The sequence below is a fragment of the Populus alba genome, chromosome 18 (genome assembly GCF_005239225.2).
Source record: "Populus alba chromosome 18, ASM523922v2, whole genome shotgun sequence".
Lineage (NCBI taxonomy): Eukaryota > Viridiplantae > Streptophyta > Magnoliopsida > Malpighiales > Salicaceae > Populus > Populus alba.
In genome coordinates, this window is record NC_133301.1 from 15,204,633 (window position 1) to 15,433,556 (window position 228,924).

Consider the following 228,924-nt stretch of genomic DNA (forward strand, 5'->3'; position numbering starts at 1 on the left):
TGGGTTCGTGGAAAAAGTTTGGTTTAATTGGGAATGTTGTTATTGATTGAAAACTTTTTAATTAAAATAAATTTGATTATTTGATTTGAAAAAAAAAATCCTTAAATGTTATTAACACATGAAATTAATCAATTTATTTTATTAAAAAAATATTGTAACCATATAAGTAATTTATTTATTTATTTTAATGAAACATAAAAGAGTTTTTAATCTTGTGGTATATTTCTTGTCTTTATATATATATATATATATAATATATATATATATATATATATATATATATATATATATCCTTTTCAAAACAAAAAGGATTTTGATGGAAATTGCGACAAATTTGTCATCATGCATTTTTTTTCTACGAGATGGGGCCGCATACTTGGGGCTCTAAAAGCTAAAGCTAAGGTATGTGAACCTTCTAGTGCCACCCATTTTACTACATAGATCAGATATTTGTCCGCTATTTTATAACAATGAGTTATATTTTTTAAAATAAAAACAATTATATATAAATTTCTTCAACATTTTTTTTATTTTCAAAAAAATTAAGTGAAAATAAAAAAAAACTTTATACACAAATGTAATCAAATAAATAAAGAATTATATGTGTTAATAAGTGAAAAAAACAAAACCCAAAAACAATGACTCAAAATAAAAACTGCAAAAATCGAAAGACAGGTGTAGATCAAGATGTTTCTAAAACTTATAGACAAACACTAGTTTGTCAATTCTAAAAACATACTAGAACAAGTAATTAAATAAAAAAATAAATTATTATATATACTCAAATAAAAAATCTTTTAAAGTAAATAATAAATCTTACAAATTAAAAAATTGAACAAGAATAAAATTGAAAAAAAATATAATTTTATAAATTATCTCAAATAAAATAAATAATAATTAAAAAATAGAGACCAATAAATTTGATAGATAAATTTTTTGAAAGATAATGAAATTAAAAAAATAATTATAATTTTATAAATTATTTTAAATAAAATAAATAAAAAATTAAAAGAATGATGATTAAATCTAATAGATAAAAACATTAATGAAAAAAAAGGAAATGACAATAAAAAAAGATATTCAGATTAAAAGTATTATTATATAAAAAAAGAAAGAGATTATATATATAATAAAGATAAATGTTAAATGTATCAGCTCAGATATTGTGAATTATGTACTAAAACTAGCTTAAGAGAAGGGATGGGAGACCGTTGCCATCATGCAGTTTTTTCCAACGCTCTCTACTTGCCAGCTAATCGTTTCCAAGAGGTGGGCCCGTGAAGTCCTCTATAAATGAAAGCCTTCACCTCCTCGCTAGCTGTCCTCTATAACAAATATTAATTGATCCAACCTTCCCTCCTCTTGGTTTATATTCTGATATTAAGATGTTGACGGTACTGTTTCTGATTCTGATGCTTTCCCTGCAAGCATGGCATCCTCTTGGTTGCTTCGAGGAAGAGAGGATCGCTCTGTTGCACCTCAAAGATTCTCTTAACTATCCCAAGGGCACCTCCCTTCCCTCCTGGATAAAAGGTGATGCCCACTGTTGTGAGTGGGATTGGCGTATTGTCTGCGACAACAGTACAGGTCGAGTCACCGAGCTCCGTCTTGAGTTCGTAAGGGACCTGGAGCAACTAGGAGATTGGTACTTGAATGCCTCCTTGTTCCTTCCTTTCCACCAACTCAACGTTCTCGACTTGTCATATAATCGTATAGCTGGTTGGGTTGAGAACAAAGGTTTGCTCTCTTAAGTATTACATAATATTTATATTACTTTTATTTTCTTAGAATTAATCAAATAAGGTGTTGTTTAATTAGTATCATTAATTTTAGTTCTCCACAGTAAGTAATTCATCATCAAAGAAATAGAAATCATATCTAGTAACAAGGTGTTGTTTAATTCCACAACATATTATTAAATTGCCAATTTTATTATAATCATTACATCGACTTAGACCGTCACTTTAACAATTACTCTTTTTATTTTCACTTTCACCACCTCAACCTTCACTGTAACAATTACATGCCTCTTAATCAATCATAATTAAATTACTCCAATAATATCTTTTTTATTCTTTACCTAAAGTCTTTATTTATTTATTTTTTTATACAGGTGGTTATGAGTTACAGAAATTGAGTAATTTGGAGATCCTTAACTTGGAATATAATAGCTTCAATAACAGTATTCTATCATTTGTGGAGGGGCTTCCGTCTCTTAAATCACTATCTTTAGGTTATAATAGACTGGAGGGGTTAATAGACTTGAAAGGTTAGTTTTTTTATATACTATTATTTTTATAAATATTAAATTTAATTAACACAATTATCTATTAAATTTAATTTCAAAAAACACAATTAATGAGTATAGTATTAATTTATTTTTTATATATATAAATATCAAGAATCTTTGAGCAGCTTGGAGGACTTGAGTCTGGGCAGCAACAATATTAACAAGTTGGTAGCCTCAAGAGGTAATTAGTAACACATTCACATTACCTACCTGTCTAGTAGCATTATGAAGATAATATTAATTATTCTTGTTTCTTCCCTAACTAACTTGCAGGTCCAAGCAACTTGAGGACTCTATGGCTGGATAATATTAAAACCTATAGAAGTAGCTTCCAGTTACTGCAATCATTAGAAGCATTCCCAAATCTCACAACACTTGGTTTGCGAGACAACGATTTTAGAGGGAGAATATTAGGTGACGGTAAGTTGTATTACATATATAGTGATGTTTATATATTTGGGATTAATTGAAAAATTCAATTTGCTACTTTTCAACGAACATAGTTGCAAAATTTGAGCTCCTTGGAAATGTTGTATCTGAACTATTGTTCTCTAGATGAACACTCTCTTCAAAGCCTTGGAGCACTGCATTCTTTAAAAAATCTGTCATTGCAAGAACTTAATGGCACTGTACCTTCTGGAGGTAAATTAACAAATTTCAACTCCACTATTACTTATCATTGATCATTTTATTTCTCTCTATACCAACTACAATTAGGTGTCTGTATAGATTTCCTCTTTTATGTTTTAGCAACCTACAAAACAAGTCTTGGAGAGACAAATTAAATCTCAAATTTAGAAATTAATTCAATTGAAATCTTTATTATTTTAAAATTCTACCATCCATTTAATATAAATAACATTTCAATTTAATTCCCCCCTCTTTCTCTCCCAACAATATTTCAGTGTAATGTAAATAAAATGATAACATAAAAAACAATAATTTCTTTAATAAAAAGGTGACTTCATATATAGAGAGTGCTATTTTTAGGAGGAGAATAAATTAACAATGGAGTATTTTTATTTTTTTGGGTCAGACGTATAAAAAATCCTCTCTTAAATGGACAATACAATTTCTACACTTACCTTATGTTTTTAGTTTTTTTTAGCCATGATTAATAAGTAATGAATTATTTCTAATTTTAATTCCTTCTACGCTAATATAATTTCTTGTTTAATTGATCGTGGCAGGCTTCCTTGATCTCAAGAACTTGAAATACTTGGATTTGAGTTTCAATACTCTCAATTATAGCATCTTCCAAACCATTAGAACAATGACCTCTCTTAAAACTTTAATGTTGCTGACATGTAATTTAAATGGCCAATTACCTACAACCCAAGGTAATGTTAGGGTTGACGACTCTTACTCTCTCTAGGTTATATATTTTCTATTAGACACTCAAAGTTTTTTTTTTTTCTAAATTATAATGTGATTAATCTTATGTAACTTAAATCATCTTGAAGAGCTATATATGTATAGAATTTCACTTTTTATGTTTTCGCAACCTACTAAACAAGTCTTGGAGAGAATTAAATCTCAAATTTAGAAAATTAACTTAATTGAAATCTTTATTATTTTAAAATTCTACCATCCATTGAATATGAATAATATCTCACTTTAATTTTGCCCCTCTCTCAACACCATTTCAGTGTAATGTATAAAGATGATAATATAAATAACAATAATTTCTTTAATGAAAAGGTAACTTCATACATAAAGAGTGCTACTTTTAGGAGGAGAATAAATTAACAATGGTGTACTTTTATTTTTTGGGTCAGACGTATCAAAAATCCGTCTCTTAAATGGACAATACAATTTCTACACTTACCTTATGTTTTTAGTTTTTTTAGCCATGATTAATAAGTAATGAATTATTTCTAATTTTAATTCCTTCTACGCTAATATAATTTCTTGTTTAATTGATCGTGGCAGGCTTCCTTGATCTCAAGAACTTGGAATACTTGGATTTGAGTTTCAATACTCTCAATTATAGCATCTTCCAAACCATTAGAACAATGACCTCTCTTAAAACTTTAATGTTGCTGACATGTAATTTAAATGGCCAATTACCTACAACCCAAGGTAATGTTAGGTTGACGACTCTTACTCTCTCTAGGTTATATATTTTCTATTAGACACTCAAAGTTTTTTTTTTCTAAATTATAATGTGATTAAGCTTATGTAACTCAAATCATCTTGAAGAGCTATATATGTATAGAATTTCACTTTTATGTTTTCGCAACCTACTAAACAAGTCTTGGAGAGACAATTAAATCTCAAATTTAGAAATTAACTCAATTAAAATCTTTATTATTTTAAAATTCTACCATCCATTTAATATGAATAATATTTCATTTTAATTTTGCCCCTCTCTAAACACCATTTCAGTGTAATGTAAATAAGATGATAACATAAATAACAATATAACTTCATATATAGAAAGTGCTATTTTTAAGAAGATAATAAATTAATAAAGGTGTATTTATTTTTTTGGGTCAGACATATAAAAAAACCTTCTATTAATTGGACAATACAATTTCTACACTTACCTGATGTTTTTCATTTCTTTTTCCATGATTGATAAGTAATGAGTTATTTCTAATTTTAATTCCTTCTACGCTAATATAATTTCTTGTTTAATTGATCGTGGCAGGCTTTCTTAATCTCAAGAACTTGGAATACTTGGATTTGAGTTACACTACTCTCAATAATAACATCTTCCAAACCATCGGAACGATGACCTCTCTTAAAACTTTAATGTTGGAGAGTTGTAATTTAAATGGCCAAATACCTACAACCCAAGGTAAGGTTGATCACTCTTATTCTCGCTCTAGGTTATATATTTTCCATTAGACACTTAAAGTTTTAATTTTCTCTAAATTATAATGTGACCAGGCCTATGTGACTTAAATCATCTCCAAAAGCTATATATCTGCGACAATGATCTCAGTGGTTTCTTGCCTCCGTGTCTGGCAAATGTGACTTCCCTTCAACGACTCGATCTCTCTTCCAATCACTTGAAGATCCCTATGTCATTGAGCCCATTATACAACCTTTCAAAACTCAAGTATTTTGATGGTTCAGATAATGAAATATACTCAAAAGAAGATGATCACAATCTGAGCCCAATGTTCCAGTTAGAGTACCTCTATTTGAGCGGTATTGGACAAGGTGGTGCATTTCCCAAATTCCTTTACCATCAGTTCAGCCTGCAATATTTGGATCTTACAAACATCCAAATAAAGGGAGAGTTTCCACATTGGTTGATTGAGAACAACACATTCCTACAAGAACTTTATTTAGAAAATTGTTCTCTTTCGGGTCCATTTTTGTTGCCAAAGAATTCTCATGTGAACTTGTCATTCCTAAGTATATCCATGAATCACCTCCAAGGCCAAATCCCTTTAGAAATTGGAGATCGTTTGCCAGGGTTAGAAGTCTTAAATATGTCTGATAATGGTTTCAATGGAATCATTCCTTCCTCGTTGGGTAACATGAGCTCGCTGTACAAGTTAGATCTGTCCAACAATGTCTTGATTGGCAGAATTCCAGAGTATTTAACCACAGGTTGCTCTTTCTTAGACACTCTCATCCTTTCAAACAACGGTTTACATGGGTAGATCTTCTATGAAAATATCGACTTGGAATTCTTGAGATGGTTACAATTGGATAGCAATAAGTTTGATGGTATCCCTGATAGCTTATCTAATTGCTCCTCTTTGACAATGTTGGATGTCAGCAATAACAATCTCTCTCAAATGATTCCTGGATGGATAGGGAAAATGTCTTCTCTTGAATTTTTGGACCTTTCATGGAACAATTTATCTGGTCCTTTACCACCCAGCTTCGATACTTCTTCAATGTTACAAGTTGTTTATTTGTCTAGAAATAAGTTGCAAGGACCGATTGCAAGGCCATTTTATCACTACTCTAAGCTAGTGGCATTAGATCTTTCCCATAATAACTTAACTAGTAGAGTTCCAGAATGGATTGGCACGCTATCTAACTTGAGATTTCTTCTCTTGAGTTATAACAATCTCGACGGTGAAATTCCAATTCAATTATGCAGGTTGGACCAATTAACGCTGATTGATCTATCTCATAATCACTTTTCTGGTCATATCCTCTTTTGCATGATGTCTACTGTTTTTTTGACATCATCAACCGATGCCTATGCTCCTGAACAATAATCTTTCTAGTTTACAGCAAAGAATGTATCCCTTTCATATAGAGGCAGCATTCTCCACTACTTTATTGGAATTGATTTCTCATGCAATAATTTCACAGGGAAGATTCCTCCTGAAATTGGAAACCTCAGCAAGATCAAGGCATTAAACCTTTCGCACAACAACTTGGTTGGACCAATTCCACCAACATTCTTGAGGTTAAAGGAAATAGAGAGCTTGGATCTTTCCTACAACAAATTGGAAGGAGAAATCCCTCCTCAACTTACTGAACTATATTATCTAGCTGTTTTCAGTGTGGCACACAATAATCTATCCGGCAAGACACCTGCGAGAGTTGCACAGTTTGCCACGTTTGAGGAGAGCTGCTACAAGGACAACCCTTTTCTTTGTGGAGAACCGCTACCCAAAATATGTGATGCGACTATGCCACCATCACCAACGCCAACTTTAACGAACAATGAAGATAATGGTGGCTTCATGGATATGGAGGTTTTCTATGTGACCTTTGGGGTTGCATACATCATGGTGTTGCTGGTGATAGGTGCAATTCTATACATAAATCCATATTGGCGACGAGCTTGGTTTTACTTTATTGAGGTGAGCATCAACAATTGCTATTATTTTCTGGTGGACAATCTTCCCATTTCATCCAAGTTTGGATTTTCATAGCCTTGGTGCTTCGTTGTGTATTCTATTTTTAAGATTTAAACAAGTTTAAATGCAATGTTATATCGATTTTTATTTCTATTTTGTTTTTGTTTTTAGCTTCTGTGTGACATGTAATAATGAAGTTTCTTCACCGATTGCTCTAAGAATATAATAATGAACTATATTCTCCATGTTTTGTTTTTGTTTTTGTACATTATTTATAGCATCATGAGTTTTCCTAGTTTATATATATTGATTTTTATTTCTATTTTGTTTTTGTTTTTAGCTTTTGTGTGACATGTAATAATGAAGTTTCTTCACTGATTGCTCTAAGAATATAATAATGAACTATATTCTCCATGTTTTGTTTTTGTTTTTGTACATTATTTATAGCATCATGAGTTTTCCTAGTTTATACGTGAATTAATAAGAGGATGTCTTAGTATTCTGGATTGGGTTTGACAGACTGTATGTTTAAATAAAATAGATTACTAAAGGGGATTGATTTTGATTATAATTTGGTGTGGGAAATTCTATGCATGCCTACATAGGGCGTGGCTTCTTGAAACTCAAAAACATATACATAGATGTATGCCCAAACCAGTATTGGGCAGATCAAGATAAGCCAGGATTGCTGAGGACCTTCAGGTTAGTCCGAACAGGGTTCTATAATTAGAATTTCCCAAGAAAGAATTAACTAAAGACTTCAGTTAACGCTAATGAATATCATTAAATGATTTGCTATGGAGAATACCATGTATTTAAGAACCATTGCTAAGCTACAGGTTCTGGAGCCACTCACATTTACTGGGGTTGATCTCAAATTGAGACAAATCTATTTGTCCAGTTCGGAGAACCTTCAAACAAAAAGAAGAGTTAAACCTTGTAAAATTAGCTATCATCAAAAGGACAAGAAACAGAACAAGAAGGATCAGCCTCACATTTCTTACATAAGTAAAAGAATCCACTTGCTGACGGAAAGCACTACCAGAAATTTGCTAAATACCAACGGACTCACCGATGGAATTTTTTCTGTCGGTATTTTTCGGCCGAAATCACCGACGACAAATATTCGTCGGGAATTCGGTCGGTAATTACCGACCGAATTCCCGACAGAAAATTCAGAATTAATGAAAAAAGGGCGGGTAGATGGCGCCAAGGTTTTGGCGGGTGATTTTGCCGACGGAATTAAAACCTGGGGCCCGTACGCGTGATGGGACCTGTTCACCGGCAAAAATACCGACGGAATCATCGACGGATTTGAAATGCCAGATCCATACCGGTGACGTGACCGGTGCACCGTTAAAAATACCGACAGAATCACCGAGGGATTTGAATAGCAGGTCCGTGCGGTGACGTGTCGATTGCCCGTCAGAATCACCAACGGGTTCACCGACGTATTTTCCGACGGAATAAAACCGTCGGTAATGCCGTCGGCAAAAGTGAATATATGCCCAATCTACCGACACTCTCCTCCCCCATTTCTCCTTCTTCTTCCTAATCCTAACCCTCCCCATCTGCAAATAACCAGCCCCCCCTCGCCCCAAAACAAAAATCTTCCTCATCTCAGCACAACAAGTTGTATTTCTTGAAGTTTTGTGGTCACAGCATCCGTGTTCTGATTTATCGACGGATTTTATCATTTTTTCTAAGTAATTCTATCTTTTAAAATTTTAACATTTAAATTTCAATTTTATTGTTTTTTAAGTATATGTATTTGTTTTTAGTAGATGTACATGTTTTATTGTTATTTCTCAAACAAACTTGTAGTATATGAATGTATAATTTTATACTTGTTATGGTTTGTTTTAGATTTTGTAAGATTGTATTTGTTTGTAAATTGTTAAAACTTAATTTGTAGAATTATCGAATTACATGTTATGTTTTGAAATAATTAAGAGCTTGCTTAATGGGTCCTTTTTATAGAGGTTCGATAGAAGTCATGGATGATCGTTCATGGATGTATCTAGATTCACCCCAAGGATTGCGGAGGATGGATTATTGTAACGGGGTTCAGGATTTTATTAATTTCGCAACATCTATTCCCATAAATTTTACTAGAGGCGGTATTAGGTGTTCATGCAGGAAATGTCAAAATAAAAAGTATCTGCATCCAGATGTTGTAATGATGCATCTTCTACACAAAGGGTTTGTGGAGGATTACGAGTGTTGGTATGCACATGGAGAGGTATTTGTTAGTAATAGGAGAATGGGAGAAATGGTGGTTGGGTCAACTTCTAGTGCTAGCAACGTGCATGAAGCGGCAAATGACAACATTAATCCTTACAGAAACATGGTTATGGATGCAATGAGAATGAATCAAGATAATGTCAATCAATGTCCAATCGTAGAAGAAGAACCTAATGCAGAGGCAGCTAGGTTTTTTGATTTGTTGAAAGATTCTGACGAACCATTATGGGATGGCTGCACAAACCACAGTAAATTATCGGCCGTGGCACAAGTGTTCACCATCAAGTCAGATCACGGGTTGAGTGAGGCCGGGTATGACAAAATTATTGATTGGGCAAGAAGCATTTTACCTGAAGGGAACAGGCTCAAAGAGAACTTCTATGCTGTGAAGTCCATGATGAAACCCCTCGGTTTAGGATACCAGAAAATTGACATGTGCCCTAACTTCTGCATGTTATACTACCTTGAAAATGCTGAGATGATCGAGTGCATGACATGCGGGCATTCCCGTTACAAACCCAGAACTGGCAGGGGGAAGACTCTAGTGGCTTATAAAAAACTTAGATATTTCCCGATCACGCCTAGACTGTAGAGGTTATTTATGTCACCAAGGACTGCTGAGCACATGACATGGCACCAAACACACGATGTCGTTGATGGTGTGATGGTGCATCCTTCTGACAGCGAAGCGTGGAAACGCTTTAACAGTGTTCATCCTGACTTTTCTGCTGAATCAAGGAATGCTCGACTTGGGTTGTGTACAGACGGGTTCAACCCATTTGGGTCATTTGCTGCTCCCTATTCTTGTTGGCCGGTCATTCTCACAGTTTATAACTTGCCACCGGGAATGTGTATGAGGTCGAAGTTCATGTTTCTATCTACTGTCATACCCGGTCCAAGCAGCCCAGGGCGGAATATAGATGTTTGTCTTCGACCGTTGATAGATGAGCTGGCGCAGTTATGGTCCTCCGGATCTCTGACTTATGATATATCGAGGAAACAAAATTTTCTTATGACGGCGACTTTGATGTGGACTATTAGTGATTTTCCAGCTTATGGAATGCTTTCTGGTTGGAGCACGCATGGGAAACTCACATGTCCATACTGCATGGAAAACAACAAGGCATTCACGCTAGCAAACGGAGGTAAAGCTTCTTTTTTTTACTGTCACCGTCACTTCTTGCCACTTAATCACAGGTTCAAAAAGAACATAAAAGATTTCTTTGTTGGTAGAGTTGGAAAAGATGTTGCATCCCCGCGTCTTTCTGGTGAAGAATTGCATCATGTTGTATCAGAGTACGGTGACATTGTGTTTGGCCTTCAATCAGGTAAGCAAAAGTTTCCTGGTTTTGGTTTGACCCATAATTGGGTAAAGCGAAGTATCTTTTGGGAGCTTCCGTATTGGAAGACTAATCTTCTCCGCCATAACCTTGACGTCATGCACATCGAAAAGAACGTGTTTGAGAATATTTTCAACACCGTCATGGATGTGAAGGGGAAGACAAAGGACAACATGAAGGCTAGATTGGATATAGCTTTATACTGTAACCGTAAAAATATGGAGTTGGTTTATGACGAGTCACGGGTTGCAAAACCAAGGGCAAGCTTCGTGTTAGAGAAAACCGCACAACTGCTAGTCTACAAATGGCTTAAGAGTCTGCGTTTCCCGGATGGACATGCATCGAACATATCAAGGCTTGTTAACATAGAGGACTGCAGATTGTATGGAATGAAGAGTCATGACTGCCACGTGTTTATGCAAACACTCATCCCATGCCAAAGGGAATATGGGATGCACTAACGGAGATCAGTCATTTCTTCTGAGATATATGCTCCAGCAAGATGAATGTTGAGCACATTGAGATGCTTCAAACGAATATCATCGAGACACTATGCAAACTTGAGATGATATTCCCTCCTTCATTTTTTGACTCAATGGAGCATCTCCTTATACATCTACCGTTCGAGGCAAAAGCTGGAGGACCGGTCCAGTATAGATGGATGTACCCATTCGAACGGTGAGATATTACAGTTGCAATGGAATTCATATCTTAAAGTATTTTCTATGTTTTTCTTATTTGAAAATACTTGAATTGTACTTCAATGCAGGTACTTGTTTAATCTAAAAAAAAAGGTTAAGAACAAGGCGCATGTTGAGGCTCCGATATCTGAGGCCTATATTGTTGAAGAGATATCAACATTTATCTCGTACTATTTCGAACCTCATCTGAGAACAAGAATCAATCGCGTTACACGGCATGACAATGGCGGTGAAGTGCCTTCCAGTGGGAACTTGTCAATATTCTCCAATACTGGACGACCCACACCTAAAAATGCCGTAAGAGGAAGATATTTGTCGGAAATAGAATTCAAACAAGCACACAACTATGTTCTATTTAACTGTGATGAGCTGAGACCATTTATTCAGTAAGTCTATATATGTGTAATACTAATTAAACTTTGTTAGTAATATACTGTTAATTATATATTGTAATATCATACACTCATTATCACTTGCAGGCAACATCGATAATATTTGCTCTCCAATAACTCGCAGCTGACCGAATCCCAGATCTTTCAATTACAAGATGAACAATTTGCCACATGATTCAGAACACATGTAAGCACTATCACAAACTCATTCTAACGTATGCATGTCATTACGAGATTCTCGTTCATTTACCGTGTATTGATGTACATTTAATTACATATATTTACAAGGTTTATCAAATGGGAAGGAGTGCGCCCAAGTCATTGTCTTCACTAAGCCTCGGCCCTGAAAGAAAAGTTAAGTGCTACAACGGGTATTTTGTCAATGGATATGTTTTCCATACTGAAGAATACGGGCAAGGAAGAAAGACATACAACTGCGGTGTTTGTGTTAAGGGATCCACAAGTAGCCAGTTAGAAGTTGACTACTATGGTAGATTAGAAGAGGTCGTCGAACTGCAATATCATAGCGAGCAGAATAAAGTGTTTTTATTCAAATGCTATTGGTATGACACGACGGACAGAGGAATCAGAGTTGATCCACACCATGGTTTGGTCGAAATCAACTCAAAAGCTAGACTCCACAACATAAACGATGTCTTTGTTTTCGCAAAGCAATGTCAACAAGTTTATTACACATACACCCCTTCATTTAGAAAGGATCGTTCAAGAGTTGATTGGTTGTCCGTTTTAAAAACAAAACCACGGGGTCGTGTCGAGGTTGTTCAGGATGAGAACGAAGACACAAGTGTGCGAGATGAAGTCTTTCAAGTTCGTGAGTTGGTTGAACCATATCGAGTTGCTCCTTCGATTGAATTGGAAGAAAATTCAAATTTTCGAGTTCTCGATGATAGTTTTGTTGATATTGACGGAGAAGAGTTGAATGGTGTTCTCAACTCTAGCGGACAAGCAAATGTCGATGAAGAAGATGATATCCATATTGAAGATTGCGATGAAGATGATGACAATTCAATTGATGAGGAAGAAGAAGAAAATTCCGACTAATTATGACAATGAAGCCCTATGTAAAAACATTTGTCTCATGCAATTTAGATTATGGATGATGTATTTTGTAAAACAAAATATTTACTGTTTAAGCAATGTGGTTATTGTTTTATGTGATGGACAGTTTATCAGTTAAGTTTTTGCAGGAAGGTAAACATAAAATACAAAGACAACCTTTCCTGCATAATGCAAACTTACCGACGTCCATGCCGACGGATAACCATCCGTCGGTATCTCACAGAGAGTTCGAAATTAATTACGCGAAATGCCACCACACCGACGACATTACCGACGGATTCACCGACACATACACCGACGGATTATAGTCCGTCGGTATCCCACAGAGAGTTCGAAAAGAATTACAATAAAATGCCACCATCATCGACGGGTATACCGAGGGAATTAAATCCGTCGGTATCTCACAGAGAGTTCGAAAACATTTTCAACAAAATGCCACAATCAGCGACGGGTATACCGACGGATTATAGTCTGTCGGCATATCACAAAGAGCTCGAAAATGTTTAGAACAAAATGCCACAATCAGCGACGGGTGTACAGACGGAATAGGTCCGTTGGTAATTTGTCGGTCACACATATTATCGATGGAATTACCGACAGACGTCGAAAAATATGGAGGGCTTTTAAAAATTCGGTGCGAAATTCAAAAATTACCAACGGATTTTTGAACTTTTACCGACGGAATTGTTGACCTGTTACCGACGGATATTAATTCCGTCGGTAAAACTGACCTATAAGTTCCAGCCCCCGCCGCTTCGCCTCATTTTTTCTTCTTCTCCCCGCGCCGCTTCTCTTCTCTTCTCTTCTCTTCTCCCCGCACCGCTGCACTTCTCTTCTCTTCGTCGGTGAAGGTATGTGTTTTTTTCCAATTTAATTTATTTACTTTTAATTTATTTTTAGTTGTTTTTATTTTTGTTATTTTGTTGTTTTGGTGTTTTTTTTGGTAATGTAGATAAAGTTTTTTGAATTTGTCACATTATTAAGGTATGTATATTTCGTTCCTTTTATTGATGTAGGTTTTTTTTTTGAATTTTTTTAATAATTTTTATTGTTTTGTTGTCATAATTATAATGATTAATTTGTTGAATTATAATTGTTAATGTTGAATTATAATGATTAATTTGTTGAAGTATAATTTGTTGAATTTGTTGAATTTGTTGAATTTATTTTTTGTCATATTTTTTATTGTTTTGAATATAATTATTGATTAATTTGTTGAATTAGAATTGTTAATGTTGAATTATAATGATTAATTTATTGAATTTATTTTTTGTCATATTTTTATTGTTTTGAATATAATTATTGATTAATTTGTTGAATTATAATTGTTAATGTTGAATTATAATGATTAATTTATTGAATTTATTTTTTGTCATATTTTTTATTGTTTTGAATATAATTATTGATTAATTTGTGAATTGTAATTGTTAACGTTGAATTTATCTTAGGATTAATAGTTGAATATGTTGGAATAATTAGTATAGATTGGTTCAATTGGTTGTGGTTATTGTTAATATTTGCAGGTTTGTGGATTTGGGTAGTTTCTAGTATAGGGGAGGTGCTGCCGATTTTTTTTTTTTAACTTTTGAATTTTATTATACAATTATTTATATAAAATTGTTTAGATGCGCAAAATGAAAACCAAAGCTGGTCGTTCACATCCAGTCGAATCAAGTTCGTCTAGCAGCGATGATGATGTTTCCTTAGGTGCCTCTCAAGAAGAGGCACCTACACCACCTGCGCCGTCAATCGATGCTGCCTCTTCCAGCGATGTTTCACATCGCAGAAGTGGCGTGCCTTCGCAACGGAATCAATTTACCCGTCAGTACCAGGCACAGTGGAAGGACGATCTTTCAATGTAAGTTTGTTAAGGTTTTAGTTTTTTTTATATATATAAAAACAAATTTAAAACATAATTGATGAAGTAATCACAAATTAATTTCATTTCTTTTCAGGTTCACAAACATTGAGGCCGCCCGAGTAATATCATCGACGTTTAAAGCGTCGATGGAGATTCCATTGTTTCAATGGAGTCAGATATCCAGGCATCCTGAATGGATGCCTCAAATCAATGCATGGTTTCGTAGATTTGAGGTTCGTGTTCATATATAATTTTCAGCTTATATCTAATAAATTCTAGTTATAATTGTAAAATAAATTATTAACATTTTAAAAAATTATTTTTTTATATACAACATCAATTCTGCTGGGACGATGAACATGACACTGTTGTGAGGAGGGTGTGTGAAAATCACGCGGCAATTAGGTAACATCGAAAACAATACGACTTTTTTTTACATAATTATTTATGTTTCGAAATGTAATTTTTTCGTGTGTGAATTAGGTTGCGTGATTTTTGGTATGACACCCAGAAAAAAGCAAAAAAAATAGCGAGGGATAAGGGGTTCCAAGGCTGGAACGATGTTGTGGTTTGGAGGGATTTCAAACCAATATACATCCCGGAAGATATATGGCCGCACTATCTTCAGCACGTGACGTCTGAGCGGTTCACTCGACGCTCACAGTCCGGTGCTGGCAACCGGAATCGGCCAATTCATGGTGTTGCTACCCAATTTTTGACCCATGTTTTGATATATTTTCAAAAAATCCAAAAAATTGAGAAAAACAAAGAAAATCCAAAAATATGTTTTTTATATATATTTTCGTCATTTTAGCATTTTCAACGTCGTCTAAAAAAAGAATTTAAATTGTTAAAAGATTTTCAAACGCGTTCGACGTTTCACGCGTCATTTTTAAAATCATTGATTTTCCGCATGTGAGTCGACGTTGATATTACTCGTTTTCAAAAAATACAAAAAAATAAGAAAAATCAAAATTTACAAAAAGAAAGAAGTTGAGGGACCAAGTTGAAAAACCTAACAACATTTTGCCTATAAATACTGGTTTTCTCAACACATTCAAGGGGGGGTTAATTTTGGAAACACAAAAAAAAATACAAAAAACCTAAACCTAATCCTTTTTTGAAGAGCAGCCGCCCCCCCCCTCTGGTTTTAATTTTTTCCCAGCCGCCGGAGCCAATTCATTTTTTTCTCCCCCACACAGCCCCTCACCCGAATTGAATTTTTTTCTTTGGAAACCGGCCAAACAGCCCTTCCAAATCCACCCGGATTATTTTTTTCCTCCTTCAGCCTCTCATCCTCTTCATCCACAGCCGCTGTTACCCCCTTCATCTCCTCCCGCCGACCACCTCTTCCCTGCCAAAGAGCAACCGAAGCCAGCCCTCAACCGGCCAAAACAGCAGCCCTGTGCAGCGGAGGCGTTGTCTTCTTCCCGGTTGTTTCCCCCTCTCCACTGCCATCTCCACACCAGACAAGCTCCAGCCGTTCCCCCCACCGGTGGTAGCAGCAGCAGCAGCAGAGCCGTCCTTCTCCTCCCTCACCTGGCCGAACACAGCGGCAGCCCCGCTGCCCTCTCCTCGGTTTTCTTTCCGTTCCACCGCGACAACGGCTCCAACACACGGCAGCCCCACCATTGGCCAGCAGCAACGCCCGATCCACCACCCAAAACAGAGGAGGAGAAGACACCCACCACCACAGCTGGGCATCACCGGATCTGCAACCAGACGCAGATCTGCAAAACAAAGAAAAAAACAGATCTAAAATGAAACAAACAACTTAAAATGGACTGCTGTTTGTGCGTTTTCTTGTGGTTGCAGGTGACGGTGGGTGTCACCGCCGGCGTAGGGGGGCTGAGACGAAGAAGCCGGTCCAGACCCCCCCTGTTTCTGGGGTTTTCTGGCTGCGGCGCTTGAACCCACGCGCCGCCAGTGACGGTGGCGCGTGGGGAGACGCGCCGCCACTGTTCCAGCTGATGGCAGAAGTCCTTCCCTGCAATTTCTGGAGTTTCTAGGGATTATTTTGTAATTTTTAAATTAATTAATGTAATTTTTATTTATTTATTTTTAGTTTTGAATTTGAATTTGAATTTGAATTTGTATAGTGGATGTAAATGAAAAGAAAAGAAAAAGAAAAGAAATAAAAGTAGTGAAAGTGAATGTGTGTGTTTGTATTTTTGTTTTATTTATTTGTATATATATTTTTGATGATAAAATTGCAGATACATTAAAGAAGAATTTAATTTTTTGATCGGATCACGGTTAAGAATTATTAACTTATACGTAAGTGATATTTCTAATTTCCGGTGAAAAGACAATTATTAAAACTTCTTTAACACGTCAAAGACACGAAGCAGCTTACCTCAGGTAGGGTGCGTTAGGGGTGCTAATACCTTCCCTAACCACAACCAGTCCCTTACCCGCGAATCTCTGACAAGACCAGTACATCCGGTTTCCTAGTAGCCCGAAATCAATTACTAGGTGGCGACTCTAACGAACCAAATTCAAGCAAATGCAACAACGAGAATTAAATCGCCAGCCGATGCCGCGCGCTGATTGATTTTTTTTTTTTGGGGTGCGACACATGGCTCGGTGACAACGCACACCGGCGGCTCCGTTCCGTTTTCTGCACATGCGAAACGGATGGTAAGATTAATTTAAATGAAATATATCGTTCAATTAATTTGTTGTTAATACATTTTTTTCATTATAGGCTACGTATCTTGGACGTGAGCCGAGCCCTATGGAGCTGTTTGTGGAGACACGTGCGAAGTCATGACCGCCAAAAGGGGACGCAACAGTTCGTTGACAACCGTGCTCAACATTTTGTGGTATGTTTGTTCAACCATTTTATTTTGTAGGTTATTATTATGTTTATTGAATTGAATATGATGACTATTTTTTTTTTCAAGAGACCTATAATAATCGGTTGAGGGAGAGATACGGGGACGATCCTTCGACCCATCCGGAATTCGATCCGGATTTATGGATGGAGGCTAGATCGTCAGGTGGACCCGATAAAAATCGGGTTTACGGGCTCTCCAACACTACCGCGACCAACTTGCGGTCGACCGGTACTGCTTCAACCGCTGGGAGCTCCCAATCTGTATCAAGCTCTCAATCTAAGGAGTTTTTGGCCTTGCAGCAAAGGTGCGACCACCTATCAGAGGCATACACACAACTCAAAGAAGAGCAAAGATTGGCGAACGAACAACACAGAGCAGAGTCTGAACAACAAAGAGCGGCCTATGAAGAGCTTCGTCAAATGGTCATGAACATGACACAAGGTGGAACATGTGCGCCTAATCCTTTTTGGCCGCCTAACCCCCATCCTCCTCCTCCTCCTCCACCTTTATATTAATTTTTAATAAACATTATTTACATTTAAAATTTTGTTTAATGTTTTTTTGAAACACATTCATTTTGTAATGAATATTATTTCAATTTGAGTTTTTGTTGCTTAATATAAATTTTATTTGCATAATTGGTTTGTATTACCATTAATTTATATTATTTTTTCTAAATAATTAAAAACAATTAAAAAAAAACAATTACACAGGGATTTACCGACGGAATAACTCCGTCGGCATTGGACAGTGTCTGCCACCATTACCGACCATCACCGATATATTCACCGACAGACATAATCTGTCGGTATAAATTTACCGACGACTTTACCGACGGAAATATTCGGTCGGTATAAAATATCACCGACACTTTTGCCGACGGAGCTAGGCCGTCGGTATTTTCATAACACCGACGGAAAATATTCCGTCGGTATATTCCAAGCGGGAAACTTTTTTTTTTTGGCGCGCACGGTCCGTCGGTAAAAGTTTTTTTTGTATTTCCGACCGATATAGCGACGGAATATGGAATCACCGACAAAAGGTATTCTGACGGGAGTATTCCGTCGGTAATATAGTCGGTAAATACTTTACCGACGAACGTTCTATCACACATCGACGGAATATGTCCGTCGGTAAAACTGTGAAATCTTGTAGTGAAGGACGACTCTGCAACAAGTTTGAAATATCTTCTGGAGTTCAGTGACCCTACAACCTCATAATTACCTCAGAATGCACCGACGTAAAACACACAGGAAATCCCAAACATAAGACCGTCTTACAGTACGTGTACAATAAGCATTAATAATTACCTTCATCTGGATCACCCGAACTAGCTGCAACATGTATCATCACATCACGAGGGCCACCTAAGTACAACAAACAAGGATATGGTCAATTGCACTATCTGAGCAGTACCTCCGCACCAATATTACTCAGGATTCTTTGCAAGTCTTCCAATTTCATTGGTCCTGATGAAGAGGTTACATCACTCATTACTTCTGCACCAAGGTCTGGGACCATTAAGTTTCCATTCCTGAGTGATGAGCAAATATCTCATCAGAATAAAAGAAAATGGCCACGTGATATATACCAGACCATTTCTTTTTGGTAATAAAAGTGCTCCTTAACCTTTTTGAAGTTATTTTACAATGAATCACAAAAATTAAACATGTATATACATAGACAAACACCAAGTTATGATTCTAAATTTCCATATAAAAGATGCCCTAATTTTTAGAATTTACCCTGCGGAAGTCTGTGCAAGGGCACAAGAGGATGAAGGATTTGACAAGGGCTACAGTGGGTGAGATGTTTTTGTTGAGAAATGATTTTGGAAAATTTCTTGATATTTCTTCAATAACTACGATAGGAGTCTTTATCAAGGCAAGAACATAGGCTCTCCAAGATGATTGACCAGAAGGAGAGAAGGGAGGCTCATTCTGTTCCACTGACTGTTAGTCTCAAAGAACCGAAAATTACTTAGCTCTATATCCTTACTCTTCCTTGCTATATCAACTATTAGAGTTGTCTTTGAGTATGCTTATTTGTTATAATAAATATACCTTGATGAGATATTATCTTCAAGCATGTCTTCAAAAACTTGGAAAGGAGTAGAAGCATCAGGCTCTTCTTCATCAAGGAACTCTACCTGACAACAAGATAAAGCAGCGACGTTGCTGATGGAAAACCTTCACTCTTGAATAAGTGCTGAAGTGATATGCCAGGTCATTAGTTTGAAGGTGTAAAACTGGTTAGTAAAATTTTAGGAAGACCAATTAACACATACGAAAAAATTCATTAAAAGAAAAAAACACAAAGAAAAAAGCAAAAAAAAAAAAAACTCATGGGCAAAAAAAAAAAAAAAAAAATCAAGTGTTTCACTGTATGCATAGTGATACATTATATGTAAAAAACAGAAGAAAAAAAGTGAGGAAAAAAAAAAAACAAAGCTGTTATAGTGAAAAACACATGTATTAAAAAAACATGTAAAAAAAAATACCACAGAAAAAAAAAAGAAGCTTTAGCTACAGTAAAAAAGCTACGTGTTTTAGTATATTACTTATTAATAGGTTTTATAAGTATTAATGAGACACAGAAGGAAAGGGAAAGATAGACAAAGCAAGCCCCACAAATAGTACAAGAAGAAATAATAATGAGAAAAAGATGAGAGAACATATAGGTACCCGTTTTTATTAACTAAATAAACTTAAAGTTATAATTATTAATATTAAATTCAAAATACATATTTCACATATTTAAATGTGTTACGCAGTTTAATAAATTAAATTTTGATTGAGTTGACTAAGTTATGAATTGATTTATTTAGTTGATCAAATATGATTGAGTCAACTTTCACTTGAGTTTTTTTAAACATCAATTAAGTTAGATTTTATATTAACTTATCAGTCTCGAATCTAATATAATAATGTTGATTAAAACCACACTATAAAAAAAAAATTGAATTGCATAAAAGTAATTAACTAAAAACTTGTATTCTTCTTATAAAGTTATCCCATGTCAGTTTTTTTTTTTTTAAAGAAAAAACATGAATAAAAGGTTACTGCTAGGAAGCTCACTTTGCATGACGAAGATGGATATGGAAGACTTGCTACTTTCTTTATGAAAATAACGTGTGGAAAATTATGCTTTAATTTTGATGGCGATGGCAAAATCAAACGATATCGTTGATAAAATGAACCACAAATGATAATATTTCTAAAATACTTCATGTCATGACAATAAGTCTTCTTCTTCTTCTCTCTAAAGTACTTATCAATCTATTTTTTGTAACACAATCAACAAATAAGATGGATAGGAATTTGCCGTGTGAAATGGGTTTGTAAGACTATTGCCTTCTGCATTTTTTCCATAATATAGACCAATGGAATGGTCCATGAGACCATTGCTATCAAACATTTTTTCTACCAGATGGTCCATGAGACCATTGCTCCATAAGCTTGGGAATGGATAATATGCTTTAGTTTCAATTTAGTTTAAAAAAAAAATTAAATGCTTAAGCATAAAAAATAAATCTCAATCATTAGAATGCAACCGCCGATTAGTTAATGGAAAATGGACCTTACATTAATATATGACGCATCTTTCTATGGAAATTTAAATGCTTTACTAGAATTAGATACTATGTTCCTCCAATGTTAATTTTTTTTTGTATTTGTTTTCTGGTTATATTTATTTTTTTAATCAATACTCCTAACTTAAATTGCTATGTTTTTTTAATCTTGAAGGATTGAGAGATGGAAGACAAAAAGAAAAGGAGACAGGATAATTTAGAAGAAAAAAAATAATAGTGAGAGACAGATGAGAGAACAAAAATAGAGCAGTTTTTATTAACTAAATAAACTTTATAATTACTAATTTTAAAATCAAAATATGTACTTATTGCAAATATACACACACACACACACACACACACACACACACACACACATATATATATATATATATAGCTTAACAACATTAATGAACTCTTAATATCTTTCATTTTATATATATTAAAAGTAAATATTAAAACCTATTATATTAGTTAGTTATAATTATTCTAACTAATTCATATTTATTTTGGTATTGATGTCTCCATCTATTTACAGCTGGAGAAAAGAAACGTCACTTGCTTTTATTGTCTCTTCTTGCTTGGAAAATAAGGAATGTGAATATTCAAAGTTGTTTGAGTGCCACTCATTTTAGTAGATTTTTATTTTTGTTATATTAGTATACCAATTGTTTTTTATTATATCAATTAAATATTTTTTTTCTTGTTTTTTTTAGTGGTGTGACTTTGATCAAATGAAATTGAGTTTGGGTTTTTCCTCCAAAATAAATAATTGTTTTGAAGAATAAATAATTATCTCTCCATCAAGTTTTTGCCCCACCACTAAGATGGCTCACTGTAGAGACAAATTTGGTCCATTTTTTGGTTTCTAATTCCATGGTTTTTGTTTGATTTATTTTCTGTCATTCTTCAAATATCTTCTTCCTTGATAAACTTTTCCTGAATATGGCCCGGTTGGTACTATGTTTCAAAATAAAAATAGAATAAATTTTGATTTTTTTATTTAAAAATTTTTTTAATTTTTTTAATACATTGATGTTAAAAATATCAGTAAGAAAAGGAGACAAGATCGTTTAAAAGAAAATAAATAATAGTGAGAGACAGATGAGAGAACAAAAATGGAGCAGTTTTTATTAACTAAATAAACTTTCTAATTACTAATATTAAAATCAAAAATATATACATATTGCAAATATTTAAACATATATAGCTCAACAACATTAATGAACTCTTAATATCTTTCATTTTATATGTATTAAAAGTAAATATTAAAACCTATTATATTAGTTAGCTATAATTCTAACTAATTCATATTTATTTTGGTATTGATGTCTCTATCTATTTACAACTGGAGAAAAGAAACGTCACTTGCTTTTATTGTCTCTTCTTGCTTGGAAGATAAGGAATGTGAATATTCAAAGTTGTTTGAGTGCCACTCATTTTAGTAGATTTTTATTTTTCTTATATTAGTATACCAATTGTTTTTTATTATATCAATTAAATACTTTTTTCTTGTTTTCTTTAATGGCGTGACTTTGATCAAATGAAATTGAGTTTGGGTTTTCCTCCATAATAAATAATTGTTTTGAAGAATAAATAATTATCTCTCTATCAAGTTTTTACCCCACCACTAAGATGGATGGCTCACTATAGAGACAAATTTGGTCTATTTTTTGGTTTCTAATTCCATGGCTTTGGTTTGATTTATTTTTTGTCATTTTCTAAATATCTTCTTCCTTGATAAACTTTTTCTAAAATATGGTCCGGTTGGTACTATGTTCCAAAATAAAAATAGAATAAAATTTCATTTTTTTATTTAATTTTTTTTTAATATATTGATGTTAAAAATATCAGTATCATATAAAACATATAAATATTTTGATATACTTTCACTTTTATTAATTTTAGTATATAACTTTTATTTTCTCATATCATTGTACCCATTTTTTGTATCATATCAATCATATATTTTCATAACAAGTCCATGGGTTTTCATGTTTTTCCCGATGATGTGACTTTCAATAAAATAACTTTGAGTTTGGGTTATCTTGGGGCAAAAGTTCCTCCAAAATCATAATTATTTTGATAAATAAGTAATATTTTCTAATTAAAATAAATTTGTTTATTTGATCGGAAGAAAACCTTCATGTTACTATCACGTGAAATCAATTTATTTCTAAGCTTTCTAATTGAAAGGGAACGTTATACTGCTGGTGATGTGATTCCATTGTTTTTAGCTTGTTTGGTAGTGTGGTTGCGATTGCTTTTCAAATAGCTTTTCGTGTCAAAATACATGTCAATGATGTTTTTTTATTTTTTAAAAATTATTTTTTGACATCAGCACATCAAAATGATTTGAAAACACTAAAAACATATTAATTTGAAGTTTAATAAAAAAAATAAAAAAATTTAAATTTTTTCAAAAACGCTTTTGAAATGCAGATACAAACAAGTTAGCTTCTTTCTTGGCTTCTGAAACGACTTGGTCACCTTTTGTTAAAATTTTAATTTGCTCCTTAGGTTTCTCAATTTCATCTTCAGAGTTTAGTTTTTAACAATCGCTTTCTATAATTTCCATGCTTCATCCATTTATATAAGTAATTGGAACACATAATATATATGAATAAATCTCAGTAGTTTATATAAAATATTTCTATCTCATCCAAAATATATTAAAAAGTAAGAAAAAAATATCCAAATTAATAAAATAAAAGGTAGGTGAACCTTCGAGAGTATCACCCATTTTACTACATATACCAGATATTTGTCCACCGCTTCACCACCATGAGTTATAATTTTTTAATAAAAAAAATTATATATAAAATTTTTTAACATGTTTTTTATTTAAAAAAATTAAATGAAAAAAAATACACAAATATAATCAAATATATTTGTAATGGTGGTTTTTTCAACGGCATGGGTCCGTGAAGTCCTCTATAAAAGCCTGAACCTCCTCGCTAGCTGCCCTCACTAGATCACCATTTATATTTGATTAAGATGGGGCTATTAATTCAGATGTTGATCGCGTTAGTAACTATGATTTTCTTGGAAGGATGGCGGCCTCTTGATTGCTTGAAAAATATATGTTCTTTTTTTTTAGTTTAAATTATTAAGATGGGGCTATTATTGTTACTTTTTATTCAATAAACTATAATGCTAATAAAAACTCCTTTTGTTTTGAGAACAAAGAAAAATTACATAATTCAAAAAACATATTTTACTTTTATAATTTTATTTATTGTTTCTTTTTGTTAATAGTTATTTTAATTATCTTATAATTAACTAAAAATTTCCAAAATTTTGTTATAACAATTTTCAACAAATATCTATTGTTTTAACTATCCCTAATTTGTGACAATAATATAGGTAAAACTATAAATAAAATGAAGAAAATAGAACAAACTATAGTTTTAACTACCCACTATTGTAGACAATTATCTCGGAAATCCCTTGAATTTATTCACACCAAATTTAAAATTTAGAGAAATTAAATCTATGATTTATATATAATTAAATTCTATTGTTAATATTCTTATTACTCCATAGTTACTTTATATAAACCTTACATTTATTTGAGAAATCAATGTAATTAGACACTAGTTTATTAAATACTTAAATAGAAAAAAAAATCAATTAGAGTACTTGAATAAATAAAATAAGTATAAGTATTTTATATATCTTTATTGTTCAAAAAATTAAAAATAAAATAAAATCAAACTCATCTAGAAAAATTAACTGTGACATCATCATCCTAATAATAAAACTAATGAAAAATATTTTATTCATCAGATTTTGTGAGTATAAATATTCAAATTGAAAAAAAAAAAGTCCATGTTTCTGGTGGTAATGTCTCCATCTATTTAAAGCCAGAAAAAAGAACATTACCTGCTTTTATTATTTCTTCTTGCATGCAAGATATTCAGAGCTATTCGAATCCATCTATTTTAGTAGATTTTTTTTAAATATTAAAATACCAACTTTTTTTTATTATTATATCAATTAAATACCTTTTTTCCTTGTTTTATTTGATGGTGTGACTTTGATCAAATGAAATTGAATTGGGGTTTTCCTCTGGAATAAATAATTGTTTGATAAATATATAATTATCTCTCCATCAAGTTTTTGCCTCACCACTACGATGGCTCACTACAATGACAAATTTGGTCCATTTTTTGGTTTGATTTATTTTCTGTCATTCTCCGAATATTTTCGTTTATTGATAGACTTTTCCTGGATATGCCCCGGTTGGCTAAATAAAAATTGGATAATTTTTTTTTAAATTTTTATATATATATTTTTAATTTTTTAATGTGCTGATATCAAAAATATTTTTTTTTAAAAATAAAAATAATATTATTTTAATATATTTTTAAGTAAAAAATACTTTAAAAAATGATTATTTTTTTTATTTGTTTTCTGGTTATATTTAATTTGTCATCAACATTCCTAACGTAAATTGCTATGTATTACAGAGAGACAAGGCAGTTCAAAAGAAGAAGAAAAAAGAATAATAGTGAAAAATGGAGGAGAGAACAAAAGAACTAAATAAACTTTATAATTACTAATATTACATTCAAAATATGTATATATTGCAAATATTTGAACATATCATGTGGTTTAATAGAAATGATTTTTTAAAACATACATAGCTTAACAATTAATCAATTCTTAATATCTTTCATTTTATATATATTAAAAGTAAGTATTAAAACCTATTATTTTAATTTGTGAATGTATTAACTTGGATTTGAATTATATTTTTAAAATGTTTTTTTTTTTTAAAAAAAAGTTCTATACACTACAACTAACTTAAGAAAGTCATGTTAATCAGGATGTACAAAACAAATATTGAATTGCATAAAAATAATTAACAGAAACTTGTATTCCTAAACATTGACCTAAGCAAAGTCATCTTTTGGAAAAACATGAATAAAAGTTTAATGCCAGGCACCCCAAGTCAAGTCTTCTCTATGGATCCTTAATTTGTCCCTAAATAGCGAAAATATATGGTGGCAATCCTCCAATCTCAAGAGTACGCGAAATAAGTATTTTATAAGTACTTAGCTGTCATGCATTTTTTTTTTTCCTCAGGATGGATCCAACAAAAAATCACCATCATGCATTTATAAGTTCGTGAGATCATTGCCATATATGCTTTGGTCCCCGATAGTGTTGCTTTTCCTCAAGATAAGCCCATGAAACCATTTCCATCATGCATTTATGAGTTCGTGAGACCATTTCCATCTGCACATTGGCCCCTAAGACCGTTGCCATCATGCATTTTTCCACGAGGTGAGGCCGTGAGACCATTTCCAACCATCATGCATTTTTTCCATGAGATGGGTAATTCGTAAGATTGTTTAATTCTTGTTCCTTAATTAAGAAGGGATAATATACTTTAATTTAAACATATTAATGTGATTTAATAGAAATGATTTTTATAAACAAGTATGGGAATGATAATATTAAAAATATTATTGTTTCAATAATTGAGAAACAAATTAAAAAAACTATAGTTTTAATAGCAAGTGAGAAATATCACTAGTTTTAACTATTCCTAATTTGTGACAATAATATAGGTAAAACTATAGACAAACGTGAAGAAAATAGAACAAACTAACTACCCACTAATTAATTCCTTGAGGAGGAAGAGTGGGAGATTCTGAAAGGCTAGTATTGTACTATTTATCTTGTAAATTCCTTGAATTTATTCACACCAAATTTAAAATTTAGAGACATTAAATCTATGATTTATTTATAAATAAATTTTATTGTTAATATTCTTATTATTCCATAGTTACTTTATGCAAACCTTATATTTATTCTGTAAACAAATTCATGGTCTGACACTAGTTTATTAAGTATTTAAATAGAAAAACAAATCAATTAGATTACTTGAATAAAAAAAATATATTAAATATAAGTATTTTACATATCTTTACTATTCATAAATTAAAAATAAAATAAAATTAATCCAAACTCATCTAAAAAAATTAATCATGACATCATCATTCTGATAATAGAACTAATAAAGATATTTTATTCATCAAATTTCATGAAAATAAATATTCAATTTGAAAAAAAAAAAAAATTGTCCATGTTTTTGGTATTGATATCTCCATTCATTTACATAATAGCGTCACTTATTTTTATTATCTCTTCTTATCTAGAAAATAAGATATGTGAACATTCAGAGCTATTCGAGTGCCATCCATTTTAATACATTTTTATTTTTCTTATATTAGTTTACCTAATTGTTTTTTATTATATCAATTAAATACTTTTTTCTTGTTTTCTTAGATGGTGTTACTTTGATCAAATTGGGTTTTCCTCTGGAATAAATAATTGTTTTGATAAATAAATAATTATCTCTTCATCAAGGTTTTGCCCCACCACTAATTAAGATGGCTCACTCAAGAGATAAATTTAGTCCATCTTTTGGTTTCTAATTCTAGGGCTTTTTTTTTTTAATTTGATTTATTTTCTGTCATTCTTCTAATATCTTCGTTCCTTGTTAGACTTTTCTTATTTATGCCCTTGATTTTTTTTTTAAAATTTTGTTATATATATTTAAATTTTTTGATATGCTGATTTTAAAATATTTTTAAGATAAAAAATATTATTTTAATATAATTTTAAATAAAACAAACATTCAAAAATAATGCTAGACAACTTTAAATACCATTAAGATGAGGTAACATTCCCTTTTTGATTTGGCTCGCCTACCGTTCAAATAGAATTTTCAAATCATACATTGCCAAATAGAATTTTCAAACAAGTCTACTTTTTTTCTATTTCTAAAGTACTTATCAGTACTTTTTGTAACACAATTAACAAGTAAAAGATAGATGCAATATCAAATGGGTCTGTGAGACCATTACTTTTTGTATTTTTTCCACGATGTGGGTTAGTGGGATGGTTTATAAGATCATTATCATCTGCATTTTTTCCCATGATATAGACTAGTGGAATGGTCCATTAGACCATTGTTATCAAGCGTTTTTTGTTTTTTTTTTTAGAGATGGGTCCATGAGACCATCGCATCATAAGCTTGAGAAGGGGTAATATGCTTTAATTTCAATTTAGTGTATGAAAAAGAATTAAATGCTTAAGCATAAAAAATAAATCTCAAGCGTTCCGATTAGTTAATGGAAAATGGACTTTAGATTAATATATGGCACATCTTTCTATGGAAATTTAAATTCTTTACTAGAATTAGATACTCTCTTTCTCCAATATTATATATAAAAAATTATATTTGTTTTCTGGTTATATTTATTTTTTTATCAATATTCCTAACGTAAATTGCTATGTATTTAATGAAGATATTTTATTGATAAGATTTTGTGAATATAAATATTCAAATTGAAAAAACAATTATCCATGTTTTTGGTATTGATGTCTCTATCCATTTACAGCTAGAGAAAAGAACATCACCTGCTTTTATTATCTCTTCTTTCCTAGAAGATAAGGCATGTGAACATTCAGAGCTATTTGAGTGCCACCCATTTTAGTAGTTTTTTTTTATTAGTATAACAAAATTTTTTGTTATTATATATCAATTAAATACTTTTTCTTGTTTTCTTTGATGGTGTGACTTTGATCAAATGAAATAATTGAGTTTTGGATTTTCCTCCAGAATAAATAATTGTTTTGATGAATAATTATTTCTCCAAAGTTTGTGCTCCACTACTAAGATGGCTCCCAGTAGAGACAAATTTGGTCCATCTTTTGGTGTCTAATTACCACGGCTTTGGTTTGATTTATTTTCAATCATTCTCAGAATATCTTCGTTCTTTGATAGACTACTTCTCCTGGGTATGCCCCGGTTGATACTGTGTTTCAAATGAAAATAAGATAAAATTTGATTTTTTTATTTAAAATTATTTATATATATATATATATATATTTATTGAATTTTTTAATATACTGATATTAAAAGTATTTTTTTAAAAAATAAAAATATAATATTTTAATTTATTTTCAAATAAAAATACTTCAACAAATATAGTTATTATCCAACTTTAAATCTAACTTGAATTCAGCTTGCCGTTGTTAACTATTTTATTTTCACTATAATTAATTGTTTTATCACGTTGATGCCAGCAGTCAACAACTATATTACATTCCCTTGGTATCGAATTCCATGCCTTTGCAAAATATCAAAGGCTCCAGTGCCTCTCTAGCAATAATTAATTTTATTTTCCACCAAATATTTATCAAAATAATTAATTTAACCACACAAAAAAAGAAAATAGATCCAACTACCATACCAGTTCACAATTTAAAAAAAAAAAATAGATAACTTTTGAATCATCAAGTAGTGAAACATAAAAAAAAATAAAGAAAGTGAAGAATAATCAAAATGGTGGATAGGAGCGACCACATTTATTGGAATAATTAATTTAGTCACATCTTCTCAAGCTAAACTGGATTTCAATAACTGGTTGGTACTGTATTCCAAATAAAAATAGAACTAATGAAGATATTTTATTGATAAAATTTTGTGAAAATAAGTATTCAAATTGAAGAAAAAAAATGTGTCCATGTTTTTTATAATGATAATAATTGATCAGCATTTATATTAAGATGGGGCTATTAATTCAAATGTTGATGGCGTTTGTAAAGATGGTTTTCTTGGAAGGATGGTTGCCTCTTGGGTTTTTCTCTAGAATAAATAATTATTTTGATAAATAAATAATTATATCTCCATTAAGTTTTTGCCCCACCACTAATAAAGACAAATTTGGTCCATCTTTTGATTTTTAATTCAATAGCTTTGGTTTGATTTATTTTATTTCATTCTCTGAATATCTTCGTTTTCTGATAAAAATTTTCTGGATATACCCCGGTTGATACTGTGTTCCAAATAAAAATAAATTTTAGTTTAATTTTTATTTTATTTTTTGATACTAATATTAAAAATATTTTTATATTGAATTGGATTTTAATAACATTGAATGAATCACAATTAAAACAAGTAATGGATACAAAGGTGCAATGTGAGATGGGTTCGTGAGACCATTGCTAACAAAATTTTTTCTACGAGATGAGATAAATATGTGAGATTACATTGTCCTGTAAGCTTGAAAAAGGATAATATGTTTTACTTTTAATTTAGTATATAAGAAAATAAATCTCAATTTAGTGTGTTAGAATGCAACCACCGACTAATTAATGGACAATGGACCTTAGATTAATACACTATCATTTTTTATTGTATTTGTTTTCTAGTCATATTTAATTTTTCATCAAGTGATTAATATGTATAATTCAATGGGTATAATTCCTAACGCTAAATGATATGTATTTAGAATTTTGATAGATTGAGAGATAAGATAACAAAAATGGAGCAGTTTTTATTAACTAAATAAATTTATTTTAGGGAGCTATAATTATTAATATTAAATTCAAAATACATATTGCAAACTCTTAAACATATCAGTTGGTTTAATAGAAATTATTTTTATAAGAAGTCCATCGATTTTCTTGATAACTAATATAAAGACATTAAATCATCATTGAAAAAAAAAACTAATTCTTTCAACTTTATTTTAATCTTCCTATTTCATCAGTGCAAGAAATAAATGTTTTATATCAAAACAAAAATAATTGTAATATTAGCATATCGGTTTGAAAATATATTAAAAAATTATTTTAAATAAAAAAAATAAATTAAACCACCTTGCCAAAAAAAAAAAGCACCTTGTTCAAATTTACTTTATAAATCTATAAGATATAAATGGAGAAGTATTTTGTACGTAAAACATAGTTGTTTTTTCCGGCCTCCCAAACAAAAGTAATAAAAATAAATTTTGGTATTAAAATCAAAATTATAAAAATATTGAGGTACTGAAATTATATGATTTGCATAATTTTTTAAAGTTTAAGAACCAAAATGCATCATTTGCAAAACTTATAGCATGACACTTATATTTGGTGTCTTTTTTATTTCATTCCCTCTTCTTTTAATCTTATCTTTTCATAAAATATCAAAATCAACTGGAGTTTAATTAGAACTAAATCATCAAAAACAAATTGAAGAACAAATTAAAAATAAATAAATTTTTAAACAATTCATCTACAATAATATACAAAAAGATGAACAGTAAAGTCTTGACAAGGATAATTTTTTTTTCAATGTGAGCAATATTTAGGAGTGTGGTAATAGTCGGTTTTCAAAGTGTTTTGTTTTTTGGAAATGCGTTTAAATAATATTTGTTTTTTTATTTTTTGAAAATTATTTTAACTTCTATATATTAAAATAATATCAAAACACTAAAAAATTATTAATTTAAAATAAAATAAAAAATAAATTTATTTTTTTAAAAAATACTTTTAAAATGTAAAAAATAATCGAGTAATTTCAAAACGAAAACAAATGTGATGAAGAGGACACTGCCGTCCTATGCCATCCTGCTTCTTCTAGTTTTATTTTTATTTTCACAAGATGGACCCGTTGGATGTTGTCATCATGCATTTCTTCCATGAGTTGGGTCCGTTAGACCATTTCCATCATCCATTTTTCTTCAAAGATGGGTCCCGTGGATGGTGCCATCACGCATTTTTCCATGAGTTGGGTCTGAGAGAACATTTCCATCATGCATTTTTTTCTAAAAGATATTCAGATTAAGAGTATTGTAAAAAAGAAACAAAGAGATTATATATATATTAAAGATAAATGTTAAATGAATCAATTCAGTTATTATGAATTATGTACTAAAATAAAATAAAAGAAGTTGCTTTATAAAATATTTTTAACATCAATATATCATAACGATAAAAAAACATAAAAATAATTTTAAATAAAAAAAATAAAAAATAATTTTAAATAAAAAAATTAATTTTTTTAAAAAATGCATATCTTTTAGGAAAAAATGCATTATGGAATTTGAGTTGGAAAAAAAATATTAATAGGCTTTCGGCCAATTGAAAAATTAAGAAAAAAAACAAGAGAGAGAGGATGCGGCTATGAAGTGGAATTTTCTTTTTAACCAAAAAAATGAAGCTTCTAACTTCTGTGGCTGCTAAGTGTGTTTTTCATTAAGATATTTTTTAAAATTACTGAGCTTTTTTTATATATTTATTTTGCTTAAGAAAGTCATGAACATTTAACATTTAACATTTAAGAGAGAGGATGCGACTATGAAGTGCAATTATAAATATTTATTCTTCACAAGGGGATGTGTCCGTTGCCATCATGCAGTTTTTTGCACGGCATGGGTCCGTGAAGTCCTCTATAAAAGCCTTAACCTCCTCGCTGCCATTTGCAACAATTAATATTGTAATAGTTGATATTAATAAGATGGGGCTGTTCCTTCAGGTGTTGACGGTGTTAGTGATAACGGTTTCGGTGCAAGGATGGGTGGCTCTTGGTTGCTTGGAGGAAGAGAGGATCGCTCTGTTGCACCTCAAAGATTCTCTTAACTATCCCAATGGCACCTCCCTTCCCTCCTGGATGAAAGCAGACGCCCACTGTTGTTCTTGGGAACGTATTCAGTGCAACAGCAGTACAGGTCGAGTCACCTTACTCGGTCTTTGGGGCGTAAGGAACCAGGAACTTGGAGATTGGTACTTAAATGCCTCCTTGTTTCTTCCTTTCCACCAACTCAACACTCTCGACTTGTGGAATAATCGCATAGCTGGTTGGGTTGAGAACAAAGGTTTGCTCTCTTACGTATTACAAAATATTTATATTACTTTTATTTTTTTAGAATTAATCAAATAAGGTGTTGTTTAATTAGTATCATTAATTTTGGTTCTCTATAGTAATTCATCATCGAAGAGATAGAAATCATATCTAGTAACAAGGTGCTGTTTAATTTCACAACATATATTATTAAATTGCCAATTTTATTATAATCATTACATAGACATATACCGTCACTTTAACAATTACTCTTTTTATCACTTTCACCACCTCAACCTTCACTGTAACAATTACATGCCTCTTAATCAATCATAATTAAATTACTCCAATAATATCTTTTGTATTCTTTACCTAAAATCTTTATTTATTTATTTATTTATTTTATTCAGGTGGTTATGAGTTACATAAATTGAGCAATTTAGAGATCCTCGCCTTGGAATATAATAGCTTCGATAATAGTATTCTATCATTTATAGAGGGGTTTTCATCTCTTAAATCACTATATTTAGATTATAATAGACTGGAGGGGTTAATAGACTTGAAAGGTTAGTTTTTTTATATACTATTATTTTTATAAATATTAAATTTAATTTCAAAATCACAATTAATGAGTATTGTATTAATTTATTTATTTTTATAAAAATATCAAGAATCTTTGAGCAGCTTGGAGGATTTGGGTCTGAGCGGCAACAATATCAACAAATTGGTAGCCTCAAGAGGTAATTACTAATACATTCACATTACCTACCTAGCTGGTAGGATCATGAAGATAATATCCACACAATATTAATTATATGTTTCTTTCCTAACTAACTTGCAGGCCCAAGCAACTTGAAGACTCTATACCTAGAAAATATCACAACCTATGGAAGTAGCTTCCAGTTACTACAATCATTAGGAGCATTCCCAAACCTCACAACACTTGTTCTGCGATCCAACGATTTTAGAGGAAGAAAATTAGGTGACGGTAAGTTATATTACATATATAATGATGTTTATATATTTGGGTTTAATTGAAAAATTCAATTTGTTACTTTTTAATAAACAGAGTTGCAAAATTTGAGCTCCTTCAAAGGTTTGTATCTGGACTATTGTTCTATAGATGAACACTCCCTTCAAAGCCTTGGAGCACTGTCTTCTCTAAAAAATCTGTCATTGCAAGAACTCAACAACACTATACCTTCTGGAGGTAAATTAACCGTTATGTTTTTTTTATGCCCGCTATAATTAGATGTGTCTGTATAGAATTCATCTTTTATGTTTTAGCAACTCACTAAATAAGTCTTAATGAGAATTAAATCTAAGTTTATAAATTAATTCAATTGAAATTTTTATTATTCTAAAAGTCTATCATCCATTTAATATTAACAATATTTCAATTCAATTTTGGTCCTCTCTTAGCACCATTTCAGTGTAATGTAAACATATGATAATAAAAAAAAACAGTGATTTCTTAAATGAAAAAGTAACTTCTTATATTGAAAGTGTTATATTTAGGAGGAGAATAAATTAACAATGATATATATATTTATCAGACATATCAAAAATCCTTCTTTTAATTGGACTCTACAATTTCTACACTTTCCTTCCCATTTTTTAGTTTTTTTAGCCATAATTCATTAGTAAAGAATTATTGTATTTAATAACCTCTTAGTAGAGTTGAACAAAGAAATAGAAATCATAGGAGACTTTGTTTATATACACGTGGAATTTTTTTTAATTTTTTTTATATGTGGACCAATCAAAATAATTTACACTGATAGATTGATATTATAAGATATTATTATTTTCAAAACCATAAAAAAAAAAATAGACAACTTGAGTGTTTTAAATATCTTGAAAATGATAGATTACAAAATATGAAATTATGAAATAAAGAATATTATTTTCTAAATTTACTATGACATATAAAAAGCAATCTAGAGAGAGAGAGAACAGTCCAAGTCTTATCAATTTATAGAAAGAGAAAGAATTAAGGACGTTAATAACACTCATTAATGTCGTGAACAAATTTATTTTCTTTAAAGAATATCAATTTAATGTAGATAAAGAATATATAACCCATTTTCCTTAGCTGATAAATTATTTAATTGACCAGAATTAAGACCATCTTGAATTCTACCAAAGAAACATCGTGCCAATAAAGCATTTTCTAAAAAAATATATGGAATTAAGAATATCAGTTTTGATAGTTTCACTTATACTTTCCTTACATTTCAACAAAATATGGCTTTTTTCTAAAAAAAAACAATTATGGAAAAAATAATAGTGTGATATAGGTGGATTAAATTATAATATTTTAAACTTGAACTTTTATTTTATTTGTATAGCCTTTCTTTTTTAATATTAATCTGAAAAAATTAAAAAAAAAAATAGGAACTAATTATGAGTCAATTAAATAAAAAAAACTCAAAAAACATAAGAAAAAAAGCATAAAAAATACACTACTCAACCAATAATTGACTAGAACCACATGATGCCCACCACTGGAACTAGCAACTTATTAGCAATTTGCTTACTAGAGCAAATTGACCAATAAGAGAGAATTAAATTTCAAATTTAGAAATCCACTCAATTGAGATACTTATTATTCATTCTAGAAGCTACTTCTTGCTATCTCTTTCATTTCCTTTATAATTTTAATTGTTTCTATATTAATATAATTTCTTAATTATGGCAGGCTTTTTTCATCTCAAGAACTTGAAATACTTGGATTTGAGCTACAATATTCTCAACAATAGCATTTTTCAAACCATCGGTAAGGTTGATGACTCTTACTCTCTCTTTCTTTATAGGTTGTATATTTTTCAATAGACACCCAGAGTTTTAATTTTCTCTAAATTATAATATGATCAGGCCTATGTGACTTAAATCATCTCCAAATACTATATATAAAGGACAATGATCTTAGTGGCTTCTTGCCTCCGTGTCTCGCAAATTTGACTTCCCTTCAACGACTAGATCTCTCTTCCAATCACTTGAAGATCCCTATCTCATTGAGCCCATTATACAACCTTTCAAAACTCAAGTATTTTGATGGATCAGGTAATGAAATAGTCACAGAAGAAGATGATCATAATTTGAGCCCAAAGTTCCAGTTAGAGTTCCTCTATTTGAATAGTCGTGGACAAGGTGCAAGAGCATTTCCCAAGTTCCTTTACCACCAAGTGAACCTGCAATATTTGGCTCTTATAGACATCCAAATAAAGGGAAAGTTTCCAAATTGGTTGATTGAGAACAACACATACCTACAAGAACTTTATTTAGAAAACTGTTTTCTTTCGGGTCCATTCTTGTTGCCAAAGAATTCTCATGTGAATTTGTCATTCCTAAGTATATCCATGAATCACTTCCAAGGCCAAATCCCTTCAGAAATCGGAGCTCGTTTACCAAGATTAGAAGTTTTATTAATGTCTGACAATGTTTTCAATGGAAGCATTCCTTTCTCGTTGGGTAACATTAGCTCGCTGCAACTGTTAGACCTGTCCAACAATAGTTTGCAAGGGCAGATCCCTGAAGGGATATGGAATATGTCTTCTCTTGAATTCGTGGACTTATCAAGGAACAATTTCTCTGGTCGCTTACCACCTGGATTCAGCACTTCTTCAAATTTGAGATATGTTTATTTGTCTAGAAATAAGTTGCAAGGGCCGATCGCAATGGTATTTCATGACTCCTCTGGGATGTTCGCATTAGATCTTTCCCATAATAATTTAACTGGTACAATTCCAGAATGGATTGATAGGCTATATAACTTGAGATTTTTACTCTTGAGTTATAACAATCTTGAAGGTGAAATTCCAATTCAATTATCCAGGTTGGACCAATTAACCCTGATTGATCTTTCTCACAACCACCTTTCTGGTAACATCCTCTCTTGGATGATATCTACTCATCCTTTCCCACGACAATACAATTCCTATGATTATGTGTACTCATCACAACAATCTTTCGAGTTTACAACGAAGAATGTATCCCTTTCTTATAGAGGCAACATTCTCCAGTACTTCGTAGGACTTGATTTCTCATGCAACAATTTCACAGGAGAGATTCCTCCTGAATTTGGAAACCTCGTCATGATCAAGGTACTGAACTTTTCGCACAACAGTTTGACTGGACCAATTCCACCAACATTTTCAAACTTAAAGGAAATAGAGAGCTTGGATCTTTCCTACAACAAATTAGATGGAGAAATCCCAACTCAACTTACTGAACTATTTTCTCTAGAGTTTTTCAGTGTGGCACACAATAATCTGTCCGGCAAGACTCCTGCGAGAGTTGCACAGTTTGCCACATTTGAGGAGAGTAGCTACAAGGACAACCCTTTTCTTTGTGGAGAACCGCTATCCAAAATATGTGGTGCAGCTATGCCACCATCACCAACGCCAACTTCAACGAACAATGAAGATAATGGTAGCTTCATTGATATGGAGGTTTTCTATGTGACCTTTTGGGTTGCATACATCATGGTGCTGTTGGTGATAGGTACAGTTCTATACATAAATCCATATTGGCGACGAGCTTGGTTTCACTTTATTGAGGTGAGCATCAACAATTGCTATTATTTTCTGGTGGATAATCTTCCCATTTTATCCAAGTTTGGGTTTTCATAGCCTTGATGGTACCAAGACTTGGTGCATCGTTGTGTATTCTAGTTTTAAGATTTAAACAAGTTTAAATACATGCTCAAGCGATGTTATATTAATTTATATAGTTTCATTCGGTTTTATGGGTTTTTATACAGAGAGGGCTTTTTCAATTCCGTGAGTTTTTACCTCTCTTGTATATTACATTATTACTTGATTTTTACAGATGATCAATTCAAATTTACAACATAAATATCCAAAAATATTTAATATTAAAGGGAATACATTCCAACACAAATATCAATTCAAATTTATTTCACTGATTGTATATAAGCTTGTGAGCACTTAGATAATTTGCTTGATCTACAAATTCAGTAATTGAGAGTATTGAGCTGTCTTAGATTGAGTTTCCCAGCTAATATCAAAGGGTAATGTCGAGAACAAATCCCTTCGGCCGACCCTTGCCTATATGGCACTCCCCGGCCACTTGCAATGGTATTGAGCAAATTAATGAATCAAAGCAGTCTCGAGATTCCACATAACAATTAATCTCCACTTCTGAATACTCTAATCTCAAACATCCAGCATATGCTGCAATGCTTGATTAAAGTCATTTGATTACGCTTAGACTAGGTATCGGATGTTCCGGTGTGTCATAACCCAATTCTGGGTTATTCTTTAAAAATAATTTTTTTTCAAAAAAAATCCAAAAAAATATTTTTTAATATATCTGTGTTATTTTTAGCACTTTCAGCGTCATCTAAAAAGAATTTAAATTTTCAAAGGTCTTTTGAACGCGTTCAACTTTTCACGCAACATTTTTTAAAATTATCGAGGCGACGTTGATATTGCTCGTTTTTAAAAAATATATAAAAAAAATTAAAAAAAAATCAAATTTACAAAAAAAAAAAGAAATTGAGGGATCAATTTTGAAGCACAAACAATATTTGCCTATAAATAGTAGCCTTCAACACACAAATAAGAGGGGTAATTTTAACAAAAAAAAAAATCCTAAATCTATCTCTTTCACACCCAGCTGCCGCCGCCCCCTTCTGATTTAATTTTTTTTTCTCATCCCCGGCCATAGCCCAGCCCCTCTGGCCATATTTTTTTTTTCTTTTCTTCTCATCTTCCCTTTCCAGCCGCTGACAAGCCACACACCAGGTCATTTCTTCTCCCACAACTCTTCTCCCCTCAGACCAGCCACCCGAACACTCCATTCCTGATCCGACCCAACAGCCCCACAGACCAGTCTCCGGCTCTTCTCCCGTAGATGCATAACCCCAAAACAAAGTTGCTTCTCTTCCCCCCATCTCCTCACTTCACAACCCGAAAGAAACCCCCCTGTCAGCACCGAAGGCTTCCCCTCAGCGGCATCTTCTTTACCTGTCGGTCTCCATCAACGCCGACCTTCACCAAGCCACACAGCAGCAACCGATCCCCTCCACCATCAGTTCGGGAGACGCTATCCTCGCTTTCCCAGCAGGAGTCTCCTTCACAGCCTCCTCCAGCCAAAGAACCCAGCGGCGGCCGACAGCAGTTGCACAGCAGCGCCACCCCCTCTCGGCCGCCACCCCTTCTCGCCTCCAAATCTGCAATCATGGAGTAACCTTCGTTCACAACAGATCATGGCCACCAAAGTAAAGGGTCTCCTCTACAACAGGCCTGTCCACGACAGAGAAGAGAAAGGAAACAAAAATCAGATCTGAAAAACGAAGAAATTAAAATCTAAAATCAACTGTTTGTGGCCCTTTTTTTTGCGTTTCTTGTTGCAGGTAAAGGTAGCAGTCACCGCCGACGAGGAAGAAGGGAGCATCTCCCCTGCTGCCTTTTTTTTTTGGCGGCAGCGCTTGGGAAGAAGGGTTTTTCCTGTAATTTCATATTGTTTTTGGGGCTATTATTGTAATTGTAATGTAATTTTTTGTTTAGTTTTGAATTTGTATTTTGAAATGTGGATGTAAAAAAGAAAAGAAAAGAAATAAATAATAATAGAAAACGAGTTGTGTGTGTGTGTGTTTATATATATATATATATATATATATTGTTATATATGTTGTATTGAATAAAGGATAGATAAAATTATGTTGTATTTTCTATGAATTACAACTAGTTTTTTACTTGTGAATTTCTGACAAGATTAGTATATTCAGTTTCCTAATAGCCTTTAATAAATTACTAGGTGGCGACTCCAACTAACCAAATCAAGCAATGCATAATGAGAAAAATCGCCAACCACGGTGAAAGAATACATGAAAATAAAGTTAAGCTTCTTGTTAGAATCTTTAATTACCTCCACTTCCACTTGCTTAAAACATTGACAAATCAAAATGCATTTCTTCTTTTCCACTTTCACTAGCATGTCCTTTAGCTTTAAGGAGAAAGTTAAGAAAGCAAAGAAGGGAGCATTAAAAACTAATCTGGCTTGTTTGTTTCATGAAAACCACTCCTGGAAATAATAATTTCTATGTTTGATAAACTACGAGAAATCACTTTCCAAAAAAGTGGTTTTAAACATGGAAAACACAACTCTTTTTCGAAAAGAAAAGTGTTTTCCTCTTTTTAGCACCGGAAAACACTATCCTCTTCTTTAACAAAGAATGAACCCCACACCCTAAAGGATGAATCATCATAGAATACTACATTTGTACAGTTGCAAGATAGAGATCCTCGCTCAAGCTCTTAAGAACACAACTTATCATTCAACATTTTGGCTGTAGTCATCAACCAGAAGATATAATCCCTCTAAATGCACTGTTAATGGCTGAAAGAGGCCACCAATTTTTCAACTTTTCCACCTCTAAAGGCAACCGATATTTGGAATGTAACCTTCTCTCTTCATCGCCTCATTCAGCAATTGGTATATGTTCTCCGAATGATGATGTAAGCTGCCACCAGCATGAAATTCATGAGCACGAGCTCCAACGTCAATCCAACTACAGCCACGGGTTTTTGAGACACCACACTGCCTCATCTTTGCAGAATCATCCCACCTTCTCATATTTTCATATATCTTAGATAAGATAATTGCATCTCCGGAAACAATTGAATGACCCTTTCACCAACATCTGCATTTCTACGCCTCTGACAGGCACCAAGCAATGACCCCAACACAATTTCATCTCGTTTTCCAGGCATCTTCTTGATTAAGTCCCAAGCTTCGTTCAGAAGTCCTGCACGCGCACAAAGATCAACCATGCAAGAATAGTGCCCGACTTTTGGGACCAATCCAAATTACAATTTCATTGATTCAAACAATTGGTGGCCCTCATCAACTAACCCGGTATGCACACATGCAGAAAGTACTCCTATGAAAGTGATGTCATTAGACTGAACAGTGCCATTATCCTTTGACATGCGTCTGAATAATGATAATGCTTCCACGGCCTGCCCATGGAAAGCAAGAGCAGAAATCATGGCATTCCATGAGACCTCATTTTTATGAGGCATACTCTCAAAAACCCTGAGTGCATCATCCAAGCTCCCACATTTTGCATACATATCAATTAATTCACTCGCAACATAGACATCGTGCTGTAAACCTCTTTCTGATGCATGTGTCTCAACCCATTTCCCCAAATCAAGGGCCCCTATTGGGGAACATGCAGACAATACTTCAATCATTGTGACTTTATTTGGATTAGGACCTGCCTCTCTCATTCCATTGAAGAGTACAATTGCTTCATTGGAAGCTCCATTCTGTGCACACATATGAAGTGAAAGTTGAACAAAAAAATCATATTAACTTGAAACCCATTTACAAATTTCATATATTTCGATTTGCATTGTTTTATCAGAGATAAAAGCTTTTCAGTTAGGGTTTGATGATGTTCTTTTTGGGTTTGGAAGTTGAGGTTGGAAAGAGGGAGGTGGTAGGGGGTAGAAAAGAGGTAGGTCTTGTCCTGTACTGTCTTCGGACACAACAGGCATTGCATAGATAGTTACCATCATCGTTTTGATTTTAAAAAAGGTTTTGTCTTGCAACACATTTGATTTCTTGCATGTTCTCATGTAGTCACCAATCAACATTTGACAGGTTATATGCCCGGGAGAAGAAACTCTACCAAGAAGTCAGGATACATCTCAAATCTTCTGCATAACTTTTTGAATGATGCATTCTGAGCGTCCCTAGTTTTCAAGGCCATGATTATAGCATAGAATTTCAATGTATTTATTTTTTCTGCTGGAATGGGGTTTCTCTATGCACGGCAGCTAAGAGACGATCCAAACAGGATCCCAATCAACTCAAAGAGATTTGGAGCAGTGTTGTCAGTTGAATGAGGCAGAAGTATGGAGGTTGATGAAGTAGAAGATGTAATGACTACAGAGAAAATGGCTGAAATTCCCATAAAGGTACTTTGTGCTGGAATGTCAGTTGCAAACAGCTCGCTTACTGAATTTGCTATTGGTTCTGCAGAGGGATATGCAGAATATGTTAAGTAATGGGAGAATGCCGTTGCCAAGTGCTCCAGAATTCTAGCAGGCCTAGAACATAATTTAGGATATCCCGGTGGCTAACATTGCTAGCATCAGTGATGTAATTACATGTTATAACCTAAATGATCAAGGTAGCGTAGAGCAATTGCTGCTCCTGCTAACTTATTTCTTTGTGATCTATTAGTTGGCAAGCTAACCAAAGATCAACAGCATGTATGCTTAGAAATATCTGGGATTGGAAACTGCCTGAATCTATCCAAAGCTCCATATGCAATTTTCGCTCTCTTGTAGATCTATCCATAAATTAAAAAAAAAAAATTGCAAGGCCATGGTCAAGGAAAATTAACAGAAAATGAAGCAATATATAAACGAGGAAAATCATTCCACAGGTGTATGCTTTCTAACACTAGTGTATGTGCGCAGATTTGATATCAACAAGTTGCAGAAAAATATCATAAACGATAGAAGTGTAACCTCTGCTTCCCTTCGTTCAGCATTTTCTTTAGTTTTTCAGCATCGTATGAGATTACAAATGCCAGCATTCAGCTCTCACAGGTCACAGAAGACAATTGGTAAAGTGACTCACATGGAAATGCTTGAAGAGTTAATATTCTCAAGAATAAAAGGTGAAAATATCTTGCATGAATTTGAAGGATGTCTTGTTGAAATTGATGAAGCGTCTGAAAGGAATTGCGGGACAGAAGAAGACGATCCAGCCTCCAAGAAATCTGTCTTAGGTTTTTCAGCATATCATATTAAGAAGTTTGAGAATTGTATATTTTTGTATATTATATTCTGAAGATGTGAAGCAGTAATATATACAAGAGCAGTGTTACTACAAATCTGCTATTCAAGGAAAGTAAATCATACAATAAAAGCTGATTATATTTATATCCTATAATCTCGTTCAATCAATCAGAGAGATTTGATTTCCTTCTTCATTCACTGTCCTGTAACAGATTTGCTTTCCTTTAACACTCCTCCTCAAGTTGGAGCATGTATATCAATAGTGTCCAACTTGCTCAGATGTGTATGGAAAATAGGTGCACGCAGTGGCTTAGTAAATAAGTCTGCTACTTGCTCTCCTGTTCTGACATATGAGGTTTTGATCTCTCCCCTTTGAATTCTTTCACGGATAGTGTGACAATCAATTTCAATATGTTTTGTACGTTCATGATACACGGGATTTGCGGCTATGTGCAGAGCGGCTTGGTTATCACATATATAATAATCCTGCTGGTTGGGGATGTTCAACACATAAATCTCTTAATAAAAATCGTAGCCAACTCAACTCACAAGTAGCTGCAGCCATAGACCGATATTCTGCCTCTGCGGATGACCGGGCAACTGTAATATGCTTCTTGCTTTTCCATGACCCCAATGATTTTCCAAGAAAGATACAATAACCAGTTACTGAGCGACGTGTTGTGGGGCACCGCGCCCAATCTGCATCACAGTAACTAGTCAAATGGAGCTCATTGTGGGAAGGAAACATCAAACCTTGTCCAGGAGCCCCTTTGAGATATCGAAGAAGTCGATATGCTGCATCAAGATGGTGTCGTTGTGGAGCTTACATGAACTGGCTTAATGTGTTGACAGTGTATGCGATTTCTAGTCTTGTGATGGTCAAGTAAATTAATTTTCCAACTAGGCATCTATATCTTGCTGGCTCATGTAGTGGGCTGCTACCTGCAGGTGTTAATACCAAATCTGCCTCCATTGGTATCTTTGCAGGTTTAGCACCAAGTAAGCCAGCCTCCTCCAATATGTCCAGTGTATATTTGCGTTGGCAAATGGTGATTCCAGCTTGTGACCGTGCGACCTCAACCCCAAGGAAATATTTCAAGAGTCCGAGATCTTTAATTCAAAATTTGCTACTGAGAAAACCTTTCAGGTTCTTAATTTCTGCTTCACTGTTGCCTGTGATCACCATGTCATCAACATATAACAGCACAATAGTGAGTGAAGTCCCCTTAACTTGAGTGAATAAAGAGTAGTCTGCCTTGGATTGACAGAAACCGATGGTCTGTATTGCTGAAGAAAATTCTCTAAACCAGCTTCTGGATGCCTGCTTAAGCCCATATAAAGATTTATGGAGTCGAAAAACAATGTTCTCCCCCTGTCGATGACAACCGGGAGGAGGCAACATGTAAACTTCCTCTTGGAGTTCGCCATGAAGAAAAGCATTTTGAACATCCATTTGGTGTAAAGACCAATTGCGAACAGCAACCACAGCTAAGAGGCAACAGACAGTAAGGAGTTTGGCTACTGGGGCGAAGGTCTCTTTGTAGTCAATCCCTTCGCGTTGGGTGAAACCCTTTGCAACAAGGCGAGCTTTGTGGCGTTCAAGAGTCCCATCAGATTTGTATTTAAGCTTGAACACCCATTTGCAGCCGATAGGTCGCTGTCCATGTGGGAGAGGAACAAAACTCCAGGTATTGTTGTCTGAGAGAGCTTTGAGTTCAACTTGCATAGCAGTGACCCAGTGGGGATTTTGACAGGCCTGTTCATAAGTAGCAGGTTCTACCAAACGGGAGATATGAGCAAGAAAGCATTGGTATTGAGGGGACAAGCATGAATAGGAAACATACCGATGGAGAGGATGTCGTGTGCTGAACATGGACTGCGAGGATGTTGCCTTGGATGGGAGCAAAGTGGAATGATGGGCCACGTAATCTTTGAAATGAGCTGGTGGTTTGGAAGAACGAGTGGATTGTCGTAGCGTAGCTTGGTGGGGGGGTTGGTCAGTAATGGCAGGTTCTAGTGAGGGTGTGATGATGGTAGATGGGAAGGTAGTTTCGGGTATGGTGTCAGTTATAGTAGTGTCTGGGGTGGTTGTCGTGAGTGGAAGGGAAATGGGATCAGAAGGATCGGTGTTGTGTGGGGAGGAAAAGTCTGTGAGAAAAGGATCCAGAGTGGAAGTGGTAGAGGGATAAACAAGTGGCAGGACAGGTTGGGTGGCTTGTGTGGGGGAGGTGTAGGGAAAAATATGCTCATGAAAAATGACATCTCGTGAGATTAAAAATTTATGTGTGGTGAGATCATATAACTTATAACCCTTTTGGCCAATAGGATAACCAAGAAAAACACAACGACATGCATGCACATCAAACTTATTGACAGGTGTGAGGTTGGTAACATAACTAAGACATCCAAAGACACGTAAGTGTGTATATATTGGTGGTGTGGTGTGTAAAAGCTCGTATGGTGATTTATGAGAAAGCAATGGTGTGGGAAGGCGATTTATGAGGTAACATGCAGTTTGGATACTTTCCCCCCAAAATTTTAAAGGCAAATTGGCCTGAAATTGAAGAGCACGACCAATATTTAAAAGATGTCTATGTTTACGTTCCACAACCCCATTTTGTTGTGGTATGTAAGGGCAAGAATGTTGAAAAGAAGTCCCACATGAGTCTAAATAAGAATGCATAGAAAGAAATTCACTACCATTATCTGCACGAAGAATCTTAATGTCTTTTTGAAATTGTGTTTTGACCCAAGAGAAAAAGGATTTCAAAATTGATTGCGTGTCGGATTTGAATTTCATAAAATGCACCCAAGTAAAACGAGTATAATCATCTAAAATAGTAAGAAAGTATTGTGCCCCAAAATTTGTTGGATGTTTGTGAGGTCCCCAAATATCACAATGGATTAATCAAAAGGTGCAGAAGTTTTTATTTCACTACGACCAAAAGATAAACGAGTTTGCTTTGCCAAAGGACAAATATCGCAAATATGCGTGGAATCAAATATGATTTCAGCATTGTTTTTTGCTAATGAAAGTAAAGGTGCAGATGATGGGTGCCCTAAACGTCGATGCCATAAGTTATTGGTATGGTGAATGTGGTTGGCGAGATGGGGGTTTTGTCCTGGTGTAAGGTAGTAGAGACCATCAAAATGCTTACCCAGGCCAATCATCCTTTTCGTGTCCATGTCCTGCACAATACAAAAATCCGGATAGAATGTTACCATACAATGTAAAGCTCTTGTTAATTTACTGACAGACAATAAATTGACACGAAATGTTGGTACTGCATAGAGAACTTTATCGAGAGATAGCTCATGTGATAATTTGATAGAACCAATGTTTCTTATTTTAAGACGTCCCTCATTTGGTAAACCAACAGATGCATGCTGAGCATTAATAATGTTGTGCGTTGGTGATGAATGTGATATATGATCAGTTGCTCCACTATCAATAATCCAACAGAGAGTTGAATGTGAACCTGTTTGTGCTATATTGCACTTTGGCGAGATACCTGTTGCATTTATATATAGATTGTTGTCCATTACCATTACGGAGCATAGCTATGATCTGATTATACTCCTCGGTAGTGAATGTAGGGCCATCTGTAACTGGAGTGTTGTGCTTGGAATTTGTGGTAGTGTGAACAGCCCTTGTAGCAGAGTTAACAACCTCAGTATTATTGGCCATTGATCTCTTATTTCTCGGCTTTATATTCTTGCCATGCCATCTGTGTCCTTCTAGAAACCCAATAATATAATAACAATGGTCTACCAAGTGTCCATCTCCATCACAGTAGTTGAATTTGAGTGGTTTGCGTGAAGATGTGTTGGTGGTCTGTTTGTTAAATGACTGGAATGTTGGGTTTCGCCTTACCTGCATTGCATGAGAATTCATCCCTATATCTCGACGACTTGCTACATCCATCTGCCGTTCATGTTGGAGAATAAGACCATGAACTCGTCGTGTGTCAGGGAGTGGATTCATCATCAGGATCGACCCTCGTATTGTGGAGTAAGATTCATTCAATCCCATTAGGAATTGCATAACTCTTTCTTTCTCTTCCCGTTTAGTAAGTCCCTTTAAACCTGCACAAGTGCAAACAAGTGGATCATGGCAGGATGCTAACTCATCCCATAAGGCTTTCATCTTGGTATAATAAGAGGAAACGGAGAGTTGCCCTTGACGATTTTCAACAATCTCTTGTCGAATCTGATAGATTCTTGAGCCACTATTATGTGAAAACCTTTCTTTGAGATCGTTCCAAATTGCAGTAGCAGATTCTGTGTACATGATGCTGTTGGAAATGTCTGGGTGGACAGAATTCACGATCCACAGTGTTACTATATCATTGCATCTTTTCCAAGATGCATAATTTTCATTCAGGGGTGACGGAGCTGTAATGGTTCCTTCAATGAACCCTGTTTTGTTCTTTGCACTGAGACCCATGCACATGGCACGACTCCATTGCCCATAATTGTTTCCATCAAGTGGCTTGGAAGCAAGAATAATTCCAGTATGGTCTGTATGGTGTATCGCATACGGGTCTGATAACTCCATGGAATGCTTGTCTGTCTTCATACTTGCTTCTGTCATGGTGTTTGTGGGAGATTTGTGATTACCGTAATGGAGGTTGTGTTTGTTATGGTGGCGGAAGCGTGATAGGTTACCAAAGAAGATGCTCTGATACCATAAGAAGTTTGAGAATTGTATATTTTTGTATATTATATTCTGAAGATGTGAAGCAGTAATATATACAAGAGCAGTGTTACTACAAATCTGCTATTCAAGGAAAGTAAATCATACAATAAAAGCTGATTATATTTATATCCTATAATCTCGTTCAATCAATAAGAGAGATTTGATTTCCTTCTTCATTCACTGTCCTGTAACAGATTTGCTTTCCTTTAACACATATGAGATTACGATGCTCCAAGAGTGCACTTCGCAGCATCGATGATTCCTAATGGTTTTTGTGCGGCAGAGGTTCCATCAGACCCCACCCAGAGTTTTTCAGCATTGTATGAGATTACAAATGCCAGCATTCAGCTCTCACAGGTCACAGAAGACAATTGGTAAGGTGACTCACAGGAAATGCTTGAAGAGTGAAAAGGACATGCCCAAGGAAATATGCGTCCAAACTAGATGACCTGCACAAACAGAAAAATGAAGTTGGGTGTATAATCAATGCATTGTCAAGACCTCAAACTTAAAATTTGAATTCAAAACATAAAAACCAAAATATCTTGGATGATTTCACGTAAAAAATGAAAAAAATATATATTAACCACGATATAAAAAAGAATCACCTTTCAAAAAGAAATGTTTGATCCCCTAATGTGGTTGACAAAGCTCCATATGCTCATGAATGGAGCCTTTTCTATCAACCAAGGGAGGCCAGAGTAATACATTGTGCGGGCAGAGGTTCCATCAGACCCCACCCAGAGTTCATACATGATTGCATCTGCAAACCAGGTGCTAACCATTGCTTTCATTGATATCCATTCTGGGAGCGAGCTGAAGTCAGTGTCCAAATCAACAATACCATATATCTTCCTTTAAACATTGGATTACCCCACCATTCTCGTCATTGCAGGCCACATAGGTGCCTGATTCAATATATGGAATTTGATCTACAACAGAAAGTCAGATAAGTGTTTTGAAGACAATTTTGATATTTGCATTATATATTTGAGAAAACAAACATATATGACAACATGAGCAAAGCATGCACACACATTAAAAACCAGCTGCCATTTCTTGTCAATCAAAAAACCAATATCCATCAAAAACAGTCCTGGTCATGCAGATCCAATCTTGAATGCTAATTACTAACTCCTTCCCTATTATTTATGACCATGGCCTTCTTTAAGACAATATGTTAGCCTCATTTATTCCGAATCCTCGCCATACACCGAGTCCCAAAACACACTAAATTTCCCACTGAACAACAAAATACCAACTTTCAGATATCCAAAAGAACTCAGTTAAACGAAAGCATAGAACTCAGTTAAACTGCAAAATGACCACAACCCATCTTTACATGATCAAATTCACGTTCATTCTGTGAAAACAACTCTGCTAAAGAAATGAGGTATGTTTTCTTAGTGATTCAGACCTATCAACACATAAAAGAAGAAAACTTCAACAAAATGGAAACAAAGAAAACAAAACACAAGGGAAACTAGGCAGCAGCAGCAACAAATAAAAAAAAAAAACTGAGTTTTAATTTTTCTATCAGACCTATGTGACTTAAATCATCTATAAGAGCTATAAATCAGCGACAATAATCTCATTGGTTTCTTGTCAATCAAAAAAACCAAAATCCATAAAAAAATAATTACAAAAAAAAAAACAAATATAACCAGTATATTTCTTGTATTTAAAGAGAAAAAAGCTATGAATTTAATCTCAAAAACTTTAAAACTTTTCAAAAAAATCATCTTAATCTAAAACTTAATCTATTAGATGGGTTCTAAAAATAAGATTTATATAATTTTTTTAACAAATACTATCTTTTCAAATAAAAAAAATTTAAACTTGAAACTTATATTATTTTATATTTAATTTTTATAAAATAAAATATAATAATAAAATTTAAACTTATAACCACTTGATTAATAAAATTCAAAAACCATATAAACCATCTCATATTAAAAACTTAATCCTATAAGTATATACGTTTTTTCCATGTTAATGAGACCATTGCCATCATGTATTGTTTTCTACAGTGTGGGGCCGTTGCTTGGGGGCTCCAAAAGCCTAAAACTCGTCGACGTTACTTACAAGAGATAGTTATTTATTCTAGCAGCAATTTAGTAATAACTACATTTGTTACTCATGCTTACAGTGGGTTAGAGTAAAAATAAAATTGGTGTAAAAAAATACTAGGGTAAAAAAAAATCAAAGTACTAAATTATTGGTTCAAGTGATAACCCAAACAATACTAAAAAAAATATAATAACAATTAATAAAGTGCTAAAAAACCATAAATAAAGAAAAGGTAAAAAAAAACAAACATGAGCCTATTTAGATTATCAAATAACTTAATTCTAATCTAATAGAAGGAAAATTGTAAAAAATAATAAAGCAAAACTAAAAAAAAATAGAAGAAGAAAACATAAGCTTAAAAAAAAACTCGTGTAAATCTTTTAAAATCTGGTCTAAATATCTAAAATTTACAACTCGATCGTTAAATTATATACTCAACTTTAATAAAAAAAGATTTTAACTCCCAACAAATTTAATTTTGAACAAAATCATTGAAAAATATTAATAAAAAAAACTTGTAAAGGCAAAAAAAATAGCAACATAAAATAATGAGGATAAGATTTGAGAGAGCAAAATCCGAGGATGAAATTTGAAAAAAAAAAAAAATTTAAAAATAATTTTATATAAAATAAATAGTAATTAAAAAAATAAAGATAATATTAAAAAGATTAATACGAGTTAAAATTAAAAAATAATAAATAATGAAATTAAAAAAATATATATATTAGAGGATAATGATGGTGGTTTCCCTGCAAGGATGGCTGCCTCTTGATTGCTCGTAGGAAGAGAGAATCTCTCTCTTGCACCTTAAAGATTCTCTTAACTATCCCAATGGCTCCTCCCAACCGTCCTCGATAAAAGGTGAAATTAAAAATATTATCTACAGCAGCAGCAGAGGTCGAGTCACCGCGCTCCATCTTTGGAATCAGGAGCTGGGAGAAAATAGAAAACATATTTTGATTATTAAAACAACGAAAGATGATTTGTTGTTTTTCTTTTAATTCCTTACTTTATTAATATATTCATACAAATTAGACCGTCAATGTAACAATTACTTCTTTTATTTTTCGCTCTTTCACCGCCTCAACCCCTTTACACGGAGTCACCATAGCAATTAATTACATGCCTCTTCATCAATATAAACATGCCTCTTCAATATCAATTTAATTAAATTACTTCAATAATATCTTTTTTTCATTCTTTACATGAAGTCTTAATTTATTTGTTTTTTATATATATAGTTCTCTTTTCTCTATTAAATTTAATTTCAAAAAACATAATTTTTGTGTTATAGTGCTATTATTTTTTTAAATATAAAAAATCTTTGAGCAGTTTGGAAGACTTGAATTTGAGCGGTAACAATACTAACAAATTGATAAGCTCAAGAGGGAGGTAAGTAACACATTAACATAAGGATTGATGAGTAATTGGTATGGCAACTTCACTTTCAGAGATTATTCTGTATGTAGTGCATCGTGATTGTGTTCTACTGTTTTTATTCATGAATATTTCATGGCAATAATTGCGATGAAACAATGTACCATCTCTTCAACTACTGAGCTTTCCTTTATATGGAGGTTTTCCATGTGACCATCACCAACGCCAACTTCAACGAACAATGAAGATAATGGTGGCTTCATGGATATGGAGGTTTTCTATGTGACCTTTTGGGTTGCATACATCATGGTGCTACTGGTGATAGGTGCAGTTCTATACATAAATCCATATTGGCGACGAGCTTTGTTTCACTTTATTGAGGTAAGCATCAACAATTGCTATTATTTTCTTGTGGACAATCTTTCAATTTTATCCAAGTTTGGGTTTTCATAGCCTTGATGGTACCAAGACTTAGTGCATCGTTGTGTATTCTAGTTTTAAGATTTAAACAAGTTTAAAGGCATGCTCAAGCGATGTTGTATTGATTTATAGAGTTCCATTTGATTTTGAGGGTTTATATATAGTGGGGGCTTTTCAATTCCATGAGTTTTTACTTTCCTTGTATATAATATTATTACTTGATTTTTAGAGATGATCAATTCAAATTTATAACACAAATATCCAAAAATATTTTATATCAAAGGGGATACATTACAACACAAATATCAATTCAAATTTATTTCACTGATTGTATATAAGCTTGTGAGCACTTGGAGAGTTTGCTTGATCTAAAGCTTCAGTAACTGAGAGTATTGATCCTGTGAACATAGCATTCTGTCGACAGCACTCCCCACTTGAAATGGATGACCACCCGGTTGAGCAAATAAATCAAAGCAGTCTCGAGATTCCACATAACAATTCATCTCCACATGTATGATGGCTTCTAATTTTCAACCCACTTCTGAATACTCTAATCTCAGACGTCCAGCATATGTCTCAATGCTTGATTAAAGTCATTTGATTACGCTCAGACCAGGTCTCTGATGTTCCAAAAGTGATGTCCAGAAAACTAGAAAACCTGATATCATTAGCTTTCACCGCTTAAAAGAAAAAAAACTTCATCTAAAAAAAACTAGAAAACAAGAACAAGAATAATAGATCCAATTAGACAAGGACAAATATCCAGTGAAAGAATATATGAAAATAAAGTTAAGTCTCTTGTTAGAATCTTTAATTACCTCCACTTGCTTAAAGCACTGACAAAGCAAAATGCATTTCAGGATCTCACTTCTTCTCTTCCTACGACGTGCTTTAGCTTTATCATATTTCCAACTGCAATAGCCAGAACAAGGAGAAAGTTAAGAAAGCAAAGAAGGGAGCATTAAAAAACTAAACTGGCCTTGTTTGTTTCATGGAAACCATTTTCCTGGAAACAATTTCCCCATCTTTTCTATGTTTGGTAAACTTTGAGAAACCATTTTCCAAGAAAGTGGTTTCCAACCAAGGACAACACAACCCTTTTTCCAAAAAGAAAGTGTTTTTCTCTTTTTAGCACAGGAAAAACACTTTCCTTTTCTTTAACAAAGAATAAACCCCACACCCTAAAGGATGAATCACCATAGAATACTGCTTCTGTACAATTCCAAACCATAGCTCAAAAATACCATAAAAAAAAAGCAACATAAAAAAAAAACCGTAGCTCAAAAATACCATAAATTACTTGGTGCCTGGATTGTGGTCTTGATAAAACTTACAATATCTTTTGCGGCAAACGAAGGTCGTTTTTCATCATTTGGAGCAGTATATAAGCATGGATGCCAAAAGGCCTCTAGTGCTTGTCCCAACAATGAAATCAAAATAATATGCAATCGTCGCGTCCTTGCTGTCCACATCCAATTTCTATGTATAGAACAATAATGAAACGAGGCTGCCTATATACAGATTAACAAAGGAAAATATAAGCAAGCATGTTGAGAGAACAAATTAACATGGAGCTTTGACTCAAGAACACTTTGGAATTCACTATAAATGATATTTCTCACTTCTCCACAATCAATGCTAAGGATTGTAATGAAGTCTCCCTAATGCTCTGGTTCACCAGAACTTCCATTCCCTAAAAATTTAACAAGGATCATAACAAGTACAATATGGAGTACACTGCATTTAAATGTATATAACTCAATTCTTAAGATTGTCAACAAAATATCATGTTATTGGAACCGGTGAAAATGCTAGCTTTGGATGGGTCTAATTAAGGGCTCATCCATATTGTATATTAATTACATCTAACGTATAATATATATTAGATAAACTTAAAAAAAAAAAATAACTAAAACAACTTATTTTTTATGATATAGTTAAACACGAAAAATAAAAATATTTTTTAATTTATTTTTTTTAACATTGTTAAACATCATAAAATAATTCACTTTTAAAAAATTTATTTTTTATAGAAACTACTTTCCAAGCAGAAACTACAATCAAGGCCTAAAAAACATTTTACACTGCATTTACATCAACTATTGAAATTACAAGGTCCCACTAGGGAAAGACAAATAGATATGGAGTCGCGTTATGAGGCAAGTTCTGCATAAGTTCTAATCGTAGATTGGGTTTTGTCAGATTTCAAGTGAAGTCTGTTCAGAAACTAAACATCGTTATGGCTTAAAGGACTATGGAAAATGATTTATGGCATCCCTTAAAATCTTAAAAGGTGTCTAGGGCATTTTATTTCAATCCACCAAAATTCCCCCTGCATTCCCTCCTTATGTTCTGAAAAAAAAAAAAAAAGTTCTAGCATTCTTTCCTGAATGAACTGCATTATTTTACAGCAAATGCATGTAACAATCCAACAACAATTTTCATTCTAGAGAAACATACTCATGCGAGGGTAAACTATACATTTCTATCAGCAAGATTGAGCTACTTGCTCAAGCTATTAAGAACACAACTTACCATTCAACATTTTGGCTGGAGTCATCAACCAGAAGATATAATCCCTCCGAATGCATTGTTCAATGGCTGAAAGAGGCAACCAAGTATTCAACTTTTCCACCTCTATATGCAACCAATATTTGGAATGTAACCTTCTCTCTTTATCTCCTCATTCAGCAATTGGTATACGTTCACCGAATGATGATGTAAGCTGTCACCAGCATGAAATTCATGAGCACGAGCTCCAACGTCAATCCAGCTACAGCCAGGGGTTTTGGAGACACCACACTGCCTCATCAACATCCTCATCTTTGCAGAATCATCCCACCTTCTCATATTTGCATATATCTTAGATGAGATAATTGCATCTCTGGAAACAATTGAACGACCCTTTCACCAACATCTGCATTTCTATGCCTCTGACAGGCACCAAGCAATGACCCCAACACAATTTCATCTGGTTTTCCAGGCATCTTCTTGATTAAGTCCCAAGCTTCGTTCAGAAGTCCTGCACGCGCACAAAGATCAACCATGCAAGAATAGTGCTCGAATTTTGGAACCAATCCAAATGACAATTTCATTGATTCAAACAATTGGCGGCCCTCATCAACTAACCCGGCATGCACACATGCAGAAAGTACTCCTATGAAAGTGATGTCATTAGACTGAACAGTGCCATTATCCTTTGACATGCGTCTGAATAATGATAATGCTTCCAGGGCCTGCCCATGGAAAGCAAGAGCATAAATCATGGCATTCCATGAGACCTTATTTTTATGAGGCATGCTCTCAAAAACCCTGAGTGCATCATCCAAGCTCCCACATTTTGCATACATATCAATCAATTCACTCGCAACATAGACATCGTGCTGTAAACCTCTTTCTGATGCATGTGTCTAAACCCATTTCCCCAAATCAAGGGCTCCTATTGTGGAACATGCAGGCAATACTTCAATTATTGTGACTTTATCTGGATTAAGACCTGCCTCTCTCATTCCATTGAATGGTACAATTGCTTCATTGGAAGCTCCATTCTGTGCACACATGAAGTGATAGTTGAACAAAAAAAAATCATATTAACTTGAAACGCAATTACCAATTTCATATATTTGTGTGGTTTTTATTTCATGGCTGATTAATTAGGAAGAATTCAAATTTTTAGTTAGCTCAAAGGAATAGAAATAAACACAATTCCATTATATGTGACAATTACAAAGTATAAAACCGATGTAATTAACTTGTGATAGTGGCATTCCAAGTGACAACATCCTTGTTTGGCATTGAATCAAAGACCCTCCTCGTAGATATCAAATCCCCACACTTACCCATTCATGTCAATCAAAGCAGACCCCACATACGAATTTACCTCCATCTTCTTCTCCAAAACAAGCCCCTCCACCCATCTCCCCAAACCCAAATCCCCACACACCCCAAGAACATTCACCAACGTCATCGCATCTGGCTCAAACCCCTCCTCCCTCATTTCCATAAACAACCCAATTAAAACCCATCTTAGAATACCCTGAAATCATCGAATTCCACGACATCAAGTCTCTGTCACCCATTTCATCAAACACTTTCCGTGCAAACCCCATTTCACCACACCTTGCGTGTCCAGTGCAATCAAAGAATGATTCACATACTCATCACCATCCAAACCAGCCTTAAACACCAGGACAATGACCAATCTTTCCATGAACCAAACCCCAAACATTCCCTCACGCTATAAACAAAAAAGGGTATGTAAAATTATTTGCTTTTAGGCCTAAAGACTTCAGCTTGTAATACTATTCAACACAAAAATCATACCTTTTCCATGTGGTAGCTAACCCACAAAGCATGACATTGAAGGGATAAATATTGGGTTTGGTGAGTGGATTAAAAACAAGGGATGCATAGGCCAAGTCTTTGAGGTCAATGATTTTGGAAAGAAGGAAATTGGGTTTTTGTATTGAGTTTATAAGCATTTGTGTGTGGATTTGTTTTAATAGGTATTTCGACTTGCATTGTTTTATCAGAGATAAAAGCTTTTTCAGTTAGGGTTTGATGATGTTTTTTTTGGGTTTGGAAATTGAGGATGGAAAGAGGGAAGTGGTAAGGGGGTAGAAAAGAGGTAGGTCTTGTCTTGTACTGTCTTCGGACACAACAGGCATAGCATAGATAGTTACCATCATTGTTTTAAAAAAAAATCGAGCTGGATTGACCCAAAATATAAATTTTAAAAAATCATAATCACGTCGTTTTGATTTTAAAAAAAGGTTTTTCCTTACAACACCAATTTGATTTCTTGCATGTTCTCATGTAGTCGCCAATCAACATTTGACAGATTATATGCCCGGGTGAAGAAACTCTACCAAGAAGTCAGGGTACATCTCAAATCTTTTGCATAACTTTTTGAATGATGCATTCTGAGCGTCCCTGGTTTTCAATGCCATGATAATAGCATTGAATTTCAATGTATTTATTTTTGCTGCTGGAATGGGTTTTATCTATGAACAGCAGCTAAGAGGCGATCCACACAGGGTCCCAATCCGTTCAAAGAGATTTGGAGCAGGTTGTCAGTTGAATGAGGCAGAAGTATGGAAATGGTGGAGGTTGATGAAGTAGAAGATGTAATGACGACAGAGAAAATGGCTGAAATTCCCATGAAGGTACTTTGTGCAGGAATGTCAGTTGCAAACAGCTCGCTTACTGAATTTGCTATTGGTTCTGCAGAATATGTTAAGTAATGGGAGAATGCCATTGCCAAGTGCTCCAGAATTCTAGCAGGCCAAGAACATAATTTATGATATCCCAGTGGCTAATATTGATAGCATCAGTGATGTAATTACATGTTATAACCTAAATGACAAAGGTAGCGTAGAGCAATTGCTGCTCCAGCTAACATAATTCTTTGTGAACTATGCAGATATGCTTAGAAATATCTGGGATTGGAAACTGCTTGAATCTATCAAACACGGAAGCTCACATATTTTTTTCATCTATTTTGTTATAGCATCGCTGAGTTATATCATATTTTGTTCCACTATTGTAAATTGAACCATTTGCTCCGTTACCAACCAAAAAACGAACTCAATATCACCAGAAACGGTAAACAAAGAACCAGAAACAGGAAGAAGGAATTGGAAGTAAATCAATGAGAATGAATGAGTGCTCACAGGGTTATTTTTTACAGTGGATTCAAATTCAACAACTACAACGACTATTTCCTGCAGCAAGGAGAGTTTCTGAATTTTGATTATTAGAATCCAACTACTTTGGCCACAATTTCTTCTCTGAACCACCTATCACTGTGCTTAAGGAAATGTTCACAATTAACAACCTACAACTGTTGGATGATTATTTTTCAAAATTTTTACATGGAATACAAGAATGAAAGGTAAACAGGAAACTATCTTTCTCACAGTGATGTCCATGACTGAATTGTCACGAGGGAAAAAATTGTCAAGGAAAATACAAATTTGTCAAAAAATGAATGCTTCTTCAGTCATAACTGAAGCCTTCATCTTCATCTTCATCATCATCAACCTCCACCTCAGAAAAATCATTACTGCTCATGACAGATAGAAAGACTAAAACCGCAACTACTTGTGTTACTAGAAAGTATCTTGCCCTTCTTCGGAAAGTTTTCTCCTCTCCTGTCCTTTCCCTCTTGGGTTGCTTCTTAGGCTTTGAGCCTATGATAACAACACATGAAAATAGTTAGAAATTCTATTTGAAAGAAAAGAGATATGGATGGTACTTTTTGACCTCTTATTTCCCAATGGCTTTTATTTTTCTTGAAGCATCTTAAACAACAAATTGTTAGTTTGATGATGACTAAAACATGATCTGTACTCTGTAGGCTGGTTTGGTTTAGTAAATCCACAACTCAAGACACTATCAGATGACCAATATAATATTCTCAAGAATAAAAGGTGAAAATATCTTGCATGAATTTGAAGGATGTCTTGTTGAAATTGATGAAGCGTCTGAAAGGAATTGCGGGACAGAAGAAGACGATCCAGCCTCCAAGAAATCTGTCGTAGGTTTTTCAGCATATCATATGAGATTACGATGCTCCAAGAGTGCACTTCGCAGCATCGATGATTCCTAATGGTTTTTGTGCGGCAGAGGTTCCATCAGACCCCACCCAGAGTTTTTCAGCATCGTATGAGATTACAGATGCCAGCATTCAGCTCTCACAGGTCACAGAAGACAATTGGTAAATGCTTGAAGAGTGAAAAAGACATGCCCAAGGAAATATGCGTCCAAACTAGATGGCCTGCACAAACAGAAAAATGAAGTTGGGTGTATAATCAATGCATTTTCAAGACCTCAAACTTAAAATTTGAATTCAAAACATAAAAACCAAAATATCTTAGATGATTTAACGTAAAAAATGAAAAAAAATATATATTAACCACGATATAAAAAAGAATCACCTTTCAAAAAGAAATGTTTGATCCCCTAATGTGGTTGACAAAGCTCCATATGCTCATGAATGGAGCCTTTCCTATCAACCAAGGGAGGCCAGAGTAATAAATTGTGCGGGCAGAGGTTCCATCAGACCCCACCCAGAGTTCATACATGATTGCATCTGCAAGCCAGGTGCTAACCATTGCTTTCATTGATATCCATTCTGGGAGCGAGCTGAAGTCAGTGTCCAAATCAACAATACCATATATCTTCCTTTGAAAATTGGATTACCCCGCCATTCTCGTCATTGTAGTCCACGTAAGTGCCTGATTCAATATACGGAATTTGATCTACAACAAAAGGTCAGATAAGTGTTTTGAAGACAATTTTGTTATTTGCATGATGCATTTGAGAAAACAAACATATATGACAACATGAGCAAAGCATGCACACACATTAAAAACCAGCTGCCATTTCTTGTCAATCAAAAAACCAATATCCATCAAAAACAGTCCTGGTCATGCAGATCCAATCTTGAATGCTAATTACTAACTCCTTCCCTATTATTTATGACCATGGCCTTCTTTAAGACAATATGTTAGCCTCATTTATTCCGAATCCTCGCCATACACCGAGTCCCAAAACACACTAAATTTCCCACTGAACAACAAAATACCAACTTTCAGATATCCAAAAGAACTCAGTTAAACGAAAGCATAGAACTCAGTTAAACTGCAAAATGACCACAACCCATCTTTACATGATCAAATTCACGTTCATTCTGTGAAAACAACTCTGCTAAAGAAATGAGGTATGTTTTCTTAGTGATTCAGACCTATCAACACATAAAAGAAGAAAACTTCAACAAAATGGAAACAAAGAAAACAAACACAAGGGAAACTAGCAGCGGCAAACAAAAAAAAAAAAAGAGTTTTAATTTTTCTGTCAGACTTATGTGACTTAAATCATCTACAAGAGCTATATATCAGCGACAATAATCTCATTGGTTTCTTGCCAATCAAAAAACCAATATCCATAAAAAATAATTAAAAAATATATATATATAACCTGTATATTTCTTGTATTTAAAGAGAAAAAAGCTATGAATTTAATCTCAAAACTTCAAAACTTTTCAAAAAAATCATTTTAATCTAAAAACTTAATCTATTATATGGTTCTAAAAATAAGATTTATATAATTTTTTTAACAAATACTATCTTTTCAAATAAAAATTTTTTAATCTTGAAACTTATATAATTTTACATTATTTTATATTTAATTTTTATAAAAATAAATAGAATAATAAAATTTAAACTTATAACCACTTAATTAATAAAATTCAAAAACCATGTAAACCATCTCATAATAAAAACTTAATCCTATAAGTATAAGCTTAAAAAAATTTAAGGAGGATGAAATTTGAAAAACAAAAAAACAATTTAAAAATGATTTTATATAAAATAAATAACAATTAAAAGAATGAAGATAAAATTTAAAAGATTAAAACACTATAAGGAGTTAAAATTAAAAAAATAATAAATATTAAAATTAAAAAATATATATATAAAAGGATAATGATGGTGGTTTCATTGCAAGGATGGCTGCCTCTCGTAGGAAGAGAGAATCTCTCTCTTGCACCTCAAAGATTCTCTTAACTATCCCAAGAGCACCTCCCAACCGTCCTGGATAAAAGGTGAAATTAAAAGTATTATCTGCAGCAGCAGCAGAGGTCGAGTCACCGCACTGCATCCTTGCAAATAGAAAACATATTTTGATTATTAAAACAACGAAAGATGATTTGTTGTTTTTCTTTTAATTCCTTACTTTATTAATATTTTCATACAAATTAGACCGTCAATGTAACAATTACTTCTTTTATTTTTCGCTCTTTCACCGCCTCAACCCCTTTACACGGAGTCACCATAGCAATTAATTACATGCCTCTTCATCAATATCAACATGCCTCTTCATCAATTTAATTAAATTACTTCAATAATATCTTTTTTTTCATTCTTTACATGAAGTCTTAATTTATTTGTTTTATATATATATATACACACACACACACACTTCTCTTTTCTCTATTAAATTTAATCTTTTAAACATAATTTGTTATAGTGAATTAATTAACTATTATTTTTTAAAATATAAAAAATCTTTGAGCAGTTTGGAAGACTTGAATTTGAGCGGCAACAATACTAACAAATTGATAAGCTCAAGAGGGAGGTAAGTAACACATTCACATAAGGATTGATGAGTAATTGGTATGGCAACTTCACTTTCAGAGATTATTCTGTATGTAGTGCATCGTAATTGTGTTCTACTGTTTTTATTCATGAATATTTCATGGCAATAATTGCGATGAAACAATGTACCATCTCTTCAACTACTGAGCTTTCCTTTATATTTACAGCTGTAATTTGGGGGGACCGAATCCAGGATAGCAATGTCTCTGACATGAAGTTTGGATGGCTTGATCTCTTTGCATCAAGAATGTCAAGTTACTTAAATGTATTATTCACATGTCCTTGGATCATGTATGGGTGTTTTGACATGTTCTTGTGGAGCTTTCTCAGTTGCCATTACTTTTTCTTTTTTTCTTTTTTATCTTGTAATGAAGTCTTGGGAAACATTTTTCAGATTATATATTTCCATTTTCAGATTGCTATAGTTAAAGTTTTGTATGAAATTCGTTTATTGAGTGGAAAGAGCTATTGGGAGTATGGATGCAAATGAAGACGGTTTGTTAGATCTTTGAATTGGTGTGTGGATTCCGGAAAGCTTTCAATCCTAGACATTGAGTTAATTAACATCTTTGACTCTTAATTTTGAACCAATCCAGATTACAATTCTTCTTGTTTCCATTCTAATTTGCCGAGGAGGCTGCTGATAGACTTGCAGATAGCATGCCTGCTTTTAAATAAAGCTCCGGAGTGATAATAACCAGAGTATTCAATTTTTAGCTGAAGGTAAGTCACCTATTGCGTATAGAATATCCTGAGCGGTAACATGCTTTTATAAGCAGAAATGACCGATTTATTCCAGATTATAGGATATTGATGAAAGGCCTTTCGTTCGCTGTTCCTTATGGTCCACAATCCATGTTTGTTATTATTATTACAATTATTATTAAGAATTGAAGCTGCAAAGCGGGGGAAAGAGAAAGGAAGACTTACCTGGGGCTGCTACTTAAAGACGAAGACGATGGTGATGGAGGGCTGGCTAACCATTGTTACTTTCTTCCCATCTACTTCAGTTTTTCGTTCACTTCACTCTGTTCTTGCTTTTCTCTGCTTGTTTTCTCTTTTTTTTCTTTTTTTGCTTTCTCTTGTTCCCTCTGTCTCTCTCTGTTCTTGTTCCTCTTGGTCTCTCTCTGTATTATCTGTGTTTGTTCATTTCGTCTGTGTTTTTTTTGCATTACCTGTCTGTGGTCTCCCCTTCTTTGCGGCCTTTCTCTGTTCGTCCTGGTTTCTCTGGGTTTGTATTTGGTTGGTTGGATCATCAACCTACGGTGAGGGGTAGTTGAAGTTCCCATTCGCTGGAGGAAGGCCACAAGTCTCTCTGTCTTCTCTATGTCTCTGTTTTTCCCCACTGTCATGATTGAGAAAAAAAAAATGCCCATTACTGGACTGTTAGGGGCACATTGTGGAGGAGAGATACTGGATAGAGACGTGACCATGATCTACTGCCGTTTCTGCTGAATCGGTGGGATGAAGGAGATGAATAGTTTGTTTTGAAACAGCGTTGTTTTCACCTGAAAGGGCTATTTTAATTTTTCTCCTAGATGAATTGCAATTGAAACCCTGTTGCCATTTACAAAAACAATTTTTGGTTTTCAATTTAATTAATTCATTCTTTACTTAGCTACTTAACTTTTAAATATTTTAAAATTACCTTTAGAATAATTAATTAACCCTCCTATGTTATCACCTTCTATTTATTTTGGTTTCTTAACTTTAACTTTTTATAATTTTAATTTAAATTAATTCTGAATTTTGATATTTTTTTAATTAAGCTCTATATTTTATTAATTAAAATAATTTAAAGCTTATTTAAGTCATTAAATTTATCAATCCTTCACGTTTTGATTAAATTAACTTTTAAATTTATTATCCCATCCTTATTAGTCCTTAAATTCTCAATTTGTCTTATCTTAATTCAATTTTCAAATTATTTTTTTATTATTTTTTTTTTAAAATAAAAAATTAGTTTATGAAACATCATATATCTCGTTAGTTTAAGGGAACCGATTGATTTACATATCAGATTACAAATCGATAGAAATCTTTAGTCTTACTATGATATAATAAAATAATCATGGTTAGTTTGAAATGTGAATCATATTGTTTATTCTTACTAGGATATAATAGGGCTTTTCACCTGTTCCGGAAGCTCTGTGAGCAATCTTTCTGTTATCAATACATATATTTTTCACTTCATTTTTTCCTTGGATTCCTTCTCCAGGAAAATTTTGCAATTCCTCTAGATCCTCGCCGAGATGGTGGAAATCAGTGACAACAAATTCACCTCTTGTTATGGTACCGGTTTTGTCGAAAGCCATTGCCTTAATCTTGCCCAGTGCTAAGTAAAACCAGTGATCACGGTTATGAACTCGTAATGCTAATGGAATCACTGCTACGCCAGCCGGCATGAATATCACCGCTGCAAATCTGAACAACGAACTAAAATGAAAACTTTCCCGCAAAATGAAAGGTAGGATTGTCAGAGCTTGTTAGAAAATAATATAAATCATATCTTGGGACCTCACCTAACAGTTTAAGCTATTGGGTTGAGATGGTTCTTTAACATGGTATCAGAGCTTTAATGACCAAGCGGTCACGAGTTCGAATCTCACCATCCCTATTTATTTGATAAAATTAAGCACAAGGTAATGTGGGCCTGTGCAAGTTTCAAGTCCAAATGACTTTCACTTGAGGGGGTGTGTTAGAAAATAATATAAATCATATCTTGGAGCCTCACCTAACAGCTTAAGCTATTGGGTTGAGATGGTTCTTTGACAGAGCTGACGATTCATTCTAAAAGAATGATGTGAAGGGCTGTCCAAATGCTCGTTCTCGGTACTCTACTTCAGTGAAAGCCTATAAAACTTGATGAGTATAGTACTGAGCAAATTTATCTATGAATCTTTGAGTTTTAGACTTGCTGTTTCGAGCTTCTTCCACAAGCTTTGCCATTTTAGCCACCACACAGTCTTCAGCTAAAGCGGTAGTTCTAACACCCCATTACCACCAAAGCCAAAATGCATTCAAAAACAATTCATAGAGTGTCAGAGAGAAGTATTGACACCATTTAAGTTAATAGTTCCAACCCACACTATGGAATCCTCTTGTTTGGCAACCGGAAACGACTCTCCAGTTAAAGTTTTCTCATCCACTTCACAATTTTCTCCATCAATTGGTATAGCTTCACCAGCCTTAACTGCAAGAACAGTGTTTAACATGACCTCATCAGCATCTACTTCTTCCCTAGTGTCGCGCATGAACGCGCAACATCATGGCGTCAATTAGGAGTCGCCACCTAGCTAGTTGTTTGGTTCAGGGTTGCTAGGAAAACTCGGGTGTATTGGTCTTGTCAAAGATTCAAGGGTAATGGACTGGTGTGGCTAGAGAAGGTACTAGCACCCCTAGCGTACCTTACTTGAAGTAAGCTGCTTTGTGGTTGACGTGGTTTAGAGGTTTTAACGGTTGTCCATATAAAGGCTTCTCTTGTGGCATTTACAATTCTTTCAATAATCGTTTTAGCCATATGAAATGATAAACACATGATGTATTAACTACATATTCAGCTTCACATATTAACAAAGTGACTATAGATTGCTTACTTGAATTCCATGTGAATAATGTGTCTCCAATGTAAAAAAAAAAAATCCATAGCACTCTTTCAATCATTCATATCTCTAACTCAATCACTATCACTATAACCCACAAGATCAAAGTTATTAGAATATCCATAAAATAAGCCAAAATCAATAGTATATTTGATATACCAAAGAATTCGCTTCAAAGCTTTGAAGTGAGTAATAGTTGGTGTTTCTATAAACCTATTCACAAGTCCTACTCCAAAAAAAATATCCAATAAATGCATGTTAAATATCTCAAATTCTTAACTAGGCTTTTAATTAATGTTTATCTTCTTCCCTTCATCATTGTTTCACATCTTCACTCCTATTTATTATATATAAAAAAAGGAGACATTGCTTACCCAATTCATGTCATTGTTTGGGCTTGAGTTATTTGGGTAGGCATTGTTTCAACATGGTAATGCTAGGTCGTTTTGTTGTGGTAATTGGTTAAGAAAGAATATGATATCTATATTATTAATTAATTTATTTATTTTAATTAAATATTAAATTATTTTTAATCTCGTGGTGAGAATAGATCTATGAACTTAATCTCAAAACTTGAAAACTAATTTGAAGGTATTAAGTGATCATAAAAATAAAAAACTAATATGTTGGCAATATTATTCTAAAATTAATAAAGGACGATAAGCGCAAGAACATGTTCATAAAAGAGGTCGAGGTTATCCGTTTTTAATTTTATATAATTCTGGCAAGGAAACAATCTACTTCGAATTATAATAATTAAGGTAATGAATATCCTTTTTGAAGAGAAGTAGCATATTGGAAGAACGACTTGTGCCGCTAATTTAGAGTCACCTTGTTTAGAACTTCTACTCTAAATTTATTATAATCTATTGTATCAATTGGTTAGATTGTATATTAATCGAAAGTAAATTTCTTATTTCAACAACTTTAAAGATGCACCTCCATCTAGTGTATTTTAAAAGATTTAACAAGTTGTTACTTGTCTCTAATAGTGAAAATAATATATTTATAGCCCACGCTACGCTACAATCGCAAATGTTTTCAATATAAAAAATATATATAGAATTTTTTTATTAGAAAAAAAACTTAGATAATGTGAAAGTTAACCCAGTCTATAATTAATTAATTAATTGAGAATTTGAGCTCCTTGGAAAAGTTGTCTATGGACTTTTGTTTTCCGGAGAAAAGTCCCTTAAAACCCTTGAGCACCACCTTCTCTAAGGGCCTGTTTGTTTTTGCGTTTCAAAAGTATTTTTGAAAAAATTTGAAATTTTTTTATTTTTTTATTAACTTCAAATTAATATGTTTTTAGTGTTTTCAAATCATTTTGATGTGCTGATCATAGTTATCAAACCCGATCCGGGTATTGACCCGGTCAAGGAGCTGGGTCCCGGGTTTTATGGGTCAACCCGGGTCAACTCGGGTCAACCCGGAAAATTTTTAAAAAATAAATTTTAAATTTTAATATTTCATAAAAAAAAATTCATATGAATATAGGGCTATGTAAATTGTAAATAAAATATTTTTCTAATATTTATATAATAAATTTTAAAAAAATTAACCAACTAAAAAATATATATAAACAAATATAAAATAATACCCACATTTAAAAAAATATAAAAAAAAGCAGCCCTCGAATTCGCTCCCGTTTCATTAAAAAGACCATTATTCCCAACCCCAATCCCACCACCAGCACCACCTCCACCCCCTCCACCACTCTGCATCAGCAATTGGCCATCCTTATCCAAAGGCAGCCTCTCATCAGCAATTGGCCATCCTTATCCAAAGGCAGCCTCTCATCAGCAATTGGTCATCCTCATTCAAAGGCAGCTTGCTTTCTCGAATGCTTGCGCTATTGTCCTTCATGTTTGTCATAACCCAATTTTTGATCATTTTTATTATTATTTTTTATATTTATTGAAAAGGATAAAAAAAATTGATTGATGAAAAAAATAATAATGATGATGAAAAAAAACAAGTAAAATGAAATAAACGAAGAATGAATTAAATTTTGGGTTAAGGGCAATATGAATGAAAGTTTTTGGGGTTTAATTAAACTTTGGAATTAAGTCTAATTAAGCTTGGAATTAATTTATTTAATTCAATTAAGGGTTTAATTGGAGAATTGATAAATTTTTAGACTTAATTAAGCTTGAAATTAATTTAATTCATCCAATCAAGGATTTAATTGGAGAATTAATAAGTTTTGAGACTTAATTAAGCTTGGAATTAATTTAATTAATCCAATTAAGGGTTTAATTGGAGAATTGATAAGTTTTGAGACTTAATTAAGCTTGGAATTAATTTAATTCATCCAATCAAGGATTTAATTGGAGAATTAATAAGTTTTGAGACTTAATTGAGCTTGGAATTAATTAAGGGTTTAATTGGAGAATTGATAAGCTTTAGACTTAATTGGACTTTGGATTTAATTAAATTAATGAAATCAGGGACTTAATTGAAGAAATAGCAAAGTTTGGTGTTAATTGGGGACACGATTGAAGCAGATTAAAGTCCAAGGATTAACTTGAAAAAGGCGCCGAAATGCAGGGACAATTACGGTTTAAACGAGGGGCTTAATTACAAAACTTTTAAAAACTTCAAGGGCTAAAACGCAAATAATCATTAAACATGAAAACGACGTCGTTTCAGGGGAACTGTTCGTCTTCTTCCGCTCACCAAACCAGAGAAACGGACGCCCCTGCCATCACTGCTCCTGCAATAAATGGTTTTGAGCCTTCATTACCAATGGAAACGCATGCCATTCGCCGACTATAAGAAACCAGAGAAGGGATGCGCAGAGGGGGGGTTGAATCACAAAACCGGGGAAGAGGGCAAGCCACGAAAAAATCACAGAACTGGGGAGGGAGATTATACAGAGGAGAGAGCAAATTTTGGCCGGCCACTGCACCTTCATCATCGTCTTCTTCCAGACCACGGTTGCACCCCCTTCCCCCTAAACCGACAGACGCAAGGGCAACCAAGGGAACACAGAGAAGAGGAGATAATTAAAAAGCAAGAACAGAGAGACTATACAGAAGGCCACAGGAGAACGAAACACACACAGAACAGGAACCAGAGCTTTTCTTTCTTTCCTTGAGAAGAGAGGACGACAGGGAAACCAGAAACCCACAGAAAAAGCACCAGCATCACAATCGGCTTCTTCTTCTCCAGCGCCGGCTTCCAAAACCAGAAAAAGAAAGCTTAAAAAACAGAGGAACAGCCCTCCGTCACGTCTCCGCCTCCCTGCTTCCAAGTAAGTCTCTCCAGTTTGCAAGATAATTCACACTGTGCACTAGCAAATTTAATTACATTGGTGCTGTAGCAGGCGTGCGTGACGCACGCCTGCGGGTAAAGCTGCCCGGGTCACTGGCTTGGGCCAGTGACCGGGCCAGCCCTGCTGGGTCCAGCCCAGCCCATGCGGGCTGCGCTGGGCCCAGCCCAAAAAAATACAAAAAAAAAATAGAAAAAATAGAAAAATAAAAAGCAGAAAAATAAAAAAAATAAAAAATGTGTATGCATGAATAAAAATAATGTAAATTTATTGATTTATTCACTGACGCCAGAGTCAGGAATAAAAATAGCAGTTTAAATTTATATTATTTTTATTCGTTGTATTTTTATTTTATTTAGCTAAAAAAATAAAAAATATATGCATGCGTAAAAAATAAATTTATTTTTATTTATTCACTAGCGCTAGAGTAGGGAATAAAAAACATTAATCTAATTTTTTCGTAGCTACGAATTTTTACCAACGCCAGAGTTGGAATTATTCGAGCTCGAATATTCACTGGCGCTAGAGTCAGGAATATTTAAACAAATCATCACAGCATAAACTAATAAACATTTAGCAATTTAAGACAAAACCAGCAATGCAGTTTGCCTTAGGCAGAACGTTTAAGGGGTGATAATATCTTCCCTTTTACGTAACCAATCCCGAACCATAGAATCTCTGTTGACCAGTTAGGGTTCCTAGTGACCATAATACTAGGTGGCGACTCCTCAAACGAGACATTTTTTCTAAAAGAACCGGATGCCAGAATCTATTTTTTTTTCATAATTCAAGAGAATTATTATTTTTTAGGGCCGCCGCGATGTCGGGTGCGACAGAATGGCGACTCCACTGGGGACTAGGATTAAGCTTTGTCTTTTGTCTTATTATTGCTATTTTTTTATTATTTGTTTTTTGTTGTGTTTATTTGTTTATTTTTCCTGTATTTACTGCTTTAGCATGCATTCTTATTTATGTTGTTATGCATCACTTTGGAAGCACACACTTTACAACCTAGGATAAGTGGGAAAGTAACGGTACCCCAATGGCTTTAGCCTGGGTAAGACTCGTGAAACCATCCAACTCTCGCTTGATTGTTTACTTGGAAGTGGTTGATATGCCAAACTGATATTACTCAAGGCCTCTATCTTCACACTACTTGTAAGCCTCATATCGACCTTTCATGGACGATCACTAAGCATACGAGAGACCCTTTGAAACTAGATAATGACCAACCCCTTGATGCACTCAACAATTATGATCTTCCAATTAGGTTGTCACCCCGTGAAGGGCAAGTTTGCATTTCATACGCATTTTTTTATTTTTATTATTATTTTTTTTTATTTATGCTTTAGCATTTTTGCATAATTGCATGATTTACATTTAGCAGGTTGAAATATAGGTCCCCCATTGAAACTCATTTATAACACTCGTTTGAGAATAAGACAAATGGAAAACGAAGAAAGAGCCCAGTTGGAAGCCCAACATAAAAAAGAGGTGGATAATCTTAAGGAAGAAGTCGCAAGGCTTACTAGTCTACTTGAGCAGGCCTTGAGAGATAAATCCAGAAAAGCAACACTTATAGCTCAGCCTGAAGATATGCATGTAACTCATTTCGATCCACAGAATCTGGGGGCAAATAGGGAGTCATCTGAATTTCAACAAGCTATGCATTTCTAGCCAGTATACCCCGCAAGAATTTCGTCTACCATTGATTCTACTGAGAAAGAATCTCAAAAGGGCTAGATGGTGAGAGAAGAGGATTTGAAAAAAATGGACTACCCTAGAAAAGAGGATAAGGACAATTGAGGGAAACCATTTGTGTGACCTAGTGAAAGCTGTCAATATGTGTTTGGTGCCCAACATTGTCATTCCCAAAAAGTTTAGAGTGCCAGAATTTGTCAAATATACGGGAACTCAATGCCCTATAACTCATCTCAAAGCATACTGCAACAAAATGGCTGAGGTGGTTGATGATTCGAAATTACTGATTCATTTCTTCCAAGACAGTTTAAGTGACGCTGCCCTCACTTGGTATATGCGGTTGGACAATACCAAGGTTAAAAAATGGAAGGACTTAGTTGATGCCTTCATGAGGCAATATAAGTTCAATATAGACGTGGGTCCTGATCGGTTAAGCTTGCAAGCTATGGAGAAGAACAACAAGGAATCCATAAGAGAATATGCCCGGAGATGGAGCGAGGTAGCTGCACAAGTTAATCCTCCCATGCTGAAAAAGAGAAGATCAGTTTATTTTCCAATACATTTAAAGCTCCGTACTTTGAATACTTGGTTAGAAGCTCTGCACAACATTTCACTAACCTGGTTATTATAGCTGAGAGGATTGAACAAGCCATTGGGTTAGGTAAGATTGCTAACCCGACTAAGAAGAACGGTTTCACTGAAGGTGGTTGCCAAGACACTTATCGTTCCTATAGCTAATTCCTTCACACCGACTCCCAGAAATCAACTATTTTGAAGATAAAGCTATGGTGATAATAGGTCGAGAATGGTCTACATGTGACTGAAACTAAGTGTTGAAGAGATGCCCTTTGTCAATGAGAATGAATGATTGAAAGATTCCTGAAAATTCCAATGAATGATCGCTAAATGTTTAGCCCTTTTATGTGTTATCATGCCAATATTCATGTTGGCATAAGTTCTTTGTTGTTAAGCTTCTTTTCCAAAGCTTCAATGAAATAATGAGTTTCTCATTCAATTGTGTTTGCGACCAAACATTATTTATCTTCTTAAGAGAGTTTTCTTATAAGGACTCACGAATACACATTTGAAGCCTCGCGTGATCTCATAGATGCAATTCATCTCTTGTACCAAAATTCATTTCCCTATTGGAGTTTTGAAAAATTGATCTGGTATTTTGATTTCAAAAATAATTTGATGTTCTTTCAAAAATGATATTTTTAACATTCTACTTGTAGAATGACAATTGAATCAAGCAACTCCATCATTGAGGTGACTAAATTATAAACCAAAAAAAAGAAGAAAAAAAAACAAATGAATAAACACCCTTACCCATGACTCTTGAATCATTTGTTTTTAAATGTATGAATAATGGTATGTAGTACACTCGTTGCTCATGATCCATGAAATGCATCTTTGCAAAGACCAAACCATCACATTGGATGAGGTCAAAGTTTATTGATCTGAACTGCTTGCGCTTGAAATGAGGAAAGGCCATCTTTGTTATTCCTTTCACATTCTGAAATAAGTACATCCCTTGCTATCCCTTTTTGAGCCTGAATAATTTTTCTTTCATGAAAAAAAAATCCCGACTAGGATCACACCCCACATTGGGGGGCAAGAGAAAATTTAGAAGAGAAAGGAGGAAAAGCTGTGAGAAAGCCAAAAAGGCATAAAAGCTCAAGAAACTCAAATGCTACGGGGCATGCCCAAATCACTAGAAAAAGTGACATCCAAGATAAAGTGAGTATGTCCTAGCAAAGCAAAGAAGAAGAGAAGAAGCAGCAAATCAAAGAAGAGCGGTAAAAGAAAATGTGAATGACATCAAGAGTCAAACTGTTGATAGTGATCCTCAGTCTTTGAAACCCTGAAACACTCTTTGAGCCTTACGAATCCATTTCTTTCATAGCCAAGAACCATAGCCTACGTTACGTGCCTATAGAAGTCCTTTCTAATCAAGCATGCAAGCGACCTAGAACAATAAACAATGCTCTCAAAATACAAAGAATACTTTTTCATAAGATTCATGACATCAAGAATAAACTACTCATTATTATTCATGCTGATAAAAATGAATGATTCAAAAAGAGACAAATTTTTCTCATACAAAACCTCGAGCTTTTTCTCGAGCCCTTCACTTTGAAGCAAAAGGTCATCTCATGATGTATTTTCACTGAAGATCTCATTGCCAAACAAGAGCAAATAACCTCTTTTTCCAAGAAAGAAAATAGCCAAGGAGTTGTAAGATTTCAAAAGCAAATTGTTTTAGATTCACATCGAAATAATTTTTGTTTTCAAAATGCAAGATCAAGATTTCAAGATTCATTCTAGACTCACATTCCTTCACCGAAATGAACCAAAAGAGATATGAGAGAATGGTCTTTTAAAACCATTATTTGTCTAAGTCGCTGACAAAGCACACTTGGGGGCAATGACCAGTACAAGGGGGCAATATTGTATTTTCTCTCTAGAAAAATAGAGGAATATCTCCTACAACAAGACAAGGGGCATTTTGGTTTACGAAAGACAATTTGATCCTTTCAGCAAGTGACACCGAATGTTTTTATCAGTGAAATGAGGGGCAATGAATAAGTCATCTCAAATTATTTGACGAGTCAGAAATCTTCAGCAAATAAGTGGGTCGCGATGAGCGCCACAAAGGCTGAGTTGTGGGAACAAATCTGGAAATAGACTTACATGGGCCAACTCGAGTGGGCTAGAAGCCAAGCGACAAAAATGACCCAAATCAGAGGTAGCAAGTCCTCATCAGTCAAGCAACAAGAAGATTAAAAAGAAATGGGGGCCTATATTTCAAATCAGGTAAAGATGCATGCATATCATCTAAACTTTGAGACATTGGACATTGAGTTTTGCAAATCTCATTAGAGAAAATTCCAACGGAATCCATCGAGTGGAAGGCCAACTTGAAATGGCCAAAGATTGAAATTGTTGTTGAAAATTTTTCACTTTTGAGAATTTTTCATCCCAGGCAAGCCACCCATGAGAATTAGGCCACCTAGAAAAATCTTCGTGCTTTTCCATCTCCTTCGAGCGCCTTTAAGCACTTGCCTTCCTTTTCGAGCGCCCCTGAGCCCTCGCTTTCTCCTTCGAGTGCCTTTGAGCACTTACCTTCCTTTTCGAGCGCCTCTGAGCCCTCGCTTTCCTCTTCGAGTGCCTTTGAGCACTCGCCTTCCTCTTAGAGTGGCTTTGAGCCCTCATTTCCTTTTCGAGTGCCTTTGAGCACTCGTTTTCCTCTTTGAGTGCCTTTGAGCACTCGCTTTCCTCTTCGAGCGCCTCTAAGCCCTCGCCCTCCTCTTAGAGCGCCTTTGAGCGCTTTTCGCTTCTCTTCGAGTGCCTTTAAGCACTCGTCTTCCTCCTCGAAGGCCTCCGAGCCTTCGCTTTCCTCTTCGAGTGCCTTTGAGCACTCACCATCCTCCTTGAGTGCCTTTGAGCACTAGTGCCTCTGAGCACTCCCTTTCCCCTTCAAGTGCCTTTGAGCACTCACCATCCTCCTCGAGTGCCTTTGAGCACTCGCATTCCCTTTCGAGTGCCTTTGAGCACTATTGCCTCTGAGCACTCCCTTTCCCCTTCAAGTGCCTTTGAGCACTCACCATCCTCCTCGAGTGCTTTTGAGCACTCACATTCCCTTTCAAGTGCCTTTGAGCACTAGTGCCTCTGAGCACTCGTTTTCCCCTTCAAGTTCCTTTGCGCACTAGTGCCTTTGAGCACTCGCTTCCCCTTTAAGTGCCTTTAAGCACCAGTGCCTCTGAGCACTCACTTTTCCCTTCAAGTGCCTTTGAGCACCAGTGCCTCTGAGCACCAGTGCCTCTGAGCACCAGTGCCTGTAAGCACTCGATTTTCCCTTCAAGTTCATTTGAGCACTAGTGCCTCTGAGCACTCGCTTCCCCTTGAAGTGCCTTTGAGCACTCCCTTTTCCCTTCAAGTGCCTTTGAGCACCAGTGCCTCTGAGCACTCCCTTTCCCTTCAAGTGCCTTTGAGCACCAGTGCCTCTGAGCACTCCCTTCCCCTTCAAGTGCCTTTGAGCACCAGTGCCTCTGAGCACTCGCTTTTCCCTTCAAGTGCCTTTGAGCACCAGTGCCTTGAGCACCAGTGCCTCTGAGCACTCGCTTTTCCTTGAAGTGCCTTTGAGCACCAGTGCCTTTGGGCACTCGCTTTCCTCCTCAAGTGTCTCTGAGCACCCGCTTTCCTCTTCAAGTGTTTTTAAGCACTCGCTTTTCTCTTTGAGTGCCTTTGAGCCCTCATTTTCTTTTTTTACTTGGGTAGGTCACCCATCATAATGAGACCACTTCTAAAAAAAAAAAAAAAAAAAAAAATAAAAAACAAAATACAAAAAAAGAAAGTGGGTCGTCTTCCAAATAACTTGTTTCTTGATTTCTACATCTCCCTGTAAAGGTCATCTACTTTTTTCAAAAAAAAAAAACAAAAAAAACAAAAAAACAAAAAACAAAAAAAAAGGGTCGTCTTCTCAATAACTTGTTTCTTGATTTCTATATCTCTTTGTAAAGGTCGTGTGTCAATCTACTGTTTTCAAAGTTTTCAAAACTAAAAAAAAAAAGAAGGTTCTTTCTATGTCTACTTTTCTTTATAAATTTACTACACAAAGCTAAAGAAAAATAAAATTTTCCAATATCTTTGCATAGTAAATATTATAAAGAGGGGGCAACTGTCATAACCCAATTTTTGATTATTTTTATTATTATTTTTTATATTTATTGAAAAGGATAAAAAAAATTGATTGATGAAAAAAATAATAATGATGATGAAAAAAAACAAGTAAAATGAAATAAACGAAGAATGAATTAAATTTTGGGTTAAGGGCAATATGAATGAAAGTTTTGGGGTTTAATTAAACTTTGGAATTAATCTAATTAAGCTTGGAATTAATTTATTTAATTCAATTAAGGGTTTAATTGGAGAATTGATAAATTTTTAGACTTAATTAAGCTTGAAATTAATTTAATTCATCCAATCAAGGATTTAATTGGAGAATTAATAAGTTTTGAGACTTAATTAAGCTTGGAATTAATTTAATTCATCCAATTAAGGGTTTAATTGGAGAATTGATAAGTTTTGAGACTTAATTAAGCTTGGAATTAATTTAATTCATCCAATCAAGGATTTAATTGGAGAATTAATAAGTTTTGAGACTTAATTGAGCTTGGAATTAATTAAGGGTTTAATTGGAGAATTGATAAGCTTTAGACTTAATTGGACTTTGGATTTAATTAAATTAATGAAATCAGGGACTTAATTGAAGAAATCGCAAAGTTTGGTGTTAATTGGGGACACGATTGAAGCAGATTAAAGTCCAAGGATTAACTTGAAAAAGGCGCCGAAATGCAGGGACAATTACGGTTTAAACGAGGGGCTTAATTACAAAACTTTTAAAAACTTCAAGGGCTAAAACGCAAATAATCATTAAACATGAAAACGACGTCGTTTCAGGGGAACTGTTCGTCTTCTTCCGCTCACCAAACCAGAGAAACGGGCGCCCCTGCCATCACTGCTCGTGCAATAAATGGTTTTGAGCCTTCATTACCAATGGAAACGCATGCCATTCGCCGACTATAAGAAACCAGAGAAGGGATGCGCAGAGGGGGGGTTGAATCACAAAACCGGGGAAGAGGGCAAGCCACGAAAAAATCACAGAACTGGGGAGGGAGATTATACAGAGGAGAGAGCAAATTTTGGCCGGCCACTGCACCTTCATCATCGTCTTCTTCCAGACCACGGTTGCACCCCCTTCCCCCTAAACCGACAGACGCAAGGGCAACCAAGGGAACACAGAGAAGAGGAGATAATTAAAAAGCAAGAACAGAGAGACTATACAGAAGGCCACAGGAGAACGAAACACACACAGAACAGGAACCAGAGCTTTTCTTTCTTTCCTTGAGAAGAGAGGACGACAGGGAAACCAGAAACCCACAGAAAAAGCACCAGCATCACAATCGGCTTCTTCTTCTCCAGCGCCGGCTTCCAAAACCAGAAAAAGAAAGCTTAAAAAACAGAGGAACAGCCCTCCGTCACGTCTCCGCCTCCCTGCTTCCAAGTAAGTCTCTCCAGTTTGCAAGATAATTCACACTGTGCACTAGCAAATTTAATTACATTGGTGCGGGTAAAGCTGCCCGGGTCACTGGCTTGGGCCAGTGACCGGGCCAGCCCTGCTGGGTCCAGCCCAAAAAAATACAAAAAAAAAATAGAAAAAATAGAAAAATAAAAAGCAGAAAAATAAAAAAATAAAAATGTGTATGCATGAATAAAAATAATGTAAATTTGTTGATTTATTCACTGACGCCAGAGTCAGGAATAAAAATAGCAGTTTAAATTTATATTATTTTTATTCGTTGTATTTTTATTTTATTTAGCTAAAAAAATAAAAAATATATGCAAGCGTAAAAAATAAATTTATTTTTATTTATTCACTAGCGCTAGAGTAGGGAATAAAAAAAATTAATCTAATTTTTTCGTAGCTACGAATTTTTACCAACGCCAAAGTTGGAATTATTCGAGCTCGAATATTCACTGGCGCCAGAGTCAGGAATATTTAAACAAATCATCACAGCATAAACTAATAAACATTTAGCAATTTAAGACAAAACCAGCAATGCAGTTTGCCTTAGGCAGAACGTTTAAGGGGTGATAATATCTTCCCTTTTACATAACCAATCCCGAACCATAGAATCTCTGTTGACCACTTAGGGTTCCTAGTGACCATAATACTAGGTGGCGACTCCTCAAACGAGACATTTTTTCTAAAAGAACCGGATGCCAGAATCTGTTCTTTTTTTCATAATTCAAGAGAATTATTATTTTTTAGGGCCGCCGCGATGTCGGGTGCGACAATGTTTATTTGTGCTTATATTATTCTTGATTCATTTTTCATCTTTATCCTCCATACTTCACTATTCGCAACCGCTGCTTCTTTTTCTTGCCAACGCGTAATCCATTTTTTGTGGTTGGATTTGTTGTTCCGGGTTGGCCATGATATTGCTTGACTTTTCTTTCTTCAATCACTTTCTTACTCAGTTCTGGGCTTGGATGCAGGAACAGTGAGCTCCAGGCCATGTCTCTGCGGTCTCATATATATGCCTTCATAAAGGGTTGAGTGCTTTTGTGGTCCTTTGAGAAGCCTTTCTCAAGTCTTTTGAAGTTAGATCTCAAATCTCCTGGCCTTGTCACCCAATAAGGAAGATTGTGAGGCTCATCGTGACTGGAGGGGCTAGAGGCGGCAAGAAAGATCCAGACAGAGATAAGATCTCTGCCATGGAGAATCACCCGGGTCACCCAGGGCATGGGTCGACCCGCCGGGTTGACTAGGTTTTACCGGGTCGTTGCATAGGCCAGTCTTTTGACAAACCTGAATCGGTCCAACCACCGGGTTGACTGGGTTCCGGGTCAACCCGCCAGGCCGGTCCGGGTTTAATAACTATGGTGCTGATGTTAAAAATAATTTTTAAAAAATAAAAAAACATCATTGACATGCATTTTGACACGAAAAGTTATTTGAAAAGCAATTGTAATCACATTGCCAAACAAGCTTTAAAATATCTGTCTTTGCCTTAAGTTAGGGGCTCTGTATCTTTTTAAGATCAATTAACAAGTTTCAACTCAACTTTGTATCTTCTCTACGTATGTCCGTAACTGTGCCCCATAAAGAATTCCTCTTCTTCTTTGGGCCTTGATGTTCTCACAACCTATCTAACAACTCGTCCATGAAGTTTTTGATCCCCAATTAAGATGGTTCTATGTCTTGAAGAATTCTTAAATCCTGCGTAACTTGAATTCACGACATAACTCAAAGAAGAAAATCAAATCCCCCAAAGCGGGAGCAAATTACACCAACACTTTGTTTCAATTTCCAACATCCATTTCGAATCACTAATCATCATCAATAACAAACAATACAATCTTGATAAATGAGATTTTACTCTGTAATTTGACCTGAAACATCCAAATTAAAATTCAAAGTGTCGCACCCGACATCGCGGCGGCTCATAAAAATAATTCTCTCGAATTATTAAAAAAGAACAGATTTCTGGCATCTGGTTCTTTTAGGGGAAAAGGTCTTATTTGAGGAGTCGCCACCTAGTATTATAGTCACTAGGAACCCTAACTGGTCAACAGAGATTCTATGGCTCGGGATTGGTTACGTAAAAGGGAAGATATTATCACCCCTTAAACGTTCTGCCTAAGGCAGACTGCATTGTTGATTTTGTCTTAAATTTCCAAATATTTATTAATTTATGCTATGATGATTTGTTTATAATATTCCTGACTCTGATGCCAGTGAATATTCGAGCTCGAATAATTCCAACTCTGGCGTTGGTAAAAATTCGTAGCTATGAAAAAAATTAGATCAATATTTTTTAATTCCCTACTCTAGCGCCGATAATTAAATTAAAACAAAAATTATTTTTAAGCATGCACATATTTTTTTTCTAGCTAAATAAAATAAAAATACAACGAATAAAAATAATATAAATTTAGAACAATATTTTTATTCCTGACTCTGGCGTCAATAAATAAACCAGTAAATTTACATTATTTTTATTCATGCATACACATATTTTAATTTTTTCTGTTTTTTCTATTTTTTTATTTTTATTTTTTTTTGGGCCCAGCCAGCCCGGCCCGGTCACTGGCCCAAGCTAGTGACCCGGCTGGGCTGAGCAACACGCGTGGATAATTCACTTGCACAGTGCAACGCTAATTAATTGAAGAAATGCAAAAGGAAAAGATAGCTTACCTGGTCTGCTGGAGGCGGTGAGAACGATGGCGAAGCTGATGTTGGTCTCTGTGTCTCCTGCTTGCGTTTTCCCTTTGCTTCCCCTGTCTTTCTGTTTTGGACTTTTGCCTTTGCTTTAAACTCAGCTTGTCGCCCCGGTTATTGGGATGGAAGGGACGAAGACGATGATGAAATGTTGGTTTTCTGGGTTTTATGTTTGTGTTTGGTCTCTGTTTTTTGCTGTGTATTTTTCCTCTGTTTTCTGGGTTTCGGTTTTTCTGCTCCTCGGTGTTCTTCGTTTTCTTCCTCCTCTCCTGGGTTTTTCGCCAGTCTGGGTTTAGCTTCCCCTGGGTATTTTCCCCCCCCTGCTCTTTGGTGCAGCTCCGTTTATATAGAACTTGGTGGGTTGGTAACGGGTGGTAGGCTGAGGATCGGGCACCATTAAGGTGCTCATAACTGAGGCCAACGGATGACGATTGCTGCTGCAACGTTTCTTCCTCCATTACTGCAGCAACGGTCACTGGCTTAAAGGGGAAGATGAACAGTCAACAGCGTCTTCAAAACGACGCCGTTTGAGATAGAAGATGGCCATTTTACATTTTGACCCACGCAATGTTAAAAGTTTTGTAATTAAGCCCCTGGTTTAAACTGTAGTTAGCCCCCTACATTTGCGCGCCTTTTTCAATGTAATCCTTGGATTTTAATTTCGGAAATTGGACCCCAAACGTTAATATTTCTTCAATTAAGTCCTTGCTTTCATTAATTTAATTAAATCCAAGTCCAATTAAGTATCAAAACTTATCAATTCTCCAATTAAACCCTTAATTGGATTAATTAAATTAATTCCAAGCTTAATTAAGTCTCAAAACCTATTAATTCTCCAACTAAATCCTTGATTGGATGAATTAAATTAATTTCAAGCTTAATTAAGTCTAAAAATTTATCAATTCTCCAATTAAACCCTTAATTGGATTGAATAAATTAATTCCAAGCTTAATTAGATTAATTCCAAAGTTTAATTAAACCCCAAAACTTCCATTCAAATTGCCCTTAACCCAAAATTTAATTCATTCTTCATTTATTTCATTTTACTTGTTTTTTCATCATCATTATTATTTTTTTCATCCTTTTTTTTATCCTTTTCAATAAATAAAATAATAATAATAATAATAATAAAATGGTCAAAAATTAGGTTATGACAGTTGCCCCCTCTTTATAATATTTACTATGCAAAGATATTGGAAAATTTCATTTTCTTTTATTTTTGTGTAGTAAATTTATAAAGAAAAGTAGATAGAGGAAGAACCTTTTTTTTTTTTTTTTTTAAGTCTTGAAAACCTTGAAAACAGTAGATTGACACACGACGTTTATAGATAGATGTAGAAATCAAGAAACAAGTCATTTGGAAGACTACCCATTTTTTTTTCTGTTTTTTTTTAGTCTTGAAAACAGTAGATGGACTCACGACCTTTACAGAGACATCAAGAAACAAATCATTTGGAAGACGACCAGTTTTTTTTGTTTTTTTTTTTTAGTCTTGAAAACTTTGAAAATGGTAGATTGACACTCGACCTTTACAGAGAGATGTAGAAATCAAGAAACAAGTCATCTGGAAGACGACCCACTTTTTTTTTTGTTGTTTTTTTTTTAGAAGTGGTCTCATTATGATGGGTGACCTACCCAAGTAAAAAAAGAAAAATGGGGCTCGAAGGCGCACTCAAAAGAATATAAGGGCTCAAAGGCGCTCGAAGAGGAAAGCGAGTGCTCAAAGGCGCTCCAAGAAGAAAAGCGAGTGCTCAAAGGCACTCCAAGAAGAAAACGAGTGCTCAAAGGCGCTCGAAAAAGGAAAGCGAGAGCTCAAAGGCACTCGAGCAGGAAGGTGAGTGCTCAAAGGCACTTGAAGGGGAAAGCGAGTGCTCAGAGACACTTGAAGGGGAAAGCAAGTGCTCAGAGGCACTAGTGCTCAAAGGCACTTGAAGGGGAAAGTGCTCGCACTAGTGCTCAGAGGCACTAGTGCTCAGAGGCACTTGAAGGGCTAGCTAGCATAAAATAAAAACAGAGGACCGGGGGGGGGGAGTAATAACATCTCCAACCTTTTGAGCCTATTTGCTATCACGAATCTCTAAACAAACCCAAACATCTGTACGTAAAGCTTTTTTTTCATTCGTGTTCAATGGATTAAAAGCCGAGAGAGGTGTTATTTGATAAGGGATGTAATACATCACGTAACTCTCCATGATTGTAGGAGATAATGTAGCTAGATAGATTTACATTATTCAGTTATTGTTTCCTATTGTAACTATACCTGCACAAGTTTTATAAATACAAACTCTCCCAGTACAGAATAATTGTGGCTTTACAATATCTTTCATGGTATCAGAGCAGTATAGGATTAACGTCCACCGATCCAATGGCTTCAACTGCTCTCAATTCTTCCCTTTCTCTTCAAACAATGTTTCATATGATCACAATTAAACTTTCTTCTGCCAACTATCTTCTCTGGCGAAATCAGATTCTGCCACTCCTAAACTCTCAAAATTTACTTGTCTATATAGATGGATCCCTGCATGAGCCCCCAGAATCCATCCTCTCTGAATCAATCAGTATTCCCAACCCCAAACATGCTATCTGGAAATCAGAAGACCAACACCTACTTATACTCCTTCTTTCATCCCTGACCGAGGAAGCCATGGCTGAAGTTCTTGGTCTCTCCACTTCTCATGCAGTATGGACTGCACTTGAATCATCTTTTAGTCATAGATCCAAAATTCATGAAATTCGTCTTAAAGATGAACTGCAACATCTAAAACAAGGATCTCGCAGTGTTACTGCGTACTCTCGTTCCTTTAAAGCACTTTGTGATCAACTTTCTGCCATGGGCTCTCCTGCTGATGACACAAATAAAATTCACTGGTTTCTTCGTGGCCTAGGCTCTGAGTTTGCGAACTTCTCAACCATCCAACTATCTATTTCTCCTCTACCTTCCTTCCGTGATCTTGTCTCAAAGGCTGAAAGTTCTGAAATTTTTCAAAAGTCACTTGAAACACCTATTCTTCCATCTGTTGCTTTTGATGTCACTAAAGGCCACTTCAATCAGCAACACAATGGAGGTTTTCATAAGTTTCATGGCAGAGGAGGAGGATCCTTCTATCCTAGACATGGCAAGGGATGTGGAAACTCTTATTCACCATATTGTCAGATTTGTCGCACTATTGGTCATACAGCTGCAAATTGTCCTGATCGCTATGCAAAGTTTGCTAACTTTGCCAATGTTGCTGAAACTGCCTATTCCTGCTCTTCACCTCACATTGCAGTCGATTGGTATACTGATATTGGAGCTGCTGCACATATGACTCCAGACTCCTCTCAACTGGACAATGTTGACCTATATAATGGTAAGGATTGTGTAATAGTAGGTAATTGAGCTTTTTTGCCGATTACTCATGTTGGTACTCTTTCCCCCACTCCAAATATTAATCTTTCAGATGTTTTAGTTGTTCCCCAGCTCACCAAAAATTTTTTATCCATTAGAAAATTAACTTTTGATTATCCCTTATCTATTACATTTATTGACACATTGTTTCTCATACAGAATTACAATACAGGAAAGGTGGTGGCAACCGGTCGTCGTCATAAAGATGGTTTTTATGTGCTAGAACATAGTCAATCTACATTTATTTCTTCCCTTAAAAATAATTCTTTGCGTGCCTCTTACGATGTCTGGCATGCACGTTTAGGTCATGTTTCACATTCTATTATTTCCTTATTAAATAAAAAAGGTTGTCTTTCTGTTACTTCTTTACTACCTTCTCCCAACCTGTGTGTTGCTTGTCAAAATGCTAAAAGTCACAGACTACCTTTTAATGTCAATGATCAACGTGCCTCTCATGTTTTAAATCTCATTCACTGCGATATATAGGGCCCTGCTCCTGTTACATCTTCATCAAATTTTTGTTATTACATTATATTTGTTGATGAACACTTGCGGTTCACCTAGTTTTATCCCATGGCATTAAAATCTCAAGCTTTTATGATTTTTAAGCAATTTCAAACTCTTGTAGAGGTTCAGTTCTCCTGCCAATTCAAAACATTTCAAACGATGGGGGATCTGAATTTACAAGCAATCAATTCCAATCTCATCTCCATGCTTCCGGCATTCATCACCAAATGTCTTGTCCATACACTCCTTCCCAAAATGGTCGTGCTGAACGTAAACATCATCACATCACTGAAACTGGTCTAGCATTGTTATTCCATTCTTAGGTTCCTTTATCACATTGGGTTGATGCATTCAGTACTGCTGTCTTTACCATCAATCGGTTGCCCTCACCTATCCTTGACAATCTTTCTCCCTATGAGACTTTATTTGGTAAGCCACCCGTGTATGCTGAATTCCATCCTTTTGGTTGTCGTGTGTTTCCTTGCTTACGAGATTACGCACCTCACAAATTTGCTCCACGTAGCACTGCTTGTATTTTTCTTGGATATAGCATGTCTCACAGAGGATTTAGATGTCTAGATCCTTCTACACAGCGCATTTACATCACCTGTCATGCCCGATTTGATGAGCTTAATTTTCCATTTACTAATACATCCTCTTCATGTGATCCCACGTCCCTCATTACTTCATCTTTTAATGAGCCTGCTGTCACAACAATTCCCACTGCAAAACGGCAAAATTCTCCATCATCTTCTATTGCAACTTCTATATCATCTTGTGTTCTTTGTACCATTGATCTTGCCAATGATTTTGTGCAGCATTTATCCTCTGAACCCACTGCCATAGGTGTCTCTCCAGACAAAACAATTGCTTCCCCTGCTATAACAGACGCCACTTCTAATGCTTCTCTGCCATCAGACCAACCTGCACTCCCCTCTGGAGCTTCTACTAATCTTCATCCGATGATCACTAGAGCTAAGGCTGGTGTCTTCAAACCCAAACATCCCTCATATGTTACAACCTTGATGCCTTCGTCATTGGTCCATGCCTTGATTACTACATAAGAACCACACAATTTTTCATCTGCCTCTAAACACCCGGGTTAGGTTGCTGCTATGAATGAAGAACTAGATGCCCTTTCCTCTAATAACACATGGGACTTGGTTCCTCGTCCACTTCACACAAACATTGTTGGTTCAAAGTGGATTTTCCGTGTCAAATATCTAGCTGACGACACTGTTGATCGTCTCAGAGCACGCCTTGTTGCCAAAGGCTATTCCCAACTTCCAGGTTTGGATTTTCATGACACCTTTAGCCCTGTCATTAAGGCCTCTACTGTGCGCCTTGTACTCTCCCTTGCAGTCTCTTCTCACTGGCCTCTCCACCAACTAGATGTCAAAAACGCCTTACTAAATGGTTTGCTGAATGAAACTATCTATATGGAGCAGCCCCAAAGCTATGCTAATCCATGATTTCCCCATCATGTTTGTAAGTTAAAATGGGCACTATATGGCTTGAAGTAAGCCCCTCGGGCTTGGTTTCATCGGTTCAGTACTTTCCTGCTTCAAATTGGTTTCACATGCAGCACTGCAGACCCCTCTCTTTTTGTTTATGCTCGCTCCAACATCATGTTTTATCTCCTGCCCTACGTTGATGACATTGTAGTTATTGGCAACAATATCCCCTTCCTCCAGCATTTCATTCAACAACTTCATCGTGAGTTTGCCACGAAGGACTTAGGCATATTGAATTATTTCCTGGGCTTAGAGGTTTCCTCCACTGAAAATGGCCTCTTCTTGAGTCAAACAAAATATGCAAATGATATTCTAGCCCGTGCACAGCTTCTAGAATACAAGCCAATGCCAACTCCCATGGTTGCCTCACAAAAATTGTCCAGTGCTGGTGATGCCTTCCATGATCCCACGTTGTTTCGTTCCATGGTGGGTGCTCTGCGATATTTAAAAATCACTCGTCCTGATCTAACGTATGCTGTCAATTCTATAAGCCAGCATATGCAATCTCCTACAGTGCCTCACTTTCAAGCCTTAAAACGCATCCTTCAGTATATTAAAGGCACTCTTCACTATGGTCTCTCTTTCTCTCCTTCATCATCAACTGGTCTTACTGCCTACTCTGACGCTGATTGGGCCGATTGCCCTGACACTCGTTGCTCCGCCTCCGGCTATGCAATCTTTCTAAGTGACAATCTCATATCATGGAGTGCTAAGAAACAACCCACTATTTCTCGTTCAAGTTGTGAATCAGAATATCATGCCTTGGCTCACACGACTTCTGAAGTTGTCTGGCTAACTCATCTGCTATGTGATCTCAATGTTTCCTTATCACACCAGCCATTACTCCTCTGTGATAACAAAAGTGCATTGTTTCTTACTCTCAATCCAGTCTCACACAAAAGGTCGAAACACATCGCACTTGACTATCACTTCATTCGTGAGCTAGTAGCATCAGGGACCATCTAGCCTAAATTTGTGCCATCCAACATGCAAATTGCTGACATTTTTACAAAAAGTCTGTCTCAGCCACTGTTCACAATCTTTTGCTCCAAGCTTCGTGTTCGTATTAATCCCACACTCAACTTGCGGGGGGATGATAAGGGATGTAATACATCACGTAACTCTCCATGATTGTAGGAGATAATGTAGCTAGATAGATTTACATTATTCAGTTATTGTTTCCTATTGTAACTATACCTGCACAGCTTCTATAAATACAAACTCTCCCAGCACAAAATAACTGTGGCTTTACAATATCTTTCATTATTAAATCCGGTCTAGCTTAATGGGTCAACTTAATAGGTCAACTTGATCTTACAAAGAATTTAGTATTTTACTCTCAAACTAGGTTTTATTAAACTAGATAGGAGTTCACCCGATTAAACTATATTAATCTAGTATGTCATCACATGGTCTAGTTAAAATCCAAGCGAAACTAGATTTGACTTTTCAAATATTTTTTAAAATGACTTTGTTATAATTTTTTTAAAAAATATATCTTAAAATAATATTATTTTAAATTGAATCACTCAATCTATGACTTGAATAGGTTTTATAAGTGTAATATACATAAGTATAATATTAGTTTGATGGAGTTAACTCTCACTTGAGTTTTTTAAAACCAGAATCAAGTTAGGTTCCAGATTAACTTATCAATATTGAATCTAATTTAATAATGTTGATTAAAACAAATAACATTGTGGAAAAAAAAATAATTGAATTGCATAAAATCATTTAACCGAAAACTTGTATTCTTCTTATAAAGTAACCCAATGTCAAATTTATTTTTTTTTATGGAAAAATATGAATAAAAGGTTAACGCTTGGAACTCACTTTGCATAATAATGATGGATACATAAGACTTGCTATTTTCTTTATGGGAATAACATGTGGAAAATCATGCTTTAATTTTGATGGCGATGGTAAAACCAAACAATATCATTGATAAAATAAATCACAAATGATAACATTTCTAAAATATTTCTTGTCATTGTCATGTCAACAAGTCTTTTTTTTTATTATTATTTCTACAGTACTTATCAGTAGTTTTTGACAATCAACAAGTAAAAGATGAATGCAGTGTTAGATGGGTCTGTGAGACCATTGTTATCTGTATTTTTTCCACAATGTGGGTTAGTGGAATGATCTGTAAGATCATTATCATTTGTATTTTTTTTCCACAATATAGACCGGTGGGATGGTCCATGAGACCATTGCTATTAAGTGTTTTTTGTTTTTTCCACGAGACGAGTCCATGAGACCATTGCCCTATAAGCTTGAGAACGGGTATATAACATGCTTTAATATCAATTTAGTGTATAAAAAAGAATTAAATGCTTAAGCATAAAAAATAAATCTCAAGCATTAGAATGCAACTGTCGATTAGTTAATGGAAAATGGACCTTAGATTAATATATGACGCATCTTTCAATGGAAATTTAATTGCTTTACTAGAATTAGATACTCTCTTTCTCCAATATCTTTTTTTTGTATTTTTTTTATATTTATTTTTTATCAATACTCCTAACGTAAATTGCTATGCATTTTGAATCTTGAAGGATTGAGAGATGAGAGACAGAAGAAAAAAAAAGACAGGACAGTTTAGAAAAAGAAGAAAAAACAATAATGAGAGACAGATGAGAGAACAAAAATGGAGCAGTTTTTATTAACTAAATAAACTTTATAATTACTAATATTAAAATCAAAATATGTACATATTGCAAATATTTAAACATATATAGCTTAACAACATTAATTAACTCTTAATATCTTTCATTTTATATATATTAAAAGTAAATATTAAAACTTAGGTATAATTATTCTAACTAATTCACGTTTATTTTGGTATTGATATCTCCATCTATTTACAGCCAGAAAAAAGAAACGTCACTTGCTTTTATTGTCTCTTCTTGCTTGGAAGATAAGGAATGTGAATATTCAAAGCTATTTTGAGTGCCACTCATTTTAGTAGATTTTTATTTTTGTTATATTAGTATACCAATTGTTTTTTATTATATCAATTAAATACTTTTTTCTTCTTTTCTTTAATGGTGTGACTTTGATCAAATGAAATTGAGTTTGGGTTTTCCTCCTGAATAAATAATTGTTTTGATGAATAAATAATTATCTCTCCATCAAGTTTTTGCCCCACCACTAAGATGGCTCACCGTGGAGACAAATTTGATCCATTTTTTTGGTTTCTAATTCCATGGCTTTGGTTTGATTTATTTTATGTCATTCTCCAAATATCTTCTTCCTTTATAGACTTTTCCTGAATATAGCCCGATTGGTACTATGTTCCAAAATAAAAATAGAATAAATTTTGATTTTTTTTATTTAAAATTATTTTTAATATATTAATGTTAAAAATATCAATAAGAAAAGGAGACAAGATAGTATAGAAGAAAAAAATAATAGTGAGAGACAGATGAGAGAACAAAAATGGAGCCGTTTTTATTAACTAAATAAACTTTATAATTACTACTATTAAAATCAAAATATGTACTTATTGCAAATATATATATATATATATATATATATATATATATATATATATATATATATATATAGTTAACAACATTAATGAACTCTTAATATCTTTCATTTTATATATTTGCAAAGTAAATATTAAAACCTATTATATTAGTTAATTATAATTATTCTAACTAATTCATATTTATTTTGGTATTGATGTCTGCATCTATTTTACAGCGGGAGAAAAGAAACGTCACTTGCTTTTATTGTCTCTTCTTGCTTGGAAGATAAGGAATGTGAATATTCAAAGCTGATTGAGTGCCACTCAATTTAGTAGATTTTTATTTTTCTTATATTAGTATACCAATTGTTTTTTATTATATCAATTAAATAGTTTTTTTCTTGTTTTCTTTAATGGTGTTATTTGGAAGATAAGGAATGTGAATATTCAATGTTGTTTGAGTCCCACTCTTATTTTTTTTATATTAGTATACCAATTGTTTTTTATTATATCAATTAAATATTTTTTCCTTGTTTTCTTTAATGGTGTGACTTTGATCAAATGAAATTGAGTTTAGGTTTTCCTCCATAATTATTAATTGTTTTGATGAATAAATAATTATCTCTCCATCAAGTTTTTGCCCCACCACTAAGATGGCTCACGTGGAGACAAATTTGGTCCATTTTTTGGTTTCTAATTCCATGGCTTTAGTTTGATTTATTTTCTGTCATTCTTTAAATATCTTCTTTCTTGATAGACTTTTCTGAATATGGCCTGATTGGTAGTATGTTCCAAAATAAAAATAGAATAAAATTTATTTTTTTTATTTAAAATTATTTTTAATATATTAATGCTAAAAATATCAGTAAGAAAAGGAGACAAGATAGTTTAGAAGAAAAAAAATAATGGTGAGAGACATATGAGAGAACAAAAATGGAGCAGTTTTTATTAACTAAATAAACTTTATAATTACTACTATTAAAATCAAAATATGTACTTATTGCAATATATATATATATATATATATATATATATATTTCATTTTATATATTTGAAAAGTAAATATTAAAACTTATTATATTAGTTAGTTATAATTATTCTAACTAATTCATATTTATTTTGGTATTGATGTCTCCATCTATTTATAGCTAGAGAAAAGAAACGTCACTTGCTTTTATTGTCTCTTCTTGCTTGGAAGATATGGAATGTGAATATTCAAAGTTGTTTTAGTGCCACTCAATTTAGTAGATTTTTATTATTCTTATATTAGTATACCAATTGTTTTTTATTATATCAATTAAATAGTTTTTTTCTTGTTTTCTTTAATGGTGTTACTTGGAAGATAAGGAATGTGAATATTCAATGTTGTTTGAGTCCCACTCTTATTTTTTTTATATTAGTATACCAATTGTTTTTTATTATATCAATTAAATACTTTTTTCTTGTTTTCTTTAATGGTGTGACTTTGATCAAATGAAATTGAGTTTAGGTTTTCCTCCATAATTATTAATTGTTTTGATGAATAAATAATTATCTCTCCATCAAGTTTTTGCTCCACCACTAAGATGGCTCACCGTGGAGACAAATTTGGTCCATTTTTTGGTTTCTAATTCCATGGCTTTAGTTTGATTTATTTTCTGTCATTCTTTAAATATCTTCTTTCTTGATAGACTTTTCCTGAATATGGCCCGATTGGTACTATGTTCCAAAATAAAAATAGAATAAAATTTAATTTTTTTATTTAAAATTATTTTTAATATATTAATGCTAAAAATATCAGTAAGAAAAGGAGACAAGATAGTTTAGAAGAAAAAAATAATGGTGAGAGACATATGAGAGAACAAAAATGGAGCAGTTTTTATTAACTAAATAAACTTTATAATTACTACTATTAAAATCGAAATATGTACTTATTGCAAATATATATATATATATATATATATATATATATATATATATATATATCTTTCATTTTATATATTTGAAAAGTAAATATTAAAACTTATTATATTAGTTAGTTATAATTATTCTAACTAATTCATATTTATTTTGGTATTGATGTCTCCATCTATTTATAGCTAGAGAAAAGAAACGTCACTTGCTTTTATTGTCTCTTCTTGCTTGGAAGATATGGAATGTGAATATTCAAAGTTGTTTTAGTGCCACACATTTTAGTAGATTTTTATTTTTCTTTTATTAGTATACCAATTGTTTTTTATTATATCAATTAAATACTTTTTTCTTATTTTCTTTAATGGTGTGACTTTGATCAAATAAAATTGAGTTTGGGTGTTTCTCCAGAATAAATAATTGTTTTGATGAATAAATAATTATCTCTCCATCAAGTTTTTGCCCCACCACTAAGATGGCTCACCGTGGAGACAAATTTGGTCCATTTTTTGGTTTCTAATTCCATGGCTTTGGTTTGATTTATTTTCTGTCATTCTCCAAATATCTTCTTCCCTGATAGACTTTTTCTGAATATGGCCCGATTGGTAGTATGTTCCAAAATAAAAATAGAATAAAATTTGATTTTTTTATTTAAAATTATTTTTAATTTTTTTCAATATATTGATGTTAAAAATATCAATATCATATCAATCATATAAATATTTTGATATACTTTCACTTTTTATTAATTTTAGTATATAACTTTTATTTTCTCATATCATTGTACCCATTTTTTGTATCATATCAATCATATATTTTCATAACATGTCCATTGGGCAATTAATTCAGATGTTGATGGCGTTAGTAACCATGGTTACTAAACCATATTTTCACATAGACCATATATTTGTCCACCGTTTCACCACCGTGAGTTATATTTTTTTAATAAAAAAATTATATATGAAAATTTTTAACATATTTTTTATTTAAAAAAATTAAATAAAAAAATACACACAAATATAATCAAATATATTTGTAATGGTGGTTTTTTCAACGGCATGGGTCCGTGAAGTCCTCTATAAAAGCCTGAACCTAGCTACTCGCTAGCTGCCCTCTATAACAAATATTGATCACCATTTATATTTGATTAAGATGGGGCAATTAATTCAGATGTTGATGGCGTTAGTAACCATGGTTTTCTTGGAAGGATGGCAGCCTCTTGATTGCTTGAAAATATATGTTTTTTTTTAGTTTAAATTATTAAGATGGGGCTATTATTGTTACTTTTTATTCAATAAACTATAATGCTAATAAAAACTCCTTTTGTTTTGAGAACAAAGAAAAATTACATAATTCAAAAAACATATTTTACTTTTATAATTTTATTTATTGTTTCTTTTTGTTAATAGTTATTTTAATTATCTTATAATTGACTAAAAATTTCCAAAATTTTCTTATAACAATGTTCAAGAAATATCTATAGTTTTAACTATCCCTAATTTGTTACGATAATATAGGTAAAACTATAAATAAAATGAAGAAAATAGAACAAACTATAGTTTTAACTACCCATTAATTAATTTCTTCAGGAGGAAGAGTGGGAGATTCTCAATTTTTTTGAAAGGCTACTATTGTACTATTTATCTTGGAAATCCCTTGAATTTATTCATACCAAATTTAAAATTTAGAGAAATTAAATCTATGATTTACTTATAAATAAATTTTATTGTTAATATTCTTATTACTCCATAGTTAATTTATATAAACCTTACATTTATTAGAGAAATCAATGTAAGCAAATTTATGGTCCCACTAGTTTATCAAGTACTTAAATAGAAAAAAAAAATCAATTAGAGTACTTGAATAAAAGAAGATATAAAATATATATCTTTACTGTTCATAAATTAAAAATAAAATAAAATCAATCTAAACTCATCTAAAAACATTAACTGCGACATCATCATCCTAATAATAAAATTAATGAAAATATTTTATTTATTAGATTTTGTGAGTATAAGTATTCAAATTGAAAAAAAAAATGTTCATGTTTCTGGTATTAATGTCTCCATCCATTTATAGCTGGAGAAAAGAACATCACCTGTTTTTATTGTTTCTTCTTGCTAACAAGATATGGTATATGAATATTCAGAGCTATTCGAGTTTATCTATTTTAATTAGATTTTTATTTTTCTTATATTAACATACCAACTTTTTATTATTATTATTATATCAATTAAATACCTTTTTTCTTGTTTTTTTTTTTTTATGGTGTGACTTTAATCAAATGAAATTAAGTTTCGGGTTTTCCTCTAGAATAAATAATTGTTTTTCATAAATAAATAATTATCTCTCCATCAAGTTTTTTCCCCACCACTAAGATGGCTCACTACAGTGACAAATTTGGTCCATTTTTTGGTTTGATTTTTTTTTTTAATTCTTTGAATATTTTCATTTCTTGATAAACTTTTCTTGGATATGCCTCGGTTGGCCAAATAAAAATTGGATAAAATTTTATTTTTTTATTTAAAATTATTTATATATATATATATATATTAATTTTTTAATATACTGATATCAAAAATATTTTAAAAAAATAAAAAATTATATTACTGATATCAAAAAAAGAAAATAGATCCAACTACCATACCAGTCCATAATTATTATTTTTTTAAAATAGATAGATAACTTTTGAATCATCAAGTAGTGAAACAAAAAAAATAAAGAAAGTGAATAATAATCAAAGTAGTGGATAGGAACGACCACATTTAATTGGAATAATTAATTTAATCACATCCTCTCAAGCTAAACTGGATTTCAATAACTGGTTGGTACTGTGTTCCAAATAAAAATAGAACTAATAAAGATATTTTATTGATAAAATTTTTGTGAAAATAAGTACTCAAATTGAAGAAAAAAAATGTGTCCATGTTTTTTGATAGTGATAATAATTTATCAGCATTTATATTAAGATGGGGCTATTAATTCAAATGTTGATGGCGTTAGTAAAGATGGTTTTCTTCTAAAGTGGTTGCCTCTTGTTTTTCTCTAAAATAAATAATTGTTTTGATAAATAAATAATTATATTTCCATCAAGTTTTTGCCCCCCACCACTAAGATGGCTTACTACAGAGATAAATTTGGTCCATTTTTTAGTTTTTAATTCAATAGCTTTGGTTTGATTTATTTTATTTCATTCTCCGAATATCTTCCTTTTCTGATAGACTTTTCCTAGATATGCCCTAGTTGATATTGTGTTCCAAATAAAAATAAATTTTAATTTAATTTAATTTAATGTTTTTATTTTATTTTTGATACTGATATCAAAAATATTTTTATATTGAATTGGATTTTAACAACATTGAATGAATCACAATTGAACAAGTAATGGATACGAAGGTGCAATGTAAGATGGGTTCGTGGACCATGGCTATCAAGAGTTTTTTCTACGAGATGAGATTAATCCGTGAGATTATATTGCCCTGTAAGCTTGAAAAGGGATAATATGTTTTAATTTTAATTTAGTATATAAGAAAATAAATCTCAATTTAGTGTGTTAGAATGAAACCACCGACTAATTAATGGAAAATGGACCTTAGATTAATATATTATTATTTTTTATTGTATTTTTTTTCTAGTCATATTTAATTTTTCATCAAGTGATTAATATGTATAATTCAATGGGTATAATTCCTAAAGCTAAATGCTATGCATTTAGAATTTTGATAGATTAAGAGATGAGATAACAAAAATGGACCAATTTTTATTAACTAAATAAATTTATTTTAGGGAGCTATAACTATTAATATTAAATTCAAAATACATATTGCAAACTCTTAAACATATCATTTGGTTTAATAGAAATTATTTTTATAAACATATGTGGCTTAACATCATTAATCAAAATCTCATAATATCTTTCATTTTATATATATTAAAAGTAAATATTAAAACCTATTATATTATTAATTCAGATGTGAATTATAATTCTAAAATGTTTTTTAAAAAATTCTCTATATACTACAACTAGCTTAAGAAACTCATCTTCATCTGAACCATACAGTACCAAAAAAATTAAAAGAAAAAATGAATTGCTTGGAGTAATTAACAGGAACTCATATTCAAGTCAACGTCTGATGAATATAAGGCTGATGTCAAATTTAATAAGGCTGATGCTAGGAAGCTCATTTTCCATGACAATGATGGATATAGAAGATAGTGTGGAAAATCATGCTTTAATTTTGATAAAATAATTCATAATTTTATATCATTTATAAAACCAAATAGTATCATTTACAAAATTAATAATAACATTTCTAAAATACTTCTTGGCATCATGATAATTAGTTTTTGTTTTTTTCTAAAATAAAAAGTATATTATTTTCCAACATAAACTTATCAATAAGTAAGGTGGAAAGAAATTTACAGTGTCTAATGGATCTGTGAGACCATCACCGTTAAACGTTTTTTTTCCATAATATGGGTAAGTGGAATGGTTTGTAAAAGCATTGTTATTAAGAGATTTTTTCTACAAGATGAGATGAGTCCATGAGATTATTGCCGCATAAGCTCGAGAATAATTATCATGAAAAGTACGAGGAGGTGCTAAGAATTTGTATATTAAAATTGTCATTTTCTATATATACATGAATTGGTGACCGAATGAACAATAATAGCTTAAAATTGAGTTATTTTAATTTTGATCCACAAAATGTTTATGGTTGCTATGTCATTACATCAATCACTTTCACTTTTTATTAATTTTAGTATATAAACTTTTATTTTCTCATATCATTAATATACCCATTTTTTGTATCATATCAATCAAATATTTTTATAAGAAGTCCATCGATTTCCTTGATAACTAATATAAAGACATTAAATCATCATTGAAAAAAAAAACTAATTCTTTCAATTTTATTTTAATCTTCCTATTTCATGAGTGCAAGAAATAAATGTTTTATATCAAAACAAAAATAATTTTAATATTAGCATATCGGTTTGAAAAATATATTAAAAAATTATTTTAAATAAAAAAATTAAATTTTAATAAAAAATAAATTAAACCACCTTGCCAAAAAAAAAAACATCCTCTTTAAATTTACTTTATAAATCTAGAAGATATAGATGGAGAAGTGCTATATACGTAAAACTTTTTTCCAGCCTCCCAAACAAAAATAATAAAAATAAATTTTTATATTAAAATCAAATTACAAAAATATTGAGGTACTGCAATTATATGATTTGCGTGATTTTTAAAGTTTAAGAACCAAAATGCATCATTTGCAAAACTTATAGCATGACACTTATATTTGGTGTCTTTTTTATTTCAGTTCCTCTTCTTTTAATTTTATCTTTTCATAAAATATTAAAATCAACTGGAGTTTAATTAGAATTAAATCGTCAAAAACAAATTGAAGAACAAATTTAAAATAAATAAATTTTTAAATAGTTCATCTACAATAATATACAAAATGATGAACAGTAAAGTCTTGACAAAGATTTTTTTTTTTCAATGTGAGCAATATTTAAAAGTGTGGTAATAGTTGGTTTTCAAAGTGTTTTTTATTTAGAAATACGTTTAAATAATATATTTTTTATTTTTTAAAAATTATTTTTAACATATATATATTAAAATAATATCACAACACTAAAAAAAATATTAATTTAAAATAAAAAATAAAATAAAATTTATTTTTAAAAAAAATACTTTTGAATGTAAAAAATAATCAGCATAATATCAAATGTGATGAAGAGGACACTGCTCCTATGCCAACCTGTTTTTTTTTTTTTTCCCCACAAGATGGGCCCGTTGGATGGTGCCACCATGCATTTCTTCCATGAGTTGGGTCTCATAGACCATTTCCATCATCCATTTTTCTCCAAGATGGGTCCGGTGGATGGTGCCATCTTGCATTTTTCCATGAGTTGGGTTCGAGAGAACATTTCCATCATGCATTTTTTCCTAAAAGATATGAAGATTAAGAGTATTATAAAAAGAAACAAAGAGATTATATATATTAAAGATAAAGGTTAAATGATTCAATTCAGTTATTATGAATTATGTACTAAAATAGAAGTTGCTTTATAAAATATTTTTTAAAAAAAATATTTTATACATCAATATATCATAAGGATAAAAAAACATAAAAATTAATTTTAAATAAAAAAATTAATTTTTTAAAAAATATAATTTCAAAATTATTCCCAAACAACTTTTTAGTTTGTTAAAACTTAAAAAAAAAAGAAAAAAAAGTGTTCAGCAGGAAAACTATACTAAAAAGGTAGCGTTTAGTAGGAAAAAAAAAACACGGCATCAAATTAATCAATCAGGAAAGATTCATATTGAACCCTAAATGTTAAAATTAAAATGGAAAATGTTGAAGATTTTTTTACTTAATGTTGAAGAGTTACTAATATAACCTTTACCGCAGTTTAGATGGAAATATTGACTACAACAACAGCTAGCGTTGGAAATTTAAATTTATTCACAGCAAAAACAAAAATATATATTAGTAGGATTTCTCTTATTAATATTTATTGGCCAAATTAATGAAAAATTAAGAAAAAAACAAGAAAGACTATGAAGTGGATATATATTTATTCATTAAGATATTTTTTTTAAAATTACTGAGATATTTTTTCAGATTTTTTTTAAAATTTATTTTGCTTAAGGAAGTCATGAACATTGAATTATAAATATTTATTCTCCACGAGGGGATGTGTAAGTTGCCATCATGCAGTGTTTTTTTCCATGGGGTGGGCCCATGAAGTCCTCTATAAAAGCCTTAACCTCCTCGCTGCCATTTGCAACAATTAATATTGTAATAGTTGATATTAATTAAGATGGGGCTGTTCCTTCAGGTGTCGACGGTGTTAGTGATAACGGTTTCGCTGCAAGGATGGCATCCTCTTGGTTGCTTGCAGGAAGAGAGGATCGCTCTGTTGCACCTCAAAGATTCTCTTAACTATCCCCATGGCACCTCCCTACCTACCTGGAGAAAAGGCGACGACCGCTGTTGTGATTGGGAAAGTATTGTCTGCAGCAGCAGAACATGCCGAGTCACCGGACTCTATCTTTGGAGCGTAAGGAATCAGGAACTGGGAGATTGGTACTTAAATGTCTCCTTGTTCCTTCCTTTTCAACAACTCAACAGTCTCATCTTGATGGATAATCATATAGCTGGTTGGGTTGAGAAGAAAGGTTTGTTCTCTTAAGTATTACAAAATATTTATATTATTTTTTTTAAATTAATTAAATAAGATGTTTTTTAATTAGTATCATTTTGGTTCTCCACAGTAATTCATCATCGAAGAAAATATAAATCATATTTAGTAATAAGGTGTTCTTTGATTCCTTACATTATTAATCCAACCACAACAAATATTATAATCATCATACCATTACTTTAACAATTACTTTAACAATTACTCCTACTTTCACTTTCACCGTATCAACCTCTTTACATGAAGTCACTCTAACAATTACAGGCCTCTTGATCAATCAATAATTAAATTACTCTAATAATATATTTTTTTTATTCTTTACATCAAGTCTTTAATCTTTTTTTATATATATATATATATATATAGGTGGTTATGAGTTACAGAAATTAAGCAATTTGAAGATCCTTGCCTTGGAAGATAATAGCTTCAATAACAGTGTTCTATCATTTGTGGAGGGGCTTCCGTCTCTTAAAACTCTATATTTAGATTATAACAGACTGGAGGGGTTAATAGATTTGAAAGGTTAGTTTTTTTTATATACTATTATTTTTATAAATATTAAATTTAATTAACACAATTATCTATTAAATTTAATTTTAAAAAACACAATTTATGTTTTGTAGTGAATTAATTAATTTTTTTTTATATAAAATATCAAGAATCCTTGAGCAACTTGAAGCACTTGGGTTTGGGCGGCAACAATATTAACAAATTGGTAGCCTCAAGAGGTAATTAGTAATACAACACATTACCTACCTGGCTGGTAGCATCATGAAGATAATATCCATACAATATTAATTATACGTTTCTTCCCTAACTAACTTGCAGGTCCAAGCAGCTTGAATACTTTATATCTAGGAAATATCACAACCTATGGAAATATGTCCCAGTTACTGCAATCATTAGAAGCATTCCCAAACCTCACGACACTTTTTCTACACCACAATGATTTTACAGGAAGAAAATTGGGTGACGGTAAGTTATATATTTTACATACAGTTATGTTTATATATTTGGGATTAATTCAAAAATTGAATTTGTTACTTTTGAACAAACAGAGTTGAAAAATTTAAGCTCATTGGAAAGTTTGTATCTGGACAAGTGTTCTCTAGATGAACACTCCCTTCAAAGCCTTGGAGCACTGCCTTCTCTAAAAAATCTATCATTGTCTGCTCTCAACAACAATATATCTTCTGGAGGTAAATTAACTATTTTGCTTTTATATATATATATATATATATATATATATATATATATATATATATACACCCGCTTCAATTAGATGTGTCTGTATAGAATTAATTTTTTATGTTTTGGAAACCACTAAATAAGTCTAGGAGAGACAATAATTTAAAAACAATAATTTCTTTAATGAAAAAGTAACTTCTTACATTGATAGTGCTATTTTTAGGAGGAGAATAAATTAACCATGACATTTTTTTTTCTTTTTATCAGACATATCAAAAATCCTTCTTTTAATTGGACTCTACAAATTTTACACTTCCCTTCCCATTTTTTAGTTTGTTTTATCCATAATTCATTAGTAAGGAATTATTGTATAAAATAACCTTTTAGAAGAGTTGAACGAAGAAATCACAGGAGATTTTGTTTATATATACGTGGACTTTTTTTTTTTTTTTTTATCTTTTTATTTGTGGACCAATCAAAATAATTTACATTGATATATTGAAATTATAAGATATTATTATTTTCAAAAACCATAAAAAAAAAAAAAAGACAACTTGAGTGTTTTAAATATCTTGAAAATGATAGATTACAAAATATGAAATTATCAAATAAAGAATATTATTTTCTAAATTTACTATGACATATAAAAAGCAATCTAGATAGAGAGAGAACGGTCCAAGTCTTATCAATCTATAGAAAGAGAAAGAACTAAGGAAGAATGTTAATAACACTCATTAATGTTGTGAAGAAATTTATTTTCTCTAAAGAATTTCAATTTAATGTAGATAAAGAATATATAACCCATTTTCCTTAGCTGATAAAATATTTAATTGACTAGAATTAAGACCATCTTGAATTCTACCAAAGAAATATATTGCCAATAAAGCATTTTCTTAAAAAATATATATATATGGAATTAAGAATATCAGTTTTGATAGTTTCACTTATGATTTCCTTACATTTTTAACAAAATATGGCTTTTTCTAAAAAAACAATTATGAAAAAAATAATAGTGTGATATAGGTTGATGAAATTATAATATTTTAAACTTGAACTTTTATTTTATTTGTATAGCCTTTCTTTTTTAATATTAATATGGAAAATTAAAAAAAAAGAGTAACTAATTATGAGTCAACTAAATAAAAAAACTCGAGAAACATAAGGAAAAAAGAAATAAAAAATACACTACCCAACCAATAATTGACTAGAACCACGTGATGCCCACCACCGAAACTAGCAACTTATTAGCAATTTGCTTACTAGAGCAAATTGACCAGAATTAAATTCCAAATTTAGAAATCAACTCAATTAAGATACTTATTATTCATTTTATAAGCTGCTTCTTTTTAACTCTTTCATTTCCTTTATAATTTTAATTGTTTTTTTTTTTGTTAATATAGTTTCTTGATTGTGGTAGGCTTCCTTCATCTCAGGAACTTGGAATTCTTAAATTTAAGTTACAATACTCTCAATAATAACAACATCTTACAAACCATCGGTAAGATTGATAACTCTTATTCTCTCTCTCTTTCTCTCTCTTTAAGTTCTATATTTTCTATTAGAAACTCAGAGTTTTAAATTTGTTTTTAAAATTATAATGTGATCAGGCTTATGTGACTTAAATAATCTCCAAGAGCTACATATGTATCACAATAATCTTAGTGGTTTCATGCCTCCGTGTCTGGTGAATTTGACTTCCCTTCAACATCTAGATCTCTCTTCCAATCTCTTGAAGATCCCTGTATCATTGAGCCCATTATACAACCTTTCAAAACTCAAGTATTTTGATGGATCAGGTAATGAAATATTCACAGAAAAACATGATCATAATCTGAGCCCAAAGTTCCAGTTAGAGTCCCTTTATTTGAACAGTCATGGACAAGGTGCGAGAGCATTTCCCAAGTTCCTTTACCACCAAGTGAACTTGCAATCTTTGGATCTTACAAACAACCAAATAAAGGGAGAGTTTCCAAATTGGTTGATTGAGAACAACACATACCTACAAGAACTTTATTTAGAAAATTGTTCTCTTTCGGGTCCATTCTTGTTGCCAAAGAATTCTCATGTGAATTTGTCATTCCTGAGTATATCCATGAATCACTTCCAAGGCCAAATCCCTTCAGAAATCGGAGATCGTTTGCCAGGGTTACAAGTTTTATTTATGTCTGATAATGGTTTCAATGGAAGCATTCCTTTCTCGTTGGGTAACATTAGCTCGCTGCAAGCGTTCGACCTGTCAAATAACAGTTTGCAAGGGCAGATCCCTGGATGGATAGGGAATATGTCTTCTCTTGAATTCTTGGACCTATCAGGGAACAATTTATCTGGTCCTTTACCACCTAGATTCAACACTTCATCAAAATTAAGAGTTGTTTATTTGTCTAGAAATAAGTTGCAAGGACCGATCACAATGGCATTTTATGACTCCTCTGAGATATTCACATTAGATCTTTCCCATAATTATTTAACTGGTAGAATTCCAAAATGGATTGACAGGCTATTTAACTTGAGATTTCTACTCTTGAGTTATAACAATCTTGAAGGTGAAATCCCAATTCAATTATCCAGGTTGGATCAATTAACCTTGATTGATCTTTCTCACAATCACCTTTCTGGTAGCATCCTCTCTTGGATGATATCTACTCATCCTTTCCCACGACAATATAATTCCTATGATTATGTGTCTTCATCACAACAATCTTTCGAGTTTACAACGAAGAATGTATCCCTTTATTATAGAGGCAGCATTCTCCGGTACTTCACAGGACTTGATTTCTCATGCAACAATTTCACTGGAGAGATTCCTCTTGAAATTGGAAACCTCAGTATGATCAAGGCATTGAACCTTTCGCACAACAATTTGACCGGACCAATTCCACCAACATTTTCAAAGTTAAAGGAAATAGAGAGCTTGGATCTTTCCTACAACAAACTGGATGGAGAAATCCCACCTCGACTTATTGAATTATTTTCTCTAGAAGTTTTTAGTGTGGCTCACAATAATTTTTCTGGTAAGCCTCCTGCGAGAGTTGCACAGTTTGCCACGTTTGATGAGAGGTGCTATAAGGACAACCCTTTTCTTTGTGGAGAACCGCTACCCAAAATATGTGGTGCGGCTATGCCACCATCACCATCGCCAACTTCAACGAACAATGAAGAAAATGGTGGCTTCATGGATATGGAGGTTTTCTATGTGACCTTTTGGGTTGTATATATATCATGGTGTTGTTGGTGATAGGTGCAGTTCTATATATAAATCCATATTGGCAACGAGCTTGGTTTCACTTTATTGAGGTGAGCATCAACAATTGCTATTATTTTCTAGTAGACAATTTTCCCATTTTATACAAGTTTGGGTTTTCATAGCCTTGATGGTACCAAGACTTGGTGCATCGTTGTGTATTCTAGTTTTAAGATTTAAATAAGTTTAAATGCATGCTCATGTTGTATTAATTTATACAGTTCCATTCGGTTTCGAGGGTTTTTATATAGCAAGGGCTTTCAATTCCATGAGTTTTTACCTCCCTTGTATATTACATTATTACTTGATTTTTACGGATGATCAATTCAAATTTACAACACAAATATCCAAAAATATTTAATATTAAAGGGAATACATTACAACACAAATATCAATTCAAATTTATTTCACTGATTAATTGTATATAAGCTTGTGAGCACTTAGATAATCTGCTTGATCTACAACTTCAATAATTGAGAGTATTGAGCTGTCTTAGATTGAGTTTCCCAGCTAATATCAAAGGGTAATGTCGAGAACGAATCCCTTCAGGGCTGACCCTTGCCCATATGGCACTCCCCGGCCACTTGAAATGGATGACCACCGGTACTGAGCAAATTAATGAATCAAAGCAGTCTCGAGATTCCACCTAACAATTCATCTCCACTGCTGAATACTCTAATCTCAAACGTCCAGCATATGCTGCAATGCTTGATTAAAGTCATTTGATTACGCTTAGACTAGGTATTGGATGTTCCAAAAGTGATGTACAGAAAACTAGAAAACCTTGTATTTGATATCATTAACTTTCACCTCGAGGTAAAAAGAAAAACTAGCATGTTAGAATCTTTAATTACCTCCACTTCCACTTGCTTAAAACACTGACAAATCAAAATGCATTTCTTCTCTGCCTAGCATGTCCTTTAGCTTTATCATATTTCCAGCTGCAATTGCCACACCAAGGAGAAAGTTAAGAAAGCAAAGAAGGGAGCATTAAAAAACTAAACTGGCCTTATTTGTTTCATGAAAACCACTTTTCTAGAAACAACTTTCTTATGTTTGATAAACTATGAAATTACAAGGTCACACTAGGGTAAGACAAATAGATTTGGAGTCGCGTTATGAGGCAATTTCTGCACAAGTTCTAATCGTAGATTGGGTTTTGTCAGATTTCAAGTGAAGTCTGTTCAGAAACTAAACAACATTATGGCTTAGAGGACTATTGAAAATGATTTATGGCATCCCTTAAAAACTTAAAAGGTGTCAAGTGCATTTTATTTCAATCCACCAATATTCCCCCTGCATTCCCTCCTTTTGTTCTGAAAAAAAAAAAGTTTTAGCATTCTTTCCGCAATGAACTTGCATTACTTTACAGCAAATGCATGTAACAAACCAACAACCATTTTCATTCTACAGAAACATACTCATGCGAGGGTAAACGATACATTTCTATAATCAAGATAGAGGTCCTTGCTCAAGCTCTTAAGAACACAACTTACCATTCAACATTTTGGCTGTAGTCATCAAACAGAAGATATAATCCCTCCGAATGCACTGTCAATGACTGAAAGAGGCCACCAAGTTTTCAACTTTTCCACCTCTATATGCAACCGATATTTGGAATGTAACCTTCTCTTTTCATCTCCTCATTCAGCAATTGGTATATGTTCTCCGAATGATGATGTAAGCTGCCACCAGCATGAAATTCATGAGCACGAGCTCCAACGTCAATCCAACTACAGCCAGGGGTTTTAGAGACACCACACTGCCGCATCTTCGCACAATCATCCCACCTTCTCATATTTGCATGTATCTTAGATGAGATAATTGCATCTCTAGAAACAATTGAATGACCCTTTCACCAACATCTGCATTTCTACGCCTCTGACAGGCACCAAGCAATGACCCCAACACAATTTCATCCGGTTTTCCAGGCATCTTCTTGATTAAGTCCCAAGCTTCGTTCAGAAGTCCTGCACGAGCACAAAGATCAACCATGCAAGAATAATGCTCGACTTTTGGGACCAATCCAAATGACAATTTCATTGATTCAAACAATTGGCGGCACTCGCGGCACTCATCAACCAATCCGGCATGCACAAATGCAGAAAGTACTCCTATGAAAGTGATGTCATTAGGGTGAACAGTGCCATTATCCTTTGACATGCGTCTAAATAATGATAATGCTTCCACGGCCTGCCCATAGAAAGCAAGAGCAGAAATCATGGCATTCCATGAGACCTCATTTTTATGAGGCATACTCTCGAAAACCCTGAGTGCATCATCCAAGCTCCCATATTTTGCATACATATCAATTAATTCACTCGCAACATATACATCGTGCTGTAAACCTCTTTCTGATGCATGTGTCTCAACCCATTTCCCCAAATCAAGGGCCCCTATTGTGGAACATGCAGACAATACTTCAATCATTGTGACTTTATCTGGATTAGGACCTGCCTCTCTCATTCCATTGAATAGTACAATTGCTTCATTGGAAGCTCCATTCTGTGCACACATATGAAGTGATAGTTGAACAAAAAAAATTATATTAAATTGAAATGCATTTACAAATTTCATATATTTGTGTGGTTTTTATTTCATAGCTGATTAATTAGGAAGAATTAAAATTTCAAGTAAGTTTAAAGGAACAGAAATGAACACAATTCCACTATATGTGACAATTACAAAGTATAAAACCGATCTAATTACCATGTGATAATGGCATTCCAAGTGACAACATCCTCGTTTGGCATTGAATCAAAGACCCTCCTCGCAGATATCAAATCCCCACACTTACCATACATGTCAATCAAGGCAGACCCCACATACGAATTTACCTCCATCTTCTTCTCCAAAACAAGCCCCTCCAAGTGGCTCCACCCATCTCCCCAAACCCAAATCCCCACACGCCCCAAGAACATTCAGCAACGTCATCTCATCTGGCTCAAACCCCTCCTCCCTCATGTCCATAAACAACCCAATTGCCTCTTTAGCAAAACCCATCTTAGAATACCCCGAAATCATCGAATTCCACGACACCAAGTCTCTGTCACCCATTTCATCAAACACCTTCCGTGCAAACCCCATTTCACCACACCTTGCGTCCATTGTAGTCGAAGAATGATTCACGTGCTCATCACCATCCAAACCAGCCTTAAACACCAGACAATGACCAATCTTTCCATGAACCAAACCCCAAACATTCCCTCACGCTATAAACAAAAAAGGGTAAGTGAAATTATTTGCCTTTAGGCCTAAAGACTTCAGCTTGTAATACAATTCAACACAAAATTCATAGGTTTTTCGATTTGCATTGTTTAATCAGAGATAAAAGCTTTTCAGTTAGGGTTTGATGATGTTCTTTTTGGGTTTGGAAGTTGAGGTTGGAAAGAGGGAGGTGGTAGTGTGGTAGAAAAGAGGTAGGTCTTGTCCTGTACTGTCTTCGGACACAACAGGCATTGCATAGATAGTTACCATCATTGTTTTGATTAAAATCCAACTACTTTGGCCACAATTTCCTCTGAAGTCTGAACCACCTATCACTGTGCTTAAGGAAATGCTTAACAACCTACAACTGTTGGATGATTAATCTTCAAAGATTTTACATGGAATACAAGAATGAAAGGTAAAAAGGAAACTATCTTTCTCACAGTGATGTCCATGACTGATTTGTCATGAGAAAAAAAAATTGTCAAGGAAAATACAAATGTCTCACAAAATGAATGCTTCTTCAGTCATAACTGAAGCCTTCATCTTCTTCGTCATCATCAACCTCGACCTCGGAAAAGTTAACAAATGAAACAAAATGTTCAAAATGGCACAACCACGTCGAATGAGATGCGGCGTGGAAAAAGACGGAGCAATTTTTTACTTGCAGGCAGCATTCTTTAAACAGCGAAAGATAGGCAGTCTTTCACTCCCCATATATCTTTAAACACACGACAGTGCAGAGAAAACTCTGCCAACTGCTATACGTGACATTTCTCATCTTAACACAGCCAATACCGAAAACCAAACACATCAAATGACTGCCACAAATCCCCTGCCAACTGGTACCCAACCGAATCATCCCATGCAAACAAGGGCCAAAAATAACATTCACAAACCTCTTCAAAAACTAAATCTTCATACCCAATTATCCAAACCTCTTGATCTTGAACCCTCCACATCAGCCCAAGCTCTCAAAGATCCAAAATAGCATAAGGCCATGTCTGAAGAATATAATGCTCTTGTTTGAAATGGAACATGGGAACTACTACCTTCCAATCTCAGTCAAAATGTTGTGGGTTGTAAATGGATTTTCCACACTAAACAAAATTCTGATGGCTATATTGACAGGCACAAGTCTTGTAATAAACTTAAGATAGGGAGATTTACGGTTCTTCCACCAACAAATTGTAGTGTTCGTTCATATGTAGTATCAATAGATGCCCTGTTCATTAATCAGAAAGATGTCGTATTTGGAACGATATTAGAAGCAAATTTTATGTACAGTCATCAAGGTCGAATCCATGGAAAATCTCCATACCTTCTTGAGACTAAAATTGTTGGCAAGAGTTATGGGTCATTTGTAACTCACTCCCATTCTATGGGTCTGTTACACATCATGCGTTGCCAAGTTTTGGAGAACTTTCAAATCCAATTTGATTTCATTCTTGTTATAATTTATTTTATGATATAAATGAATCTCATAAGTGGAAGAACAGCTCGTTCTATGGGTTATGCTTATCTAGAAACCACTAGTGATGTTGATGTGATTCCTTTATTTTATCTAGAAACCACTTGCTCAGATTTTGATAAATTTTTAGTTTGCTCAATTTCATCGAAATTTTAGTTTGTAACAATCGCCTTCTAGAACAACTCGTTCTATGGGTTAACTCTACATCATTATTTTATAAACGAATTGAATATATAATAAATACCGAGTGAAAGAATAAATTTAGTTGTCTAACATACTAAAGTTTAAATAGGTGATTTTAGAATCACCAAGCAGTGAATCACATGTACGGGAATAGTGAAAGAATAATTAAAGTGATTTTACTAATATTGTAAAACAAAAAATTGAAATCACATCTTTTGCGGAAAAAGTTGACCCCAAGTCAATTAACCGAAAAGTTGACCCCAAGTCAAATTCTTTTGTGGAAAAACTTAACGTTGGCCAGCTCACTTTCCATGAAGATAATTGATACAGAGGCCTCCTTACTATCTTTATGGAAATCACATCTAGAAAATCATGCCTTAATTTTAATATTTTAATATATTCCTCAATTATCATTAAAAAAAAAAAAGAAGAAGAAGAATGCAACCACCGATTAATTAATGAAAATGTTTAAGATATATTGAAGCAATTGAGGTTTCAATTTCTTCACAAGAAACCAGTAAATAAAAATAATACACAAAAAAAAAACTAGGAATGTGAAGAAAAAACACACTCATTACTCTTGCAAGGCTATCAGCAAGAATATTAAGAACCAGCTGCCATTCCTTATCAATCAAAAATATTTAAGAAAAAAATTCACTAATAATAAGATTAAAAGTAAATTAGTGTGTTATTTATTGAAATAATTAAAACCAGCTCCGATGCCTCTCTAATAATAAGGTTTTTTTTTAACTAAAATAAATGTGTTATTTATCAAAAATTATCAATTTAAAAAAAAAAAAAAAACTAGATTAAAAGGGGAACAATTTTTATCATGATTTGGAGCTCTTTTAATTAGGCAACATTTGATTATCGTGATATAAAATAAAAATAAAAATAGTAAAGATAAAGAAAATATGTTTTTATGTGTTTTTTATTTTAAAAATATACAATTCTAGAAACAATTTCTCTGTATTATATTTTTATTCAGATATGTTTTTAGTTTTTGAAAATACAAATAGAGGAAGAACAACCGTGCTGAGGATGGAAAAAGCAGTTTCTCTATGTTTTTAATCAAAGGTATTTCATTAAAATGTAAAAAGCAGTTTCTCATTATTGCTGTGGGAAATTGCCTCTCAGGTTCTAATTTTTGGGCTTTATCAGTCAAGCATAATTGATGAAATTGCCGGTCATTTTTCATTATTTCTTTAATGGGTCCAAGAGGGTTTGTGGGAATTAATTAAAACCACTACTGATGTTGATGTGATTCCTTTTATTTTATCTTGAAGCCACCTGTGGAACGACTTGGTCAGATTTTGGTAGATTCTTAGTTTGCTCCTTCAGATTTGTCAATTGCATCTTGAAATTTTAGTTGATGTGATTCCATTATTTTGTTAAATTTTTGAAAGGGTTATAATGCTAGTGATGTTGATGTGATTCCATTATTTTTATGTTCTTTCTTGGCTTCTGAAACGACTTGGTTAGATTTTGTTAAATTTTTAGTTTGCTCCTTGAGATTTCTCAATTTCATCTGCAGAGTTTAGTTTGTAACAATCGCCTTCTATAATTTTCATGCTTCATCCACTTATATAAGAAATAGTAACACAGAATAATGAATCAATCTCAGTGTTGTTTTTAAAGTTTATATAAAATATTTCATTCTCATCCAAAAAATATTAAAAAGTAGGAAAGAAAAGCCAAATTAATAAAAATAAAAACAGAAAATGTGAAAAAATTTGAGATAATTAATTTTTTTCTATAAATCCTAAAATTCTATCCACTTAAATTCTCATTCATCAACTATAACGTATATTCAAAGAAGTGATCAATGGTGTTGAAAAAAAAAATTGTCATGTTTTTTTTAAGGTAAAAAAACAATAATATATTTTTCATGAACTTAAAGGAAAACAATATTTAATATAAACTCTCATCATTAAATTAAAAAAAATATAAATTTTACACAGTTCTTCTGTATTATATGAGAGGTTGAAGAATAAAGCCATGTCGAGGACACTGCCGTCCTGCTTCTTTTTTCCACGAGATGGGTCCGTTGGATGGTGCCATCATGCATTTTTTCCATAAGTTGGGTCCTCAAATTCTAGAAATCCTAACATTCTATCCACTTAAATTTTCATTCATCAACACTAACGTGTATTCAAAGAAGCGACCTGTGGTGTTAAGAAAAAAAAACCTACAATGTTTCTTTATAGGTAAAAAATCAACTAAAACATATATTTATTTTTTTACGAACTTTAAAAATAAAAAATTATTTAATATAAGTTTCCATCATCAAATAAAATTATTTCACACAAATATCATTTATTATATTAATTTAAATTAATATCAACAACACAATTTCTTTTTCACAATTTCTTCACTGAACCACCTACCACTGCCCTTAAGGAAATGTTGATCAAGCACACAATTAACAACCTACAACTGTATGATTATTTTTGCAAATTATTTATACTATTTCGGGCTTTTTTTTTTTATGAACTCTATCGTTGTTTTATTTGAGACTTGTCATTTGATTTAAAAAAAATTGACTTCATAATATATTAATTTTTTAAAAATTAATTCAATTACATCCCTGTCAAATTTCAATGTCAACTCTAATGCTTGCTGTCTTTTTTATTTTTTTTACTTATCATGTTTTTTTAAAAGTAAAAAATTAACTAAAATAAATTAAAATTTTCTTCCTTAAATTAAATTTTGAATGTTGATTTTTTACTTTTCTTCCTTAAATTAAAATTTTGAAACCTATTATATTAGTTTGTGAATGTATTAGCTTGGATGTGAATTATATTTTTAAAATTTATTTTTAAAAAAAAAAAAATCTATACACTACAACTAACTTAAGAAAGTCATGTTAATCAGGATCATAGAGTACAAAAGAAAATATTGAATTGCATAAAAATAATTAACCGAAACTTATATTCCTAAACGTTGACCCAAGTTAAGTCATCTTTTGGAAGAACATGAATAAAAAGTTAATGCTAGGCACCCCAAGTCAAGTCTTCTCCATGGATCCTTAATTTGTCCCTAAATAGTGAAAATATATGGTGGCAATCCTGCAATCTCAAGAGCACATGAAATAAGTATTTTACAAGTACTTAGCTGTCATGCATTTTTTATTTATGAGGATGGATCCGACAAACAATCACCATCATGTTTTTATAAGTTCATAAGACCATTTCCATCATGCATTTTTCCTCGACATGAGGCCGTGAGACCATTTTTAACCATCATATGTTTTTTCCACGAGATGGGTAATTCGTAAGCTTTTTTAATTCTTGTTCCTTAATTAAGAAGGGATAATATACTTTAATTTAAACATATTAATGTGGTTTAATAGAAATGATTTTTATAAACAAGTATGGGAATGATAATATTAAAAATATTATTGTTTCAATAATTGAGAAACAAATTAAAAAAAAAAACTATAGTTTTAATGGCAAGCCAGAAATATCACTAGTTTTAACTATTCCTAATTTGTGATAATAATATATATGTTTAAATTTTTTGATATGTTAATTTTAAAATATTTTTAAGATAAAAAATATTATTTTAATAAAATTTTAAATAAAAAAAAACTTTCAAAAAATAATGCTAGCCAACTTTAAATACCATTAAGATAAGGTAACACTCCCTTTTTTGATTCGGCTCGCCTACCGTTCAAATAGAATTTTCAAAAGAATTCAGCTTGCCAAATAGAATTTTCAAATCATACATTGCCAAATAGAATTTTCAAACAAGTCTTCTTTTTTCTATTTCTAAAGTACTTATCATTATTTTTTGTAACACAATCAACAAGTAAAAAATAAATGCAGTGTCAGATGGGTCCGTGAGACCATTACTATCTATATTTTTTCCACAATGTGGGTTAGTGGGGTGGTTCGTAAGATCATTATCATCTGTATTTTTTTCCATGATATAGACCAGTGGAATGGTCCATAAGACTATTGCTATCAAGCTCTTTTCGTTTTTTCTACGAGATGGGTCCATGAGACCATTGCCCCCAAAGGTTGAGAAGGGGTAATATACTTTATTTCAATTTAGTGTATAAAAAAGAATTAAATGCTTAAGCATAAAAAATAAATCTCAAGCGTTCCGATTAGTTAATGGAAAATGGACCTTAGATTAATATATGACACATCTTTCAATGGAAATTTAAATGCTTTACTAGAATTAGATACTTTTTTTCTCAAATATTATAAAAAAACAATTGTGTTTGTTTTATGGTTATATTAATTTTTTTTTATCAATATTCCTAACGTAAATTGCTATGTATTTAATGAAGATATTTTATTGATCAGATTTTGTGAATATAAATATTCAAATTGAAAAAAAAAAAATCCTTCATGTTATCATCACAAGAAATTATTATAAAATCATACATTGTGTATAAATATGTAGATATTTTTCTTACACTCCTTTCATTATTATGTTCATTCATCATAATCAATTTCATTTGAATTTCTCAAAGTTCCTTTGAATTTGTATTTTTTTTTATGACTTTTGAGCTAACAAGTTATTTTGATTGTTATTTATTTTATTTCAGATAATTTATGAAATTATATAATTTTTTTTCAATTTCATTCTCTTTCAACTTTTTAATTTGTAAGATTTGTTCTTTATTATTTTAATAAACTTGAAAGAAAATATTAATAAGTTATTTTAATATTGATTTGTATATTTCTTGTATTTAAAGAGAAAAGAGCTATGAATTTAATCTCAAAACTAGAAAACTTTCCGAAAAATTATTTAATTCTAAACGCTTAATATATTATACAAGGTTTCAAAATAAAATTTATATAATTTTTTAATTTACATCATCTTTTTAAATGAAAGGTTTTTAAATTTAAAATTTGTATAAATTTATATTATTTTATATTTATTTTTTTATAAAATAAAATAAAAATAATAAAATTTAAACTCATGATCACTTAATAGATAAAATCTAAAAATTATATATAAACTATCTTATATTAAAAACTTAATTCTATAACTATTTGCGTTTTTGGACGTTAATGAAACCATTGGCATCATGCATTTTTTTTCCACAAGATGGGACCTTAGCTTGGGGGCCCCAAAAGCCTAAAACTCCTCGCTGCCATTTGCAAGAGATAGTTATTTATACTAAAGTAAGAGAGAGATGAGAGACAAAAAAGCATACCAGTTTTTATTAACTAAATAAACTTATTTTGGGAAGCAATAATTATTAATATTAAATTCAAAATTGAAATAAATCTTGTGGTATATTTATTGTCTTTAAAGAGAAAAGAGGTATGAACTTAATCTCAAAACTTGAAAACTAATATAAAGAAATTAAATGATCATTGAAAAAAAATAAAAATAAAAAAACCAATCCTTTCAACTTTATTTTAATCTTTCTATTTCAAGGGTGCACGAAATAAATTTTTTATATCAAAACAGAAAGGATTTTGATGGAGAGGACACTGCAACGAATTTTCCACGAGATGGGTCCGTACACTTGTGAATCTAAAAGCCTAAAACTCCTTGCTGTAAACTTTTTAGAGACAAGATAGTATATGAGTTGTTGTTTTTTTTAAATATATTTAAAAATATAAAAATAGAATTTTAAATAAAAAATTTAAATTTAATATAAAATCAACCGATACAAATTTACTTTATAAATCTAGAAGATATAAATGGAGAAGTGTTGTGTACATAGAAAGTAATTTGTTTTTTGTTCGCCCTGCCGAACACCCTCAATTATCTATTCTAACTGAAAGGGAACGTTATACTACTAGTGATGTTGATTTGATTCCATTATTTTTATGTTCTTAATTTCTTGGCTTCTGAAACGACTTCGTCAGATTTTATTAAAATTTTTAGTTTGCTCCTTGAGATTCCTCAATTTCATCTTCAAAGTTTAGTTTGTGACAATCATCTATAATTTTCATGAATCATCCATTTATACAAGTAATTGTAACACAGAATATATATATATATATATATATATATATATATATATATATATGAATAAATCTCAGTGCTGTTTTTAAAAGTTAATATAAAATATTTCAGTCTCATCTAAAAATATTAAAAAGTAAGAAAGAAAATCTAAATTAATAAAAATAAAAACTGAAAATATGACAAAAATTTGAGATAATTAATTTTTCAACATTAATCAATAACTCTTAATATCTTTCATTTTATATATATTAAAAGTAAATATTAAAACCTGTTATATTAGTTAGTTATAATTATTCTAACTAATTCATATTTATTTTGGTATTGATGTTCCCATCCATTTACAGTTAGAAAAAAGAATATTACCTGTTTTTATTTTATCTTCTTGTTTAAAAAATAAGGCATGTGAACCTTCAGAGTTATTCAAGTGCCAACCATTTTAATAGATTTTTTTATTATATTAATTAAATACATTTTTCTTGTTTTCTTTGATGGAGTGACTTTGATAAAATGAAATTGAGTTTGGGTTTTCCTCCGGAATAAATAATTTTTTTGATGAATAAATAATTATCTCTCCATCAAGTTTCTGCCCCACCACTAAAATGGCTCCCTGTAGAAACAAATTTGTTCCATATATTTTGGTTTCTAATTCCTTGGCTTTGGTTTGATTTGATTTATTTTATGTCATTCTTCAAATATCTCCATTTCTTGATAGACTTTTCTCAGATATGCTCTAGATTTTTTATTTAAATTTATATATATATATATATAAATTTTTTGATATGTTGATTTTAAAATATTTTTTAAGATAAAAAATATAATTTGAAATAAAAAAAACTTTAAAAAATAATGCTAGCCAACTTTAAATACCATTAAGATGAGGCAACACTCCCTTTTTGATTCAGCTCTCCTACCGTTCAAGTAGAATTTTCAAATCATACATTGCCAAATAGAATTTTCAAACCTAAATTGAATTCAGCTTGTCGTTGTTAACTATTTCATTTTCAGGGTTTTTATCAGTCGAGGATGCCTGCCTGGTTTCTAAGCTTTTTAATTGAAAGAGTTATATACTACTAGTGCATTTTTTTTAAAATTAAAAATTATTGTGAATTAAAAATTAAAAAACCTTGTTAAAATTAAAATGGATTCATATTGTGAATTATGTACTAAAACTAGCATAAGAAAGTCATGAATTATATATATTGTACACGAGAGGGGATGGGAGACCGTTGCCATCATGCAGTTTTTTCCAACGCTCTCTACTTGCTAGATAATCGTTTCCAAGAGGTGGGCCCGTGAAGTCCTCTATAAATTAAAGCCTGAACCTCCTCGCTAGCTGTCCTCTATAACAAATATTGATCCAACCTTCCCTCTTGGTTTATATTCTGATATTAAGATGCTGACGGTACTGTTACTAATTCTGATGCTTTCCCTGCAAGGATGGCATCCTCTTGGTTGCTACTTTTTTTCTTTTTTTTTTTTTGAAAAACATGAATAAAAGGTTACTGCTAGGAAGCTCACTTTGCATGACAAAGATGGATATGGAAAACTTGCTACTTTCTTTATGGAATTAACGTGTGGAAAATTATGCTTTAATTTTAATGGCGATGCCAAAATCAAACGGTATCATTAATAAAATAAACCACAAATGATAATATTTCTAAAATACTTCATGTCATGACAATAAATCTTCTTCTTCTTCTTTTTCTAAAGTACTTATCAATCTATTTTTTGTAACACAATCAATAAGTAAGATGGATACGAATTTGCAGTGTGAGATGGGTCTATAAGACTATTGCCATTTGCATTTTTTCCACAATATAGACTTGCTAATTTCTTTATGGAAATAATGTGTGGAAAATTATGCTTTAATTTTAATGGCGATGGAAAAATCAAACGGTATCGTTGATAAAATGAACTATAAATGATAATATTTCTAAAATACTTCATATCATGACAATAAGTCTTCTTCTTCTTCTTCTTCTTCTAAAGTACTTATCAATCTATTTTTTGTAACACAATCAATAAGTAACATGGATAAGAATTTGCAGTGTGAGATGGGTTTGTAAGACTATTGACATCTGCATTTTTTCCACAATATAGACTTGCTAATTTCTTTATGGAAATAACGTGTGGAAAATTATGCTTTAATTTTAATGGCGATGGAAAAATCAAACGATATCGTTGATAAAATAAACCACAAATGATAATATTTCTAAAATACTTCATGTCATGGCAATAAGTCTTCTTCTTCTTCTTCTCTCTAAAGTACTTATCAATCTATTTTTTGTAACACAATCAACAAGTAAGATGGATAGGAATTTGCAGTGTGAGATGGGTTTGTAAAACTATTGCCATCTGCATTTTTTCCACAATATAGGCCAATGGAATAGTCCATGAGACCATTGCTATCAAACATTTTTTCTATCAGATGGGTCCATGAGATCATTACTCCATAAGCTTAGGAATGGATAATATTCTTTAATTTCAATTTAGTTTATAAAAAAATTTAAATGCTTAAGCATAAAAAATAAATCTCAAGTGTTCGATTAATTAATTGACAATGGACTTTATATTAATATATGACGCATCTTTCAATGGCAATGAAAATGCTTTACTAGAATATCATTTTTTATATATGTTTTTTGGTTATATTTAAATTTTCATTAATATTTCTAACATAAATTGCTATGTATTTTGAATCTTGAAGGATTGAGAAATGGGATACAGAAAAGAAAAGAGAGACAAGACATTTTTTTTATATAAAAAAAGAGCAATAATGAGAGAACAAAATTAAGTGGAGCAGTTTTTATTAAATAAATAAATTTTATAATTACTAATATTAAATTCAAAATATGTACATATTGCAAATATTTCAACATATCATATGGTTAAATAGAAATGATTTTTATAAACATATATAGCTTAACAACATTAATCAACTCTTAACATCTTTCATTTTTATATATATTAAAAGTAAATATTAAAACCTATTATATTAATTTGTGAAAGTATTAATTAACTCAGATGTGAATTATATTTCTAAAATGTTTTTTTTTTTAAAGTCTATATACTACAATTAAGGTCATATTCATCAGGACCATATATAGAGTACAAAAAAAAATAAAATGAATTGCATAAAAGTAATTAACAGAAACTTATATTCCTAATCGTTGACCCAAGTCAAGTCTTTTTCTGGAAAAAAAACATGAAAAAAAGGTTAAAGTCTATATATATATAAGAATAATCCGAAACCAAAACATTATGTTCCAAATGATAAAATAAACTAAAAGCCTAAAACTTCTTGCTGCCATGTGCAAGAGATAGTGACTTATTGTTAATGTTTTTATTATTCCATAATTACTTTAAGTAAATCTTACTTTTATTAGAGAAATCAATGTAAATAAATTTATGAACACACACTAGTTTATCAAGTACTTAAATAGAAAAATAAAATCAATTAAATTACTTGAATCAAAAAATAAAAATATAAGTATTTTATATATCTCTATTGTTGATAAATTAAAAATAAAATAAAATCAATTTAGACTCATCTAAAAAAGAGTTGATTATGACATTATTATTGATTAAATTTTGTGAATATGAGTATTTAAATTGAAAAAAAAAAAACACATTGATACAAGTTTTTAAATAAAAAAATTATAAAAATATATATAATTTGTAATTGTCGTTATCTCTTTTTGCATTGTTAACACTTAACAAATTGAATATATAATTTCCGTGTGAATAACGTCAAAATAAATTTAGTTGTATGACATAGAAAAATATATTTTGTTTTTGTATTTTAAAAATATTTTTGAAAAACATTTAAATTTTTTCAAGGGTTAGATTGTATATTAATTGAAAAACTAATTAAGTTTTTTATTCAAATAACTTTAAGGATGCACCTCTTTATTTAATATAATATATTTAATAAAATTCCCTAAACTACTGTATGTCTCTAACAGGGAAATATCACTATAAATGGTAGTCATCCTCCTATCTCAAGAGCACACCAAATAAGTATTTTATAAGTTAGCCGTCATGTCTTTTTTTCCTCGAGATGGGTCCGAAAGACTATCATCATCATGCATTTATGAGTCAGTGAGACCATTGTCCTTTGGTCCCTGATAGTGTTGCTTTTCCTCGAGATGAGTCCGTGAGATCATTTCTATCGTGCATTTATGTGTTCCTGAGATCATTTTCTTCTGCACATTAGTCCTTAAGACTGTGAGACAGTTGTCATCATGCATTTTTTCCCTGAGACGGGTTCGTGGAAAAAGTTTGGTTTAATTGGGAATGCTGTTATTGATTTAAAACTTTCTAATTAAAATAAATTTGATTATTTAATTTCAAAAAATCCTTAAATGTTATTAACACATGAAATTAATCAATTTATTTTCTTAAAAAAAAATATTGTAACCATATAAGTAATTTATTTATTTATTTTAATGAAACATAAAAGAGTTTTTAATCTTGTGGTTTATTTCTTGTCTTTAAAGAATATATATATATATCCTTTTCAAAACAAAAAGGATTTTGATGGAGATTGCAACAAATTTGTCATCATGCATTTTTTTCTACGAGATGTGGGGCCGCATGCTTGGGGCTCTAAAAGCTAAAGCTAAGGTATGTGAACCTTCTAGTGCCACCCATTTTACTACATAGATCAGATATTTGTCCATTATTTTATAACAATGAGTTATATTTTTTTTAAAATAAAAACAATTATATATAAATTTCTTCAACATGTTTTTTTATTTTCAAAAAAATTAAGTGAAAATAAAAAAAAAACTTTATACACAAATGTAATCAAATAAATAAAGAATTATATGTGTTAATAAATGAAAAAAAAACCCATAAACAATGACTCAAAATAAAAACTGCAAAAATCGGAAGACAAGTGTAGATCAAGATGTTCTAAAACTTATAGACATACACTAGTTTGTCAATTCTAAAACATACTAGAACAAGTAATTAAATAAAAAAGAAAATTAATACATATACTCAAATAAAAAAATCTCATAAAGTAAATAATAAATCTTACAAATTAAAAAGTTGAACGGGAATGAAATTGAAAAAAACAATTCATAAATTATCTCAAATAAAATAAATAATAATTAAAAATAACGGAGACCAATAAATTTGACAAATATATTTTTTGAAAAGATAATAAAATTAAAAAAATAATTATAATTTTATAAATTATTTCAAATAAAATAAATAAAAATTAAAAGAATGAATATTAAATCTAACAGATAAAAAACTTTAATTAAAAAAAGAATAAGAAAAAAGTCAATGACAATAAAAAAAAATGAGGACCAAAGTTGATATAAAAATAAAATTAAATCAAATTATAAGAAATAAAATTAAAAATAATTAAAAATAAAATATATAAAAATCAAAAGTTTAATAATCAAATTTTCATCATCTATTTTTTCCAAAAAGATATTGAGATTAAAAGTATTATTATAAAAAGAAAGAAAGAGATTATACATATAATAAAGATAAATGTTAAATGTATAGCTCAGATATTGTGAATTATGTACTAAAACTAGCTTAAGAGAGGGGATGGGAGACCGTTGCCATCATGCAGTTTTGCACAGGAGAGGGGATGAATTATATATATTAAGATATGGAATTCTTTAAAACAACTATGCAGTTTTTCCAAGAGGTGGGCCCGTGAAGTCCTCTATAAATGAAAGCCTTCACCTCCTCGCTAGGTGTCCTCTATAACAAATATTAATTGATCCAACCTTCCCTCCTCTTGGTTTATATTCTGATATTAAGATGTTGACGGTACTGTTACTCATTCTGATGCTTTCCCTGCAAGCATGGCATCCTCTTGCTTGCTTGGAGGAAGAGATGATCGCTCTGTTGCACCTCAAAGATGCTTTTAACTATCCCAACGGCACCTCCCTTCCCTCCTGGACAATAACCCACGCCAACTGCTGTGAGTGGGAACATATTCTCTGCAACAGCAGTACAGGTCGAGTCACCGTGCTCGATCTTTGGTACGTGAGGAATGAGGAGCTGGGAGATTGGTACTTAAATGCCTCCTTGTTCCTTCCTTTCCAACAACTCAAGGTTCTCTACTTGTCCGGTAATCGTATAGCTGGTTGGGTTGAGAACAAAGGTTTGCTCTCTTAAGTATTACAAAATATTTATATTACTTTTATTTTCTTAGAATTAATCAAATAAGGTGTTGTTTAATTAGTATCATTAATTTTAGTTCTCCACAGTCAGTAATTCATCATCGAAGAAATAGAAATCATATCTAGTAACAAGGTGTTGTTTAATTCCACAACATATATTATTAAATTGCCAATTTTATTATAATCATTACATAGACATAGACCGTTACTTTAACAATTACTCTTTTTATTTTCACTTTCACCATCTCAACCTTCACTGTAACAATTACATGCCTCTTAATCGATCATAATTAAATTACTCCAATAATATCTTTTTTATTGTTTACCTAAAGTCTTTATTTATTTATTTATTTTATTCAGGTGGTTATGAGTTACACAAATTGAGCAATTTGGAGTACCTTGACTTGGTATATAATAGTTTCAATAACAGTATTCTATCATTTGTGGAGGGGCTTCCATCTCTTAAAACACTATATTTAGATTATAATAGACTGCAGGGGTTAATAGACTTGAAAGGTTAGTTTTTTAATATACTATTATTTTTATAAATATTAAATTTAATTAATGGAATTATCTATTAAATTTAATTTCAAAAACACAATTAATGAGTTTTATTTTTTATATATAAATATAAAGAATCTCTGACTAGCTTGGAGGACTTGGGTTTTGGGCGGTAACAATATTACTAAGTTGGTAGCCTCAAGAGGTAATTAGCAACACATTCACATTACCTACCTGGCTGGTAGCATCATGAAGATAATATTAATTATTCTTGTTTCTTCCCTAACTAACTTACAGGTCCAAACAGTTTGAGTACTCTATGGCTAGAAAATATCACAACCTATGAAAGTAGCTTCCAGTTACTGCAATCATTACGAGCATTCTCAAACCTCACAACACTTGGTCTGAGCTTTTATGATTTTAAAGGAAGAATATTAGGTGACGGTAAGTTATATATTTTACATATAGTGATGTTTATATATTTGGGTTTAATTGGAAAATTCAATTTGCTACTTTTAAACAAACAGAGTTGCAAAATTTAAGCTCCTTGGAAATGTTGTATCTGGACGGTTGTTCTCTAAATGAACACTCTCTTCAAAGCCTTGGAGCACTGCCTTCTCTAAAAAATCTATCATTGCAAGAATTTAATGGGAGTGTACCTTCTGGAGGTAAATTAACAAATTTCAACTCCACTATGACTTATCATTAATCATTTTATTTTTCTCTATACCAGCTACAATTAGGTATCTGTATAGATTTTCTCTTTTATGTTTTAGCAACCTACTGAACAAGTCTTGGAGAGACAATTAAATCTCAAATTTAGAAATTAACTCAGTTGAAATCTTTATTATTTTAAAATTCTACCATCCATTTAATATAAATAATATTTCAATTTAATCCCCCCTCTCTCTCAACACTAATTCAGTGTAATATAATTAAAATGATAGCATAAATAACAATAATTTCTTTAATGAAAAGGTAACTTCATACATAGAGAGTGCTATTTTTAGGAGGAGAATAAATTAACAATGGTGTATTTTTATTTTTGGGTCAGACGTATAAAAATTTTTTCTCTTAAATGGACAATACAATTTCTACACTTACCTGATGTTTTTCGTTTCTTTAGCCATGATTGATAAGTAATGAGTTATTTCTAATTTTAATTCTTTCTACGCTATACAATTTCTTGTTTAATTGATCGTGACAGGTTTCCTTGATCTCAAGAACTTAGAATACTTGGATTTGAGTTACAATACTCTCAATAATAGCATCTTCCAAACCATCAGAACGATAACCTCTCTTAAAACTCTAACGTTGCAGAGTTGTAATTTAAATGGCCGAATACCTACAACCCAAGGTAATGTTAGGTTGATGACTCTTACTATCTCTCTCTCTAGGTCATATATTTTCTATTAGACACTCAAAGTTTTATTTTTTTTTCTAAATTATAATGTGATTAAGCTTATGTAACTTAAATCATCTTGAAGAGCTATATATGTATAGAATTTCTCTTTTATGTTTTCGCAACCTACTAAACAAGTCTTGGAGAGACAATTAAATTTTTAAATTTAGAAATTAACTCAATTTAAATCTTTATTATTTTAAAATTCTACCATCCATTTAATATGAATAATATTTCACTTTAATCTTGCCCCTCTCTCAACACCATTTCAGTGTAATGTAATTAAAATGATAACATAAAAAACAATATAACTTCATATATAGAGAGTGTTATTTTTAGGAGGAGAATAAATTAACAATGATGTATTTCTATTTTTGGATCAGACGTATAAAAAAGCCTTCTATTAATTGGACAATACAATTTCTACACTTACCTGATGTTTTTCATTTTTTTAGCCATGATTGATAAGTGATGAGTTATTTCTAATTTTAATTCCTTTTACGCTAATATAATTTCTTGTTTAATTGATCGTGACAGGCTTCCTTGATCTCAAGAGCTTGGAATACTTGGATTTGAGTTACACTACTATCAATAATAGCATCTTCCAAGCCATTGAAACGATGACCTCTCTTAAAACATTGAAATTGGAGGGCTGCAGTCTAAATGGTCAAATACCTACAACCCAAGGTAAGATTGATCACTCTTATTCTCTCTCTAGGTTATGTATTTTCCATTGGACACTCAAAGTTTTAAATTTTTCTAAATTATAATGTGATCAGGCCTATGTGACTTAAATCATCTCCAAGAGCTAGATGTGAGTGACAATGATCTTAGTGGTGTCTTGCCTTCATGTCTGGCGAATTTGACTTCCCTTCAACAACTATCTCTCTTTTCCAATCACTTGAAGATCCCTATGTCATTAAGCCCATTATACAACCTTTCAAAACTCGAGTCTTTTGATGGTTTAGGTAATGAGATATTCTCAGAAGAAGATGATCATAATCTAAGCCCAAAGTTCCAGTTAGAGTCCCTCTATTTAGGTAGTATTGGACAAAGTGGTGCATTTCCCAAATTCCTTTACCATCAGTTTAGCCTGCAATCTTTGTATCTTACAAACATCCAAATAAAGGGAGAGTTTCCAAATTGGTTGATTGAGAACAACACATACCTACATACACTTTATTTAGAAAATTGTTCTCTTTCGGGTCCATTTTTGTTGCCAAAGAATTCTCATGTGAATTTGTCATTCCTAAGTATATCCATGAATCACTTCCAAGGCCAAATCCCTTCAGGAATCGGGGATCGTTTGCCAGGGTTAAAAGTCTTAGAGATGTCTGATAATGGTTTCAATGGAAGCATTCCTTCCTCGTTGGGTAACATGAGCTCGCTGCAAGGGTTAGACTTGTCCCACAATGTTTTGACTGGAAGAATACTTTCGAACAACAGTTTGCAAGGGCAGATCCCTGGATGGATATGGAATATGTCTTCTCTTGAATTCTTGGACTTATCAGGGAACAATTTCTCTGGTCGTTTACCACCTAGGTTCAACACTTCTTCAAATTTGAGATATGTTTATTTGTCTAGAAATAAGTTACAAGGACCGATCACAATGATATTTTATGACTCCTCTAAGATATTGGCATTAGATCTTTCCCATAATAATTTAATTGGTACAATTCCAGAATGGATTGACAGGCTATCTAACTTGAGATTTCTACTCTTGAGTTATAACAATCTTGAAGGTGAAATCCCAATTCAATTATCCAGGTTGGACCAATTAACCTTGATTGATCTTTCTCACAATTATCTTTCTGGTAGCATCCTCTCTTGGATGATATCTACTCAACCTTTTGATTTTGGGTCCTCATCACAACAATCCTTCGAGTTTACAACGAAGAATGTATCCCTTTCTTATAGAGGCAACATTATCCGGTACTTCAAAGGAATTGATCTCTCATGCAACAATTTCACAGGAGAGATTCCTCCTGAAATTGGAAACCTCAGTATGATCAAGGCATTGAACCTTTCGCACAACAGTTTGACTGGACCAATTCCACCAACATTTTCAAACTTAAAGGAAATAGAGAGCTTGGATCTTTCCTACAACAAATTAGATGGAGAAATCCCACCTCAACTTACTGAACTATTTTCTCTAGAGTTTTTCAATGTGGCACACAATAATCTGTCCGGCAAGACTCCTGCGAGAGTTGCACAGTTTGCCACGTTTGAGGAGAGTAGCTACAAGGACAACCCTTTTCTTTGTGGAGAACCGCTACCCAAAATATGTGGTGCAGTTATGCCACCATCACCAACGCCAACTTCAACGAACAATGAAGATAATGGTGGCTTCATAGATATGGAGGTTTTCTATGTGACCTTTGGGGTTGCATACATCATGGTGCTGCTGGTAATAGCTGCAGTTCTATACATAAATTCATATTGGCGACGAGCTTGGTTTCACTTTATTGAGGTGAGCATTAACAATTGTTATTATTTTCTGGTGGATAATCTTCCCATTTTATCCAAGTTTGGGTTTTCATAGCCTTGATGGTACCAAGACTTGGTGCATCGTTGTGTATTCTAGTTTTAAGATTTAAACAAGTTTAAATGCATGCTCAAGCAATGTTGTATTAATTTATACAATTCCATTCGGTTTTGTGGGTTTTTATACAGCGAGAGCTTTTTCAATTCAATGAGTTTTTACCTTCCTTGTATATTACATTATCACTTGATTTTTACCAATGATCAATTCAAATTTACAACACAAATATCCAAAAATATTTAATATTAAAAGGAATACATTACAACAAAAATATCAATTCAAATTTATTTCACTGATTGTATATAAGCTTGTGAGTATATAAGCTTGTGAGCATTTAGATAATCTGCTTGATCTACAACTTCAGTAACTGAGAGTATTGAGCTGTCTTAGATTGATTTTCCCAGCTAATATCAAAGGGTAATGTCAAGAACGAATCCCTTCAGGGCCGACCCTTGCCTATATGGCACTCCCCGGCCACTTGAAATGGATGACCACCCGGTACTGAGCAAATTAATGAATCAAAGCAGTCTCGAGATTCCACCTAACAATTCATCTCCACTGCTGAATACTCTAATCTCAAACGTCCAGCATATGCTGCAATGCTTGATTAAAGTCATTTGATTACGCTTAGACTAGGCATTGGATGTTCCAAAAGTGATGTACAGAAAACTAGAAAACCTTGTATTTGATATCATTAGCTTTCACCTCGAGGTAAAAAGAAAAACTAGCATGTTAGAATCTTGAATTACCTCCACTTCCACTTGCTTAAAACACTGACAAATCAAAATACATTTCTTCTCTTCCTAGCATGTCCTTTAGCTTTATCATATTTTCAGCTGCAATTGCCATAACAAGGAGAAAGTTAAGAAAGCAAAGAAGGGAGCATTAAAAAACTAAACTGGCCTTATTTGTTTCATGAAAGCCACTTTTCTGGAAACAACTTTCCTATGTTTCATAAACTATGAAATTACAAGGTCCCACTAGGGAAAGACAAATAGATATGGAGTCGCGTTATGAGGCAATTTCTGCATAAGTTCTAATCGTAGATTGGGTTTTGTCAGATTCCAAGTGAAGTCTGTTCAGAAACTAAACATCGTTATGGCTTAGAGGACTATGGAAAATGATTTATGGCATCCCTTAAAAACTTAAAAGGTGTCTAGTGCATTTTATCTCAATCCACCAATATTCCCCCTGCATTCCCTCCTTGTGTTCTGAAAAAAAAAAAAAAGTTATAGCATTCTCTCTGGAATGAACTGCATTATTTTACAGCAAATGCATGTAACAATCCAACAACAATTTTCATTCTACAGAAACATACTCATGCGAGGGTAAACTATACATTTCTATCAGCAAGATTGAGCTCCTTGCTCAAGCTATTAAGAACACAACTTACCATTCAACATTTTGGCTGGAGTCATCAACCAGAAGATATAATCCCTCCGAATGCATTGTTCAATGGCTGAAAGAGGCAACCAAGTATTCTACTTTTCCACATCTATATGCAACCAATATTTGATGTAACCTTCTCTTACTGAATTTGCTATTGGTTCTGCAGAGGGATATGCAGAATATGTTAAGTAATGGGAGAATGCCATTGCCAAGTGCTCCAGAGTTCTAGCAGAAACAGGAAGAAGGAATTGGAAGTGAATCAATGAGAATGAATGAGTGCTCACGGGGTGATTTTTTTACAGTGGATTCAAATTCAACAACTACAAGGGCTATTTCCTGCAGCACGGAGAGTTTCTGAATTTTCATGATTAGAATCCAACTACTTTGGCCACAATTTCCTCTGAAGTCTGAACCACCTATCACTGTGCTTATGGAAATGTTCATAATTAACAACCTACAACTGTTGGATGATTATTTTTCAAAACTTTTACATGGAATACAAGAATGAAAGGTAAAAAGGAAACTATCTTTCTCACAGTGATGTCCATGACTGAATTGTCATGAGGAAAAAAATTGTCAAGGAAAATACAACTTTGTCAAAAAATGAATGCTTCTTCAGTCATAACTGAAGCCTTCATCTTCATCTTCATCTTCATCAACCTCCACCTCAGAAAAATCATTACTGCTCATGACAGATAGAAAGACTAAAACTGCAACTACCTGTGTTACTAGAAAGTATCTTGCCCTTCTTCTGAAAGTTTTCTCCTCTTCTGTCCTTTCCCTCTTGGGTTGCTTCTTAGGTTTTGAGCCTAGTGAGAAAAACACACGAAAATAGTTAGAAATTCTATTTGAAAGAAAAGAGACATGGATGGTACCTTTTGACCTCTTATTTCCCAATAGCTTTTATTTTTCTTGAAGCATCTTAAACAACAAATTGTTAGTTTGATGATGACTAAAACATGATCTGTAGGCTGGTTTGGTTTAGTAAATCCACAACTCAAGACACTATCAGATGACCAATATAATATTCACAAGAATAAAAGATGAAAATATCTTGCCTGAATTTGAAGGACGTCTTGTTGAAGTTGATGAAGCATCTGAAAGGAATTGCGGGACAGAAGAAGACGATCCAGCCTCCATGAAATCTGTCTTAAGTTTTTCAGCATATCGTATGAGATTACCATGCTCCAAGAGTGCACTTTGCAGCATTGATGATTCCTAATGGCATGGAACACATAAAAGGATAAGAGTTGAAAATATTTGACAAGTGAAGCAACAAACTCAAATGCTTTGTGCCAAGACAGAATAACAATAGCAAATCACGTGAAAATCAAATAAGTAGAAACTATGTTAACAGAAAATGGTTTCAAGAGAGTTTTTAACTGGAAAAAATAAAATTGATGGTAATGTGTTTTATAACAGCATAGATTGCTGTAGTGTTCTTGAAAGAAATTAGAAGGACTTGATTGTTAGATATTTACAGCAAGGCCACATGTAATCACCATAGCGATGCTTGTCATCAGGGCATTCAACTACAGAAAGTGAACGGTAATGATGTAATTGTTTTTGCACCATCATCCCAGGTCATGTATTACCACATTTTCAGCTGTAAATAATTGTTCTCGCCATACAAATGCCAGCATTCAGCTCTCACAGGTCACAGATCAAGACAACTGGTAAAGTGACTCACAGGAAATGCTTGAAGAGTGAAAAGGACATACATGCCCAAGGAAATATGCGTCCAAACTAGATGGCCTGCACAAACAGAAAAATGAAGTTGGGTGTATAATCAATGCATAGTCAAGACCTCAAACTTAAAATTTGAATTCAAAACATAAAAACCAAAATATCTTTAGATGATTTCAGGTAAAAAATGAAAAATATATATATTAACCACGATATAAAAAAGAAACACCTTTCAAAAAAGTAATGTGTGATCCCCTAATGTGGTTGACAAAGCTCCATATGCAATTTTCGCTCTCTTGTAGATCTATCCATAAATTAAAATAAAATTATTGCAAGGCCATGGTCAAGGAAAATTAACAGAAAATGAAGCAATATATAAACGGGTAAAATCATTCCACAGGTGTATGCTTTCTAACACCAGTGTATGTGCGCAGATTTGATATCAACAAGTTGCAGAAAAATATCATAAACAATAGAAGTGTAACCTCTGCTTCCCTTCGTTCAGCATTTTCTTTAGTTATCCCAAGTCGCTGCTTAACAACGTGCACTTGTTTCATTAATAGAGCCTTTCCTATCAACCAAGGGAGGCCAGAGTGATAAATTGTTCGGGCAGAGGTTCCATCAGACCCCACCCAGAGTTCATACATGATTGCATCTGCAAGCCAGGTGCTAACCATCGCTTTCCTTGATATCCATTCTGGGAAAGAGCTGAAGTCAGTGTCCAAATCAACAATACCATCTTCCTTTAAACTTTTGATTACCCCACCATTCTCGTCATTGTAGGCCACATAAGTGCCTGATTCAATATATGGAATTTGATCTCCAACAGAAAGTCAGATAAGTGTTTTGAAGACAATTTTGATATTTGCATTATATATTTGAGAAAACAAACATATATGACAACATGAACAAAGCATGCACACATTAAAAACCAGCTGCCATTTCTTGTCAATCAAAAAACCAATATCCATCAAAAACAGTCCTGGTCATGCAGATCCAATCTTGAATGCTAATTACTAACTCCTTCCCTATTATGTATGACCATGGCCTTCTTTTAAGACAATATGTTAGCCTCATTTATTCCGAATACTCGCCATACACCGAGTCCCAAAACACACTAAAATTCCCACTGAACAACAAAATACCAACTTTCAGATATCCAAAAGAACTCAGTTAAACGAAAGCATAGAACTCAGTTAAACTGAAAATGATCACAGCCCATCTTAACATGATCAAATTCACATTCATTCTGTGAAAACAACTCTGCTAAAGAAATGAGTTATGTTTTCTTAGTGATTCAGGCCTATCAACACATAAAAGAAGAAAACTTCAACAAAATGGAAACAAAGAAAACAAACACAAGGTAAACTAGCAGGGACAAAAAAAAGAAGCAGAAAACCAGAACAACAACTTACAAACATGAATAACATTAAATGAAAATAAGAGCCCAAAAAAGAATACCTGAATCAGGGAAAGTGTTGTTGAAAACCAAATGGAATGGAAAGTTAGAAAATTTGAGGTAGATGAAAAGAGGCAAGCAGATTGGACAACCAGTTGGGAGACCAAAACTGGGTTTCCTTGCAACAAGAGTATACTCTGCTCTTTCTTGCATCTCTCTTAATCTTTAGTGTTTTTGCTGATAATTCTCTTTTGGCTTCAAAGCTTGAGAGAGTGGAAGGTTCTTGGTTTTCTTTGATTCTTGATGGGTAAAGGGTTTTTCAGGCACCGAACAATCAGAGAGAAAACGCAGAGGAGGGGTTTGGGTCGTTAGATCCATGTCTAGCGTGGGTTAGGCCATCTTGGTTATTTTTCTTGTAAGAATAGGTTTGCTTGTTGGAACTCACTCAATTTGGGTTTTATCTTTGGGTTTTCGAGCCTTGTTCTCTGCTTTGCTATCAAATTCATCTCTTCAATCCAATCATCGTGCCATTTCTCAAAGCAAAGATATTCTAGAGGTCATGACACGAATAACATTTGGAAGAGTTTTTAGCATTGTTTTAAAATCTGGATTGCTTGGAGGATACATCCAGGTGTGAATTGATCCGGTTTGAAGAAACAAAAATTGGTTTATCTGGTTAAAAATTGCTTGGAGGATACATCGCGAGCAGATTTTTGGTGGGAGAGGACACTTGGAAGGAAGGAAGCAAGTTAGGTAGCAATCCAAGATAGAGCAGCCTACAGCAGAGTGCTCAACCCAACAACTGCAGAAACTAGCACGAGAGACCTCTTCATCCTCGCCTCCATTTTCTTCTCTGTTTGAGCTACTTGGAGAAAGTGCTATAAATTCCTTATAAATTTTTGGAATATATGAAACGTATGGATTTTCCTTAGACTTGCTTACATATATGCGATTGAATCGAGCATAGAATTAATTATGGCTAAACTTATCGGAGGACGCATGATCAAAGGAAAAGAGAGAGGAAAGAATCATGGGGTGGCATGAATGATTCCTATTATGTGTTCCTAAAACACTTGATACACACACACACATCATATTATTTTAATATGGATCTTTGGAGACAAATGAGAGGCCAACCTTTTGTTACCTAATATTTACTTAATGCAGTGCTAAGATCAAGTCATCTCATGATCAAAAGAAAAATCGAGTCATCTTGCTTTAATTAATAATAAAAAATAAAAAACACTAAAAAGGAGGGGGGTTTTGGTGTTTTTAATTATTATTTTTTAATATTAAATTTATTAGAGATTTTATGAAGTTATTCTACACTAATAAATCGGATTGCTAATTCAATTGACTTAAAAAAAGAATTTAAGTTAATAAAAAATTATAATTCAAAATCTATTTCCATTTGTTTTTTTATAAAATTATTTTTATTTAATAATTTGAGTCACAAGTTTAATAAATTAACCCTAATTGATTCATGTTATTTTTTTAATTAATATTTTTTAAAAAATATTTTTATTTTAAAATATAAAATTGATAGACTCAAACTAACTAAAATTATTTTTTTAACTCGTAATTCGAGTATTTATTTTAAAAAGGGAAACAATCTCAAAAAAATAAAAATCCAACAGCTTGTTTCCTTTAGTCCGATCAAAGTCCAAGAAAAAACCCATCTTTTAGGGCTAGAAACGGTATTGCACTCGCCCAAAACCCTAGCCGCCACTATATCTATATAAACCGTCTATTTTCTAGAAACCCTTTGATCTCCCTCTCTTTCCATCAGGCAGCAAGCAGCAACAGAGAAGCAAAGATGCCGCCGAAGTTTGACCCATCTCAGGTGGTCGACGTTTACGTGAGGGTAACCGGCGGCGAAGTCGGTGCAGCCAGTTCCCTCGCTCCCAAAATCGGACCCCTCGGACTTTCTCCCAAGAAAATAGGAGAAGACATCGCCAAAGAAACCGCCAAGGACTGGAAGGGCCTCCGTGTCACCGTCAAGCTCACCGTCCAGAATCGTCAGGCCAAGGTCACCGTTGTGCCCTCAGCCGCGGCTTTGGTTATCAAAGCGTTGAAGGAGCCAGAGAGAGACAGGAAGAAGACAAAGAACATAAAGCATAATGGGAACATCTCTCTTGATGATGTTATTGAGATTGCTAAGGTTATGAGTGTGAGATCGATGGCGAAGGATCTGAGTGGTACAGTGAAGGAAATTTTGGGGACTTGTGTTTCTGTTGGGTGTACTGTTGATGGGAAAGATCCAAAAGATTTGCAGCAGGAGATTACTGATGGTGATGTTGAGATTTCTGAATGATTGAGAAATTGTTGCTCTTTTGGGTTTTTTAAAAGTTTCCGAAAGATCTCATTTTATGTTTTTGTCTAATTTTATGGTATCTGGATGCTTAAGGATGTTTTCTACGGTGATTTACTACTTTATTATCGAGGGTATTTTTGCTAGTTGTGTTTACTGTTTTGTTTGGTCATTTGTTTTTTTTTTTTTTTGTGTTTCTGTTTTTTTTTCATTTTATTGAATTTGGTTATCTGATTTGTTTTGTGCTGGGTGTATGATTCTACTTGAAGAGTTATGTGCTTGTGCCTAGGTAAAGATGGAAGCTTAGTGATGGAGAATTTATTTAATTTATGTCTTGGGATAAAAATTATTCATATTTTAGGCACTTCTTTGATCTCTTTTGATGAGTTTTGTTCGAGTTATAGGACGAGGACGGATGGATGAAAAGTAGAATTTTACGCATCATTTGTTTTTTTTATTTGATAGATAGAACTTGCATTATCCTATCTACATGAGCTTTTCAGATAGGTTTCTATCCTTCATTTTCCAATCTTCCGGTGGTAAATGTGTATGTTTGTAGATTCAGCTTAGCGATAGACAAGAATAAGTTATAATGAATGCAAGAGTTTGCTTGGAATTGTTTAGCTGTTTTGGTTCATAGGGAAAATATTTCTGGAGGAATAGAGAACTTGTGCGATTGACTGACTTTTTCACCAATTTGTGAAAGCTAATTCTCTCTGGAGTTTGAATTTTCTGTTGCATCCAGTTTTAGTTTTAACTTACAGCTTATGTCTCAACTGTTTTTAGATTCTTTGCCTCGTAGCTTTATGTCTAGTTTGATCATAATACTAGAGTTTCATTTCTTCCAAATCCATGTGACATTGTCTGTTCCATCATCCTCTGTGCTTTGTTTATCTCATGCAGTCATGCTATCCTCTTACGGAATAGTATTTATCAAGCTGTAGAAATGGGGGTTAATTTGCGCAATTAATTGCAGTACATTCTATGTAATTGGGAGTATGATCCCCCTGATAGATTTTTCTTTTATTACCTGAAATTCTGTTTCTGCCTTGTAGATGTAACCCAACATATTCACTAACTTGTGTTTAAATAGCAATTGATGTGTAAATAATGCCTCTGCCAATTGGACATATTTTTTTCAAGGAAATTCTCTTGTGCTATGATCGGTTCTTGTCGATGAATGCAATGATACAAGAGGCAGTTTACCGGTGAATTTGACTGATGTAGTATAGATCAAGAAAGAGGCGATGCCTATCTGAATAAATTTCCTATGTATATGCTGCAAATTCACTACTTGAGTAATAATAAAGAAACAATTGTTAGTCAGCTTTAGTCTATTTGCTGCTTAGGAAAGCCAGTTCTCGGTAGTGATAATCCAGCTTCGCTTTTGTTTAGGGAAAGCCATTTCTCTTCTGTGTGTATTTTCGCTGTTTTATTTGCTTCTACCTCTACAGTTTATATATATCATCATTTTTGTTTGGATGCTTTACCATGGTACCTTTTCTGCTCGGTTGACTGCCCCCATTGCATGGTATTTGCCTGATTTGATTATTCCTTGTATAGATGAAGTTATTTTCCTGTGTCATCAGCTGACTCAGTTGTTGATGCTCCGAATCTCTCAATTTTCATACTGTGAAGTTATATCATCATTATTGTTTGGTTCGAGGGAAGAGATTTGTGCTGGATTTGTGGTAGTGGATTCGTTTAGATTAAACAGATTTATATTCAATTGGTAGAGTAACGGTCAGCTGCTTGATTCCCTTCCATTTCCTGCTCCCAACTAATGCTGCTATTCAGGAAATCTTTTGAAGAATCGCGTAGCTTTTAACTGAGCCACCAACTTTCTGGCATCTTCCCGACCAACCACCAAAGCCCGCAGCATCACCATAATTCTACATAGCTTTGAACTGACTAAGCTCATGTGTTGGGATTAAGGGGACTTCGAGCATCTGACGTCCATCACATGGTAATCTAGCGCGCCTCTTGGCCCATGGATAAAAAATCACCCCTCCTTTTTTAGCTGTTCTTTCATTTTGATCTTCGAGCCTTGAAGATAGAGATCGAGGAGGGGACCTCTTATTTGCCCATTTGATTATTATCAGAGTGGAGCAAATCGCAAGATGTTAGCCATAGTGGCTAAGGTTTCTTTAGTTCTATAACAAAGTTGTAATAAGGGTTTTTTAATCATTAAATAAAACATACTATAAATAAAAGATAGTTTTTTTTTTCGTATCAATATGAGAGTATAAAATATTATGAACTTATAAACAGTATAATCTCTAAAAAAGCTTGTAGAGAAGTAGACAATATAGTTTTTTTTTTCGTGTCAATATGAGAGTATAAAATATTATGAACTTATAAACAGTATAATCTCTAAAAAAGCTTTTAGAGAAGTAGACAAATAACTAACTACAAATTAAAATTAGAATTCTCAATCTCAAAAGTGAGCCTATGTGAAGATACCACGCTGCAACAAGTTTATTGTAATTTGGAAGGGCCCCATCACTCTAGAATAAAACGACTTATTTCATTGAGTATATGCAATTCTAAAGTAATGAGGGAACCATCTCAAAGTTTTCTCCATCTTCTAGCTTCTATTTTGCTTTAGCACCGAAGGATTTACAGCATCAAATTAGTTCGTGTATTGTCTTTTACTTGCACGAACTTGAACATGTTATAGGTCTTAGGAAAGAGGTTGTATTCATTGTTATAAAACTTGGATCAAGGGTCAATAGGGATATAATTGAATTAGAGCAAGACCTGTCTAGTATAGATAATAAAAAAAAAACCAAGGAGGGATTGACTCGATCTAATTCAATCAAAAGGTCGAGTTAACTCATAATTTCAATTAAAAATTCATTGATTTTTTTTATCTTTTTAACTAATCAATTTACAATATGAAAGATCAATTCAAATTAATTATCTCCAACTACAACCAAAATCAAGTTTTTAAATTACAGTTTTAAAACATATTTTAATCAACTCTAGAACCTCATGAAAAAATATTATTTCTCCCACCTCCTCGATCCTCTACACTAAATCTACTTTCGAGGACCATTTTAACATAATAAAGTTTAGTGGCCATTTCAAATAAATCATCTAACAAAATGAATACATATTTGTTAAAAACCAAACACAACATACTGATATTTCCAAAAGAAATTATTTTTTTTATATCGTAAATGACTTCGTGAGAGATTTTAGATGATAACAGTTTATTTTTAAAATGTTTTTTATTTAAAAAATATTTTTTTAAAAAAATATTTTTTAATAAAAAAACAAGGGGAAATTCAATATTAACACTGAAGATGGCTGAAAAACGCGGTTTTGATAAAAATATTTTTTCATAAAAAAACAAGGGGAAATTCAATATTAAGAGTCTGTTTAGTATTGCGGTAGCTGTTGTGGTTGTGGTTTGAAAAAAAGTTGCTTTATAAAAAGTACTTTTAGTTGAGGTTGATTTGAAAAAATGAGTGTTTGGTTAAAACTGTGGTTGAAATTGAGGTTGAAGAAAAAGTAGTTTAATGTGTTTGGTTTAAAAAATGTTTTTCAAATTGAAGTTATAAAATAATTTTAAAAATATATATTAATATTGATGGTTTTAAATTTAAATATTGTAAAATTAATTACTTTTATTACATCATGAAAAAAATAATACTTTATATAAAATATTTTTTATTATTCTATTAAACTATTTATAATTTCATTACGTACAAAATTCATTCGATAAAAAACTACAAAATTGATATTATTGTGCAAGTGAATTTAATTCACTCTATACTAGTTTTTCAAGAAAAACTTTCTAGAAAAAAATATTGTTCACGTCGCGAACGAATTTAATTCTGCAAACTAGTTTTTTTTTTTTAAAATATAATACAATTAACACATTAAAAAAAAAACCCGCGGACAGTGCAAGTGAATTGCACTATTCCTTATTTTTTATTAGCCGCAGAGAACGAAAAGCATGTTTTCGTTGCTTTTTCATTTCAGCGTTTTAAACGCAAAATTCATGTGGATCCTATGTACAATAAATTACTTTTTTTTATTACCAAACGACTACAAACTGCGTTTTAAATAAAACGCAGCCGGAGCCGCGTAGACAAACGAACTCTCACCGAAGATGGCTGAAAACGCGGTTTTGATCCATCAGAATAATATAATTGCTGCATGTTCTACCCCTCACTCCGGACCACGTTCCCCTTTATCATACAGGGAATCAAATAAGGCTTGGTTAAAGTCCACGAAAGAAGCCCACCTTATTGGCGTAAAAAAGACATTTCACTCTCTTAAAACCCTAGCAGCCAATATATCTTATAATCCGTCTATTTCGTGAAACCCTTGCTCCCTTTCCCATTCCCTCAGTCAGCAAGCAGCAGCAGAGCAGCAAAAATGCCGCCGAAGTTTGACCCATCTCAGGTTGTCGACGTTTACGTGAGGGTAACCGGAGGCGAAGTTGGTGCAGCCAGTTCCCTCGCTCCCAAAATCGGACCTCTCGGTCTTTCTCCGAAGAAAATCGGAGAAGACATCGCCAAAGAAACTGCCAAGGACTGGAAGGGCCTCCGTGTCACCGTCAAGCTCACCGTCCAGAACCGTCAGGCCAAGGTCACCGTCGTGCCCTCAGCCGCAGCTTTGGTTATCAAGGCGTTGAAGGAGCCAGAGAGAGACAGGAAGAAGACAAAGAACATAAAGCATAATGGGAACATCTCTCTTGATGATGTTATTGAGATTGCTAAGGTTATGAGTGTGAGATCGATGGCGAAGGATCTGAGTGGTACAGTGAAGGAAATTTTGGGGACTTGTGTTTCTGTTGGGTGTACTGTTGATGGGAAAGATCCAAAAGATTTGCAGCAGGAGATTACTGATGGTGATGTTGAGATTTCTGAATGATTGAGAAATTGTTGCTCTTTTTTTGAAGTTTCTGAAAGATCCCGTTTTATGTTTTTGTTGTTATGGTATCTGGATGCTTAAGGATCTTTTTAAAGGTGATATACTACTTTTTTTATTGAGGGTATTTTTGCTTGTTGTCTGTCTTGCCTGTTCATTTGATGTTTTTTTTGTGTTTGTTTTGCTTTTTGTTGGATTCGATTATGTGGTTTGTGTTGTGACTGATGTATGATTCTGCTTGAGAAATTGTGTTTGTGCATAGGTAAAGATGGAAGTTTAGTGATGGAGAATTTATTTAAATTCATGTCTTGGGTAAAAATTTATTCTCTTTTTACGCTCTTCTTTGATCTCTTTTGATGAGTTTTGTTTGAGTTATAGGTTGATGTTGGATGGATGAAAGTAGGAATTTCATGCTTCATTTGTGGTTTTTTGTCGGTAGATAGAGACCCTAGCATTCCAACTTGTATTTTGCCATCTACATGAGTTTTGCAGATTGGTTTCTATCCTTCATTTTCCCAATGTTCCATTTGGAAAGGAGTATGTTTGTGGACGGGGCTTAGCGATAGACAAGAATAATTATAATGAATGCATGAGTTTCCTTGGAATTTTTTTAGCTGTTTTGCTTCACATGGAAAAGATTTCTGGAAGAATCGAAAACTTGTGTGACTGACAAAGCTAGTTCTCTCTGGAGTGTGAATTTTCTGTTGTATCCAGCTTTAGTTTTAGCATATAGTTTATGTCTGTAACATGTTTTAGATGCCTTGCCATGTAGCTTTACATATATTTTGATCATAATACTAATTGAGTTTGTTTCTTCCACGTCCATTTGAGTTTCTGTTCCATCATCTTTTGTGGTCTGTGCTTGTCTTATGCAGTCACACAATCCTCGTTTGAAATAGTATATATCAAGTGGTAGAAATGGAGGTTAATTTTTGTGCGATTAGATTGCAATACATTCTATGTAATTTGTGAGTGTGATCTCACTGATAGATTTTACTTTGATTACATGAAACAATGTTTCTTTTGTGATATGGCGGTTCTTGTTGATGAATGCAATGTTACAAGAGGTAGTTTACCGGCGAATTCAACTGATGTAAAATAGATCAAGAAAGAGGTGATGCCTAGCTGATTAAATTTCCTATGTAGATGCTGAGATTTCATTACCTGAGTAATAATGAAGAAACAACTGTTCTCGGTAGTGATTATCCAGCTACGCTTTTGTTTAGGGAAGGCCAGTTCTCTGCTGTGTAGATTTTCACCGTTTTATCCAGTTTGCTTCTACCTTTACAGTTTACATATATCATCAATTTTGTTGGATGCTTTACCATGGTACCTTTTCTGCTCGGTTTCCTGCCCCCGTTGCATAGTATTTGCCTGATAGATTTTATTATTCCTTGTACAGATACTTTATTTTCCTGTGTTGTCAGTTGACTCATATCTTGTTGATGCTCTGAATTTCTCAATTTTCGTACTGGTCATTAATAGACTGTTTTCTGTTGTATTGTCTGGTTCGAGGGAAGAGATTTTTGCTGGATTTGTGGTAGTGGATTCTTTTAGATTCAACAGATTTATGTTCAATGTGTAGAGTAACGGTCAGCAGCTTGATTCCCTTCCATTTCCTGCTCCCAACTAATGTTATTCAGGAAATTTTTTGAAGAATCGCTTAGCTTTTTACTGAGCCACCAACTTTCTGGCATCTTCCCTACCAACCACCAAAACCCATAGCATCCCCATGATTCTACATAGCTTTGAACTGACTAAGCTCATGTGTTGGGATTAAGTGGACTTCAAGGTTCTGACGTCCCTCACAAGGTAAATTATCGCCTCTTGGCCCGTGGATAAAAAATCACCCCTCCTTTTTTTTCCTTTTCTTACATTTTGAATGGCTAGTCATTCATTTCCATCTGCCATGAGATTAATCTTCGAGCCTTGAAGATAGAGATCAAGGAGGGTGACCGCATTTCTCTCCTACAGTATTTTTTTTGGAAAAGATGCATCATGAGAGACAGAATTTTTAGTTTCTCATGCTGGAAAAAAGGTTTAATCAACAGCTAATGAGCCCACCCTACCCAACAATATTGAGTTGTGAAGTCACTCTACCAGTAATTTGACGAAACAGGCAACAGAAAGGATGATATTGAGAGACCAGGAGCTCTGTCCTGACGAAAGTTTTGAATCCTCAAGTTTTTCCGAAGATGTGATGTGTTTTAGTGAAACCAAATATGAAACATCGTAAGCCATGCATGCATGTCTTTGTTGTTTCATGTCTAAGAAATTCTGCTAACAACCACACCGAGCATCGGCACAAAGAGCATATTTATTTTTGACAGAATCAACTTCTTAACTCGTATACCTTCAAATTCGACTCAGTTAGGTCTCAAGTTCTCTAGTTTCCGAGTGAATTCAGGGGTCCTGAGCAGATTTTACGAAAAGTTTCCAATTTAGAATTTTCAGATTTCGAGAAGCAAAGTGACAGACAACTGAGCAAAAGCAGTAACACGAAACACGTCACACAATAAAAACCCAGACATAAATATAAGGTTCTTTCAAGTTTTCTTTTCTTAAACCAGCCAAAAAAATGGCGTCTAGGGTTTCTCTAAAGACGAAAGGCAAGAGCAGCAGCGGCAAGGGAGCAAAAGGTGTGGAAGAGAAGTCAGCATCACAGTATGTCAAAGAATGGAGCACATGGACATTTAAGAAGGCGAAAGTAATCACACACTATGGATTCATTCCTATGATTGTCATCATTGGAATGAATTCTGAGCCTAAACCCCAGATTTATCAGCTCCTTAGTCCCTTCTGATTCGAGCCCAGACCGTGGTTTCTCTTGTTCTATGGTGGGTCTGTGCTTATTTGTCGAATCTGCTTCCTTTTGAGAAATGGGTTTTGTTAGGTTTCGTTAGATTTTACTGTTTTATGGGGTTTGTAGGTATGGATTGATTAGTATAAATGTTTTGAACTTTGCTATTCTGGCTTATGGATCGCTTAGTTATTAGTATGAATGTTAAAGTTCTAAGCTTTTATTAGTCAGTAATAAGTGAGTGATTTAGTGATAATCATGATTGCTTTTTTATGTTGTCATACTCTTCATTTATGCAGGTTTATTAACCTGGTTTTATGCTTTTTTTTTTTTTTTTATGGATTGATTGATATGTGGAATGGATCACTGTAGTTCTGCAAGGGGCTTAGGTATGGAACAGGAAATGGAATGAATTCTGGGTACAGGTGAGAGCAAAGGTCCTTTATTCTTATCTTGGTGTGTGGAAATGGGGATGCAAAGTGATAGATTTTATTTCTGAAGATTTCCAAAAGTTTTAGGAAGTTTAATAGTTTGACTGATAATGAGCTTGATTGTCAGCTGACAACAAAATGAATCCTGAAGTTTGATGTTTTAAGATAGTCATCATTCATTAGATATTTGGGAAGGAGAAAATGATCAAGATGAGATTCAGGACTTTATGGGGTTTTTTTTTCATAGTATGTGATTTTCAACTGCTGTTGTCAACTAAGGAATCCGTAATTAGCATGGAAAATTGTTTTGCGGAATTCATGATTTGCAGTGTTGAGGGCTGAAAAAGATTTCCGCCTCTACCAAGCAGTAATTCATAGTTTAGTTTTGGTGAGAGTATTTCAAACATATGGCAATTCTGTGCTATTATTCCCTTAGGTCATGAATGATGAATTCGCTGATTATTTCATACATATGGAAGCTTCACGGATATTTTCCACTTTTCACCTCAACTACACTTAGCAATAGGAGGATAATCAAGATCTGCTTGATTGATGCGTGCGCGCACACACATATATGCATTCTCTCATATGCATTAGGGATTTTGTGTTGCAATTGGTTTTTTTAACTCTCTGCAAGATGACAAGGGCATCTTAATTGTGCGGGAATTGAAGAGATTGTTATCTTATTGCCGAGAGTGCATGTTTGTTTTAGCTTTGTTTGCCTGTTTGGTTGGCAACATCTCGAAGAATCGAAAGACAATAAAATGATATCTTCACCTTCATTTTGAGCCATCCAGCAATCTGTTATGTCAGTGCAGTTTTCTAGTCCTGAAACTCATTCATGCTGTCAGATAATAGCAGGGTTTTTTTGCGTGTATGAGCGGGTATAAGCATTGAAATTTTGTATCTGTATTTATAGCCTTTTTTTCTTGACAATTGGTATAAAGGAAAATGATGTTTTGGTCTTGCATATGAAATGCGTTTTTAAAGCTTTATTTATCGGCTGTATCAATATTTTGGATGGACATTTCCCTCAATTATTATCTATTTAATCTTTCCAGGCTGCTGGTTTCTGAGTGAACTTTGCATATCCCACAATGTTTGCATATGCAGTGAAAGCAAAACTAAGTCAATAGTTCAGGCTTGATGATATTTGCAGTTACGATTTCAAGAGGAATGAATTGAATTAACCAAACTCTTTAGGATTCTGTCTCCTTTCCTTTTCTCTTGCTAGGATCATTTCAGGCAAGTGTATGATTCAATCTTGCATGTTTGCTATTGACTTGGTCTCTAGGGAATGTAAAATAGATTTGTCCAAATTGTTCGCATGGAGTGCTGAGGTTGATAGTTTAAAGTTCCAGAAAGAATACTGGAGTCATCAGATATGTCCTTATTGAATGTCATCTTTCCATCAGATTTAGCTATTGTTTTGTTTCACCTCTGTTGTGCTCTCTCCAGGCTTTGCTTCTATCCCCTTCCAAGTACACGATTGCTTTCAGGATGGTTGTTTTGGTTCACTCATGGTGATTTTCGTACCGAATTTGCGGCCGAACAGATGAACTTGTTTACGCATTTTGCAGCTATCAGTATCAGGCTTTCAGCTGTTGATGCAATTGTATAGTAGCATGATTATCATATCAGTCTACATTTTTGTTGATTAGAACAAGTTGTTAATGTTAGTAGCAAGGATTCACAAGGCATCATCCACCCCCCTAACATGCAGGCTGGATGTTCTGTTTCCTGCATGATCTTGACCCTAGTTGTAAGACAAATGGCTTCGAGGGTCACCCTGCAAATCTGCAAACTTGGAGCCTCGACCAGGTCGGGTTAGTGAAAAACCTAACCTAGAATCTAAAAAAAGTCTTTTTAAGGAGTTTTTATTTTTTAAAAAAATTCAATTATCATTTCTTTTTTAATTAGATTTATTGTTGCAAATATCTTTTTCAATATTCAAATTCTAAATGATAACATAAAAATAAATCTAATTTTCACGTGAGGACAAGGGATTCATACTAGAAATCACATAGAAACCATATATTTTGGCCTCAATTCTTTGTAAACTCAGCCATCCATTTATGGTTTTGTCTCATGTTGAAATCTTATTTTTGTGAAGCCTATATTTTAAAATACATCATATTGCATGCAGGCTTCGTTGAAAATCTTAATAATTGTAGTTTTCTATATTATAATATATGAGGAAGGCGGCCGATCTGGTAGCTCAAAATCCTTTGAATCTGTGGGTGGAAAAAAAATAAAATAAAATAGAAATGGTGTCAAAGCAATGAATACATGTGCCTGCGTGCAAAGTTTGACCATAGGGTTTGGATACTTAGTTGTTAAATTCTACTAGGCCTTACGAATTGATTTATAAAATTCATAACTCAGGATATAACTTATGTATGTTAGGGTTTTAGTTGAACTACCTGAGCTTTTAATAATTTTATTGATTAATTTAAACTCGATTTAATCATATTAAATTAATATTAATATTTTAAAAAATTAAAAAATATCATTTTAGTAAAAAAAAATAACTCAAATATGTTTTGGAGTTTATCAGGTTTATTTAACAACTAATTTATACAATTTTAACTCAATCAATTCTATAATAATACCTTAAAAAACATACTTAATTACTAAAACAAACACCCTTAAGTTTTTGTAAGATAAAAAAGATTGGTTAATAATTTTTTTAACAAGGAACAATTTAATATTTATATAAATTTCATTATGCAAGCCAGCAGCATAGGCACAATAACCAAGTTATTAAAGAACGCTAGAGAACAAAGAATACTTGATAATTTTCAAAAAAAAGGACCAAATCATTTATTTCTTAAAATTCAAGCTAAGTTTTTTTTTATATATATATTATATATAAAAGAAAACTCTATAAATGATATTATTTTAATTTTATTTAAAATAATATAATTTTATAAAAAAATATTTTCACAAATTTAAAATATGATAAATCATCACGTTAACCTGTTATAACAAACTGAATTAAATATGTATAACAAGCCTAAATTTTAACTATAATTAAAAGTGAAATGACAACATATTATCCTACATATTAAAAAAAAACAAACAAGATTTTTTTATTACTATTCATATGAAAAGAGTCCCATAAACAAAAAATTTTTTTTTTTAATCTTGTTATTTCTTTTTTATTTTAACCTTAAATCTTTTTAATGATTTTTTGAGATATATTTGGAATAACCAGGTCAGTTAGATCATATTAAAATATAAGTTAAATAAAAAATTAAGTTAATAGTTTTTTTTATTATTTTTTATCAATTTTATCTTTTAATTTTTTTTTGGTCAATTGATTTACTTTTGGATTTATAAATTTAGCTTTATTATATTAGAATAATCCTTATATTGTTTAATTTTAAATTTAAGTTAGGTAAGGAATTGGGTAAGAAAGTTTTTTATGTTAATTTTTTTTTTTAATTTTATTATTATAATTTTTTTTATTGATAGGTTGTTTTTAAAATTGATCAAATTGATTAAGTAATATCAAGATAACTCTTATATAATTTAATTTTAAAATTAAATTAAAAAAAATCAGATAAAAAATCTTAAAATTAGCCTACTAGATTGAAAAAGTAATTTTTCTTATGGGCTCATATCATACTTTAAACATCCTTAAAAACATTACCTTTAGCGAATGGTTCATTTATTCATAAAAGCAAAAGCGAAAGCAAAAATAAATAAATAAAAACGGTCTCCTATCTATCCTAGCAAGGAAGAAGAGACCAAAGCAGAGAGATTGTACCCTGCGAAAACACAGAAACAGAACAGCACTCCCACTTCTCTATCACACATTCTTGACCGTACGATCCAGTCAACTTTCATACAACCAACGGCTCTGATCACATCACCTTCACCAACTGTAAGTTTGATTCTTTTTCTATGTTTCTCTTCCAGGTTGTGATTTATCTTTCTGGGTTTTGGATCTTTTTCTTTGTCAATCAGACCAGCTCCTGTTGTTTTAATGTTTGTTTGGCTTGTCGGGTTGTCTTGGAAAACTTGTTGGGTTACTGAGAAAGAGAAAAACTTGGAACTTGAGCTGGCATTTTTGGAGTGTTTGTGCTTCTCTTTTGTGTTTGTTTGTTTGCCTTTTGGGGAAGTGTGATTTGTCTGTGTCTATTTAAGTTTTTTGAGTCTCAGTATTATTTTGTACTAATGACTTTCCTTTTTGTTGGTTTTTTTCCTTATGCTCAAAATGGATACTTTTCAATATCTTTTTTTATCTTAGATCCTACCAATCTAGTCAAATATATAAACTTAAGCATACCTTTTTTTGTGGGGGACTAGAAGAGTTGATATATTGTCAAGTCTGGTTGGATAATAACATAGTAGAGAAGGGTTTTAAGTTTTGTTTATTTTTTAGCAACGTGCAACATTGAGTTCTACCATAGGAAAAATCTAGTGGTCGTTTTTTTTTTCCTTTTAATAATTTTGTTATAAGTATAGAGTCTGTTACACTAGATTGATATGATTGAGGTATTTTCTTTGTGCATGTTATGGGAGGATTTTCTGTGTTCATATTTTAAAGAGCAGATATAGGTTAGTTGGTGATCCATGTTATATTTATTTATAGTGATTTGCCATTTGAGGATTTGTTTTTTCATAACATGTTGTAATGGTACGTTTTGTACTGTATTTTGCCTGTTATGCAAGCGATGCATAGTTTAGTGGAATCTTAATGTGTCAACGGGGGAAGGAAAGAACCTGCCAATGAAAAGGGAAAAATTACCTAAACTACAGAAAAGCGGCGGTTAGCTCTAAATGATGAACATTTCAGTAACTAAATGTTGATAAATAACTTGTTTTTCCATTGTCTTTCAAAAGAATTTGTAAGCCTTGGTTCTTTATCTTTGTTCTGTTTCTTGACTTGTATTTACAAGGATGTCTCGTCCTCCTTTTATGGACTTTTTTTCCCCTTATATCAGGATAAATTGCCTTTTCTTTTTTCCTATGAAAGAGGAGGTTTTTCTTTTCTTTTTTCGAAAAGATCAAATATTCACTGATGGAGAAGTTTTATGATCTAGCCTTATGACTGTCTGTTAGGTGGTTGAGGCATAATCAGATGCAGTCCCATCCTGGAGAAACTTTCCATGTGTTAAAAAAGGAAGGAGATGACTGCACTGGTTCACGTTACACAGGTCATTTGAATAGCTCCCTTCAGGAACCAATTGAAGTTTCTTCTTCCTCGAATGAGGGTAACTCTGATGATACATGGGATATAAATGACCAATCAATTGAAGATTCCTCTAAACAGTTGGTTCTTTATGACCCTTTGGCTAATGATGCTGGTGAAATTGAACCTGTCCCTCAACCGATCCTGTCCCACCATCCATTTAGAAAATACTCAGACCTGAATGTGCCTTCTAGAGTTTTGCCATCTGTAGGAGCTTTTACTGTGCAATGTGCCAAATGTTTCAAGTGGAGGCTCATCCCAACAAAACAGAAGTATGAAGAATTACGTGAACATATTCTGGAAGAGCCTTTTTTTTGTGAAACTGCTCGTGAGTGGCGGCCTGATATATCATGTGATGATCCAACAGACATTGATCAAGATGGGAGTAGGCTGTGGGCAATTGATAAACCTAATATTGCTCAGCCCCCTCCCGGGTGGCAAAGGTTGCTGAGAATCAGGGGCGAAGGAAGTACCAAATTTGCAGATGTGTACGTGTACCATTTTATTTGAAACACATAGTTTGTTCTATACTATAATCTAATTTCACACAGTATGGTTTCCATTTATGGAAACCTATCAAGAACCTTAAAGCCTTCCATGTCTCTAAGAGCACAAGCAACTCTGCGTCAACTGTAGTTGAGTATTATGTAGAATATTCTTTTAATGGTTCAAGTCTTAATTGATGATGATGACTAATTGTGTAATGTCATTTGGCTACACTATTATGACCGCGCTCTCCCTCTTTCTATCAGTTGAAAATGTAGATTTATTCACTTCGCACTGTCCTCTTAATCAGTTTTCCCATTTTTTAATATTCACATGTCTGCATCGAGATCTATAGGAAACTTCTACCATCATGATTTCTTCATTATATAACATTTTGTTTCCCTTTCTAATTTTCAGGTACTATCAAGCACCATCAGGCAAGAGACTTCGCTCAATGGTGGAAATCCAAAAGTATGTTGACTCCTCTTGCTTGAATACTCCTATATTGCAATGGCTCGGACCCCTTGTTTATCACACTTGAGCTAATCTCTATGTATAATGCTAGATAATCTTTTGTTGATCTTTGTTTTAGGTGTTAAATCTCTTGATTTTGCAGGTACTTAATTGAACATCCAGAGTATATGAGAGATGGCTTAACTCTCGCACAGTTTTCATTTCAAATACCAAAGCCTCTGCAGGAAAACTATGTGAGAAAAAAGCGTCCTCGTTTATCAGCCTCATGTGATGATGCTAGACCTCTTGAACCTGGTGAGGGCATGCAGATAAAATGATTAGCTTTTTACTTGTTAACATGAAGTGAAGGGAATTCTTGGTGAACTGGCTCAGTTTTCTAACTCAGTGATGCAAACTTCCATCAATTTTAACTTTCGACACAGCCATAAATCTGGAGGAATGAAGTTCTGTATTCCGACTCGACTAACTTTTGTCTTCTCACTTCTCACCTTAGGGTATGCATGACCAAAGCATCTGAAGCAATTTAAATGAAATTTGCCCCTTTTCATTTAGTTCTCTAAAGTTGCCACACGTTTTCTGGAGGATTGCAAAAGTTGCACAGTTTGAAGTTTCTAATCCCCTTGGTGAGGATGTTGTATTTTTTATTTTTTTCAATGTAATTTTTTTCCCACTTCTACATGAAACATATATAAAGTTATTTAATTATGTGAGGGCCAGACCATACTGCTACCAGTATACTTTTGCATTCCAAAGAGGCCTCAAGCACCATTCTCTTCTTACCTTTTCAATGGATTCTAGAATCTGGGCCTGTCTTCAAAGAACAGCAAAGCTGATTACACCGTTTTTTGAGTTTTTTTTTTCTTGTGAGGTGAAAACTGAAACTGATCTGTCTAATATATGTACCATGTGTGAATTCCTTACATTAATGCAGTGCACTCTTGCTGCTCCGTGTAAGGAGGGGAGTATATTTTGTGGTCAATCCATGAAACCCAACACTATTCAGGTCGGATTGATTCTGTATTTAGATCATCTGGGTCTATGTGGTTCTGGAACGTGGGAGCTGTCTCAATGGAATTGGTAATGGGATGAGGCATTGGATAAACCAATCTAACCTATGCATATAAATTGTTATGTGTGTTGAGAAACTCTTACCACTTGTTTCTTTAGGTGGAGTCCTTATCATGAATTAATGAGTATTTAGTGTTTTTTATTTAATTTCCTCATGTCCATGGTTTTAGACTACCTGGAAAGAATTCTTCATGGAGTGGGTTGGTTATAACTTTCGATTGATTAATGGGTGTTCCTGGGGAGAATTATATGAGAATCTGTTGCACGACTGGATTAACCTCGTGGTCAGACTGCTGGCTTAACCTGCTTGGGACTTTGTACTGAATTCAAGATAGCATTCCTGAAGGCATCTTCTGCTGCATAAAGAATTCATGTGAAAACCTACTAATGACATATCCTTGTTTTTGCTGCAGCAAATCCCCTTACATGGGTTGGTCCAGGTGATTGTACAGAACTCCAGCTTGGCCCGCCAGCAATCCTACCTCCACCCTTGATTCAGTCCTCTGCTTATCTTCCTCTCGACTGGCCAGTAAAGAAGAAAGCAAGGACACCATCGAAACAGAGTCACAGGACTAATCTAATGTGTAATCTGGATGAACCGAAAGTTGAAGAGCCTGATCAATCTAGAAATAGTGATTGTGATTTGTGAGGCTCGCTCCTGATCCTTTTGGATGACTCAATGTCACAGTTTGTGTCTTGCTTCCATGTTTTTCCATGCAATGCTATTTGTTTTTTACCACTAGGTTCTGATGAACCTTCACACAAAAAAAGTGGTAAAATGGGCGGGGGAGGATGCATGGTTAGTCACTTAGTTGGAATGTATCTTTGTTATGGGATGCCAAAAAATCATAATGAAGGAAATCTAAATGCTTGGTTCTTTTTATATCCTGGACCAGCCAATGTTTACTTTTTTGTTTTTTTGTTCATGTCAGAATTTCTGGGCTTGTTTCACCCTAGATTGAGTACTGGGGCATAGAAATTAGAATCACATGCACCTGACTGCAGATTTTTCAATTTGACTCGGGTTATTGTTTTTATCTCCATTTCTACCTTCTTGGTATGCTTTTGCACAAATAGAACTTGGAAGGGGATAAAGGGTAAGTTGTCAAGAAATGAAGACGCACCGGATCATGGACTGCCCCTATAATATAGGGCTAGTGAACTGAGCCATGATCCTTGTGTTGTTGCCATGGTTATATTTGAATTGGGATTGGAATTGAGAGTGGAAGACAGGAAAGGTAAGGAGTAGGGCATAAATGGGGACAAAACTGTTCAGAAAAAAAAGGAGGTGTATTACAAGTGATCGATTCATGATCTTCAGATTATATCAACAAAGAAATCATGTAATATGCAGGGATGATCATACCTAATTATGATTAGAACTCAATTAAAGAGTGATTAAAATTATACAAGAACCACAATATTCATAACATTAATCATATCTATCTGGCAGGTTGCTAGCACCTCTACTTCTCTCGTTTGCTATGCCTCCTCTCTGCTCACTGCATTTTGCTTTATATTTGGGCTCCAAAAAAGTGATTCTTCCATATCAATACCGGCAGCAGCATTATTCTGGTAGGGGGGAGGGAAGGCGGGGCGGTGGGGGCACATCATATAATATTGACATGCTCCATGTTCCTACACTAATGCCACAAGTATCAAGTCAATGCCCAAAATTACAACAAATAATAAAACGAACTTGTTGACAGATACAAATGAAGAAAGATGCAACGAACCCTGCATTTAGAAGCCATTGCCATCTAAAGTTGAATTCTACCCCTGTCATTAGCCATCACATGCATGTTAAAGGGAAGATATGGAAGTTGAAAATGGTTGAAGCTGTTATTTTGAATGGTTCATTAGTCTAGGGTCTGCCAAACACACCTTCAAGCAATTGGAGCAGAAATCTGATAGAGAAAAGAGCCTAGCATAGTAAAGATTTCATCAATGTTCACAGATGACAAGCTTTGGTGTCTCCTACTTAAGGATGAACTTGTGGCACAAGCGCAAAAGGTTTCTTGTTCACGTAGACAGCTCTTAGAGAGCAACCAACAGTCTTTAACCATCTTAGCGAAGCACAAACAGCTATTCTTATCAGACCCCTATGACCTGAATTTGAAGTTCCAATCTCTTGACACCACAGGAAAGTAATTTCTTCTCTTGTCAATTGCCTTCAACAGGGGAAACAAGAAATCAACAGAGCTGTTGACTTAGCTCCGTCTTTTGTCACACATCACAGATAACTATGGAAGAGAGATGAGAATCGGAAGCTCCAGTAACAACAGCACCTTTCCTTCTAACATCCAGCAGATAATTCAAAGCCCTTTCTGTAATAATCTCACCAGGAATCATTACAGGGATCCCTGGTGGGTATGGACATATAAGCTCACCACAGACCTTGCCAAGGCTCTCTCTGATACTCACTCTCCTTTTATTTGCAAAAAAGGCATCTCTTGGATTCAAACTGATACAAATATCATTGAAGGGTGCATGCTCTCTGCTCTCCACCCTCTTTTCCTTGGTTTTGTAATGTGAGGAAGATGTTGGTAGTTTCTTTAATCCTGATACTAACCTTTGATTATGTTCCCTGCATGTTCCAAGGTTTATTGCAAATGTAATAGATTGGGTCCCAACAAGCTCAGAGATGACTCCATGGTCTCTATCTAAAATATCATCTGCTTCATAGCCAGATAAACCAAGTGACCAAAAACCAAGAGTGAGGCGCAAGGGATCAATGGCAGGAAATTCATTGAAGCTCGCCAAGTCAAGCAAGCTAATACCAGGAATCTTTTTAATGAGAGTGCTTGCTTCAATTGCCAACTCCAAAGCTTTGTTGAAAACTGTTCCTGGGTTTTCACCAAGTTGAGCTCTAGCAGCATCTAATGATGCTAAAAGCAGATAACTGGGGCTTGTGCTTTGAAGGGTTTGAAGGCACCGACAGATTCTATCTCTGTCTACAATATTCCCAGACATGTGCAACATTGATGACTGTGTAAGGGAACACAGAACTTTGTGAGTAGATTGTACCACCACATCAGCACCCTGCTTAAGAGCTGAATGAGGCATCTGGGGATGAAATCCTAGGTGTGCTCCATGAGCCTCGTCAACAATCACAGGAATTCCATAAGCATGACAAAGTTGGGAAATCTCACTCAAGTTGCTGCATATACCATGATAAGTAGGTGATGTGATAAAAACTGCAGCTGGTTTTTTACCTTCCATCTCCAACTCTTTGATAGCTTTCCCCACCTATAATATGATCCATCGTAAAGATATTATTGGCATGCCATCAGTACAATAAAATTAAAAAAACCAAAGGGTCTTATTTAATTAAAACTGAAAGGAATGGTTGGCATCTTTATCTTTCCCCGTAAATGTTGAAAGGCTCTAATGCGATGACTGTAAATATACATTTCTTGTTCATACTAAAAAATATGAATGCAAACGTTTTACCATTGTAAGTAACAAAACAATTTTAGAAGGTAGGTAGCAACATGTCTTCAGCCAGCCAGGCATCAATCCCCAATGCTCCAACCAATAATATTAATAGACTCACCTGTGACGGAGTAACACCACCAGCAATATCCCATTTACAATCATACACTGGCATTATGTACTTCGGTATTGCTCCAGATAATACCATAGCAGATATGGCTGATATGTGTGAATTGCGAGGGAGAACAATGTGTTCTCCAGGTGAACAAGTTGCCATTATTGCAGCTTGGATTCCACAAGTGGTACCTCCAACAAGAAACCATGTTTCTGAAGATCCAAATAGTTTGGCAGCTTGCATTTGTGCCTCTAAAATGGGCCCCTCTGGTGAAAAGAGGTTGTCAAGCTCTGGAAGCTCAGGTAAATCATGAATAAATGGTCGAAACCCAATAAGCTGTGTTAATGAAGACGGTGCAGCACGCCCTCTATTATGCCCAGGGAAGTGAAAGCTGGCTGCATTTTTTTCAGCTGAAGCTTTCAAAGCACCAACCAATGGAGGAAGGCTGTCTTGCTGACTTATACGAGATCTGGAAATAAGGGATTTATCCTCGGTGACTGACCTGTTTTTCTCTCCTCTGTTTTCTCTATCTCGTTTCTTTTTTGGCTCCAGGGTGCTTCTTTCCTGTAAAGTACATAATCATGGACATCTCAGCACCTCAACATAATTTAAGAAATGGAGCAGCTTCCCATACACAAATAACAAAGAAAAATCCGCTTATCAAATAAACAACAATCCTAAAACCAACATTTAGGGCAAATAGTTTGACTATAAGCACGCATGCATGAGTAATCCATTCATTTCCTAACCATGAAAACGGTGGAAGCCCAGATTATATCATTCAGCAATAAGTTCCTTCAATAATAGATGGAAGGAATTGTGGGGAGAATTAAATAAAACCCAATCGATTTACATCTTGCAAAACCATGATTCCCATCTTCATTTTTCAACATAAAGCAACAATTTTGTCCACATAGATTCATCCTCCATCATATTCAACCGGGTAAAAACCTGTTTCAAACCTTAAAAGAAGCCTGTACCCCTTAAAAATCCATACCAACATAGAAAAGTAGTAAAAAAAACTCCCACAAATTATAATCCTCCCTCCCTGAAACCTAACCTTAAACCTTTGACAATAACAATAATAACCCAAAATCAAGTCCCACTAAAGTTATCAAAGCAAAACAAGACAATGAAGAATAGACCAAAATGTGCAGAGTTAAGTGTTTACAGATAAGATAATCACCTGACAAGTGCAACAAGTGCTTGTTCTTGGTCTCAAAGATACAGAAGTCCATTTCTTGGCAAAACCCAACTGAAGACTCTGTAACGTCAGAGAAACAAAACAAACAGTAACAAACTAAACTGCCCACATTTAGGTATGAAGAAGTAAACATGGTACAGACAGATAAAGAGGGAGTTGCAACTTACATGGTTCAGAAGAGTGGAGCAAGACATTCCTCTTTTGGTCTCGTCTTTTTGCTTGGTGGGCAGTGAGGATAATGTCATATACTCTAGGAGACCACTTTTTCTCTGAAAGATTTAAGCCCATTTTGACCATTGGCCCAATGAATAGTCCATATTATGACAAAATTAATAGTATTTTAAAAGGCGACATGCGATGCAATTTCTTTTATGCAAAATTAGTAGAAATTACAAATGCTTACTCTATAAAAGAGATGCATGAAGAAACAAGAAAGAATTTTTTTTTTTTTTTTTTGTAGGTTCAGTGAAAATATTCTTATAACTTTTATGGTACAGATAAGATTTTTCTTTTTCATTATTTATCTCTCTTCTTAAAGTAAATCGTAGAGTAGATATACAAAGGATGCTTCTTTTATTAAAAAAAAAAAATTTTTTAAAATTAATTAAAATCAATTATTTTATTTTAATATATTAAATATGAACTAGTATTGATATTAATTAAATTATTTAGTTGGTCAGTTTACTAAAACAACCATGAAATGTTTTATTATTGCTTCTTTTTTGCATGTGCTTTCGTATAAATAATTCATTTATTAAGGGATTTGTTTGTTTGTTTTTTTAAATAAGAAAATTATTTAATTTAATTTATGTCATTAATGATAATTTTAATTAAGTGATTTTACTAATATCACAAAATAGTACGTTATTCTAAATAATTTGAAATGTTTAATCTCGCTGCAGAATACGACACCGCATAATAGTTTATTCCAAGTAGTTTGATAAATTTAAATCTCATATAATAGCACACTGGTGGCGGCTTTGAAACACTCAGATGATAAAACACACTGTAGACGAACAGCAAGTGCAGCAGGGACGAACAGGTTCTAAAGAGCAGCAGCAGCAGCAGAATAATCTGTAGCAAGACAACATCGTAAGAAAAAATATGCAAACTGAAGAAGAACCAATCAGATGACAGAAAATCTAATGAAATAATCAGTAAAAGAACAGAAGCAAGAAGCAGAACCACGGGATAGACTGCAGAAGCTAGAAACCAGAAAATCTTCAACCCGAAGAACCCAACCAGCCTGACATAACAGAATTCAACAATAACCACTTAGAAATTCAAGAAAAGCAACCAGCAGGCATGAAAGAACCTTCAAGGTATAAGAACAGTCTGAAACATAACATCATTAATTGGCAGGCAAATAGGCAATCAATCACAGAAAGAACACAACATCAAAATACTAGCCGATAAACAAGAACAGACAAAAAACCAGGAAATAATCCATAAGGTGAAGAAATTAAAGAAGGTAGCAGAACCCGAATAACCTCAGTAAATGACAACTATAACCAGACAATGAATTCTTCTACTCGATGCACTCATTGCTTAACAAGATGATCAACAAATTAAACAATAAGCTTTTGGGAGAGTATGAACAAAATGGAAGTTGGAAACTGGCCAAACTATAAGTCTGGTCAAACTCTCAACACAAAAAAAAAAAAAACGAAGCTCGAACTTAACGGAATCGGAAGCCGGGGACAAAGATGCCATTAGAAGCTGAGACTTCAAGAGCTTTTCAGCAACAATGCAAACCATGTACAATTGAGTTGGCCAACATGTTGAGGAGCAATGCCCGAATGGCGACTTTCTTGATGAACTTACCCATTAAGTTCGAAAGGAATTGTAGAAGTTTGAAGATGGTCTGGTCCTGAGGGGCGAATACCTTGATGAGTGATATCAACGTATCTAGTTTCAACCAACTTGGCCGATCATGGAAATAACCAGGCATGCCAGGAGGCGGTAGTCTCCTTGAATGAGCCCTGAGAGCGCACCTAATGAACTAAGCATTTTATTATGATCCGGCAGTTGGAAGAATTACTTTGAAGATAAGCAACAGTGCCGCCGGCGCCTTTTTCTGGAGGAAAAGTTGTCCCAAGTTGTATTAACCATGAGAGTGAACGTATGACGCCTTCTTACTGCTTTCTTTTTGTTGACGTTCCTGCGAAGGAAATCAGTCATCTTCAACGGATTGAAGTTGATCCTATGAAAAGGGTTTTGGTGAAGCTAGACGTTTCACTAGCGGTGTTGTCGACGGTTGAAGCCAGTGAATCGGATCACGGAAGTGAAGCAGAATTTGAAGGGTTAGGAAGAAGTAAAGGCTTTAAAAATAAGCTTAAACTATTTCTGACAATTGTTACAGATTAGTAAAGCGATCCTTTTAGACTAGGAAAGCTGGTGGTGTGAAAAGACATTACCGAAGAAGGAGATCGGTTAGGTTTTTCCATACGTAGTATATTCGAGCAATCCTTAAAAAAGAAGAAAATCCTGATAAGGTAAAGACAGCTAGCTGGTCTCCCTCTCGTGCCAATCAATAAAGACCAGTTTTCAGATGCACCATTTGCTGACCATAAACAAATTAATCTTAGTATATTGTTTTGGTAATTAATTTTTTTTTGTAACTAATAAAGAGTTTTTCTTCGAAGAAAGACAATTTTAATTGAATAATGTCTACATTAAGACGTAAAATAGGTAGTATGTGATGAAAAAAATTCTTTTTCTGGAGTAGATTGGGATTTTTGTTGATTTTGTTTTTGACATGTATTTGATCTCGGGTTTGTTCGACATTGAGTGTGATATTGAACAAAATATCCCAAATAGTTTTCTTTTAATTTTTTGAGAATGGAAGCCAAAATTTTTGAGAAGAGTTTTATGTCATGGAATTTCTTTTATTTTGCAATATGTTAGTTAAAGCATGAATTAAAATCTTAATTATATAAGGATTTTATATTAAGCAAAAAAATCTCTTATAGGTTTAGGATTGAATTTGTTTTGGTGAATTATGATTAACTAATCAATTATTAGTCTAATTCTATTTTTCGATGGTAATTGCTCATGGGATTTTTGATATTTGGATTTGAAAATATTTATCTACTGAACATAAACATATCCTAAGTTTTAAATAAAATCAATATATAAGTCGAATTTTATGAAATATCACATGATTTCATATATTTAATTATTATTATATAGATATATAAAAAATTATTTAAAAAACAAAGTGGGAATTAATCTTTCAGAATTTAATAATTACATACGATTTGGTTATTAGTAACCTTAAAAAAAAAAAAGAACGAAGCTCACTTAACGGAATCGGAAGCCGGGGACAAAGATATTTAGGCAGCGATTGATATATAACCATGTACGGGTTTTTGGCCAACATTTGAGGAGCAACGATGGCGACTTTCTTGATGAATTACCCATTAATTCGAAAGGAATATTAATTGAAGATTTTATAAATTATTTTTAAACGTAATTATTTCCGTTTTTAAAATATCAGGCATATTGGATGTTGTTCCAAAGCCCTGAGAGTAAGAAATAACGTAAGAAAAATAACTAAAAATAACCTGTAAGGATTCAATTAATTTTTTTTTGCTTTAATGCAATTAAATACATAAGAAAATAACTAAAAATAGCCTATAAAGATTCAACTCAATTTATTTGCTTTAATGTAAATTAAATTATATTCTTTTTAAAAAATTGTAAATTTATCCATTCTTTTCTTTTCTTTTCTTTTATCACCGCAAATTTTTCTATTTTAAAACGCAACCTTAATTATCCACGAAAGGGTAGTTTTTGTTACCAAAATCTCAGAGGAAAAAAGAAGAAGAACTTGTGCTTGTGCTTGTGCTTGTCCTTGTCCTTGTGCTTGTCCCTGTTCCTTCAATAAATAAACCAAAATTCACATAGTTTTAACCCCAACCATGTGCTGATTATTTTAAAAAATAATAATTAAAATGAGTTGTTTTGATGAAAAAATTATGTGAATATTGAATTTATGATCAGGCTTTGATAGAACTAAATAATTTTGTTCTTTTTTTTTATTTTTTTCTACACTGGATAAATTTAGATTCTAGATCCACCGGATTCCAGTTATTTAGGAGGACTGGAATTGTTTTTAATAAAAGAAGACCTGGAAAAAGGTATATGATAGAGACATCTTACGTCGGAGTACTAAACTAGGTAACTAACTCACTCCCGCTGACTTCGTCCTCTTTATCCACTCTCACTTTCGTATTTAAATAAACTTCCAAGAATTTTAAAAACAATATCCCAACTCCTTCATTTGATCACTTTATCTCATTCTACATTTTTATTATTGTTAATTAGACGTCAAATATTTTCTTGGAGTGGAGAAGGAACTGATCACTCATGGAGGGAATAGTATCGTCAAAGCAGCAGCAACCTTTGGTTTTTGCTTACTATGTTACTGGTCATGGATTTGGTCATGCCACTCGTGTTGTTGAGGTACATGTATAATTTGCTTCGTTTTGCTCATCCTTGGTGAGATTCTTGATTTCTTTTCTTAGATCTTTTGTCTCGTTTTTTGTTTTCGGAAATATCTCAATGCCCTTTGTTGTTTTTTCCCTAAAACTCTCCTGAATGTTCTTCCTCAACGTCCCGGCTATTCACGGAAGGTGCAAGGGAGATGAATAGTCATCTTCCTCTGCAAGATATCGAAGAATCTCTTAGGAGGAGGTTGGAGAAAGGATCTTAGAGTGTTTAAGGTGGAGCCCGGAGGGTACCTTCTCTTTTCACATGTGTCTCTTCCATTGAGTCTCATTGAACCAGAACCTTTGATTGATCCCTCCTGAATATAATGTTACGGGAGCGGCATTTAATTGTGGATCAGCTTATATCATTCTGATTAAGTGATTTTGTAGTTAAGGTATCTCTAGATTATATGTTGTAGTAATAGTACTATACATCCTGCTTGAGTTTTCCGGATAATACCAGCTGTTTGATGGTTCGAGTCGTATGAGATATGTCCTCGGTCGAGCCCACCCGTCAATGATAGGATGGATATTTTGGAATGAACAGCATTGCTTAAAGAAATTTGTAACATCATATCACAATTCCACGAGTAGGGTTTTAAATTTTGTAATTCAATTTTTTTTTTAGTTATTTATTGATGTTTTGCAGTGTTACAAAGCAATGATATAAATATTTGGCCGAATATGCAATTTGTCTGTCAGATTATATATAGTTCACAGAATTCAAAGATTATTATTCTGTCTACTTATGTAATTAGTTTTCTGATATCAATATGTAAGAGCAAATTTTAATATTTGATGTGTTGTGATTTGCAGGTGGTTCGTCATTTAATTCTAGAGGGACATATTGTTCATGTGGTTACAGCTGCACCAGACTTTGTTTACACTTCTGCAATACAGTCACCGAGACTGTTCCTTCGAAAGGTAACTTTTTGTTGAATTGCTGTGCTGTTATGCCTTGAACATCCTTATGATCTTGTAGTTCTGGGGAATTGAGTTTAGTCGTGTTGAGGCCTTCTAGACTTAAGAGGTGTGACCCTTTGCTCTACATATGCAATGGCAGGAGCTGCTGGATTGTGGAGCTGTTCAATGTGATGCCTTGACAGTTGATCGTATTGCCTCCTTGGAAAAGGTATGGTGCAAACCCAGAAAATGTTTCAAAGTCATAGATTTAAATGAATAGCCTTTCAGGTTAACTCATCTTTCATTCCAGGTTGATTGGTTGACTGACTTTGTTTTCTTATTTTGTTTAACTCAGTATTCTGAGACAGCAGTAATCCCTCGAGAGACTATCTTAGCAACAGAAGTGAAGTGGTTGCAGTCTATTAAAGCTGACCTAGTGGTACCTAAATGCTCCTGATCTTTTCCGCTATACATACTTACGTATGATGTTTACAGCTGTAGGCAGCATTTTCTTATTAGTCTTTCGTATAACAGGTTTCAGATGTTGTTCCTGTTGCCTGCCGAGCAGCTGCAGATGCCGGCATCCGTTCTGTTTGTTGCACCAACTTCAGGTAATCTGTTTCGTTTTTTATGGAAACAAGTGTACACATTAGTTAGTGTCCATGTTGAGGTTACCTGAGTGGCTTTGAAATAGGTCGATGATTTGGAGAAATTGTAATCGATAACAGGACTCTCTCTACTGAATAAAGGAACTTTGAATAAGTTGTGTTTAATTAACTTCGGAGAAAAAATGAGATATTGATATAATAGGAACTAAAGAATTGATGTTAGTGGCAGACTGTTGGTCATCACCACGCCTGCATTTTTTATATCTGCATAACTCACCATGACCATTTCTACTGATCAGCTCTACGTACTCCACATATTTGTTAATATTTGAAGTCTTGATGTTGCTATCATGTTTTTTTTTTCCGTCCTCACTCCTGAATGTAAGGTTACATCACTAAGTTTGAAAACATTGGCAGTTGGGACTTCATTTACGCGGAATATGTGGTGGATGCTGGATCACAACATCGCTCGATTGTTCTGCAGGTATCTTTAATCTTTTCATCTCTAGATTGAATGCCTTTACAACTTTTGATTTATATTATTGGTCAAAAAAATTTCAAGCGGACTCACTATTCTAGTAGCAATCATCTGTGATTATGATGAACACTGATACTCATCATGCTAAATCAATTTGTGGCCATGAAACTTTTTGCAGATTGCCGAGGACTATTCCCACTGTGAATTTCTAATACGTCTACCAGGATATTGTCCAAGTACGTTTGTGAAATCATATTTCTATCCTTTTATTCCCCCTTCAGCTTTTGTTGTTGTTTTGCATCAGTTTGAAAAGGGCTCTATTATGCTTTATTTCCATTATTGTCTGCACCTACTTTATTTTCTTATTTCTATCAGTAGGTTTTCTAGTTAGCTGATGTTATATGCTGTTTCATTTTGCAGTGCCTGCTTTTCGTGATGTTCTTGATGTACCCCTTGTTGTGAGGGGACTGCACAAATCCAGAGCAGAGGTCAGGTGTTTCGCTAAATTGTAAAGAATACAATTACTTTATTGATTTAAAATGTAGTGTGCAGAAAGCAAGTAATGTCTCTGTAGAGCAGGTCAGGAAGGAGCTCGGAGTTGAAGAGGATGTGAAGCTAGTAATTTTCAATTTTGGCGGACAGGTGAGCATTGCTTGTGTTTTCCCTGGTATGTTGTTAGTACAGGGCATTTGATCTGCATTACGTTGGCTGAAATTTTTCTCTGCTATCTAACGACAATTTTTTTCTGGAACACTACCTGGTTGATCTCAGAAATTGATTCTTTTCTCCCAAACTACTTATCAAAAAAGGCCAAAAAGAATTTTTCTGGATATTTTTCTGATATTTTTTTATGAAGGTTTAGTTATTAAGATCTATGCTGACTCTTTATATGCCATCATCGGGCAATTGTAGCCTGCTGGGTGGAAGTTACAGGAGGAGTTTCTACCTCCTGGTTGGAAGTGTGTGGTAAGCTCTACTCAGGATATGTTATGTAATGGTTATTGAACTCACTTTGGATTGGATCTATGCATTTTGTTCTGATGAAATTACTTTTGTAATCTTTCTGAGATAGGTATGTGGGGGTTCTGACAAGGAAGAATATCCCCCGAATTTCATCAAGCTTCCGAAAGATGCTTATACGCCAGATGTGATAGCAGCTTCAGACTGCATGCTTGGTACTTTGACTGAGACTGTTCTTTTGTGCTGATAGAGCTTAATGCTTAAAACAAAAGTTTGATAGCGCAGTGCATTTTCTGTTCCAGGGAAAATTGGATATGGTACATTTAGTGAAGCTATGGCATACAAGTTGCCGTTTGTGTTTGTACGAAGAGATTACTTTAATGAAGAGCTGTTTTTGAGAAACATGCTTGAGGTAAAGTTGCTTACTTGCTTATATTGTGTTTGTTTTTGTTTTACTCTTACCTAATATTCAGCATTTAACATTAAGTGTTCAAGGCAACCATGTGAAGTGTTCTGTATCTTTTGTCGAAACAGCATTATCATGGAGGTGTTGAGATGATTAGGAGAGATTTGCTGACTGGATGCTGGCAACCCTACCTTGAGCGTGCCATTAGATTGAAACCATGCTATGATGGAGGTGTCAATGGCGGTGAGGTATGCTTTTATGTTAAATTTTCAGCTTTTACGCCGCAATTTATTGAAAAGTGTAATAGAACTAGAGAAAGGTTGATTCTATACAATCCAAGAATCAAGTTGATATTGGAAAATTCAAAAGTTTTCTACAAATGCATGCTCTGTTGCTTTGTTCAGGTTGCTGCTCGCATACTTCAGGATACAGCTCTTGGAAAAAATCATGCTTCTGATAAGGTGAATTTGATTTGCCTATTGATTCAGTCAGTACAATTCAAATGTCATCGGCTTGCAGACAAGCCACTATATCTGATATAAATTTTGCAGGGGGGATGTCATGTTCTGGTGCATGTTTCTACCATGAGCATTTCTATATTGCTTTCCGAATCCCGTTTCTACTAAAATTATCTTGGTTTCCTTTATCTATAGCCTTGTGGAGCAAGAAGATTGCGAGATGCGATTGTGCTTGGATATCAACTACAAAGAGTTAACAACAGAATTATAGGTATTCCAGATTGGTACAATCTTGAAGAAAACAAGCTTGTAGGTCGTTCATCAGAAGGCTCCCAATTCTTGAGGTTGTTGTCATTAAACTTACTTGGTTTGTGAAAATTGATCGTGTTTCCTTCCTTTTCATCTCATATTCATATGTCTTTCCTTTTTGTTTTCTCTTTGTTTTAAGCAGAGAGGTAGAAGACTTTGAGATTCTTCACGGTGACCCTCAAGGTCTTCCCGATACAATGGCGTTCTTAAAGAGCTTGGCAGACATAGGTGCAGGACATGACTCAAAAAAGGATACCGACGATGAAGTGCGGGAGGATTTGGCTGCTGCTGGATTGTTCAACTGGGAGGTGATTCTCGCTTTCTTATGATCTTACTTTGTGTTCCGTTGATCAATTTTTGGCAGAAAATCATATATATTCTATGATGACAAAATTGACTTAGTCATCAAACTTCTCTTGTAATATCTTACCTTAATTTGACCTTCAAAGAATTATTTTGCGCCAGGAGTTTCGCTAAACAAATTCTGCTGAAAAGGCCAGAAAAGGGAACAAAAATTAGAATAACTTTTATCTTTTTGGTTCTGCACATGCTTATGCAGTTCTGTTCTGTTTATGTAGAAGAAAACATAAAGTCATGAAACATCAGGTGTCATGAGACTTGTATGTTTGTGTTCCTCGTGTGATTAGAACAACTCGAATGCGACTCAGAGTGTACAGATCTCTGTGCTGTATTGGCTTGATACTGATGAAATTGCTCCCCCTTGTTTAGCCACGATATTTTATGTTGTGATTTTAAATTCTTCAATATGATGCATGGTTACGCAGGAGGAAATATTTGTAGCCAGAGCACCAGGGAGATTAGATGTCTTGGGTGGTATTGCTGACTATTCAGGAAGTCTAGTTTTGCAGGTTAGTATTTATTTCTCCCCGTCACCTTGCGGCCTTGCTCAATCTTTTTCATGCATGATTGTTATATATTTTCTTTGTTTACAAGCAATTTTGCTTAGTTTTTTTTCTTTTCTTTTCCTGCAGATGCCTATCAGAGAAGCTTGTCATGTTGCTGTACAAAAGAATCATCCAAGTAAACAGAAGCTGTGGAAACATGCACAGGCTAGACATCATGCTGATCACGAGAAACTTGCACCCATTCTTGAAATTGTAAGAAACAAACAAGTTAACTTTGTCATCCTGGCTGTATGAGTTAATTGAGTGAAGTTAATATGAAGATTAAAATTAAAGAAATTGAAAATTGAATAGTATTTAATGAGGAATAAAGATTCAATAAAAGAATACACATGCTAATGCGGTCTCTACTTGTTTCAAAAGCACCAATTTAATTTGAGGTGAAAAATTAGTAGTTTTCTTCTCCAATATATTCAAACTCTGGGGCCATTTCAGGTGTCATTGGGCTCAGAATTGAATAATCGTGGACCAACATTTGACATGGATCTATCTGATTTTAAAGATGGTGAGAAGCCAATATCTTATGAGGCAGCAAGGAAGTACTTTGCCAAAGATCCATCTCAAAAGTGGGTAGTTATTCTCTACTTTGATATGTGATCTTTATGTGATTTGCATTCTAGTTGTTACTCTTGAAACTTTTTCAGGTGGGCAGCATATGCTGCTGGGACAATTGTGGTACTAATGACAGAGTTGGGTGTTTGTTTTGAGAACAGTATCAGCATACTGGTTAGTTTCTATTCAATTTGATCAACTGAAATATTATCCAGGATGAGAGCTTCATGTTTTATTGTTTCTTCATTGTTGTTGATCATTTCAGTTGATTTTCAGGTTTCTTCAGGAGTCCCAGAAGGCAAAGGCGTTTCTTCATCTGCAGCATTGGAGGTTGCCACCATGTCTGCTATTGCTGCTGCTCATGGTGACTACAGTTCTTAACATTATATGCCTGCAAATATTCCTGTTGTTTGGTCATGAGATTCTCCTTTAGAATCTATTGTTAATGTTAATATATAATAATCAATTGAGCAAACTTCTCACCGTGCTGATCTTTGTCTGTATGTGTGCAGGTTTAAACATTCCCCCGAGAGATCTTGCTTTGCTTTGCCAAAAGGCAAGTTATACCGCCGAAAATATATTTGGTCACATTTCTTTTGATTTATATTTATGAACTTTGAAACTCGTCTATTCAATAGCTTATCTAATCAATCAATTCCTATAGGTGGAGAATCATGTTGTTGGAGCCCCGTGTGGGGTGATGGATCAAATGACCTCTGCGTGTGGGGAAGCAAACAAACTTCTAGCAATGGTATGCCAGGTAAGTGTTACAACCAGTGCTATAATTAGGTTTGTGATCTCTGAGGTAATAGTTTATGTTACATAAACTCTGTATTCTGTGCAGCCTGCTGAGGTACTAGGAGTAGTTGATATTCCTTCCCATGTACGATTTTGGGGCATAGATTCAGGATTAAGACACAGGTACGACATTTTCAAAACTTCCTGGCATTGGCAGGACTAAATTCAGATTAGAGACACCAAGATCTGATAAGTGGTTGTCGCAGTACAGTATAATTGCAGTTTTTTTCCTCTCTACAGTGTTGGTGGTTCAGATTATGGATCTGTGAGGATTGGAACTTACATGGGCCGAAAGATAATAAAGTCCACAGCTGCAGGACTGTCTAAGGGAAACAACAAAGACGACATGGACAAGGATGGCATCGAACTGCTTGATAATGAGGCTTCATTAGATTACTTGTGCAATCTCCCACCTCATAGGTACCATGTCACTTTCTACGCTTCTTTTTCCTCTTGTCTTGGATCCCTATCATGTTTGCTTTGGACATGATGTAGAATTCCAAACTATAATCACCGTTCGCATCATTTTACAGGTACGAAGGTGTGTATGTTGATAAGCTTCCAGAGACTGTTACAGGTGAAGAATTCATAAGGAAATTTGTTGATCATGAGGATTCAGTCACAACAATAGATCCCAAACATATTTATGCAGTTAAAGCACCAACCAGGCATCCTGTTTATGAGAACTTCCGAGTTGAGGTCAGTAATCTATACACTGATAAAAGTTCTGAGAAGTGTTTTCCTCGCGCTAGCTTCCTTTCCATGGTTATAGAGATAATCCTCTTTAACAAATTTTTGGATCAGATTTTCTTTGCCTTTTAGTACAAATGATTTTGTTTTCTTCAAGCTATCACACTTCTTTTACTTGATATGTAGGCTTTCAAAGCATTATTATCTGCTACTGCTTCGGATGGACAACTTTCTGCTCTCGGGGAACTTATGTATCAGGTATTGTGTAAAACACAAAATTTGGCTTGCTGTATAAGCACTTAATCTGATGATGCAATCATTTATTGCAGTGCCATTACAGCTATGGTGCATGTGGACTTGGCTCTGATGGGACAGACAGACTGGTAGAATTGGTACAAGAAATGCAGCACAGCAAGGCCTCCAAATCTGAAAATGGGACTCTGTATGGAGCGAAGATCACCGGAGGGGGAAGCGGTGGCACAGTTTGTGTTATCGGAAAGAATTTTGTGGGAAGCAATGAGCAAATTCTTGAAGTATAGCTTTCTTTCAGTTTTCATAACACCTCTGAACACTTCTCTTGTATCGAAAATGTTCTAACAACTTTGATCTTGATCTAATCTCCAGATTCAACGGAGGTACCACGCTGCCACAGGCTTTAAGCCATACGTGTTTGAGGGTTCTTCTCCCGGGGCAGGAAAGTTCGGATACCTGAAAATTCGCCGCCGCAACGCCACCGAATGAACTTAATGGTTTCTCCATATGTGAATTGACTATTGATAATGTTTCCAGTTGATGATGAATGTGGATGGACTATATCTAAAAAATGGTTGTACACAAACTCGATTTACGCTGTTCATTTCATCTTTTTCCTAGTTCCTACTAATAAAGAACCGCAGACGCATCTGATTTTCTGTAACCTTTGGAAAAATTGCAGTGTCATGGATTGTATTTAACGTGGCATATAAAAAATTCGATTTTTCAAGCACTGGATTACATAGAAAATGTGTTTAATTTATTCTGAAATTCAATAATTCATAAAATTATTCTAAAAATAACAGCATTACGGCGAATCATTTACAAGAAAAGGGAAGACGATTCCTTCGGGTGGTTGTGATATTAAGCACTGGCTTATTGTTAGGAGCAAACCTTCCTTCTAGAGATGAGATTATTAGCACTTGTATCAAAACCCTAGCTCTGGCTCATCATTCACATAATTAACCTGCCATTCTGCGCGTGCAATTCTTTCTTCTTCTTTTTCTAAGAATATTTCCATGTGTATATTATTATTGTTTAAAAAACAATCTATGTATGAAAAGACTAATTCACGAGTTAAGATGGTCATTTCAAGTTGACCTGCATTAATATAAAAATAAAAATAATTATTATAATAATTTTAAAATCCAATGAGATTTACTTGAGGTAAAACTTAGATCATAAATCAAGTTAATCATTAACCAGGATTAATATAAAAATAATTATTATTATAATTTAAAAATTAGATTCAGGATCAACCTACAATAAGATCTAGGGTTAAAAGGGTTAGTCAAGGTTTGACAGTTCTACATAAAGAAAATTATTTTATTTTTATTTTTTAAGTAGAGAAGAGAATACATCACATGTTGTCTACAAAATAGGCTCAATGACACATGCCACATATCATAAAGCCCAGACAAACAAATCTAGCTCAAAGTACCTAAGAGGCTAGGGCTACGGTTGGGCTCAAAGAGCAAACTAGATTGTCCCATGCCCACCATAGAATCCTTAGGTTCATAAGAAATTAAGAGGCGAATTACGAGTGAACAGTTAAAAACATTGATAATTAGTAAGGCAAGTTTGATAATGTTGTATTTGAGATTAATATTAATATTTATTTTACATGCAATACATTTAATTTAATTGACAAAATAATATCAGTTTAAAAAAACATCAAAGTTAATATTAATATTCTTTTTACATGTAAATCATGGGGGAAAATCCCCACCCTAGTATATTTTAATTTTTAAATCATTAAAACAAAAATTAATAAATTAAATTTTGTAATCAATCTTCAATATACTAATAATAAGTTTATTAAAAATCCCAAAGTCTTTGTTTCAAAAAATAGGGAATGTTAATGGTATAATTGCCAGATCTAATTCAGGATTTAACCCAGTTAAAATCTAAATTATTTTTAAAAAAAATCAATTTTCTATTATATATATAAAGTAATTTTAGTTAATTCCTACTCTAAATAAATTCGTTTTTTTCTTATTTTTTTTAAATTAACTTCTTAACCGGTCGGGTCTTGACTGATGAAAGCTTCATCGTGTTGATTTTCGGTCGGATTTCGACCTGATTTTTCAATCAACATGCGGGATTGAATTGAGTTTTGACAAGCATGGGTAATCAGCAACCCTAGTTTTTATGTTCTTGATTCTGCAATTCCATCTGAATCAAGCACAGTGCATCACCTGCTGACAGACTACAATCAGCATACGTGGCAAACCCATACTGGCCTGTTAGCAATTCTGAGTTTTGTCTCTTGGAAACACAATGGACCCAAATTTGTCAAAGACTCGCTAAGGTCCCCCACCATATAGTGATTTGGTGCAATAAAAATCCAACACACTGCCATCCTTTTTACGTACAGCAGAGGCAGAGCTACTCATGAATACTTTCCTGGCTTCTACAATGGCAGACCCTCCTCTAGATGTAGATCTAAACAAGCAAGCTTCAACTCAAGAAACATTGAAGCACAATGTCCCCTTGTAGGATACTCTAAAAGGAGGATTGGAAGGATAAAACCGCTCCAACCTTAGATTTGAGGTATAGTTTTTTTAAGGTCCAGAATATATTTTTGGTACTTATCTATATATGAACTAAGAAATTCAGGCACTAGCTCTTGTGGCAGTGTTAGGTCAAGAAAATGGATAGTCATAATATTGTCACTATCATTTTATTGGCAAATGATCCAAAGGGATAGGAACGATCACTTTTTATCCCTCCTAATTATGATTTAGTATCCATTTGTCTACATATATCGCATTTCAAACTGTTTTTAACTTGAAAAAACACATTTTTTAATGTTTTTCCAAGCCAAATACAATGAACTTGTCATAGGTTAGAGTTAGAGGGGAGGTAGAAATTCTGGACTTGATTGATGCTTTTGAAAGAAAAGCGAATCACTCCATCCATATGCATGCATTTACACCGAAGAACTTTAGTGCTTTTTTAACATGATCAATATCAGCGATCAGCATGATTCAATAGATTATAGAATCGTTCCCTTTTGCTGCCCACCATACATGAAACTATATATATATTCTCATAATATATAAATCTATCTTCATGGATGCTGACATAACCACAACATTGAACATTCCATGTGATCCATGGACGATAATTAAAATCCGGTGGGGTTGAAGGGGTAGGGGTAGGGTAGGGCCAAGATATTGTCTTCTTACAAAACGGGGTATAGGCTGTTTTCATGTGTCTGTGTCATAATTTATTATAGGCTAAGTATCGATACCTATTACCATGTAATAGTCCAATGATTTAGAGACCCTACGCTTCTTCCAATTCTATTATGCGTGGTCCAAAAGGTAAAGGAAGGGTTTGGATTGAAAAGGGCTACACACCGAATAAAGGACTTGACTTACAAGAGACCTCCATGGCTGCTACATCCCATATATAGTTGTAATACATTTAAAACATGATTTATACTAGGTTTTATTTTAAATTTACTTATTTAATCAAAGTAATATTCTTTGAATTTTAACAAAAAAGAAACTCAAAAATAAATCAATCCACCTCAGGTGAGTTCTTAAAACTACGTTGTTACAGTGGCAGCATGCACAGCTCGAATTAGCTGGCTTGAAGAAGATACAAACCTTTCAAGTCGGCAAGTGTTTTGCATTTAATGCTCTTATCCATGCACAGCCAGCCAGTCTAAGTTTGTGAACCAGACCGCGCCATGCATGTCTCAAAGATTAATTGTTTATTGTGACGTCAATTTATTAGGGTTGGAGTGATGGGAGTTTTTATGAATTTACTGGCGTAAATAGTTCGTCGTAAACTTATTCTGAAAATATATTGTTTTATCTCGTTATGTAAGAAATAATACGACGATATCTTTCTCTGCGAGTAAAAAAGAAGAGTTTTGGAAATAAATTTAACTAGTGTGTGACATGAAGAAACAAAATTATTTATACTGGCCAAGTTTTTGCCATCTTGCATGCTTGATATCCACAAAAATATATATAATATAAAACTAATAATAACCAGAAGATGGCCATGCTTGTCAACTGATCCCACATGCTGTAAATAATTTTCCAAGATTTGTACAATCTTCTAAGAGACGTGTACTATATGTATGAGGACCCAGTTCTGAGGAGAGAATTGTGCAGCAAAAATCATTATTCTGTCTTTGTTCTTTACCCACGGCCGGCCGGTGAAGGAGGGCGAGCCCCCTGCGATGGTCAGCGTCCTGCAATCTGCATGCATGTGTTTTCCTGAAAAAAGGATCAAATGACAGAGAAGGGGAGAAAGGAATTGAAGAAAACTACAATATGGGAGACGAAATCTAGACAAATATATTGCTGACGAGCGACGATTATGGAAGCTCTTAAACACTGTGTTGTGATCTTTTTTTTCTATATTGAAAGTCTTTCTGTCTAATTTTCAATTTTTTAATTAAAAAAAACAAAGAGTATTTCTTAATCCGTTCGTGTATTAATCAAAATTAAGTCTTTTTCGTGATGTACTCTCACATCGGCTAGCTCGAATATTAGCATCAGGGTTTGAATGCAAGAAGTAAGAGAGGAATATAGTTGCTTACCCACCAAACCAATCCCATAAAATTATCTAACTTTGAAATCTAATCCAGTACCCTATAAAGGAAATCCCCTCAGATTCAGCCAATATTCAAATTTCCCCAGATTCAGCCAATATTCACTTGCCTCTTGCCCATGATCCTGCAACCATCATTCAAGCATAATATCAAGCTTGTAACGGCAGACAAATCTTCAACGTAAATGCAGTATAAATGTCAAGACGTAATCTTAGCTTACTTTCTAAATTCAAACCTGCAAAGCTGTGTATATATATGTTAACAATTGTATTACTCAAGGAGTGGCGAAATATACAATTCTGAAGTTTATCAAATAGCTCAACTCTCTGAAATTTCTTATCTTCATCATGGTATCAGAGCAACAAATCTCCAATGAGAATTTGATCCCTCACAATCCTATCTCAACCCCATCCTCTCCAACTGAAACACCTCTGATTGCCCTCAACATCACATCCCAAATAAATGATAAACTTACCCCCTCTACATTCCTTCAATGGCGCGCTCAGTTTGAAGCCTTACTCATCGGGTATGATCTCCTTGATTATGTCACTGGAGAAAAAATCTGCCCTGTATCCACCAGCACAGCAGTCTGTGCCATCCAACGAACACACTGGATAAGGCAAGATAAGCTTATCCTCAGTGCCATTTTGGCATCCACATCCACTGTTATTACTCCTCTCATCTCCATGGCCAAGACATCAAAGGATGCATGGCATAAATTGCATACTCTGTATGCAAGCAAGTCCAGAACCAGAGCAATGCAACTTAAGGAAGAACTCACAATGATAAAGAAGGGCAACCAGTCAATTCAAACTTATCTTCATTCTGTAAAATCGTTGGCAGACGAAATCTCCCTCATAGATCACCCAATCTCTGAAGATGATCTAACACTCTATATTCTAAATGGCCTGGGAACTGACTTTCGTGAAATTGCAGGCCCTATTCGCGCCCGAGAACGACCACTCACTTTTGAGGAACTTCATGATCTCCTTGTAAGTCATGATGCATATCTTCACCGTCTTGATGCCTCCTCCCATCCACTGATTGCTTCTGCAAACTACACGCACCGACGGGCTTCGTATAATCAAGAAAATCAGTCTTTTAAATCTGCCCCAAAACCCCACTTTTTTGACAGATCATATGGCCAAAGAAATAAACCTCCAGCTCACTATCGCCAGCCTGGCAATCCGAGAGACAGCAACAAAAATCATGGACCACGTCGTTTTCCTCCAGTTCCAAAGTGCCAACTATGTGACCGCATGGGTCATACTGCCAAACACTGCAGTCGGTTTCAGTATACCACCCCAACAGCGAATTGCACTTCCACCTCACCCGCACAGGATACAAAATGGCTTATAGACTCAGCTGCGTCTCATAATATTACTGGTGATCTTGCTAATCTATCTATTCATTCCGAATACGATGGCACAGACGAAGTTATCATTGGTGATGGTTCAGGTTTGCCTGTTTCTCACATTGGCTCCTTACATCTTCATTCCCCCACACGTACCTTTCATTTAAATGACACCCTTTGTGTTCCTAATCTACAAAAAAATCTCATATCTGCTCATCAATTTACTCGTCAAAATCATGTCTTTATTGAGCTTCACCCCTCTTTCTTTTTTGTTAAGGACAAGATCACGGGAGCGGCTCTATTCCGAGGAGCGTGTGAGAATGGTGTTTACATCCTTCTGAAGTCAATGGTGCAGCCTTCTCATCCTATTGTTGCTAATGTGCATGAAAGGGTCTCCATGGACGGATGGCACAAACGCCTTGGGCATCCCTCTCCTAAATTGGTCACTCACCTTATCAAATCATTTTCCCTTCCGACAATAAATAAAAAAAATATTTCTCTTTGTTCCTCATGTTCTATTAATAAAGCTCATTGTCAACCATTTCGTCAAAACAGTCTCTTGAGTCATGCCCCTCTTGACTTACTTTATACTGATGTGTGGGGTCCCTCAAGTACAATTGGCATTACTGGGGCTCGTTACTATCTCATTTTTGTTGATCATTTCACAAAATACATTTGGTTTTATCCTATGGAGACTAAATCCAGTGTCCGCATCATATTTCCTCAATTCAAAAATCTTGTTGAAAATCGGTTTCAGTTAAAAATTAAATCTGTCTATTCTGATAATGGTGGTGAATTTGTTGCCTTAAAACAATATTTTACAACAAATGGAATCAGTCATTACACCACAGCTCCTCATACACCGCAACAAAACGGTGTTTCTGAGCGTCGTCATCGTCACTTGGTTGAAACCGGTCTCACATTACTACATGATGCATCCCTTCCCCTTCAGTATTGGCCCTATGCTTTTTCCACTGCTGCATATCTTATTAACCGTCAACCCACACCTCTCCTCCACCATAAATCTCCGTTTGAAACTTTGTTTACACAGCCTCCAAATTATAAAAAGCTAAAAAAATTCGGTTGTCTTTGTTTTCCTCTTGTTCGGCCATATAACACAAACAAGTTACAACCAAAATCAATTCCATGTATTTTCGTAGGCTACTCCTTAACCCAAAATGCATACAGCTGCCTTGATCCCATAACCAACCGTCTCTACCAATCACGCCATGTCATCTTTCATGAAAATGAAAATGGTTTCTCCTCCAGCCATCCTTCCACACCCAGCCCGAAAAGCGACTCCTCTGTTCATGGTCCTCTTTCATCTCCTCCTGCACCTCCACCAGTGACTTCGGCAAGGATACCCACTCTCACTGCTTCCTCAGGTAATGACTCCCCCACTGTATCTTTTAATTCACGTGCACTCATACCTTTATCTTCTCCTGCTTCTCCCAGTTTTCAGCTTGCCTCATCTCCACTGCCAAATCCTAGTCATCCACCCTCATCAGTTATTTGTGCACCTTCTCCAAGCTCACCTCCCTCATCACCCAATCCTGCACCCACCCGGCCTCACTCCATGGTCACCCGTTCCATGAATAACATTTATAAACCCAAACAACTTAACATCACCACAAAACACCCCATCCCAAAAACTATAGAACCAACCTGTGTGGGACAGGCTCTTCGTGAGCCACACTGGAGATCAGCAATGTCTGAGGAACTCACAGCCCTCATGAGGCATGGCACATGGGAGTTGGTACCGCCTCCTCCGGACTGCCAACCAGTTGGGTGCAAATGGGTTTTTCGGATCAAACGACATCCTAATGGCTCCATTGCTCGGTTCAAAGCCCGTTTGGTTGCAAAGGGATATCATCAGCGGCCTGGTCTAGACTACAATGAAACGTTCAGTCCAGTTGTGAAACCTGCCACCATCAGAACAGTTCTCACCGTGGCTGTCACACAGGGGTGGCCATTACGGCAGCTAGATGTAAACAATGCCTTTTTGCATGGGAACCTGCAGGAAACAGTCTACATGTTACAGCCACCGGGGTTCCATGATACCTCCACTCCCCATCATGTCTGTCGGTTAAACAAGGCTATTTATGGCCTCAAACAGGCCCCTCGTGCCTGGTATTCTGCTCTGCAACAAGCCATTCTAAAACTGGGATTCACCAGCTCCAAAGCCGATCCTTCTCTATTTATCTTTCACAGTGCAGATGTTTTGTGTTACTTGCTGGTCTACGTGGATGATCTCGTTCTCACTGGAAACACTCCATCCTTCCTGACTCATGTGATTGATCAACTTAGCATCCAATTCTCATTGAAAGATATGGGTGCACTTCATCATTTTCTGGGGCTAGATGTTATACCCACCAAAAACGGGTTGTTCTTATCTCAACATCAATACATACGAGATCTTCTCTTCAAAACTAATATGCAGGGTGCTAAGGATGTCTCTTCTCCTATGTCCACTTCGGTCCAGCTCAAGCTTATTGATGGCACAGCTCCCTGTGACAGCACTGCATTTCGAAGCATCATCGGTGGATTACAATATTTGTCTCTTACTCGTCCTGATGTTTCCTTCACTGTTAATAAGCTGTCACAATTCATGCATCAACCTACGGTCACTCACTGGTCAGCTGCCAAACGCCTGCTCCGCTATTTGAAGAAAACCATCTTCCTTGGCATTCATATAAATCGTCAGTCTTCATTTGATATCACCACTTTTGCTGATGCTGATTGGGCTGGGAATTATGATGATCGCACCTCCACCTCAGCTTACATTACATTCCTTGGGCTCAATCCCATCTCGTGGAGCTCAAAGAAACAACGTGCAGTCGCCAGGTCCTCCACAGAAGCTGAGTATCGTTCCCTTGCCACTGCCACGTCTGAAACAGTTTGGCTGTTGTCCCTGTTCAAAGAACTGTGTCTCCCAATTTCATCTCCGCTAAGGCTGTTGTGTGACAACCTGGGAGCTACACACCTTAGCTTCAATCCGGTTCAGCATTCCCGGATGAAACACATTCAGATAGACCTCCACTTTGTCCGTGATATGGTTCACAAGAAGATCCTCAATGTTCAGCATGTCAATACTCATGATCAATTGGCAGACTTTCTAACGAAGCCTCTATCTTCCCAGCGTCTGCATTCCTTACTGCTCAAGATTGGCTTAGCTGATGGCTCATCCATCTTGCGGGAGCGTATAAAGGAAATCCCCTCAGATTCAGCCAATATTCAAATTTCCCCAGATTCAGCCAATATTCACTTGCCTCTTGCCCATGATCCTGCAACCATCATTCAAGCATAATATCAAGCTTGTAACGGCAGACAAATCTTCAACGTAAATGCAGTATAAATGTCAAGACGTAATCTTAGCTTACTTTCTAAATTCAAACCTGCAAAGCTGTGTATATATATGTTAACAATTGTATTACTCAAGGAGTGGCGAAATATACAATTCTGAAGTTTATCAAATAGCTCAACTCTCTGAAATTTCTTATCTTCATCATACCCTACCAATTTCAGGGGTATATATATTCTTTTTATAAAAGCATTTTAGTATTTTTTAAAAAATATTTTTTTTATTTTTTTTACTTTAAATTAATATATTTTTTATATTTTTAAATTATTTTAATGTGTTGATATCAAAAATAATTTTTTAAAAAGATATTATTTTGATATGTTTTGAAATGAAAAGCAATTTGAAAAAAAACCGCTACCATACTTTCAAATATCCTCTAGTAAAATAATCTAGAAAATATTTTTATAAGTTAGTTAAATAGGTTTAGACTTAAAGAGTGGATATTAAGGAATCAAATTAGGTCAACATTTTAAAATTATAATAATAATAATAATAAATTAATTTTTAGATTAGATTCAAATTTTTTGAAGTGAATATTTTTCATAAAGTTTTTCTTTTAAAAGTCATCATATCACTTATTATACCAACAAATCCCTAAAATTAGGCTAAGGAAACATTGTTTGGATCAATTTTATTATTTTTCCTCTCTATTTTAGATTTGTGTTTATTTCCTTTATACTTTCAAGATTTTAGTTGCTTCCTAGCATAGATAGGTTTTCCTGTTTATTTAAATATTTTAGAAACCTGTCTAGGAGAACATCATTTGTATTCTTAATTTTCAAAAATAAGAACTTTGAATTTAGGGTAGAATGAGGTGGACCGATTAAGAAATTGATATCCATGGACATGCGCCGTATGTAACTTTTGCTACAGCTAGCCATGATTATAAAATTTCAAAGCATATTATATATAATTTCATCATTATCTATAAGGTGGTTGGCAAAATAACATCATGGGCCAAATAAATTATATATAAAGAAGCTGACGACAAATTTAAAAGTTAAACATGCACATATGATCAAGGACAGGATTGGTGTCTATTCCCATTTACTTTTTCTGCCCTAACATCATATCGAATTCTGGACCCTGAGAAAATGCCCATTTGCCCCATCTTGTCATGTGCAATGTCTAGATTCCTAACTTTATCTCCTTTTTATGTTTTTTGCATTTCCTCCTTTATTTATATATATATATATAAAAAAAAAAAAAACCTAACTTGGGAAAAATAATGAAAGCCATCATTTTGGTTAAAAAAAAAAAGAAAAAAGAAATACTGGGTTTTTTTATTGACCTGCCCGTCTTAGACTCTAATCATGAATTATAAGATTAACTAGGTTTTATAGGATTGCTATAAAGTAGTAAAAAAGCAAATAAAAAAAAAAAAAAGAATTTATCTCACCTGAGAACTACTAGGAAATTTAAATGTAGAAATTTGACCATCACAAGATATTCAAATGAAGAAAATGGGCAATCTTGGACTTGGATAATACTAGCTACCAATGGCAGGATTGATCATTGTGGGATTATTGGACTGAAGATGGACCTAGCTGCCTATTTAAATTCTATAATTTAGACAAGTTTACAAACCTTGACAAGCGATTATTCGGCCACTTGATAGATGGGATAAATATTCAAATCATAATGGATGTTGTACCATATAATAGGCATTGAAGAATCGTGATTTTTTTTTTATTTCCCCTTAATTTTCATGCGCTGTGCTTTTCTTTAATAATTGTGCTTATACCAGGGTATATTCACAAAGATTTATGAAATATATATATATTCTTGTTTGGTACATTAATAACATTAACATCAATCATGAGTTCCAAAAAATGAAAACTTTTATTAATTGGGTTCCAGTCATCTTAGATATTTTTCAATTAAATCCTTTTTTTCACCCTGCTAATTAGAGGAAATTGATACGTGAGGTTTTGATCAATTATATATGAACTTAATATATTTGGATCAAGTAGATAAGTTAACAAATATGTTTTAAATTTAATTTTTTCCAATAAATTTTATAGTGTTGGTTATACAATAAGTCAACTTTCTATGACTAGTTGGGATCGAAAAAGTTTTCGAATCTTGAAAGTTATTGTTTAATGAATTTTATTATTTTTGTAGTTATTTTTGGATTTTAAACTTTATTTTCAAGTTGTGTTATTTTTCTATTTTAAATAGTATTCTAACTATTCATGTTCTATAATGGCTAGTTTAAAGCTTGTTTAAAAGGTTATAGTCTCTATTTTGATCGCAAACTATAAATATAAAAAAATTAGTAATAAATCTGGGATTTTTGTATTATCCATTTAAAAAAAAATCATTTTTTTTCTCTGAATCCTATTATTTAGATTTGATTGCGTCATCTCATTGACTATTTTATTAAAACGTGTTATTTATTGTATAAAATAGACATAATAAACCCAAAACATCAATAAAGTTTGATGAAGGTAGTTGAGAAGTGTTTGAGACTTTATTAAGGACCTAATTGATAAAATATTTTGTTTGGGATGATTATATAAGCTAGCGACTAAACTGAAGTTTTTCGAAGATGTTATTTTTAGAAAAGTTTAGGAAGAAAAATCTTTATTACGACAAAACAGCAAAGGAGATTCGTGTCTATCGTATTGCAGTATTCTGTGATTTTGGGGAAAAGAAGATTATCTTACGGAGGTGGGTTGGCAGGAGAAGATTCCAAAAGTCGGGTTATTTTTATGAAAAGATTTTTATTTTTATTATTAATTTTGGACACAGATCCCAAGAAACGCACGTATACATGGAAAGCAGCCTTTGAAGTTGGAATTGTTGAATGCATCCCTGTCCCCATGCCCACGTTTTGTTTTTCTTAAATTCACACTCTCAATTACAAGTGTCTTGGGATTTTGAAAGTGAAGAAGGTGCGGGGGGGTTGGGATTTTTGAAAATAAAAAATTTATTTTTTATTTATTCTACATATTTTTATGATTTTAATAAATTGATATTAAAAAAAATATTATTTTTAATCAAAAAAATACTTTAAAAGACAAAATATACTACTATAAAAAAGCCCTTTTTTTATCAAGTAAATATCATACTCATTTTAAATTATAAATTTGTCGAGTTAGTTATAAAATAATATTTTATAAAATAAAATAATGTTATTTTAAATTAAAAAAATCATACCCAATCTAAATTATAAATTTGTTGAGTCAATTATAAAATAATAATTTTTTTAATAACATAATATTGTTTTAGATTAAAAAAATTAAATAACAAAGTTAAGTTCATCCTCGAACCGATTCAAAACAAAATCTAATTCTAATTAACTTTCAGGTCGATGAATTACTTAGATGATGTTTTACATTATATTTCTATTTTTGTTTATGCCCCTTTTAAAAGTAATTTTAATATAAAAAATTAAATTAATATTTTTTAATGTATTAATATAAAAAATACTTTAATACATTAAAAAAATTGCACATCAATATCAATCATTAACCAAGCTGTGACAGATTCCATGGTCATGAAAAGAGAGGAGAAACAGACACAGAGACTTGTCTTTCTTTGTTTCTCTCTTTTTATTCTCTTGGCAACAATAATGCATGAATCTTTCGTCCAAAATTCAAAAGACGATATAATGATGTGTCAAATCTTCCTAATTTTACGTAAACAATTAAAAAAAAAAAAGGAGGGAAGAAGTGACGTGACACGTGGAAGCATCGAAATGGAGGTGAGAGAGTGCGCATGCTGCTGGCTGTGGTATCGGTAATTACAATTCCCATTAAACCTGCCGTGTTTTAGGGCTCTAGACGACAGTGTGCTCACCTACTAGCCTTTTTAATTAATAATCAATTGATTAATTAGAGGCAGAGGTGCAGCACTAGCAACAGCACCACTCCCTTCCTTCTCATGATTCCATCCTCTCTTTTTTATGATACGATTTCATCATCTCTGCGACCTCTTTTCTTCTTCTCGAGGAAGATGATGGTCCATTGATTATCTTATGAATTTCTTTTAGCTTCCCGAGATGTGGAATTCAATAATTTTTAATATCTTAAAATCTAAGATTTATGCATTCAGATGTGTAGAATACGTAAATCTTTAGGGATTGGTACGATTATTATATAAATTTATTGAATTTTACGATGTTATTAAATAAATCTAAGATTTATGCATTCAAATGAAACTATTTATCGGTGATTAATCTTCATAAATTTTTTTCAAATCACTTTTAACAATGTTATTTAGTCTCAAGCTCGACTTTATGATATAATACAGTTGATTTAGAGTTTTTCTTTTTTCAATTAACTATTTTTTTATATATATTTTTATTATTTAATATTATATTAACTGGGAATTAGGTTTCATGTTTTATTTATGTTTATTTTTTACGAGGTTATTCTTGTATCATAACTCGGATCACGGGTTTTATGAGTTAACCCGAGTTGACTTTAGTTATTTTTTGTGTGTTTTTTAATTAATCTTTTTTATTTTATCTTTTAATATTGAGTTAATTATGAATTAAGCTATATGATTTGTTTAGATTTATTTTCTAGATTATCTTGGTTTCATAATTCAAATCGCAGGTTTAGCAGGTTAACCTAAATTGACTTGAGTTATTATTTTTGTTATTTTTTCAATTGATTTTTTTTTTAATTTTATTATTCAACATTAGATTTACTGAGAATCAAGATTCATAATTTATTTTGATCTTTTAATGAGCTTACCATGGTACTATGATCTAAAATGTAAATTGACAATATTAACCTGGGTTCATCAAAATCAATCCAATATATTATTATCTTGGTATTTATAAAGGAGAATATCATCTTAATTATTTATTTTCACCTTCTTCCCCATGTCCTATTAAGATCCGACGAGCCTAATGAGCATATCAACGGAATGATCAAGTTATGTTTTTATCAATTATTCAGGTTGGTTTTAGACTCGTTAAGTTAACCGAATCATATTAGATGAATCTCTATACAATTTATTTTTTATACTGAAAAAAATGATTAGTAATGATTATGTATTTTTTATATTATTGTTTTTTACCAGACTCGTTGCTCGTAGCATAGCATAAATCAATTATCCAGCCGCTATTATATGTCAGGGTCGTAGGATTTTTATTGCCTTGTAATTTAGCTTATGCATAATGTTGTTTTTAGTTTATGAAATATTATAATTTTCACATGCTTTTTAATTTTATAGTTCCGTAAAATAAAATATTCTAGAAGGATTGATTTTCCCCAATCGAAAAAACGACAGGAATTACAGTATCGTGTATTTCATAGAGAAACCCCATAGTCTGGATCGAAGAATCCGAATATGATACAGCCTTCAAAATTCTGGATTAAAAAAATCCAATAATTTAGCTTCCAAATACTCCTAATAAAACTTGTAACAAATCCAATTATCATGGCTTTATTTATTTTTATATTTTAAAAGTATTTTTTTAAAAAAAATATTATTTTTTATTTATTTCAAATTAATATTTTTTTAGTGTTTTCAAATCATTTTGATATGCTAATGTCAAAAATAATTTTTAAAAAAATAAAAAAAATATTATTTTGATGCATTTTCAAATAAAAATACTTTAAAAAATAACTAAAATTACACTTTCAAATATATCCTAAAAGTTACTCGAAAACATCAGCGCGTCATTTTTACTAGAAACTTTCTATTAATGGAAAATAAATCATTAATTGATTATTAAATTATAAATTAATGGAATTGTTATGATATTTTGATGTAATGAGAGTTTTATACATGAAGATCAAATTAATTTTTAATTTTTTTAAAATTATAATGATTATTGAAATTTAAATTGGAACCATACCTTCCAAACTAAAAGATTTGTATTGATAAATCTTTGATTTGAGGTTTAAAATGGTCTAAGTTTAAAAAATAAAATTTAAAAACTTCACTAATCCAGTAAAAAAACACGTGTTGACCTGTTAAGTGATTCAAATCATGACTTTTAATTTATTGATTTTTTTTAATTTAATTTGAGTGATATAATATTGATTTTGTTTTTTCTTAAAAAAAAGAAAGGAAAATCGATCTTCAAATCGAAGTTATAAGACGACGCCCGGAACACTTGAGGATCCTTCAAGAGGGACGGTCCTATGTTGGACTAATTATTCATCAAATTCAACGGTCATGATTGACTATCACAGGACATCGTGTCCTAGTAATGAATGACTCTGGTCCTAGCTTTCATACAGAACGTGCCACACTATATATATACCATCTAGAGGACCAATGGGGTTGACAACCTGACTTAGCCGAGCCGCCGAGTAATCATCGGTTCAGAAAGACGAGATCCAGAGAGACGAAACACTGACCGTTGATCAAGTCACGTCTGGGGTCGGCTTTTAATTTAAGCACATAGTGTTTGATGATCAAAGCCGAGGACCTACCAAGCTACTGCTCCAGGAAACACGGCACATGGGAGCCACAAAATTGTTAAGTTTTAATATTAATAAAGAAATGAACGAATAAAAATAATTAAACAAGTGTAAAAAATTCCCTTGGTTTTTTACCTGCTCTGCACTTTAATCCTCGAATTTTGGAAAACCGCACCCAACACCTTCGTGGTCTCCATCCCTAGTGAAGAATGGGTTATTTGACAGTATAATTGGGGTTGCTTTTCATGTTAAAATATATTAAAATAATATTTTTTTATTTTTTAAAAAATTATTTTTAAGATCAGCGTATCAAAATAATAAAAAATACTCAAAAAAAATTTAGCTAAATTTTATTTTTTGTGTGAATATATTGGAGTGTATTTATGCGAGGTGTGATTTCCTTGAAAACTTGATCTGATTTTTAGTATCTCAGAAGATGTTTATGGTAAGGTTAAATTTAAAATTATTTATTAAGTAATTTTAATATGATATTAAAATCTTAATAATCATATAATTATGAGCTGAAATCTCACAATTTTTGTTTTTATTTTTATTTTAATTAATAAAATAAAATATATAGTAATAATGAATTCATGCAAGTTTTAAAATTAAAGAGTAAAGTAATTTAAAATCATTCATTGAAGTTTATCTAGTAAATTAAACTTGTAGATTAAGATAATCATTTAACCACTTAGATCAATAGTTTTTATTTTTTATATGTATTATTATAATAATAATATTTTTCTTAACTTGGTATTAATTAAAATGAAAGTTAAATGATAAGATTTTACTGCTAAACTAAAAGAGGTTTTACATTTAAGAGTTATATTTTTGTATATGTTAAACAAGACACTTACATGTTTTTATTATGTGATTATTATATTTTTTTTTAGGATATATCACATGATATTTTGAAACAGTTGTTTTGTTTTTTTACGGAAATATATTTATTGTTATTATTATATTTTTAATATCCAAAAAAAATTAATAAACTTTGAACATTTCTCAATGTTCGTATCTACACTATGGCACAAAAACATACCAAATCAAATTTAACATATCCATCGAATCACGTGTTGAATACATGAAGAAGAGATTTTTATAGAGGTAAAGCTACAGTAAAATGGAGGGTTCTTTTCATTATAGGCTTTACCATCATCCAAATATATTTGCAAGAGGAGATAAGACGGGGAGGAGGTAGAGAAAACAAGGGCATCAGCAAATATAGATGAATAACGTTTTGACGTTTAGTAAAATAATAAAGATTTGGGCATATTTTGACATTTGACAAGGATTGCATGGCAAGGTAGCAAAGCTCAAAAGTAAAAGAATGCTCAGCTAAGCGGTGGTGTCAACATCGCATATGCAGGGTGGGTCCCAGACGCCGACATTGTCTGCCACATCAGAAGGTAGTTATCAGGGAAGATTTGTAATTAAGCGATTAATGTTTTCTTGATCTCCACTTAAAAGAGAGATGACCAATCAGCGATAATGTGAGGCGAGGCTGGCCTCCTTCTTCACAGTTCATACAATAATGGAATGCCCACTTCTAATTTCCCCTTCAGGAATTTAATGGCCGTTTAAGGAGTAATTAATGTATATATTCGTGGTGATGATTATGACCATGCTTCCTAAAACCAATCATTATTAGCATTTTATTTTATTGTATTTATGATGTATATATTCAGGATTTTCTATCAAGGGCTATGCTTCCCTTTTAACTATAAAAAACCCCCATAAAACCTCTAATTTTGATGTGAGATATAGTTATACTTCGAAGATTCTGACTTTGTTTCGGTATTTCTTATAGATAAAATTGGTAATAAATTTGAAAAAAAAACTCTTTATATGAAAATAGCTGACAGATTGTAGAATGCAACTTTTTCTCGAAAATAATATAGTATTGATATCATAATTTAATCAAGAAACCAGGAGGAAAAGGGTAGAGCAATGGAAAAAGCAATGTGAAACTTGAAAAGATTGGATATTGACCATGTGCAAAGAATGTGCTCTTAGTGGAGAGTGATGGTGATGATCAAAGCAAATGTCTATGAAAAATTACGTGATTAGGGTAAAAATATAGACAACATCACACAAACAAAAGTATCTTAACTAACATTAACATTATTCTTTGTTTGGAGGTTAAACCTATGCTCTACAAAAGAGAAGAACAACAAGAGATTAACAATGGTTAAGTTGAGAAATATTATATCATCTGTGACAGTAAACTCTACTTCTAACCTACGTGTGAACTAGGCTACTGTAGGGAGGTTGACTGCTTAGTTGTGAGAAGTCAGTGCCCCTTTCAAGGACAGAAAGAGTGAGAGAGAGGTTTTGGTAATCCATATAAAAATACCGGAGAGAGAGAGAGAGAGAGAGAGAGAGAGAGAGAGAGAGAAGGAAAGAGAAAATAATAAATAAAAAGACAAGAGAGAGAAAGAGAGGTGCAAGAAAGCAAGGCAAGAGCATTGAAGGGAAAGGAGAGGAAAAGAGAGGAATTTTGTCTGGGTAATGTAGGGGGAGAAAGGGGGCAAAGCTTCAACATTTGGTCTGTGAAAAACTTAGCAAAAACTCTCAATCCCATAAAAACCCATTTCTTCCTTTTTACTGCTTTTTTGTCTCTTCACCGTTTCTCCGGCGACCTCGCCGGAATATATCGCCGGGAAAGCTCACTCACTTTCAAACAAACTACCCCCATATTTTTTTTCCAGTTCAAAGTCCACCCTTTATTCCATTTCTTCAAAAGTTTGATTTTTTTCTTGTTTGCTGAGCTGATCTAAGCTAAAAAATCTGCTCGACTTTATAATTTCCTTACTGGTTTCTTTTGAAGCTCACGTTTAGAGCTTGTAAGAGTTTAAACTCATGAGAAAGTGAGGAACTCGTTTTGGATCAAAAAGACTCTTGCTTTGTTAAGTTTATATAAGGAAACCATGAAGTCACCGGCGAACGGTGCCGCCGCCGCAGTCACCAACGGTGAAGGTCTGGTCCATCTCTTAATTTGTGTTACTACTTTGTGCTTGTTTATTTGTTGTTATTAAAGATTTAAAGGAGATGTGTGTAAAGCATTGAAAAAAGTGTTAGAGATTTATGTGTAAATAACTAACTAATAAGGTTGTTCTGTGCTAGTTTTGTCTCTATTACATTGGTTTGTAAGAGCTGTGTTTGTCTCTATATTTTTGGAATCCGTTTTTCTGTGTATTTATCTATCTATTTGTTTATGTAGTTGTTTCTTCAGTGCTTGAAAACAATATTGTCTTGCAAGTTTTGTTTCCTTTTCCTTTTCCGGGTTTGATTTTTTTCCCAGGAAACAAACAAAGGTACAAGGAAGAGGAAAATATATGAGGATTTTATTAACTAATGAGTTTGTGACACGTGGGGATGATGCAGGGGTAGAGAAGAAGAGCATAAACCCTGAGTTATGGCAAGCATGTGCAGGACCACTGGTGAACTTGCCGGCGGCCGGAACTCATGTGGTCTACTTCCCTCAAGGGCATAGTGAACAGGTTAGTCATTTTCTGTTGCTGTTTTGTGTCAATAATGTGAATACTTTTAACCTACCTCCTCCTTTTATTGGATTTATCGGCTGATTATTTGTGGTAAATGATGTGTCAGGGTTTTGATCTAGAGTGGGCTAAGCTTTATGAATTTTACCTAAACTGGTTAGTTGGGTGCAATAAATAGGTAGATTATAAGGAAAGGAAAAGTAGATCAAGGTTTCGGATTTACTTTTGAGGGTACTATTTCAGGTGGCAAGTTGAAGTTACCCTTTTTGCCTTGATTCAGATTATGTGGGACTTGACTTAATTTAGCTAGGGTTATAATAGAAACATTCTCTTGGTATGTATTACCTGGTTGTCATGTGCTCTTTTAAGTACTAAAATGTCATTGCATCAGATCATTTGGCTTGTTTTTATCAAGTCAACTTGTGGTCCATGGAAGTTTTTTTCCTAGCAACTGTAATATTAGCTGATCAAATAATAAAAAGAAAAACTTTTATGATTTTTTTTTAGTTTTTGACTTCTGTAGTTTATGTTAACCAACATTTCTTTTACTATTAAAGTTAATTATCAAGAGTCTCACAGATCACTGCGTGTTTGAATGCCAATTTACTTGTGATGTAATTTTTAACCATGACATTTTTTTTGCTGCTTCTATAAGTACTCCATTTCCACTGAACAAGGTGAAAGAACCAGTAGGTGTAACGTGAAAAAATACTTTGTTATAAATTGGTTTTTAATGGATGTTGTGGATGGAATTTTATGTCCTTTTGGTTTTCCTCCTTTAGAAGTCAGTCCATGCTGGTACTTGAGAGTAAAATTACTGATTTCAGGTAGCAGCATCTTTGAAGAAGGACGTGAATGCGCAAATTCCAAACTACCCAAATCTTCCATCGAAGCTGCTATGTCTCCTTCACAATGTCACCTTACATGTATAAAAGCTGACCTTCTCTGGCCTTCATCTCTAACATCATAAAATTCTTTATTTGGTGACTCAATTATTTTAGTTCTTGTGTCTGATTTTGTAGGCGGACCCTGAAACAGATGAAGTTTATGTTCAGATGACACTTCAACCTGTTTCTTCTGTAAGGATTTGATTCATAATAACTCAAAAAAGTATACTTGCTTTAGTTGTGTGGACTAATTAAGGAAAGCACCTACAAATGAACTGGCTATAACTGATCCCAATGCAATGTCCAAAAAATCTTAAAATGGCCTTAGCATGTTTTTAGCCGCTAACTCCAACTGAATCTATCAGCAACCTTTTGCAGTTTGACAAGGATGCATTATTGAGGTCAGATCTTGCACTGAAGTTAAATAAACCACAGACAGAGTTTTTCTGTAAAACATTGACAGCAAGTGATACAAGCACTCATGGAGGTTTCTCCGTGCCTCGCCGTGCAGCTGAAAAGACATTCCCGCCTCTTGTAAGCTGTTCTCCTTTAGTTCTACATGGTGTCCATGTTAGTCTTTATAGCAATATTTAATCTTTTCCCCTTCCCTTGTATAGGATTTCTCCATGCAACCACCTGCTCAAGAACTTGTAGCTAGGGATCTGCATGAAAATGTTTGGACTTTCCGGCATATCTATCGTGGTATGTTAATTATGCAGTACCCATGAAGTATGATTAGTTGAACTATACCTACAATTGCTTATTCGTTTGTTGTCAAAGTTGTTGTTATCTTATGTAAGTTCCTGGTTTCTCTAAACCCAGGACAACCAAAGCGTCACTTGCTTACAACTGGGTGGAGTTTATTTGTAAGTGGGAAGAGGCTTTTTTCCGGTGACTCAGTTTTATTTATGAGGTAAAGATTAATGAATTCAGATTCCTTGAATTACGTGTAAAATGACTTAATTTACTGAAATTTGATTTTTCATATTCATATTCATAGGCATCTTAAATCTTGTATGAATGCATTTCAAGTTCAGGTCACTTTCTTATGGTAAACATGCCCTCTTAATCAAACTAATGATACTTGCTATTTATGGTTAGAGATGAAAAGCAGCAGCTTCTATTGGGCATCAGACGGGCTAACAGGCAACCTACCAACTTATCATCATCGGTATTGTCAAGTGATAGCATGCATATTGGGATCCTAGCTGCTGCAGCCCATGCAGCAGCAAACAATAGCCCCTTTACCGTGTACTATAATCCAAGGTAATTATTTTATTTTTCATCGTATCATGCTTATGTTTAACATTTACCGTAATAATATAAAATAGGTTGTGAGTGTATTGGATTAATTGACACCAGATGCATTTTTATGCAGGGCAAGTCCATCAGAATTTGTTATCCCTTTAGCCAAGTATTACAAGGCAGTGTACAGCAACCAAATATCACTTGGCATGCGCTTCCGCATGATGTTTGAAACTGAAGAGTCAGGAACAAGAAGGTGCAATGTTATCTCTTTGCAGTTCTTAAATGTCATTTGTTAACATTATTGATTTCAAGAATTATGAAGTTGAAATGGAATTATTTTGAGGCCTCAGGGCATGTTGTAGTGAATTTAGGATGTGTCTTCTGATTAATTTCAATCTGGAAAGAGTTTTAGTTGATCTGATTGGCACCTGTTCATATTGATCTGGTGCTTGATTCCTAGATTCTTTGCCGGTTGTTCTTAGAAAATGGTAATCTCAATTTTCTCCTTCACTTAGAAAGTTAAAGAAAATGAATCTGTACTACAGGCATATGGGCACCATTACTGGTATCAGTGATCTTGACGCTGTAAGATGGAAAAACTCACAATGGCGTAATTTGCAGGTAAAGATTGTAGCATCTTTTTTTTTTTTTTTTTTTTTTTTATTCTAATCATGCCAAATTTACTTCCGAATTACATTACAATTTAAACACTCAATGTTCTTTCATAGGTTGGTTGGGATGAGTCAACTGCTGGTGAAAGACGCAATCGAGTCTCAATCTGGGAGATTGAACCAGTGACTGCTCCATTTTTCATATGTCCTCCTCCATTTTTTAGATCTAAGCATCCAAGGCAACCGGGAATGCTAGGTACAATATAAGTTGCGATCAGCTTCTTACAGTATAGGAAATTTATAGCCTTAATGTTAACTGGCGTACTCTTCTAGTCATTTCTGCTTTGTGTTTTTCATGAGTTCTTCGCTGACCATGTCACCCAGGAATTTTGGTTAGGTTACCCTATTGCTAGGCATTTTGATTGAATTACATGTGCTGTTTGCTATTTATTTCCATTAATCCATCCTTCCTATGTCTTGTGTAATTGTTAATGGCATCATCTGGTTGATACTATCAAATTGTCAAGAGAGTAATGATGTGGGAGAGGCTTTGATAGGATATGTTCTACTGTTTTATCTTTTCTGCATCGAAGTTTGACTATCAAGGTTTCTGCATGTGATCTGTTGGGACCAAATGTGCTAATATGGTGATTAAAATCTTGAAGGTGCTTCTCACTCTCTTCATGAAATTGAATAATGCCAAAGCACTTTCAAGCTTGACCATGATTTTGGGCTTTCAAATTTTCAGTGTTTCTATTAGAGTAAACCTGACTTGCCTGTCACCTTTACTTTTGCAGATGATGATTCCACTGATTTAGATAGCCTATTCAAGAGGACCATGCCTTGGCTTGGTGATGATATCTACATGAAAGATCCCCAGGTTCTCCCCGGCCTAAGCCTAGCCCAGCGAATGAACATGCAGCAAAACCCTTCACTGGCAAACTCAATGCAGCCCAATTATATGCAATCGTTGTCAGGGTCTGTTCTGCAGAATCTTCCTGGAGGCGATCTTTCTCGCCAGTTAGGCTTGTCATCACCTCAAATGCCTCAGCCAAACAACTTACAGTTCAATGCCCAAAGGCTGCCTCAGCAAGCACAACAGCTTGATCAGCTTCCAAAGCTACAGTCCTTGCTCAACCCACTGGGTTCCATCATACAGTCACAGCAACAGATGGGTGACATCACTCAACAATCGAGGCAAAATATGATGGCTCAAACTCTACCCTCAAGTCAAGTTCAAGCCCAACTTCTGCAGCCTCAAACTCTTGCCCAGACCAATAACATTCTTCAGCAACAGCCATCTATTCAAAGCCATCAGCTTCTTAGAAACCTTCCGCAAACCTTGCACCAGCAGCAGCAGAATCAACAGCAACATATTATGGGTCAGAACCAGCAGCAAAGCCTAATGCAAAATCAGTTGTCTGATCAAGTAAACCAACATATGCAAATGTCTGACAATCAGATTCAGTCTCAACTGATGCAGAAGCTTCAGCAGCAACAGCAACAGCAACAGCAACAGCAACAGCAACAGCAATCAGTTTCAGCCCAGCAATCTGCTATGCAGCAGGCTGGTCAACTTGGACAGCTTCAAGATTCACAAAGGCAGCTGCTGGATGCATCCCAGAGTTTTTCTAGGTCCATGACACCCAGCCAAATGTTGGAAATCCCTCAAACAACACCCACTTCTCTCCCTCAGCCAAATACTATTCCACAGCAGATGACTAGGAATAACAACCAAATCAATACTCGATTCTCACATCTGCCTCAACAGCTGAAACCTCAACAACAGCATTCTGGCGTCATGCTATTGTCAGAAATGGCTGGTCACATGGGACTTCCGCCAAGCTCAATGGCCAATCAGCTCTCCACAACTGGTAGCAGTATATTGACTGCAGCAGCTGGACCAGGACAGTCTGGTATCACTGATGATGTTCCTTCTTGTTCTACTTCACCTTCCACAAACAATTGTCCAAACATAGTTCAACCAATGATCAACGGTTGGGCCCACCGAAGCACAGCAATGGGAGAGGACATGGCTCAGTCTGCCGTGACACTCTTTAGCCCTAGTGCATTGGAAACCGTGTCCTCTAATGGTAATTTAGTTAAAGATCTGCTGCAGAAATCCGAGGTTAAGCCGTCATTGAACATCTCCAAGAATCAAAACCCTGGATTATTTTCCTCACAAACATACCTAAATGGGGTAGCTGCCCAGATAGATTATTTGGACACATCATCTTCTACAACTTCTGTTTGCCTTTCACAAAATGATTTCCATTTGCAGCAGAACAACAATTCACTGTCATATAATCCCCAATCAGTGTTGTTGAGAGACACAAGCCATGATGGGGAGCTCCAGGGAGACCCGAGGAATAATATTTTATATGGAACAAACATTGATAGCCAACTTGTGATGCCAATGAATTCTGACCATTTATTAACAAAGGGCATGATGGGGCCGGGGAAGGACTTCTCAAATAATCTCTCTTCAGGAGGCATGCTTACAAATTGTGAAAATTCTAAAGATCCTCAACAGGAGCTTTCATCGGCAATTGTTTCCAAGTCATTTGGAGTTCCAGATATGCCATTCAATTCAATTGACTCAACAATCAATGACAGTAGCTTATTGAATAGTGGTTCTTGGGCTCCTCCACAGCAACAGTTTCAGCGAATGCGAACATATACAAAGGTTTGTTGTTTTCATCCATATAATGCTATTTCTTATATGCACACATTAATGTGCATGCCCACACTTGCTATACTTGCTGTATCTTTCTCTTATACATTCATATCTGTCCCTGTTATTTCTTCTGCTTGGCCTTCTATTTATAAGTTGGTTGATGTTTACTGTAAAGGTGTACAAACGTGGAGCTGTAGGAAGGTCAATTGACATAACACGGTATTCAGGTTATGACGAGCTTAAGCAGGATCTGGCTCGTAGGTTTGGTATAGAGGGACAGTTGGAAAATCAACAAAGGATAGGCTGGAAACTTGTTTACACTGATCACGAGAATGATGTCCTGCTAGTGGGGGATGACCCTTGGGAGTAAGCCCTCTAGCCCTCATAACTCTTCTAATTTCTATGATATTTCATTGTATTTTATACTCTTGGTGGAAATATAGCTAGCCAAGTATGAAAATGTTCTCATAGTACTTACCATAGAGAATGTGCTGGGTAGATTATACTACACGCAGAACCTCCTATGTCATCACTTCAAAATATTAGTTTCTTTCTTTCTGACAGAAGGGCCTTAAATGTGTTTCTTGAAGCTTTTCCTTCCCTGATACTCGTCTAGTTTCCCTTTTCCAATCACTGAACCAGACAAACTTAGGGTTTCAAGTATTCCCATTTTCAATTCATTCAGCCTCTTTTCTGCCTTGTGGCTTTTTCTCTGTCTTGTTTGCTGAAATGATTTTCATCTTGGAGGGTTTCATTTAATCTCTTGGAATGAAAATATAATCTGATACTGGATGGAATTACTTTAGGACTAATTTTCCATGCAGCCACGTATAGGAATTATTACGTTCTATTTTTTTCCTTGGAAGACTTTACTACACCAAACAAGAACAATTTCAATTTAGTTAAGTAAATTTCTGGTGAAGTCACCTGTTTCTTCTGTCGAAGATGGCAATTTTTCTTCTCAATTCTGTGTCGAAGGGGATCCCGAGTCATAGATTAAGCGATATGTGAAAGTCTTATGATCTCTACATCCGGACTAATTTATATTGACTTGCTCATAAATTTTGAATGTCTCTTGTATTTCTGGAATGTCTTCAAGCTGTAAACACTATTTATAGTCTCTCCTCACATTCTTTTGTTTGGGTGTTCAGAGAGTTTGTGAACTGTGTCCGCTGCATCAAGATACTGTCTCCTCAAGAAGTCCAACAGATGAGCTTGGATGGAGATTTTGGCAACTCTGTCCTTCCTAATCAAGCTGGCAGTAGTTCTGATAATGTCAATGCATAAATTAGCCCACGAAGATGCCAACAATTCTTCTTCCACGTGGGGACCTTGTATTTCTTCTAGGATTCTGTTAATAGCTTTTCTATGACTCCATCGCATCTGGGCTTTTCCATCGCCTGCCTGCTGGATTTTTCCAGGCACCTGCAATGAGCAAGTGAGATTGCAAACCTGTTCTAGGCCAGTTAGAGCTCAATTTTTCCCTCTTAGCCTAGTTGTACATTAGAAAACACAGGTCAGAAGCACGAAACTAGAGGTTTTTGCACCCGAACCATCAATCCCTTGGTCCAAAAGTTGATTAATTCTGCTCGGTGAAGAATCCAGTTTGGTGCTTACCCTTTAAGCCTACCTACTTGATGCTGTCGTGATGCCTTTAGTTAACTATGTTTGCAATGGTCAAGAATTCTCCCCCTCAAATGTATTGTAGCAGCAAAATCATAAATTTGGATGCTGAGTTCCGAGTTTAAATGTGTAATGTACTTCAGTTTTGCAATAGAATAGCCTCTAAATTTGAAGGTTTCAAGGTGCTATGGTAAAAGTCTCCCTCTCCCTTCCTCAAATTACATTCTATGTTGTGAAATTACACTGACCATAATAATGCAAGTAATAATATGATACGTGTCATCTGCCATTTTTAATGGCCTATGCTTCTTATGAAACGGTCATCCTTGATTAAAGCAAATGGTAGATTCATCAACACAAAGATACGCGAAATCAGAAAAATAGTCATTACATCGGCGAAAGTACTTTTCTTAGCATAACAATGCACAAGAAAAACATCGCTCACAGCACTCAGTACATGACATCACGAGGCATTTTCTTAAAGAGAACAAGTGTCTGGCATCATTTTCTCAAGACATTCGATGCCGAACATCATGGAGCATTCTCTTAAGTGACCATTGGCTCAGGACTAGATGATGACAAAATGTCCAACAGGGAATTCTGTGGCTCCAGCTCCTCGTGCCATCGTGGGAGCTTGTCCTCAGGGTAGTACTTTCTTGACACGCCTTCTGAGTTGATCTGTGTAACGAACATTTGATTGACATAAAATTAGCAGAAACAAATATAAAAGTTTTTCTACGCATTCCATGTGCAACTGATACGAGCTTGTTTTTAAGGTGATTGAATGAGTAAACGGGAAGTGATGGAGAAGTTGTTTTCCAAACTAATTTATCCCATCATGCCCTACTAATTAAAATACCATGATTGTCTGAACAAATATGACGGTTAGACGAGGCAAATGGAAAGAGAAGAATGAGAGAAGAATCAGCAACATACAGTGACAGTCCGAACAACACCACCACTCGCCCCATCACGAGCAATAGCAAGAGAAACTGCTTTCACCACTAATTGCTGCAAGAAATCACAAGCATCACAAACGGCAAGGCAGTAAATGGCATAATAAAGACAGCAAATATTCTCAAGAAGGGAAAAAAGAAGAAGCAGGTCTAGGCACAGTGAAGGCGCAAAAAATAATGTTTAGGGGGGAGAAAAGAAGCCAGAGGCAACTTCTTAGCCATTGCCTAACCATGAGGCTCGGAAAGAATCACTCTAAGACAAGAACATGTTTCTAGTATGCAAAAATTTACGATGGAAGCAAGCACCAACAGTCTATCCAATAAGGTTCAATATGATTCTCATGAAAAAGAAAAAAAAAATAAAAAAAAGAAAAATTAAAGTTCATGATTCTAGAAAAATCTATCATTAGTATATTAGCCAACAGCAAAACAAGGCCAAATACACTTTAGTGAAACCATGGAGTATTATTGAACAACTACTAAAAAACTTGTTACTATGACAAGACCAAAAAGAAACAGATTTCAATCTAGACAAGCCACTAGTTTAGACCATAAAAATTTATTATGTTCACTTATTTACAAACACACAGGTTAGACTACATACCTCAGCTTCTTCTTGGGTCATCCCATCCTTCCATGCTTGATCAAAGAAACCATACAAGTAAGAAGATCCTGATCCTGCATGCCACATGCAGATAAAAACAATTAATCAACTGATGCAGTTTATTAGTCCATTTTCCATAGGATGACGACATAGTAGTCAAAATTTACATAATTGTAACAACTCCAACTACTGCAGACAATGGTGGTTTATTCCCTTGTAATATATCAGACAATGGTGGTTCACTCAAGCTTAACCAGTCAATATGTACCACCTTCTGATGACATAAAAGAAGAGTAACCTATCATTCATCCCAAGAACACTAGATTCACGGTACAAGATTAAGTCTCTGCAAGCAGGTGTTTTTCTCAAACTACAGTTTAAAGAGCGAAGACACCATGGCCAGTTCACATTGCTTCTTGCAATGCCACTGGTTAATTAGCATTGTCACTGCCAGCCAAGGAAGTAATAAGGGATTGACAAGTTCCTCAGGGCAGGTTGCATTTTCATTGACAGTTGCAAACAAGGCAGGTATAGGTGAGGCAACATGACGGGCGACTGACAAGATGGGTGCAAGAGAGGAATCCACCATTGACCCATACCGTTGCCTTAAACAATTATACAAGTGCTGGAAATAATAGTAACGTTCTATTATCGCTGTTGCTGGAGAGATATAAATAAACAAGTGCATGTGCAAAAAAGAAACATATCAACAAGAATCACAGCAAAAACACGAAAGAATTACTAATGGTATGCAAAATGCCAACGAGTTCACTTCACACACCTCCAATTGTAAAAGGCAGCTCCAAAAGTGTCCCTCCAAGAGGTACTCCATAAATTTTACCTCCTTCATGCTTATCCCAACCCCCAACAATCATTCCAGTTTGCAAGAAATTCTGCCAAAAAACCAACAAAAAAAATGTATCAAAACCAAACCAACCCTGTTATTGTAAGACACCCAACACCATCATCAGAAACAAATTCACAACAGTACAAGCATCAAAACCGAACCAACCTTGTTATTGTAAGACAACAACCTAACAAGATTAGCAGCAACCTTAACTGTCGCCGGCTGCCCCAATTGTATTCTACACACATAACCCACAAAACCCAAATCAGCTCTTCAACTAATCATCCAAAAAAATCAAGACTTTACACCAAAAAAGAAAAGAAAAAAGAGAAACAGCATTCATCAACACAAAAAAACTCCCTTACGTGTGTTGATGCAGAAAATATCTCACATAATCAGACACAGTTTGAGAATCAGCAGCCTATCAACAAATTACATAAAATCAAACCCAAAATAAACAAAACTAAACAAGGTAAAGTAAAATTTACAGAAATATGAAAAAATAGTAATTTACAGATCCAGAGCGGCATAAGTAGACATTATCAGTAAGCTGAGTGATTTTATCCGATGCACGATTTGCTACATAAACTCCTACAAAAACCCACAACAAAAACCGTAGAATAAGTCATAAATTTTTGGTCTTTTTCTTTCAGGTTTTTTGAAGGAGGAGAAAGTTTTTGATTTTTACCGGTGCTGGTGCGAGAATCGGCACCGAGGACGACACCGCCGTTGTAGGTGACGCCGATGATGGTTGTACCCATGGAATGAGGGCCGTTGGTCTCATTTTCTTTGTGTGATTCCATTGATTTGAGATAATTCGAATAAGAGGAGGAAGAATAAAAACCCTAGAAATTTAAGAAAAACTGGGGATTTTTTTGCTCTTTAAGAGAAGCGCAAGCGTTAGCTACTTGTTGTTGAAGTCAGAGAGGAGGTGAAGTATTAATGGGCTGATGGGTTGGGCTCGTGTGTTTGGGTCTATTTGCTTTTCTTTGTGGATTTTGGTTTAAAAAATTAAAAATTGGTGAAATAAAAATAAGCAAGTCGAAGGTATCTTTGTTTGCTATTGATGTTCCTTCTGATTGGTACTAGTTCCCTGGCTTCCACGTTCTGTTGAATCAATTTTTTTTTTTTTTAATTTATAATGTTTTTTTTTATATAATTTTATAAAAAACAAACAAAAAATCAATTATAAATACTAATTTAAAATCAATTAAATATTAAAAAATAAAATTAATAAAAAAGCAAAAAAATAATTCAATTTAAAGAAAAATAATTGGAAGTTGAGATTTTTTTTTAAAAATTATTTGATATTATTATTAAACCCGACTTAATATATCAATTTTAAAATATTTTGATTCAATTTCTTATTTAGTTTATATTTAAAATTAACTACCATAAGATAATAAAAACAACATAAATGATGAATGGAAATTTAATTCAGACATATCTTGAATTTTTCCTTCGTGTTTACACAGAAACGAGTTACTACAAGGAGCTAGATTTTTATGGCAAATAAATTGATCTCAGGAATGTTCATGAGCTCTCAATTATCAAACAAGATCATACGAAAATAGAAAGAACAAAATACAAAACAGAATAATAATATCTTATTGAATCCGGGTTGATCGTCATATCCGAGTTTAATAATTATGAAAATAACATTTAAAAAAAAACAGCCCAACAAAAAATTACCCATGGAAATTATCCAAATAATAATAATTAGGGCTCTATTTCGAACCCATCTTCTCTGCCTCCATTTGCCAAAAACAGAGAACGGGTACTTTCCCTCCACTGTTTTTTTTTCTCTTTTCTGCATGGTCCCCGAGAAAACTGGGGAAAATTAACGAAGTCCCATAATTTGTACTTCCTTTTTCATGTCTTAGATGCTCAACAAAACAAAGAGAAAAGAGAAAAGAGAAAAGACACGGACCTGGAGGAAACACTGACACCTACAAAGAGAAAAGAACCTGAGAAGGAGGAGGAGGAGGAGGAGGAAGAGAAAGCAGAGATTGTTGGTGCTCAACAAAAGCAAGAATCTGCTTTGAAGAAGAGGAACTTGACACGGACCTGTGTTCATGAAGTTGTGGTCCCAAGTGGGCATGTGGTGAATAAAGATGAAACTCTTCATGGGACCATGTTGAATCCTTTGTATAATGGGGAGATGGCGAAAAGTTAAAAATTTGAGCTTGACCCTTTTCAGAAGGTGTCTGTAGCTTGTTCGGAAAGGAATGAGAGTGTTTTAGTTTCTGCTCATACGTCAGCAGGGAAAACTGCGGTTGCTGAGTATGCGATTGCAATGGCTTTTAGAGAAAAGCAAAGGGTTATTTATACATCTCCGTTGAAAGCTTTGAGTAATCAGAAGTACAGGGAGTTGCATCAGGAGTTTCAAGATGTTGGATTGATGACAGGAGATGTTACTCTTTGTCCTAATGCTAGCTGTTTGGTTATGACTACGGAGATTCTTAGAGGAATGCTTTATAGGGGCTCTGAGATTCTGAAGGAAGTTGCTTGGGTTATTTTTGATGAGATTCATTAAATGAAGGATCGTGAAAGAGGGGTTGTTTGGCAAGCGAGTATTATATTTATGCCGCCAGAGATTAAGATGGTTTTTCTTTCCGCGACAATGTCGAATGCTACTGAGTTTGATGAGTGGATTTGTCACTTGCATAAGCAGCCATGCCATGTGGTTTACACAGATTTTCGACCAACTCCTTTGCAGCATTATGTCTTTCCTGTGGGTGGTGCTGGGTTATATCTTGTGGTTGATGAGAGTGAGCAGTTTAGGGAGGACAATTTTATGAAGCTGCAGGATACTTTCTCGAAGCAGAAAATTGGTGAGGGGAATAAGAGTGCAAATGGTAAGGCTAGTGGAAGAATTGCAAAGGGTGGGAATACTTCTGGGGGTTCTGACATATACAAAATTGTCAAGGTTTGCACTATTATTTTTACATGCTCTGTTGATTGAATTATTATAAGGTCCCTTCATTTATTGCTTCATTGAGCATCGATGGGTGTTTAATATTCTTTACCTCTTCAACTGGAGCTTCTCTAGTGCCATTTGTAGTTATCCGAGTTTCAATTTTCCCGATGAATCATGAAATTCAACAGCTCAAATCGAAAATGCGTGATTCCCAGGTATTTTTTCTTGTTGTATGCTAGTTTGATTGAACTTTGTAAAATATAGTTAGATCTATCTGTGATATGGATTCGGCATGTGTGATGTATATTTCTGAAATCCTGATGGAGGAGAATGCCTCGTGGAATAAACTTTGATTGATCTTATTGCATGAAATTACTAATGTAGTTCTGATTTCTATTAAACAGAAAAAGGGAAAGGAAGAAAATGCTTGTCATTTTAAGAATGTCTCTTGATTGCATAATCAAGCATCAAATCGCATTTAAAATAAATCATGATAAACTAGTTGCATGGGTGAGGTCAGCCAAATAATTTGTTCCTTGAATTGATAGTTGGGTATGTGGTTGCGAGTGATAAATTAGGTGCACGGGTGCTTTGTTCCTTGAATAGATAGTGAGGTATGTGGTTGTGAGTGCAATAACATTTGTAGTTGGTAGTTGCTTTCTTGTTTAAATTCACCCATTGTATCGTGATTTTCCTCTTTACATCCTGTGATGTTTTTAGTGTACTCCAAAAGAGACATTGGAGAATCTGCTGGCTGCACAGTGGTGTTGACTGTAAATCTTTATTGGGTGTTCATACCTGAACAATGCAGCCACACAGAATAGAGTTGAAAAATAGCATAAGCATGCGAACTTGAGTTGCTGTTCTTGTCCCAACTTTTATTCAAAGTGTTTCTAGTATTTGCTTTTGTTGATGTTGGGCTTGTTATTATCTACTGTCTTCAAGCTTAGTTACATCAGTTTTCCAGTTGCATTTTCTTTTAATTTGATTCACTATTGTTTGCAGCTTCAAAAATTTCGTGAAGAACTCAAGAACCGATCGCGAGTCTTGAAAAGACTTGGACATATAGATGCTGATGGTGTTGTCCAGCTAAAGGGAAGAGCAGCCTGCTTAATAGACACAGGAGATGAGTTACTTGTTACAGAACTGATGTTCAATGGTGAGTTTAAAGACCATCTCATGATGGTTCATGCACTGCAAATCTTATTTTATTTCTGGCTGGGTTTCTCTGTCCAGGTTGCTGGGAGTCTTAGATGCATGATATAAGACTGACCCACTCATTTCATCCGCCTTTATTTATATCCTTTGATGATTTTTTAACAGGTACTTTCAACGATCTTGATCATCACCAAGTGGCTGCCCTTGCTAGTTGCTTCATTCCAGTAGACAAGTCAAGTGAGCAGATACAGTTGAGAACAGAACTTGCTAAACCATTACAGCAACTTCAAGAGAGTGCATGAAAAATAGCAGAGGTTGCTATGTCTCCTTGCCTTCATTTTGTTCATATTATGAAATTAACTCATTAAGGATAGTTAAAAATGTCTTTTTGCATGATTACAGATACAATTTGAATGCAAATTGGACATAAATGTCGATGAATATGTAGAATCAACAGTCAGACCATTCTTGATGGATGTGATTTACTGTTGGTCAAAGGTTAGTGTTTTATACTTGTCTTTAAATTTTTTTTGCTGCTTTCATGTAATGTTTAGGAATGGCAATGGGATGTTAACTTGGGTATGCCCCTTTTCTTTTCCTGATCGATGTCTGGTTTGGGAAAATTTCTAAATTAGTATGAAAATTCTGGAGGGATCATGTTCAGTAGTATTCTTTGTAATGTTATCGACATCCAAACTTGGTGTTTGGCAACTTGATCAAATTGGCTATCGAGTCACTGATAATAGGGAAACGTTTTGGTTTAGCCACTAATCTCTCTCACTCTCTCTCTCTCTCTCTCTCTGTGCAATCATTTCAGTTTGTCTCTGCAATGTGATTATATGACTTATTTCTGAACAGTTTCTAATTCCTCTAAGGTCCAGAATGTCTAGGCTGGTTGATGGATTTGGCCATCAATTTTTTTTTGTTTCTTTGATTTGGTTATTAAGATTGCATTCCAGCCGGACTGAATTTGCATTTTTTTTTAATAATGCTTTTTTCTTCCCTTTTTTCAGGGAGGTAGTATTTCTGAGGTAATGCAAATGACTGATATCTTTGAGGGTAGCGTTATCAAAAGTTCAAGAAGACTAGATGACTTTTTGAACCAGGTTATTTGTGAAATATTCTTTCTAAAACATCATTTGCTGTCCTCGTGCTACTTCTCACCAAAGAGAAAGTTGTCGAGTGGTTCATCTGGTGGTCCTCACACAATATTCTCTAAAATAGTGTCTACAAAATCCCAGTATGCTCTCTGGATTTATCCATCCTGCCCAGGCTGGCTATCACTTGAACCTGGAAACAATAAAAGCCTTCTTTTGCAGCTGTTTATATATATATATATATATATATATATATATATATATTGAATCATTTACACAAGTAGTAAGTGCTTCCAGAAAAATCCAAGAAGCTTGAGGGTAATTTTCAACACTTGCCTCTTTTTCAGTTGCGTGAAGTCAGTATGGAGAGTAAATTTGCAGCTGCCAGCGAAAGCCTTCGTTGAGGTATCATGTTTGCAAATTCTCTTTACCTGTAAGTTGTCTTTTTGCAGGCATTTGTTGTGTGGGGTGCCCATGAGCACAAAAGTTCTTACCTTGCAACAATTATACCGTGGTGGCCACTTAAGATGTGCTATAAACTGGCAACTATAGGTTCCATCTCCTTTTCTCCTTCACTTTTGAGTTTCTTTCATGTTGTTGATCTTATATATTTGACAGCTGATTTCATTGTATACACACAAAGTTGGTGACATGGAGATGAAAAGTTATGCCCATGTAACGCCTCACAAATGTCATGAATCTTTTTAAGACATAACTTGACAGACATCAGAAGCTTATGTAGGTGCTTACAATTACTAGTCAATCCATGTAATGCAGATTAGATATGTTTCATGTATCAGTTTTCTAGGGAAGATAACAACAGTGTTTGATGCCTTCTCTTTTCGAATTGTTTTCTATTGATTGATGAAGTTTTAAATAACCATGCATAGCAGACTACTAGAAATTAATCTTATTTCTGTCTGCAATTTTGTAAAAGAGAAGACAATGTGTTACATATTCAAAGCTTTATTAAAAAAAAAAAAATCTCACAATATCGAGAATAATGAAGAGTAAAAGTGAGGTTTTACGAGCAACCAAGCTAGCGATTTGATACATGCCTAGGAAGCTGAACTTGTGATGAGATCATGCTTTGATTGGTTTGAAAACAACAGTGGAATGGCTTGCAATGTGCAGGCTGAACTGCCCTCCTTTTTCACTCACATCAATCTTCTCCATCCCAGGAGGAGGTATCATCTCAAAATTCGACACCAGTCTTGCAACAATCAGTCCTAGTATTGGCATTGCAAGTATGATCCCTGGGCAGGAACGTCTACCCACGCCAAATGGTAGGAACCGAAAATCAACCTTTCCACCAACGATGGCCTCTGTGTCACGTTCTTCTTCTAAGAATCGCTCTGGCCGGAATTCTGATGGTTTCTCCCACCATTCAGGGCTGTTAGCTAGCCACCATGCATTGACGACCACCTTTGACTCTTTAGGAATGGTAAACCCTCCCAGCTTTGCTTCTTCAAGGTTCATATGTGGCACCAACAAGGGAATTGGGGTGTGTAGCCTTAATGTCTCTTTTATTGTGGCTTGCAAGTATGGTAGCTCATGCAGGTTAGATTCTGTAACTGGACTTCCCTTTAGGACGGCTCTGATTTCATCTCTGATCTTCCTCTGAACAGTCGGATGATTGACCAGTTCAGCTATGGCCCATTCCATAGACCACAATGTTGTCTCTATAGCAGCAACATTAATGTTCTCCACAATGTAAAGTACATTTTCTTCACTGATTTCTCCCTTCATTTGAGCCTGTATTATGTGATCCATGGCACAGCTTACCTTGTGCTTCTCTCCATTGGCAGCCATTATTTTCCTGTAAAACCACAAATTTAAGGTCAAATTAGAGCTAAAAAGGAATGTTGCGAGAAATCAGATGATCATTTTACAGAGAGAGAGAGAGAGAGAGAGAGAGAGAGAGAAGATTAGTGATTACTTACCTTCTTTTCTCAATATAATTGTTGTTGAAGAAAGCTAGCCTTCTCTGCTGCAAATCCCTGCACTTGTTCAAGTACCCCCTTAAAAATGGTCTAAGCCAAGGGATAAAATCTCCATAATTATACTCAAAACTTTGTGCCAGCCGACTTCTCTCGGAATTAAACCTAGTTGCTTGAACAAACAAAGGGTCCTCCTGTGACTGAAATTTTGCATCAAACATCATCCTGTACATAATGTTGTACAACATCAGCTGCAGACGTTTTCTGATGACAATCCCTTCGGTCCTAACTTTCTCATTGTCTCGAAGGTCATCGACCACAAGGTCCATTTCCTGCTCCCATGAAGTACTGTATTGGTTCACAACTTTGTTGGTGAAAAACGGTAGTGTCATGATTCTACGCATTTTTCTCCAATGCTCACCATAGATCGTGAACACCATGTCTTGTCCATTGCCGGTGAAGATATCGAAGACAACGTTACGTGGGCGAGACCCGAATTCAACACCCTGTGTGTGCAGGACCTGGTTGGCTAGTTCAGGGTCGGATACAACTGCTAGGTTCTTTGAACCAAGTTTAAGTAGGAACACAGGACCATATGTTTGTGACATAGAAGCTAGAAGACGGTGGTTCAGGTCATTGCCAACTTGGAGCCAATTGCCAAACATTGGGTACGAGACGGGGCCAGGAGGTAGGTCGCTAGTTGAAGACTTGGTAAAAACGGAGCTAAACAAGTAAACGATTAGTGGAAGTAGAGGGAGGATGACAGAGAGGGGTAGCGGTGAGAAATATGTAGACAGGTTAGGGCATGCAAACTTTATGCATGAAACAGATGCTACTGCTAAAAGAGTGAAACCCATTGATTTTGTAACAAAAGAAGCCATTGTTAGAAGAAGGGATGCTGGGAAATGGTATGATTTTGAGAGATGGGAGGAGGGAAATGGGTTTATATAGAGGTGGAGGAGTGGGGGTAGGAAGTTAGGTGGCCATTGCCAATGGTTTTGTGAGAGAATCCACGGGCTTCCTCAAATTCAAGGTAGGAAAGAGTTGACAGCTTTCCAAAAGTCAGCATTATAGTTGGTTGGTGAAGAAGATTCAACATGTGCTCTTTATTTGTCTTCAAGATTTGCCTACCAACTCCTCATGTTATTCCGTGTTGAGGTTGACTCAGGAATTTATTGATTTACACATCTGGTTCAAGCCGGGTTTAATAAAAATCAAATGAAACGGTGTGATTTATTTACCCGGTTAATTTTTTTTTTTATTTTTTGTATAACATGGTTTTTTTATTAATCCGAGTAATTCCTTTATTCCATAACATAATTTGAGTTATGAGCGTTTTTACGTCATTAATTTTTAACCATTTTTTTTGGAAAAAAGTTTGCCAAATGTTGTTGCCTTCTCACAATTGATGAGGAAGAGCATCTTTTTTTTTTTTTTTTCCTATTAAAAACTAGAAAACAATGCTAGTATGGGAGTTGTATCTCCACTTGGAGAATAATTGCCAACGTTTAATTAAATAATTTATAATTAATATAAAATTTCAATTAGAACTATTAGATTGAGAATATAAACAGAGATTAAATTAGACATTTGACAAGGCTTGATAACTTTTGACCTATCTTGCATGTTGGCAGTCATCCCTGTAAACCGTGTTCTTTGTCCATACGGCATGTTGTCTGTTAATGGCTAAATTTTATAAAAAAATGTTAGGTTTTATAGATTTGGTGTATTATCAAACTTATTTTTCCAAGAAAATAAAATTAAAGATTGGTAAATAAAATAAAATTTGCATGGTTATTATATATAAAAAATGGATAAATTCTGCAAGGCTATTAAAGTAAAAATTCTTTATATTTTCTTAACAAAATCAAATCTATATATACAAGTAAGGAATTAAATAGTTTTATATTATGTTAGAGGTATAAAAATAAAATGCTGGAGGAAACTAAAGAATGAAAATTCAAAATTCAATTTTATGATAATTTCTTCGGTAGTTGAAAAAGGATAAGGGTTAAGTAATTTTTATTCATTTATTTATTTCAAGTTTTTTTTTTTTTTTTTTTAAATTTTGAATTTCATTTTACATATGTGTAGGACTGATAAGCTACCAACATAGTCTAGGCTTCCCTAGTCGGAATTCAACCATATTTTGTTTTTTTAAGTGTTTTTATATTTAAAAATATATTAAAATAATATTTTTTATTTTTTAAAAATTTATTTTTGACTTCAACACATCATAACAATATAAAAACACATAAAAAATAATAATTTAAAAAAAAAATAATTTTTTTAAATTTGTTTTTCAAAAACACTTCAAGTAGGCTCTTACAACTTCTTTAACGGCTCTACTGGTCGGACTTGTAACTTCTTTATCGGCTCTACTGTTTATCCATTCGGCTATGGACTCAGTTACACTCAATTTGATTACAAGCCAACATCTTCCAAGAGATCAGTCCACATCAAATTGGAAAATGATTCATATAAGGCTCCTTGTCCTGCAATTCGAGTGGATGACCTTGATTTATCAATTTGAAGTTGAAGTTCAGAATGTGGGCAGCATAGACGGAAGTGAAGTAGCCATTGTTTATTCAAAGCCACCAGAAGGCAACTTATCTTTGCAAGTTAATGGTTTCAAGAGGGTTTTTGTTCCAGCTGGTGGAGTTGAGAAGGTCAAGTTCGAGCTTAATGCTTGCAGGAGCTTGAATGTCGTGGACTCCAATGCATACAGCGTTTTGACTTCTGGTGCACACACCATCATGCTTGGAGATGGTATAGTTTCGTTTCCACTCGAAATCAATTTGAGAAAGGATTGTCAGGAAAGATTGAAGGCAGGAGGTTTTCTTCGTTGACGTTGAGATCAGTTTTTGTTAGCATTAGCTTATTGAATTTCCATTTTGTTGATCTTGAGAATAGCAGCACTATGAGTTAGATTTTAATTTAAAGAAAGAAAATTTGGTATAAAAGAGAAAAAAAAGCCTGTGATTTGAAATTTTGAATATTGGTAAGAAAAGTTCGAAGTAATTCGTAGAATCGTGATCGGAGATTTCTAACTCACAGAATGTGCAGGAGAGTGAGAGGGATGGGCTCCTTTTCAAAGCCAAACGAGCCACATGTAGTGTGCTTCCATGTCCTGCTAGCTCGAGGTCACAGAATTCCCATGCTCGAAGTAGGAAGACTAATACTACATCACAAAGGCTTTCACACCATCTTTGTGAAATCCTGAGGCCATAGCTCCCTTGATGGCATGCCTGATTTTCAGTTTGAAGCTATCCCAGATTGTCTTCTCCCTCTGATTGATGCTGATGCCAGTTCGTTTCTCTGTCACTCTATCTCAAGCTCCTCATTTCGTGAGCTTCTTGCTATATTCAACTGCTGTGAATTTTGGTAACATCACGGTCATGACACAACAACAACTTGTAGAGTTTGCTTGGGGACTTGCTATCTGCAAGAAAACCTTTTTGTGAATCGGACCTGATCTTGTCAGGGGCGACTCTACGATTTTTCCACCTGGGTTTCTTGAAGAGTCTAAACAGACAACTCTGATGGGAAGCTGGTGTCCGCAGGAACATGTCCTGAAGCACCCATCAATGGAAGAATTTTTGACGCAGTCGTCTGAACTAAATCAAAAAATGAAAAGGGTTTTGAGAAAACCTTAAGTATTATTGTAAGCTCTCACCATAGGATAGAAATTCTAAATAATACTAAATAACCAAAGTAACCCACAGGCTGGGTTTAAATAACTAAGGTTGGAAAATTTGCAAAAAAGATAAATTCTGAAAATAAAAATATCACTTAAAACGAGTCAATCTGCAAAATCGAAGCAGAAACAACATGAAATAAGACCCCGAAAAGTTACTTAAGATGGTTAAAAAAACACAAAACTAGAAAAACAGAGGCATAAATAATTGAATAATTTATGCTAGTTTCAATGATCTTATCCAAGCAAGTTTATGCACAAAATGTCTGCTGTCTCAAAACGAATCTAATTATAGCAGTACATGTCATAGCCTGGGAAAATAATAGGGAGTTATGACAGGAAAACCTGTACTTCTTCGCAAGACCTTTTCCTTCTACAACTGTTTTTCATTAGTCTTCAACTGGAAAAATATACCTCACCGTTCATAAAATCTAGCAAGACTTGCCTAGCTAGTGCTTCATCATTAATTTGGTTGCACCCCGCAAGAAAATCTGAAAATGCAAAATAGGATTAACTTAAACGGATAATGCATCAAATATACAATGATCAACCATAAAGCTCACACTTGTCATGATAATCGTGGAAGTATTATGCATAGGTGAGCTAAAAAGGCTCAAGCTTTCCCTCCAAATCACTCTTCGAAACTGCCCTATTCTCTACATCCCAGAAGTTGAACCACCAAGACTCAAGCTTTCCCACCAAATCTCCATTGAAACTGCCCTATTCTCCACATCCCACATCTATAAAACCCCCAATACAAAGTGAAATCAAAACACCAAAGTGATTGGAGAAGCTTTGCATTTAGTATACGACTCTATTTAATTACTTTTGAAGTCCTCCCAATTGCCATCTCCAAAACCATGGCTTCTCTTCGTTTCCTGACATTCATTTCACCACTCTTGCTGATCACTTTGTCATTGGTGGACAACACAGGCAGGACAGAAGCGCGCAGGATTTTGGAGACAACATTGCCTAAGGTTCCTGAGCTCCCTAAGCCTGAATTGCCTGAGCTGCCACCATTGCCTAAGGTTGAACTTCCACCATTACCGAAACCTGAATTTCCTGAGCTGCCAAAACCTGAAGTTCCCAAATTGCCTGAATTACCACCTTTCCCACATTTCCCCGAGCTTCCAAAGTCCACATTACCTACCATACCAGCTCTTCCCAAGGACATCAAGCCACCTCAGTCTACTACCAGTCCTTAAATGGCCACACCATTTCATATTTATATGTATTAGACACATGTGTCGTGAAATAACTTTAAATACGTGGATAGGACTCTCGTCTGAGTGTTCGTTATTGTATTATTTTACGTTGTTGAGAGTTTGTTGTTCTAAGAATTTATTTTTGGTTTGTGAAGCACTATCCTTTTATGATGACACGTGGGTTGGGCTTTCCAAGCCATGTTAAAGATCCGAATGTTTTGACCTTGTTCGTGGATTGATCTGTCAAATCGAACGAGTTTAAACTGATCGACTCATAATTTGTTCAACACAAAACCTTCTATGATTACACACGGCTTTTAGCTAAATATTTAAGGTTCTTACAACTTTAGCAGAACCCAACTTCTTGACAGGCTTTGTTTTAAGGCTCGAATGTTTGAGAAACCAAAATTCCTTGTTTTTGCGAAAGAGAAATTGCAAGTCGAGAAATCAAATTTCCATGTTGATGACACTTTGAATATCGGCGTTGGTTAATTATGTATGCCCATTTTTCTTTCATTTTCCCTTTCTTGAAAGAATCTTAGGAAGATCTTTCATAAGAAGAAAAGAAAAAGGTTCAGATGGATAAATATGACTGATTTAATAATATATCCAATTCTAAACAACACAAATATTAAGATTTTATTCTGTAGATTAAGATTTCTCTATCTTTTCATGAGTTTCTTATCATCTGAAAAACTTCAGATTTCTCTATAAATAACTCAGCAAACCAAGTCTTTTTCACATGCACTCCGTTAAAAGAAAAAATGACCAAAATCTTTTGTTCTCTTATTTTTCTTTGTGCTTGCCTTGTTCTTTCTACTGGTGCTAGAGTTAATCACAGAATCCTATCATCATCTTCTACTTTGAAGGTGTTGAATTGTTCATCCCATCTCATGTTTTGTGCAGGAAGTTGCGGATTTCATTAATGCTTTCAGTATAAGGAGTTGAATTGTCCATCCCACCTGATTTGACAACTCACTTAATAATATGTCCATCCTCAGGATCTGTTTCTACCTTCTAAAAAAAAAAAAACTTGAACATATAAATGATCAATTTAAACTGGCCATTAGACGACATATTCTCTCAATTAATCATCTACAAGCACAATTATTTTTAAAAACTCATCCATTCAAATCGGTTCAAATTAGCATTTATCGAGTCGGTTTACCTCTAACAAAAACAATACAAAAAGAAAAAAAACAAGGTTTGCATGCTAATCCAAGGTTTAGACCGATCCATCTTGCTTGTTAATCCGTAGTTTAGACTATTCCACGTTGAAAAAGAATACAAAAAGAAAAAAATATGGTTGACTTCATGATTCTATTCACTTCAGTCTAAAAAAATTTGGCCGTCAACCCGTTTCCAGGTTTACTTGAATTAACCCTCCTGGCTGATGACTCAGGAAATAATAATAAAACAAAAGAAAAAGTAAAAAGAGGTTCTTACCTTTGGTTTGGCAACCCAAACTCAACTAGGCGGAACTTACAATCTCACACACTCTCTTACAGTCTTCGTCTTTCCTCGTTTCTATCGACAAGACAGCAATCCAAACTAAAGTCCCAACAAATCTCTTCCTTCCTCCACTTTTGTCTTAAATACTCTCTCTCTTTCTCTCTTTCTCCCTTTGCTTTCTTTGTTTCTGAAACAACCCATCATTTCTTGTTCAAGGTATTTATAGTGATCATCATCTCATTTAGTTATGTTTGTGTTCATGCTGAAAGTAATGTGACTCATGTGTTGGTATTTGAAGTGGGATTTGTTCGTTTTTTTGATTTTGTAGGCCTTTTGGGTTCCAAAATGGAGGCAACATTGCCTGTTTGCAAATCTGTTACCTCTACTCCTGTAAGTTGTCGTCGTCGTCGTCTTGTTTTTGTTTTCTATTCTTTGACTTAATTGTTTTTGCGTAACGTGACTTGTTTTTTGTTTGAATTGTTAGAAATGAGTGTTGTTTTTGTTTGGTTTGTAATGTACTTGCTTTGGAATGTTCACTGGAAGGAAATGAATCTTGGTTTTGTTTGTTTTGTTGTTTAGTTGATGGTATTGATTATTGGATTTTTAGTGTTGGGTTTGGTTTGCATTTGTGGGAATGATAATTGAATCCAATTCGGTGCTTTACTTTTTTTTTTTTTTGAACAAGTATTCAGTTATTTACATGAATTGTAGTTATGTGGTGTTAATTCAATTCTTTGATTTTGCTAGTGTGTGTGGTGTAATTAATTGAGGATCATTCGGGAGGGTTGATGAGCTAAAAGCTTCTTCTTTTTTCCATTAAAAATTTTGTTGGTATTTGAAGATAAATGATAGCAAGTATGTGTCTGATTCATTATAGCATGCATGGTGATTGTATGTTTAAACGAATTCAATGGTGCTGCTATGTCATGCATTTTTAGTCTTATGAGGTTGTGTTTTGTGGTGAAATAGCCTTATTGATGCTTATGTTCAAAGAAAAGCTTCCCTGTATCTTTAACTTGCTCAGGTCTGTGGTTGTTTGCTAGGATTATAGATGCTGAAATAGTTTGTTTATTCAATGCGTTAGGGTTTATTCATGAAGAGAAATAGTGGAATCAGGAATTCTCAATGCAGCTTTATGGTGGGAACTAAGGTTAACTTTCCTAGACAAAGAACTCAGGCTACCCAACCTAATCACTGTGCTAAGAAGAATGGAGGAGCTCTTGGGGTTACATGTCGCGCAGAAAAAATTCTGGTAGCAAACAGAGGAGAGATTGCTGTCCGTGTTATTCGAACTGCGCATGAGTTGGGGATTCCATGTGTTGCTGTTTACTCAACCATAGATAAGGATGCACTTCATGTGAAATTGGCTGATGAGTCGGTTTGCATAGGTGAAGCACCCAGCAACCAATCGTAAGTGGTTATAATATCCTTAATTTATCAGTCACATGCATCACACATGGACATTTCCTTGCTACTAGTAAGGGAAAGTTTAGGAAAAGCTTCTGAGTATGGGTCAGTGATCTAAAACAATTCTTCTCACTTTAACAGTTGTTACTACTCTATGCATTTCACTTCATGTCCAATTCATTAAAGCATTGCCCTACTGTTTTCTGATTTTCTGGGCAGTCATTCAATTCCTCAGCAACAAATGAACGATGCTTTTAAGTTGTAGATGCGGAATATAATGGATTTATGTGTATGTTTCCACTGTCTTTCCACAGGTACTTAGTGATTCAAAATGTTTTATCTGCTGCTATCAGTCGTGGATGCACAATGCTGCATCCTGGATATGGTTTCCTTGCTGAAAATGCTGTTTTTGTGGAAATGTGCAGAGAACATGGAATAAACTTTATTGGGCCTAATGTAAGTAGTCACCAAACTTAATAATATTAAAAAGTGAGATTTCTGTGACATCTACTTGATCTTGGCTAATCACATGTCAACTATTTTCATTTTAATTCTGTATGCCCTGAATTAGATGCTAAAATTAGTTCTTTCTCAATCACAACATCTGTTTATGTTCTCAGAAATCATGGTGCATGTAGGAGGGTGAAAAATCCTGTATTTTGACTATCACACACACAGATTTGAACAGCCAATTCAATCTAGTATGATCCAGAATAGGGGTTATGGGTAACAGTTGCTTATCATAATCTTTTTTGAAAAAAATAATCCTTTAGTGAATGTTATCATTTTGTAAATAGATGTCATTCATTAGCATGGTATGATGCTGATTATCAAAGCATGTTTATTGTTACTGTATCACTTGCATAATTGCAAAAACTATGATATGCAAATTCTTGTTTGCTTTGTGGCAGCCTGACAGCATACGAGTCATGGGTGACAAATCAACTGCTAGAGAAACAATGAAGAAGGCAAATGTTCCAACTGTACCAGGAAGTGATGGCTTGTTACAGGTGCCATGTTTGGCCATTATCTGTTTGATATGATTCCAAAAATTGGCATGAAAACTATTGCATGGCTTACAAGTTCTGTGATTTTTTATTTGGTTAGCCCCATTTTTTTTTTTAATATAATAAGATGTAGTTTGATGTTATCTGACAAACTCTTGTGCACCAATTGTTGTTAGAGTACCGAGGAAGCAGTAAAGCTTGCCAGTGAGATTGGTTATCCTGTGATGATCAAGGTAAATAATCTTCTTTCATATGAATTGGCATCATTTATGCAGGTTGTTACATCATTGAAATTGCAATAAACACCATTTTGACCCTTCCAGACCCAGACAAATGGCAATTATGATTTATATAGAAAGGATGGAATAGTTTTTTTTCCTTGCTTCTAGCTTCATTACATCTGTGCCATCTAATTTCTTTTTTCACTCAGCTACACAGCAAGCAGTTTATTGAGCTCTCTACAACATGTACTGGAAATCTGCTCATGTGTGTGTATGTGGGTGCATGTGCATGCATACAGAAGTAAGCTAAAATACACTCCAATTAACCTTGCACAGTAGTGCCAAGCATTAAAACTGCAATCAAATAAAATATTCTTAGAATCATTAATAATCGGGATTCTTTGAAAATGATCACTCGGATCATATTTTGAAATTATATGTTTGTGTCAGTAATAAGCTATCCTCAATTGTATATTTCACCATTTCTCCGTTTGGTTTCTGAAGAATATATAGAAGGAAAACTGTGAAATTTCATGACAATAGGGGGGGGTCTGGACTGGCTATGATGAGATTGAGATTTCTTCTTCCAGTTCTAATACCATGCAAATGAACATAATTGAGAAGCATAGAAACTTCTACTAAAAAAAATCTATGTTCTTAAGGCAACGGCAGGTGGTGGAGGACGTGGAATGCGGCTTGCCAAAGAACCTGATGAGTTTGTAAAGCTGCTACAGGTACACTATTAGTATGGTGCCGTTCAATGTAATATTCAATGTTTACCTGGTTAAAGTGTGTTGTCTTTAATTGAGTTTGGTTCACTTTCTTTGCTCTGTAGCAAGCTAAAAGTGAGGCTGCTGCGGCATTTGGAAATGATGGAGTTTATTTGGAGAAGTATGTTCAAAATCCAAGACACATTGAGTTCCAGGTAATTTTTGTTTATTTAGCGAGTATTTGTAATGAAGGTTCCTAAGAACTATTTTGGAAGATCATTAAAGTAGAGTCTGAAAGTGGAATGTCAGAAACCTTTCTAATGTAAATGTGGGGGAAACTACTATCAAGTGTTTGATTATAGCAATTGATTATTCCTAGTCATGTAGAATTACCAGCTATAAGAACATAGTGCTATGAATGAATCGACCAAATGAGATTTGATTCAAACAGCATGTAAACCTCATTGAACAGAACCTGCTTCTGTCTTAGACAACTTGTACAAGAAGTTATCACAAAAAGAGAAGGAAGAGGCCAGTTTTGTAATCTAAAAATGTTTCTTGAACATTATATTCATCTTTTTACAGTGGATAAAAGGCATTTATCAAGCATGCCGACTCATATTTTCAGCATAGTGTCTCTCCTATCTACAAATGTAATATGCTGTATGATGAAGATAAGTAGAAATCCAAATCTAAATTCCTGAGCTGCAATGCTCTTCTGCACATGCAGAAAAATAAGTACTTTAATTTGCTTGGCAGAGAATCTGAATCTTGTATGAGGTGGGAACAATTTCTTAGTTGATTAGTATAAACACTATTGGCTTTTGACTTGACTCAACCAGGTTGATAAAAGAATTTGCCAAAAGGAATGTTTCAAGATTATAAATTGAAGTACATTCTTATATAGTCTTGCTTTCCATATAACACTTCTAACACTGCTGAGTTTTGATTTGTTAATATTATAGTTCAGTTCAGTAATACTGAATTTCTTTTTTCCCTTTTAATTATTTTTTCTACATCTAATTACTGTCAACATTTATGTGCTATTTTCTGAATCATTCTAGTATATCATTTGATTTTGCAGGTTCTTGCAGACAAATTCGGTAATGTTGTTCACTTTGGTGAGAGAGATTGCAGCATTCAGGTATTATTTACTTTCTTATTTTGCAATTATCTCAATGTGTGGCCATTTGTAATCTATTCCTGAGAGAGTGTTGGATTAATTTATGGGAAAAAGTTACCTTTCCATTTTCAACTTTAAAAACCAAGGGAATGTGTTAAATCTTGGCAATTCCTTCATAAGCATCAATAATCTCAAGGAAGCTGAGAGGCTTGGTTTCAGCTTAGTCATGCTCAATTATAAGATAGAGTGCATGAAAGTTCTTACCAAATGTTTTGAGAGAGTGATACCCCTCTTGTTTATCCCTTTCTTTTTGTCATTGTTGATTGTCTTATTTCACATTTACTTTTAGCAGTAAACCTAGTGTATTGAAGATAAAGGTTTTGTTGAATATGCCCATTGTACAGAGACGTAACCAAAAGCTGTTGGAAGAAGCACCATCTCCTGCTTTGACTCCTGAGTTACGAAAGGCTATGGGTGATGCAGCAGTTGCAGCTGCAGCATCCATAGGGTACATTGGTGTTGGAACGGTCGAGTTCCTTTTGGATGAAAGGGGTTCCTTCTACTTCATGGAAATGAACACTCGAATCCAGGTTAAATTTAAATGATTAGTGATTTAATTTTCTGCTAATGTGTTTATAAAATCCCTATTATGGTGATTCACAATATTCTTTTAAAAATTAAAATGCAGGTGGAACATCCAGTAACTGAAATGATTTCTTCTGTTGATTTGATTGAGGAACAAATTCGTGTAGCCATGGGAGAGAAAATTCAATACAAACAGGTATTGGAGGAAAGGATACAGAAAAAAAAAATGCTCTACGCTTCTAGATCTATTTGAATTTGTTTTCTGGATTTCAACTTGCAGGAAGATATTGTTCTTAGGGGACATTCAATTGAGTGCCGTATCAATGCAGAAGATGCTTTTAAGGGATTCCGACCGGGGCCAGGTATGTGTACATTGTGCTGAATGTTACTTTCTTGTAAAATTATTGCTGCTATTTGATCCTCTTTGTTACTTCTTTTCTGGTTGATGTTGAGTGAGCTATTTTCCAGCCAAATTGTGTTTTATCTGTACCATTTGAATGCATTGAAGGTCTAATCCTTTTTAAGGTGACAAGCCAAGAGGTTTATTGCCTTTGCTAGTTTTGTCTATTTAGTGTTTGGTTCATCTCATGTTACTCCTTGATTTTGTTGGTGTTGCTTCTGGTAAAATCATCAAAATTTTATTCATCGTGCTGTGGTTAATTTTCTTTTCCATGGATATGTTTTCAAAAACCTTGAAGCTTATTTACTAATTATCCAGCTGCCCCTTTCCTTCCGAACTAACAGGTAGAATAACAGCATATTTGCCATCTGGAGGTCCGTTTGTTAGAATGGATAGCCACGTTTATCCTGATTATGTGGTTCCTCCAAGCTATGATTCCCTACTTGGAAAGGTTTGTCAAACATTTCTTGTTCTTGTGTATGTTTTTGGCCATGTGACAAGAGATTCAAGCCATTGTGTCTCAATGTGATTGTTTTTTGGTCCTTGGTTTTGCTTACTTCACATATATGTTTGCCATCTTCTACTCTCTGGTTGCATCTGTCCTAATGAAAATGCATTGATGTTCACTCCATAGGCATAATAAAACAGCGTTATGTTTGTCATCCTTATATCTCCTAGAATAGTGCATATCAACAATTCTACAGGCTTCAGCATGGTTTTAATTAGTTTGAAATTTGGAACTTATTGCAGCTTATTGTCTGGGCTCCAACGAGAGAAAAGGCAATTGAGCGAATGAAAAGGGCTCTTGATGACACTATTATTACTGGTAAGTATCCAAGTTTTCAACAGGTGCCTCACACTGTTGGCCATGTTTCTTTTTCATGCTCAACTTGAGATAGTGGCAATGCATTATGGAAAGAGCACAGTGGGTTTAGGGAGTGTGAGTTTTGAAAACCACATATTTTTCTTTCTTTGATTTTGACACATGCAAATGCAAACCTTTTGTGAGGCTCATCCTTCAATTGGTTTTGTGAGCCATGATCCACAAATGGTCGGTGTAATTTTTTTTTTTCAGTTCGCTGCTAATTGCAGCAGGGTAGACAAGTCATTTGTGGCCTTTTCTGTCAATCAAGAACATCTCTTTTTAAAATTTTTGGCCATGGTTGCAATTTGTTTTTGTTCTTAGAATCTATATATTCTTTAATTTTTCAAACCCTGTTACTTTCTTTATCCAGGAGTCCCAACGACAATAGATTACCACAAGCTTATCCTTGACATTGAGGTTAGAACAACTATAATTTACACTTTTTATTTATGAAACTTACTGAAAAAATCCATGTATTCTAGTTTGAAACTTGAGCTGATTGGATCTATTGACAGGACTTTAAGAATGGAAATGTTGATACTGCTTTCATACCCAAGCATGAACAGGAGTTAGCAGCGGTAAGAAGCTGATATAATCCCTTTCATTGAAAACTGACTCGAGACATTATGGCAATCTTTGTAAATCACTCATTTGCGGTTAATAAGAATCCCATTTCACAGTTTCTCGCTACAACAAACTCGTTAAACTGACCTCCATGCCCTTTTCTGTTCTTGCGTGTGATAATAGAGTCAAAGCATGTTCTTAAATGCTGGTTCCCAGGTTTCCATATCCAGTTCAGAATCGTGCATTACTTCCCGAACAAATGCATTTTGTCATCCCTTTTTTCCCCTAGTTCCTTTCAGGTTATGGTGTTGCCTGTTGACCGTGTTGCTCCACATCCATGAAACTTCCTTGTCATGTTTAGATATAATCTTCTTCTTCATTGTGTGTGTGTGTATTGATTTCCATCTTGATATATCCTCAAGGTGTTCTCAAATAAATCCAGTTTTCATCTTTTGTGCCTGCAGCCTCAACAAATTATACTAGCCAATTCAGCTGCATAAATAGATCACTTCTCAAATTACAACCTTGTTCAGCAAATTTTCGAGCGCAGTTACGAGGCCAGAGTTTTCCTGCAAATCTGCCGGAAGCTTTCATTTCATTTGTGGTGTTTGGATGCTTTCCCGTTGTTTTAGAACTTTTAGATTTCGTGAGAATTTGTCACGAAATTTTGATGTATTTTGTATGTTTTCCTTTTAGTTTGGGGTTGAAATGGTTTAAAATTCATCCATGCTTGCATAATCCTGGAAGTATGTATTTAGTTCAGAGTTCAGACATGCGAAATTGTTCAAATGAAGGGAGATATTTAGCTCAATAATTATCTTGGCCCACAAATTAATCATATTTTAAAATTCATAGTAGTTACATTCATAGACGTAGAACTTGGATTGCCCAGTGAATTGATTTAGAACTCGGTTGATCTAGGACGTCTGAATTGAAAGAAAAATAGATAGAAAAACTTATTTAATCCTGTAAAAAACCCAAACTCGGGTTGATTTACTGATCTGCACTCAACTTGAAGATATTTTTTGAAAAATAATTTTTTTTCTCAAAAGAACTATTTTTTCTCTCATCTAGCAGGTTTGGGTATTATAGGTATGGTTATATTAAACATATATTAAATTAAGAACTCAATTAAATTGCACAAATACAAATGGGTGTAATTAACCCTCTTTTCAACAAACTCTTTTTTAATCAATGAAAGATAAATAAAAGAAATAATTAGTTTAAGAAAATAATGAAGCCCAAAGAAAAATAACCATGGCTGGCATTTTCACCCTTCATGTTTCTTCCTGTCCTCTTATTCTCTTGTTTCCAATAAAACGACCCGAGAAACTGTAGCAAATCCAAAAACGAAGAACACGGTGATAATATCGTATCATTACGTGAGAAACATTTCCTAGACGATGCAACAAGAAAAACTGGGATTATGAGTGTGATGACGCAAAGTTCTGAGCAAATGCAAAATAGTGTAACCCTCGAGAAAAGAAACCGACCCCAGTAGGTGAAGGAGGAGGATGCATGGAGCTGGAGGAGCTAAAGAAAAGCATGCAGACAATACCATTTGGGTTATTGACGCTTTCTTTAGAACACCTTCTTGATACCGATAGAAAGATGGAAGTTCATTCTCTTTTTATGAAACTCAGGGTGAGAAATGAGAGATATTGTAGTGGATGAGCTGCTCTGGTTGGCTGTACAAGAAGTGCGATCACAGGCAAAGGGAAGTGAATACTATAATGGACTTTTGCTAGAGGAGGCGGTTCTGTTCATTTAGGGGTGATTGAGGTATATTAGGGTTCAGGCTAAAGTCCTGTTAGTAATGTAATGCAATGCGATGCAGGCAGGTGGTCCAAACCAATCCCAGTCGCTACAGTTTCAAGCTAGTGGTGTTAGCCAAGAGAACCATGCTTGATGGTAGCCCTCCATCTGCAGTCAGATTGCAGACTGCTTCAAGCATTGCCATCGATTTGCGAGATTCCAGCATTGTTAATCAAGAATCAATTTGACTGCAAGAAATAGAGAACCCACAGACTATTATATGTGAGGTAGCAGTTGTGTTTCTAACCACCGAAACCCTGAGTTTGAGAGGCGAAGTTCTGCTAATGATCCCCATGGAGTGCATGAGAATAGTCCTCTTTCTGAATATACAAGTAAATTGACATTGCAGCAGAATCCACTTAATTCCTTGGAAAGAAACACCATCAAATGAAGGAAATACATCAATGCATTATGCGAAACAGGATTTGCTTGAACAGGCTACTGAGGAGCAGCGGTTTTTGAACCCTCAATCACTGTCTGTTTCATCTGTTGATCAACAAGGGGTGGCAGCTTCGCAAAACTTAAAGGATCAGTCTTCAGAGAAGCACTCTTCAACACCTCCTACCAGTGTGGTGCCTGATTGTAGTATGATTTGATAATTTGAAGAAACAATCTGTTTATTCATGTAATTAATTTGCTTTCAAGAATTTTCAGGGAGGATTGCTGATGGTTAATTAGCAGTTCTGGTGTTAATTTATCACACTTTTTTTTTTTGGTTTTGGAACAAGGTTATCCCCAGGGTAAAGTCCTCTCAACAAGTGTGTTTTCAGGGAGGATGGAGGCTGTTACCACCTCGACCAATCACTTGTTGGCACAACATTTTATTCTTAATGCTTCTTGTTTGTTCATTCTTCTTTTCATATAAAGCTGAAGGATCTTGTCCTCTTACCAAGTATTAATTGAACAAATCACCTCCAAATTATTATTTATCAAAACCATATTCCATGTTTTGTATAATATATAGTTTTTTTTTCCTGGATGAGCTTTGAATTTGGAGTAAATTATTATTTAGTCCCTGGGTTTCAATGACAGTATAATTTAGGAAAACTTACAACTTGTGTCCTCAATTTATAGATTTTTGAACAAGAAGGACCAAGTTATAACTACATTCAAAATTAGGGATTTTTAAAATTCATTTTTGAAATCACATGGGACTTCTAGCACAGTTATTAAACCGGGTTGGGTGGTTAACTCAATTCAATAAAATACAGAGTTGTTTGAATAATTTTTTTTTCAATTAAGATATTATTTTAAATTTAATTTAAACTAAAATTTAACTAAATAATAAGTTAAGTGACTAAATTAATTAGATTTAACTAGATCAATTCTCATATAATTTAATTTAAAATTTAATTTAAGTGAGATCTTGAGTTAATAGGTCATCGGATTGACCTACTTGATCGAAATAGTTTTCACAACACTATCCGGAAAGAACCGAATTAATGGGATAGAAAATGAAAAGGTAGCCAGGATTTCATTTTCATTTCATTTTGGTCCTACATTGTGATTATCGTAATTTTGCATCCCTTATTTAGCAATCCTTGCAACTACTCTGACTTCATCAATGTCAGGCTATCACGAGAAGTGCATGAGAAAAGTCAAGAATGCACATCATATGCTAGAGCAGAAATTTGACTACAATTTCTTCAGGTTTAGGTCTATAAATAGGAACAAACTATGTCTCCATGCTATTTCCAAAAGAGTCGTTCATCTTCACAACCAAAACTAAAACCTTCACTCAGGTTTTCCACGAGGTAATTAAAGCATGGATCTTGGAAGAAAGAGTTGGAGGAAACTAAAGCATTAGTCTGCTAATGCGTTGTCAAAGTCTTATGTATGGTTTAATTTCCTCCAATATCTTACTTTCAACGGTTCATGGTGAGCATTAGCCAACGAAAAGATTGAGAAGAAGGGTGGCGACTGGCATGGATCTTGAATGTAAGAATTGGAGGGAAGTAAACCCTATAAGTTGTCTCATCTTTTGAGTGCAAACCATGCGATTTAGTTTCCTCCAATATCTTACCTTCATTGGCTCTTGTATAGAGGAGTTTGAAGTAGAAAATAGAACCTATCCTTCTTTAGCTAGTTTCCCATATGGTCGAAGCATGGATCTTGGATGTGAGAATTGGAGAAAACTAAAGCATTTGTGGAGACCATATGGTTTAATTGCTCCCCAAATGGTTTAATTTTCTCCAATATCTCATTTCCAAATGGTTCATGAGTATCAAATAATGCAAATGATTTTAGGAAAATGGCAGTCATCATGGATCTTGAAAGTGAGAATTGAAGGAAGCTAAACCATGGAGGTTGACTCTTCTTGTAGAGTACAGACCATATGATTTGGTTTCCTCCAATAACTTACTTTCAATGGCATTAAGAAAGCAATAGAGGAAGATCTAGTCTGTTGAAGTTTGGTACCAAAGCTGGAACATGATTACTTAGTAGTAATCTACTACATTGCTATTTATCTGTTAGCTGATAGCTATTTATTTGTTAGCTGATAGCATTATCTAGATTAGAATGTTTCTTTCAATTCATTTGTTTAAGCTTATCAGACTAGCTTGTTATACAACTCCTTTGATAAAGAAGAACATAGTTAGTACCATTTTTCTGTAATGTTTGACTGGGGATGGCAGTAACCAACTGAGACATTTTCTGCTCCTGTTCTTTCAACTGTAAAGATTTTAGATCAGTTTTTCCAACATAGTCTTTGTTGACCATATGCATCAAATCCCACATTTCTTTCCTTTTCTTCTTGAGTTGAATGGAACCTAGAAACCTTTAAGAGTTCCATCAAAGCACAATATACAAAGGAAATATTGGGAAAATGTCACCTTTCAATAATTTTGCTCCAATCCAATATTTTGGAAGAGTCATACTCTGAGAAATCTTTCATGAACTGGCTAGTATTATTTTCACAAGTGATTATTCTTAGCCTAAAATTTGCTGTCGATATCTTAATCACAGCCCTGAATTTTGATTCCAATTGCATAGTATACAAAGGTTTGTTGTATGACATTGAAGATCGACGGAAGCATCAGGTTGGGCTTCTAGTTAAGGACTCCGGGATTGGGTAAATTATAGTTCCTGAGTGGGTTGGTGCACAGCCTTTTGATTCAGATGTTCAAGCTATCTACGCGTCGGAAGGTGCCTTGCCAATGATCCTGCCTTTGAAGCCTGAGAAAGGTTGAATTAGCTGTAAAGGTTGCATCCTGAGCTTCTGTTATTCTTCTTGAAGACAAAGAGACTATACGTGTGTGATGGCAATCTTGACAAGGTAAGGAATTAGTCCATTGGAGTGTTTTTGCAGAGGTCGAAAGTTGTTCTACGCTCCACTCTCCACTGTAGGATGCTCTGTTGTCAGCCCTCTCTTTCTATCAGGATCCTGATGAGTTTTGAAACTCTGAGACCATGTGAAGCTCCAGAAGTTCCCTTTCAATGGTGTGCTTTCTCTGGAAAAATATGTACGACCTGCATTCTTCCTTGGATAATAAGCAGGCCTATGTTTTAGTTGAGGCATTCAAGTTTTAGGGCAAAACTTCTTCACAGCCCCAAACCCTCCTCTTCCTTCTTCCCCGTCACCTTCCTGAAACCCTCCTCTTTCCCCAAACCCCATCCCCATATTTCTCGGCCTTGTCTTCCTTCGCCTATACTGACTCCACAGCAGAGTGGTTTTAGTATGAGGTTTAAATCCTGATGACCAAGTCCCATTTGTCTACGTGGCCAATTACATTTTGAACTGCCCTTGGCTGCGTATAAACAATAAAAAATAATGTTTTTTTTTTTTTTTTTTTTAATGTTTATTGGATATTTTTTTTTTTTAAAATTTATTTTTGATATAAACAAATTAAAACAATAAAAAAATAATAATTTTAAAAAATCAATTTTTTTTTTGACAAACGGACAGCAGCCACGTTGCCAAATAGAATCTAAGAAGGTACACACAACTTTGATTAAAAGAAATCTATGTTTATACTTAACACCGAAGCATGCGCAACATTAGATTGTAAAATAAGCAATTTATTGGAAACAGAGCAGCACTTGAAAATCTGTAGACTCCACTAGCAAAGCTGGCGAACAAGCAAAACTAAAATCTCAGCAAGTTTCTTCCAATAATATATCGGAAAAACCTTATTTTCTACACTGAGATTGTGTTCGAACCGTTTAACTCAATCAATTCTTAGGTTTGATGAAGCTCATAATAACCTTTCAGCTCATCAGCAACAATTCTGTAGTTTTGTTGAGCCAAAATCACAATTATAGGCAGGTGGCCATAGCCATGCAAAACGCATTCTCATTGCTTTGATAAACGGAACTGGTAGCGTGCTTGAAGATCTCATGTCCTTGACACTAGCTTGGTGTGTTTGACATCCATCGTCACTGTACCACCTTTACTCCTTTTCTTGAAAGCATTTGGTTTTGTGAAGGGCGAGGAATTCGAGTCAGGATGAATCACTTCAGAGACAATCCTTCGTGGTTTTCTGGCCATTACATGGTTGGAGGTTTTCTTTGCCATTATAAGGGTAAAGCTAAGAAGACAGTGAAGACTACTAGGCAAATACTAAATTATTTTGTTGTTGGGGTTAGTATGTGTCAGCTCAGCAACTATTTATTTTTGTAGCATTTGATTACAATCTCCACGTAAAAAACAGAGACGGTGAAGATACATCTCTATATTCCTTCCGTGTTTGTTTTGAAAAGATAAAAATTTACTCCAAAGTACCTTTTATCTCAGATAAATTTTATGAAGATCCGTCTTCGACGTTTCTCTTCTATCCTTGCACATTAATCAAACGCAAACTAATGGCTTTGTGGGAGTAAAGGGTATGGTCATAGACGTTGTGAAGGTTAAGAAGAACAAATGCAAGGAGGTAATGAAGAGAGAATGGCCTTTCTCTCTGTCATTATCAACAAACTGGACACTAACTTATATCAAGAGTTGGAGACATAAAACACAAAGAGCATGCATTAACCAAATACTCCATTAGGGCCAAGTATGTTTTAGATGATGAGTTGGTAGGTCATCCCCCCCTTTCTGCTTTCAGTGCTTAATCCTTCTTCATGTCCCTAAAAGAGGATCAATGTGGGCCAACGGTACAATTGGCAGCCAATAGGTAAGGTCTTACATGCCAAAAGTTGGGGAACTTTTGTATGATAAAAAGACTAGTAGGCATAAGCTAGAGATTCAGTGCAATTCATCAAAGTAACAAATCTCAATCATTTTACTCAACCTAATAATTTAATTTGGTCAAGATCTTATAGACCTTAAATAATGAAAACAAATCCAAACAAATATCAATATAATGAAAAAAAATGTATAAATCATATCAAAATCTCAAAATAATTTCTATTGAATAATGCTTGAAGAATTTGTATACACTCAGTTCAGAGCAACTATTCAACTAAATTGCCTTGCACCCATGGACCATGGGGCAATAATAATAAAATTGAAAAACTCAAGTCTATATATGATACCCAAGTTGGATTCAGAAAAACTTGCAAATTCTTTCTGAAATAATCCCATCCCAGAAGAATCTTTCTTGCAATCTAGGGTATGGAGACCACCTGCTTTAACCCTATTAAAAACTCCGGTCTACTGTCTCTCTGTCTCTCCATACCGTCAATGGAAATTTATTTGTAGGATACCCTTCATATTCTTTAGTTTCCTTTTATTTACTGGATACTGGTGTTTTGTAAAATACTCTATGCTGCAGCTACTCCATCAAAAAATAACAGAGGAGAGGAGCGGGGCGTTACAGAGCACTCTTGTTTCTTCAGAGCTTCAGACCCGGACTTCTCCTTGAAATCTTCAATTCTGATATGTTTATCGCGGCACTCTGGACTGCAAAATGCATTTTCACCCCTGCAAACAAGGACCCATTTCTGTTTTAGTAGCGCAAAAGGAGTGTGTGATATGAGATAAGAGAATGAGAACCGAAAGTTCTCAAGGCTCAAGTTAAAAAAAATATTCTAACAAAGCCTTCCTAAAAGAATAAGGAACCACATGCAGAAGCAAATGTCAATTATTAGGTATTTCTACTGCAGAACAATTCTCAAACAAAGTGAGAACTTGTCACTTATTTTCAGGAATGGAATAACAAAATGGCATTTTACCAACTACAATTTTTCATCCAAACCCCCGCAAATTATAGTCCAACCTCAAATCTTTTTAAGGCTATATAGCACTTGTCTTTCTTTTTATAATTTGTTCGAATTATAGCATTTAATGCATTCTGAGGTGCTAAAGGGTTATAGCAATCGAACTAGACTTTCAGGCACAGTTCAATTGCTATAGCCCTTTAGCACCAAACTTCTGCAACCAAACACAGATCATTGTAAAACATCCCATGACATGACTCTATTACACAATTTCAAGTCCTGCAACGTAGGGATAAAGAGCCATCAAGGTGCTTTTGCAGTGATTTTTTTAATTTGAAAAGAAAAACCCGTGTATATAGTTGACAAGGCATCAATGCTTCATTTGGTCACCAAGCTGGCAGCACAAAGGTTTCTTAGCCAACACAAACTGTAATTGACTGTTCTAATTTTCACCAAGTTGCAACTGGCAGTGTTCAATGAATTTTATTTTTTGTCAACCTAATCCTAAAAAGCTTATCTTCCACCAGAAGGAAAGATCTAATCATCAAGGCTAACATGAAGCATGCCTGGTATGCCTCAGTGAATATGGAAATAAATTAATGACCGGTAACAATTGTGCTCAGATAAGCATCATCTCTAGGTTGGAAAACTTCAAGAGGAGAGGAACAGCTTGGCTCTGAAAATTTACACCAAATACTCAGTAATTAACTTTCCAAATTAAAAAGGAAAGAAAACCGTATATAGAGAAAAACTGCTTGTTGCCACTAATAATACCCAATAAGCAGTTTTTTGTTTTCGTTTTTTTCCTTGTAAACTTCAAGAGGAGAAAACAGCTTTGCTGTGACAACTCAGACAGATACTCAGATGTTGACTTTCCAAACTTGTAAAGGAGACAACAGCTTAGCCAGATAGAAACTGCTCATTGGCACTAACAACAATCAATAAGCAGTGTTTTTGTCCTAATAAACTTAAATGGAGTAAAGTGCTTAGCAACGACTTGTACCAGATAATAATTCAATAAGTTCTCTATAAATAAAACAAGAACCATAGGACTGCTGTAAGGCCCCTTACCCACAAGGCTTCCACTCAAGCCAACATCCTAAATTTTTTATCAATGCATCAAAATAATGGCTTCAATAGAAGATTTTTCAGCTGTTTGTGCACAACAGAAGTAAGATGACAACTTTTCTACCCCTACTCTGGTTTTACATCACCATCATTGTTGATAAACCATAATCAATTTAGAAACCCCCCAAAATGGCATTTCTTCTGCTTGGGAATTAGTTGGTCCTATTTCTATGGAATAGTCTCCTTAACTAAAATAGAAAAGTGGATCCAACTTGCTGTATACCCATTTCATACTGAATTGTGGTATATAATCATTTAGAGGTAGCTTAATAAGATAAAATCAACTAAAACATTGCCTTATTTTATCATTTGCACTCATCGGATTGCAGTGTTCTATTTCAACATTTTTGTATGAATAAAATGAAATACAAAATGAGGTTGCAAAGTTCTATTCCAAACAGTCAGCGAGTCCAAATTCATGCTTGAATTGAAAAGAGCATCACTTATGAACAATTCTTTCAGAATTCATGTATGCTGCCTAAAACATATGAGATTCAGGACAATAATGGAGCCCCAAATAAGATGCTGGATAAACCATGTTGAATCAAATTCTTTGAGATAAAGTACAGTGGCCCAAATCGCTAATTTTGAATGGCCTGATATTAAACATAAAAAGATAGAATTAACAGCTATTAAACCCCACAACGAAGCAGCTACAATTGAACTTGTTTAAACCAGTTAACTTTTATAACATCAAGTACTCAAAAGAGATAACGAGATCAATTAATGCTCTAATTGTATGGCATCTTTGATCGATATTACGATCATATTACCCATTTCTAGTCCACATGTTTTTCAGAACAAAGAAATCCGAACATAAATATGTTCTACATAAATGGAACTTAACAGAAGACCCGATTGATTGCATGATCACATAAGCTATCCCGTGTCATGTCCACATTTTAAATGACAAAGTAATCCAAAATAATCACCTTTTAAGTGGAAGTTTTAAGTCAAAACTGGTGATCTACTTGAATAACAGTGCAGCCATGACAGAAACAGCAAGAGTAAGCAATATTTTGTCCAAACACAGATTTACCAACCAATCCATTGACGGTTAAGCCATCGACATCTATTAATCTACTTCCAATCAACAGTTTGCACTTTCCAAACAAAAAATTTCATATCAATTCAAGGCCAAGCAACAATCCATGCTCAAAAAAGAAAAATCATCAGTCAATCAGAATCCACACAATTCCAGACAATTAAACCACTAAAATTAAAAAGAAAGCAATCCTCTATGTACCTGTACATGAAAATGTCCAGCCCCTCAAGCAGCTTCTTGCAGAGATGGCAAGAACTCAAGAAATCCTTGCTCCAAAACTCCCTCCTTTCAGCAGCAGCAACATCGATGGGCATCATCACAGGTGGTGAAGCAGCATAAAGCAGTCCAGAACCAACATCAAACCAGCTCACTGAATCAACACAAACCTTATCATCATAATAAACACTCTTCTTAATAACATTATTCCCAACATGAGAAATCACACAAGTATAACTCTCATCATTCTCATCAACAACAACACCACCTTTATCAAAATTCCACACCCCAATGCCTCCTTCTTTGAAACATGAAGCAGGTTTCTTCAATGAAACAACAGGGACAGGACTGGATCTTGGTGACAAAGCAAAGTCAGAGACTTTATCAGACTCATCCATTGCAGCAACAATTCCCAACCCAACAGCACTACCACCATTCTTAAAATTCCTAGGTGATTTGTTAGCCATTGAAAAGGTCTCAGTTAAGGTTGTAAACAAAGAAAGACTGATTCTTGGCCTCTTTTTCTCCATTTTCAGACCAAACTGAGACATGGGCAACTCTCAAATCTTGAATTCTTCAAAATTCAAGACAAGAGTTTTCTCTTGTAAAGAGAAAGAAAGGGTTTGGAGTGTTTCCAGGTATATATGTCATGGAAGAGAGACTTAAATGGAGAGATATTAATTACAACTCCTCAGAGATTTTAGAGAGAGAAAAAGAGAGACACCATTGCTCAATTTAGAGTAGTGAAGAGCAAAAGAGAGAGATTCTATGAAGCTAGATTTATGGGGGAAGATTTTTTTAGAGAGAGAAAGAGAGCTCTCTGCTCACCTTGTAGAGAGAGGGGGGGCTTCAATGCCAGTGATTTCAGTGGAGAGGGGAATATAAACAGTTTGTACAAATAATTATTTTGATTAATTAATTAATTATAATAATTTGTTTGTACTTAAACAACTTATTATTATTTAGTGATTATTGCTTTTAGGTCCTCCTACTTTTTTTGTATTCTCTAATGTTTCCTTAAATATTTTTCATTTTACTGTAATCCTTCTTAATCAATCGTTTTATTTTCTATTTTACTTAATTAATCATCATTATTATTCATCATATAAAAAACATATATATTCCACCAATACATGATCCAATTATTGATAAATTAGTTATATATGCATGTTTAAAGAGATATTTATTCTTTAAGTCAGATTTTAAAAATCTTTGTGAATATAATTAAGAAAATATAAATTTAATATATATATATAAATAACAAGGGATGGACTCATACTTAAGATTTAAAAATAAAAACTTCCTTTTATTTATTTTCCAAAATAAATTCTTATATATATATATATATTCTTTTAAAGTTGAAGGGCAGCATGGACTTGCATTGACTACCGTGTCTTGACCTAACTCACAAAACTCCAAATGTCTCAGTAATTTCATGACTCAATATTACCTTGGACAGGACACCTGATTTGTGATTCTTAAGACTGAAGTCTTTTCCAACTTTACCCTAATTTCTCTGTGATTTTCTTCTTTTGAATTCTACTTGTTTTTTTGTAACATTAAACGGCAATTTTTCAACATAAACAACTACATAAACAAGTGATACATGTGATGGTGACAAATAAACCATTATATTAACAAGAGATAGATCATGAAATATTTTTAAATAAATTGTTATTTAGTTTTTTTTGAAAAACCATTCTGAGTCTGTTTAACAATAGGATCTAAGTGGAAAAAAGAGAGGTAAAGAGAGTTTATTTTTCTTTTATTGGTAAGTGAAAAGAGAGTGAAAACAACTTAATTCATAGTAAATAAAGCTCATAAATAAAATTCCTGAAAGTGAAATATATGTCGAGAAAGATCATTCCAACTTTGCAAGAAATTTAATAGAAGAAAACAGGGGATGCTTTTTGAATGATGAGTAGACAACACCGAAAGAGAAAGCACAGTTTCCATTGTATTTCTTGCCGGCCATGAGCAATTTCGAGAAGAAAATTGTGCTTTAAAGTTTAAACATAAAGTGCACGGCCCCACAATTTTTAATATATAAAAAAAAATACAACCTTTTTTCCCCGTACAGTGTCATTGTTATATCAATTTTTTCTATACCAAGTTAAATTATTTTTTTATTTGGGATAACTTAAACTGAACTGGAATAATTTAAAAGATATTATTTTAATGTTTTGTTTAAGTTAAAACAATATCATCTTAAAAAAAATAAAAATAAATTTTGATCAAGTCAATTAAGATTAAGTAGTGAGTAGATTTGATAAAATAATCATATTTTTATTAAGTTAATTTTTTTTATTTAATTTAAAATATATAATTTATATTATTTATTTGATGGATATATTATTAAAATTAAGCTCACGGACCAAGTTTAATAAGAATGTTTTCTAGCTGCATTCCAAGTGGATAGTGGAATTTGCTCTTTGTTAATGATTTTGTATTGGTTAATGTATATTAATATGAAAATTAGGCAAGTAAATCCAAGTTTTTTTAAGAAAAACAATAACGTAGAGTCCCTATTCAAAGAGCGGCTAATGTATATTTTTTTACACTATAGTTTGTTAGCATGTGCACAAATACATAAAGCAATTAAAAAGTAGTTTACCACATGGTTTTCCTTAATAACAAATATGGCCCTGAATAATTAATATAGCATGTGGCCATGGAGCATCGATCGTATGAACTATATTTTCATGATTCAATTATTTAATTTGTGATGTGACTCTTTCATTGAAAAAGTTTTTCCTGTGGGGCTTCGGAGGATCAAAGTGATGAAAAGGCACTCTCCTTTTTCTCAGCCAATCATTAACTTAGTTTCTTCAATTAAAGTGCGCGACCTCACTCGGTGGTAGACATACGGTACCGTTTGGGAGCGCGGTTGAAACCGCGTTCCCAAAAAAATTATTTATTTTCATTATAATTTAATATAATTTATATGTTTTGAATCATTTTAATATGATGATGTTAAAAATAATTTTTTTTAAAATAAAAAAAACATCATTAACATGTATTTCGGCACGAAAAGTTATTTGAAAAGCAACCGCTATCATATTGCCAAACATACTCATAATATAGTTTCGGGTTTGAGAGTGTAGCTGTAATTATATAGATTTGATATATTCAAAATAATAACATATTTTAAATACTATTTTCATTCTTCGAAATTTGAAAACTCAAGGAGCTAGGATAATCTCTTGGGTGATGATGAAAGTTACCAAAACATTAGGGACAGGGAGCTAGAATAATTCGTATATAAAATATGAATACAAACCCTAGAAGAATTTAAACCATCACCTTCCAAATTTTTTTTGCCGATTTTATATATAGCTGGTTCTCTAGCTTTCCGAATCACATGATAAACATCCCTAAATATAGAGTTCAAGACATTACTTTCATCTCTTTAATTGCAAATTAATAGTTAAATTATCAAATAAATAGCACTTTGATTCTTCATTTAATGGAAGGTCTGTCGATTTTTACACTTGTAGACGAAGGAGTTCCCGCCCCCTTGATCTCTCTCTCACCCTTCATGTGAAGAAGATTTAATCAATAATAATTATATATGAGAATAATAAATGATTTATGATCAATTAAACTATGTAGTTTTGTAACGAAACAAAAGAATATTTCACCATTTATTGATCTTCTCATTAATAAATTACAAAGAACAAGAAAACCACCATTATGTTAATTAATGAGCAATAAATTCATGTAATAATCACTGGATATATATTAATTTACCACCGTATAAGAAAGAGATATTCACAAAAACAAGAGAGAAAATCATATTTGATCCCCTAAATAATGATCATTACAAAAATGTTTTTATATTTTTTCTATTCTCTTTATGTATATTTCTTTTATATTCTTAGAGTGTGTTTCATCGATATTATAGTAACGGTTATTTTTAAAAATAATTTTTATTTAAAAATATATTAAATTAATTTTTTTATTTTAAATTTATTTTTTATATCAACATAACAAAACAATCTAAAACATTTAAAAATTAATTTTAAATAAAAAATATTTAAAATTTTTGACAAACAATACTTTCCAATTCTGAGTTGCAATACATCATTCTTCCATCGTTTTTCTTTTCTGAGCAGCTAAAATATTAATTGGTTATGGTGTTTAAGTTTTTCATAATGTGATAAAATAAGCTTCGTTAATTCTGCAATTCTGTAGTGTGTCTGATGCTAAAAGAGTTGGGAATTTAAGCTCTCATGCAACACTTGGATTTATTAATTATATGTTAATCTCTTGACTGATTTTGACCATCAACTTATTAATTAGCAAATGAATTATCTTTTTAAGAAAATCCCTAATGGATGATTGATGGAGAGATCATATATGGTATAAATATGTATGAAAAAACATAGGAATTAAATATGGATTTTTCAAACAAGAGAGACTATTATTTTTTATAATGATAAATTTGATAATTTTTAATGTTAGCCACGTCCAAAGGAATAGTGGTTGGGACAACTAAATAGATCACTGTGTATTATTATTTTTTTAATATATTTTTTATGGACTGATCAGATTATTGGGATTTATTATTTAATAAAAAAATGAAGGAAAAATAATTTATAGATTAACCCAATGACTCATGGTTAATTTAACAACTATATTAAAAGAAGCCATATGATGAATTCTACCGGAAGAAGCAACAAGCACCTCCATTATCAGCTCGTGAGACCTCATATATGAGCCAATAAATTAAAGGGCACAAAAACGAACTCCACCAAGATTGGAACAAAAGGCCTTAATTGGCCGAAACGTCTTTTAAGAAACAAAATATAATTTTACGGAATCATTGACAATCATAGTTTTTCCAGTCACTTAGATTGAAAGAAAAACCAAGGAAATTATAACTCTTTACATTAATTAATAGAAATCATGACAAATTAAGGTACTAATTAAGTCTTTAGAAAGAGAGGAGAGTAAGATTTATAATAATTATTGACTTGAGAGGGTGTATTTTACCTTATAAAAAACTATTTTTTACGTGGTGTATTCGTAGGGTGAAATTAATTTAGGGTTATAATTGCTCTTGAATTTTTTTTTTTATTATTAACATAGGTAATTGGATTCAATTTGTATACGCACATCTTAATTTTTAATTCATTTGAAATTAATGATCATATAAATTTAATTTTAATGACTCTAAAAAAACTCGAACTCATAATTATTAGAAAATAAACTTAAAATTTAATCAAACACTACTCCTAAAAGTTTTCTCTTGGAAATTTCTTGGTGATACGCAGAGGTTCCTATTGTTTATAATGACTTGTTCATTCTCTAAAACACAAACTTTTTATTTATAAGATTATATCAATTTTTTTATTTTTTTTTCCACTTTGTTTACCATTAAATATGTATAATACTTATTTTTAATTAAACTTGATTCAACCCTGGATAATTCGTAGTAGAACCCTTAATCCCTGGTCCTTTTTCTCTTATGGTTTAAAAACCTTGCAACATTGGCTCAACACAAATTATTACCATACAACGAAAAGACCTATTAAATTATTACCATCACCAAATCTAGTATTAATCAAGAGGTAAGATTTTTTTCATATATATTTTTTAAAGATAGCATAATTGACTTTAAATTGAATAATCATGATTTAGATCATGTTTGCTTATGAACATGCTTTTCTATCTAATCTAAATTATTAAATTCAGAATCAACGATGAAATTCAAAAAATAACTGGCAATATTATCCAACATAACTGACAAGATTCAAACCCATTATTTCCTTACATGGCTCATGCATTTTCCTTTTTTTTTTTTGGTTAATAATAAATAGAATATAACAAATATACAATACCTGCAAGCAGAACAAGAATTTAAAACCTTCAGTTTTATATTTACCTGAAAAAACATTTTCCTTGCAGGGCCCCTGGCCTCCCCTACCTTGCCTGCAAGGGTCAAGCTAGAATTAAAAGTTACAAGAACATATACGTACAAAGAGAAAATAAAAACAACGAGAGAAGGAAGACAACAACAAAACATAAGAGATATACAATCAAAAAAGACAAATCCAGGACTCATCAGACCAACTTAGCAAACTTTCTGATACTCTGAAGTTTAAACAAGTCTAATCTTGTGCAAGTGAAGTTTTTCTTAGTTGTTTGTAATGGATCGGTTCCTCGTATGAACACGAACCATCCCACCAACAATTATAAAAGCGAGAGTCACAAAAATAGCAGACATTTCTTGCTTACTCACTGTCTTCTCCATGCTTGTCTTGGTCTTCTCATATGGTAATTCCCCCCCCTTAAAATATAGAGTTAGGAGAACATATTATGTTCTCCTAACTCTGTATTTTATTTCGATGGATGATTATTATTAGTAGCAGTTGAAGGACTAGATCAGTGGGCGCCCTAGGGTGGTTGCTCGTATTAAAATTTTGAAGTGCACAAAGCTGGCTTGTGTGCTCAAGCTTGCGTTGACAAATATGGTGTTTATACCATTGGTGTATGCACCCTTAAGTGTTGACAGATCAACACGAGTGGCTCCTGTTGTTTGATTTTAATTTGAGCTTAAATTCTATTGAATTTGGAATAAAAGTTTTTCTTTACATTATCACACATTTTATTGAGTAAAAATAGCTTCTTTTTTTTCCCCGGGTTTAATGGATTGTCTAATTGATTTTTTATCTGTATAATTTGGATATTCCACTTGCTCCTCCAACTTTGTTTAGTCCCTCTTACGACTGTTGATGATTTGCAACAGTTTCTTTGATAGATTGGGATGTCTCTAAATTTAAGTTTCACTTGGTTGTGTTGGTGACAAAGTTATTAAGCCATGTTATGTTAGTTGATTTAAGTCAATTTAAAAATTTGCAAGAATAGTTTAATTTCTCATTTAACTAAATTTGATTAGGTCAATTCATATCTAATTTAATTTGAAACCTATCCTAAACCAGGTTCCAAGTTTGCGAGTCATTAAGTTGACTCGCATAATCGAATCAAGTTTAATAATACCATTTGATATCACTCCAAAGGTTTCTCACTAAGTTAATTTAACAAGAGCCAAATGCTATAAAATGAACAAGTATATAAAAAAAGAATCACAACTAGAATTTTGCAATTTATCAATAAAATATTTTTGTTGGTTGTTAAAAAATAATTTTGTCAACAAAGTTCATCATAATCTATCAATAAAAATTTATATCAGTATTTTTATTTATATTTAATAGTTTTTGGATATTGAATTTGTTCAAAATATAGTGAAATTGAAGCAACAAACAATAAATTCTCCACCCTTTTAAGCAATTCAATCCTTCTTGATTGATGGAGTCCAGGGATGTGATATAAAACCAAACAATTGAATAAAAAAAAAAAATAACAAAGAGAGAAAATTGAATAAACCATTAAAAAACTTAAAATTAATATTAATTAGGTTTAGTTTTAGATTTTAAAAGTCTAAAATTAACAAAACTAGAACTATTTAGACTACTCCAACTCTAAAATAAACATATTATAAAATAAAAACAGGTATTTATATATTTTTCTCAAACTGTATATTAATATTAATTTGCAGTCGTTTTATATTTTTTGTAGTGTTTGGAAAGTGTGGTAATCGTTTGCAATTCAAAATATTTTTTACTCAAAAATATATCAAATAAAATTTTTTAATTTTTTTTTAATATATACACCTCAAAAGAATCTAAAAAAAAATAATTTTAAACAAACAAAATTTAAATTTTTGCAGCGTGCCCAAACGCTTCCTCTACTCTATCGATCTCCTCCACCAGCATCCCTGCCTCTCTGGTCTAAATTCTCTGCTTTCTCGTAGCTATCTCTAGTTTGAGCTCTTACAGCTAACACAATAAACCTAAAACCCTAAAATAGTGACCTCTCCTCTCTCCGCCCCTCTCCAACTCCAATCCTTCTCTTCAGTACTCTTCTTTGCTGTATTTCATTGGAAGTTCTTGTTCTGACTTCATGACTCTTCTGCACTTCATGAATTTATTTTTTTTTGCCTCCCATAACAATATTTATAGTTTTAGCCCAGTAAGTAGAAATAATGAAAATTTGGCTCCTTTTAGAATAATTTTCCTAATTTAGCCCTCCTTAATTTCATTTTCTAGCTCCACCCTGGACATAGAAACAAAGAAGATGAAAGAGGAGAGAGTAATCTTCTTTCCTTGCGTCTGTGTAGTTATTTTCTTTTCTTGACCAAATTCCAAGGGGGCCAAAGCGTGTGTGGAGCAAAACAATCCCAGATGCAATCTCTAGACATGGAGATCTTGTTCTTAAACATCAAATAAGTTGCAGGATGTTTGTCGCCAGATGGGATGAGATATCATTTTCTGAAAACTGACTCACCGCTAAATTTGTTTTCTTACGCCGGAATGAACTTCTGCAATTGCTCTTTCTGTCGAACTTTTTTATCAGCAGCTTTGATTATTAACCTCCACTCCCTCCTCACTCTACAGTTCTTCACAACAAAATCATTTGCTTGCTGCTGTGAAGGAATGACTCCTAGGAATATCCACACGTCAAGATGTTGAAAAGAAAAAAAATGTTCTTGCTATAATAAAACTTGGTTTTCGTAGGCAAGGAGAAGCTGCAGGCAGGAGAAGTGGACCAGAAGAATCTCTTGCTCTTAATGTCACTGCATGAGATCCTAACATGGATTCTTGTCTTGGTTCAGCTGAGAGTGAAATCAACTTATAAATATTACTTTTATTCTCCGACTTTCAAACACTTGTAGGTTTTATTGATTTTGATTCGCAGTGTTATACAGCATTGATTATACTGCAAGACCTTCCCTTGAGTAATTAATTGTATCAAACCTCGTTGAGATTAACAGAAAATGCACGAAAAAAGAGCACAAATTCAAGTTTCTTGTATTTGCAAGACTATCATATAATTTTGATTGTAATTATATGTGTAGTCATGAATTTCCATTAATATAAGAAAAAAAAATTATATAAAATACAATCAAATTATGATTAATAGAAAATGCACGAAAAAAGAGCAATTCCTCTTATTATATTATATTATATTATTATAGGAAAATATAACATAATTCCTTCCCCGAAAAGAAAAAAAAGGTTGTAAATCAAGTCTAAAACAATAATATAATTTTTTATTATAATTATAATTATATGTATAATGCAATATTGCAATTCCTATTATTATATTATTATACATGTACCAAAAGGGAATGATGTTTCCATAGAAATGATATAATTGTAATATTTGGTTTTTTTAATCGAAAATAAGTTTTTCTTATTTTTTTTATATTTGGTATTTTTATCATTTTACTCTTTCCCTATTCATTACCATTTTTTTCCTCATTTTTTTGTAGTAGTATATTTTTAGTTTTTTCTTTACATTTTTTTTAAATAATATAATTTTTTTACACTTTAAATATTTATCACTCTACAACAACTAACCTATTCATTCATTTTTTTTTTTTTGAATTCATCTTGTACTTTTTTTTTTCTATAGGTCTATCTTAATCT

At 33.8% G+C, this 228,924-nt stretch overlaps 14 protein-coding genes, 1 long non-coding RNA gene and 2 pseudogenes across 26 annotated transcripts; 10 read left to right on the top strand and 7 right to left on the bottom strand.

The window, feature by feature from the left end:
- Positions 1-32,405: 32,405 nt before the first annotated feature.
- Positions 32,406-37,363, top strand: LOC118042622 (uncharacterized). Its single transcript, XM_035050321.1, has 2 exons — positions 32,406-32,763; positions 35,796-37,363. The coding sequence occupies exons 1-2, from the start codon at positions 32,406-32,408 to the stop codon at positions 37,361-37,363; spliced, it is 1,926 nt and encodes a 641-aa protein (XP_034906212.1).
- A 14,011-nt stretch (positions 37,364-51,374) lies between these two features.
- LOC118042653 (pentatricopeptide repeat-containing protein At2g34400-like) lies at positions 51,375-55,935 on the bottom strand (annotated as a pseudogene).
- A 976-nt stretch (positions 55,936-56,911) lies between these two features.
- LOC118042621 (uncharacterized) lies at positions 56,912-57,800 on the bottom strand. Its single transcript, XR_012168694.1, has 2 exons — positions 57,530-57,800; positions 56,912-57,274 (listed from the first exon to the last, which is right to left on the bottom strand). It is a non-coding gene; the product is annotated as an uncharacterized lncRNA (long non-coding RNA).
- Positions 57,801-57,803: 3 nt separating this feature from the next.
- LOC118042650 (mitochondrial outer membrane import complex protein METAXIN-like) lies at positions 57,804-127,025 on the bottom strand. Of its 4 annotated transcripts, XR_012168692.1 has the most exons (6): positions 125,965-127,025; positions 124,989-125,323; positions 124,733-124,807; positions 124,320-124,572; positions 123,876-124,035; positions 123,264-123,626 (listed from the first exon to the last, which is right to left on the bottom strand). XR_012168692.1 is itself a non-coding variant. In XM_073406329.1 (3 exons), exons 1-3 carry the CDS (start codon positions 124,335-124,337, stop codon positions 123,433-123,435), a joined length of 372 nt encoding a protein of 123 aa, XP_073262430.1. In that variant the 5' UTR covers positions 124,338-124,568; the 3' UTR covers positions 123,264-123,432. The 4 variants fall into 4 exon arrangements, 1 of the variants encoding a protein (XP_073262430.1); XR_012168691.1 differs by having other exon boundaries at positions 123,876-124,572; XR_012168693.1 differs by lacking the exons at positions 123,264-123,626; positions 123,876-124,035; positions 124,320-124,572; positions 124,733-124,807; positions 124,989-125,323 and adding exons at positions 57,804-57,861; positions 58,022-58,345 and having other exon boundaries at positions 125,965-126,103.
- LOC118042647 (receptor-like protein 9a) lies at positions 95,193-100,305 on the top strand. Of its 3 annotated transcripts, XM_035050353.2 has the most exons (7): positions 95,193-95,581; positions 95,971-96,126; positions 96,264-96,332; positions 96,433-96,579; positions 96,663-96,803; positions 98,210-98,290; positions 98,400-100,305. In XM_035050353.2, exons 1-7 carry the CDS (start codon positions 95,224-95,226, stop codon positions 100,025-100,027), a joined length of 2,580 nt encoding a protein of 859 aa, XP_034906244.1. In that variant the 5' UTR covers positions 95,193-95,223; the 3' UTR covers positions 100,028-100,305. The 3 variants fall into 3 exon arrangements, with proteins under 3 accessions (XP_034906244.1, XP_034906245.1, XP_034906246.1); XM_035050354.2 differs by lacking the exon at positions 95,971-96,126; XM_035050355.2 differs by lacking the exons at positions 95,971-96,126; positions 96,264-96,332.
- On the top strand, positions 118,642-121,574 carry LOC118042648 (uncharacterized). The gene is made up of 2 exons (XM_073406437.1): positions 118,642-118,841; positions 119,424-121,574. Exon 2 carries the CDS (start codon positions 119,800-119,802, stop codon positions 121,426-121,428), a length of 1,629 nt encoding a protein of 542 aa, XP_073262538.1. The 5' UTR covers positions 118,642-118,841; positions 119,424-119,799; the 3' UTR covers positions 121,429-121,574.
- A 634-nt stretch (positions 127,026-127,659) lies between the features above and the next one.
- Positions 127,660-128,369, top strand: LOC118042651 (large ribosomal subunit protein uL11). The gene has a single exon (XM_035050359.2). It carries the CDS (start codon positions 127,719-127,721, stop codon positions 128,214-128,216), a length of 498 nt encoding a protein of 165 aa, XP_034906250.1. The 5' UTR covers positions 127,660-127,718; the 3' UTR covers positions 128,217-128,369.
- A 4,163-nt stretch (positions 128,370-132,532) lies between these two features.
- On the top strand, positions 132,533-133,215 carry LOC118042645 (large ribosomal subunit protein uL11). Its single transcript, XM_035050352.2, has one exon. The coding sequence runs from the start codon at positions 132,603-132,605 to the stop codon at positions 133,098-133,100; it is 498 nt and encodes a 165-aa protein (XP_034906243.1). The 5' UTR covers positions 132,533-132,602; the 3' UTR covers positions 133,101-133,215.
- Positions 133,216-140,005: 6,790 nt separating this feature from the next.
- LOC118042642 (methyl-CpG-binding domain-containing protein 2) lies at positions 140,006-144,593 on the top strand. Of its 3 annotated transcripts, XR_012168577.1 has the most exons (6): positions 140,006-140,217; positions 141,399-142,016; positions 142,432-142,485; positions 142,631-142,782; positions 142,982-143,111; positions 143,970-144,108. XR_012168577.1 is itself a non-coding variant. In XM_035050351.2 (5 exons), exons 2-5 carry the CDS (start codon positions 141,418-141,420, stop codon positions 144,203-144,205), a joined length of 1,041 nt encoding a protein of 346 aa, XP_034906242.1. In that variant the 5' UTR covers positions 140,011-140,217; positions 141,399-141,417; the 3' UTR covers positions 144,206-144,593. The 3 variants fall into 3 exon arrangements, 2 of the variants coding, with proteins under 2 accessions (XP_034906242.1, XP_073262171.1); XM_035050351.2 differs by lacking the exon at positions 142,982-143,111 and having other exon boundaries at positions 140,011-140,217; positions 143,970-144,593; XM_073406070.1 differs by lacking the exons at positions 140,006-140,217; positions 142,982-143,111 and adding an exon at positions 140,242-140,894 and having other exon boundaries at positions 143,970-144,593.
- Positions 144,594-144,827: 234 nt separating this feature from the next.
- Positions 144,828-148,570, bottom strand: LOC118042641 (uncharacterized). 4 transcript variants are annotated; one of them, XM_035050346.2, is made up of 6 exons: positions 148,478-148,570; positions 148,293-148,370; positions 147,113-147,670; positions 145,441-146,805; positions 145,293-145,335; positions 144,828-145,194 (listed from the first exon to the last, which is right to left on the bottom strand). In XM_035050346.2, the coding sequence occupies exons 1-4, from the start codon at positions 148,553-148,555 to the stop codon at positions 145,783-145,785; spliced, it is 1,737 nt and encodes a 578-aa protein (XP_034906237.1). In that variant the 5' UTR covers positions 148,556-148,570; the 3' UTR covers positions 144,828-145,194; positions 145,293-145,335; positions 145,441-145,782. The 4 variants fall into 4 exon arrangements, with proteins under 4 accessions (XP_034906237.1, XP_034906236.1, XP_034906235.1 ...); XM_035050345.2 differs by having other exon boundaries at positions 144,828-145,199; XM_035050344.2 differs by having other exon boundaries at positions 145,293-146,805.
- A 4,111-nt stretch (positions 148,571-152,681) lies between these two features.
- On the top strand, positions 152,682-160,701 carry LOC118042640 (L-arabinokinase). Its single transcript, XM_073406178.1, has 29 exons — positions 152,682-152,777; positions 153,620-153,727; positions 153,867-153,935; positions 154,062-154,145; positions 154,241-154,317; positions 154,732-154,798; positions 154,971-155,028; positions 155,213-155,280; positions 155,372-155,434; positions 155,705-155,758; positions 155,865-155,967; positions 156,055-156,164; positions 156,287-156,406; positions 156,563-156,619; positions 156,812-156,987; positions 157,065-157,233; positions 157,711-157,794; positions 157,918-158,043; positions 158,284-158,414; positions 158,493-158,574; positions 158,677-158,764; positions 158,913-158,956; positions 159,065-159,160; positions 159,245-159,321; positions 159,439-159,618; positions 159,732-159,897; positions 160,075-160,146; positions 160,218-160,421; positions 160,513-160,701. Exons 1-29 carry the CDS (start codon positions 152,682-152,684, stop codon positions 160,627-160,629), a joined length of 2,946 nt encoding a protein of 981 aa, XP_073262279.1. The 3' UTR covers positions 160,630-160,701.
- Positions 160,702-178,184: 17,483 nt separating this feature from the next.
- On the top strand, positions 178,185-186,555 carry LOC118042638 (auxin response factor 19). Its single transcript, XM_035050339.2, has 14 exons — positions 178,185-178,799; positions 179,208-179,323; positions 180,151-180,249; positions 180,346-180,402; positions 180,589-180,744; positions 180,828-180,912; positions 181,033-181,123; positions 181,312-181,476; positions 181,589-181,711; positions 182,004-182,079; positions 182,187-182,325; positions 182,867-184,755; positions 184,922-185,112; positions 185,898-186,555. The coding sequence occupies exons 1-14, from the start codon at positions 178,751-178,753 to the stop codon at positions 186,031-186,033; spliced, it is 3,372 nt and encodes a 1,123-aa protein (XP_034906230.1). The 5' UTR covers positions 178,185-178,750; the 3' UTR covers positions 186,034-186,555.
- A 120-nt stretch (positions 186,556-186,675) lies between these two features.
- Positions 186,676-189,690, bottom strand: LOC118042639 (proteasome subunit beta type-6). Its single transcript, XM_035050340.2, has 8 exons — positions 189,465-189,690; positions 189,291-189,367; positions 189,142-189,197; positions 188,942-189,014; positions 188,711-188,822; positions 187,930-188,003; positions 187,306-187,380; positions 186,676-187,047 (listed from the first exon to the last, which is right to left on the bottom strand). The coding sequence occupies exons 1-8, from the start codon at positions 189,577-189,579 to the stop codon at positions 186,916-186,918; spliced, it is 714 nt and encodes a 237-aa protein (XP_034906231.1). The 5' UTR covers positions 189,580-189,690; the 3' UTR covers positions 186,676-186,915.
- A 36-nt stretch (positions 189,691-189,726) lies between these two features.
- On the top strand, positions 189,727-194,743 carry LOC118042618 (DExH-box ATP-dependent RNA helicase DExH10-like; annotated as a pseudogene).
- A 105-nt stretch (positions 194,744-194,848) lies between these two features.
- Positions 194,849-196,820, bottom strand: LOC118042637 (cytochrome P450 CYP73A100). The gene is made up of 2 exons (XM_035050338.2): positions 195,895-196,820; positions 194,849-195,770 (listed from the first exon to the last, which is right to left on the bottom strand). The coding sequence occupies exons 1-2, from the start codon at positions 196,770-196,772 to the stop codon at positions 195,035-195,037; spliced, it is 1,614 nt and encodes a 537-aa protein (XP_034906229.1). The 5' UTR covers positions 196,773-196,820; the 3' UTR covers positions 194,849-195,034.
- A 5,397-nt stretch (positions 196,821-202,217) lies between these two features.
- On the top strand, positions 202,218-209,938 carry LOC118042636 (biotin carboxylase 2, chloroplastic). The gene is made up of 17 exons (XM_035050337.2): positions 202,218-202,461; positions 202,574-202,635; positions 203,330-203,655; positions 203,967-204,108; positions 204,564-204,662; positions 204,836-204,892; positions 205,543-205,614; positions 205,716-205,805; positions 206,675-206,734; positions 207,118-207,303; positions 207,402-207,494; positions 207,579-207,660; positions 208,043-208,149; positions 208,449-208,524; positions 208,934-208,980; positions 209,079-209,141; positions 209,592-209,938. Exons 2-17 carry the CDS (start codon positions 202,591-202,593, stop codon positions 209,625-209,627), a joined length of 1,581 nt encoding a protein of 526 aa, XP_034906228.1. The 5' UTR covers positions 202,218-202,461; positions 202,574-202,590; the 3' UTR covers positions 209,628-209,938.
- Positions 209,939-216,264: 6,326 nt separating this feature from the next.
- On the bottom strand, positions 216,265-220,292 carry LOC118042635 (FCS-Like Zinc finger 14). Of its 2 annotated transcripts, XM_035050336.2 has the most exons (3): positions 219,699-220,292; positions 219,416-219,584; positions 216,265-216,805 (listed from the first exon to the last, which is right to left on the bottom strand). In XM_035050336.2, the coding sequence occupies exons 1-3, from the start codon at positions 219,979-219,981 to the stop codon at positions 216,646-216,648; spliced, it is 612 nt and encodes a 203-aa protein (XP_034906227.1). In that variant the 5' UTR covers positions 219,982-220,292; the 3' UTR covers positions 216,265-216,645. The 2 variants fall into 2 exon arrangements, with proteins under 2 accessions (XP_034906227.1, XP_034906225.1); XM_035050334.2 differs by having other exon boundaries at positions 219,416-220,292.
- Positions 220,293-228,924: the final 8,632 nt, after the last annotated feature.

What these genes read in the sequence shown, in the direction of transcription:
- LOC118042622 (XM_035050321.1), top strand. Translation starts at nt 32,406, where the DNA reads ATGGGGCTGTTCCTTCAGGTGTTGACGGTGTTAGTGATAACGGTTTCG. An exon ending in TGGTTGGGTTGAGAACAAAG is followed by an intron (nt 32,764 to 35,795) that starts GTTTGCTCTCTT and finishes TTGATGGATCAG; the next exon opens with GTAATGAAATAGTCACAGAA.
- LOC118042647 (XM_035050353.2), top strand. Translation starts at nt 95,224, where the DNA reads ATGGGGCTGTTCCTTCAGGTGTCGACGGTGTTAGTGATAACGGTTTCG. An exon ending in CAAATTGGTAGCCTCAAGAG is followed by an intron (nt 96,333 to 96,432) that starts GTAATTAGTAAT and finishes ACTAACTTGCAG; the next exon opens with GTCCAAGCAGCTTGAATACT. An exon ending in CAACAATATATCTTCTGGAG is followed by an intron (nt 96,804 to 98,209) that starts GTAAATTAACTA and finishes TGATTGTGGTAG; the next exon opens with GCTTCCTTCATCTCAGGAAC.
- LOC118042648 (XM_073406437.1), top strand. Translation starts at nt 119,800, where the DNA reads ATGTCATTAAGCCCATTATACAACCTTTCAAAACTCGAGTCTTTTGAT.
- LOC118042650 (XM_073406329.1), bottom strand. An exon ending in AAGACGTCCTTCAAATTCAG is followed by an intron (nt 123,627 to 123,875) that starts GCAAGATATTTT and finishes TTTTCTCACTAG; the next exon opens with GCTCAAAACCTAAGAAGCAA.
- LOC118042651 (XM_035050359.2), top strand. Translation starts at nt 127,719, where the DNA reads ATGCCGCCGAAGTTTGACCCATCTCAGGTGGTCGACGTTTACGTGAGG.
- LOC118042645 (XM_035050352.2), top strand. Translation starts at nt 132,603, where the DNA reads ATGCCGCCGAAGTTTGACCCATCTCAGGTTGTCGACGTTTACGTGAGG.
- LOC118042642 (XM_035050351.2), top strand. Translation starts at nt 141,418, where the DNA reads ATGCAGTCCCATCCTGGAGAAACTTTCCATGTGTTAAAAAAGGAAGGA. An exon ending in AGTACCAAATTTGCAGATGT is followed by an intron (nt 142,017 to 142,431) that starts GTACGTGTACCA and finishes TCTAATTTTCAG; the next exon opens with GTACTATCAAGCACCATCAG. An exon ending in TGCTAGACCTCTTGAACCTG is followed by an intron (nt 142,783 to 143,969) that starts GTGAGGGCATGC and finishes TTTTTGCTGCAG; the next exon opens with CAAATCCCCTTACATGGGTT.
- LOC118042641 (XM_035050346.2), bottom strand. Translation starts at nt 148,555, where the DNA reads ATGACATTATCCTCACTGCCCACCAAGCAAAAAGACGAGACCAAAAGA. An exon ending in GCTCCACTCTTCTGAACCAT is followed by an intron (nt 148,371 to 148,477) that starts GTAAGTTGCAAC and finishes CTGACGTTACAG; the next exon opens with AGTCTTCAGTTGGGTTTTGC. An exon ending in GTGGTGTTACTCCGTCACAG is followed by an intron (nt 146,806 to 147,112) that starts GTGAGTCTATTA and finishes ATCATATTATAG; the next exon opens with GTGGGGAAAGCTATCAAAGA.
- LOC118042640 (XM_073406178.1), top strand. Translation starts at nt 152,682, where the DNA reads ATGGAGGGAATAGTATCGTCAAAGCAGCAGCAACCTTTGGTTTTTGCT. An exon ending in GTATTGCCTCCTTGGAAAAG is followed by an intron (nt 153,936 to 154,061) that starts GTATGGTGCAAA and finishes TGTTTAACTCAG; the next exon opens with TATTCTGAGACAGCAGTAAT. An exon ending in TCGGGGAACTTATGTATCAG is followed by an intron (nt 160,147 to 160,217) that starts GTATTGTGTAAA and finishes CATTTATTGCAG; the next exon opens with TGCCATTACAGCTATGGTGC.
- LOC118042638 (XM_035050339.2), top strand. Translation starts at nt 178,751, where the DNA reads ATGAAGTCACCGGCGAACGGTGCCGCCGCCGCAGTCACCAACGGTGAA. An exon ending in ACCGTGTACTATAATCCAAG is followed by an intron (nt 181,477 to 181,588) that starts GTAATTATTTTA and finishes ATTTTTATGCAG; the next exon opens with GGCAAGTCCATCAGAATTTG. An exon ending in AAGGCAACCGGGAATGCTAG is followed by an intron (nt 182,326 to 182,866) that starts GTACAATATAAG and finishes TTACTTTTGCAG; the next exon opens with ATGATGATTCCACTGATTTA.
- LOC118042639 (XM_035050340.2), bottom strand. Translation starts at nt 189,579, where the DNA reads ATGGAATCACACAAAGAAAATGAGACCAACGGCCCTCATTCCATGGGT. An exon ending in TGTTGTCTTACAATAACAAG is followed by an intron (nt 188,823 to 188,941) that starts GTTGGTTCGGTT and finishes GTTTTTTGGCAG; the next exon opens with AATTTCTTGCAAACTGGAAT. An exon ending in GTGTTGTTCGGACTGTCACT is followed by an intron (nt 187,048 to 187,305) that starts GTATGTTGCTGA and finishes TTCGTTACACAG; the next exon opens with ATCAACTCAGAAGGCGTGTC.
- LOC118042637 (XM_035050338.2), bottom strand. Translation starts at nt 196,772, where the DNA reads ATGGCTTCTTTTGTTACAAAATCAATGGGTTTCACTCTTTTAGCAGTA. An exon ending in AATTATATTGAGAAAAGAAG is followed by an intron (nt 195,771 to 195,894) that starts GTAAGTAATCAC and finishes GTGGTTTTACAG; the next exon opens with GAAAATAATGGCTGCCAATG.
- LOC118042636 (XM_035050337.2), top strand. Translation starts at nt 202,591, where the DNA reads ATGGAGGCAACATTGCCTGTTTGCAAATCTGTTACCTCTACTCCT. An exon ending in AGAGAGATTGCAGCATTCAG is followed by an intron (nt 206,735 to 207,117) that starts GTATTATTTACT and finishes CCCATTGTACAG; the next exon opens with AGACGTAACCAAAAGCTGTT. An exon ending in AGAAAATTCAATACAAACAG is followed by an intron (nt 207,495 to 207,578) that starts GTATTGGAGGAA and finishes TTCAACTTGCAG; the next exon opens with GAAGATATTGTTCTTAGGGG.
- LOC118042635 (XM_035050334.2), bottom strand. Translation starts at nt 219,981, where the DNA reads ATGTCTCAGTTTGGTCTGAAAATGGAGAAAAAGAGGCCAAGAATCAGT. An exon ending in CTGGACATTTTCATGTACAG is followed by an intron (nt 216,806 to 219,415) that starts GTACATAGAGGA and finishes CCTTGTTTGCAG; the next exon opens with GGGTGAAAATGCATTTTGCA.